The sequence below is a fragment of the Muntiacus reevesi genome, chromosome 16 (assembly GCF_963930625.1).
Source record: "Muntiacus reevesi chromosome 16, mMunRee1.1, whole genome shotgun sequence".
Taxonomy (NCBI): domain Eukaryota; kingdom Metazoa; phylum Chordata; class Mammalia; order Artiodactyla; family Cervidae; genus Muntiacus; species Muntiacus reevesi.
Genome location: NC_089264.1, coordinates 7,402,403 through 7,690,760, shown reverse-complemented (window position 1 = coordinate 7,690,760; position 288,358 = coordinate 7,402,403). Strand labels below are relative to the sequence as shown.

The following is a 288,358-nucleotide window of genomic DNA, read 5'->3' as shown; positions in this document are numbered from 1 at the left end:
TATTAAAAAAAAGTTTATGAAAAGATATATATGCAAAAGATTACTTGCAAAGTAATGGTAACTCTGCAAATATCTGATATCTTTTCTGTAACTCTGGAACATAGAAAATACTGAAATAACTTTAAGGCAATGAGAGAAAGCTATGTGGTTGAAGAATCCCACACTCAGCAGCCAAGATACCATTCTTCTACAAGAGAAAAAAGACAGTGTGACGTTCAGAGCTCACAGATCACACACACAACCAAGTGCTTATGTGCGGAGCGCACTTGAGGAGGCATGCCAATGAAATAAAAAAGAAATCAGTTATAGGATCCCAAGCTGGAGGAATAAGAAATACAAGAGAAAATAGTGGTGAGCGATGACTCTTGCATTTTTAATAAATTTAAATTGATGATAATATGAGCAGAAATTAATGTTTAAGTGACAAGTGAGGATTTTAAGAACCAAAGATATTGTAAGGTAAAATGTTATAATAGCTTAGAATTAAAAGTCTAGATTATCTGAGGAAAACCCAGGAGTTGGCAGAAGGAAAATATGTAACGTGAGGAAATAGAGAAGCAAAAACATTTAAAAGTCTTACTGGGTAGGTGGGAGGAAGTGGTAAGTACAATGACCTGGAGAATACAGATATGTATCTGAGAGTTAAAAACAGGAAGGTAACCAATAAGAAAGAAAAAAAAATCACTTCTTAGTGAAAGGAGGGCACAAAAGATTATTTTTAAAGGATAAAGTAGGGTAAAGGTTATTGAAATTTAACCTAGTCAAACAAAAAAAAATGTAAAGAAAGAAAAAACTAACAAAGTAAAATTAAAAATAAATATAAACTGATGCACAAAAAAGCATAATTAAGGGTATCTTCAAACCAGGAATCCTGGACCAAATAGCCATGAACAGGCTGAACACTGCTATCAAAATCCATGACCCTCAGTTTGACTTAGAAGCAAAGTTCAAATTAAAATACTGGAAGATAAACAGAAGGGTCTCACCAACATACAGCACATGCTTAATCAAAATCATGACTGGAAAAACATAAGAGTTACTTAAAGAAAGGCTGTTTATAGAAAATATATATAAAACAAAGTGCTTTTATTTTTCAATAGCTAAAAATAAAGAGATGGATAAGATATATCAAATAAATGCCAGAAAAAAGAGGACTGTGGCATTATCAATACAACACAAAACAGAATTCAAATTTAAAGAACTAATGGCCTAAAGACTTTTTAATAACAATAAACATAAATCTCCAAATTGCTACAGATACAAAGATTCATGTACTAAATAATAGAGTAACAAAATCCAGAAGCCAAACATTTGATAAAACTGATAAATTTGTGCAATATTTTTAGAGAAATGAGTACAGAGGCAATGATTGTCTTTTTCTAATAGCTGAAACTAGAAACAGGAATTTGTTTTCCTTTGCTTATGAGACCAGTTGTTTCATCCAATTCAACTGTTAATTAGCACACAGGATACAGACAAGACATTGGTCTAGAAATAAATGAAGTTCAGGGAGTAAAAGATTAACAGAAGTTTTAAAAACATTTCTTCTGTTTAACTTCTACCTCAAAGACCCTGCAAATTGAATTTGATTTCCCATAATTATAATAGTAAGGAATTCAATGAACATATAAAGGTATTAATAAAAAGTGGTGAAGTATCTGAAAGCGGAAAAGATATCCAATTATTGTTCAATAGTTCTTATTAACTATACAAATGATCTCAAGCGTGCTGCATCATATTGGAGTGTCTACCAATAGCATTTAATATATTATCTTAAGTATCTATCCCTGAAAAGCCTAGAACCACACACTGACACACAATACACTGAACTAATGCAACAAGAGGCATGCTCATGAATCAACAGGATGAGAAATTACTTAAGCATGGGGTTCACAGCTATATAGGAAAGCTTATATGGGTAACTAGCTGTTAATGAACTTGTTCGGTACAGTACAAAGAGCTACTTTATTCTTTCTCCCTTTGCCCCTTCAATCAGTTCAGTTCAGTCACTCAGTCATGTCCGACTCATTGCAATCCCATGGACTGCAGCACGCCAGGCCTCCCTGTCCATCACCAACTGCTGGAGTCCACCCAAACCCATGTCCATTGAGTAGGTGATGCCATCCAACCATCTCATCCTTTGTCATCCCCTTCTCATCCTGCCTTCAATCCCTCCCAGCATCAGGGTCTGTTCAAATGAGTCAGCTCTTGGCATCAGTTGGCCAAAGTATTGGAGTCTCAGCTTCAACATCAGTCCTTCCAATGAACACCCAGGACTGACCTCCTTCAGGATGGACTGGTTGGATCTCCTTGCAGTCCAAGGGACTCTCAAGAGTATTCTCTAACACCACAGTTCAAAAGCATCAATTCTTCAGCCCCTTCAATAACTCTCTGGAATCTAGTTCTTTCTAGCCTTTATAGTTAATCTTAGTCACAGAGTAGTCTCATCTCACTTCAATAATTAAAATCCCCAGTCCAATTTTATGTAGTATTTATGTAGTGGCCTTTACATTTAATTCAATATAGACACATCTCTTCACTCAGCTCAGGTCTGCCTAAATAATGGGAAGGAAGTGTGGTGAAAAACATAATAATAGTAAACAAGTTTTCTGACAATATAGTTGTGAAGCTAAAGAACCCCACATATACACTCTTCTCCTATAGTTAGGAGTGGGAGCTAAGTGCAGGTACATGATACACACCAAAAATCCTCCCCAATGGAATCCTCTCCTATACTCCTCAAAGTCTACTCTTTCCTAGGGCCAAGGTAGAGGATTTGTAATATTGGTATAACCTAATTCATAGGCTCTTAACTCATCCTAGTTAACTTACTTTAGATTGTGTCATTGCATGACAACTTCCCGTCAACTGTATGTTTCTTGGTCTTTAATATTTCAGTTGAAACTGAGGAGGGAATAAAAGAGTCCTGCTTTAACACCATAAAGAAGAAGTGAAAGAGAAATGAAATAGCTCATTTGGGAAGGCAATGAGATATGTTATAAAAGTGAGACAGCGAGACTTTTAAAAGTCAGTGAGAAAGTGAGTAGAGCATGTTTAGGAAAGCTGCTTCCAATCTATAAACTCCAAAACTTCTATTCAAGGCTAGAAAATCAGATGAAAGGAATGTAAGTTGTTTACTGAATCAGAAACCAGGTAGGAGACAACTGTCTACATCAGTCTCAGTTAGTCATGTGATTATTCACTCAAAAGACATTTATTGAATATCTACTGTATTTGGCAGAGGAAATACAGAAATAAAAATGGCATAACCTTACTTCTCATAGCTGGCCATTTTATGACAGAGAAAGACATGCAATAAGGGATACCTACAAGTAAAGTGGAGTGAAAGAAGATAAAGTCTTGGTGATTGGACAAGGAGATGAGATTATCAGCACCAAATTAAACAAACCAAGAAGAAATTGCATCTTAAATAAATAATTGAAAAGCTCAAGTGATTTTTTAGTGAGTTCCTAGAATGGAATAGTCAAATTGAAGACTCCATTTAACTTTCAGTTTTCTGTTAGCCTGATAAATTTGATTGGTGTTTTTTCCATAAATAAGAAGCTGCAAAAATGCTAGATATATAAGTAGAGAAAGTGATAAACCTAAGAACTTTATTAGCCCACTTGTTTTTGGATAATCCAACCTGGAGAAAATACTAACAGTTTCCTTTTGAAAAGCAAAAGACTCCACTTAAAACATTTAAGACAAACATGAGACTAACAAAGTAATGTCTGGATCAGAAAGGATTATATGTATCAACTCAATTCAGTGGAACAGGGTTTCCAAAGGTCAATGGAGGTCATAGTTTTTCCACAGCAGAAGCCATTTGGCAACATCTAACTAGCGGCAAAGTTGACAAAGTTACCACGAGAAGCACCAGAGACAGAATGGCATCAGTGAGCCCTGACCCTCAGGGATCCATAGATGAGTTACAGTTCACAGTGTTCCTATGGGTAAACTGGATGGGCTGACACTATGTAACCAGAATAGATGAAGAAAGGGTTAAGAGAATGCTTAAGCAGACACAGTGGCAGATATGGAGGTTATGGATGGGCTACCTCACCAAGGCTGCCATAGCTACTGCAAGTGCCTAACAATCAAAAATAGAGATCAAGGCTGAGCCACCACTATGAAACTACCCCTCAAGGAGGCCAACCAACCACTTGGTAAAAAACAACAAGCAATTCATTTTGACAAGAATCAATGTTTACACCAGATTTGGGATTTAGCTTACCCCCACATGCATTAACTTGATTTAGCTCAAGAATTTTAAATCATCTAGGGTCTGATTTGTCATCCTAGGATCCCGCATATATCATTCTTTTATCAGCTAAAAAGCTGCCACTATGAATCCATGATCACAGATTCTCCAGGTCTACAATTTATCACATGATCCATAAACAACTGCCTCCCAGAACTTCATAAAGAATGACCTCTGAAAGGCTCAACTCAGGCATTAGTTTGGAGATGACATCATGCGTTTTGGGGATGTTGTCAGTCAATATGCTACAAATGCTTTAAACCAGTAGACTTTATATGATGCTGAAAAATAGAGTATTCTAATTCAAAGCATTAGAAGTAGCACCTTTCACCATTACTCATAGTTACTCACTTGAGAAATGGTACCAACAGAGGGCATGCTAAGAGGGTATTAAAACTAAACTTGAGGCTAAGCTACTGTCTGGACATTTGGGGGTTTATATGCCACTATAAGGTCCATCTAGTCAAGACTGTGGTTTTTCCAGTAGTCATGTATGGATGTGAGAGTTGTACTGTGAAGAAAGTTGAGCGCCGAAAAACTGATGCTTTTGAACTATGGTGTTAGAGAAGACTCTTGAGAGTCCCTTGGACCACAAGGAGATCCAACCAGTCCATCCTAAAGGAGATTGGGAGGACTGATGCTGAAGCTGAAACTCCAATAATTTGGCCACCTGATGCGAAGAGCTGACTCATTGGAAAAGACCCTGATGCTGGGAGGGATTGGGGGCAGGAGAAGGGGACGACAGAGGATGAGATGGTTGGATGGCATCACTGACTCGATGGACATGAGTTTGAGTAAACTCCAGGAGTTGGTGATGGACAGAGAGGTCTGGCGTGCTGCGATTCGTGGGGTCACAAAGAGTCGGACACAACTGAGCGACTGAACTGAACTGAACTGACCTGAATGCCAGTATATCAGCAGGTAAAAGCTAATAAACAACAAAATAACAGATTTACTATAGTAGTAAGACAAATGGATCCTGGTTACAATGAGGAGGTAGTTCTATTGTACAGAGCAGAGAAGGGATGAATATTTCTGGAACTCAGAAATTTTATTAATTTTATTAGTGCTTCTAAACCCTAAGTGATAAAGGCAGGGTAACCAGGGGTTCCAACCACTCACATCAAGCTCTGTGTCTAAGGCTGGGTTTCACTAGAAGCAGAGTATGAAAGAAGGATTCATCTGAAAAGTTGTTTTTTGGGGAAATGTTCCTAGGAAAACAAACAGGAGAGTAGATAAAATGAGACTGAGAAGGAAGAAGGCCAAACAACAGTATGATATCAAGCGGAGGGCAACATAGAGAAATAATGTTTCCATCCCACAGGACAGCTCTGGGGACCATATGGGTGACATCTCACAGAGGTACTGAAAAGGAGTCAGAGCATCAGAGTAGCTACATCCTATTAGTCTCTGGTTAAGAGTTGCCCCCTCGAGGATGGAAATTCCCATGTAATTCTGAGTCTCCTTGTCTGTTGGCAAAGTGGGTTCCAGCAGCCTGATGACAGCCCAGTGCCAAAGTGAATTGGGTACTGAGTGTTGGACATGAAACAACACTGAAATTCAGCATGCACACACACACACACACACACACACACACACACACACATACAGTGAAAGGCTCCAAGGAGACGTGGACAAGGCATCTGCTATAGTCTGTCTGGGTTACCACGCTGGGCAAGCAGCAGAGAACATCAAAAATGATAAGTGTGAGCGTGGAACAATCCAGAATTGGTGATGGGAAGGAGAAATGATGAAAGAGAGGAAGAAAAACAGAGAAATAATAAATCAAACGTGGGACCAAAGTCCTAGCAGAGACTAAGCTTGTAATTTGGCCTTTCAATCTTTGTATTGTAAGGTTTTTTTAAGAAACTGTGACCAGTCACTGCCTTGATACATGGAATCTGAGATGTAGACTGTGGCCAACAGATCCATACTACTTTTCAAATCTTCTCTCTCAGTGTCACCTGGAAAGCTTCCAACCGCCGGCATCTGCCACTGCGAATCTGAGGGCTTAGTCTGAGTCTCTCCAGAGTAGTTCTCACAGGGGCAGCAGGCTGGAAGTACCAGGAAAACAACATCTTTTCTCTTTTTCTTTCTGGCTAGAGACATCCTTCAACCATCTCTGGTGCACAAACATCACTCTCTCTTGCCCCTCTGGTTGGGATCACTCTGAAGCATGAATTTTACACTATTACCCAGAGCTGTGAAGTTAAGCTTCAAGTCTCCATCATGAGAGCTGTTTCAATTGTGTATCTTCTTTCTAGAAGAGAAGCTTTTCCTCCTTTTCTCACTCCCCTACTCCACTGCTGATGTTTTCTGCTCTTCCCAAATACTCCTTGCACTCGGATCCTTGTCTCCAGGGCTGCTTCTGAGGGAATCCGAACTCTAATACCCAGTTCCATGATTACTGGGCCATTTAAGCACAAGTTTCTCACCTAGGGGCTTCCCTGATAGCTCAGTTGGTAAAGAATCCGCCTGTAATGCAGAAGACCCCGGTTTGATTCTTGGGTGGGGAAGATACACTGGAGAAGGGATAGGCTACCCACTCCAGTCTTCTTGGGCTTCCCTTGTGGCTCAGTTGGTAAAGAATCTGGCTGCAATACGGGAGACCTGGGTTCAATCCCTGGGTTGGGAAGATCCCCTGGAGAAGGGAAAGGCTACCCACTCCAGTATTCTGGCCTGGAGAATTCCAGGGACCATACAGTCCATGGGGTCGCAAAGAGTCGTACATGACTGAGCGACTTTCACTTTCACTTCTCATCTAGAGCACGTATATAAAAGCACTGAGACTCTTTGAAGAGCCTTTGAAGAAATATAGCAGAGTGCTATGAGTCTTACCTCCTGGAAAGAAGGAGAGGAAAAGGTTGCTCCCCTTAGCAAAGATAAGCAAAGCTGGATGCTAGGGGAAGCGGTAAAGCTAGATTTGAATCTGTAGCATCTACTGCAATAGAGAAAAGTCCAGTGTGAACTGAACCCAACTTTGATTTCTACAGAAGTTACTGGGTGCTTTAAAGGATGACTGAAAGAGCGGGGAGGGAACTGAGCCAGGGCTCCATAGAGTCAGAAAGTGAAAAATTACAAAAAGAAGGGCAGGAGGAAGGAGTTGATCCATGTGAAACCATCTGGATTTGCTAACTGGTGCTTGTGGAAGTTAGACTTCTCCCCTCCCACAAGGGCCCACAAGACTGGGAGTCAGGGGCCCTATCTTCAGATATTGACTGGAATAAACAGTACATTCTGTTGGCATCCTTGAGTTTTCTCAGGCACACACTTGAAGGAGGACTAGAGTCATCATAATGATGCAGCCTTGAGCTGTCACAAGCTATACTGATGTTTGTTCAAGCCTTTATAGGCCACTACCAACGAAAATGGCTAAGAGGAGCCTGGCCAGAGTTTAGTTATGAGAGAGTCCATGTCACCTCTTGACTATAGAGGGCTGCATTGCCGGGAGGTTGGGATGTGTTTCCTGTAGTTTAGAAGCACCAGACCAGCTGAGAAATCTTAACTGAGAAGTGACGGCTAGTTAGTTCCTCCCTGCAGAGAGAGGAAGCTGACCTCTTCAGAAAAAAGTACTTGGTATGTCCCAAGAACCAGCTGTCGACCAGGCAGTACAGAAAGGTGATACGAGGCAGGTTTTCCCATTTTCCCAACAAAACTGCCAGTGTAGAAGAGTAATTGTCTCCAACAGGGAGCATCTGCTGGGAGTTACCACTGGAAAACTAGGAGCTGAAGAGGGAGCAAACAGCCAGACAAGTAGGAAGCAGAGAACAGACTCCAAAAGACTGACAGTTGAGAGGCTCTCAGAGAACTCTCTAAAGAATCCATGAAAGGTCAATTTGAAGTATTATCTGGGCCTACAGAGAACGATGGCAGCTTACAACCCAGGCCAGCGAAGTCCAGAATCTCTGCTCTCGTTTTCCATTTCTCCCTCCATTCTGGACATAGAAGGTCAGAAACAGCCCCTTACAATCAGGAAAGTACCCAGTGAGAAAGAGAATAGTAATCTACCTTATACTTATTTCTAGAGGGCAGGAAACCCACATCATGTATGTCTTCTACACACCATAACTTTGACATTGGCTGTGTTCTATTTTAAAATTAAAATGTGGTTTTGTAATCTAAAGAAACCAGTGGACTTTCCATGGCCTAAGAGAACCTAGAAACCTCCTGGAATGTTATGGGTTGAATTGTGTCCCCAAAAGATACACTGAAGCCCTAAGTCCTGAATCCTGTGAATGTGACTTTATTTGGAAATAGGAACTTTGCAGATGCAATTAAGATATTAAGAGGTCATTAGGATGGGCCCTAATCCAATAAGACTAATGTCCTTTCCTTGTAAGGAGAGGAAACTGCCACGTGAAGACAGAGACACAGGATCGATGGCCACGTGGCGACAGAAGCAGAGGTTGGAGCAATGTGTCTACAAGTCATGAAATTAAAAGACACTTGTTCCTTGGAAGAAAAGCTATGACAAACCTAGACAGCATATTAAAAAGCAGAGACATTACTTTACTGACAAAAGTCTACAGATTCAAAGCTATGGTTTCTCCAGTAGTTATGTATAGGTGTAAGAGTTGGACCACAAAGAAAGCTGAGCACCAAAGAATTGATGCTTTTGAACTGTGGTGTTGGAGAAGAATCTTGAGAGTCCCTTGGACTACCAGGAGATCCAACCAGCCAATCCTAAAGGAAATCAGTCCTAAATATTCATTGGAAGGACTGATGCTGAAGTTCCAATATTTTGGCCACCTGATGCGAAGAACTGACTCATTGGAAAAGCCCCTGATGCTGGGAAAGATTGAAGACAGGAGGAGAAGGGGACAACAGAGGATGAGATGGCTGGATGGCATCACTGACTTGATGGACATGAGTTGGAGCAAGCTCTGGGAGTTGGTGATGAACAGGAAGCCTGGTGTGCTTCAGTCCATGGGGTTGTGACGAGATGGACACAACTGCAACTGAACTGAACTGCTCTACAAGCCAACAATGCTAAGAATTACCAGCAAACCACCAGAAGCTAGGAAGAAGGATGCCCTTGCCATTTTCAGAGGGAGCATGGCACTGCCAAAACCTTGATTTTGACCTCCAGAACCATGAGACAGTAAATTTTTGTTATGTTAAGCACTTAGTCTGTGATACTTTGTTAGGGCAGCTCTAGGAAATTAGGGCCTGTAATAATTTTCATACATTTTGTTCTTGTTTAGTTGCTAAGTCATGTTCAACTCATCTGCAACCCTGTGAACTCTAGCCTGCCAGGCTCCTCTGTCCATGGGATTTTCCAGGCAAGAATACTGGAGTGGGTTGCCATTCCCTTCTTCAGGGGTCCTCCCCACCCAGAGGTGGAACCCATATCTCCTGCATTGGTAGATGGATTCTTTACCAATGAGCCACCAGGAAGCTTTCATACCACAGTAGGAGAAAAACACCCCACACTAAATACATGTTAAAAGGACCATTGGGACAATTTGAAAATAAAATTAACAAAATTTAATGTATAACAGCATCAAAAAAATTTAGGAATAATTTTACAAAAGAGGTAGAAGACTTATACACTGAAAACTTACAAAGCATTGTTGAAAGAATTTAAAACATTTCTAAATAAATGGAAACAATCCTCAAATTCAGTAACTGGAAAGACTTAACATGGTTAAGATTATACTATTCCCCAAATTCTCTACACATTTCTATATATCTACAAATTTCTATACGTTTCATGCAATCCCTATCAAACCCCTGGCTGAATTTCCTTTTTGCATAAGTTGAAAATTTTATCCTAAAATTCTTATGAAAATGCAAGAGACACAGAAGAGTGAAAAAAATCTTGAAAAATAAGAACAAAGTTAGAGCATTTACACTTTCTGATTTCAAAACTGACTACAAAGCTACAGAAGTGAAGGCAGTGTAGTACTGGCATAAGGACAGACACATAAATCAACAGAATAAAATTAAGCACAGAAATAAACCTTTACATCTATGGGCAGTACGTGAACTGAGAACTTCCAGAGGTACAAGCTGGGTTTCTAAGAGGCAGAGGAACGAGAAATCAAATTGCCAACATTTGTTGGATCATAGAGAAAGCAAAGGAATTCCAAAAAATATCTTCTTATGCTTCATTGACTACACTAAAACCACTGACTGTATGGATTGCAACAACTTTTGTGACAGTCTTAAACAGATGTGAATCCCAGACCACCTTACCTGTCTTCTGGATGTAACCTGGATTCAGGTCATGAAGCAATAGTTAGAACTAGACATGGAACAACTGACTGGCTCAAAGTTGGGAAAGGAGTATGACAAAGCTGTGTGTTGTCCCCCTTCTTGTGTAACTTCTATGCAGAGCGCATGTGTGTGTGCTGTCTCTTCAGTCTTGTCTGACTCTTTGCAACCCTTTGTAGGCCATCAGGCACCTCTGTCCATGGGATTCTCCAGGCAAAAATATGGAGTAGGTTGCCATGTTCTCCTGCAAGGTCACAGCATGTGAAATGCCAGGCTGCATGAATCACAAGCTGGAATCAAGATTTCTAGGAGAAATAACAACCTCATACATGCAGATGATATCACTCTAATAGCAGAAAGTGAGGAGGAACTAGAGAGCCTCTTGATGAAGGTGAAAGAGGAGAGTGAAAAAGCTGGCTTAAAACTCAACGTTCAAAAAGCTAAGCTCATGGCACCCAGTCACATCATTTCATGGCAAATAGAAGGGAAAAGTGGAAGCAGTAACAGATTTTATTTTTCTGGGCTCCAAAATCACTGCGGATGATGACTGCAGCCATAAAATTAAACGATGCTTACTCCTTGGAAGGAAAGCTATGACAAACCTAGACAGCATATGAAAAAGCAGAGACCTCACTTTGCTGACAAAGGTCTGTATAGTCAAAACTATGGTTTTCCAGTAGTCTTGTATGTGAGATGTGGACGTGAAAGTCTATGGATGTGAGAAGTTGGACCATAAAGAAGGCTGAGCACCAAAGAATAGATGCTTTAGAATTGCTGGAGAACACTCCTGAGAGTCCCTTGGCTGGAAGGAGATCAAACCAGTCCATCCTAAAGAAAATGAACCCTGAATATTCACTGGAAGAACTGATGCTGAAGTTCCAATACTTTGGCCACCTGATGGGAAGAGTAGACTCACTGGAAAAGACTCTGATGCCAGGAAAGATCGAAGGCAAAAGAAGCGGGTGGAAGAGGATGAGATAGTTAGAGAGCATCACTGACTTAATGGACTGAATATGAGCAAACTTCAGGAGACAGTAGAGGACAGTGGGGTCTGATGGGCTGCAGTCCTTGAGGTTGCAAAGAGTTGGACATGAGTTAGTGACTGAACAACAACAATTGTTGACAAAAGCACCAAGACAATTCAATCAAGAAAGAATTATTATTGTATTAGGTAGAAGATTCCAGTCATGAAATTTGCTCATGGTTAGGCAGAAAGGGGTTTTTCCATTACAGCAAGAAATTAACAAGGCTAAATCAGGTGTGAGGGTGGAATGACCATAGATCAGACAACAGGTCAGAGAATGTTTTACCTTAAGGACAGACTATTCACTGGAGATATCCATAAGAGGATGGCTCAGGCTGGATGTGGGTCAATGTTCAAGGGCCTAGGGTAAGAACAGAAACTTTTGAAAGTTTAGTCAATAAGCGTCTCATCCTGATTAATCGATAGGGATAAATATTTCACCTAATCATATATGAAGGTGCTACAAATAAATTAATAGAAACCTCAATTAAATAGGGCTTACCCAGTGGCTCAGACAGTAAAGAATCTGCCTGCCAATGCAGGAAATGCAAACTCGACCCCTGGGTCCAGAAGATCCCCTGGAGAAGGAAATGGAAACCTGCTTCATATTCTTGCCTGGAGAATCCCATGGACATAGGCGCCTGGCAGGCAACAGTCCATTGAGTCACAAAGGGTCGGACAAGACTGAGCAACTAACACTTTCTCTTTCAATTAAAACGAGTTGGGAAACCGGGAGGGGGGAACTCGCCCACCCTGCAACAAGAGTAGAGCCCAAAGGAAGAAGACAGACTCCTCTTTTCCTCTCTTTACTATTCACCACCCAACTTTCCTGACACAGCCTCTTTACTATTGTCCACCCAAGTTTCCTCTTCCTCCTTTTTTTTTTTTTAGTGTATTTTTTTTTCATTTATTTTTATTAGTTGGAGGCTAATTACTTCACAACATTGCAGTGGGTTTTGTCATACATTGACATGAATCAGCCATGGAGTTACATGTAACACCCTCCTTCCCTTTCATTGGGAGACTTGCGCATGACTCACCATGGTTGTGGACTCTGTACTGCAGTTCTCTGCTAATCCCAAATAAACCCACCCTTGCGGGAGAAATATATGTAAGTCTATTTCTTTCAGGTCAGCAAAATAAAGGATGAAAATTTGGAGGGCCTGTATCTGACCTTGTCCTAGGTAATTAAGTGGACATCCCCAAAGCTTACCTAAGTTGGGGGGGAAGGGTCATTCTTTATTTCCAAGAACATTTCCCAGAACACAAAAGGATACAGGAACTTCTTATGTTGTTACTGTTTTCTAGTAGCACAGGTAATTCTAGGAGTTCGTAGTAATTCAAGTCATTTCATCAGTGTTACCACTTATAATACAAAAATTATTTGCTTTCAGCTGTCCAGCAAAGGGGAGAAGGACAAAATTTTATAGAATTCTGAGACTTAGAGACCCCAAATGAAGATGTAGACCAGGGAACAAGATGAACAGGCCAGGAGCACAGAGCCGGCTGGAGAATGCAGACACGAGTCCCTAACACGTTAAAGTCAGAGAACCCCCTCTGAGACAGCGGGCAATCCAGCTTCAATATACTAAATAGAGAAATGCCTACTAACTATGGCATACTGAAGAACAGGTGGTCAACCTGATTTTCAGAGTTAGATCAGGAAGGTGAGGCTGCCGTTAACCAAGTTATTACTTACAGGGCTAAAGACACATCATCTGCCTTGCCAGGGTTGATCATCAAAGCTAAGTCTGGGTACCTCTCACTCCAAGGATGAGAAATAAGGGAGAAAAAAAGGAATGTGAAAAATGCTAAACATAACAGCAAGGAACACTGCCCTAAAGACACAGATGAAAATGAAAATCATGTCTGTGAAAATGACTTTCTTCAAGAAAAATATGAAAAATATTTCTAAAGAAAGATTTGCCTGGTATTCTTGATCTTTTTTAAAAGCAGGTTTTAATAAAATTCAAGAAGCTTGGCCTTAAGGACTATATAAGAAAATAATCATAGAGAAAACTAGAATTGCATGCTAAAGAAAAAAAGAGAATTTAGCATTCAATGACAGTTTAAATGTCCACTGAAGGCTAAAGAAACAAAAACACAGCCTAAAATTGAATTGCTAATGAGAAGACAAAAACACACAACTTAGGATATAAAGAGAAAATAATAAACATAAGAAATGATTTTAAGCTAGAAATTATGTGCTCAAATGAAAGAATGATATTCAGAGATATAATAAAATAAAACTTATCTCACCTAAAATAAGTCTTCAAACGAAAAAAGCTCACTGAATTCCAGGAAATTTTGTGATTATAAAAAGCATCACACTTGGACCTAATCTGGTAGTTTTTTACTTAAACATTAATTTTGTTTTAATCCTGAAATCACTGAGGCAGAAGGAAATAAATAAAAAATCATGAGAGAGAGAGAGAATTAAAAAAATTGAGAATAAGAAAGGGAATGGATGATACAAATGAGAATTTTGGTTTGATTAAAGATTTACCTCTTCTGTTTTTTAACAAGAACATAATGCGCAGTGGCATGATAACAAACTTAAACATTCTAATAATAACAGATATTTTGGTAGGAAAGAATAAAACTGTTAAAAATGACCTAAGTAAGAACCTAAGTAGAGGAAAAATAAATTATGAAAAAAAGTGAAATATAGTAACATACCTTAAAAGTTCCAAACAAAGCTCTGAATATAAACAGTCATTTAAACAAGTTCTTTTAAATTTTTGAGTAGAAGAAAGTTCTAAAAAATGTAGTCACTTCTGGAGCCTAGAAAATTATGGAGAACTGCTCAATTCATTTTACCTCTGAACCTAATACCACATACATATTCACACATACCAACAATAGATGAATTTCACTATAAATAAATACAGTTAATATTAAGGCATTCACAGCAATCAGAGCAGAAAAAGAAGTAAAAGGAATCTAGATAGGAAAAGAAGTGAAACTCTCGCTGTTTGCAGGTGACATGATCCTCTACATAGAAAACCCTAAAGACTCTTCCAGAAAATTTCTAGAGCTAATCAATGAATATAGTAAAGTTGCAGGATATAAAATTAACACACAGAAATCCCTTGCATTCCTATATAATAACAATGAAAAAACAGAAAGAGAAATTAAGGAAACAATACCATTCACCACTGCAACAAAAAGAATAAAATACTTAGGAGTATATCTACCTAAAGAAACAAAAGACCTATACATAGAAAACTATAAAAAACTGATGAAAGAAATCAAAGAGGACACAGATGGAGAAATATATCGTGTTCATGGATTGGAAAAATCAATATTGTCAAAATGGCTATTCTACCCAAAGCAATCTATAGATTCAATGCAATCCCTATCAAGCTACCAATGGTATTTTTCACAGAACTAGAACAAATAATTTCACAATTTGTATGGAAATACAAAAAACCTCGAATAGCCAAAGTAATCTTAAGAAAGAAGAATGAAACTGGAGGAATCAACCTGCCTGACTTCAGACTCTACTACAAAGCCACAGTCATCAAGACAATATGGTACTGGCACAAAGACAGAAATATAGATCAATGGAACAGAATAGAAAGCCCAGAGATAAATCCATGAACCCATGGATACCTTATCTTTGAAAAAGGAGGCAAGGATATACAATGGAAAAAAGACAACCTCTTTAAGAAGTGGTGCTGGGAAAACTGGTCAACCACTTGTAAAAGAATGAAACTAGAACACTTTCTAATACCATACACAAAAATAAACTCAAAATGGATTAAAGATCTAAATGTAAGACCAGAAACTCTAAAACTCCTAGAGGAGAACATAGCCAAAACACTCTCCAACATAAATCACAGCAAGATCCTCTATGACCCACCTCCCAGAATATTGGAAGTAAAAGCAAAAATAAACAAATGGGACCTAATGAAACTTAAATGCTTTTGCACTACAAAGGAAACCATAAGCAAGGTGAAAAGACAGCCCTCAGATTGGTAGAAAATAATAGCAAATGAAGAAACAGACAAAGGATTAATCTCAAAAATATACAAGCAACTCCTGAAGCTCAATTCCAGAAAAATAAATGACCCAATCAAAAAATGGGCCAAAGAACTAAACAGACATTTCTCCAAAGAAGACATACAGATGGCTAACAAACATATGAAAAGATGCTCAACATCACTCATTATCAGAGAAATGCAAATCAAAACCACAATGAGGTACAATTACATGCCAGTCAGGATGGCTGCTATCCAAAAGTCTACAAGCAATAAATGCTGGAGAGGGTGTGGAGAAAAGGGAACGCTCTTACACTGTTGGTGGGAATGCAAACTAGTACAGCCACTATGGAAAACAGTGTGGAGATTCCTTAAAAAACTGGAAATAGAACTGCCATATGACCCAGCAATCCCACTTCTGGGCATACACACTGAGGAAACCAGATCTGAAAGAGGCACGTGCACCCCAATGTTCATTGCAGCACTGTTTATAATAGCCAGGACATGGAAGCAACCTAGATGTCCATCAGCAGATGAATGGATAAGGAAGCTGTGGTACATATACACCATGGAATATTACTCAGCCGTTAAAAAGAATTCATTTGAATCAGTTCTAATGAGATGGATGAAACTGGAGCCTATTATACAGAGTGAAGTAAGCCAGAAAGATAAAGAACACTACAGCATACTAACACATATATATGGAATTTAGAAAGATGGTAACAATAACCCTATATGCAAAACAGAAAAAGAGACACAGAAGTACAGAACAGACGTTTGAACTCTGTGGGAGAAGGTGAGGGTGGGATGTTTTGAAAGAACAGCATGTATATTATCTATGGTGAAACAGATCACCAGCCCAGGTGGGATGCATGAGACAAGTGCTTGGGCCTGGTGCACTAGGAAGACCCAGAGGAATCGGGTGGAGAGGGAGGTGGGAGGGGGGATCGGGATGGGGAATACGTGTAACTCTATGGCTGATTCATATCAATGTATGACAAAACCCACTGAAATGTTGTGAAGTAATTAGCCTCCAACTAATAAAAAAATAAACAATAAAAAAAATATTAAGGCATGGTCTTTTCATTGCAATTTTTCCTAGAAGCTCTGAAACAATAAACAGAAAACAAAAATAACCGCTATACCCTTTGGCAAAGAGGATACAATTATCAGAAATAAGGGGGGAAAGTTGGTGTATAAGCACATTTATAAATTATTGACAATAAAAATAAAAATTGGAACCAACTTAAATATATCACCTTTTCAAAAAGACTTTTTATTTTGTATTGGGGTGTAGCTGGTTAACAAGGCTGTGACAGTTTCAGGTGAGAAATCTTAACTCTAAGGGACTGAAAGGGACTCAGCCACACATGCACATGTATCCATTCTCCCCCCAGACTCACCCCCATCCAGGCTGCCACATGACACTGAGCAGAGCTTCATGTGCTCTACAGCAGGTCCTTGTTGGTTATCCATTTTAAATATGGCAGTGTGTAAATGTCCATCTCAAACTCTATAACTATCCCTCTCCCCACCCTTCCACTCAGCAACCATAAGCTTGTGCTAGAAGTCTGTGAATCTGTCTCTGTTTTGTAAATTCATTTGTATCATTTCTTTAGATTCCACATATAACAGATGTCATATGATGTTTCTCCTTCTCTGTCTGACTTATGTCACTCAGGATGACACTCACTAGGCCCATATATGTTGCTGCAAATAGCCTTATTTCACTCTTTTTAATGGTTAAGTACTATTCCATTGTATATATGTACCACATCTTCTTTATCCATTCCTCTGTTAATGGACATTTAGCTTGCTTCCACATCTTGGCTATTGTAAACAGTGTTGCAAGGAACATTGGGGTGCATATATCCTTTCAGATCATGTTTTCCTCTCGATACATGCCCAGGAGTGAGATTGCAGTGCCATATGGTAGCTCTACTTTTAGTTTTTTAAGGAACCGCCATAATTTCTCCATAGTGGCTATACCAATTTACATTCCCATCGACGATGTAGGAGGGTTCTCTCCTCTCCACACCCTCTCCAGCATTTACTGCTTGTGGGTTTCTTGATGATAGACATTCTGGCTAGTGTGAGGTGTGAGGTGTCTCATTGCAGTTTTGCTTGCATTTCTCTAATATTTAATGATTAAAGAGGTTCAAGAGAGGGGGAATATATGTATGCTTATGGCTGATTCATGTTGTTGTACCGCAGAAGCCAACACAATACTGTAAAGCAAATACCCTCCAATTAAAGTTTTAAAAAGTACAGTCATCTAGCCTGAATTAATTGCATGTAATACCAGCTCCGTGGAACTGGAAAAAAAGAAATAATAAGCTACAAGTTGACCTATGACTTTATGATGACAGTGCAGATATTTTCACAAAGCCATACACACAAGACAACCTGATTGGAAGCAACATTACCTTGCCAATTTCCACTCCTCTGACTGCACAGAACTCCCACTGGGTTATCTTTTATGCCAATATCTTAAGTTCAAATTGAACTTATTTCTCATTTGTTATTCAAATCCATTTCCTCCAACTATGTTTATCCAGCTCTTAAAAGAACAGTAATCTATTAATTAATACAAAAGTGAAATAAAGTGTTTGCAATATTATCTATCCCAAGAAGTCAGCATTTTAAACAATAAGTTCATTTGCTCATAGAAAGATTGTAAAAGGTGAAGTTTTAACCAATATATATGAAGACATGGGATACTTTCCAGCCAAATTACCATACACAAACACACACGATTTTAAAGTAATAAACTTAGTAGGTTAGATGTAAATGATAGTGAAGTGCCAGTTCAAATCCCCTCTTCTGAGCCAGCGGCCTCATCTCTAGGCACCCTGGTAAATGCCGGCTCCTAAAGGCTCACAGCTGCACCTTCCTGCAGTGAATTGCCCTCAGCTATTAGAACTGGACATGGAACAACAGACTGGTTCCAAATAGGAAAAGGAGTACATCAAGGCTGTATATTGTTACCCTGCTTATTTAACTTATATGCAGAGTACATCATGAGAAACGCTGGGCTGGAAGAAGCACAAGCTGGAATTAAGATTGCCGGGAGAAATATCAACAACTTCAGATATGCAGATGACACCACCCTTATGGCATAAAGTGAAGAGGAACTAAAAAGCCTCTTGATGAAAGTGAAAGAGGAGAGTGAAAAAGTTGGCTTAAAGCTCAACATTCAGAAAACTAAGATCATAGCATCTGGTTCCATCACCTCATGAGATATAGATGGGGAGACAGTGGAAACCGTGTCAGACTTTATTTTGGGGGGCTCCAAAATCACTGCAGATGGTGACTGCAGCCATGAAATTGAAAGACGCTTACTCCTTGGAAGGAAAGTTATGACCAACCTAGATAGCATAGTAAAAAGCAGAGACATTACTTTGCCAACAAAAGTTCATCTGGTCAAGGCTATGGTTTATCCAGTGGTCATGTATGGATGTGATAGTTGGGCTGTGAAGAAAGCTGAGTGCTGAAAAGTTGATGCTTTTGAACTGTGGTGTTGGAGAAGACTCTTGAGAGTCCCTTGGACTACAGGGAGATCCAACCAGTTCATCCTAAAGGAGATCAGTCCTGGGTGTTCATTGGAAGGACTGATGCTGAAGCTGAAACTCCAATACTTTGGCCACCTCATGTGAAGAGCTGACTCACTGGAAAAGACCCTGATGCTGGGAGGGATTGGGGGCAGGAGGAGAGGGGGACGACAGAGGATGAGATGGCTGGATGGCATCACCGACTCGATAGGCATGAGTCTGAGTAAACTCCAGGAGTTGGTGATGGACAGGGAGGCCTGGTGTGCTGTGATTCATGGGGTCGCAAAGAGTCAGACACAACTGAGCAACTGAACTGAACTGAAAGGGAACTAAGGAAAGGTATGTCCCCACTGATCATTCAGCCTCACATCCAAAAGCCACAGCGACGAGTAATGACACACCAGCTCCACAGCCTCAAGAGAAGGGCTGGGGGATGAGGTTCGCTCTTGAACTCACCCCCTGCAGGCCAGACCCACACTGGGCTTTACCACTCCCCTCTGTTCTGCTTCATTCACTCCCTTCAAAGGTTTTCCTCAAAACTACCACTCCCTCAACAAAACACTTGTGCCTGAATATCAGGCTCTGCTTTGAGGAACAAAACTTAAAGTGGTATACATGGTTTTTCAAAAATAACTTGACATATAGTTCCATTAATTCCTGAACTGACTCATTTAATAAAAATATCACCTCCATTTGTCAATTAAAATAAAGAAATGAAGGCCAAAAGTAGAAGAAAGGATGGGAGAGGCATGCTTCAATTTCTGTAACTGTTTTGATCTTTTTTCTTTAAATAATTAAACCCATTCCTGAGTCACAAAGATGATGCTTCAGTTCAACGTTATTCATAACCTTCTTGGTTATTTACTTCTTTGTTTTTTTGGCAAGTCACCTTCATCCAAAAGCCTGCTCTTATTATCAAACTGACTGTAGACTTATTTTTTACAATATTTATCTGTGAATATAAATCTACTCTTTTGCTGGACCACATCTAAATTTGCTGGTAAAATTCATCTGTTATTTATATATATGTAGCATAAACCCACTACATAACAAGCACTAAGATACTCACTGAAGTACTATAATATTTGCTTAGAAAATATCAGTGAAAACCGAGCAGGAATGTGTATGTATGGTCTCCTTGGGAGAAAAAAAAGAAACGAGCATTTAGGTTAGAAATGCATGTGCAAGCTTCAATATTTTCAGAAATACTTTCCTCCGTTTTCAGCTTCTTTATTAATGAGCAAATAAAGCATCCTGTCACCGAAAACATAAAGGTAACAGATCTGAAAACAAGACGTGCCGCGTGAGCACTTTTTCTTTGCGATGCCAGAGCCGAATCTGCAGAGAAGAAAGGAGGCTTGTAATGAGACATAAGTAGTTGTGAGAAAAGACATCATGGGCAGTTTCCTGACAGAAGCCTGAGATTTAATCACCCGAAGCAGCTTCTGCAGCCGCTGCCGAGGCGCGCTGGCTTCGCCGTCAGGGAGCAGGATGCCTGTCAAGCCCGCAGAGAAGCAAATGAATCGGTGCCAATGCGCTGCCTGCGGACAACGGATGATGCTCACGCGCTGTTTATATCCCTTCCGCACATTCTGATCGTGTGTTGTGTTATCTGCAGAAAATGCCGAGCCTGTATATCACTACAAAGGGACACTAAGGGAGAAAAGATGGTTATTAAACCTGTGAAAAGGGAGAGAGGGGGAAAGCTTCTTTGGAATTTATTTAAGCTACTGAGCAGAATCCTATTGCTAAGCAAAGCTGAGATTCATTTGAGTCATAACTTCAAAAGCTATTGAGTTTTAGAGGCAGGTAATTAAATTTTTTGATTTGGAAAGGGGGGGGTGGGGAAATGGGCTAATATATTCTGTATATTATTATAGTAACAGCTCCATGTGTTGGGATGCCCCTTAAGCCAGTCAACTCACTCATACAATTTATATGACCTTGAGTAAGTCAGTCTGTGCATAAAATGGTATAAAAATGGTACCCCCTAGTCCCATAGAGGAGCAAATAAAATAATGTATATAGAATGGAAAAGAAAACAAAATATATACAGAGACCCTAAACAGATTAGCTCCCTTCCCTTCCATGAATATAAACTCCCAGATTATCCATTCTGACCCTGTGTATTGTCTTCCAATTCACTGTTCCATCATAACTGTTCAATAAATATTTGTTATTAAACTAATATATAAAATAAAAATAATGACTGTATATCCTAATGCTCACCCCTGCTGGGAGATTGTAAGGCTACACAGAAGGTTGAAAGAAAACAAAAACATTGTCACAGTGTTGAAACAAAGGCTACTTATAGAATATTCATTAATTTCAGAAATGATTTGTCTTGATATATTATTGTGCCTAAGGGAGTAGAATTACATGAAATTTGAGGCATTCAAACAGTTATTACAAAGTTATTGCTTTAGCTCTGGTGAAATTACAAAAGTAAAATCATGAACATAATAATAGCTACCAAGTACTGAGCTGACACCTGTGCTTCCCAGGAGGACTTGCAGTGAGGTGAACTGAGGCCCACCCACCCCACCCAAGAGATGTGTTCTACTCAGGAACTGTGAATCTGATCTTCATTGGAAAAGGGGTCTTTGTAGATATAACTAAGGACTTTGAGATGCCATCATTTTGGATGAAGAAAGGCCCTTAAGACAGATCTCCTTATTTTATAAAAGGCAGAGGGAGGTTAGAGACACATGGGAGATGACCATGTGAAGAGATACAGAAATTGGAAACCTGCAGCCACAGGAATCCTGACAGCCACCAAAACCTGGAGAAGCAAGGAAGTTTTCTCCTCCAGGGTCTCTAGAGGGGGTGTGTCCTTGCCAACACACTGATTTTGGAATTCTCGTCTCCAGAACTCTGAGAAAATACATTGTTGTTTTAAGCCACCAAGTTTATGGTAATTTGTTACAATAACCATAGGAAACAAACACAACACTTTTAGTATTCTCATAATAACTGTAAATAAATATCCTGTCCCAGTTTCTATACTAAGAAACTGACTCAAAAAGCAAAGTAATTGACTGATCTAGAGAGAGTGAGCCAGGACTTACATACAGATCTGTCCAGTTTTAAGGGCTTTTTCTTAAGAAGTCAATTTTAAGTCAACCTTTTCTTGAAATCATCTTCCCTTCTTCTAACCTCATAGCAGGAGCTGTCTCTTTTGGCTTTTTTCTTACAATTTGCTAACCATTTCTTAGAAAAAAAGTGAGCAGGTTTATGCATGCTATGCTTAACCATGGTTAGCAATGCTAACCATGCATTAAGTTCTCATATGGTTAGTTCACATTATTTTATGTAGGAAAATTGAGTAGGAAGGAAACATTAAAGATCTGCTTAGTTAGTGAATGAGAACCGAAAGGTCATTCCTAAAGTTGACTTTTGGTGTTTCAGAGTCTAAGGAGACACTGCTGGCTGACTCTGTGTTGTAGATATAACCTCCTACCTCATTTATTTATAGTTTCTCAAAGGAGCCTCTGGGTTCCTAGATGATAGGTCCCAAGGATCTGGGGGCCGCCAGATAATCTTTGAGACAACTCTGACTGGCCTCGCTAGGAACAAGCTGCTGCGGCAAAAATAGAGGCTGCCAGGGGGTTTTCCTGAAGCAAAGTCAGACCTGCCAATCAGCTCCAGCCCTGGGAATTCACATCCACTTCTATGAGGTCAGTTGTCACAGATTGTTTACAAAAATGAGTCTGGAAATGGCGTCCCCATCCTGTCCTCTACAGTATATTCTTTTCACTGTCTTTACATCTATATTTCAAACAGCTTTCTTGAGGTATAATTTACATACAATAAAATTAACCTATTTTAATCCTACATTTCATGTATATTGACAATGTACACTGTCATGTAACCACCACTATAGTAAAAACACAGATCATCTTCACCACCACGAATTTTCTCATACCCATCTGAGGTCATCTGCTCTCACGAGACCCAGCTTCAGGAATTCATGATCTGATTCCTCCCACTAGAGTTCTAGCTTTCCCAGAACTTCATACAAATGGAATCATAGAGTATATAGTTTTTTGTATCTTATTTCTTTCATGAAGCATGGTGTTTCTGAGATTCATTCAAAATCCAAAATCATTTTGTATAGCACAAAACACTATACAGTAGTTCGTTTTCCTATTTATTGCTAACTTCCCGTTGCACGGATGTGCCACAATCTGTTTAACTATTAACCAACTGATGAACATTTGTAATTTTTTCAGTTTGAGTACGTTAGGAATAATCCTGCTGTCTTGCACCTAATTTTATTTATTTATAACACTTCTCATTTTTAGTCTCCCTTCTATATCTTCAGAACTGTTTTTTTCTTTCCTACCCCAAACTGACCAAAAATAAAGTTTAAGGGGTCTCTGGCAGTGGTTCTCAATGTAGCTGCCCTGTGGGGCATTTGGTTGTGCCAATACCTAGAAATGTTTTCGACTGTCACAGCTTGGAGATGCTACAGGCATCTCATTGTGAACCCGAGGGTCTGCTTCACAGCCTACAGTGAGCAGGAGAGCCCCCACAACAGAGAAGTATTCAGGGCTTCGTTGGTGGCTCAGTGGTTGAGAATCTGACTTGCAATGCAAGGGATGCTGGTTCGGCCCCTGGTCCCAGAAGATTCCACATGCTGCAGAGCAGCTAGAGCCATAGAGCACAGCTACTGCGCCAGCACCCTGGAGGGCCCCGAGCCACAGCTGCTGAGGCTGGCACAGCCTGGAGCCTGTGCTCCGCAACAAGAGTGACTGCCACAAGCAGAAGTCCACACACTAGGGAAAGCCCAGGCACTGCAGCAAAGACCCAGCGCAACCAGTCAATAAATAAACCTTGGGGAGAAAGGAAATATTCAACCCAAAATGCCACCCCTGCCAAGACTGAGTAATAAGCCTGGGGAGGATCTTACAAAGGACTTTCCATGAAACTTATTATTAGGTGGGAATTTTAAATTAAAATATCTTCATTTCTTTGAGAGAAAAAAAAAGCCTAGAATTCAGAGTTATTTCTCATTTTTATATAGCTACTTCTAGTAAAAGATACATAGGCAATAGTACCTGAATCATTGAATTGATTAATAATTCTTTTCTGGAAGTTATGCACCAAAATCATTTCGCTCACAGCTGGAAACCTGAGTTAAAATGTTAAGGTGTGTCTGATCAGATAGCAGTTAACAAGTCAAACTGCACGTATTTCAGGACTTGGAAGAGGAGGAAATAGCTACTTTGCCACTGGCCGGCCCTACCCATCATAAAAGTTACCAGTGTTGCAATGTTCTCTTTCCTTCTCCAGGGTCTACTCAGATATCCTGAAATCCTTCTATTCCAGGAACTTCTAGACTTCTCACCAGTTTTCAGCTGAGCAAATGAAACAGTCCTCAGCTTGAAGAAATGACCACTTAAGACAGTGAATGAATCGTACTTTAGGATAAGCCTACTATGGAAACGAGTTCTGGGAGTATGAAAAGTAATCTGAATTTGGCACAAAACATTTAATTTATTCAACAGATTCATTAGTTTTCAAATCTTTATACAATATTCTACAAAGAGCATGGAATAGGAGCCAGAAAAGTTTGAATCTTACTTCAAGCGCCAGATTTGGGTTTTATACAAACAGAGTCAAATCCCTGAACCTCTCTCTGCCTGGGCATCCTCCTCTGTGAAGGTGGGGGGGACAACAGCTAATTTAGAATTCGTGTAAGGATTAGGTAATGTATTGTAGACATAGGGCCTAGTGTGTTGTGGGCCTTTGACAAATATTGATTTCCTTGTTGCTTTTAACTGTCAGCTTCAAACTAAATGGGTTTTTAGAAAAAAACATTCCTTCAAAATACAACAAATATTAATATTTATATGTTATATAAGAATATATTGTATATATACTGTAATATACTGTATGTATAAGCATGTATAATTTATATAGTTTATATAAATGTTTAAATATTATGTATGCAACATATATTTCTTACCTGATATTCATGAAATTTAAGAGTTAGATTGATGTGTAGAACAAAGGAAAATTTTACAAGGTCTGCTGATAGAATTAAATAATTTACAGAAGAAAAAAAAATGTAAGAGCAAATCTCTTCTAGCTAGTTGAAGTTATGCATATTTTTGAATTTAACTCATTTGTGATAGTAAACTAATTTATCAATCCTTATTATGGAATATGTTCGTAATTCATAAAGATATTTCACCCAAAATGAATCACTAAAAAACCTGACTTAACCATGGTGCTTACAACACAAATATACTACCTCTTTTTTTCTCATGCATTATTCTGTCTCTCCCTACATAATTTTTTAAAGTTTTAGATTTATAACTCTCTTCTGAGTTGTAAAACCATTTGAGACACATTTTACTTGCAAGATGTTATAGAAAACAAAATCATAATTTTCTCATTTAGAATGTACTGTTGTCCCTCAGCATCCATGGGGGATTGGCTTCAGAACGCCCCTCAGTTTCCAATACCAAGGATGCTCAAGTGCCTTACATAAAATGGAATAACATTTGCATATAACCTCCACATATCCTCCCATATAACTTAAATTAGCTCTAGATTACTTTTAATACCTAACACAGTGTAAACGTTACATAGTCCCCTGCAAGGAGCAAATTCAAATTTTGTTTGGGGGAGTGTTCTACAATTTTTTTAAAGTATTTTTGACCACTGGTTGTTGCAAGCATGGATGCCCAACCAGCAGATGCAAAGAACCAGCTGTAAATGCAAATTTGCATTTTGCAGGGAAATGGAATACTTCTATGTCTCTTTACTATCTCTGCAAATTAAAATAAAAGGGAAGGAAGAAAGAAAGAAAAGGAGACCAGGAGAGAGGGAGAGAGAGGGGAAAAGATAAAAGATGCATCCACAATCGACTACAATAGGGTTTTCATTTTAAATTTCATTGCCTAATGAAAAACTTAGAATAAAGATGTTAATAGAAAATGCAGAAGCAAAACATCCCTCTTGTTTATAAGCAGGACTACCTATTGCCCCCAGGGGCTTTGGAGATAAGCCCCTTGGAGATAACCAAAACAAAATAAAACCCCTAGAGTTAGGAACCAAGTCAATGCTCTTGAAAGATAAGGTGCAAAATCATGGCTGATTAGCAAAAATCAGTTCTGTTTTTAGAGATGTTGATGAACCTAGAGTTTGTCATAACAGAGTGAAGTAAAGTCAGAAAAAGAAAAACAAATATCATAAATTAATGCATGTATATGGAATCTAGAAAAATGGTACTGATGGACCTATTATGTGCAGGACAGAAATAGACACACACTTGTGACACAGCAGGGGAAGGGGAGGGTGGGACAAACTGAAAAAAAAAAAAAAAAAAGCATCAGTAGCAATAAAACATCTATGGTGTGGGGCAAAAACATTGCACTTGTCTTCCAGGTCCTCACATCCCCTTGATCTCTGAGCTTATGCTTCACAGAAAGTGGCTAACACGCATGGTACTAACCTATGTTATGACATGGAGAGATCTTGTTTCTCTCTCTCAGAAGAAGAAAATGGAAACAGATGTCTTTCTTTATACAAGGATGCCCAAAGAAAATTACATCACTAATGAGGACAGGAGAGCCTGGAAGAAAAAAATGGTATACCCAGAGGCAAAGTAGAGTTGGACCTTTATTTGATGATCCCTGAGAAACTAAATGCTCTGTTGGAACAAAAAGAAGGCCACTGTTCTGTAGAGAATACCTTTTCCAAATTTGTTTCTCAAGCTACTGATTCCAGATGTGTTGTTAGCCTGTTTAAATAGGACTGCTCCTTCTTGATTGGAAAGATGACACTGGCTGTCATATGAGGGCATCTTACCATGCCCTTCTAGGAATCTGTTTCAAGGATTTTCTTATCTTACTTTTAAAGAGCTATGAGACACTTTCATGTTAAATTGAACTGGGTATTGAATTTAAAAAAATAAGATAGGGAGAGTACTTGAATGAAACAGAAAAATGGACAACTAGAATAAAGAATGTAGATGTAAACTCATATACAATTACTTACATTTATCATATTGAAAAACATCATTGATGTGATTTCAGTTCAGTTCAGTTCAGTCGTTCAGTTGTGTCTGACTCTTTGCGACCCCATGAACTGCAGCACACCAGGCCTCCCTGTCCATCACCAACTCCCAGAGTTCACCCAAACCCATGTCCATTGAGTCAGAGATGCCATCCAATCATCTCATCCTCTGTCGTCCCCTTCTTCTCCTGCCCTCAATCTTGCCCAGCATCAGGGTCTTTTCCAATGAGTCAGTTATTCTCATCAGGTGGCCAAAGTATTGGAGTTTCAGCTTCAGCATCAGTCCTTCCAATGAATATTCAGAACTGATCTACTTTAGGATGGACTGGTTGGATCTCCTTGCAGTCCAAGAGATTCTCAAGAGTGTTCCAACACCACAGTTCAAAAGCATCAATCCTTCGGCACTCAGCTTTCTTCATAGTCCAACTCTCACATCCATACATGACTACTGGAAAAACCATAACCTTGATGAGACAGACCTTTGTGGACAAAGTAATGTCTCTGCTTTCTAATATGCTGTCTAGGTTGGTCATAACTTTCCTTCCAAGGAGTAAGCGTCTTTTAATTTCATGACTGCAGTCCCATCTGCAGTGATTTTGGAGCCCAGAAAAATAGTCTGCCACTGTTTCCCCATCTATTTGCCATGAAGTGATGGGACCGGATGCCATGATCTTAGTTTTCTGAATGTTGAGCTTTAAGCCAACTTTTTCACTCCTCTTTCACTTTCATCAAGAGGCTCTTTAGTTCTTCCTCACTTTCTGCCATAACGGTGGTGTCATCTGCATATCTGAGGTTATTGATATTTCTCCCGGCAATCTTGATTCCAGCTTGCGCTTCTTCCAGCCCAGCGTTTCTCATGATGTACTCTGCATATAAGTTAAATAAGCAGGGTAACAATATACAGCCTTGACGTACTCCTTTTCCTGTTTTGAACCAGTCTGTTGTTCCATGTCCAATACATTAATACAACTCTAACCCTGCTCCATTTTTTTCAATTGCTTTTCATAATAAACTCTGTACTATTATACAAAGGATCACTTTATTACCTGTGTCGTTAACATCTCTCTGACATCATTTTTCACCACTCCACATCTACCCTAAATACTCAAGCAATTTTAAATGACTTAGCAACTGAAAAACAACAATAACAACAGTAATTTTAAATCACCTGTTGTTTCCGGACAAGTCTCACAGGCATTTGCCGGTGCCTCTGCCTGGTGTATACCCTCTCCCCATCACCATCTAAAAAACAAATGATCTGCTTTTACAACTCAGTTTTCACCTTTTGCAGGAGACCTTCCTGGACTCTGCCCAGCTGACTGGAACTCCTATTTCTCTGCACAACATTTTTACTCTGCCTATAACTCTATTATATACAACAGTATATCATAATTGTCAGTGTGATCACTGATTCCCAGAACGACCACAAACACCACATTATGAGGGTGTAAACTGTCCTTTCATCATTGTGAGCACCTATTAAATGTTCTGAACCTGAGTGAATAAACAACTAGGTAAATGAATGAATGAATCAATTGGCTATGAATAGAAAAGAGAAACATTCTTATGAGTCTTAACACAACTAAAAGTCAAAGTCAGAATAGGATTAACATTGTTCATTAATCAAAATTAAATAAATGTAAACTCAATGTCCCTAGGACTCAACCCTATCAATGCAGACAAGGTTGAGGTGTGTTTTCTAAGTCTGAATCTGTTTCTGTTTTGTAAATAAGTTCACTTGTATCATTTTTTTAGATTCCACATGTAAATGATATATATTTGTCTTTCTCTGACTTAACTTTATTTAGTATGATAATCTCTAGGTCCATCCGTCTTGCTGCAAGTGGCATTATTTCTTTTTTGTAACAGAGTCCATTGTACATATGTACCACATCATCTTTGACCATTTATCTGTCGATGAACATTTAGGCTGTTTCCATGCCTTGACTACTCTGAATAGTGCTTCAGAGGACATTGGGGTCCATATATCGTCCCGAAGTATGGTGTTCTCTGGATATATGCCCAGGAGTAGGATTGCTGGATCATATGGTAGTTTTGTTTTTAGCTATTTATGAAAACTTCATGCTATTCTCCACAGTGGCTGCAGCAATTTACATTCCCACCGACAATGTAGGAGAGTTCCCTCCACAAGCTTTTTGACCTTTGGCAACTTATTTTTCTTCTGATTTCTAAATCACATAATAATGGTGTCATAAATAATAACCTATTCACAGTTTGATAAATTCTAACTCACACAAGCCCATACATTCTGGGAGCATGAAAAAAAAAAAAAAGATAAAAGAAATCCTCTGTCTCTTGTCTTCTTTTCCTCCTTTCCATGCTCCCAAGTGCAATAAATGTTATCAGTTTTGCTGTACTAACATGTATATGATGCATCCTGTTCTGGGTCTAACTTTTCATTTTACCATAGACTTTAAGGCTCATTCCATACAGCATAGATAGAACTATTTTGTTACCATTTAATGGAGGCTTAGCACTCCATATTATGCATTTAACTTATGATCTACATGGGCAGTGGTTTCCCTGGTAGCTCAGACGGTAAAGCGTCTGCTTGCAATGCGGCAGACCCAGGTTCAATCCCTGGGTTGGAAAGATCCCCTAGAGAAGGAAATGGCAACCCACTCCTGTACACTTGCCTGGAAAATTCCATGGATGGAGGAGCCTGGTAGACTATGGTCCATGGAATTGCAAAGAGTCAGACATGACTGAGTGGCTTCACTTTTTTTCTAATTTTCACTGTATCAAAAATTCTTCAGGTAATGAAGTGAATATTTGCACACACATTGGATATATAAATAGTAAGAATAAATCTCAAAGCAGAATTGCTGGGTAAAAGAATATATTCATTTTAAATTTTAATAGATATTTTCAAGTATTACTCCACAGAGTTTTAACCAGCTCACATTCCCATCAGTAAAACAGTAAATCTCCTGCCAACACTTTCACCCATTTCATTACTAAAAACTTTGTCAATCTAACTGGCAAAACAAAAAAGTGGTTTTTGATTTAATATTAATTTACGTATTTATTAAGTGTAAAGTTGGATGTCTTGTTTTTTGCTTAAAAATCAGTTTTTTTCCTATAAAACCTGGCCATGTTATTTATTCATGTTTCAGTTGCTTTTTAATAGATTTGTAGTCCCTTTCTATATATTTTGCAGTTAGGTCTTCTTCATACATTTCCAAATATCTTCTCCTAGGTTGCCACTTGTCATTTGACTTTGTTTATAGTATTATTTTTAATACATTTTCATGTATTTTATCAACACTTTATGACTTTAAAATTTTTGTATTCTTCTCCTCATCTGAAATAACCTTTAATTGTTCAGATGAAGCTCTTGGTTTTTCTGGAAATGCAGTCATATCTTTCCCAACTGTTGATAATTGTTCATCACCTTTACATTTAGAGACCCTGTGCTAAGGAAATGTATCTTACTTAGGAATCTGTGACAATTTAGCATTATTACTGGCTTGTCCTGAGGTAGCAGAGTGAGTCTCCTATGTTGGCAAGTGCCACCTTTCTTAATACATCCTAATCTTGTGTTAAGAGGTCACTTACCCGCAGAGAATAAGAGAAAGCACTTATCACATAAGATTCATTCAATTATTCTCTGGGTAAAATTCCTTATGCTATGTCGACAAAACACTTATTTGGGCCCACTCCTCTAGATATGGAAAAAGTTTATCCCTCTGAGACAAGCGAACTTTCACAAATATATCATTCCTTCTGTAAGGAAACATGAGAAATAAAACCAGCAAAAATTTTCAGTTATGAAAAACAACATCAGAAAAGCTTCAGAATTGCTGGGGAGCTTTATTATGTGGAGCCTGGGAAGACCAGCAGAAGGATGAGGGGTAAAGTTTTGTCTGACTCCAGTTTTCTCTGAATATGACAAATTTGTCTGCGGAGGACTGGGCGGTACTGACGAAAACTGTCAGAATACTAAAAGTCACCAGTCAAAGCAATTAATATCTTTTCCCTTTGAATTTTTACCAGAAAATAGAACTGTATACGCCATTTCTTTATTCCATTCATTTACTATTTCTAAACACACAACAGATGCTCAAGGAATAATTATAGATTAACCAGGGATGATGATGTTAATTGTTTAACACTCTCAGTATCTCATATATATATATGTGTGTGTGTGTGTGTGTGTGTGTGTGTGTATACATTTATATACATATATATGTGTGAATACATATCAGTATCAGTTCAGTCACTCAGTCATGTCCGACTCTTTGCAACCCCATGGACTGCAGCATGCCAGGACTCCCTGTCCAACACCAACTCCCAGAGTTTACTCAAACTGATGTCCATTAAGTCAGTGATGCCATCCAACCATCTCATCCTCTATCCTCCCCTTCTCCTCCTGCCTTCAATCTTTCCCAGCATCAGGGTCTTTTCAAATGAGTCAGTTCTTTGCAACAGGTAGCCAAAGTATTGGAGTTTCAGCTTCAGCATCAGTTCTTCCAACAAATATTCAGGACTGATTTCCTTTAGGATGGACTGGTTGGATCTTCTCGCAATCCAAAAGAGTCTCAAGTGTCTTCTCCAACACCACTGTTCAAAAGCATCAATTCTTTGGCACTTAGCTTTCTTTATAGTCCAACTCTCACATCCATGCATGACTACCAGAAAAACCATAGCCTTGACTAGACGGACCTTTGTTGGCAAAGTAATGTCTCTGCTTTTTAATATGCTGTCTACGTTAGTCATAACTTATCTTCCAAAGATTAAGTGTCTTTTCATTTCATGGCTGTAGTCACCATCTGCAGTGATTTTGGTACATATACATACATATATTCGTGTATACATGTTGTTATATTATATACATATATGTTGCAACTGAACATCATACAAATTATCATCTTGCTCCACACATACCTTTTGGATCCTATAGATAAGGCCTAATTTGTTTGGCTAACAAGGTTAGTGGCAGCATGAAAGTTAGAATTTCAGAACTAATCATTCAAGTTCTACTGTCAAATCATTATAATCAAATAATTAAAAAGGAATTTTAAAAAATTCTCATTTTAAAGAAAATTATATAATATCCCTAGGGTCTAACTCAACTCTTAATTAAGTTTATACATAAGTATAACTCTCTTGATGAGAAGGAAAGAGTAGAGTAAAAAAACTGGCTTGAAACTCAACATCCAAAAACCTAAGATCATAGCATCCAGTCCCATCACTTCATTGAAAATTAAAGGGGAAAAAGTGGAAGCATCAACAGATTTTTTCCTTAGGCTCCAAAATCACTGTGGATGTTGACTGCAGCCTTGAAATTAAAAGACACTTGCTCCTCATAAGGAAAGTTATGACAAACCTAGTGAAAGTCACTCAGTCATGTCCGACTCTTTGTGACCCCATGGACTATACAGTCCATGGAATTCTCCAGGTCAAAATACTGAAGTGGGTAGCCTTTTCCTTACTTCTCCAGGGGATCTTCCCAACCCAGGGATTGAACCCAGGTCTCCTGCATTGCAGGCGGATTCTTTACCAGCTGAGCCACCAGGGAAGCCCATAACAAAGCTAGACATCATACTAAAAAGCAAAGACATCACTTTGCCAATAATGGTCCATATAGTCAAAGCTATGGTTTTTCAGTAGTCATGTACAAAAGTGACAGTTGGACCATAAAGAAGGCTGAGTGATGAAGAACTGATATTTTCAAATTGTGGTGCTGGGGAAGACTCTTGATAGTCCCTTGGATAGCAAGGAGATCAAACCTGTCAGTCCTAAGGGAAATCAGTCCTTAATATTCATTGGAAGGACTGATGCTGAAGCTCTAATACTTTGGCCACCTGATGTAAAGAGTCAACTCATTGGAAAAGACTTTGGTTTTCCTGGGTCTTCTGGGAAAGACAGATGGAAACAGAAGGGGGCAGCAGAGGATGAGATGGTTAGACAGCATCACTGACTCAATGGACATGCATATGAGCAAACTCTGGGAGACAGTGAAGGACTGCAGAGTCTGGTGTGCTGCAGTCCACGTCATAGAGTCAGACATGACTCGAGCATGACTCAGTGATTGAACAACAAAAATAAGTGGGGATGAACAAAAGCTGTATTGTGGATGTTGATGTCTTAATCTGTTCTTTGGCATCTTCTATACCTCCTCAGAAATTTATAAGATTTACAAGTATTTGCAGAACTTGGCTTGATAATTTTTAAAAACAAAATGTACTTGTGAATTATGCTATTTTTGAACTGAATACCTGAAGCCAGATGCAAAGCTGGCATACAGTGGTGTGCAATTGAAATTGTGCAGAAAATTAAAACAGCATAAATATTATAAATAAATGTCTACTCAGGATGCATTTGCAGTAAGTAGAGAAAGGAATTGGTCCCCTCTCCAAATGTGGTTTGCAAAACAGTTACTGTTACACCTGTCTCTTCCTCTCTCTCCATAACCACAAGGCAAAGTCAACAGGATATGGTTTCTCTGATTGTTCTCTGCCCTGGAAAGGCTCACTGCTTCCGTTCAAACACAGGCAGCAAAGCCCTGACAAATGGCAGCATTTAGATTGATATTCCATGAAAATATTTATAAATTTTTCAAGAAAGTGCACAAATAACTGTGATGCAGGGATAAAACTTTTTGCATCCATTGCTGACTGATTTAGTTGGGCATTTAGGTGGCCTTGGGTTGAAAGAAAATAGACTGACGAAAAAGAGTATGCTGTTGATTTTAATTATTCCTTTGCCAACCATGTCATGAACAGGAACTATAAAAGTTTATCATCTGATAAATTTTCCCCTGTCACTGACTTGTAAAGCCAACTTTAACAGCCATTGTGTTCTAAGCTGTTGGCTCCAAACTGTTAGAAAGCAAAGAAACTGCAGGCAGAGGCATGATGCTCTGCATATGGTGCAACCTTTGTGTTCCAGCAACTTCATGTTTGCCCAGAGCCATCCTCAAGTGGCGGTCCATGCTTAATAAACATAGACTGAAAACATCTGTAACTCTCCTCTTAACACCTCCTATAGCAGTGCCCAAGTCCCCTCTGAGTGAGGGATCTAAAAAAAAAAAAAAAAAGGAAAGCTGGCAGTAAATAAAATGGTACAAAAGCAAATCTAAAATTTAATTTAAATGACACTTTTTACAGTAAGCTGTGCTGTTTTCTTTTTCCATTCATGGTGATAGATGTACATAGCTTCATAGGCATGCCAGAATATGGGTAACAATATGCCAAGGTTAGGAACTCACTCAGTCATTCCACAAAACTGTTTTGAAAGTCTGTTATGATATTAGGCATGATGATATATACTAGGGAAATGATACTGGTAATGTACCTGTAGAATAAAAGACAAAATTAACTAGTTCTCACAATGATGTAATATATTGTCAATCTAACACAGGTTGATGCTAAACTAATTTTAATTAAAAAAATAATAATGATGATAATAACCACAATTACCAGTATTTACTGAGTGATCAGTGACCTAAATATTGTGTTCAGCGAGATATTTATATGCTCTATTTCAGTCCTTAGATAACTTCATCCTGCTTCCAGAGCAAAGTATGGCAGTCCACAATATTATCCCAAGATAATATAATCTTATTCCCTGACATGCCCCCTAATACCTCTTGGACCTTTACACAGTCACAAAAGTAATTTCTGTCTATTCTCCCAAGTTTTCCAGGAAGGGAGAGCTCACAGACTGCCACTCGCAATCAGAGGATTTGCCACAGGTAAGTTGTGCTGCTATGCTATCACCTCCCACAAAGACAGAGCAAGAGGTAATCAAGACATGGAAGCTGCAATGGGAATTCACAGTTGTATCCTGGTACGGAGCTCTACATGCCACTCAGGCTGGGAAAGAGATGTGTATCTTCTGCTTAAATGATGAAAAGGAAGAGGAGAGGATGTGCGAGCAGGAAAGAAAAGGAGGACAGCATACCCAGATAAGTCAACCTCAAAGGACTGCAGCCCTGTGCTGAAGACGCTCTCGCCCAGCTAAAAGCTACGCCATCCCTCAAAGACAGGGCTCCGCCAGGCCTCTCCCACCGCACTCATCCTGCTGCCCATCAGAGATTCGGTGACAGCTCGCTGAGACCGAGGCCGTCTGCAGATATGAGCCAGCTCCTCTCGGGGTCCCCTCTTCAGTGACTCTCAGTCATCATGGTGCCCTGCTATCACATCTGACATCACAGAAACCTACAAGGCTCAAAAGAGGTACCCATCCCAGCTCCGACAGGATGTGGGTGTGGAGGAGATTGGCTCAGTAGTGTCCAGCGTGCTCTAGGGGAAAACCACAAATACACTTTGGAACAAGTTACTATACTCCCTTGAGAAGCAAAGGAAATGTCCTTGGGAATAATCCATAATGCCATGAGTATAGTGTAACCAGGCGGAGATTGATGGGGCAAGTAAGAGGTGAAAGCGTTAGTCACTCAGTCATATCTGATTCTCTGCGACCTCAAGGACTGTAGTCCTCCAGGCATCTTTGTCCATGGGATTCTTCAGGCAAGAACACTGGAGTGGGTAGCCATTTCCTACTCCTGGAGATCTTCCTGACCCAGGGATTGAAACTTCATCTCCTGTGTCTCCTGAGTTGTAGATGGATTCTTTACCATCGGAGTCACCAAGGAAACCCAAGGAGGGAGTGGACAAGGGGAAATACCTTTCTTAGGGAGGCTGAGAGTCTGACTCAGGTTTTCCCAGGGCTGGAAAGAAGTTTGACCCTGGAGAACAGTCAAATATTCTGTTCATCCCAGCAGGTAACACTATTTTGTTTACAGGTCTCAAAGCTCAGAGAAATAGCTTTCAAACTGCACTCCAAAAAGCTTCACTCCAAAAAGCTTCACTCCAAAAAGCTGTACAGCTCAAAGAAGGGGCCTCCAGGAGCAGCCGGCAGGGATTTGACAGGATCAGCGGTTGAGAAAGGGGGTCTTGGGGGCTTTCACGCCTGTTTGCAACAGAGCAGCTCCACTCTGTATGCTTTACATATTAGGGTTTCACTTTTGGAAGAAATGGCTCAACTCTTAAGAATTTTTGAAAGCCACTGGCTTATGGACAATGTTACAAAAGTTTTTAGAAATGGAAATATAAATCCCTTGACACACACATTTGTTAATGGGTTCTGCATATCTTTTTGCTCAGTGAGTCATTCCAGCGTTCCAAGATCTCATTTATAAACCATTTGACAGCTGTCGGTTGGTAGAAGTTATATGAACTTACCTCTTTATGCTAATAGACAGAGAGAGAGAACTGGTCCTATTCCTCCGGAAGAGGGGAGAAAACTGTGAAGTCTGGGGGAACTGTCTCCATTCTGAGTAGTGTGTCTTACACCAGAAATGAGAGCCAGCGGAGGGGTGAGGGAAGGTGGGGGTTGATTTAATGTTTAATGGTAGCCAGTGAGGGTTCGCTTGAAAACATAAATATCAATTGTGAGTCCCTGTAGAGATATACTAAAGGGTGTATAACTGTGCTAAGAGTACAAGTCTCAAGAAGAGAGTTGTGAAGAATGGTAGTGTAAGAGTTCAGTTGTGTTGAACGAAAACAGGAAGGGATTTGAGTTCAGAACCAGGAATAGCCATTTGATGATAAAGGCAAGAGCATCATCTAAAATGATAGAACTGATGTGAGTTGGGTTCACAGAGGACTAAGTCAAGTAATGATAAGTTTATTGTAAAGATAAATGTTCACATGAGGACCAAGGGAACCATGTGGCAATCTTGGAGTCCTTGGTCACAGGGAGAGAAATCAGAAGTAGAGACTGGGACAGAGGTCTAGGGAAAAAACAGATTTTCTTTTTACCTGGGTGGCAGAAGCTTAGTGCTTCTCTGCTTGCAAGATACTCAGCTCCTGTTTCCTCTCTTTTCACAAACTATCAGCAAGAGCATCCATACCTTTTAGCTTATTTCCTCGTGGTCGTTCAGCCCCACCTCTTTGTCTGATTCTTTTTTCAACTTCTGCTTCAACTACCTAATCCCCTGGTCCATATTTCCAGTTTAAATTCACAAGAGTCTAATTTGCTCAGCTGATCCTTGTTCAGGCAGAGTTTTTAGTCTGTCAAATGGTCTCACAGGTAAGGCTATGGGTTAGTCAGGTGTCCACTGCAGCTCAGATGCTCTCAGTGAACACTGGGGGTGGGGGTGATGTGGTACACATCATGTTCACCCCACTTCTGGAACGACTGAGACCTCGTCCCTTCACAGAGGCTGTGGGTGAGACCGTTCCCCCCACGGGGATTAAGAGCAGGGCCAACTTGTCTAATACAGCTGTGATGGGAAACAGAGGGAAATAGGGAAAGAGACTCAAAACGTGGGGGAAGGAAGAGAACAGGGAGCACCCACAGTGCCACACGGGAGAGCACAGAGATGGAGCATCACAGGGCCTGCCTCAAGGGGGAGGAAGAGACAGTCCTGAGTTGGTGAGAATGTAGCCGGAAAGTCAGTCCCATTCATTGATAGACACGATACACAGGAAATACAGATACAGAGAAAACAGGCACTTAAAATACGTACTAGACAGATACATACATAGGTAAGAGATGGATAAAGCACAAAACTAAAAGTTCACTTTGGTCCTTAAAAAAAACAGCTAAATTTCTGCAGAACACTTCATCTTCATCACGTGCAGTTCCCTCCATCAGCAGCACCTCATTAACTTAGCCCAGGGACGTGAGTAAAACTTACAGTATGTGTGTATTAAATAGAAGAAAATAAATAAGGAAGACAGATAAATCTACATTAAAACACCAAATCTTCGATGAAGATTTTTATAGCAATAAATCAATTTACTTTAAAATTAAAGCTATATAGTATTAAAAAGGAAAAACAGAAGTTAAGAAAATGAGCAAACACCCAAGCAGAAAGTTTATTTTTCTTATAAGCCAAATTTAATCCACTTACAGAAGAGACTGCTGATCCCTTCTTCATATCCAGCTTCCCCTTTTACTTTAGTGACAAGAATTCAAGTTTTGGATTAACATGCTGCTGCCAAACTATATAAGATTATAGCTAGGCCTTGTAAGTAACTCGCAGCCAATAATACATAAATGGACATACTGTGTTCCACATTCAGGGGGTTCTTTACTGTGATAGGCATGGCCTGCTTTCTATTATCTGCAGCACGGATGGACCAGTGATCCCCTACCATGTCAGGGGCCCCCATGACCACTGGATGATTCACTAGCAGGACCCAGAAATGCTGTTAAACTCATGGAAAGGTTTATTACAACAAAAGGACACAGAAAAGAAGCAATGTAAGAAAAAGACACGAGGAGCATCGGTCTGAGAGAAACCGACAGGAGTTTCCAGGGGTCCTCTCCCAGAAGAGTTTCACAGACAGCACTTCATTCTCCCAGCAAGGAGCTGTGACAAGTATCGAGGGCCCCCAAGCAGAGAAGCTCACCTGAGTGCCCATGGTCTTGCTGGGAATCAGTCACCAAGGCCAGCAGCACACACCAGCTCACCTGAGCGATGCAGCCTCCAGCCCCCATGGAGGCCAAACTGACGGTGCAGTTCAGGCGCAGGAGAATAAAAGCAGGTGTTCACTGTAAACCACATTGCTAACAGAAGCTATCTGCATGGTCCAGGGTCTCAGGAACATTCTTATCAGGTGGGATATTCCAAGGGCTCAGAGGCTGTTGCTGCCCACAGCCAGGCAAGGGCCAGTCCTTTCTTTGCTATGTGCAGGGTTGAGCCCCCCAAGCCCCCTGAGTCAACCCCTTATGGCACAGTGAGCACCCCTCACCCACTGAGTGGCCCTCTGCTGCACACTTACTTCCCATGAGGTAATGTTAGGATGAAGTTACATAAACAGAAGGGGGAAAAGAGAAGCTGGATCCACAATACGATTGGGTTGTCCCTCTACAACTAGATGACCAAGCCTCTTTCTTCATTTATATCACTAAGAAATATGCATCTCTTATTTTAAGCTGCTATTTGTCAGGCTGTTTTATTACAAACAGCTGAACCTAAATAAACCACCACTGGGCTCTTTTCACAGCTTTAGGCCATTAAAGCCCAGCCTATACTTCTGCTTATGAGAAAACTTTATATATTCACTTTTTTATCAAATTCCAAATGACCCAGATCTACTCTAAGCATCTAAGGGGACAGGATTTTTATTAGTAGTCCTCGTTTTTATAGTTAATTCCGTTTAAAACATGGTCATATATAAAATGGTTTTTTTCCTACATGATATGCACTATTGGAACTAATTAACTAAATGATGCAGTTGCATGGGGTCATGTCTGTGACAGTCAGTTTACTTTCTCCTAATCTTTGTTTAAACGGCAGTTCCCAGTTTCCAGTCCCTACTCTCATTATCTCCTTTCTTTATCTTTTCTTGTTTCCCACAGCACTTGGGACTGCTAGGATCTGAATATTTGTGTCCCTGCAAAATTCGTATGTTGAAAATTCTAGAGCCCTGTGTAAAGTACCAGGAGGTGGGCCTTCGGGGGGTCCTTAGGTCACAAGGGTGGTACCCTCATAAATGGGATTAGTGCTTATAAAAGAGGTTCCAGAGAGATCCCAGCCCCTCACATCATGCAAGGACACAGCAAGAAGGTGCTGGCTGACAACCAGGAAGGGGGTCAAAGGTCAATCATGCCCAGAGGTCAACCATGCTGGTACCTTGATCTTGGACTTCCCAACCTCCACAACCGTGACCAGCAAAATCTTATAAGCCACCCACTGTGTGGCACTTTGTTATAGCAGCCCAAATAGGCTATGGCAGTGACCACATACCACATGATCTGCTTCACTCCTTTACGTACTGTCTCAAGCTCCACTGGAAGGTGGGCCCTTGAGGGGCGGAGAATTTTGCCTGTTTGTTCACAATTGTATTTCCAGTATTCAGAAATATGCCCTGCATATAGTATTCATGCAAAAACATTTGTTGAGTGAATGACTACTATATATGACATGTATTATTTTCTAGTTAATATATAATATAGAAAGTGAAAAAGAAGAAACAACTCTGCAAATACAAAATAAATTTTAAGATTCTGCTTCAGTAAGAGATCATCTTAATACATAAAATAAATGTGTGCTAGACAGAGTTAAAATCAGTGGGTAGCAAGTTGTGGTATGATTTTCCTACCTATCTTTAGAGACAGAAAAATGCTGAGCTTTTCCAAAGCTGAAACAAATTGTTCACTTTGGGGCATAACACAACTTGGCAACAAACATCCAGCAAATTCTTTCATTAAAAACAGTGCCAGGGGAGGAGCCAAGATGGCGGAGGAGTAGGACGGAGAGACCACTTTCTCTCCTAGAAATTCATCAAAAAAATAACTGAACGCAGAGCAAACTTCACAAAACAACTTCTGATCGCTAGCTGAGGTCATCAGGCGCCCAGAAAAGCAGCCCATTGTCTTCGAAAGGAGGTAGGACAAAATATAAAAGATAAAAAGCGAAACAAAAGAGCTAAGGACGGAGATCCGTCCCGGGAAGGGACTTAATAGAGGACGTTCCCAGACACCGGGAAACCCTCGCTCTGGCGGGCCTGGGGGAAGTGTTGGAATCTCAAGAGTTTGAATCTGACTGGGAGGGATACAATAAATAAAACCCACAGATTAAGAGCCTAAAAGCAACTCCCAGCAGAAAAGTACCCCAGACGCCCGCATCCGCCACCAGCAAGTGGGGACGGAACGGAGAGGAGCGGGCGGCATTACTTGGGGCTGGATCCGGGCCTGAGCACCCTGAGGACAATCAGAGGGAGCTTTTGTGAGTTGCCAACTTGAACTGTGGGACAGCAAAAGAGACAGAAAATTAACCCGCCCGAACACACTGCCGGCCGTTCGCAGAACAAAGGGACCGAGATTCTGGGCGGCCGAAGCCCGCCGGGAGGGTCGTGGCGAGACGGAGGGCGCGGGCGCCCGACCGGCGCGGGCGGGAACTGCGGCTGGGGACACGGAGGGCAGAGGGCGCGCGCTCCCGACTGGCGCCGGCGGGGACTGAGACTGGGACCGCGCGGGGCAGAGGACGCGCCGCACCCGGGGAGAGAGCGCCCGTCAAGCGCCTGGCTGCCTGGGCCGCTCGGGCGGCGTGGGGACGGAGCGCGGGCCCGGCTTTGTGTGCCGCGCTTTTGTGAATCGCCCGAGGGCTGGAGCCGCGCGCAGCGTGGCGCGCGCTTCAGACGGAGCAGCCCGGAGCCTGAGCAGCGCAGATCGAGAAAAGAGCGCAAGCCTCTCCCGGGAGCGCCGGTCCCTCCCCGCACAGCCCCTCGCCGCAGCGCGACGGAACTAGCTACCTGAATAAGAATCCACCTCCGCCCCGTGTGTCAGGGCGGAAATTAGGCGCGGAAGAGAGACCGGCAACAGAACCCAAATAAACAAAGGGACCGGTGTAACAGATTAAAATCCCCGAAGAAACCACGGACTGACTACACCGGAAGGGCCTGTAGATATCGAGAAGTGTAAGCTGGAACGAGGAGCTATCTGAAGCTGAGCCGAACCCACACTGACCGCAACAGCTCCAGGGAAACTCCTAGATATATTTTTTCTTTTTCTTTTTTTTTTTTTTTTTTTTAAGTAAGGAAAAAAAAATTTTTTTTCTTTCTTTTTTCTTGGTTCTCTTTTATTTTCCTTTAAAAATTCCTTATTACTCCCCCATTACTCCTTAACTTTCATTTTCATAGATTTTTACGATTTTTTTTAATTACGCAAAACAATTTTTTTTCTCATTCTTTTTTCTTTTTTTTTTTTTTTCTTCTTTTTTTCTTTTCTTTTTTCTTCTCTTCTATTTTCTTTTTCTTTTTCTCTTATTTCTTTTAAAACCCTCTAGCACTCCTTTTACTACGCCTTAATTTTCATTTTCAATCCACTATAACCTTACAGAAGAAAGAGAAAGGGAAGAAAAAAAAAAAAAAAGAAGAGAAGCCCTATTTTTATACCCAACTTCATATATATTTCTAAAATTTCTTTTGTGTGTTTTGGTTTTTGTTTTTAATATAGTATTTTTAAGAGTCTAACCTCTACTCTAGATTTTTAATTTTTGTTTTTCAGTATATGATATAAATTGTGAACATTTAAGAATCCAATATTCAGCTCCCATTTTTATTCACGAGTGTGTTGATTATTCTCTCCCAATCTTGACTCTGTTTTCTACCTCAGAACACCTCTATTTCCTCCTTCCCCCTTCTCTTCCCAATCCAATTCTGTGAATCTTTGTGGGTGTCTGGGCTACGGAGAACACTCTGGGATCAGACAACTTCGTAGATCTGTCTCTCTCCTCTTGAGTCCCCCTCTTTCTCCTCCTGCCCATCTCTATCTCCCTCCTCCCTCTCCTCTTCTCCATGTAACTCGGTGAACCTCTCTGGGTATCCCTAACGGGGGAGAAACTTTCCACCATTAACATAGAAGTTTTATTATCAGTGCTGTATAGTTGGAGAAGTCCTGAGACTATAGGAAGAATAAAACTGAAATCCAGAAGCAGGAGACTTAAGCCCAAAACCTGAGAACACCAGAAAACTCCTGACTACATGAATCTTTAAGTAATAAGTGACCCTACAAAAGCCTCCATACCTACAACGAAACCAACCACCACCCAAGAGCCAATAAGTTCTAGAGCACGACATACCACGCAAATTCTCCAGCAACGCAGGAACATTGCCCTGAACGTCAACATACAGACTGCCCAAGGTCACACCTAACACATAGACCCATCTCAAAACTCATTACTGGGCACTCCATTGCTATCCAAAGAGAAGAAATCAAGATCCGCACACCAGAACACTGACGCAAGCTTCGCTAATCAGGAAACCTTGACAAGCCAATCGTCTAACCCCACCCACTGGGTAAAACCTCCACAATAAAAAGGAACCACAGACCTCCAGAATACAGAAAGCCCACTCCAGACACAGCAATCTAAACAAGATGAAAAGGCAGAGAAATACCCAACAGGTAAAGGAACATGAAAAGGGCCCACCAAGTCAAACAAAAGAGGAGGAGATAGGGAATCTACCTGAAAAAGAATTTAGAATAATGATAATAAAAATGATCCAAAATCTTGAAAGCAAAATGGAGGTACAGATAAATAGCCTGGAGACAAAGATTGAAAAGATGCAAGAAATGTTTAATAAAGATCTAGAAGAAATAAAAAAGAGTCAATTGAAAATGAATAATGCAATGAATGAGATCAAAAACACTCTGGAGGGAACCAAGAGTAGAATAACGGAGACAGAAGATAGAATAAGTGAGGTAGAAGATAAAATGGTGGAAATAAATGAAGCAGAGAGGAAAAAAGAAAAAAGGATCAAAAGAAATGAGGACAACCTCAGGGACCTCTGGGACAATGTGAAACGCCCCAACATTCGAATCATAGGAGTTCCAGAAGAAGAAGACAAAAAGAAAGGCCATGAGAAAATACTCGAGGAGATAATAGCTGAAAACTTCCCTAAAATGGGGAAGGAAATAGCCACCCAAGTCCAAGAAACCCAGAGAGTCCCAAACAGGATAAACCCAAGGCGAAACTCCCCAAGACACATATTAATCAAATTAACAAAGATCAAACACAAAGAACAAATACTAAAAGCAGCAAGGGAGAAACAACAAATAACACACAAAGGGATTCCTATAAGGATAACAGCTGATCTATCAATAGAAACCCTCCAGGCCAGAAGGGAATGGCAGGACATACTGAAAGTAATGAAAGAGAATAACCTACAACCTAGATTACTGTACCCAGCAAGGATCTCATTCAGATATGAAGGAGAATTCAAAAGCTTTACAGACAAGCAAAAGCTGAGAGAATTCAGCACCACCAAACCAGCTCTTCAACAAATGCTAAAGGATCTTCTCTAGACAGGAAATGCAGAAAGGTTGTATAAACGTGAACCCAAAACAACAAAGTAAATGACAACGGGACCACACCTATCAATAATTACCTTAAATGTAAATGGGTTGAATGCCCCAACCAAAAGACAAAGATTGGCTGAATGGATACAAAAACAAGACCCCTATATATGCTGTCTACAAGAGACCCACCTCAAAACAAGGGACACATACAGACTCAAAGTGAAGGGCTGGAAAAAAATATTTCACGCAAACGGAGACCAAAAGAAAGCAGGAGTTGCAATACTCATATCAGATAAAATAGACTTTCAAATAAAGGATGTGAAAAGAGACAAAGAAGGTCACTACATAATGATCAAAGGATCAATCCAAGAAGAAGATATAACAATTATAAATATATATGCACCCAACATAGGAGCACCGCAATATGTACGGCAAACACTAACGAGTATGAAAGAGGAAATTAATAGTAACACAATAATAGTGGGAGACTTTAATACCCCACTCACAACCATGGATAGATCAACTAAACAGAAAATCAACAAGGAAACACAAACCTTAAATGATACAATGGACCAGCTAGACCTAATTGATATCTATAGGACATTTCACCCCAAAACAATCAACTTCACCTTTTTCTCAAGTGCACACGGAACCTTCTCCAGAATAGATCACATCCTGGGCCATAAATCTGGTCTTGGAAAATTCAAAAAAATTGAAATCATTCCAGTCATCTTTTCTGACCACAGTGCAGTAAGATTAGATCTCAATTACAGGAAAAAAATTGTTAAAAATTCCAACATATGGAGGCTAAATAACACGCTTCTGAATAACCAACAAATCATAGAAGAAATCAAAAAAGAAATCAAAGTATGTATAGAAATAAATGAAAATGAAAACACAACAACCCAAAACCTATGGGACACTGTAAAAGCAGTGCTAAGGGGAAGGTTCATAGCATTACAGGCACACATCAAGAAACAAGAAAAAAGCCAAATAAATAACCTAACTCTACACCTAAAACAATTAGAGAAGGAAGAAATGAAGAACCCCAGGGTTAGCAGAAGGAAAGAAATCTTAAAAATTAGGGCAGAAATAAATGCAAAAGAAACTAAAGAGACCATAGCAAAAATCAACAAAGCTAAAAGCTGGTTTTTTGAAAAAATAAACAAAATTGACAAACCATTAGCAAGACTCATTAAGAAACAAAGAGAGAAGAACCAAATTAACAAAATAAGAAATGAAAAGGGTGAGATCACAACAGACAACACTGAAATACAAAGGATCATAAGAGACTACTACCAGCAGCTCTATGCCAATAAAATGGACAACTTGGATGAAATGGACAAATTCTTAGAAAAGTATAACTTTCCAAAACTGAACCAGGAAGAAATAGAAGATCTTAACAGAGCCATCACAAGCAAGGAAATCGAAACTGTAATCAGAAATCTTCCAGCAAACAAAAGCCCAGGACCAGATGGCTTCACAGCTGAATTCTACCAAAAATTTAGAGAAGAGCTAACACCTATCTTACTCAAACTCTTCCAGAAAATTGCAGAAGAAGGTAAACTTCCAAACTCATTCTATGAGGCCACCATCACCCTAATTCCAAAACCAGACAAAGATGCCACAAAAAAAGAAAACTACAGGCCAATATCACTGATGAACATAGATGCAAAAATCCTTAACAAAATTCTAGCAAACAGAATCCAACAACATATTAAAAAAATCATACACCATGACCAAGTGGGCTTTATCCCAGGAATGCAAGGATTCTTTAATATCCGCAAATCGATCAACGTAATACACCACATTAACAAATTGAAAGATAAAAAACATATGATTATCTCAATAGATGCAGAGAAAGCCTTTGACAAAATTCAACACTAATTTATGATTAAAACTCTCCAGAAAGCAGGAATAGAAGGAACATACCTCAACATAATAAAAGCTATATATGACAAACCCACAGCAAGCATCACCCTCAATGGTGAAAAATTGAAAGCATTTCCTCTGAAATCAGGAACAAGACAAGGATGCCCACTCTCACCACTACTATTCAACATAGTGTTGGAAGTTTTGGCCACAGCAATCAGAGCAGAAAAAGACATAAAAGGAATCCAGATAGGAAAAGAAGAAGTGAAACTCTCGCTGTTTGCAGATGACATGATCCTCTACATAGAAAACCCTAAAGACTCTACCAGAAAATTACTAGAGCTAATTAATGAATATAGTAAAGTTGCAGGATATAAAATTAACACACAGAAATCCCTTGCATTCCTATACACTAACAATGAAAAAACAGAAAGAGAAATTAAGGAAACAATACCATTCACCATTGCAACAAAAAGAATAAAATACTTAGGAGTATATCTACCTAAAGAAACAAAAGACCTATACATAGAAAACTATAAAACACTGATGAAAGAAATCAAAGAGGACACAAACAGTTGGAGAAACATACCGTGTTCATGGATTGGAAGAATCAATATTGTCAAAATGGCTATTCTACCCAAAGCAATCTATAGATTCAATGCAATCCCTATCAAGCTACCAACGGTATTTTTCACAGAATTAGAACAAATAATTTCACAATTTGTATGGAAATACAAAAAACCTCGAATAGCCAAAGTAATCTTGAGAAAGAAGAATGGAACTGGAGGAATCAACCTGCCTGACTTCAGACTCTACTACAAAGCCACAGTCATCAAGACAGTATGGTACTGGCACAAAGACAGAAATATAGATCAATGGAACAGAATAGAAAGCCCAGAGATAAATCCACGAACCTATGGACAGCTTATCTTTGACAAAGGAGGCAAGGATATACAATGGAAAAAAGACAATCTCTTTAACAAGTGGTGCTGGGAAAACTGGTTAACCACTTGTAAAAGAATGAAACTAGAACACTTCCTAACACCATACACAAAAATAAACTCAAAATGGATTAAAGATCTAAATGTAAGACCAGAAACTATAAAACTCCTAGAGGAGAACATAGGCAAAACACTCTCCGACATAAATCACAGCAAGATCTTCTATGACCCACCTCCCAGAATATTGGAAATAAAAGCAAAAATAAACAAATGGGACTTAATGAAAATTAAAAGCTTTTGCACAACAAAGGAAACTATAAGTAAGGTGAAAAGACAGCCCTCAGATTGGGAGAAAATAATAACAAATGAGGAAACAGACAAAGGATTAATCTCAAAAATATACAAGCAACTCCTGAAGCTCAATTCCAGAAAAATAAACGACCCAATCAAAAAATGGGCCAAAGAACTAAACAGACATTTCTCCAAAGAAGACATACAGATGGCTAACAAACACATGAAAAGATGCTCAACATCACTCATCATCAGAGAAATGCAAATCAAAACCACAATGAGGTACCATTACACGCCAGTCAGGATGGCTGCTATCCAAAAGTCTACAAGCAATAAATGCTGGAGAGGGTGTGGAGAAAAGGGAACCCTCTTACACTGTTGGTGGGAATGCAAACTAGTACAGCCACTATGGAAAACAGTGTGGAGATTTCTTAAAAAACTGGAAATAGAACTGCCATATGACCCAGCAATACCACTTCTGGGCATACACACTGAGGAATCCAGATCTGAAAGAGACACGTGCACCCCAATGTTCATCGCAGCACTGTTTATAATAGCCAGGACATGGAAGCAACCTAGATGCCCATCAGCAGATGAATGGATAAGGAAGCTGTGGTACATATACACCATGGAATATTACTCAGCCGTTAAAAAGAATTCATTTGAATCAGTTCTAATGAGATGGATGAAACTGGAGCCCATTATACAGAGTGAAGTAAGTCAGAAAGATAAAGAACATTACAGTATACTAACACATATATACGGAATTTAGATAGATGGTGGCGATAACCCTATATGCAAAACAGAAAAAGAGACACAGAAATACAGAACAGACTTTTGAACTCTGGGGGAGAACGTGAGGGTGGGATGTTTTGAAAGAACAGCATGTATATTATCTATGGTGAAACGGACCACCAGCCCAGGTGGGATACATGAGTCAGGTGCTCGGGCCTGGTGCACTGGGAGGACCCTGAGGAGTCGGGTGGGGAGGGAGGTGGGAGGGGGGATCGGGATGGGGAATACATGTAACTATATGGCTGATTCATGTCAATGTATGACAAAACCCACTGAAATGTTGTAAAGTGATTGGCCTCCAACTAATAAAATAATATTAAAAAAAAAAAAAAAAAAAAAAAACAGTGCCAAGTAATTGAGCTAAAAAAATTTTTTTTAATTACAAGAAAAATGAGTTGCAAAGGGTTGAGAATGGTTTAAAAAATGTATTTAGAAAGCTGATATTTTCATATAAATTACACAGTAAGTAAAATGACTGTGCAAACTCTAACACAAGACACTTTCCATATTATTATTTAAGAAAAAAAAACCAATAGCATTCAAGTGACAGAATATTATGCAAACTAAATACCATTAATAAAAAGGCAAAAATACACTTTTCTGCAAAAATGCTTCTCTGGCTAATCTAAAACACTTCATGAGATAATAGGACAAAATGACACAATCAACTCCTTCTAAAGTTAATATTTATGCCCAAAAAGTGTAATATGGTTTCTTTTATTTAGAAAAATAAAAGTAGTGGTATTTTTTAAATTTCTATTCTAGTATCATTAAAACAAATAGAATATGTTCCACTAATCTATATTTCTGTCTTTGTGCCAGTACCATACTGTCTTAATTACTGTAGCTGTGTAGTATAGTCTGAAGTCAGGCAGGTTGATTCCTCCAGTTCCATTCTTCTTTCTCAAGATTGCTTTGGCTATTTTGTATTTGCATACAAGTTGTGAAATTATTTGTTCTAGTTCTCTGAAAAATACCGTTGATAACTTGATAGGGATTGCATTGAATCTATAGATTGCTTTGGGTAGTGTACTCATTTTCACTATATTGATTCTTCCAATCTATGAACACGGTATATTTCTCCATCTTTTTATGTCTTCTTTGATTTCTTTCATCAGTGTTTTATAGTTTTCTATATATAGGTCTTTTATTTCTTTAGGTAGATTTATTCCTAAGTATTTTATTCTTTTTGATGCACTGGTGAATGGAATTGTTTCCTTAATGTCTCTGTTTTCTCATTGTTAGCGTATAGGAATGCAAGGTATTTCTGTGCGTTAATTTTATATCCTGCAACTTTACTATATTCATTGTTAGTTCTAGCAATTTTCTGGTGGTGTCTTTAGGGTTTTCTACATAGAGGATAATGTCATCTGTAAACAGTGAGAGTTTTATTTCTTCTTTTCCATTCTGGATCCCTTTTATTTCTTTTTCTTCTCTGACTGCTGTAGCTAAAACTTCCAAAACTATATTGAACAGCAGTGGTGAGAGTGGGAACCCTTGTCTTGTTCCTGACTTTAGGGGAAATGCTTTCAATTTTTCATCATTGAGGATAACGTTTGCTGTGGGTTTATCATATATGGCTTTTATTATGCTGAGGTATGTTCCTTCTATGCCTGCTTTCTGGAGGGTCTTATCATAAATGGATGTTGAAAATAGAAAGCCCAGAGATAAATCTACACACCTATGGACTCTTTATGTTTGACAAAGGAGGCAAGGATATACAATGGAGAAAAAATAATCTCTTTAACAAGTGGTGCTGGGAAAACTGGTCAACCACTTGTAAAAGAATGAAACTAGAACACTTTCTAACACCATACACAAAAATAAACTCAAAATGGGTTAAAGATCTAAATGTAAGACCAGAAACTATAAAACTCCTAGAGGAAAACATAGGCAGAACACTCTAACATAAATCACAGCAGGATCCTCTATGACCCACCTCCCAAAGTAATGGCAATAAAAGAAAAATAAATAAATGGGACCTAAATAAACTTAAAAGCTTTTGCACAATGAAGGAAACTATAAGAAAGGTGAAAAGACAGCCTTCAGAATGGGAGAAAATAATAGCAAATGAAGCAACTGACAAAGAATTAATCTCAAAATTATACAAGCAACTCCTGCAGCTAAATCCCAGAAAAACAAATGACCCAATCAAAAAATGGGCCAAAGAACTAAACAGTCATTTCTCCAAAGAAAACATACAGATGGCTAACAAACAGATGAAAAGATGCTCAACATCACTCATTATCAGAGAAATGCAAATCAAAACCACAATAAGGTACCATCTAACACCGATCAGAATGACTGCTATCCAAAAGTCTACAAACAATAAATGCTGGAGAGGATGTGGAGAAAAGGGAACCCTCTTATACTGTTGTTGGGAATTCAAACTAGTACAGTCACTATGGAGAACAGTGTGGAGATTCCTTTAAAAAACTGGAAATAGAACTGCCATATGACCCAGCAATTCCACTGCTGGGCATACACACCGAGGAAACCAGAATTGAAAGAGACACGTGTACCCCAATGTTCATCACAGCACTGTTTACAATAGCCAGCAACCTAAATGTCCATCAGCAGATGAATGGATAAGAAAACTGTGGTACATATTCACAAAGGAATATTATTCGGGTGTTAAAAAGAATGCAATTGAATTAGTTCTAGTGAGGTGGATGAAACTGTAGACTATTGTATAGAGTGAAGTAAGTCAGAAAGAAAAACACCAATACAGTATATTAACGTATATATATGGAATTTAGAAAGATGGTAAGGATGACCCTATTTGCAAGGCAGCAAAAGAGACACAAATGTAAAGAACAGATTTTTGGACTCTGGGAGAAAGCGAGGGTGGGATGATTTGAGAGAATAGCATTGAAACATATGTATTATCAAGTGTGAAACAGATCGCCAGTCCAGGTTCAATGCATGAGACAGGGTGCTCAGGGCTGGTGCACTGGGATGACCCTGAGGGATGGGGTGGGAAGGGAGGTGGGAGGGGGATTCAGGATGGGAACACATGTACACCTATGGCTGATGCATGTGAATGTATGGCAAAAACCACTACAATATTGTAAAGTAATTAGCCTCCAATTAAAATAATAAATTAATTTTAAAAAATAGAATATGAAAATAAACCTCAGTAAAGCACACAGGTAGGATAAATAGTAAAACTGATATACCTGCAGCAAGGTTAAATAAGTTATGTAAATAGAGCAATAAACTCTCCAATAAACTACTTCATATCATGAATATACTACAAAAAGTATATTTAATAAATGGAAAGGTGTTACAGGTACAGATAAAATAGGTATAATGTTAGAATTTTCATTTTTTAAAAATAAAGACCACTATTTCCTGTTACTTGCTGCTTAAAAAATATTGCAACATTAATAAATCAACATGTTTATAACAATGGTAAATTTATTCTGGCAATCTTTATATTATATACTAAATTCATTCACCTCTTGCTTAACGATTATAAAGTTTCCACACAAAAAATAATTATTGTTTCTCCCCTTTTTAAATCTGACTTGATTATGTGTAACCTTCTAATTCAGAGAGAGCAAAGTTTATTTCTAGACTCCTTTAGCCAGGAGGAATTAAAAGCTTAATCCAATAAAATTTCAATCTGTGCAGAAAACCTACTACCACCCACTCCCATGAGATTATAGATTTTACTTTAATACTTTTTTGCCATATCTTGTGGCTTTTTGTCCCCTCCCCTAAAAGCATAAAAAATTTACAAGTCCTCTAACATGAATTAACACTGTTTTTTCATTATAGCATAATGTGCTCAGTAGTTCTTTGGGACCCCATTAGACTGTAGCCCACCAGGTTCCTCTGTTCATGGGATTCTCCAGGCAAGAAGACTGGAGTAGGTTGCCATTTCCTCCTGCAGGGGATCTTTCTGACCCAGGGGTTAAACTCGAGTCTTCTGCATCTCCTGCATTGGCAGGTGGGTTCTTAACTGCTGCGCCACCAGGGAGCCCTCACAGCAGGAATATATCACTAAACAACTCATTGTATATAAAATTATACTAATCTTTATGAATGTATAATTTTATTATAAGAATTACAGGCTAAATGCATACTATTTGAAATCTCAAAACAAATTTTAAAGAAAAGTATATTCTAAGTTTATATAACTTTCTCACTTTGGTATGTTGATTTTAAACATTTTAATTAAAATGAATTTTTAATTAAAAAACTAAAAGTGCTTTTTCTTACTTAAAAATGTACATGAAAATGTTTCTTTTGTAGTCAAATATTCTTTTAAAATACAAGACAACAATAATCATCCCTTTATAGGATTTCTGAGAACACATTTTGTCTGGGGATTGTTTTAATCCTTTAGCAGTCTGTTACTTTTAAAAATCATAACCCACACTATATTGTACTGAAATATAATTCATTATTACTTTATTTCTTGTTGTTGTCCAGTTCCTCAGTCATGCCCAACTCTTTGTGACCCCATGGACTGCAGCACACCTGCAGGCTTCCCTGTCTTTTACTATCTCCTGAAGTTTGCTCAAACCCATGTCCATTGAATCAGTGATGCCACCCAACCATCTCATCTTCTGTCACCCCCTTCTCCTCCTGCCCTCACTCATTCCAGCATCAGGGTCTTTTCCAATGAGCCAGCTCTTCACATCAGGTGGCCAAAGTATTGGAGCTTCAGCTTCAACATCAGTTCTTCCAATTCAGGATTGATTTCGTTTAGGACTAAATGGTTTGATCTTGCTGTCCAAGGGACTCTCAAGAGACTTCTCCAAAGTCACAATTTAAAAGCATCAGTTCTTTGGTGCTCAACCTTCTTTATGGTCCAACTCTCACATTCATACATGACTACTGGAAAAACCACAGCTTTGGCTACATGGACCTTTGTTGGCAAAATTATTTCTCTGCTTTTTAATATGCTGTCTAGGTTTGTCATAGTTTTTCTTTCAAGGACAAATGTCTTTTAATTTCATGGCTGCAGTCACCATTCACAGTGATTTTGAAGCACAGGAAAATAAAATCTGTCACTGCTTCCACTTTTTCCCCTTCTATTTTCCATGAAGTGATGGGACTAGATACCATGATTTAGCTTTTTGAGTTATAAGCCAGCTCTTTTCATTCTCCTCTTACACACTCATCAAGAGGCTCTTTAGTTCCTCTTCCCTTTCTGCCATTACAGTAGTATTATCTGCATATCTGAGGTTGTTGATATTTCTCCTGGCAATCTTGATTCTTGCTTGTGAATCATACAGTCTGACATTTCGCATGATGTACTCTATATATAAGTTAAATAAACAGACTGACAATACACAACCTTGTCATATTCCTTTCCCAGTTTTGAACTAGTCCATAGTTCCTCTCTGGAACCATGGTTCCAGTCTGGTTCTAACTTACCTGTGTACAGGTGTCTCAGGTATTCCCCTCTCTTTAAGAATTTTCCACATTTTCTTGTGATTGACACAGCAGCATGGTCTCTGCTTCTGTTAGGTCCATACCGTTTCTGTCCCTTATTGTGCCCATCTTGGCATGATATGTTCCCTTGGTATCTCTGATTTTGTTGAAGAGATCTCTAGTCTTTCCCATTCTATTGTTTTCCTCTATTTCTTTGCACTGTTCAATTAAGAAGGCTCTCTTATCTCTCCTTACTATTCTGTGGAACTCTACATTCAGTGGGGTATATTTTTCCCTTTGTCCTTTGCCTTTTGCTTCTCTTCCTTTCTCGGCTATTTGTAAGTCCTCTACAGGCAACTACTTTGCCTTCTTGCATTTCTTTTTCTTTGGAGTGATTTTGGTCACTGCCTTCTGTATAATGTTATGAACCTCCATCCATAGTTCTTCAGGCACTCTGTCTTCCAGATTAACCCCTTTAATCCATTAGCCACCTCCACTGTATAAACATAAGGGATTTTATTTAGGTCACACAGCTTAGTGGTTTTCCCTACATTTCTTGAATTTAAGATGGAATTTTGCAAGGAGGAGTTTTGCTCAAGATCTGAGCCACACTCAGCTCCAAGTTTTGTTTTTGCTGACTGTATAGAGCTTATCCATCTTTGGCTGCAAAGAATATAATCAATTTGATTTCCCTCTCAGTAGTGTATAATTTGCATGGCAAGAAATGTATCTCTTAACCAACCTTGTATTGCCATTGTCTGGAACATACTAGGTAGACAAGCCTATCATAGTTGCTTGAACTAAATTGCGATATTGTTATATTATAGTGATGTCCATTGATGTGACTATTTCTTCTTTGTTTGTTATCATGGAAAATTTCAAATAAGATAATGACCTCCATGCTCCCCTCACTGTGCTTAAAAATCATCAGTTCATGGCAATCATTTTAATCTATAGTCTTATCCACTAACTCTACCAATTTTATTTTGAACCAAATCCCTGAATGATATTACTTCTTTTTTAAATGTATGAATGAAAAAATAAATAAATAAATAAAATAAAATGTATGAATGCTTAAAGCCAATAATTCTTTAAAACATAACCACAGCACCATTATCATGCCAAAAATAATTTAATATTTATTCCTTAATGTCATCCAATATCCAGTCAGTGAGAATGATTATTTCTTCTATTTGCCCCAAACTATATTTATCAATGCTGCTGCTGCTAAGTCACTTCAGTCGTGTCTGACTCTGTGCGACCCCATAGACGGCAGCCCACCAGGCTCCCCCATCCCTGGAATTCTCCAGGCAAGAACACTGGAGTGGGTTGCCATTTCCTTCTCCAATGCACGCATGCATGCTAAGTCGCTTCAGTCATGTCTGACTCTGTGTGACCCCATGGACAGCAGTCCACCAGGCTCCTCTGTCCACGGGATTCTCCAGGCAAGAGTACTGGAGTGGGTTGCCATTTTCTTCTCCAATATTTAGCAATATACAGATTGCTAAGATTACTACTAGTACACCTAGAAGAAACTCTCAGTTCTAAGAAAGTTTTTAAGTAAACTGTAAAAGAAAAAATATTACTAAGGTAGAATATCAGAATATAGGGAAAATAAATTTCATTTGATTTTTTTATGAGATAGCACAAAGAAAATAGTGCTGTTTAAATTTGAACTCCCATGGTGTCTCTGCTTTCATTTGTTTAGAAAAACTAAAACCCTCACAGAGCACATGTGCTCTAGAGTATGAGCTCACACCTCTCCATTCTCTGATCAAAGGATAAAGTTTTCCTTTGCTTATGAATCTAAATAAATAAATAAACAAAATCATCACAAAATTATTAACCCATAAAAGGCTTCACTGTTATGCTTAAGTACTCCAGGATCAGACTGCTCAGTGGTTACAGAATGTCAGTTGGGTCACAGCTATTTCTTCACCTATAAAGAGATTAAATATCATCTCCCACTCAAAAGTATTGAGTTAATGAAAACAAAGCATCCAGTGGAGTTCCTGACACTTAACAAATCCTCAATAAATGATCACAGTTGTTTATTGGTGTTTTAAAGAGAAAATATAGACAGTACAGATGGTTGAACTTTCTTTATTTTACGATCTAAATTCTAAAGGATTTTTAAAGCACATTAAGGAACAGAGCTGGGAAATTTTATTTGCAGAGGCTTCTTAACAGTACATAGAAATTTTAAAACTGCAAATGAAGGCTACTCCTTAGTTAAATCTGGAAGACCAAAACTATCCAATAGTTTCTCATAACTTTCAAGATTATAAAAAACTACTGCTGTGTTTTGAATAAAAAAGAGTCCTAAACTATCATCTTACTCATTTTCCCATTAAACATATTTTTTTAATATACTATTTCAGAAAGACTTTGGGTTAACAGTGTTTCCTTAAAATCTGTGTCCAATTTACAACCTACCTTAACACAAAATGGATTTTTGAAGTCAAGGAGGGGAAAATCTATTCCCCTCACACTTCTGAGGAGACAGAAGCGACATAGACCATTGGCACAGTACACTTGGAGGGGTAAGGAACATCAGAGTGGGTATGAAGAAAGACCTCCATATTTAAGGTCTTTAAATGTGTTAAATTTTAATGCAAGGAGGGTTCAGTCTTACACATGAGTTCTTTGTCCAGGTTCCACCAGGTGCTGTGAAAAAGGCATGGAGGAGACTGCTAGAGACCCCTCAGTGACAGAGAGGTACAAAACCCAACCCCATCTCTAGACCCTTCCCTCACATAAAGCAAAAGCCTTAAGCAACTGGGAGACAAATTATAAACCATCCATCCCCAGGGTCCTGGCAAAGACAAAATGCCTCAGGGCAGAGGGCAGAAAGAACAGTTCTTTGTCCCAGGAGGCGGGTAGGACACTCGGGTCATGCTTAGCGTCATAGAATGATAGAAAGCTGAAATCCGCTAACATTGGGGCAGCAAGAGGGAAACCCTCTCCCACCCAAGACCATCCAACCGCAGGTATGCGCACGGCACACACACATGCACAAATACACACATGGAGAGAAGGAAGAATTTGGTTCTCATGTGAGGCAGGGAACGAAATGCTGAGAACTGCCCTTCCATAATCCAAAGTACGTAGGACCTGCCTAAGACTGAAGCTGGACCACAAAAGGTGAGCAACAAGCAACAGGAGTCCCTCATCGGAGGCTGGCAAGAGGACGGAGAGAAAACTCACTGTGGCACATGCGTGCGGGGCTGCTCACCATGAGGAGGGGGCCAGAAACCTGGGAAACCCAGGCAGAACCCAAGTCCAACACTAAACTCAAGGCAGTAGTGGTTCACTCCTGCGAGAATCTGAAGTCTGCAGAGCACTAAACTTGATTATAGCAACAATAAAACCGAAACCCAGTTCAACTACTGACTGATGGGTTCAGTCTTCAAAACAAATGACCAGAAAGGAGAGGAAGGATGACCATTTCAAGAAGAAATATTATTTATTATAACACATACCCAAAAAGGAAGGGAAAGAAAACAATCAAGAGAGAAAATGTTTAACAGAAAGGATTCAGACATGACCAAGATGTTAGAACTAATAAAGTCTTTAAAATAACTATGCTTATTATATAAAAATGTACAGTAATGGTAAAAATGACAAAATTCCCATAAAATAAAAAGGAAAATTTAGCAGAAAATGGAAACAATGTCAAAATGGAAATGCTAGAAATAAAAACATGATATTACAAATGAATTGTCTGGATGACTTTCTAATCAGATTGGACAAGGCTAAGGAAAGAATCAATAAAATTAAATCAATAATTTAATTTAATTATTAAAATAAATCAATTATTTTTAATTAAAATAAAATTTAATCAATTAAAGAATAAATAAAATAAAATTATTAATAAATCAATAAAAGTAAAGGCAGGTCAATGGAATTTATCCAAACATAAAGAGAAAAAGAATACCAAAACAGAACAAAACACCCAAGAGTTGTGGGACAATAAGAGCTGGTTCAATAAATGTACCATTAGGTTCTAGGAGGACAAAATACATAGAATGGGGCAGGAGGAATGCTTGAAGAGATAATAGCGAAGAATTTTTTTTTAATTAATGAAACACAGCAAACAAATCACATATCCAAGAAACTCAGAGAAACCCAAGCTGAATATATCTATCTATCTATCTATCTATCTATATATACGTGTGTGTGTGTGTATATATATATATACATTTAAATTAGAAACATCCTAATGAAACCATTTTTTCTTTAAAATATATAAAGAGAAAATCATGAAAGTAACCAAATAATAAAGAAATGTTACCTACAAAATAAACAAAGTATTCAGCAGACTTCTTGTCAGAAATAGTGCAAAACCAGTCAACAATGAAATACTGAAAGAAAAAACTGTCAAAGCAGAAATCTTAACTCAAAAAAATCTTACAGAAATAAAAGCAAAATAAAGACTTTTCAGTGAAACAAAAGTGAATAAAATGTATTTTCAGGAGAACTGCACTATAAGAAATGCCAAAGGTAATTCCTTAGGCAACAGGTTTGATACAACATTAAAATTTTCATTTACATAGAGAAATAAAGAGCTATAGAAGTGGTAAAAAAAGAACTGAGGGTACATTTTAAAACCACTTTTATCTGATGTTTAAGTCTCCTTTCAAAATAACTTATAATTGCCAAGGTATGGGAACAATCTAAGTGTTTGTCAACATATGAATGGATAAAGCAGATATGGTACATATATGCAATGGAATATTACTTAGCTGGAAAAAGACTGAAATTTTATCATTTGCAGCAGCGTGGATGAACTTGGCATTGTGCTAAATGGAATAAGTCAGACAGAGAAAGACAAAAACTGTATGATATCACTTATATATGGAGTCTAAAAAACTACAACAAACTAGTGAATAAAACATAAAATAAGCAGACCCACAAACATAGAGAACAAGTTAGTGGTTACCAGTGGGATGGGGAGAGAGAAGGAGGGAGAGGAAATATAAAGGTAGATGAAAGAAAAGAGTTATTAAGGAATTATATCAAATCACCTGTGTGAAACTTTTAAAAATTGTAAAGCATATATGATTTAAAGGATCTTTGATTCAATAAAAAATTTTTAAGTAATTCTCTAAAATTAAAATAGTAACAATGTACTGTGAAATTTACACAAATATAGAAGTGAAATCAAAGACAAAATGATCGCAAATGAACACAGACCAAGGGGAAAGGTCATGTAAATGAAGATACAATCATAAACAATAATAAGCACATGAAGGAAAGAAACATTTGGAGGTTTTCCCATATGCTGTCGTTTGTGCTTTTACAGAACATGATAAGACTTTTGAACTGTATTTCAAGAGCATGGAAAATCAAGAAATGATAAGCTAGGAGTATCATAATATTTTTATTTTAAAGAGGTCACTTTAACTAAAGATTTGCTTATTAGGAGGAAAATGGATTCAAGAACAATCGGGAGGCTATTTCACCAGTGTTAGGAGCCAAACAATAGCATTTTGGCCTAGAATGGATACAAAGGAGAGGGGGCGATTTAGAGTGATTTGAGAGACATTTAGGAGCTAAAACCAATGCTCCTCAGTGATGGAGAGAAAAGAACAAGGTATCTTTTTCACTGTAGGTCATGCAGGACTCTTCTGGAGACACACAGGTAATTTCCTAAGAAAAGAAAGTTAAGAGAATATTTGGGAAAAATAAAATGGATCCATATAAAAATTTCTGAAGCTCTATAACTGAATCACTTTGCTGTACAACCGAAACATTATAAACCAACTATACTTCAATTTGAAAATGTTAAAAAACATATTATTTCGGTATCTGAAAAGTATATTTTTATGTCTATAGTATTGATATAATAACATTTAAAAAAACATTTTATTTTGTATTGGGGTATGACCCCCATACAATGTAGTGATATGAATAGTTTCAGATGAACAGTGAAGGGACTCAGCCAAACTCCCCTCCACTCCAGGCTGGCACAAAGCATTGAGCAGAGTTCCATGTCCATACAGGGGGACATTATGGGTTATCTATTTTAAATATAGCAGTGATACAATAACATGTAACCAGATGACTTGAATGCTAATAAATTTTAGTGAAAACTTTTCAAAAGTTTCTGAGGCCTACATATTAAAATACAGAATGCTTTATAACATAGTTTTTTTCCAATGCAAATAGCAAACTGGTATTGTAATTTGTATGATATCACTTATATGTGGAATTATAAGTATACAAAATACCTACACTATGGGTGTAGGTATTTTAAATACTTCAATTCCTTGCCTTTTAGGCTGAGCACTGGTTTTCTTGTGCTGAGTCAGATCACCATTTATGAAAGCAGGTGAAGGTTATAGGATTTTAAGAATATCTGTGTCAGTACCATTCATTAAACTGATTTTTTCAGAGTATGCTTCTGTTAGCCTATTAATGACAAATTAGCACGTCACAGCATTGGCTTGTCCAACTGCAAAATTTGTAACTTATAAAATATTTAACTTGCTGTATGGTTATTGTCACGTTTTATTCCAAAATGCCTTGGATGAAGAGGAATTTAATTATTCATACTGCTTTACTTGGGAGTTCATTTCTGTCAAATCTTTTAAAACAGAGAAACCAAAAATTCTGAGACACAGAAACTTCTTTGGCATTCACAACTTTATGGAATGTTTTCTCTTAAATTCTTTAAATTATATTCCACAAATTTTAGTTCCAAATTACACAGAAATAATGAGTACCAATAAGTAATTGTGATTGATGTTCCTTATGTCTAAACAAGCTTCATCATAAATAAGAATACTAAGACAAACATGTGTAGGAAAAGTATTTTTCTTTGAATATTTAACTCAAAGATTATACTAATTTTCAAAAATTATGAAAATAGTGAATTTCAACTATAAAGATATATTTTAAAATATCTCCTTCTTCTGGTTCAATGAGAAAGGATAAAAAAAACAGACACCGTCTCCCCTACTCCTGCTGAAATGTCAGAAAAGTGCACGAAGAATACAGCACGTCTCCAAAAGCTCTGGATTTGGAGAAGATGCCACAGAGACCACAGTTCCTCTGTCCAGTAACTCCCCAGAAAAGCCAAGCTTGTTATTCACCAGGATGGGCTGCAGAAAGCGGGCATGCAGTGATTATCAAGGTTACTTTAAAGAGCAGATTAGAGCACTTCCCGATGCTTTGATTAGAGCACTGTTCAGTTGCACCCAAATCCTCCCCTTCCCACAAGAGTCACCACTGAGCCTGGCTCTCTGGTTTCTAGCTTGCATGTTCAGGATGTCATAAACTGTGAAAAGAAGGTGGTAATCTTTATTTTCCTAGAAAACTGACCTCATCTAGATTTTCAAACTTGCTGTACTGAACTATACCTAGCATTCACTGGTAAACTTTTAAAACACTTTTGTTACATGTACATATATGTGCTTTGACAGTTTTAATGTCCTTAATTTATAACCTCCAGCCTAGATTACTGGGATGGGGAGTAATTTCCTTTTCCAGGGGATCCTCCCAGCCCAGGGATGGAACCTGGGTTGCAGGCAGAATCCTTACCATGTGAGCCGCCAGGGAAGCTCTAATTTGTTTTTCCCTCTCTCTGTTTTGTTTTGTTTTTGGTCGCACTAGGCAAGTTATTTTACTTAGAATGTTCAAAGAATCAGCCCTTGATATAAATTATCACAAAGGCCTGCTTATTTGAGCCACCAAGTATTTCTGAGGAACTTCCTCTTCTCTTCATCTTCATCATTATCACACTTGTCCAGACCACCATCATCCTTTGCCTGGCAACTGTGAAATCTGCCTAACATCTCCCTCTAACCTTCCTCCAATCCATTCTCCACCTTGCAGGTGAAGTGACCTTCACAATAACACACATTTAACTCCATCTCCACCCCTGCTTACAACATTCAGTTCAATTGCCCAGCCGTGTCCAACACTGCCACCCCATGAATCGCAGCACACCAGGCCTCCCTGTCCATCACCAACTCCCGGAGTTTACTCAAACTCATGCCCATCAAGTCGGTGATGCCATCCAGCCATCTCATCCTCTCTTGTGCCCTTCACCTCCTGCCCTCAATCCCTCCCAGCATCAGGGTCTGTTCAAATGAGTCAGTTCTTCACATCAGGTGACCAAAGTATTGGAGTTTCAGCTTCAACATCAGTGCTGCCAATGAACACCCAGGACTGATCTCCTTTAGGTTGGACTAGTTGGATCTCCTTGCAGTCCAAGGGACTCTCAAGAGTCTTCTCCAGCACCACACTTTAAAAGCATCAATTTTTTGGTGCTCAGCTTTCGTTATAGTCCAACTCTCACATCCATACATGACCACTGGAAAAACCATAGCCTTGACCAGACAGAACTTTGTTGACAAAGTAATGGCTCTGCTTTTTAATATGCTGTCTACTTTGGTCATAACTTTCCTTCCAAGGAGTAAGCGTCTTTTAATTTCATGGCTACAATCACCACCTGCAGTGATTTTGGAGCCCCCAAAAATAAAGTCAGCCACTGTTTCCCCATCTATTTGCCATGAAGTGATGGGACCAGATGCCATGATCTTACTTTTCTGAATGTTGAGCTTTAAGCCAACTTTTTCACTCTCCTCTTTCACTTTCATCAAGAGGCTCTTTAGTTCTTCACTTTCTGCCACAAGGGTGGTGTCATCTGCATGTCTGACATTATTGATATTTCTCCTGACAATCTTGATTCCAGTTTGTGCTTCCTCCAGCCCAGCATTTCTCATGATGTACTCTGCATATAAGTTAAATAAGCAGGGTGACAATATACAGCCTTGATGTACTCCTTTCCCTATTTGGAACCAGTCTGTTGTTCCATGTCCAGTCCTAACTGTTGCTTCCTGACCTGCATACAGGTTCCTCAAGAGGCAGGTCAGGTGGTCTGGTAGTCCCATCTCTTTCAGAATGTTCCACAGTTTATTGTGATCCACACAGTCAAAGGCTTTGGCATAGTCAATAAAGCAGAAATAGATGTCTTTCTGGAACTCTCTTGCTTTTTCGATGATCCATCAGATATTGGCAGTTTGATCTCTGGTTCCTCTGCCTTTTCTAAAACAAGCTTCAACACCTGGAAGTTCACGGTTCACGTATTGCTGAAGCCTGGCGTGGAGAATTTTGAGCATTACTTTACTAGTGTGTGAGATGAGTGCAATCGTGTGGTAGTTTGAGCGTTCTTTGGCATTGCCTTTCTTAGGGATTGGAATGAAAACTGACCTTTTCCAGTCCTGTGGCCACTGCTGAGTTTTCCATATTTGCTGGCATATTGCATGCAGCACTTTCACAGCATCATCTTTCAGGATTTGAAACAGCTCAACTGGAACTCCATCACCTCCACTAGCTTTGTTCGTAGTGATGCTTCCTAAGACCTGCTTGACTACACATTCCAGAATGCCTGGCTCTAGGTGAGTGATCACACCATCGTGATTATCTGTGTTGTGAAGATCTTTTTTGTACAGTTTTTCTGTGTATTCTTGCCACCTCTTCTTAATATCTTCTGCTTCTCTTAGGTCCCTACCATTTCTGTCCTTTATTGAGCCCATCTTTGCGTGAAATGTTCCCTTGGTATCTCTAATTTTCTTCAAGAAATGTCTAGTCTTTCCCAGTCTATTGTTTTCCTCTATTTCTTTGCACTGATCACAGAGGAAGGCTTTCTTATCTCTCCTTGCTATTCTTCGGAACTCTGTATTCAAATGGGAATATCTTTCCTTTTCTCCTTTGCTTTTCACGTCTCTTCTTTTCTCAGCTATTTGTAAGGCCTCCTCAGACAGCCATTTTGCTTTTTTGCATTTCATTTTCTTGGGGATGGTTTTGATTCCTGTCTCCTGTACAATGTCACGAATCTCCATCCATAGTTCATCGGGCACTCTATCAGATCTAGTCCCTTAAATGTATTTCTCACTTCCATTGTATAGTCATAGGGATTTGATTTAGGTCATACCTGAATGGTCTAGAGGTTTTCTCCACTTTCTTCAGTTTCAGTCTGAAACTGAAGTTCAGTTTCAGTTCAGAAGTTCAGTTCAGAACTGGAGTTCATGATCCGAGCCACAGTCAGCTCCCAGTCTTGTTTTTGCTGACTGTATACAACATTCAGTGAACGCCAATTGTATACCCACAGGAAAAAGGCAAACTCTAACATAGCCTACAAAGTTCTGTTCAGCCAGCACCCCCAATGGCCTCTGATCCCTGGCCTCATCTCACCCTGGGCACCTGTTCCTTCTTCATCCACACTTGATTTCTTTCCGTCGCTTATACCCATCATGCTCCCTTATCTCAGCAGACACTGCAGTGTCTGTCCTCTGTGGCTGACCACCATTCCTTGCTGGTCCTGCCTCTGTGCTTAGAGGAAGCTTCATATTATAGCTCCACCACTGTGTCTCTGAAAACTATTCCTGGGCTCTCTCACTAGGTCAAAGCCCTTAAGGATACTCTTTCTCGGTACCGTGTATGTTTTCCTATCATGAGTCACAATTACAGTTTTACATTTTTGGTGAGGTGATTTAGTCCCATCTCTGCCTCTCTGGAGGGTAAACTCTATAAGGGCAAGCTCCCACTAATGTGTCTTCCACTTTACCCCTGGACTTAGCAGAGGACCTGCACATAGTGGACACACAATACAGTTTTGTTAAATTAATGAAAAGTGTTAACAAACCTGTGAAACTGCATGGTATAGATGGTGAAAGTTTTGCATGTGAAAATAAATTTTTTTCAGCTCTTCAGTATTTCTCCAAGTAAATTCCTCTTTCTCTTTTTCCTCTGCTTTCTCTGTCACTCCTAATACGTATTTTTTTAATGTCTTAGGATTCATTCTCTAAAGTTCTTATCTTTTCCCTACAATTTTAGATCTCTTTATATTTTGGTTACCTTCTGGGAGGTTAATTTGACTTTATCTTCCTAATAATAGAGTTTATTTTGATTGTCATATATTTTCAGATGGTATGCTCTGAATATCCCTGTGAGTTTTTAAGATTTTTTATGAATATTATCTCCTTTGAAGTTTTCTTCTACTTTCTGCATTTTCTCTGAGTTTCACTGTCTGTTGATTTGGTTTTGATTTGAGTATTTTATATTGGAGGCATCTCTCAAATGTTTAGCTATTATCTTTGATTTATTCATATTTAAGGGATAATGGCCGGCAGATTCAAAGTTTTACACACGTGGGTGCATTTTGTTTAGTGGAACCCAGACAGTTTGCCTAGATATCCACAGAGGTAAGTAATCATGTACCTTTTCTGAGGAGCTATACCATTTCACCGGGGAGAAATCTGTTGAGTAACTTTAGTCTACCAGCACTACTGTGCCAAGAGATACAAGTCTAAAAGACACGAGAGGTCAGGGTGGTCTCGACACCCAATATGCGGGCTTTTAATACGCTTTCCTTTCTGGTATGGCACCTCTAGCTGCTATTCCTGCTGTCCCTGGCCTATGGTCTCTTGGTTCCCTTTCCCCAAACGAGAAATCTCCATATTCCTGCCAAAACCAGAGGGATGGGTTTCTAACTGCACAGAATATAGGAGGGAATAAGTGTCTAACTGATCTTTTTGGACTTCTAAACAATCCGTTGGTTTCAATAACCAGCCCCTACCTTTGGAAACCACCACTAACTTTTGGAGCAAAGAAAATGTTAGGAGTAATAACATAATTTTTCTAATTATTTTATTCTGGGACTGAAAGTGACTTTTTGATCATAGTCATCGAATGGGACTTTTCTCTCCAGTCCTGCAATCACTAGCTTTTTCACAACTGGTATACATAGTACTTCACACTATATCTCAGCTATTTCTCTGACAATAGAAACAATATATGCATTTAGGTTTTGGAAACCTAAGAATTAAAACTACTCTAACTACAATTTTGTTTTTTCCTTGAGAATCAACATGAATCATTGAGAAAAATAAATTGGGAACAGAAAGACCTATGTATCAGTTCCAGCTCTCTCAAAAACTAGCTCTATATCTTCTAAAAATGGACTCAACTACCCTAACATTAGTTTTTTGATCTGCAGATGCTAAGACTGGATTAGGGATCTCTAAAATCCTTTCTAACATTACAGGATGATTAAAGCAATGTGCTTGTATGCTGAATAGAACAGAATAATAGACAAAAGCACGGCTGTACTTTACCTTTATGGAGCTTTACTGTCCAACACTTTTAGTAATTAGTTGCCAAGATTAATGACAAAGTAAGCTAAAAATAAAAATATTATAACATACTCATTATCAGAATCAAGAATATTGAACTTGCAAAAACTGATACCCTTTAATTTCTGGCCTCCTATAATTAAAAACTTGTTTAACTTTTTTTTCTTTTTAATACTGACAGGGCATTTGTGAAAAGCGGGGTTAGGTTTCTTCCTACAAATGTAGATAATTTCTTATATTTATACAGTTCTTTACAGTTTTCAAAGCATTTCTATCTGCATTTTCCATCTAATGGACACAATGATCTCAATGAAATCAGTGTTAACAGGCACTGGTGTTATCCTCATTTCCAAATAATGATATAAAGAGCCCCTAAATGTCACAAAAACAGTCGTGTCCAGCTCTTTTGTGACCCCTTGGACTGTAGCCTATGCCCAGACTCCTATGCCCATGGTGTTTTCCAGGCAAGAATATTGGAATGGGTTACCCTTTCCTTCTCCAGAGTATCTTCCCAACCCAGGGAGCAAACTCACATCTCCTACATTGGCAGGGGGATTCTTTACCACTGAGCCACCTAAGCCAAAGAGACAATGAGTAAAACCAGGACTTCTCACTTCAAGTCTAGTTTCCATATCTTGCGCTGCTTTCCCAGAGAGGCCCTGGGAGGTCAGCACACATCCTTATACACAGAGACATCTGAGTGGTTTACTAAATACCCAAATTAACCAGAGAGTATGAACAAGTAAGTACTAGATCCAATGTCTCATCATCCTCATTCTCAGTATGACTTCTAGAGTTCAAGAGTAATTTTCACTTCACAACTAAAATTAACAAATTCAGTTATACTTTTCTGTGTTGGTAGAAGTCAAATCAATGTAGGATGTGTCTAAACTTTGTCCCACCAAACTCAGGACACAAAGTAACATTTAGGTTTAGTTACATCCACAACACAAAGCAACTGCACATCCTTCTCTTTTTATAACTTCCTAATGCCCCATATGGTTTTTCCAGTGGTCATATATGGATGCGAGAGTTGCACTGTGAAGAAAGCTGAGCACCAAAAAATTGATGCTTTTGAACTCTGGTGTTGGAGAAGACTCTTGAGTCCCTTGGACTGCAAGGAGGTTCAACCAGTCCATCCTAAAGGAGCTCAGTCCTGGGTGTTCATTGGAAGGACTGATGCTAAAGCTGAAACTCCAATACTTTGGCCACCTGATGCAAAGAGTTGACCCATTGGAAAAGACCCTGATGCTGGGAGGGATTGGGGGCAGGAGGAGAAGGGGACGACAGAGGATGAGATGGCTGGATGGCATCACTGACTCGATGGGCATGAGTTTGAGTAAACTCCGGGAGTTGGTGATGGACAGGGAGGCCTGGCATGCTGCGATTCATGGGGTCGCAAAGTGTTGGACACAACTGAGTGACTGAACTGACTGAACTGAATGTCCCAAGCCTTAAAGGGTCACTGAGCACTTGTTAGGTAGGGTGCTTCCTACAGATCTGTAATCCACTCAAAAATATTTTCATGGTACTGGTGTGCATCCCTCTACACCATCAACCACTCCCCTCTCTAGAACTGAAGGACCATACCCTCCATTCTCTCACTTACTTCCACTAGTCTTTAGAAGCACACACATTAATCTTCTTTAACTGTCTACAATGAATGTCCAGTGTGACATCACTTACATTCCTAACAGACATGACCCCTGTACTCAGAGCAAAGTTCTTATTCCTTCCAAGAATGAGTCATTGGAGAATATGTTCCTCCTCAGGAGCTTAAGTTGTCAATGTCAGTGAGATTCATTTTGATCCAGAATTCACTGAGACAAGCAATGAACTGAAACAGATCATTTAATCTTGCCTCTCATGAATAATTCCCAACTGTGACTTAGATCTTTTAAAAAAAAAAAAAAAAAAAAAAGTCTGTTTATAATCATATTGAAAGTAATAGATAAAATTATAAATTACAAATTTAAATTTTCACTCCGTGAGACTGCCTAACAATATAAGGAGTTTATTGGCTTATATAACTGAACTGTCTAGAAACATGACTGATAAAGTGACAGGATATAGTGACTCCGAGATTATCACGCAGGATCAGTTCCTCTCGAAGTCTCCCCTCTGGTTCTGTAGTAAAAGCATCAGCCTCAGCTCCACACAGTGACTGGTCATAGTACATCCTACCTTGATGGTGTGTGTTAGTCTCTTAGCGGTGTTTAACTCTTTGGGACCCCATGGACTGTAGCCTTCCAGGCTCCTCTGTACATGAAATTCTCCAGGCAAGAATACTGGAGTGGGCTGCCATTTCCTTCTCCAACCTTGGTGGTAGTGAAGTCCTTTTGAATTTATAAAATTCATGTCTTTGTGTCTTAACAGAAGTTTCCTTCCATCTCACCGGCTCTGTCTGGGTTACTTACCCATCCCTCAGAGGATCTCTGGTGGCAGTCATCTGGCCACTCACAAGATCAATTCCACCACCCTCAAATCGTACTGAATTAGATGAGTATTTTTCAAATTGCAAATAATGTTTCATTTGTGGACCATACACTCATTACAATGGGCTGCAAGCAATTTTTTCAAATAGACTAATATAGAACAGAAATAAAAATATCAGAGTGCATTACCATTAGTAATATTTTTTGTTGAAACTTGATTGGTTTTATATAAATAGAAATGTGCTTGGTAGGTTGTGAGGTAATTTTTTTCTGTGAACTATGGTGGAAAAATTGAAAGTTAGAGTAAGAGAAATTTGTATCTTTCCCAGGAAAATCAAGGTGTTAACTGGAAGTGGATGCTGGATAGCAAGCAACTGAAATATAAATATATACTATATGGTATTTACTTGTTGACTTATCATCTTTATAATATGCAAGATATCTGCTTTTTTAAACTATAGTTTACTAGAGTTAGAGAACTTTACAAGTTTTCTGAGAGTTTGGGAAAGCAATATTTTTTAAAGGCCACTTAAATCTTTCATCTGTGTCACCCTGAACAAGAGGCATATTTCCCTATCTAACAAACTCATCCCACTCGTGCCGTGAAGTAAGCATGACCTTTAGGTCTGAACCTCTGTGTGCTCAAATTTCAAGTGATTTCTTGATAGTCCTGTCTTTTTTTTTCATGACAGTTATTTTAATCTAGAGACTTCCCTACCGCCAGTCTCTGGATGGCATCTGTGTGTGTAAAGAAGAAATGACATATCAGAGAGAGGACAGGACCAGCAATCAGAGTCCAGAAACCAGCCCAGTCCCAACCAGTCCTAGGAGCTAGGGTCTTCTCATTCTCCATGGCTCAGTTTCTTGAAATGTTCAACATTTTTTAAATGGTGAAGTTCATTTCTAAGAGAGCTTCCATCTTTACATGACTCATTTGAGTGATATGAAGTTGAGTAGGGTTTTTCAATTGTTAAGGAAAACTATATGTACCAACTTTTGTTTCTGCATCACCAGATCATAACCCAATAGGAGTAAAGAAGTCTCCTAATGAATGAACAAAAAGGAACATCAGCTAAAGTGTTATGTTTATTAAGTGAGTTAACAGGTGTTGGATATCTAGCACATTGGCTGGGTCTTTAACTTCTCAAGAGGAAAGAGATAATAAATACCTGGTAAGCACTGTTTAATTTCATCAGTAACAAAAGAAATGCAATATAACATGATGACATACTATCATATCATTAGATATTATAACATTAGAAACTAATTATATCTTTAGAAACAAGAAAAATCAGTATGAATGGAGTAATTGGAAAAATTTTCACATATCATATATCAGTCTTCTACAGAGAAAGCCTTGTTTCTCCTCCACTGGCCTCTAAATAAAGCAAAGTATAAACCTACCATATATTTCCAAAATCCTCAGAAGTTTTTGGAAGGAAAACAAATGAGGGCATGGTGTTTGTAAGAATACTGCACATACATATATACAAATTTTCATTATATTACTTGATGGTGAAGAACTGCCCTCCAACTCTGCAGCTGATGAACTATCCCTTGCGAGAACAATCCTTATGGACCACTGGGCCACCTGCAGCGGTGACTGGAGAAACCCCCACTGCTCTACACCCTGCTTGTGTCTGTCACATGTCAGATTTCCCCAGGAAGAAAATGCTGAGGCAGAGTTTAGTGTGAGAGGCAGTTATTAGGAATTGCTCAGGTTCAATATCTGTGAAAGGAGGAAAGAAAAATCAGAACTAGACAAAAGGAGAAGCCGAGCATCAGTGCAACCTCAGTGGAGGCTTAATCAGCTCTCTGGGAAGCTGTAAAGCTGGAGCAATCCTTCAGAGTTGGCCTGAGTTAAGGAGAGAAGGCCAGCATTTTTTTTATATCCCATGTAGATCAGTTATTACTGGAGTGTGACCTTGGCTGAGTTACTTCTCAGCAGAAGCAGATTCTGTACAGAGATGACAGCTGAGGTCTTTCTGCCAACAGCACTCCTAGCAACCAAGGAAGTAAATCCTCCAGCCCTAAAGTGGAAATTGGGTGGCTTATCACAGCGTCCACCACATGGCCCATGTCAATAATGTTGTATCAGCCCAGTACCCCCAGGAACCCCCAGCACAGAGTGGTGCTGCTCCTCTCCATTCATACTCCCCATCTTCCCATTGATCCTGCTATTCAAAGACCCCAGGATATGTCCTCCACTGAGAAGACAGGCAGGGATGTGAGAAGACTTCATGTAAAAGTCACATTCAAATCAGAAATCTGTTGTCTGGACATCTCCAGCCACAGTCTGGTCTGTGTGCCGACGGCATTGTTTTTCCTCCGTACTCTCCCAGTGCATGATGCTGCAATGGCTCCATGTTCCCCTGGGACAGCAGCATACCTGCTCCTCTTTACAACTCTCTCTCTTAATCCATTTGGGCTACGACCACCAAACACCACAGAGCAGGCAGCTCATAGACAACAGAAATCTCTCAGCTATGTGGAAGCTGAAAAGTTCAAGGTCAGGGTGCCTGCATGGTTCCTTGGTTCCCAGCTAGTGGCTCTTCAGGGTGTTCTCATGTGGCAGAAGGGTAAGGGATCTTGGTGGGGTCTCTTTTGTTAGAACACTAACTCTATCATGAGGACTCCACCCTCATCATCAGGCAAGTCTCAGGAGCACCACCTCCTAACACCATCACTGCTGGCATTAGGGTTTTAACATATTAACTGGGGGGAGAGGGGAATGCAGACATTCAGACCATAGCACCATCAGACCTGAATGCAAGAGAAACCCAGAAAACACAGAATTAAAATATGCCTTCCCACTGCTCTGAGACAGTGCTTCTGCTGCTGCGCTATATCCTTTCAAGATCTAAAAACTAGGAAGGCCCAAGATCCTCTCCAGAGGAAATGTGTTTTTCCTGTCTTCCCCACACCCATATTCCCACCTATTCCTACATAGAACACTCAGCAGTACTCAGCTTGACCTTCCTCCTACAGGGCTCACACTCCCTTCCAACCCACCCAGATTTCAACATGGGATGTGCAGGCTTCCCCTCTCCCACTCTGGACCCTATGAGGAAACACTTTCAGACTAAATGCCATTACCACAATGTGAAGGCCAAGACTGCAATTGGGTATTAGGCCTATATAAGATCAGTCTCCTATAGGTGGGGCTGAAAGCTTCAAAAGATTCAAAAAAGGATGCATCTTATTATAAACACACACACAACTAGAAAGACAAGCCTTTTACAGAAATGTGCAACATCATTCATTCAGGATTTCAAGATACCAAGTCTGGCGTCCTGGGGAACATATGTTAAAGAGGTTGCCAGTCGGGTTGCCTTTGTAGACCTGCAGCAAAGAAAGAAAAGGCTTCAGCCACTATTTTTCTCATTATGGTGAAATGAGAAAATGCCTGCTTTAGAATCAGGTCTGGGGTGAAAGCCCAGCTTTTCAATTAATAAGCTGTGCTGATGTATTGAGAGTTACTTTGCCTCTCAACCTCAGTTTCCTGTTGGCAAATGGGAGAAAATATCATTACCCTGTAGGGTTTTTGTAAAGACTTAATGAATAAATAAATAAATCTCACCCCAATATGGTACCTGGCAGATGGCTAAACACTCAGAAAATAAGAGCTGTGATTATCACTTTGTGTGGAATTTGATGAGGCCTATCCTCTCCAAGGAGCAAGCTATACCTTTGTAAACAAGAATGCTTAGATTTCTTCTCTGCTGCGTCTACTTTCTTGGTTCTTTTCCACTGTTGAATAAGGTGTTTGAAAAGATCAGAACTTCTCAGTTGCATTAAGAAAACAATTAGTCAGAATCCAAGCCCCCACAAGCTGTCAGGCAGGCAAGTGCCCACCAAGGGGAGCAGTGCAGGGGTCAGGACTTGGGCAAATTGTTCAGTGCTGGCCATTAAACGTTGCTTCATTCAACCTGTGCAAGCTCTAAATCTTATGTGGAAAGGGACGTTAAGGATCAGATCATAAAAGTCAGGATATCAAATCTCTCATAACTTCAGTTATTTTTATCACTATAACTCAGTATTTTATCTGAAGAGAATATTTCTCACCAATGAAAACTGGTTTCCAAACAGGGAGCAGGAGTGGGTCTTGGTACAGAACATGCCAACATGGAATATTTAAAGCTCCATGAGTGAATGTAAGAAATTCTATTAGGCTTTACAGTTAATCATCTGTATTTACACTAAACTATATATTTAGTTGACTTCCCAGGTGGCTCAGTGGTGAGGAATCCACCTGCCAATGCAGGAAGAAGCAGGAGACAAGAGTTCAATCTCTGGGTCAGAAAGATCCCCTGGAGGAGGAAATGGTAACCCACTCCAGTATTCTTGACTGGAAAATTCCATGGACAGAGGAGACTGGCAGACTACAGTCCACGGGGTTGCAAAAGAATCGGACACGACTGAGCACTCATGCCTGCACACATTTTCACACAGACTTTGCTATCAAAATGATCATGCGAAACGAAGTTTTATATACTGATGCTTTTCCCTTCATGCCCACAAAGGAGCTGCTGCTGCTGCTGCTAAGTCGCTTCAGTTGTGTCCGACTCTGTGCGACCCCATAGACAGCAGCCCACCAGGCTCCGCCGTCCCTGGGATTCTCCAGGCAAGAACACTGGAGTGGGTTGCCATTTCCTTCTCCAATGCATGAAACTGAAAAGTGAAAGTGAAGTCGCTCAGGTGTGTCCAACTCTTCGAGACCCCATGGACTGCAGCCTACCAGGCTCCTCCATCCATGGGATTCTCCAGGTAAGAATACCGGAGTGGGTTGCCATTGCCTACTCCACCCACAGAGGAGAGTCCTCTTTTATCTCCCCACTGCCAGATCCTTAAGATAACTACATCCATTCTTCTTATCATTGTCACTTTTCCATAGTCGATGCCATGGCTGCACGCACTCCACCTCTTCTAACTCTAAACCAGAACACAAGGTCTAGGAACATGCAGTTTGTTAAATCCTCTGACCCAGCTGAGTGCACAACCCAGCAGTTTACAGCAAATGGGGGTGGTCTGAACCTGGGGACCAACCTTCCTCACTGAGAAAACTGCAGGGCTAAGGCTCAAGAGTCAGCCTCAGGGAGTAAGATTCTAGCCAGGAGGGAATTCAATATCCAAAAGAGGAGACAGGTGGAGGTCCAGAGAAGGCATGAGACACTTGCACTTGCTGCCTCTTAGAGCTGCCACCATGTAAAGGCCAGGCTGACTCCAGTCAGGATCAGCTCAGGCACATAACCTGACATTACTGTTGACAGTGAGCCCCAGTCTTTTAGGAAGGTCTTCTCAGACAAAGTCCTAAAAATAGCAGAAAATCTTTGGTCCCTGAAAACCAGAGAGAAAGGGCTGTGTGACAGAGATTTCCATATTTACAGAATGATCACTCTGCTTTCATACCTGAGTGGTAATTTCACACACAATAATGACACTGGTGGAAAAGCCATCTTCCAGGAGAAATATGCTACTAAGACTGTCTTTTGGACACACACCAATCCTGGCACCTTGTCCAAGACAAACGCTGGACCAAATACTAGGTGTACTCGAGACATCACCTGTTCTGCTGGCTAGCTAGATGGAAACCATGGTCTCTAGGCTAGTAAAAGTGGCCTATGGAGGTGGCTGAAGCACAGACAGACAGCCATGCCAACACCAGTGAGAAGCTCAAGCTTGGTTGCTTCAGTCGTGTCTGACTCTTTGTGACCCCATGAACTATAGCCTGCCAGGCTCCTCTGTTCATGGCGATTCTCCAGGCAAGAAGACTGGAGTGGGTTGCCGTGTCCTGCTCCAGGCGATCTTCCCAACCAAGGGATCAAACCCAGGTCTCCTGTATTGCAGGCGGATTCTTTACCGCCGAGCCACCTGAGAAGCTCACCTTTGTTTTAATGCAGGGTCTTTCATTCCCACCCAATCCTCCTGAATTTGGAGAATCTGCCTTCACACACCACTGCTGTGTGCCCTTACTTGTTACCTCTCTTCTTTTTCTCCATCCCCTCTGTAAGTCAACTGAACTTCAGAATAAAGTTATGGCCACAAAATAAATCATTATGAGGAAAAAGTGCTGGGACAGGAATGGCAGGGTGGAGGGTGACCTAAAAAAGGCCATACAGAGTTAGGAATGCACGGCATTGCAGAGCCCCAAGGGGACATAGTAGAGCTCAGTAGCTCATACAGGGTATTATGGAAGTACAAGCAAGGAAACTAAAGAACCAGACAAATTATTAAGATATAATTAAGATTATTAAGACAGTAACCACTTACAATGAAGAAGGAAATGGCACCCCACCCAGTATTCTTGTCTGGAGACTCCAATGGACAGAGGAGCCTGGTGGGCTGCAGTCCATGGGGTCTCGAAGAGTCGGACACGACTGAGCGACTTCACTTTCACTTTTCCCTTTCATGCATTGGAGGAGGAAATGGCAACCCACTGCAGTGTTCTTGCCTGGAGACTCCCAGGGACGGGGGAGCCTGGTGGGCTGCCATCTATGGGTTCACACAGAGTCAGACACGACTGAAGTGACTTAGCAGCAGCAGCAGCAGCAACCACTTACAAAAGCCAGGGATCTCAAGGAACATTTGTTCTTAGGATCGAGACAGAATTTATACTACCCACTCTAGCCCAGTGCAAGCCTAGCAGAAAGGACACCAGAATCCTGGACTATACATATGGTTTATTTATTTCAGGATTTGCCAAAAAGGTTAAACTCTAAGATCAATGTGATAGAAAATGTGAACCATATAATTTTGGACTTTCCAACTTTCAAACAGAAGACAAATTTCATGTAAAATCACCAAATAGTCAGTGTTGGCCACCAATTGAAACTTAAGCCCTGCTAATTCTAGAAGTAGAGATGAAGAATTCCACTATGTAGACTGCACATGCAGGAGCAGAAATTAAGGGAGGTTGTTAGATTAAAAAAAAATCAGTAAAGCATACAGAAGTAGATTCACTTTTCTAATTTAATGGAGAAATGGCTTTTTACACAAGAATTAAGAGAAAAATAATTATTTCTTTTGTGGCAAATGATGTATAAACAAGAGAATCTAAGATATTGTTCTTTATGTTGATTAAAGATCTTTTTAAGAATAGTCATGTTGGATAAGTGCAGTTAAATAAACACAATTAGGCATTTAATACGGATACTGCTGCTGCAGCTAAGTCACTTCAGTCGTGTCCGACTCTGTGCGACCCCATAGACGGCAGCCCACCAGGCTCCGCCATCCCTGGGATTCCCCAGGAAAAGAAACTGGAGTGGGTTGCCATTTCCTCCTCCAATGCATGAAAGGGAAAAGTGAAAGTGAAGTTGCTCAGTCGTGTCCGACTCTTCGGCGACCCCATGGTCTACAGCCCACCAGGCTCCTCCGTCTATGGGATTTTCCAGGCAAGAGTACTGGAGTGGGTTGCTATTGCCTTCTTTGAATAAGGATACTACTGTCTTTTAAATCTCTCAGATTTAAATAGGAGATGTCTTTATCAAGTCAAAGATAACACCAAATCTGAAATCTGACAGTCTATCCATAGACTTACAGACTTCCTAAAAGATATGTAAATCCACTCTGGGCATAGAAAGTTCTAGAACTGAAGAGAAGTTTCATTGATATCAGGAGTTCTCATTTCGTGTTTAAGTCTGCCACTCTTTTTAGTAAAGCAGGAGATAATGAACATGCTTCTTTGTCTTTAGACATGGAAGACCAATTGAGTTTTCTTCGAAAATGACTTAAATAAATATTTTGAGATTAAATTTTTTCCTAAGTTTTGTATTATTCTCAGTTCTAATATGATAAAAGTTACACAGCAAGGAAAAGAAATTCAGTAGAGCAGAATAACCCCATGAAAACATCTATTGAGCCCCAGAGGATTTGTTTGTATATCAGATCGTAACTCATTTCCCACTTACCCAGAGCTCACTGCTATTTACTTCATATAAAGCAAACTAGACTGTGAAATTCAGAAAGTGCTAAGGTTGGCTAACAACGCTGCTCAACACAAAAGGAAGCAATTCTGATGCACCTGAGATGCTGAAGGACTTAGAAAACAAAACCCGTTTTTTTCACTGGCCATTTATCTTGGGATGGGTTGGTCAAAATCATAAAAAATGTTTACCAGTTGAAAGCTTTGACAAAAAAAAAAACAAAAGCTCAAGTAATTTGTTTGCATTGGGAAAATACTAGATGCCATCACATTTTAAAAAATATATTTAAACTACACCAAAGGAGGAATAGGAAGATATATGAATACTAAGAACAAAAGGTAAAAGCAATAAGTGAAATCAAATCTGTATCTAATGAGTGCATGATGGTAAAAATCCTGATGGCTACCAGGGTATACAAAACACAGTTCCTTCCTTAAAGGAGCTAAAACCTAATATACTAGCAAAACAATATAAAGATGTGAAATGATAAATAGTTTCATGCATGTAAAATACAAATACTTTGAGAGGAAAAACTAAGATGAAGCAACACTGTATTAATTACTAAAAGAAAGTCATGATCACTACAAAGAAGAAAGGAGTAACTTCAGTCCTTTCTTGTCCCTGAAAAAGAGAATTCAAGCTCCAGCTCTGTCTTGGAGGACGGGTGGAATAAGTGTGGTTGTGGCAACACGCTGCTTTACACACGCGAATGCCAAGAAGAGTTTTCACATAAAGCTCTAGGTGTCTGTCCGGCTTCCTTTGAACGCTCGGCCTCTGCTCTCCCAAGGCAATGAGCAAGACCTCGGTCACTGCTGCGCACCTTGGATGGTGCACACACTGTAAATGAAACCCAAACAGCTTTGCTCATTAGTGCCCGGAGTCTGGCCCTTATAGGATTTGAGCTTACAACCCCTGATCTGAGCTGAGGGGTTTACCATCCTGATGACTGCTGAGCTCCCAAAATGTCTAAGTACCTCGGTTATACACTGAAGAAAGAATAGAACGTGATTAGATGTGTCTCTATAGGTGTGTATTTAATTTCATAGTTTATTTTGCTTTTTTATATCTTTTTCTTTATCATATAATATAACCTTGCTCTACATTTATCCACTAAGATTTAACTATCTTTGTGAGTATATATACGATGTGTTTGACAAAATAATGAATTACATGTATATAAGGAAATTAAATATACAGAACATATTTTATCAGCTAATAAACTTAACTGATATGCCAGATTGCACGTATCTTCACAGCAGATTCACTGAAACCATCCAATACTGCATATATTTTAGGTAGTGTTATGAATCCAGGGGGTTCCCTGGTGGCTTAGAGGGTAAAGCGCCTGCCCGCAATGCAGGAGACCCGGGTTCAATTCCTGGGTAGGGAAGATCCCCTGGAGAAGGAATGGCAACCCACTCCAGTACCCTTGCCTGGAAAATCCCGTGAACAGAGGGGCCTGGTAGGCTACAGTCCATGGGATTGTAAAGAGTTGGACACGACTGAGCAACTTCACTATGAATCCATAGTGTTTAAATATAAAGTAATGGGGCTTGAGCTATGAACTCTGGGATGGAACTATTTTCATGAATACTTCAAAAGACTATCAATAAACCATTAGCTAATTATCCACTAAAATGCAATACATGCATTTAAAATATCAACATACATTTTAAAAGAAAAAATCTATAATTTACATATCTGAAAGGTTTTCTAGTTTTTCTTTCCAGAATATGTACATATGGACTCGGGTTTATAGTTCTGATTACACAAAATATTGCTTTTCACTTTTTGCCATTTAGTCTGACATCCCAAACACTTTTTCATGTTGCACAAACTTCATAACTTTTACTTAGTGACACCAGAATATTACATCCACTGCTTGTACCTTGCTTTACTTACTTATTCCCATGTTTTCAGTATTGAATTGATTCTCAGTTTTTCACTATAGTCATTACTGTAATGAGCTACTTAATGCCCATAGATTTTTTTCTTATGGTTTGTGATTTTTCTTAATCATTTTTTAATTGAAGGATAATTGATTTATAGAATTTTGTTTCCTGTCAAACCTCAACATGAATCAGCCTTAGGTATACATATATCCCCTCCCTTTTGAACCTCCCTCCCATCTAGCTCCCCATCCCACTCCTCTAGGTTGATACAGAGCCCCTGTTTGAGTTTCCTGAGACAAACAGCAAATTCCCCTTGGCTATCTATTTTACATATGGTGATGTAAGTTTCCATGTTACTCTCTCCATACAGCTCACCCTCTCCTCCCCTCTCTCCATGTCCATAAGTCTATTCTCTATGCCTGTTTCTCCATTGCTACCCTGCAAATAAATTCATTATTATTTTTCTAGATTCTGCATATATACATTAGTATATGATATCTGTCTTTCTCTTTCTGACTCACTTCACTCTGTATAATAGACTCTAGGTTCATCCACCTCATCAGAACTGACCCAAATGTGTTCCTTTTTATGGCTAAGTAATATTGTATTGTGTATATGTATCACAAATTCTTTATCCATTCATCTGTCGATGGACATGTAGGTTGCTTCCATGTTCTAGCTATTGTAAACAGTGCTGCAGTGAGCAATGGGATACGTGTGTATTTTTCAGTTTTGGTTTCCTCAGGGCACATGCTGAGGAGTGGGATTGCTGGGTCATATGGTGGTTTCAGTTCTAGATTTTTTTTTTTTTCAGTCCTAGATTTTTAAGGACTCTCCATACCATCTTCCATAATGGCTGTATCAACTTACACTCCCACTAACAGTGCAAGAGCATTCCCTTTTCTCCACACCCTCTCAGCATTTATTCTTTGTAGACCTTTCAATGATGGTCATTCTAACCAGTGTGACGTGATGTCTCATTGTAGTTTTGATTTGCTTTTCTCTAATAATGAGCGATGCTGAGCATCTTTTCATGTGTTTGTTAGCCATCTGTATGTCTTCCTTGGAGAAATGTCTGTTTAGGTCTTTTTCCCACTTTCGGATTGGGTTGCTTATTTTTCTGGCATTGAGCTTGTGAGCTGCTTCTATATTTTGGAAATTAATCATTTTCCGGTTGGTTCATTTGCTATTATTTTCTCCCATTCTGAGGGTTGTCTTTTTACCTTGCTTATAGTTTCCTTTGCTGTGCAGAAGCTTTTAAGTTTAATCAGGCCCCAGTTGTTTACTTTTGTCTTTATTTCCATTACTCTAGGAGGTGGGTCATAGAAGATCTTGCTTTGATTTATGTCATCAAGTGTTCTGCCTATGTTTTCCTTTAAGAGTTTTAGTTTCTGATCTTACATTTAGGTCTTTAATCCATTTTGAGTTTAGCTTTGTGTGTGGTATTAGGAAGTTTCCTAATTTCATTCTTTTACATGTACCTGTCCAGTTTTCCCAGCACCATTTATTGAAGATGCTGTCTTTTCCCCATTGTATATTCTTGCCTCCTTTGTCAAAAATAAGGCACCTGTAGATGCATGGGTTTATTTATGGGCTTCCTATCTTGTTCCATTGGTCTATATTTCTGTTTTTGTGCCAGTACCATACTGCCCTGATGACTGTAACTTTGTAGTATCATCTGAAGTCAGAAAGGTTGATTCCTGCAGCTCCATTCTTTCTCAAGACTGCTTTGGCTATTCGGGGTCTTTTGTGTTTCTGTATGAATTGTGAAATTTTTTGTTCTAGTTCTGTGAAAAATGCCATTGGTAATTTGATAGGGATTGTATTAAATCTGTACCAAATTGCATTTGGTAGTATAGTCATTTTCACAATATTGATTCTTCCTACCCAGGAACATGGCATATCTCTTCATCTGTTTATGTCATCTTTGATTTCTTTCATTAGTGTCATAATTTTCTGTGTACAGTTCTTTTGTCTCCTTAAGTAAGCTTATTCCAAGATATTTTATTCTTTTTGTTGAAATGGTGAATGGGATTGACTCCTTAATTTCTCTTTCAGATTTTTCATTGTTAGTAATAGAAATGCAAGTGATTTCTGTGTATTGATTTTGTATCCTGCAACTGTGCTACATTCACTGATTAGCTCTAGTAACTTTCTGATACTATCTTTGGGTTTTCTATGTACAGTATCATGTCATCTGCAAACAGTGAGAGTGTTACTTCTTTTCCCATCTGAATTCCTTTTATTTCTTTTTCTTCTCTGATTGCTGTAGCTAGGACTTCTAACCAATGTTGAATAATAGTGGTGAAAGTGGACCTCCTTGTCTTGTTCCTGATCTTAGGGGGAATGCTTTCAGTTTTTCACCATTGAGAATTATGTTTACTGTAGGTTTATCATATATGGCCTTTATTGTGCTGAGGTAGGTTCCTTTTATGTGCATTTATTGAAGACTTTTAATCATAAATCGGTGCTGAATTTTGTCAAAGGCTTTTTCTGTATCTATTGAGATTATCATATGATTTTTATCTTTCAATTTGTTAATATGGTGTATCACATTGATTGATTTGTGTATACTGAAGAATCCTTGCATCCCTGGAATAAACCCAACTTGATCATCATGTATGAGTTTTTTAATGTGTGGCTGAATTCTGTTTGCTAAAATTCTGTTGAGGATTTTGGCATCTATGTTCATCAGTGATATTGACCTGTAGTTTTCTTTTTTATGTGTTGTCTTTGTCTGGTTTTGGTGTTAGGCTGTGGTGGCCTTATAAAATGAGTTTGGAAGTGTTCCTTCCTCTGCAATTTTTTGAAAGAGTTTTAGAAGGATACGTATTAGATCTTCTCTAAACGCTTGATAGAATTCTCCTGTGAAGGCATCTGGTCCTGGGCTTTTGTTTTTTGGGAGATTTTTGATCATAGCTTCAATTTCAGTGCGTCTAATTGGATTGTTCATAATTTCTATTTCTTCCTGGTTCACTCTTGAAAGAATTGACTTTTCTAAGAATCTGTCCATTTCTTCCAGGTTATCCATTTTATTGCCACATTGTTATTCACAATAGTCTCATAATCCTTTGTATTTCTGCATTGTCTGTTGTAACTTCTCCTTTTTCATTTCTAATTTTGTTGATTTGATTCTTCTCTCTTTTTTTCCTAATGAGTCTGGCTAAAGGTTTGTCAATTTTGTTTATCTTCTCAAAGAACCAGCTTTTAGTTTTATTAATTGTTATTACTGCTTCTTTCATTTTTTCATTTATTTATGCTCTGATCTTTATGATTTCTTTCCTTCTGCTAATTTTGGTGGGGTTTTGTTCTTTTTTCAGTTGTTTTAGGTGTAAAGTTAGGTTGTTTATTCAATGTTTTTCTTGTTTCTTGAGGTAGGATTATATTGCTATAAGCTTCACTCTTAGAACTGCTTTTGCTGCATCCCATAGGTTATGAGTTGTCATGTTTTCATTGTCATGTGTTTCTATAAATTTTTTTATTTCCCTTTTGATTTCTTCAGTAACCTGTTGGTTCTTAAGAAATGTATTGTTTAATCTCCATGTGTTTGTGTTTCTTACAGTTTTTTTTTTTTCTTATCATTGATACCTAGTCTTATACTGTTGTGGTCAGAAAAGATGCTTGATATGATCTCAATTTTCTTAAATTTACTGAGGTTTTCTTTGTGAACCCAGATCTGGTCTATTCTGGAGAATATTCCATGTGCACTTGAGAAGTGCAGATGTATTCTTCTGCATTGGATGGGATGTGCTGAAGATATCAATGAGATCCATCTCGGTTAATTTATTATTTAAGATTTTCTTTTCCTTATTAATTTTCTGTTCTGATGATCTTTCCATTGGTGTGAGTGGGGTGTTAAAGTCTCCCACTATTATTGTGTTACTGTAAATTTCTACTTTTATATCTGTTAGTGTTTGTCTTGTGTATTGAGGTGCTCCTATGTTGGGTCCATGGATATTTACAATTGTTATGTCTTTCTCTTGATCCCTTGATCATTATGCAGTGCTCTTCCTTATCTCTTGTAATATTCTTTATTTTAAGGTCTGTTTTGTCTGATCTGAGAATTTCTACTCCAGCTTTCTTTTGCTTCCCATTTGCATGGAATATATTTTTACATCCTCTCACTTTCAGTCTATATGTGTCTTTAGGTCTGAAATGGGTTTCTTGTAGACAGCATATATATGGGTCTTGTTTTTGTATCCATTCAGCCGGTCTGTGTCTTTTGATCGAAGCATTTAATTCATTTACATTGAAAGTAGCTATTGATATATATGTTCCTATTGCAATTTTCTTAATTGTTTGGGATTTGATTTTGTAATTTTTTTCTTCTCTTATATTTCTTGATTAAATAAGTCTCTTTAACATTTGTTGTAAAGATGGTTTGATGGTAATGAATTCTCTTAACTTTTGCTTGTGTGAAAACCTTTTGATTTCTCCATCAATTTTTAAGGAGATCCTTGCCAGGTAGATTCTTCCCTTTCACTACTTTAAATATATTCTGCCACTCCCTTCTGGCCTGCAGAGTTTCTGCTGAAAGATCAGCTGTTAAACATATGGGGTTCCCTTGTATGTTACTTGTTGCTTCTCCCTCACTGCTTTTAATATTCTTTCTTTGTGTTTAATCTTTGTTAGTTTGATTAGTATGTGTCTTGGCATGTTTCTCCTTGGGTTTGTCCTGTTTGGGACTCTTTGCACCTCTTGGACTTGATTCACTACTTACTTTTCCATATTGGGGAAATTTTCAACTATTCTCTCTTCAAAATTTTTCTCATACCCTTTTTTTTTTCTCTTCTTCTTCTGAGACCCCTAAAATTCAAATGTTGGTGCATTTGATATTGTCCCAGAGGTATCTGAGACTATCTTCATTTCTTTTCATTCCTTTAATTTATTCTGCTCTTCAGAAGTTATTTCCACCAAATTATCTTCCAGCTAAGACTATTTATTGATGACCCCAAGTATTTTCTTGTAGTTTGCTTTAACCAAAATGAGATAATTATAAGTGATAAATGAAAAACACAACATGCTTAAAGACAATTGTCATGAAATTGAATTCCAGACTTGAAAAAATGTATGTAAACACTAATATTAGCTATCCAAGTTAATTTTCTATTATTTTTCTTTAAAATAGTTCTTTAAATAAACTGATACTAAATGTGTCTTGATAATACTGAAAATGAGGTAAGTTTCACCACTAAGTGTATAATTTCAAAGACTGTTCTTTATTTTTGTTTGCTGACTTTCATGTGTCTTACCAAAAAAAAAAAAGCTTAACTACATTTTGGGAGAATTGTCAGGCACAAATCTAGATCCTAGGATTTGTACTAGACAATATAGTTTCTGAAAAATAACTCAATAAGTGTTTCACATATCTTTTGAAGAATATTTCAAAGAAAATATTATATAATCAAAGACCCCTTTCATTAACTAATTTATATTTAAAGATTAAAATGTTTACATTAAAGGAATAGTCTATGACAGGCACATAATGTATTTTTTACTGAAAAAGGAAGGGGGGTAGGAATGAAGGAGTGAATATTCCAGTAAATAATTACAGCATTATATGATTAAATTAATAGGTCAAGTTTGAAAATACAATGTAATCTCAGATGTTGAAGATGCTTTTGATTAAAAGAAAAATAAAGTAAGCCTGGAATAAAATGAGCTATTCTTAATGGGATAGATATAGATATAACCTATAAAAAAGATTGTGCGTGTGTTCAGTCGCACGGTTGTGTCTGACTCTTTGTCACTCCATAGACTGTAGCCCACTAGGCTCCTCTGTCCATGGAATTTTGCAAACAAGAATACTGGAGTGGGTTGCCATTTCCTACTCCAGACCCAGGAATCAATCCCACATCTCCTGCATTGGGAAGCATATTCTCTACCACTGAGGCATCTGGAAAGTCCCAAATATTAATATAAATCAAAATAAATGCTTTAAAATATCTTAGTGCCTAAATCCTTCAGTAAAATACCTAATTCTTCAGTTAAAAATCTCATCTGAAATTGAAAATTTTTAAATTTAATGCTGTTTATTCATTTTAGTACATACTCATAATTATACTAGGAAGGAAACCCTTACTTGTTCTGAACAATTAAGAACTGATAATTTCACAAAATGTATGAAAGTAGTAGAAGGGTTTTTCTAAGCAACTAGAGACAAAGCTTGTGTTGTTATTTTGGGTTTGGGGATTATCTAATCTATAATTTCCTCTGATTTTGTGCCATTTAGCTTTTCCTTTGAAATCAAAATACCTGAATTGTTCTATCACTTATTTATGTAAAATTCAACAAGTTGGTTAAGTCCTTCAATCTTTGGTAGCCTCATTATTAAAATGGGATAAGATATGGATAACAATATCAATAGGATCCTCTCCTTTCTGCTGCACAAGGAACAAGAACTGCTATAAAAAGAAAATCTAGTTCACTGATTCACAAACACTTTAGAGATCTTCTGTTGTTTACATAGACTATGTTTTGAATTTTCAATTATAGAGCAAGATTAAAATATTTTTAAGTACTTTAAAATTAAATCTCTGGATCCTAAGTAGATTGACCGTTATACTGCTATATATCTGTAATACAGTTTCGGCTGAAGGTTTTCTTTTCATACAAATATGAATGATTATGGACTTCTTTAGAAATGGAATGTGTACTACTAAAGTTTTGGAACAATAAGCCTTTCAGTATCCAAATTACTTAATTGTCTTTCCCATTTGACCTTTCAGCACATTGGCAGAATCAAACAAGAAAAATCAAAGAACCTTCACAACCCTAAACTTAAAAGCATCAGGGAACAGATTTTATGCAAAATATTTCCCTGAGGCTTAAGGGTGAGATCACATAGTCTTTCTTTGGCTTCTTAAAAACTCTTAATTCTTTGCTTTAACACTTTGCTGATAAAGTGGCAGTCAGACTATGAAGGATAATACTCTATAGGGTGATAGATTGAAGTGAGCTTGTCCATTAAGTTACAAGATAATGTGCATTCATGAAGTTAATGACAAATGCTCCTTTGCTACATTAATGCATTACTTTATTTGCCATAATTATTGATCACTAAAAGCCACTCTTTGTACTAAAATGCTTTAACCAAAGTACTTCAGTAGAAAGTTCATTAGTGACCTCATAAAATGATACACATGCAAAAGGAAAATAGAATTAAATCATAGATATAAAAAACTTGACTATCGCACACACAGTTGGAAATCTTTCAGTATAAACCACAAAAAACAAGTAATATTAAGAGAAATCTAAATCTTGTGTATGCTGAATTTTGACCAAAATGAAATTCAACCAAGATTCCCTAGAGGAACACTGCAATGATCCATCATGTAGCAGACATCAGAAAGTAGAAAAACAGTAGTACTATATTAAAACACATTTTCAGTAGACCTAAGACCAAGCTCTTGAAATCTACTAAAAAGGAATTTGAGGGAGAGAGACAATGCACCCCTGCAAAGTACAGCAATTCATCTTCATTTGATAAAGTGTAGGACACACTCAAGTGTGCATAAATCATTTTATGTTTGTTCCATTTGTACCATATGTACCTTGATAAGAGTACTTTGGACATTGCTGATGTCAATGAGAAGAAATATTACAGCAGTTAGACAAAGAAAGGTTATATTCCTTTGCCAAGGATACAGAATTCACTTCTACTAGTCCATGATCAGGGACAAAGTGTCAAATGGCTGTTGGAATTAGAAAAGTTACACATGACATAACTAGAAATTTCAAGCTCAGAAAATACCTCATGTTGGCAAACAACGTTGGCTTAGTAAACATGAAACAAGTGTTTCAAATTCTAGCTGTTCGAAATCTGCTCTAAGTAATACTCTTTAGTGGGATTTCCTGGTGGCTCAATGGTAAAAAATCCACCTGCCAGTGCAGTAGGTGCAAGAGATGTGGGTTCCATTCCTGCGGAGGGTAGATGCCCTGAAGGAGGAAATGGCAACCCACTCCAGTATTCTTGCCTGGAAATCCCGTGGACAGAGGAGCCTGGTAGGTTAGAGTCCATAGAGTTGCAAAGAGCTGGACACAACTTGGCGACTAAACAACAAAAACAGTTAGGTAACAAAACAGTTCAGTCCAGTTCAGTTCAGTCACTCAGCCGTGTCTGACTCTTTGTGACCCCATGGACTGCAGCATGCCAGGCCTCCTTGTCCATCACCAACTCCCGGAGTTTACTCAAACTCATGTCCATTGAGTCAGTGATGCCATCCAACCATTTCATCCTCTGTCATCCCCTTCTCTTCCGGCCTTCAATCGTTCCCAGCATCAGGGTTCTCAAATGAGTCAGTTCTTCATATCAGGTGGCCAAAGTATTGAAGTTTCAGCTTAACCATCAGTCCTTTCAATGAATATTCAGGACTGATTTCCTTTAGGATGGACTGGTTGGATCTCCTTGCAGTCCAAGGGACTCTCAAGAGTCTTCTCCAACACCACAGTTCAAAAGCATCAATTTTTCAGCACTCAGCTTTCTTTATAGTCCAACTCTCACATCCATACATGACTACTGGAAAAACCATAGCTTTGACTAGATGGACCTTTGTTGACAAGGTAATGTCTCTGCTTTTTAATACGCTATCTAGGTTGGTCATGACTTTTCTTCCAAGGTGTAAGCATCTTTTAATTTCATGACTGCAATCACCATCTGCAGTGATTTTGGAGCCCCAAAAAATAGTCTGCAACTGTTTCCACTGTTTCTCCATCTATTTGCCAGGAAGTAATAGGACCAGATGCCATGATCTTAGTTTTCTGAATGTTGAGCTTAAAGCCAACGTTTTCACTCTCCCCTTTCACTTTCATCAAGAGGCTCTTTAGTTCTTCTTCCCTCTCTGCCATAAGGGTGGTGTCATCTGCATATCTGACGTTATTGATATTTCTCCTGGAAATCTTGATTCCAGCTTGTGCTTCATCCAGCCCAGCATATCTCATGATGTACTCTGCATAGAAGTTAAACAAGCACGGTGACAATATACAGCCTGACGTACTCCTTTTCCTATTTGGAACCAGTCTGTTGTTCCATGTCCAGTTCTGTTGTTTCCTGACCTGCATACAGATTTCTCAAGAGATTGTGTGATCACTCACCTAGAGCCATACATACTGGAATGTGAAGTCAAGTGGGTCTTAGGCAGCATCACTACAAACAAAGCTAGTGGAAGTGATGGAACTCCAGTTGAGCTATTTCAAATCCTAAAAGATGATGCTGTGCAAGTGCTGCACTCAAAATGCCAGCAAATTTGGAAAACTGAACAGTGGCCACAGGACTGTTTTCATTCCACTCCCAAAGAAAGGCAATCCCAAAGAATGGTCAAAGTACCGCACAGTTACAGTCATCTCACATGCTAGTAAAATAATGCTCAAAATTCTCCAAGCCAGGATTCAACAATACATGAACCATGAACTTCAAGATGTTCAAGCTGGTTTTAGAAAAGGCAGAGGAACCAAAGATCAAATTGCCAACATCTGCTGGACAAAAAAAAAAAAAAAATACAACAGTAGAGACATATTCAATCATTTCTGGTGGGTAAAAGCCTTACAATCTTATCCTGAAGATAACATACACAATCAGTAGATTATGTATTAATCATTTTCTAATAATTGATCATTTATTTTCAGTTGTAGCTTAATAGTTATCCTCATGTTTCTTCTTGTTGTTCTTTACTATACTTCTGTCTTTATACTTCTGACTAGGGCATTCCTTGGAGATCTGCTTTATATCTATTATCAGAAGAATTAGAAGGAAACACAGTGCAAAAGACATGTGTTGGATAATATCATGTGTCTAATAGAGGTCAAATATTGATGAGTTCTTTAAAAAGGACACTTGGAAAAAGTGCCTCAATGCCACTGATTTTTGGTATGTTAACATTTCTTATAAATATTTCACAATCATTTGTTTATCCACTTTCAAGGCAGAATGTTTCTGACATCTGAGACTACAAAAACTCTAGAGCTGTGATTTGTTTCTTTTAATTGGTTGTTATAAGCCAATATTTCAGAAGTGATAAACATACCCTGAAATGTTCTTAGTTATATCTAGAATTACAGTTTAAGTTCTTTATCATATTAACTATGCATTTTAGGAAATGTGAAAAACCACTTTATACTAAATTGAAAGTCAACTGCTAAAGCTAAAAATCTCAAATCTAACCCAAGGGTTCCATGCTGTGAGAGTACCATAATGGTAGAGGGAAAAGGAAGACATGTTCAGTCAGTGCTTTTTACAAATGACTAATCTACACATATCACATTTTTCCCAAGACAAAAGTAAATTATATCTTTTCTTCCATAAAGGTCTCAGGCTGAACGTTCTGTTATTATATTTTTCCAGTTAATATTATCTTTGATGAAAAATTATAATCTAATCTCCCCAGTGTAAAACTTTTAGCAGATGAGATATGAAAATATTTGGGGCATGGGGACCAGTAACAATGTCACTGGTCATGAAGTGAAGTGATAGCTGCTCAGTCATGTCTGACTCTTCAGGACCCCAATGGGCTGTAGCCTGCCATGCTCCTCTGTCCATGGAATTCTCCAGGCAAGAATAATGGAGTGGGTAGCCTATCCCTCCTCCAGGGGATCTTTCGAACCTGGGAATCAAACCAGGGTCTCCTGCATTGCAGGCAGATTTTTTTACCAGCTGAGCTACATTCAAATACTATCTCAGACAACCACATAAAGCATACTCAATTTCAGGTCTATATCCTCTTTTCTTCCCCTGCAATAAAAAATTTTTTTCTTTCATACTATAGTTTCCTTATTTTTACAAAGGAATTATGTGCTTTCCCCCTACAATTCAGTCAGAATAATATGGAAGAGGGAAAAAAATACGTTAATAAGAAGCAGTAATACATAATTTTTTAAATCATGCTAAAATGGTACGCAGCGGAATTTTCTAAGAATCCATTGCCCTTATAAAGCTTGCAGTACTAACAGAGGAGTGAAGATTCATCATCATCTTTGATTTTAGTACCTCTCTCAATAATTTCATTTTATTATTCTCTTCATCCCTCTTCAAAGCTCTTCAATCATTCCGGTTTTATTTTCAGTGCTTTTCTTCAGTACGAAAATCTTGTTGAAATAAAACCTGACTGTGGAATCCTTACAGGATTTGGTGGCAGTGTGCTCGTTAAGATTGTATATCTCCTTCATCTCTGTTATAGATCTTCTAAGGGCATAACATAACACCAATATTATATTTTTTATGGGAAGAAAATTTTTTGTATGTTCTAAAAATCAGCAGCAAAGGAAATCACGCAGCACTAAATTATTCCCAACCAGGGACTGAACCCACATCTCTTGAGTCTCTTGCGTGGCAGGCAGATTCTTTACCGCTGAGCCATCAGGGAAACCCTACAAAAATCAGGAGCAAGGTAAATCACACAGGACTAAATTCCTCTGAAATTTTAGTTTAAAAATAAGTCATAAGGAAATGACTACAATGTTGTTCATCATTAACTATACTTACAGATTTCAATTTTTTTTTATTTTATAGGAGAAATAATAATATTAAAAAATGACTACTGTCCCCCCAAATATGGTATTTAAAGACCAATGAAAACAGAGCAGTTTATATCAATAGGAAATAAAAGAAACAAGGAAAATTTAGGAAACAGATATAGGAAAAGAGGATCTTGAACTTTAGAGTGCGTTAAGACTCACTTAAGGTGACTGGTAAAAATACAGCTACCCATATGTTTCCATCAAAGACTAGAATTTAATGTGTTTGGTCAGATTTTGGGAATCTGCATTTTAGCAATATTCCCAACGCTTCTGATTCAGAGAGTCTATTTGAGAAATACTTAATAAGCAGAACTCAGCACCCTTAATTCCGAGTTCAATATTGTTTCTGCCACTATGTTTAAATTCCAGTTTTAAGCAAGGTGTTATTATTTGGAAATAGAATTACAACGGAATTCTATCCTGGTGGGCTATAGTCCATGGGGTCACAAATAGTCAAACAGGACTGAGTGACTAGCACTTTCTTTTATATATTATTTATTTTTATTTATTTTATATATATGTATATGTAATTGTTACCAGAGCACCTTTAATGATGGTAATTCAAATGCTGTCACTCATCTATTATCTGAGTAGTTTTTGTTCAAGGTGGTGGCATCCTTGTAAATCTCATCACTAAACAGTGGTTGTATTCCAAACCAAGAGTTATGTTTTGGATCCCCACAATAAAGGAGATTCTTTATAGACTAAGCCACCAAATAAATTATATATATATATGGTAAAAAAAAATCTAGCCTCTTTAATAAATAGTGCTTGGGAAAACTGGACAGCTCCATGTAAAAGAATGAAATTAGGACCCTTCCTAACAAAATATACAAAGATAAACTCAAAATGGATTAAAGACCTAAATGTAAGGCCAGAAACCCTAGAACTCTTAGAGGAAAACATAGGCAGAACACCTGATGACATAAATCAAAGCAAGATCCTCTATGACCCGCCTCCTAGAGTAATGGAAATAAAAACAAAAGTAAACAACTGGGACCTGATTAAACTTAAAAGCTTTTGCACAGCAAAGGAAACTAAAAGCAAGGTGAAAAGAAAACTCTCAGAATGGGAGAAAATAATAGCAAATGAAATAACTGACAAAGGATTAATTTCCAAAATATACAAGCAGCTCATAAGCTTAATGCCAGAAAAATAACCAACCTAATCCGAAAGTGGGAAAAAGACCTAAACAGACATTTCTCCAAAGAAGATATACAGATGGCTAACAAACACATGAAAATGCTCAGCATCGCTCATTATTAGAGAAAAGCAAATCAAAACTACAATGAGACATCACGTCACACTGGTCAGAATGACCATCATCGAAAGGTCTACAAAGAATAAATGCTGGAGGGGGTATGGAGAGAAGGGAATGCTCTTGCACTGTTGGTGGAAGTGTACGTTGATACAGCCATTATGGAAGATGGTATGGAGAGTCCTTAAAAATCTAGGACTGAAACCACCATATGACCCAGCAATCCCACTCCTAGGCATGTGCCCTGAGGAAACCAAAACTGAAAAATACACACGTATCCCATTGCTCTCTGCAGCACTGTTTACAATGGAAGCAACCTACATGTCCATCGACAGATGAATGCATAAAGAAGCTGTGGTACATATACACAATAGAATATTACTCAGTCATAAAAAGGAACACATTTGGGTCAGTTCTGATGAGGTGGATGAACCTAGAGTCTATTATACAGAGTGAAGTGAGTCAGAAAGACAAATATATATACTAACGCATATATGCAGAATCTAGAAAAATAATAATGAATTTATTTGCAGGGCACCAATGGAGAAACAGATATAGAGAATAGACTTATGGACATGGGGAGAGGGGAGGAGAGGGTGAGCTGTATGGAGAGAGTAACATGGAAGCTTACATCACCATGTGTAAAATAGAGAGCCAACGGGAATTTGCTGTATCTCGGGAAACTCAAACGGGGCTCTGTATCAACCTGGAGGGGTGGAATGGGAGGGAGACGGGAGGGAGGCTCAAAAGGGAGGGATATATGTATACCTAATGCTGATTCATTTTCAGGTTTGACAGAAAACAACAGAATTCTGTAAAGCAATTATCATTCAATTAAAAAAAAATAAATTAAAAATAAAATGGGCAAAAGTCTTAAACAGAAATTTCTCCAAAGAAGATATATAGACGGTCAATAAGCACACAAAAATATGCTCAATATCATTGATCATTAGGGAAATGTAAATCAAAACTACAGTGAGATATCATTTCATATCATTTAGATGACTATTACGAAAATAAATAATAGGTGTTGGTGAGTATGTAGCAAAGTTGGGACCCATATGCACTGTTCTTGGGAATGCAAAATGGTTCAGCCACATTGGAAAATAGTATGGTAGCGCCTCAAAAAATTAAAAATAGAATTACCAAATGATTCATCAACTCCACTTTTGGGTACATACTCAAAAGAATTTAAATTGAGGGGGGCTATGGACAATGGGGAAGGGAGACAAAGGCATAATCCTACTTCATACAACTTTTGAATTTTGTTCTAGGTGCCTTTCATAATTGAAAAGCAGATATCATTCCAGAAATAAATAATATGTTTTTCAAATTAAAAAAAAAAAAAAGAATCTGCCTAAGCCTTCTCTTGTGGTTCAAACAGTAAAGAATCTGCCTGCAATGCAGGAGACCCAGATTCAATTCCTGAGTGAGGAAGATCCCCAGAGAAGCGAATGGCAACTCACTCCAATATTCTTGCCTGGAGAATTCCGAGGACAGAGGAGCCTGGTGGGTAAAGTCCACGGACTCACAAAGAGTTGGCCACAACTGAGCAACTCACACACACACATAATTTTAAACAATGCTGCATCTCTACATCTCTCTAAAATTGAAAATTATTCTTAAAATGGCAAATCATTGGAATATTTTACCTTACCTAGAAACTTAGAAAATAAGACTGCAACAAAATGGAGTCTGGAGTTGTACATCAAAATGTATAAAGCAATTTGTCAATGAAGAGGTAAAAGCAAATTATCCCCCCTTTCACCAGCTTGCTGGTTTACCTCCTAGAGGAATAGCCCCCTGCCCACTCTGCCCTTAAGCAGAAAGTGACTAACTAAAATTGGGCCAATCTAAGAAACACTGTAGAAAGAAATATCCCAGAAAGTGAGAAAGAAAACAGAACTGTTCAATTTAGGATAATAACCAGCCTTTTTGAAATTTAAATAACAAAGAATTTTTATTCTTTAGTAATCTGGCACGGATTAAAATGCCACACCACCATAAATAAATGTTCCTTTTCACAAGAATGAGAGTTTGTTCAAAGGAGTTAAAGGATCAGAACTGAAGACTTCATTCTACCACTGAGTAGAATGTTTGAAAGCCTGTACCTTGACTCTCTAAAGTTTCAAGAGATTGAATGGAATCATCTAAGAGTTTAATAAAACTGAATTATTTTGAAGTAATGAAGTAATTGCAAAAACTGAAGTATTTTGCAAACAATTAAGTCATGTTTTTCAATCCCACCTATATTTTGGTTTCATAATTAGGAAATTCATTTGCTTTTTACTTAATTACGAGGAAGAAGAGGAGTAGGAGGTAGTGCTCAGTCATGTCCTACTCTTTGTGACCCCATGGGCTGTAACCCATCAGTTTCCTCTCTCCATGGAACTCTCCAGGCAAAAAAACTAGAGCAGGTTCCATTTCCTTCTCCAGGGAATCTTCCTGACCTAGGGATCAAACTCATATCTCCTGTATCACCTGAAAAGGCTCACATAATTATGAGGATTTTCTTAAACTTTTAAAAATTACAACTTACTCCATTAAACAGTCATACCTTGGAGATATTGCAGGTTCAGTTCCAGATCACCACAGTAAACTGAATATCACAATAAAGTAAGTCGTACAAATTTCTTGGTTTCCCAGTACATGTAAAAGTTTTGTTTACACTGTACTATAGTCTATGAAGTGTGCAACAGCATTATGTCTGAAAAACCTTTATGCACATATTGATTTAAAAATACCTTCACACTAAAAAGCACTAACCATTATCTGATACTTCAGCAAGTCATAATCTTTTGGCTAGTGGAGGGCTTCAAAGATTGCAAGAAATACCAAAATGTAACACAGAGAAAAAGTGAGCAAATGTTGGGGAAATGGCATGAATAGACGTACTCCATGCAGGGTTGACACAAACCTTCAGTTTGAAAAAAAAAGAAAAAGCACAATATCCTTCAAGCACAATAAAAAGAAACATAATCAAACAGTATTCCCGGAACACTATTGGGATTCTGCCATCAGGGCTCTTGTGGCCTTACAGTACAAAGATGCAGCTAAATACCCTGGGAGGATTTCAAAAGAGGAGCGCCTCAATTTGGTTATCTATTTTCTGTGAAGTACTCTTGAACATGAAAGCTTCTAAGTGCTAACTGACACCTTCACCTTGAATTGGAGAGTTTCTACAAATTATCATTTTTTGGAAAATGTCATGTTGCACTCCTCATATCATTTTATTTCATTTTCTTCATTTCCAGAGGAAATACAGTAAGATCACATGGACAGGTTTGTTCCTTTCAAGGACAATACACTGAAACACAATGACCTGAAAAGTGTGTCCTTAATATGACTTTAGTTCAGAAGTTAAGGTTACCGATTTCCAAAATTCAGGCTTGTATTTCCTTACTCTCTATTTTTTCTCAAATCTTTCCCCATGGACGAAGTAAATTCATAGACTTTTCATTGAAAATGATTCTACTCACTTTAATAAGTGGAAAATACAGCTATTAATAGAGATTTGAGCTGTATTTATCAATTCACTTTCCAACAAAAATGCTAATCAATCTCTATGCCATACAGACAAGCAGAAGAGAGGTGGGAATAAGAAAGTCTAATTATAAGAAAGTATCAGGTTCTAATGCCATCTGGGTAGGTGCAGAGGAAATAATCTCTGGATAAATCATAAAGGTCTGATTTGATCTAAGAGAGATTCTATGAAAAAGTTGAGAGTTCAACTGAATTTTAAAAGATGGGTCCATTTAAGGTGCAGAGAAGACTTTCCTGGTGGTCCAGTAGCTAAGATTCCTCACCTTCAATGCTGGTGGCCTGGGTTCAATCCCTAGTCAGAGAAATAGATCCCACATGCCACAACTAAGACAGCACAGCCAAATAAATAAAAAATAAATAAATATTTTTTTAACTAGATCAAAAAATAAAGTGCAGAGGGGATGTGATCATAATAAGCTGGAGAGCTGAGTTAAGGTGTGGAGGAGAGAGCTTTAGAAGTCTTATTTGGGGGTAAACCAGCAGGACAAGAGCTGAGGGTTGTCTTGGGATGTACTTTAGTAAAGATAGACTGGTCCCAATATGTAGAAGATCATAATTACCAAGAATCTTGGACTTGAGAATTTTTAGTATAAAACTCTCAAACTAAGATTAGCAAATCTTCAACTTTTAAAAAGCTGTAATGAAAAATATAAGTTCGAGTTCAAACAAATTTTAATTAGCATGTGAAAATATTAGTAAAAATCACAACTCATATATATATATATATATATATATATATATATATATATATATGTTTACAAAGTTAAGCAATAATCTGAGATTCATCATAGAAGGCAAAAAAAAAAAAAAAACCTACATATTTTGGGTGCCCAAAATTAACTTCCATGTCAATAGCCAGCAGTTTGGAACCTGAATTATCTGCTTAGATATAGAGGTCATATTTCTGAAGACAAAAACAAACAGTCTAAATTGACTTTTTAAAAAAAGCTTAAATTTAGTGAAAAAAAAAAATAGATGAGATATTTTGTCCCTCTCTTGCCAAACACTTGTTTGATTGCATTTCCACATTCCAAGCAGATGTTTTAAAGTAATTTCAATAAACTTTATCTTAATGACAGAGAAGTCATGACATTTAAATGTCACAAATATTTGCTATAGATGTCTTTTTTCCCAACAGTTAGATCAAAATACTTTAGTATTTATAGAAATAGACTACATGTTAGTGGTGGGTGTTTCTGAGTATAAAGTTATAAGTGATATTGCTGTGTTCCTTCCAAATCTCCTATAATAAACATAAATTCATAATGTAATAAACAATAAAATGAAACAAAGTCCAGTTAATAACCTTTACAATATTACTTGGAATAATGATAGAAAACTAGAAAAAGCAAAATAATGACTCAAATAAGATAAAGGATTATGCTCACATGAATTTCCCTGTCCCTTAGGAACTTAGATGCCTTCCAGCTCAAAGCTCCAGCATTCCAAAAGTGTGGTCCTCAAACTATCGGTCTAGTAAAGATGTAGCTGAGTTTAAGGCAAAGGATAGAAGACAGGAAGTAAGGAAATGAGGGCAAAGGGCTTGTGCCAGCTGTCTTTGAGGAAGTATATTAGTTATCTTCCCCAAAACAAGCTACCATGCACTTAGCACCTTTCAGTTCAGTTCAGTTCAGTTGATCAGTCATGTCCGACTCTTTGCGACCCCATGAATCGCAGCACGCCAGGCCTCTCTGTCCATCACCAAATCCCGGAATTTACTCAAACTCAGGTCCATCGAGTCAGTGATGCCATCCAGCCATCTCATCCTCTGTCGTCCCCTTCTCCTCCTGCCCCCAATCCCTCCCAGCATCAGGATCTTTTCCAATGAAGTCAACTCGTCGCATGAGGTGGCCAAAGTATTGGAGTTTCAGCTTCAGCGTCAGTCCTTCCAATGAACACCAAGGACTGATCTCCTTTAGGATGGACTGGTTGGATCTCCCTGCAGTCCAAGGGACTCTCAAGAGTCTTCTCCAACACCATAGTTCTAAAGCATCAATTTTTCGGTGCTCAGCTTTCTTCACAGTGCAACTCTCACATCCACACATGACCACTGGAAAAACCATAGCCTTGACCAGACGGACCTTTGTTGGCAAAGTAAAGTCTCTGCTTTTTGATGTGCTATCTAGGTTGGTCATAACTTTCCTTCCAAGGCGTAAGCAAGCATCTTTTAATTTCATGGCTGCAATCACCATCTGCAGTGATTTTGGAGCCCAACAAGATACTTATCTTGGGCTTTCCTGGTGGCTCAGTGGTAAGGAACTTGCCTGCCAATGCAGGAGACAGAAATGTGGGCTCAATCCCTGGGTTAGGAAAATACCCTGGAGGAGGGCACGGCAACCCACCCACTCCAGTATTCTTGCCTGGGAAATCCCATAGACAGAAGGAGACTCATGGGCTACAATCCATGGGGTCGCAAAAGAGTCGGACATGACTTAGCAACTAAATGACAATTTATTATCTTACAGTTTCCACAGTCAGGAATACAGACAGCTTACCCAGTTGCTTGGCTTAGGGTTTCACAATATTGCTGAGAAGATACTGGTGGGGCGGCATGCTCATCGTGGGGCTCAGCTACGCAAGAATCTCCTTCTAAGATGACCCAGGGTGCCAGCAGAATTTGTTTCCTATGCTTATATGGGTGAGGGTTCAGCTTATCACTGGCTGTTGCCTGGACACTACCCTTGACTCCAAGAGGCCAGAGTTCCTGGAGGATTCCCATGGTTTTCTGAGGACTCCTGAAGTTCTTCGACACATGGGCTTCCCCAGTGTGGCCACTTACTTCATCAAGTTGGGAAAGAGAGCTTGTAGAGTTAACACATACATTACACAACACAGCATACAGAGTTTCGACACGTGACAAGCACTCGTTTTCTGTCTCATTGCAGTATCTGTTGTTATTAAGGTGTAGGGGTTCATTGTAGTACCTGTTATTAATGTGTAAGGGTTCTACCATTACTATTTGTCAAAATGCTTAAGTTCTTAGGTAAAGGAGTTGTATAAAACTCACAGAGATAGAGTATATAAAATAACCAAGACTGACTTCAAAGAATGCTAATACATAGTTTATTATTTATAAAGTAACACAAATTAAATTGATATGGTTCTCCTAGCATATGGTTTAAACTCTATCCTATGCTGAAAAGTAATATTTTTCTATATTGAGTTAAACTTAAGATTTTTCACAAGAGCCAGAAACCTGTTGCCCCCAGAATAGTCAGGCTTGGATAAAAAACACTTCTGTTATCACCTTAAGCTCTTTAATCAGCTTTAACTTTTTTCTTTTGCTGTAAGCACAAGGCTATGGCAAGTGTTGGAACTCTAGAGGGTCTCTACTAACCTTATTCCCTGCTATGATTAACAAAAGAATTAAGTTCTAAATGTATAATTTATATACAAAACCACAGGCACAAACTACAAGTGGAATCTTTCAAAGATGAATTCTTAAATATAGTTTACATAAAGGGCTTAAGGAAAAGAACATTTTAAGTTCTGGATTCATTTGTCCAACCAACACATATTTATCTTTTCCAGAGGGCTGAGCTCTGTCTGGCAGAGAGGAAAAAAAAGTGAACATGGATTCTCAACTTTAAAATTAAAATGAGACTTTGGAGAAATCTACTCTGGGTTTAACCATTAGGTTCCAGTAATTTTATTTTTTTTAAGTGTATGTGTTTGATTTCAAGTGTGAGTTTTAAGAAAAATTAATAAGGGCATCTACATTTTTTTTCCTCAGAAGGAAAAAAGATGCTGAACAACACTTAAACTTAACGCTAAGTAAACTGAGTTTCCATTCTCTATTTCTTCTGTACTACTGTGAGCACTTGCCTAGGTCTGGGGGAGAAAAACTATATGCATAAGTTTTCCCTTTCCCAATTAAATTTTCATTTTTATACTCAAAATTCTCTTAATTCAAACGTTTGGTGGACAGTTCAGTCCAAAAGCCTCAAGCCTAAGAATATTGAATGTGTTGATCCATAATGTACAGGGCATCTCAATTTTCTCTGCTATTTCTCTTTTTTCGAACAACTTCCCATGTCACTATTTCAAAGATACTTGCAGAGGAGCAAAACAAAATTAATTCATACAACTCCAACTTCTTGAATATTTATTATTTTCTTCAATTTCTTGAAATTGAAGAATCAGATATAATGGAGAAACATCATACTAAAGTGGTAGGGAAAGTATTCTGCGGTCTTTTTATGAAGCTTGTTTTTCACACAAATTGAAAGAGAAATCATCCATTTTACTTTCACAATGAATCTCTCTTGTACTACATGGCATGAGGCCAAGCTATAAAATGATGTTTTAATGTTGCAAGCTAGATCAAAGGAACACCTTAATGATATTTGGTCCTGCCTGAATATTTATTAAGAGATAGTTTTGAAGACTCACACAGTATGTTCTACAATCTGACAATTGCTTGTATTTCCCCATTAAAATGGAACAAAACAACAGTTATTTCAATAGTTTGTGCTAAATCTACAGATATGAATATGCTTATATTGCCAAGCAGTCATCACCCAAGGCTGATAATTAATTACATACATTATGATCAGAAGAACTTAAAACTAGTTGCACATTAGGGAAAAAGCTATTTTTGAAGACAAAGCATTTGAAAATTAAACAGAAATGATAGAAAATAATGTGTGGAGGTATTTTTGGCTAAAAAATAAAAACAAATTTTAATGACATAATAGAATAAGGTGATTTCCTTGATCAGGGGCAATGTAAAACATTACCTATTATCTAAGAAAATAATGTCTTTCTCTTCTTTACTTCATTTTAAATGACCACTGTTGTGCCACACCCTGGTTCTGCGGAAATGAAAGACACAAAATAAACCAGGAAATGAAAGATACAAAATACACCAGCCCTCAAAGAGGTAAGCACAGCATCTGTTCACCTGTTTGAAAGTCCTGCTACTTTTCATTATGCCAAAGGCCCCATATTTTTTAACAAACAATTTCCTTTTCATTGATGATTTACTTAATCGATTGTATGGGAAGCCAATTAAAATCTTGACTTCATTGTATATTATGGTCAACATAAAAAAAAAAAAAAGAGAATCAGTTTTGAAAACCAAATAATTTATATAATAATAAATGTTCATTCTTACAGACCACAGTTCTCCAGGCCTGGGTCTTGCATCAAAGGAGTGCTAGAGGCAGGGTCTTTTGCCCTTCAGGAACTTTATAAGGTGTAATAACACCCCCACCACCTTCCATTTTAAATCTTTTCCTGGAAAAAAGGCTGAAAATAAATATAGAAATAAACATTAAAAAAAAAAAAAAAAAAAAAACAATCTGTGTTCTCAATAGCGCTCTAATCTAGAGGATCGAAAAGTGTGGTCTCAGATAAGTAATATCACCTTCACCAGGCAACTTGTGAAAAATGCAAATTCTTCAGCCCTACCCCACTCCTAGTGAATCAGAAACTCTGGGGGTGAGGCCCTGCAACCTTTGATTTAATAACGTTTTCAGATTACACTGAAGTACACTAAATTTGAGAACCACTACTCCAAACTAGTCTATTAAGTTTTAAATTGGTCCTTATAAAATAAGGCAAGATTTTCATTCTACTAAATCAACCCAGTACACTTTTCAGAGGCCTGTTTGTAAGGAGACTTAGAGTCAGGTAAAATTCACCTTTTCTGTGGCTTTTGAGAAGCCAGATACCATTTCCATTTCTCTTCCTCCTAACCAATCATTTTTTTGAGTTTTTTGGTTTTGGTCTATTTTCTTAAACATCTCTTTAGACAATAAAGAAATTTGGGGTGTATTTCCTTGAGCTGAGTTAGCAGTTTTTAGCTAGAATATGCTTTTAAATCTTTATTCCATTACATTTAAGCAGCTTTATAATGTCATTAATTACCATAACTATAAACCCAAACTGAATATTTCCAAGAAAAGTAATACTTATACTTACTAGCTTGGAGAAGGAAATGGCAACCTACTCCAGAATTCTTGCCTGGAGAATCCCATGGACAGAGGAGCCTGGTGGGCTTCAGTCCATGGGGTCACAAAGAGTAGGACACAACTGCGCGACTAATACACACACACATACTTACTAGCTATTTCAGGTCAGAAATACTGATGTATTCTTTATTAATACTTATATTTAAAAAAAAAACATATTAGAATACTACATTGCTTTAATTTAGACACTGAAAAAATAGAAGATTCTGCAAACTGAAATGAGTTTCCTATTCCTTCATAATCATCACCTCTACATAGGAGTATTTAGATAAAGGGGGGAAAGACCATCAAAGACAGAAATAATTTGTAAACTATAAAAAGCATAAATTTTAAAATCTCCATTATTCAATGTCTCATTTCAGAGTAAATTCAAGGGTTGAATATTTCAATATACAAACATGTATAGTTTTGTTCTTTGTCTCTCCTTTTTAATGGTTTCCACAGGTATTTAATTTATAGACTCTTCCTTTTGGATTGGAAGCTGGGCCTCTAATAAATATATTTCATGTTATCTCAGGGTTTCTCAGAGACTGATAGAAGTCTGAACTTCTTCCATTTTTGAGGTAGGTAGTATTTATACAAATAGTAATAGTAGATATGCCAAAGCTATAAACTCTGTGGTTTATCCTGTAAGTCTAAAATAAACCTAACACATTTACCACATTAAAAAAATATTGTATAAACTCATTTAGAGATTATACTAAATTATACAAATGCTTTGCAAACATGAGGCATTGGAACAGACAACCTTCTCAACCTCTGCCTCAGCCACTGCCACAGGTTCTTTGCTGTCTATAATGAGTGTTCTATAATGAGTGTTGGAATCTTTTCAGAGGAAAAATTATTCCCTGGCTTTAATATTTCTCAGTTAAGGAAAGATGACAGGAAGGAAGGGCTAGAGGGAACAATGGTTGACAGTGATATCTGTTGCCACTTTACCTTCTGCTGGGCAAGTAAAGAGTAAGGAAATAGAGGCAACTTACCAATCTGCTATTACACTGACTGAAGTGTCACATGTGCACAGATAGGAACTTGTGGAATAGAGTTGTAAAATTTGTCTACCTCATAGGAAAAAAATCCCAGAAGATCCCCTGGAGAAGGAAAGGACAACCCACTCCAGTGTTCTTGCCTAGAGAATTCCAATGGACAGAGGAGCCTGGAGGCTACAGAGCATGGGGTAGCAAAGAGCTGGACACGATTGAGTGACTAACACTTTCACATTTTCTAATGTGTCTGTACTTCCAGACAGATGGCTATGGTAGCAGTCACTGGTGAAGGGAGCAATTCTTCCCAAGCATCAGAAAATTTGTGCCTCCAGCACACCTACCCGAAGAAAGTCTTAAAACACAGTCATAAAAATACTAAATACATTATTTTGTAGAAAAACTTTTCTATTTTTTGTTTGTAGAAACGTCTGACTTCCTATCCCTGTATCAACACATAACAAGTAACAGAAGTGCAGGAAATGTTTCTGTACTTATTAAAACATTATTGTATTTCCAGGACCATTTAGTAGATGTCCAATAATTTCTTCTTCTTTTTTTTTTTAATCACTGGAATGAAGACTGTAAAGGTGCCTGGATGTCAGATGAAGTTGTTTGGAAAAGAAGTATGAAAAAAAATAAATGTAGAATCTTAAAACTCCTGAAAGGCACAAGGCTCTGTGGGCCAGGAGACAATAATAAAATAAATAAATAAGTAAAATCAATTTAACACATGTCATCTGGTGAAATAATTCTACCATCTCGACATCTTTTTGGGCTTCCAGAAGGAGTAATTGGTTCAGTTACTTCTGCAACCTCTTTATCAAAAGAGCAAAATCCTTCAGGCTTTTTAAGATTTCCACATTAGGATCTAATCAAAAGTCCTGCCATACAATATCCAAATGCCCCCATTAGTAATCTACCAAAATGTTTAATTTCTGTATCATTTTGGGTCTCTTTCATATTCACCCAGCGGAAATTTCAACTCAAGCTGCCTTAAGACTAAACTGAATTTGGTGATTCATATTTGAAAATATCCAGTTAGGACATTTTTTCAGCTGGGTTCAGAGCTCAAATATCCCATCTAGATTTAACTTTCCTCCAGCTCCCATACGTCTCCCTGAGTATTATCTGCATCCCCAGACTTCACATGATGACGCAAAAAGCTTTAAGCTCACAACTCACTCTGCAAAGTCCAACAGAAGGGAGACCCTTCTTTAAGGGGGGCAAAATGGTCCCCAAACGGTGCTTTCTTGTCATTGATTGGCCAACTTGGTCACATACTTTTCTGTAAACCAACCCTAGCTACTACTCGTAGGACATAAAGCTTCCAGTGGCCACACGAGAGTCGTGGGTCACCCACTGAGTGGTTGGCATCACCTGAATCAAATGGGCTGAGGGGCGCTGGTTCGATCTTCCAAAGTAAACGAGGGTACTGTTTCCAGGAGGAGGAATGCGTAGCTAGAGGCAAAACCATAGAAATCCAGAACAACGTATATCTTTAGTAGATCCACTTGCACCACTTACTAAAACTTTCACATATGCTGTTGTTAGTGGATCAAGCCCGTGGAGAAGGGATTGGCAACCCACTCAGTGGATCAAAACAGAAATTAAAAAGGGAAAAAGTCGTTCAATTGAGGCTCCTGATCAACCTATATTTTAGGACAAGTGCAACCTCACACCTTGTATCCAAAATGTCGCTCCAGTTGTTGGCCTTCATCTGTCTTCAGGAGCTGGAACACAACACGTGGCCTTTAGAAAGCCGGCAAGTCGAAGCAATTACCAGCTTACAACCTCGAAGCCGCCGCCGCGACCGAAGGGGACGACGAGGGTGCGCCGCACCTTCCCCGCACCGCCTCTGGAACTCACACCCACTTCCCACACACGGTCCAACCCTTCTCCCTGGCGACCGCTACCAACCTGCCCGCAGTGGCCGTCGGAGCCGGCCGACCGGGGCGGGACACCCAGGGTCCCCAAGCCGAAGGCTGGGGAGGCAGCCGGGGGGAGCAGACACGGGCACAGGGCGGCCGGATGCAGGCGCCTCCAGCCCCTCGGCTCCCGCCTCCCCTTCACCGGGCGGGCGGGCGCGCGCGGGCCGGGAGCGGGGAGGCGGCGTGAGGGCGGCGGCGGCGCGGCCGGGCGGGTCCCGCGGCCGCGGAGCGCGTCGGAGCGAGCGCACGAGTCCCCGGCGCGCCCGCCGCGCTCGCCCCGCGGCCGCTCCCGCCCGGCGCCGCCCGCGCTCCCGGACCCGCGAGGCGCCCACCGGCCGCGGCCGCGGGGACCCGCCCTCGCGTCGTCCCCGCCCGGATCTCGGCACCGCGTCGTCCCCGAGCGCCGCCCGGACGGCGGGGCGATCGCGAGGAGCCGCGGAGGCCCAGGACCGGGGAAGCAGGATCCCGCGGACGCCCGCAGCCCGAGGGAATCGCCAGGGACCGGGCGGTCCTCGCCCAGACACCCGCCGCCGGAGACTTGGAACGCGGGCTCCAGAGGCGGCGCGCACGGTCAGGACAAGTTTCTCGCGGTTTAAAGGGGTCCTGAGACTGACACTCGTTTTATTTAATCGACCTTTCCTCGCCTTTTAAAAATAAGTTTATTTAGACAAAGAAAAGAAAGATAGCTTCCTGGATGGCTTGGAGGTTTTTAAATACAATCCCGAAAGTTTTGCATGGTGTGGTTATTTGTTTATACATATTTATTAACCTGTTAACTCTTCAGCTGGACAGAAAATTGACATTTAAAATACTGAGAAACATTTCTAGTTCGCTGCTGCTTTCAGGCATCATGTTATTTATCAGCTTCTTTAGCATCTGTCTTCCCCAAGTGGTACCAAAACCTGTCCCTTGGCGACGGGTCTTGCATGTGACACTCTTGCCCTCTAGTGCCTCGGCAGCTTGGTAGCAGTTTGATGGCTCATATTAATGAGATGTTACATAACACAAGGGTACTGGGCCTGAACTGGTAGTGCGGCCACTTGTAAAGCCAAAAAGCCTGAGCCACGGTAGTGGATACTGCTGTTTCAGTTTCTTTTCTATCTATTGAAACTTTCTGAAACGTTTGCAGCTCTTTCCGTTTTAATTCCAGGTAAGTGTATCTATTTATACTATACTTTAATGGCTAACTCATAAATGTAGGAGTAGCAACTTTGTTTACAATTGATGTAAGAATTTCAGGATTGAACAAGTGCCTGATTTTATCCTTATAGAAGAGATAGAGCCTTTAATTAAATTGAGTGAAACAAAGAAATGTCTTACCCTGGCTTAATTTTAAAGCTTCTCTTTTATAAAATTAAAGTATTAAAACAATGATCACTTACAATTGTTTCAGGTCTCCACCAACAACTTGTAATTATTCTTCAGAAGATTTGTTAAACAGAGCATATGTCTGTTGCTTGTTGGACTAGAAATCTGTAAGCAACACTGGAGATTTAAACCACAACTACCTATCTATATAGTAATGATCCTCAACAAATCTTTCTATTTGATGCAATTCATTTTATAAATATCATTTTAAATTATACAGTTAATAACATTAAATACAACTGGTAAGAAATACCCTAAGTATTGAATACAGAAGTTTAAAATTTAAAAAAATACATATGTAGTCCATTTAATATATCTACTTTTTTTTTTTTTTTTTTTAAAGAACTAAGATTTTTTTAAAGGGGTTTACCTAGATGATCTTCCAACTAGTTCTAATATCTGGAAACTACTTAAGCTTCAAACTCATTTAAAGATGAAATTTATCCATATTCTCTATAAACATATTGGTTATAGCAACATATGTAATCTGGAACAGTTTTAAGAAAATCACTCCTAAGTGATGTAAACAGTTACATCTTGATATTAAAATACAAATCAAATCATAAGACACATGTGAAACTGATCTCAAATCCACTTTTTATTTTTCTTAGAAAATATGTTATCAACTATTGAACAATGCTCTTCACCACATGAGAGCAGAATGATGTGGAAGAGAAACTTCCAAACATCTGATACTCAGCTAAGGGACAAATTTTTCCTTCTCCAGCCATAGCTCCCTATTAATATTGAATTTGAGAGGGAGATTTCAAAAATAAATTTGAAAGACATTCTTTTGGAGAATAGTACCTAACATATCAAGAGTCTTGCCTTAACAGAAGCTTTTCCCCTTTTCTTTCTTAAGTTAACACAGACAATATCTGCCCTTTCTCTGATAGTTTTATTGTTTTTCTTTGTGGTCTTAATGGTAAAACAGAGGTTTCTTTCTTTGTATAAGTAAATATTGATATTAAGCTGGTCACATGAGTTAATTTTCTTCATAGTCTTATAAAGATTCTCATTTTAATAAACTATTTTAGATAAAACAAACTTTTATCTCTTTCTAGAGAGATTTTTTTTTTATACTTCAGTTCAGTTGAGTTATAGCATACCCAGTATTCTTGCCTGGAGAACCCCATGGACAGAGGAGCCTGATGGGCTACAGTAGTTCATGGGGTCTCACGGAGTCAGACGTGACTGAGCAACTAACCCTTTCCCTCTCCTTTCCTTCTCTTTTAATACATTTCCTTGAGAAAAGTATTGTCTCTGAAGATTATAGGAAATGTTAGACTAATTTGTGCTGTGACTGAAAGATTTGTTTAAAAAAACTACAGTGGAAGAGATAACCAGGCATTTGAGGTTCTTTTTTCCTAAACAGTTGAAGAAGTCATTATGAGCTAGAATCTTGATATTCAAAGGCTGACTTGTCAGTTAAGAATTTTAGAACAATAAAGAAATTACAAATTTTTCATTTAATTCAGAGAATCTTCTATGACTTCATTAAATCCTGGTTGAGTCTCAACTACTTTTTGGTGATTAATGGAAACTTTTTAATTTAAATAAAATTTGAGCTATAAAATACTTTGTTGTTTGTGCTACAAAAACAGGGAAATAGAATTGGTATTAAAAACACTATTCTCAGCTAAATAAATGCCTTGAATTTCTAATTGCTTAACAGTTTAGACAATAGAGAAAAGACAGTGGAAGTTTACCCATCCTGTACTGTGACTATTGGAAATGAGCATCTACACTGAAATGCATGAACTCTGAACAGCTGTCCAGATTAGAGGACATTACCAGGACCCCAAAGTAACAGCTTGCAATATGATGATAACTAGTCTGAACAAAGATTAAAATTGTTTTATAATTGAAGATTCTCTTAGAATACCCAAAGAATTAGTTTTAGAAAACCAATTGGTTTATTTGGCTGCTTGTTTGCTTTTAATAAAAACCATATTCTCAGCTCTGGGATGTCACAGTGGGTGATTTATCCCTTCATGTTGCATTAAACATTGCTCATCAATTTCATGTAAGTTGTATAACTAGGAAAATGTCAAGCCTTTCTGTAATTACTTTTCTGCAATTATTATACATAATAAATTATTTCACAAAAACTCCTGCAAATTACTGAGAGATGTAAATCTTCCCTTGTGTGTGTGAAAGTTGCTCAGTCATGTCCGACTCTCTATGATCCCATGGACTATAGTCCATGGAATTCTCCAGGCCAGAATACTGGAGTGGATAGCCTTTCCCTTCTCCAGGGGATCTTCCCAACCCAGGAATTGAACCCAGGTCTCCTACAGTGCAGGCGGATTCTTTACCAGCTGAGTCACCAGGAAGCCCAACTCTTCACCACTTGTTGCCAAAAAGTCAGGTAGTAGAGTTCTGTACTAAAACCTTGTAGCATCTCACTGATGGGTATCCATTTTACATACATTTCACTTTTAAATCTTCTTCTCTGATTGTAGGGTTTGAGACTAACCTGAGACTAGATCTGGCTTGTAGGTTAGGTTCTGCGATGAAAGCGCTAGTCTTGGACAACTCCCTTGCTGGCTCTGGGCCTCGGTCCCTCACCTGGAAAATAAGGGTCTCAGAGGTCCTTTCCTGTCCTCTGTATTGCCCAACACTGTGGAAATTATTCTGAAGGACTGGACAATGAGACATGAAAAAAAAAAAAAAGAATAATGCAAAACTAAACTTAAGTACTATTGTCTAGAATTCTAGTAGTAGATGTGTTATTGAAATAGCGGCTAGGACTGCCCAGGTGGTCCAGTGGTTAGGACTGCTCCATCAAGTCCGGATGTACAGGTTCAGTCCCTGATCATAGACCTGAGGTCCCACAGGCTCAGGGGCCAAAGAACCAAAACATAAAAACAGAAGCAATACTGTGACAAACTCAATAAAGACTTTGAGAAAAATGGTCCACGTCAAAAAATCTTAAATAAATAACAACCAACATTCATAGGATGTATACCTGTACCAGGCACTGTTTAAGCAGTTTACATATTAATTTTTAGCTCATGTAATCTTCACAAAGATTATGTGAGGTAGATACTGTAATTATGTCCCCTTCACAGATGAGGAAATTGAAGCACTGAGAGGTTATCTACCTGTCAAAGATCGCATCCCTGGCAAGTGATAAAGCTGGGATTCAGTTTGACTCTGACTCCAATGCACATGCCCTTAACAACTAAATTACATGTTCTCTCCATAGGCTTCAAATATTTGTGCTTAATACACTTCTTGATATAACACAGGAAACTCATGTACCACTCCAGTCATTGCTACCACCTCTCCCCTTATGTATGAAATGATCATTCATTTATTCAAGAAAAAATTTACTCTGCACCTACTTTTGTGCCAGGCTTAAAGGAGTTCCCAGGACCATTACATGTGATGCCTTACTTAATGAGCTATATATAGTCTAGTTTAAGTGATTTCTTTCTCCTCTCTTGCTACTCCAAATGGGTTGAGTTTCACTTGTTCTAAAAGCTGCCCATGACAACAGAGGAGTAATTTATCTGACCTCTTCACTGATGCATCCATAGGGTAGTGAATAAGAGAACCAGGACCTCAGCCCTCCTCAGGACTGCCTGTCATATTTTTCATTGCTCCTCTCTGCTCTTTTTTATCCTCTCTATGCAGATTGACTGCCTCTGCCTCTCAGCTTCATGTAGCCTGCCCTAAAACACAGCCAAAAACTGACCTGAGACTTTACATCTTACGGCCCAGGCAAACAGTGAGAGACTGGGTTAATATCTTCTGTTCCCATGTCTCTGAAGAAGGATAAAGATGACACAGGTTGGAGTCTGAGCTGCAGGCTGCAGTGGCGGCAGGCACAGTGGCCTGCTGTTAGGCGTGCACTGATACGTACATCCTAGCTGAATTTAAGAAGACAGAGGCAGACGTATCCGCCTGTAAGTCTCAGAGGCAGAAACAGCAAGCAGCAGGGGGAGAGTTTTCTTCTCTTGCCTCACTGGATGGCAGGCACACCACTGGGGGAAGTGAACAAAATGGATTCCTTCCTTCATAATTTCTAAGTACAAAGGAGGGAAAGTTGCAATAGAAAGTCATATTCCGTCTAATGTATTAAACAAAGCTAATACCCCCATAAGTGCAGCTTTTCTCCCATCCAGCTTTAAAACAAAAAAAAAAAAAGAAAGAAAAGCCCAGTTCTAGAGGCAAGAGTATATTCTTGGTTGTAGTCCATGCAAATCACAAGTAAGCAGGGTTCAATAAATATGACACAATTTCACACATTCTTTCGCAGACAAAAGCATGTTCTTTGTCAATTTTTAATATTGCTAAAATTACTTTCAGCAAATCCATGCAATGTCTTTGAGGCCTCTCAATGCATTTTTCAATACTATAAAATATGGTTAATTTTGTGAAAGAGGAATACTGTCAAGATCTTTTAAATATCTTTCATTTATGTTAGAACCTGAAGTTCTTTAGTTATTAATACTCATTTTCCAGATGGCAATCTTTTTTTTCACATTCCTTATGCTGCCAACATGATTCTATTTCATTTAGAAATTGATTTTTACTTTGGAATGGTGGTGGGAGAGAGTGGAAGAAAAAAGATAGGTTACAGGGACAAGTAGGTGCTTCCCCGGCAGATTTTGCGATGTTTTGCAAACTGTAGGTTTGTATATAGTCAGTTCTTCACTATGTATATAGAATGGCCTTTGAGTCCCCCAAAATAATTGCTCCCTATGTCTTTCATTAATGGTAGATAATTAAATAATGGCTGGCTAATGTTCCCATGGTGAAAAACAGATATTTTCCTTTTTAAAAACAGATGAATTGCAAAAGAACTCTAACCACTCTGAATTCTGAGAACTATCAGAAGAGGAAAAATGGGTGTTCAAATAAGTCAGTAAAAGGCACTTTCTGGATGTGTCTGATTTATGGCTGTGGTCAAGGTGGTCACTGCCATTCACAGCATTTGTGTTATCACTCTGACTGTTTGAGGCCAGTGTGACTGATCGAGGTATCCTTTCATAGAAGATGGTTTTACTTCATGACTGCCCTAGTTTGTGACTGCAGCTACCATTTGTAAAATTTAGTAGAGGCTCTTTTTTGCCCATTTTTCAAGTATTCAGTGGGATGTGCTCACTTCAGGCACTGTGTTGATAGCAAGAGTATAGAAGTGAACAGGACAGGTGCTTCCAGCTGTTTCCAAACTATGAAGAAATATTACCCAGAAAATCCCACGACTGATTATAACTATGGAACATGCTGCAGAATACAAGCAGGTAGTGATGTGAGAGTGTGTTTTGGGGTACCTGGCAGATTGGGGGAAACAGGGAAGTTTCTGTGAGGCTGGGACATATACACATAGAGCCACAGGATTTGGAGAATGAAGTAAAATGAGAAGAGCGGAACAAACTTCCAGACAAAGAAAAGAGTATGTGAGAGCATCCTAGGTCAGAAAAGAGTTTCAGGCCCAGCTCCTGCCCGAGCATAAGAGAACACACCATAGAATCAGGCCTGAGACGTCAGAGGCAGAGGGGAGCATGCCTCTGGTCTTGTGGGATATATACAGGAATTTGAGTTCTCAGCAAGTGAGATGGGCGGCCATCGCTGGATTTTCAGCTGGGAAGAAAATCAGAGTTGTACTTTGGTGCTGGATTAAGAAAAGTAGAGAGGGAGCTGAGAGGGTTTCTGGTTGGGCTAGTTGTTGAGGTGGTTCAAGTGAGAGGCACCCTGCCGGGAAAGAGAGAAGGGCGTTGTTGCGTCCAACAAGTTTTGGAAAATGGAAATGAGAGCACTTGGGTCTATTTCAATAGGCAGGAGTAAGGGAAAAGAAGGTGTTGAGAGGAGCCACCAGATGGTTGTAGGAAGGTGGAGACAGGTTTAGAGGGTGATGGATCACAAGTTTGGTTATGGACAGGTTGAGCTTGCTTGTGACACAGTTCAATGGAGCCAAGGAGTGGCTGGTCTGTCGTTAGAAAGGGCATGGTTACTGGAAGTTGTTATACCAAGTCAGTAGTTCAATTTGAAATCCTGGAGCTCAAAGGAAAGAGCTGTGAATTACGAATAAACATTTGGAATTTGGGGGGACATCATTGGTAATGAAAGCCAGGGACCATGTGAGCTCATCTAGGAGAAGGGGGAGGGATTAGAAGCCCAAGGGTGGACACAGTTCCGATTATGTCTCTTTGGGGTTTCTTCCTCTGCTCTGAGACCCATCTGACTTTAGATTCCTGCATCAAAAGTGGACTTTCTGTACCTCCCACCACGCTGCTTATACTAAAATGTTTGTAGCTATCCTTTTATGAACTCTTAGTACATTTTTATTGGTCATCTTCAGGATCTTTCTCTCATTTATTATGTTATTTATAACATCATCATCCTCATCATCATCACAGATCACATTTAGTATATTCGTTCTCTGTACCAGATAATTTTCTAAGAGATTTTTACACTTTTATTTCATAATCTGTATCAAAACTATCACAATATTGTAATCACCCTCCAATTAAAGTAAATCAATTAATTAAAAAAGAATAAACTGACTAATAAAAACTTACTGCATAGAAAAAAAAAAAAACAAGAAAAAAAACCTGTTAAGTAGGTACCACAAGTATCTCACTTTTAATGAGGAAACTGCAGCATCTAGAGGGAAGAGCTGTCTGATATCCACTTCCTACATGTTCCTAGCATGAAAGGGACGTGTTTGCAGTTGCCTTCCCAGGCGGATGAAATCTTGACTGTGGGCTGTCAGGTTCAAAATCAGTTCAGCTACTACAAGCTGTTGCACCTTGGGCAGGCTGCTTGCCTTTAAAGGGCCTCAGACTGTGCTGGCCTATAGTCAGTGTTCATTAATGTTAGCTGAGCTGCTCTTGCTGGCATCCTTCCTGCCCACAGATGTGACTTGCTTCAGTGTGCCTTATAGGAAATCCTAATGAGGTGGTGATGCTTATAATCAGCCCCGCCTTGTAACTGCCTGTATCTGCTGTGACTGTTCCAAAGCTTTGCCTGCCTCAATGGCTTGTTGACATTCTCAGTTTCATATACCGTTTCTTGGTCATTCAGCATATTCTTTACCATGGTCAGATAGGTAGCCAAGTTCTGTGCTCTGTGCTCTGTGCTCTGTCAGCTCTGTGCTTTAAGACAGTGGTGTCCATGGAAACTCTTGACCCACAACTCATGTGCCTGTTCTTCGGTCATGCAGAGAGCCCTTCAGACCTTGCAGAGTCTGTACTTTTTAACATATTTTTGTGAGAGCACTTCAGGAACACAGTCGTCACTATACTGAGGTGTTTGCCTTGTTGATTTTCTTGACCCTTCAAGATGTTGTTATCCCGTGTCTTGTTTAAAAGATCACTGGGAATAACATGAAGCCGATCCTTGGAAATTTCAGTCTTAAAAAGCAATGAGACCTTAAACAAATCATGTTGCTAATAATAGTAAGCCTTTGGTAGAGGCCTTAAAGGAAAAGTGATTATAATTAGAGTATATCATCTGGGGACCTGGCCTAAAGGGGAGAGGAGTGGAGTTGGTTGGAAAGACTTTCCTGAAGAGCTGAATTTGTGTAGCATATCGAGATTTGCCCGCAACCCATTAGTTTTAACCCCAGTCAATTTCCTCGACTTTCTTATTTGTCAACATCCAACTATTTTGTAGAGCATTGTGATTTTGCTATCGCCTCACGCATCATTTGGTCACCTGCTTGAACCCTAAGTGTCCAGCAGTAGCTCAAGCCAATTTCCGCTCTGTGCCATGGTGCTTTTATTACCGGCACTGTTATTCTCCTAGTCCCCCAGCCTGCCTACCCCCGCCCCCACGTTCTTTTTTCTTTTCCTCCCGAGTCCCTCTATGTTGTCATCCTCTCTGATAACCACCTTTGTCTGGACTCAGACCGCCCCTACCTGGCTTGTGCAGCAGCGTCTTTGCTGGGACTGTCGTGATTCCACCTACTGCACTCCATGCAATGCAGCGCGTACTCTCTCTGTGCATATTATTGTTCTTTGTCCGTTCTGGGCGTCACCACTATACTAATCATCTGTAAACCCTATTTTTACTGTCTCTCTTCTGTTCAGACACATCCAGTGCTGTTTCCCAGTCGACGCTCTTCCGTTCACAGTCACTTTAATCTGCAGCACATTTTCAGCGAAACATTATTTCCATTTTCAGTCCAATACATAGTGCCTTATGATTAGTTTAGAGGGATTCTCAGATAAATGCACTGTAATCATTACGTTTCACCCTTGCCAGGTTTCTATGCCAGGCCTGTGCACCGCATCCTTATACCCAGATCCCGCCCATCATGCTGTGTCCCCCTCAAGCACCATGCCTCTAAGAAAGCAGCGCTGACTCTCCTAAGTTTCTTTATTCTCTCTTGCTCTTTCATCTGAAACTTGTAGAAGACGTAGTCTGTACAGCATAAATCCCTACTCATCATGTGAACATAGCGTTGGCTGTTGTTTCCCACGTTTTTCAGTATTTTATGCCTGCTAATGGAGGAGGCAGCTTTGATAGGTTTCTAGTAACTATCCTACACAGTAAGAGCAAATAATACCTCACCACCCTGTCTCATCACAGGTAAGAATTTTATGAATTACATGCCTTCTGACAATAGGAACAAACTATGAGACACTGCTATCTGAACTGCAAAAAGTGAGAACAGGTTTTGTATCCACTCAGAAACACTTCACAGCTAGAACTAAAACAGGGGCCTAAAGAGATGTGAGATTTTATATCCTGCTATTGTACCACAAACTATTATATTATTCATAAACATGTACCTAACTTTAAAAGTGCAATACTTTTCAAAATGAAATAGCTACAGTTACAGTGAAAACTCTCAGTTGTCCTTGTAATTTTGATTTGCTTGAATTATACCTAAACCTGTGGGAAAATGTTTAAAAGAGCAGGATTTCTTTTGGAGCATGTCAGATCCCTAATGGCATTTCCCTTGGCCAAGGGTGGTGTCCCACAGACCTTTGGTGACATGTGAGGTTCAGCACCTCTTTCTCTGCAGTTGTCCGTCCGACTCATCCAGGCCGTGTTCTGTCTGCTCTGTGGGCACTAAACAGGTTGTGCTTGGACTGTGAGAAATGAGCCTGTACTGGCTCGCCAGAGATGCTCTCACACTGCCCCGTGATGTCATCTACATTCTTGATTAATTCATTTTATTTCCCAAATCAGGAAAATTTAATGGTTCCCTACAAGGCTTTCTTGACAATAAACTTCTATGTTATCTAATCTCTCAGATCATCCCACCCTCGGCAAAAACCACTACAATATTGTAAAGTAATTAGCCTCCAATTAATAAAAATAAATGGAAAAAAATAAAATAAAACTAATAATAATTTTTAAAAAAAACTTCTAAAAAACAAACAAACAAACAACAAAAAAAAAAACTTCTATGTTATCTAGTCTCTATGATCTGAGTTACCCATATTTATACAATTACTTTTTAGGCATTCCTTACTCTTTCCTTCAGCTCTTCAGGGTCCCTTGCCCAGGACTGTGCTCATTCCTCCTCTGTAAAATCCCCTCTATCTCAAATGCCTCTTCATCTTATCCTCATCCTTCAAGGCTCTGCCCAAATCCAACCCCTCCCCACATTGCAGACACCCTCACTTGCCATGATGTCTTTCTTTCTCTCATCCTGTGACAGACATTTGTCTCTAATCAACAACCCATACATTACTCTTTGCATTCAACTTAGTGTCTACCTTATAATTTGGTACACTTTAAAGAAGTTCATTCTGTTGATGATTTATATTTGAAACAAAAAGATACTTTTTTTACTTGAATGAATGATATAGTTTCCCTAAATATTTGAATGAATAAAGTATGATATATAATTTATAGGATAAGTATGATATTTATCCTATAAGTATTCTGTAATTACAGAATACTATATTATTCATAAAGATAAACATATTACTCAAAATATTCCTCATTGATTATTTCACAGGTGAATATCACAGAATTTTAGAGCCAGAATGTTCTTTCTTTTCCCAAACTTATTTATTTTTAATTGAAGTAAAATTACTTTACGATATTGTGTTGGCCTATGCCACACACCCACATGAATCAGCCGTAGGCATCCCGCTTTAACGTCCCTCTCACCCGCCAGCCCTTCCCAGCCCTCTCGGTTGTCACAGAGCTCCAGTCTGCATCCCCTGAGCCACACAGCAGATTCCCATTATCTGTTTTACACATGGTGGTGTATATGCTTCCTTGCTACCCTCTCCTTCTTCCCCTCTGCCTGAGTCCATAAGTCTGTTTCCTATGTCTGCATACCCACTGTTGCTCTGTAAATATGTTCATCAGTACCATCTTTCTAGATTCCATATATACACATTGCAATACACAATATTTGGGTTTTTTCTTTCTGACTTACTTCATCTGTGTAATAGAGAGCCAGAATGGTCTTGGTGATCATTTATTCTAACTTTATCATTTTACTGAGAAGGTACCAGGGCCAAAGTGACAATTAATGCTAGACAGAAGTGTAATAAACCCTAATTTTATGAAGAACATCAACTGCGGCATTCTCCATTAGTGCTGTCAGCTATGGTACAGCTAGCTTTCAACCTGTCTTATGGGCAATAATAAGATCTTTCTTAATATTTTTTATATTCCATGATATTTCCTTGAAACTTGCCAGGACCATAAGACCTAATAAACTTCTGCTCTAAAAAGCACCCATGTTTCTTTCTTGTTATTTTTCAGAAGTTACTGAATTTTTCAAAGGTTACTAAGACTTGAAAAAGAATTGAAATTATAATATAACAAAGTATTTCATGAAGTTGCAGTTGTTTTCATTATGTTTTTAAAAAACATTTTATAGTACTTTTTATATAATTACTGAGATTTTCTAAAAAGTAGAAACTAGTGTCTTAATTGTAGCATTTAATGAAATACATCCAAACTTTTATGAATTTTCAGTATATGTAATTAACCACAAATAGTTCGAACCTGTATTGCATGTTGTGACAGTGTATGGCTCAGGTGACGTTTCTGTGGCATTAGGTTTATATAATCTATACAATTTTATCCAAAGTTCAAGGAATAAAAGGAAACTCCTTGTTAATCCAGTGCCTTTTGTATACTAGGGTTAGAGACTTCTGCCCCTAGTTCAGTGGAGCTCTTCCCTCCCTCCATTCCTCCCTTGTCCTCATTCAGATTTGGGAGAAGAAAAGATAGGTTTTCTTAATTAGCAGACACCAATTCATCTGCCTAACAGGTTGCCACTTGTGCCAGTCACCAGGATAAAAAAGTGTTCATTTTAATGCTGCAGATTGAGTGTTTAATATTCTATTGTATCTTATTCTACTTTTCAGACTATATTTTCTGTGAGTCCTGATCAAGTGACACAAATGTGCTGCAATGGTGACATAAACTATTGACTGAAACTGGAAAAGTATCTGAAATATCATCTTTTCTTTTCTTCTTTCATTTTTTTATGGTGCTTCTGTTGGAACAGTCTGAGGGGAGTATATGCAACATGAGTTTTATCATGAAGCTGCACAGACACTTTCAAAGGACAGTGATTCTGCTTGCCACATTTTGTATGGTGAGCATTATTATTTCTGCTTACTACCTGTACAATGGCTACAAACAGGAGAGTGAACTGTCGGAGATGACTTTAGAAGTAGATTGTGGGGACTTGCAGCACCTACCATACCGGCTGATGGAAGTGAAGCCAGCGAAGCTGTCTGATACCTCGAGGTCAGACACAACGGTCCTGGTGTTTGTGGAGAGCCAGTACTCATCGCTTGGTCAAGACATCATTATGATTCTAGAATCCAGTAGATTCCAGTATCACATTGAAATTGCTCCTGGCAAAGGGGATCTTCCAGCCCTTACGGAAAAATCTAGAGGCAAATATATTCTCATTATTTATGAGAACATTTTAAAGTATATAAATATGGACGCTTGGAATCGAAGTCTTTTAGATAAATACTGTGTTGAATATGGTGTGGGTGTCATTGGATTCCACAAAACTAGTGACAAGAGCCTACAGAGCTTTCAGTTGAAAGGCTTCCCTTTTTCTGTATATGGAAACTTCGCAGTAAAAGATTGCTGTATTAATCCTCATTCTCCATTGCTTCACGTGACCAAATCTTCTAAGCTTGAAAAAGGTTCTTTACCTGGAACTGACTGGGCTGTTTTCCAGATTAATCACTCAGCCTACCAACCAGTAATATTCGCCAAAGTAAAGACCCCAGAAAACCTGTCTCCTCCCATCTCTAAAGGTGCTTTTTACGCCACTGTCATACATGACCTAGGGCTCCATGATGGAATTCAAAGAGTTCTCTTTGGCAACAATTTGAACTTTTGGTTGCACAAGCTTATCTTCATAGATGCTGTTTCCTTCTTGTCAGGGAAGAGGCTCACTTTGTCCTTGGACAGGTACATTCTTGTGGACATTGATGATATTTTTGTGGGAAAGGAAGGAACAAGAATGAACACCAATGATGTTAAGGTAAGGCTCTTTATCTCAAAGTGTGGTTCATCTCAGTAGGTTTGTCTAGGCCTAAGGGATTTCCTGGGACAGAGGATTTTTATTTTATTGGGAAATTCTTAGGCAAACTGGGATGAGTTGTCTACCCTCAGCTATTTTTGAGATATGGGGATATATCTCATCCCTAGAACAGCTAAGTAGATAATCTATTTTTCTCTGAATCAAGAAAAAAATGAAGAGTGTACTAAAGGAGTGAGTGTGGCAGAGTCCTGAATTGCATTTCTATGTGTATTCAAAGCTACAGGATAGAAATCACTTTTTTTAATTACTTTCCAAAAACTGCCTACCTCTGCAAATGATTATGAATCTGAGACGTTAGTCCATTTAAATATGAAATCATGATGAATTTGTTTTAATGAAAATAAATACTCCCACAAATTTCAAGAATTAAAGATCTCTAAGTAGCAAGTTTAGATGTTTTGGGAAGTTAAATGTACAACTCATTTTCTCTTATTACTTTTTTTGAAACTCTGAAAATTAGCACTACTAAATGTGGAGAGTTATGAATACACAAGCATACTTATTCACATATACACATAAGGATTTACATTAATTGTCAAAATTCATTGAACTTATGGTTCATACATGAAACCTATCATTCTACATTTATATTGGATTAGGTTTCTCATTATGTAAACTGCTGCCCTTAGATAGAAAACGATTATTTGAAGATAGTTGATTATCATTGTGAAGGTATTTTATTACATAATGTGACTGGCTGTTTAATATTAATGGAATTTAAAATTAAAATGATCTACATTCATCTTAGTTTCACATTCAAAATGCCATTGGATTCTACCTCTGTTATACTACATATTGATTTCACATAAAAGTGAAAGGAAAAATTTGATACATAATTTTTTATTCTATACAGTTTTGACCTTTTGGTAAAATACAGAGTACTGAATCAGATGGAAAAAAAGTCTTGAAACTGCGTTCTTTTCTCCAGACACTGAGCATCTGGCAAATAATAGTAATGTTCATCACACTACTTAAATGAGCTAAGGATACCAGAAGGACTATTAAATGTTACCATGAGAGTGTGAAGACTGAAAAGAAAAAAAAAGCTTTCATATTCTTGGTAATATTTTAGACTCTTCCTTTTAATTCAATATAAATTAATTAATAAAAAAATTGTGCTTAAGTTTTCATTAGTCTTTTGAAATAGTCTTTGAAAGTGTAGCTAAATTAAAACTGAGCTGGTAGTTTAAACATTTATTATGTCCTTGAAAATTATAAACAATATATAATTATTTCTAATTTTTCCATTCTAAAATATTATGATAAAAATGTTTTAAGGCCTTATATCTGAAATATGTCTTTAAATCTCCCAAAATATGTTCTTATATAATTCAAAAATAAGCTAGATAAAACTCCAAATTTTTATGAAACTCCACTATATTCTCTAAAGTTATACAAAATACAAAATGCCTTTGGTGCTTTTAAGGTTAAGCCATTTTTAAGTGGTATAAAAAACTAAAACTTCACTGAATAAATTCAGTAAGAATTTAACATTGTAAAATATTTTATGAATTGCTCACATTTAGATAGGAATATACTTTATAACCAACCTAAAGGCTTAAGAGAAACTATGTTTTTAATTCTTTGATTTTGAACTACTTCTAAGTTGTATCTGTGATTGTGTCTCAAAGTATTGGTCTAAACATAGTCATACACCCATTCATTCATTTGTTAACTGATTCATTCTGTAACTAGTTATTAAGCATGTCCTACATGTGAAATATTTTTGGTGATATGTAAACAGAGTGAAAGTCGCTCAGTCTGACTCCTTGTGACCCCATGGACTAAACAGTCCATGGAATTCTCCAGACCAGAATATGGAGTGGGTAGCCTTTCCCTTCTCCAGAGAATCCTCCCTACCCAGGGATTGAACCCAGGTCTCCTGCATTGCATGCAGATTGTTTACCAGCTAAGCCACCAGGAAAGCCCAAGAACACTGGAGTGGGTAGTCTATCCCTTCTCCAGCGAATCCTCCCGACCCAGGAATCAAACCAGGGTCTGCTGCATTGCAGGTGGATTCTTTACCAACTGAGCTATCAGGGAAGCCCAATATAAAAGTGAAAGTGAAATAGAATAATAGAATCATGCACCTTGGTCTTATCCCATTAGAAGAGAGGGTAGAAAGAGTACAGTTAGAGAAGTTCAGAAAGCACACAGTTGAAAAAATCTGCTGAGCACCTTCCTGCTTAGCACTTGGCATAGCCGTATGATACGCCAGCCATGCAGCCAGGCACTGGAGATATGAAGATTAATAAAGCATGGCTCCCCCTTGATCAGGACACCGCTATCTCGTTAGGGATGGGGCGGGAGTGATAAATACATAGAGAGCTGGCAGTTTGGTGAGCACCATACTGAAGGTGCCTGTGTGGTTTTATGCATGTGACGTTGTGTGAAACACCTATGCTGTGTGCTGTGTACCAGAACTATTAAGTCCTACTAAGCGGGACAGGCTGAGAAGGCAAACCAGGGTGATAGGATGATTTCAGAGGCTGCAGCGACGGCATTCAGACAAAAGGAGATTTCTTGAAGCTAGGAAATGAGAATAAGAGTGGAGAGAGAACAACCAATTTAAGAACTACATAGAAGGTAAAACTGAACAACTTAGTAACTGGGTCAATGGAGATGAAAGGGAATGTGACCAAGAATTACAGTAAGACTTTCAGCATAGTTGAATAGAGTTTCCATGTGATTCAGTCCTCCCTCTCCTGGGCACATACCCAGACAAATCTATAATTCAAAAAGATACATGTACATACGCCACTGTGTCATTGCAGCACTGTTTGCAATAGCCAAGATATGAAAATAACTTAAATGTCTGTCAACAGATGAGTGAATAAAGATGTGGTATATAAGGACAATGGAATATTATTCATTCATTAAAAGTAATGAAATAATGCCATTTGCAGCAACATGGATGGGCCTAGAGATTATCATAATAAGAGAAGTCAGAAAGACAAATACTGTGTATCACTTATATGTGGAATCTAAAATACAACACAAATGAATGTATCTATGAAAGAGAAACAGATTCACAGACATAGAGAACAGACCTGTGGTTGGGAGTTTGAGATTAGTGGATGCAAACTATTATATGTACGATGGATGGACATCAAGGTGCTACTGTATAACACAGGGAACTCTAATTCAATATTCTGGGATAAATCATATTGGGAAAAATATGAAAAAGAATACTTATATGTACAACTGAGTCATTTGCTATACAATGGAAAACACAATATTGTAAATCAACTATACCTAAATAAAAAATTTTTTTAAGTTAAAAGATTTCTAGCATAGTTGAATAACAGTTGATTATTTCAACAACAAAGAGAGAGGAGAGAGCAAGAAGGTCATTGGAGGTCATGGTAAAAATTTCAGTTTTATTGAAGTGCATCTGGTGCATACAGGTATACAGATGTTTAACAAGTAGTTGGCTCACTAGAGAAGTCTGGGTAGCAAGTGTAGTTTTTGAAGTTACCATGCTGTGTAAGGGATGGTTCAAAGCGAGAAAGTGTGGGAGATCAGCCAAGGAAAATGTTTATAGAGTGATAAGAAAAAAAGATAAAAAGATCGAGTACAGAATCTTGAGGAAAATCATCTTTCAGAAAACAAGTGGAGAAAGATAATCCCATGAATAAGAGTAAAAAAAAAAAAACAGTCAGAGATTTGAAAGTTATTATGCTATACAAGCCTTGGGAGCAAAGGGCTTCAGTGAGGATGTGAACAGCCATATAGAGTCTATCATCAGTGTCCACTGAGGCAAGAACTGGCAAGTTTCCTTTGGCAAAAGACACCGGTCCCTGCTACTGCTGGGGACTCATAAAATACCAGGGTAACAGAAGCACAGCGGAAGTCAATTCAGGAGTAAATTTAAGGTTTAAGATATGAAGAAGGAGAGCATGGAGTGCTCAGTAGAGAAGTTTTGATATAAAAGAGAGAAGAGAAATTAGCTGGAGTGTGGACTGGAGTTCGAGTAGCCAACCATCCTGGTTTGCTTAGACTAAGCGCATTCAAGGCTGCAACTCAGTCCCAGGCAGACTGGAATGATGGATCTCCCTAACTAACTAGGGTAAGGGAAGGATATTTTCCTAGGAAGAAAGATCCAAGAGCAGGTGGCCTAAGAAAAGGTCATGGATGCAGTGGTTAATAGTCCATAATTAACAGAAATATTTTCATCAAGCTCTTTTATTTAATTATTACCACTAAAAAACAAGTATTATATGGTCCCCATTTTATGTATTAGGAAAACTGAAAGGAATATGAGGAAATTGAAGGTGACATACTATGAAGTTTCTTGCAAAATTAGAAAGATGGTGCATATCACATAAATTTTAATAAGAATGCTAATCACTGCAAAAGTGCTTTTTTAGCTCACATGGAACAAAATAACTGTTTCCTCATTTAACTGGGAGATAAGAATTAGCAATGCAGTATCAGTGTTACCTGCCTTGCTATTGAATAATATGAGCACATTTCAAAGAGCCTCAAAGCTAAGAAGAAACTGACATAGCACAAAACACATGACTCTTCAAGAGGAAGAAAATAAATAACAAATCTAAGGAGTTGTCTTCATTAGCTACAGAGCTATGCCACAAACCATAGCCCTTAAAGAACCAAAGAACATATTTAATGTTTAGACATTAAAATACTCTTCATAGAGGCAGTATTACATTCAGTAAAATTGAAGTCAGGATGTGTATGTGTGTGTGCGTGTGTGTGTGTGTGTGTGTGTGTGTAATTGATCTATATGGACAAGACATGTCTCAAATTTACCTTGGGCTAGTTTTGTGATGTTAGAAAATTCAAGTTCCTAGTGTTCTAAGATCTTCCTCAAACTTCCTGAGACTAGTGGTTCTGGGGGGAAAAAGGCTTTTTGGAGAAGGAAAGTGATACATAAATAGATGCTTCTCCCATTAAAGCATTTTGAAGTTCTACATGAAAGCCCAGCATGATGTAGTGAATACTAACAATTTAAATTCTCTCCTAGAAGAATGAATTCACTCTTGGCCTAAGGTTCATTGTACTTTTATTTTTTTTTTAATTTTTTTTTTATTAGTTGGAGGCTAATTACTTCACAACATTGCAGTGGGTTTTGTCATACATTGACACGAATCAGCCATAGAGCTACACGTATTCCCCATCCCGATCCCCCCTCCCACCTCCCTCTCCACCCGATTCCTCTGGGTCCTCCCAGTGCACCAGGTCCGAGCACTTGTCTCATGCATCCCACCTGGGCTGGTGATCTGTTTCACCATAGATAATATACATGCTGTTCTTTCAAAACATCCCACCCTCACCTTCTCCCACAGAGTTCAAAAGTCTGTTCTGTACTTCTGTGTCTCTTTTTCTGTTTTGCATATAGGGTTATCGTTACCATCTTTCTAAATTCCATATATGTGTGTTAGTATGCTGTAATGTTCTTTGTACCTTTAGACTTAGACCACGCCGTGTAGCATTTTAGCCCTAAGATAGATGGGAAGTGGAATGGGGGGAGGCTCTGATGACAGTGGTCTCAAGGGTTTTACTGAACTCTGTGCATCTGTGCTCTCAGCAGACAAAAGAGCTGTGTATCACTCTCGTGGCTACGTTTCTCCCTCCTCTTTCTGTAATAGGCACACACAGTGTTTCCAATTTGACAAACTTTTCTAACATCCGAGAGAGAGTGAAGACCCAGCCCAGGCATATCCCCAGGCGCCTGAGCACAGTTAGAGCGGCTCAGCAACCTCCCCGTCCTCACTACCTAACCCTTCCTTCTCTTTCCTCACACTGGACTCTTCCTTAGTTTGGCTGTTTGTTGATTGCCCCTTACATTTTGTAAGTGGCCTCTTGAGAGGACAGTTCTTCAGTCTTTAATAAAATGCTGTGAGTGATTTTATTATCATTTTTCTTGCTAACTGAAGGTCCCAAACGCTGAGGGAAAAGAAAGTGCTGGAAACAGAAGTAGGAAGCCATAAAGCTCTGAGAAAAAAACAAAACAAAAGCTCTGAGAAGTCAGTGGCATCAGGCTCAGAGGACAGACCTGGCTGGCTTCTCAGTCGTGCAGGGGGGCCGACACCCCGCAGGCTGAAACTGGAAGCTTCATGCTGCCTGACTTCACCCTCTGATAAGAACCTTCCCTGCCCCAGCTGAGGTCAAGCCAGAGGCTTCATAAAGTCACTGAAAAAGAATCTAACACACCAGATGTTGGCAGGGAAAAGGCAACTGCAATCAATTGTTCTGTCATAAGCAGAAATAGAAGGGCAACAAATTTCACCAGATAGTTCACTACTGACAGTGCTCTGGATGGATGTCAAGACCTGTACAGAGCACCAACCTTTTTTCCCCCTATAAACCCATATTTCTTTAATTCCTTTCCATTCTCTCTGATGTTTCTTATCTTGTATTTGCTAATATCCACTTTAATTGCATTATGCTCTGGAAGCATGTGTTTCATACCAACATTTTCCATCTGCTAGAGTCACTTTATGACTGGATACAGTATTGCTTCTAAGAACATATACTGTACAGTCAGGGTAGATCTATTAGCTCATCTTTGTTACCTGTGTTGTTCAGAACTTCTGTAGTCTTCCTGTTTTGATCTCCTTTTTTTTTTTTTTTTGGATGAAGGGAAGGAATAGAGTGGGCTAACTGATGTTACCAAAGGTGATGTGTTTAATTCTCCAACTCTGATAGTGGATTGCAAATATATCCTTGTTTTTCTGTCAGTCGTTACCTTACGTATTTTGAAGCTGTTATTTAAGTGTGTGGTTTATATGTATTTATATATTATTTTAATATTTTATTATTCTATGGCTACCTTAATAATAGTAGAGCTACAATCAACTTTTTATGGGGAGATGACTATTTTAAAATTTTACTTTATTTCATTTTTATATTTGCTGTATCTTCTTTCTTTACATTATGAATCAGGTTTGAAAACAACTCTCTGTGGAATTTTCCTATTTATCTACTATGTCAACATTTGTCTTTTAATTGATATGATCAGTCTACATACACTTAAATATGATTACCAATGTATATAAAAGTAATTTCAGCTGTCTTATTTTGTGCTTATATTTGTCACACTTGTTCTGTGTCTTCTTTTTCTGTCCTTTTTTGCTTTTACTGTCAGTTTCCTTCTATTTTCTACCTATTCTTGGTTTGATATATACATGTAGTTTCCACTAGTGGCTTCTCCAGAAATTTAAACATATGTGCTAAACAAGTGCTAATATTAATATTCTCACACCTCGGTCAACAAGTGCTGGCTACTTTGTCTCCAATCATGTCTGTTTTCCTTTGGCTGATGAGTCATTCTTTTTTCTAAATATATTTTATTGACGTATGTGTGCATGTGTGTTAAGTTGCTCCAATCATATCTGACTCTTTGTGACCCTATGGACTGTAGCCTGCCAGGCTCCTCTGTCCATGGCATTCTGCAGGCAAGAATACTAGAGTGGGTTACTATACCCTCCCCCAGAGGATTTCCTGACCCAGAGATCCAGCCCATGTCTCTTACATCTCCTGCATTGGCAGGAAGGTTCTTTACTACTACCACCACTTGAGAATCTGATTTACAATGTTGTGTTAATTTTTGATGTATAGGAAAGTGATTCAGATATATACAGATAGATAGATATATCTATATGTGTATGTTCTTTTCCATTATGATTTATTATAAGATATTAAATATAGTTCCCTGTGCTATACAGTAGGACCTTGTTGTTCATCCACCTAATATAAAAGAGTTTGCATCTGCAAATCTCAGACTCCCAGTCCTTCCGTCCCTGACCACTTTGATGAGCCATTCTTGTTATGGATGTTAACTGCATTCAGTTCAGTCACTCAATCATGTCTGACCAATTCTTTGTGACCCCATGGACTGCATGCCAGGCCTCCCTGTCCATCACCAACTCCCGAAGTCCACCCAAACCCATGTCCATTGAGTCAGTGATGCCATTCAACCATCTCATCCTGTGTCGTCCCCTTCTCCTCCTACCTTCAATCTTTCCCAACATCAGGGTCTTTTCAAATGAGTCAGCTCTTCCCATTAGGTGACCAAAGTACTGGAATTTCAGCTTCAACATCAGTCCTTCCAATGAATATTCAGGACTAATTTCCTTTAGGATGGACTGACTGAATCTCCTTGCAGTCCAAGGGACTCACAAGATTCTTCTCCAACACCACAGTTCAAAAGCATCAATTCTTTGGCACTGAGCTTTCTTTTTAGTCCAACTCTCACATCCATACATGACTACTGGAAAAACCATAGCTTTGACTAGATGGACGTTTGTTGGCAAAGTAATGTCTCTGCTTTTTAATATGCTGTCTAGGTTGGTCTTAGCTTTTCTTCCAAGGAGCAAGCATCTTTTAATTTCATGGCTACAGTCACCATCTGCAGTGATTTTGGAGCCCTAAAAAATAAAGTTAACTGCATCGTGTCTGTTTAATCCCAGATATTAGACATTTTGCTTTTACTATCATCATGATTTAATTGGATTAGCCTCCTCCTTTTCCAAAGGTAAGCCAGAGTGATGTCATTAACATACAGTTCAGATCACGTCCCTCTGCCCAGCACCCTCCAGTGACTTCCAGTGTCAAACATGATAATTGCCGAAGTTCTTAGTCTCCTCTACCCTCTCTGTAGCTCCCTGATCACGTGTCCTTCTCCGCTCCTCTTCACTCTTATCCCCCCCACGGTCCCTCCCGCTTCAGGGTTTTACACTTGCTGTTCTTTCTGACTTGAATGCTTTTCCCCCAGATTGGTTCATGGCTCACTTGGGTGTGAGCTAAATTGCTTCTTCCTCACTTCTTCCAGGTCTCTATTCACATGTCACCTTCTCAGTGACATCTTCTCTGACCATTCTCTTTAAAATTCCAACCCCCAAGCCTTCTCATCTTTTCCTGCTAATTTTTTCCCCTGAAACTTATGGTCATCTATAAAGTGCTGAAACTGGCACACGCATGCCCACCAGGTCAACTGTATACATCTCTTCCCACATGAGGGTGGTATTACCACAAGAAATGGTAAATGATACAAATTCAGGCTTGTTTCTTTTCAAAGAGCTGGTCTTAAAGGTTTACAGCACACAACTAAACAGACTCTATGTGATTACTTATTTTTGTTGGTTTATGACTTTGGCTACTAAAGTGTAAATGCCGTGGAGACAAGATTTTCTCTTCTGTCTGTTCACTGAGGAATCTCCAGCATCTGAAATTGTGCCTGGCTCCTTATATACCTGTTGAATGACTGAATTTCATTCTTCCTGGAGCTTACCCTTTAGATGTACCTTTAGTGAGTGTATTCATGGTAAACTCTCTCTGATTTTATGGTATGTAAATGTCTTTATTCACTCTTGTCTTTGAAAGATAGTTTTCTTGAATTTACGGAGCCTCATTGATGGTTTCTTCATGTATAACAATCGCTGCTCATATTTGGAAACAGGGCTTCCTAGAAGTCACCTGAATGATTGTGGTGGCAAGATGTATCAGACTCCCCCTGGGCCCTAATGGTTTTATAATTGTCAAAAAAGTTAGGCAATTTGGAACTGTTGTGAATGTTTATGAAATGTTTCTCTCCCTTTATTTTAGTTTGGTAGAACACTTATTTCTAAATTTGATATAATGTGATTTATAATATACAGGAAAAGAATCATTCTCAATATTATTGTCAAGATCAAATAGCCACAGTGTGCTAGCAACTATAAAGACAATTATATGAAACAAATAATTTTCTGAAAATAAGTTTTGGCAGTAACATGGGAAAATAAGAAAATAATTTAGCAAAGGGAAAAACTTTTGTATCCATAATCTACTTCAACTTACATTTATTAAATTTGTTACACTGTGAGATGTATCTCTATTATTATTAATATCAAGGAGACATCTGTTATACAATGACATTCTAAAATGAGTTCTAAATTATTTAAAGGAGACAAAATGCTATTTCTGAACACCACAGGAATACATAAACAGAATATCTGGTGACTGCTTACATTTTTAAAGGTCTGATATGGTGACTCCTCCCCAAGCAGGATAAAGAGCAAGACAGTCGTAGGTGATACGAAAGCTCAACCAGGCAATGACAAGCTTGGGGCTGAGCAGGAGATGACAAGAGGAAAACTCTGAGTACAGATTTAGGTGCCAGAGATATTCAGTCCACTTCAGGAAATCAACATCTACTCCGTCAAAGTGCTGTGATAAGGATTTCAAGGGGTATATTGATGAATAGTGAAATATAATTATTTACAAAAGAAGTGAAGAAGAAAGGAAAAAATTTTACTGGGTTCTTCCTTCTTTGGATTGATTTTGCAAATACTGCATACTTCTTAGGAATAAATCAAAACATAAATGGATCTTTTTTTGTATTTCTGTGCTGATGGCTTATAGGTCCATAAAAGATGCAACTATTTTATAATGATATGTTTTCGGGTACTTAGTTAAGTTCAGTCGCTCAGTCACGTCCAACTCTTTGCGACCCCAACTCCCAAAGCTTACTCAAACTCATGTCCATTGAGTCAGTGATGCCATCCAACCATCTCATCCTCTGTAGTCCCCTTCTCCTCCCAACCTTCAATCTTTCCCAACATCAGGGTCTTTTCAAATGACTCAGCTTTTTGCATCAGGTGGCCAAAGTATTGGAGTTTCAGCTTCAACATGAATCCTTCCAGTGAATATTCAGGACTGATTTCCCCCCATGATGGACTGGTTGGATCTCCTTGCAGTCCAAGGGACTCTCAAGAGTCTTCGCCAGCACCATAGTTCAAAAGCATCAATTCTTCAATGCTCAGCTTTCTTTATAGTACAACTCTCACATCCATACATGACTACTGGAAAACCATAGCCTTGACTAGACAGACCTTTGTTGGCAAAGTAACGTCAATGCTGTCAAGATTGGTCATAACTTTTCTCCCAAAGAGTAAGTGTCTTTTAATTTCATGGCTGCAGTCACCATCTGCAGTGATTTTGGAGCCCCCAAAAATAAAGTCTGCCACTGTTTCCCCTGTTTCTCCATCTGTTTGCCATGAGGTGATGGGACTGGACGCCATGATCTTAGTTTTCTGAATGTTGAAATTTAAGCCAACTTTTTCACTCTCCTCTTTCACTTTCATCAAGAGGCTCTTTAGTTCTTCTTCACTTTCTGCAATAAGGGTGGTGTCATCTGCATATCTGACATTGATATTTCTCCCGGAAATCTTTTTTTTTTTTAGCAGTTATAGTGCATCTTTTTTTTTTTTTTTTTTTTCAGTGGGTTTTGTCATACATTGATATGAATCAGCCATAGAGTTACACGAATTCCCCATCCCGGTCTCCCATCCCACCTCCCTCTCCACCCGATTCCTCTGGGTCTTCCCAGCCCAACAGGCCCGAGCACTTGACTCATGCCTCCCACCTGGGCTGGTGGTCTGTTTCACCACAGATAATATACATGCTGTTCTTTCGAAACATCTCACCCTCCCCTTCTCCCACAGAGTTCAAAAGTCTGTTCTGTACTTCTGCGTCTCTTCTTCTGCCCTGCATATAGGGCCATCGTTACCATCTTTCTAAATTCCGTATATATGTGTTAGTATACTGTAATGTTCTTTATCTTTCTGGCTTACTTCACTCTGTATAATGGGCTCCAGTTTCATCCATCTCATTAGAACTGATTCAAATGAATTCTTTTTAACGGCTGAGTAATATTCCATGGTGTATATGTACCACAGCTTCCTTATCCATTCATCTGCTGATGGGCATCTAGGTTGCTTCCATGTCCTGGCTATTATAAACAGTGCTGCAATGAACATTGGGGTGCACGTGTCTCTTTCAGATCTGGATTCCTCAGTGTGTATGCCCAGAAGTGGTATTGCTGGGTCATATGGTAGTTCTATTTCCAGTTTTTTAAGAAATCTCCACACTGTTTTCCATAGTGGCTGTACTAATTTGCATTCCCACCAACAGTGTAAGAGGGTTCCCTTTTCTCCACACCCTCTCCAGCATTTATTGCTTATAGACTTTTGGATAGCAGCCATCCTGACTGGCGTGTAATGGTACCTCATTTTGGTTTTGATTTGCATTTCTCTGATGATGAGTGATGTTGAGCATCTTTTCATGTGTTTGTTAGCCATCTGTATGTCTTCTTTGGAGAAATGTCTGTTTAGATCTTTGGCCCATTTTTTGATTGGGTCATTTATTTTTCTGGAATTGAGCTTCAGGAGTTGCTTGTATATTTTTGAGATTAATCCTTTGTCTGTTTCCTCATTTGCTATTATTTTCTCCCAATCTGAGGGCTGTCTTTTCACCTTACTTATAGTTTCCTTTGTTGTGCAAAAGCTTTTAATCCTGGAAATCTTTATTCCAGCTTGTGCTTCATCCAGTCCAACATTTCTCATGATATACTCTGCATATAAGTTAAAATAAGCACAGTGACAATATACAGCCTGACGTACTCCTTTTCCTATTTGGAACCAATCTGTTGTTCCATGTCCAGTTCTGACTGTTGCTTCCTGACCTGCATACAGATTTCTCAAAGGGCAGGTGGTCTGGTATTCACATCTCTTTAAGAATTTTCCATAGTTTATTGTGATCCACACAGTCAAAGGCTTTGGCATAGTCAATAAAGCAGAAATAGATGTTTTTCTGGAACTCCCTTGCTTTTTCAGTGTTCCAGCAGATGTTGGCAAATTGATCTCTTGTTCCTCTGCCTTTTCTAAATCCAGCTTGAACATCTAGACATTCACAGTTCATGTACTGTTGAAGCCTGGCTTGGAGAATTTTGAGCATTACTTTGCCAGCATGTGAGATGAGTGCAATTGTGCGATAGTTTGAGCATTCTTTGGCATTGCCTGGGACTGGAATGAAAACTGACCTTTTCCAGTCCTGTAGCCACTGCTGAGTTTTCCAAATTTGCTGGCATATTGAAGGAAAGTAGGAAGTCAAGAAACACCTGGAGTAACAGGCAAATTTGGCCTTGGAGTGCAGAATGAAGCAGGACAAAGGCTAATAGAGTTCTGCCAAGAGAACACACTGCTCATAGCAGACACCCTCTTCCAACAACACAAGAGAAGACTCTACACATGGACATCACCAGATAGTCAATACCGAAATCAGACTGATTATGTTCTTTGCAGCCAAAGATGGAGAAGCTCTATACAGTCAGCAAAAACAAGACTGGGAGCTGACTGTGGCTCAAATCATGAACTCCTTATTGCCAAATTCAGACTTAAACTGAAGAAAGTAGGGAAAACAACTAGACCATTCAAGTATGACCTAAATCAAATCCCTAACGACTATACAGTGGAAGTGAGAAATATATTTAAGGGGCTAGATCTGATAGACAGAGTGCCTGATGAACCATGGATGGAGGTTCGTGACATTGTACAGGAAACAGGGATCAAGACCATCTCCAAGAAAAAGAAATGCAAAAAGGTAAAATGGTTGTCTAAGGAGGCCTTACAAATAGCTGTGAGAAGAAGAGAAGGGAAAGGAGAGAAGAGAAGAAAGAAAGAAAAAAAGAGAAGAAATATATACCCATTTGAATACAAAGTTCCAAAGGATAGCAAGGAGAGATAAGAAAGCCTTCCTCTGTGATCAGTGCAAAGAAATAGAGGAAAACCTTAGACTGGGAAAGACCAAAGATCTCTTCAAGAGAATTAGAGACACCAAGAGCATATGTCATGCAAAGATGGGCTCAAAAAAGGACAGCAATGGTATGGGGGTATTTAACTACTCCCCAAATAGGTTGCACAGAGTACATACATTATTTTGTGTTTTATATTTATTAGCATTTAATTCTCATTAAAACCCTATAAAACAATGACTATAAGTACATCAATTCATATTAATAAACTGAGGTTCACAGACAAACTAAGATTAACTTGCCTAAGATCTTTCAACCAGCAAGAGGCAGTCCCGGGATACAAAATGCGGCTTCACCTGCTCCACAAGCTCAGCTTTCCCACCACACAGTGGTTCCCAGTTTCCTCCTAAGACAGCAATGGGGTGTCCATATCAAATCCTTCCTACCAAACTCTGTAGCAAATTAGATCCAAGACAGAGTCTATTACAGCTTGATGGGTCATATCTGAAGCTCTGCCCTGGATTTAATTTTAAGTTTGGAACAATCAGTTACTTCTTGAAATGCTTTGGACTCAAGTAACTGCAATGATTTGGCCAGGGCAGATTTTACTTGAAGATCTGAGTTAAGTTCACCTGCCTATGCACCAAAGTTCTTCTTTCTAGGGACTTTGCCTGCAGTTCTGGTTACTGTTACCATTTTATCAGTTTTGATAAAATTAGGGTTGACATAATGACAGATACTTTTGGTGCTAGCTCAATTAAAAAACGGAAATTGCCTAGTAATTTAACTTTTTCTCTCTGTATACACTCAGATTTTATAGTCCCTATGATGTTTTAATGTGCTTTATACAGGCATTCCTAATATTTTTTTAAGCACACAAATTTTTTTAAATGAAGTAAAAGCTGGTATGTTATCTGTTGGTCTTTGCGAAGAGTGAATTAATAGCTAAAGCACTTTTTGTATTCTTAACTTTTATGGGCTGTTTATGCATAATGGTGGGGAAGGAAATGGCAACCCACTCCAATATTCTTGCCTAGAGAATCCTGTGGACAGAGGTGCCTGGTGGGCTGCCATCTATGGGGTCACACAAGAGTCAGACACAACTGAAGCGACTTAGCAGCAGCAGCAGTATGCATAATAGAACTATTATTATTATTAAGACTCATATTAAATAAGTCTTAAAGTCACAATATGAAAATAAAATAAATTATGAGATCTACTTGACATTTATGGACTGTTTATAAACAGACCAAGGAAATATGCCAAGTAGTTTCATTAAGCTTCTAAGTGGACTAAAATTTTTAAAGTATTAAAGTTTACATATTGGAATTTTACCTTAAAAGATTAGGTGCTTTTTCATTTTCATATTAATAATCTGAATGATTATAAATAATAATTGCTATTAATTATACCAATTGTTTAAAAAGCTGCGTGTTTGTTTCCTTTTGTGGCTGTAATGAATGACAATTTAGTGGCTTAAAATGACCCAGATTACCGTTTAACGATTCCAGGGGCCTGGGGCTCCACACAGGCCGCACTGTGTTAGGGTCCAGGTATTGTCAGCGCTCTTTCTACCTCACCTCATCTATCTTCCAGAGTCTCTCCACATTCCTTTGCTTGTGTTCCCTTCCTTCATCTCCAAAGCTAGCAACAGTAGATCTCTGTGACTTTCTGTCATAGCCACATCTCCCTCTGATTAAAACTGGGAAGGTTTTCCACTTTGTAATGACTCGTTTGATCAGACTGATATACCTATACAACCCCTATCTCAAGGTCCTTCACTTAACCACATCTGCTAAATCCTTCTTGCCATGTAAGTTAGGACTTCCCTGGTGGCTCAGACGGTAAAGCATCTGCCTATAATGCGGGAGACCCAGGTTCAATCCCTGGGTCGGGAAGATCTCCTGGAGAAGGAAATGGCAACCCACTCCAGTACTCTTCTTGCCTGGAAAATCCTATGGATGAAGGAGCCTGGTAGGCTACTGTCCATGGGGTCGCAAAGAGTCGGACATGACTAAGCGACTTCACTTTACACTTTACTTTTATGTAAGTTACCATATTCACAGGGTTCAGGGTTTGTGCGTGTGCCTGTTAAGTTGCCTCAGTCGTGTCTGACTCTTTGTGACCCCATATCCACCAGGCTCCTCTGTCCATGGGATTCTCCAGGCAAGAATACTGGAGTGGGTTGCCATGCCCTCCCCCAGGTGACCTTCCCAACCCAGGGATTGAACATGCACCTCTTATGTCTCCTGCAGTGGCAGGTGGGTTCTTCACCACTTGTGCCCCCTGGGAAGCTCTCATGTCTCAGAGCTTAGGACGTGTTTATCTTGGGGAGAGAAGAGGAAGAAGGAGGCATTATTCTGCCACAAATTATGCTCTTCCTGTAATCATGTCTGCAATTCAGCTGCTCAATCCCCAGAAAGACTTTATTACTCTTCTCATTGGGAAATGAAACTTTGATGCCATCAGTTCAGTTCAGTCGCTCAGTTGTGTCTAATTCTCTGAGACCCCATGAATCGCAGCACGCCAGGCCTCCCTGTCCATCACCAACTCCTGGAGTTTACTCAAACTCATGTCCATTGAGTCGGTGATGCCATCCAGCCATCTCATCCTCTGTCGTCCCCTTCTCTTCCTGCCCCCAATCCCTCCCAGCATCAGGGTCTTTTCCAATGAGTCAACGCTTCCCATGAGGTGGCCAAAGTATTGGAGTTTCAGCTTCAGCTTCAGTCCTTCCAATGAACACCCAGGACTGACCTCCTTTAGGATGGACTGGCTGGATCCTTGCAGTCCAAGGGACTCTCAAGAGTCTTCTCCAACACCACAGTTCAAAAGCATCAATTTTTCGGCGCTCAGCTTTCTTCACAGTGCAACTCTCACATCCATACATGACCACTGGAAAAACCATAGCCTTGACTAGATGGACCTTTGTTGGCAAAGTAATGTCTCTGTTTCTTAATATGCTATTTAGGTTGGTGATAACTTTCCTTCCAAGGAGTAAGTGTCTTTTAATTTCATGGCTACAATCACCATCTGCAGTGATTTTGGAGCCCCCAAAAATAAAGTCTGACACTGTTTCCACTGTTCCCCCATCTATTTTCCATGAAGTGATGCCATACCTATGGTCAAATAATTAATTTAACCTTCTGAGTCAATAGTAATTAATTAGGGAAAATTAAATTATTCTGCTCATAAACTTTTCCTATCCCTTACACTCTAGAAGTTAACACCAGCAAACAAGTAACCCTTTATTCACTTGGGCAGTTTAAGAAACTTAGCCTCCAAAGATTTCTCAGTAGAAGTAGATGTATGACTATCACCAGTTTACTACTTCAGTAGTTTCTAAAGCCATTTTTTCTAAAAGTGCAGGTATTATGAGATCAACTAAAAGACTGTAATAAAAAACCAGTTTATTAGGACTAATTGCCATAAAGTTACTTAAGCACTGATCATTTGTTTTATTACATGCTTATTCTCTTTCCATTTTATCTTCTTTGACATATCTTGTGTTCTTGCACCCACCTCAGTCCTTATTTTATCACTTTACCGCCTTTAGAACCCATCATCTGATCACCCCAATCCAAAAATGACCGTGGAGTTCTGGCCCATCTGCTTATCCCTTCCCTCCTCTCCCCGGCCTTGATTCCCTGGTGTTTGGATTGCACAGCACTGCCTCATTCTCTCCCCCTTTAGATTTACATATTTATTTTTACGTAACTCACTGTCTCTATTTTTCTCTCTGAACTATATATACTGAGTAGAATCAGCTCTCCAGAAAAAGAAAAAAACTGCATGTAGAAATTGAGCCAGCTGGTTAGGGCATTGAACAATAATCTATGTGGGGGGAAAAAGCTCTTCACTATTCTGTTCTTTGTCTTGGATTAAATAATCTATATACATCAGAACAACATATAACAGCCTTTCCTTGTTCAAAAATCCTAAAAAACAAGGTATTTGAGTCCACATAGAAAGACAACTTACTTGATACTTTTGAGTAATTGAATTGAGTGGTTTTGAAAAGAAACCATTTAAAGATTAGAGTTGCTGTCATCAGAACATCTTGTATCCTGCCACACTTGGATTTCTGATCTACTACTGAATAATACCTTTAAGAGGTTTTGTGTTTAACAAAATTTTTAACAAAAAATTACCTGACAATATTTTCAAGAGAAAGAAGGCATTGTAATGAAGGCTCATTTTAACTATAGTGTATTTGCTATTCAAAATATTTTTGCATAATTTGCTAATCTGCTTTAGAAATGTAAGAAGCATTTGAAGAGAATAAAGAGAGAAGAAAAAACACTTTCCCAGTCTTTGACACTTCTTAACTGATACAGGAGCATTCCCATTGGTCTGACTGAGGGGCAAATGAATAATTGAAGAGGAAAGCTGTATTTTTCATTCTTGTTAAAACTTCATTGCTAGAATTAGACCTCCAAAATTGCTGTCGCTTGCGACCTCACAAGAACTAATGAGTACTCAATCACCATTCTCAATGAAGACCCAGTATGTTACATTCAAAAATTCTGTTTCCCTGAATGGGATCAGCCTCTAATGGATGCCAGTGACAGAAGGCTGTTCATCAACCCTTCAGGATAATTCAGAGCTTTAGCAGACACTCTGTACTTGGCAATTAATACAATGTCAGTGTAACATCTTCAAGAGAAGGGCAGCCTAGGATGGAGATTCACTGGACACCTTCCTTTTAAGCCATCACGTTCTCACGCTGGCTCTCTATTATAATCGAATGCCTTTAAGGAGCATAATCGTTACAGAACTTAACTTCCCCCTTTAAGCCCCTGTGTATGACGTATCAGCAGTTTACAGCTGTATTTTATTGTTGATGAGCCTAAAGCAGAGATACTTTTAAAGTCATCAGTGATGAATCAACTTGTAACTTGTAAATTAACAAAAAGCAGGGTGCTATATAGTTTTTTTAAGGAACAATACAATAATTTTCCCCTAATTTCATCTTGACAATCTTTCACTCAGAGATGTCTAGATGTATTTCGTCACTTATCAAAATGAAACTATTTTCATGAGTTTCCAAATCAGAAGTGGCAAAATAATCATTTAAAATGCTTGTTTAAACTGCAGATTTCACAGTCCAACACTCACATATTTTTCCTTGGTAGATCTAGGGAGAGCAAAGGAATCTATGTTTCATATGTTCACTTAGATGATTCTAATGTAGATGGCAAATGTGCAAGTTTGGAGAAATACTGGTTTAAAATAAAGTGCATTCAGTATTACTGCAGGATACAAAGACATGGGTCCTATTACTTTTCCCCATAGAAAAATGTTAAATTTTGTATAAAAATAGTTAATTGAACATATTTAAGCACTTATATAATGGAAGCAGGTCATAACAGAATTAATAGCTTGGCAACTGATTTCAACCCAACGCTTAAAGAGTTCTTATTTTGAGTCATACAGCAACACTGTTCAACAACACTTTAGCCAATGTGTATACACGTGAAGCTTCTTATGGATATAGATAGGGTAGATTTTACATGAAGGCACAGGAAGCAGAAGATTTGAGGAGGTGATTCCAGCAAATTGATAGCTTAGTATGGCCTAGTAAGATGACAATGGATAATTTTAACATAGTAAATTAATGAGAGGTACATTGTTTCTGTGATCTTTCAGGAAGAAGGATTATGGGGCAAAGAGGGCCATGAGCAAGAGGTTTATAAGAACTAGGATGAGAAGTGGTCTTGGTTGGGGAGGGAAGAAAGGGGAGGGACAAAGGACAAAGAAAGGAAGCAGGTGGGGAGACAGAAGAGTGGGATGTATTCTTTGTGTTTCAAGTCTAAGTGAATGTGCTTATAATACAAAATCAAAGGAATCACAAAGGTTTGGGCTGAAAATTATGGGTGGGCTAGAGGCACCCCACCAGATGATTTTAAAAATCATTCAAAATGGGAATATTTTTAAATGAGGAAAAGAATTTTATCTTAGAAAGCTTTAAACACTTGTCTCTAAAAAGCTACAGTTAGAGTGGGCTACCCTTGTTTGTTCATTTTCTCTAAAACAAAAATAAATTTTGTTTTCAAATACATAGATAACACATGTACTTTGTAATAAAAGCAATTAAACAGTGTAGAAAACTATAAAGAGAAAAGACAGAAAAAAATGTTTCCCCTAATTCCCACTAGAGACTGAATTTAGTCATTCTTTAATGTTTGAAAATCCAAAAGGTAAAAAAAATTTTCATTAATTTTTAAAATTTTACCTTTATTTAATTGTGAGAGCAAATTACCATGGTCACATATGTTTACATCTCCCTGCAATGCAGGAGACCTGAGTTTGATCCTTGGATTGGGAAGATCCCCTAGAGAAGCAAAAGGCTACCCAGCCCAGTATTCTGGCCTAGAGAATTGCATGGACTGTGCAGTCCATGGGTCGCAAAGAGTCAGACACGACTAAGTGACTTTCACTTCACTTTTCATATTTATTGTCCATTTGTATTTCTCTTTGGGGAATTGCCTTTTGTCTATTTTTCCATTACGGTGCTTTTGTTATTGATCTATAGGATGCTATCTCTTTGCAAAGAAAAAGATATCAGTGATGATCTCCCCCTTTCCTCCCCAGTCTAACATATCATAAATTACTTTCATTCACTCATGTAATTAAAGGGAAGACTTACTTTCCTTATATTTATAGATCTCTCTAACTAGTTATCATTTTGGCTTATATTTCATGTTCCATAAATAGAATACTATGTTTTCCACTTGGTAAGGGCTTCCCTGGTAGCTCAGTCAATAAAGAATCTGCCTGTAGTGCAGGAGACCTGGGTTCAATCCCTGGGTTGGGAAAATCCCCTGGAGAAGGGAATGGCAACCCACTCCAGTATTCTTGCCTGGAAAATCCTATGGACAGAGGACCCTGGCGAGTTACAGTTTATAGGATTGCAAGAGTCAGACATGACCTAGCACCTACTTGGTATATAACACATATGCATAATCCAAGAAAACCTCATGAAAATTCTCACAAATTAGACTGAGACTCTCATTAGTATCAGAGGGACAAAGCTCATGCAGCCTCTTTCAAAATACACTAAGTCTCAGCACCTCACACTTCTCCTGCAACAACAAGCTCACTGACGTATATGTAACCACTCAGAGCCTCATTCTTCCCACCCGTGTGAGGATGATAATGAAAATAACTGCACCAGCTTTGCCAGAGAGCCTTTGTGAGGATGTGGTAAACCTATAATGTGAAAGAACTTTATAAATTATAAATCATTATCTCTGGGTTTGTTTTGTTCTCTGAGATGAGAGGGTTAGATTTAAGCATTGCGAAGGCTTCTGCTAGGTAACTATCTGAGATTTTTTTAAAACATTACTATGGGAAGCCCATCATAAACTGATTGGAATAGAATAATTATATGGTGAAGTAGGATGAGCAGAGGGCTATCCAAGGTGGTGCTAGTGGTAAAGAATCCACCTGCCAATGCAGGAGATATTAAAAACACGGGTTCAATGCCTAGGTCAGGAAGATCGCCTGGAGAAGGAAATGGCAACCCACTCCAGTGTTCTTGCCTGGAAAATTCCATGGACAGAGGAGCCTGGCAGGCTACAGTCCATGCAGTCTAAAAGAATTCAGTTCAGTTCACTTCAGTTGCTCAGTCGTGTCCCACTCTTTGCAACCCCATGAATTGCAGCATGCCAGGCCTCCCTGTCCATCACCAACTCCCGGAGTTTACTCATACTCAAGTCCATTGAGTCGGTGGTGCCATACCACCATCTCATCCTCTGTTATCCCCTTCTCCTCCCACTCTCAATCTTTCCCAGCATCAGGATCTTTTCAAATAAGTCAGTTCTTCACAACAGGTGGCCAAAGTATTGGAGTTTCAGCTTCAGCATCAGTCCTTCCCATGAATATTCAGGACTGATTTCCTTTAGGATGGACTGGTTGGATCCCCTTGCAGTCCAAGGCACTCTCAAGAGTCTTCTCCAACACCACACTTCAAAAGCATCAGTTCCTTGGCTCTCAGCTTTCTTTATAGTCCAGCTCTTACATCCATACAACACTACTGGAAAAACCATAGCCTTGACTAGATGGACCTTTGTTGGCAAAGTAATGTCTCTGCTTTTTACTATGCTATCTAGGTTGGTCATAACTTCCCTCCAAGGTATAAGCGTCTTTTAATTTCATGGCTGCAGTCACCATCTGCAGTGATTTTGGAGCTCCCCAAAAAATAAAGTCAGTCACTGTTTCCACTGTCTCCCCATCTATTTGCCATGAAGTGATGGGACCAGATGCCATGTTCTTAGTTTTCTGTATGTTGAGCTTTAAGCCAGCTTTTTCATTCTCCTCTTTCACTTGCATCAAGAGGCTCTTTAGTTCTTCTTCACTTTCACCATAAGGGTGGTGTCATCTGCATAAGTGAGGTTATTGATATTTCTCCGAAGGATTAGATATGACTAAGCACCTGAGCGCTCACACACACACACACACACACACACACACACACACACACACACACAGGGTGAGCAGAACACCCTCTTCTGGGAGCTAGACTCCCATCATCTGTCCACATAAGCTTGACCCGACAGCGCTACATGGAGGGCACGTGTGAGAAGATGTAGTTGGCCTCCCTGACTTGTACCTCTTCAGGTGAGAGAGAGAATTTCAAGACACTGGTTCCCCTGAATAAGTTATTATCCATTTATAGCATAACATTTAAAATATTTATGTACTTACTCTTACCATCTGTTATTGTAGTACAATCTGTAAGCTTACTTTTAATGTGAAATAAATTTCCCAGCCCCTAACTCTTAAGAAATTTGTGATCATTCTGTTCAATATCAACCACTTATAGACCTCAACCATTGCCCTCTTGGCTTTCCCATTTTCATAGACTGAAAAACTTATCATTTCATCTTTCTGATTCTTTACTTTTTCTAGCCAGTCACATAGCTGGACATAATATTCCTGTTGAAAATAGCTTAGGATCTACAGTCAAACAGATCAACCTGGGTCCAAATCTCAGCTCTCTCCCTTTCTAGCTGAGAAAACTTAGGCAAATTTCTTCATCTCTCTCATCATCAGTTTCCACATCTTTAAAGTGAGAATACCTACTTCACAGCATGTATGCCATTTGTGAGAATGACAGTGTATGTCAAATGCCTAATTCCAGTAGACCCTCAATACATTTAAGCTAGTTTTTATTATGAACATGTCATGTACCAGGAAAGAATATTTGAGCAGTATTTTGGAGAGTAAAATTAGTTCTTTTGAATACCTGAGAGATACAAAATCAACTGGAAAAAAATGAGACTCTTTTTGGTTATCCATTCAAAAAAATTGATATCTACCACATGCCAGGAATTCTTTTAGCAGCTGGTGATATTAGTGGTGGCCAAGACAGACCAGTTCGCTACTCATATACATCTTACCTCTCTAGTGACAATAAACACAAAAACCTCAGATAGAGATGAGCACAATGAAAAACAATGAAACAGGTTCTGTGCGATCAAGAATGGTGGGAGGTGTGGAGACAGGGCAGGAAGGAGGGCACAAGAAGAGTTCTGATTTGGGAGAAACTAGATTAAAAAATCTTCTCTGGTGTGATATTTGACCTGAGACTGGAGAGAGGGATGAATACAAAGACCTAGGGTAAGAGAGTCCCATGCAGAAAGATGTGATGGAACCAGCTGCATGTGGTCAGAAATGGAAGAGAAGGAGAAAAGGAGGGCTAGTGAGAGTGGGGCCCAGTGGCCATGAAGGAGCCTGCCGTGAGATTAGTTCAGGAAGGCAAGCCCCTTGCCTTTCTCCTCGAGAGGCGCTTGGATTTTATTCTAATTTCAGGGAGCAACCATTGTAGATCTTTGGTATGGCAGTAATAGGGTCAAATTTCGTTTTTAAAAAAATTCATACTGGCTGTCATATGGAGAAGGGATTGTAGAAAAATAAAGGTGAGAACCCAGGTAGGTGGCCTTTGCTGGCCAGGAGGGTCACCGTGATAGGACAGCAGGTTTGGGATCTAGTGAGGAGACAGTACTGAGTCTGCCAATGGACATTATGTAGGGAACGTCAAGAAAGGGTGAAATCAAGGATCCATCCTAAGAGTTTGTCCTGAGAGTGGTATGTACCCTGAGTTGGAGACCATGGAGGGAAGAGCAGTGTCCTGCAGTGGCAGGAAGAGCATGCACTGTGGACACAGGCTAAGCTGGACTCTCATCTTCATCAGCTACTAGCTCTGGCCAATTTGCTTATTAGCCTCTAAGTCTCAGTTTCCTTTTGGGTAAAATTAGCCCCATCATTCACCCATCTCATAGGTATACCCTAAGGATTAAATAATTAAGTACATGTAAAGTTCTTAGGGCAGTGCCTATCTTATGCTGTTAAAAGACCCTGATGCTGGGAAAGATTGAGGGCAAGAGGAGAAGGGGACAACAGAGGATGAGATGGTTGGATGGCATCACTGACTCAATGGACAAGGGTTTGGACAAGCTCCAGGAGACAGTGAAGGACAGGGAAGCCTAGCATGCTGCAGTTAGTGGGGTCAGAAAGAGTTGGATACGATTTAGCGGCTGAACAACAACACAAAAAGGGAGAAAAATCAAGAGTTCTTTTGGACTTGTTTTCAACATTTTTTAGATGTCCAAGTGGAGACGTGCAGGCAGTTAAGCATGCAAGCTTAGAGTTCAGGGAGAAGTCATGTAGAAAGATAGAAATCGAGAACTCGTTAGCATATTGATGGCATTTCCAGTCCTGGCACTGGATGACATCACCTGGGAGAAGACAGTAGAGAAGAGAATAAAACACGACCAGCCCTGAGGTGCTTTACCATTAAGGTCACGGCCCAGATACATTTAGATGTCAGAGAAATGGTGGAGAGTCTGAAAGAATTCTTTATCTCATTTATTATTTTTAGATACATCTTTTTCCTAAATTAATTCATAAAAATTTCACTTGAAGTTTGGGATCATAAACTGTCCTCCATTTCATATTTCACATATATGCTTTTCCATCAGATTGTAGGCTCCTCACGGTCAAATTATGCAGCATCCTTTTCCTCATGTTCTTCTCTGTCCCTAATATACAAAGTAATACACATGGGCTCTCTCAATAAATGTTCATTGGATACCAGGATATTTAAAGAATTATAATGAATAATTTATCTTTTCCATGTTACCATATGAATGACTAGTAACTAAAGACATGAATTATTTTTCTCTGAGAAAGAACATGAGTTGAAAGTGTTCTCTTGAAAAATAAACAAATAAATATGACTCTTTTGGAAAAAAACAGGTTCTAGGAAGGTAAATTTATGTGTCGGCCTAGATTCTTATCTCTCTCTATTGCACAAGGAAGAGATTTAAAGTGTAAAGAAAATGAGGTTCTGGACCAAAGCAAATTTGGGCTCAAATCTCAGATCCATGCAAGTCGTGAGACCTGAACAAGTGACTCAACCAGTCTGAACCCCAGTCTCCTTACCTTTAAAGTAGGGGTGATGATAATATCTACATCATAAAGTTTGAAGAAGTCTAAATGATACTGTACTTTGCACACTCACATGTTGATTTCCTTTTCTCTCCTACAAATTATAGTGACATATATATATATTTTTTAAAAAAACCTTATGGAAAGTTTTTTGTACTTATGCATTCATTATACATATAAAATTCAGTTTATTTTTTAAATTATGTATGCAAATTATAGATTGTATATTATCTGTAGATATAAAAGAACATTGAGTTATAAAAGTGTACTATTTAGTTTTACATAAATAAATTTACTCATTTTTAAATTAAAGCCTATATGACAAGATCTTTCCTATGTAACAGGTGGACTTGTTGCACACACAGTAATCTGTGATGCTCTTGTCTTTCGTCCTTTTCCATTGTAGGCTACAGAACCCTGAGCATAGCTCCCCGTGCTAAATACAGGCCCCCGGTGCTTACCCACCCATACAGCACTATGCTATGCCAATCCCAAACTCCCAAACCAGCTCCCGATCCTTCCACTGTACTCTTTCATAACTGCAAGCCTAGCCTCCATATCTGTGAGTCCACTTCTGTTTTGTAAATAAATTCATTTGTACCATCTCTTTAGATTCCACATAAAAATGATATCATATGATATTTGTCTTTCACTGTCTGATTTTCTTAGTATGATAATCTCTAGGTCCAACCATGTTGCTGCAAATGGCATTATTTCATTCTTTTTCATGGCAAATATTAATACCACGTCTTCTTCATCCACTCATCTGTTAGTGGATATTTAGGTTGCTTCCATGTATTGGCTGTTGTAAACAGTGCTGCTATGAACATTTGAGTGCATGTATCCTTTAGAATTATGCTTTGTCTGGATATATGCTCAGGAGTGGGACTGCAGGGTCCTGTGGTAGCCCTATTTTTAATTTTTAAAGGAACCTCCATAGCGTTTTCTATAGTGGCTAAACCAATTTACATTCCCACCAGTAGTGTAGAAAGGTTTTTTTTTTTCCTCCACACCCTCTCCAGCATTTATTATTTGTAGACTTTTTGATGATGTCCACTCTAACCAGTGTAAAGTGATACCTCATTGTAGATTTGTTTGCATTTCTCCAATAATTAGCAATATTGAGCATCTTTTCATGTGCCTATTGGTATGTCTTCTTTGGAGAAATGTCTATTTAGATCCTCTGCACATTTTTTGATTGGATTGTTTGGTTTTTTATATTAAGCTGTACAAGCTCTTTGTATATTTTGGGAGATCAACTCCTTGTCACTCACATCATTTACAAATATTTTCTTTCTCCCAGACCATAGGGTGTCTTTTCATTTTCTTGATGATTTTCTTTAATGTGCAAAAGTTTTTGAGTTTAATTAGGTCTCATTTGTTTGTTCTTTGAGTTAATTCATATATTTATTTATTTATTTTTGGCCACACTGGGTCTTCATTGATGTGCATGGGCTTTCTCTGGTTGCAGTGAGTGGCTACTCTTGGTTTCCGTGCACAGGCTGCTATTGTGATGGCTTCCCTTGTTCCAGAGCACAAGCTCGAGGCACACCGGCTTCAGGAGTTGCAGCATGTGGGCTCAGTAGATGTGGCACATGAACTTTAGCTACCTGCAGCATGTGGAATCTTCTTGGACTAGGGATCACACCCATATCCCTTGCAACTGGAGAGCAGATTCTTATCCACTGTACCACCAAGGAAGTCCCTCATGTATTTATTTTTGTTTCCATTACTCTAGGAGACAGATCCAAAAAAAAGTTCAGTTGTTCAGTCATGTCCAACTCTTTGCCACCCCATGAACCGCAGCACGCCAGGCCTCCCTGTCCATCACCAACTCCCGGAGTCCACCCAAACCCACGTCCATTGAGTCAGTGATGCCATCCAACCATCTCATCCTCTGTTGTCCCCTTCTCCTCCTGCCCTCAATCTTTCCCAGCATCAGGGTCTTTTCCAATGAGTCCGCTCTTCGCATCAGGTGGCCAAAGTATTGGAGTTTCAGCTTCAACATCAATCCTTCCAATAACACCCTGGACTGATCTCTTTTAGGATGGACTGGTTGGATCTCCTTATAGTCCAGGGGACTCTCAAAAGTCTTCTCCCACACCACAGTTCAAAAGCATCAATTCTTCAGCCCTCAGCTTTCTTTATAGTCCAACTCTCACATCCATACATGACCACTGGAAAAACCATAGCCTTGACTAGACGGACTTTTGTTGGCAAAGTAATGTCTCTGCTTTTTAATATGCTGTCTAGGTTGGTCACAACTTTCCTGCCAAGGAGTAACCATCTTTTAATTTCATGGCTGCAGTCACCATATGCAGTGATTTTGGAGCCCAGAAAAATAAAGTCAATCACTGTTTCCCCATCTCTTTGCCAAAAAAAAACCAAAAAAAACCCCTGCAATTTACAATATGTCAAAGAGCATTCTTTTTGTTAAGATTTATTTATTTATTTATTTTGGCTGTGGTGTGACTTTGTTGCTGCACGCAGGCTTTCTCTAGTTGTGGCAAGTGAGGACTGGTCTCTCCTTGAGGTGCTCGGGGTTCTCTCTGCAGTGCCTTCTCGTTGCAGAGCAGGGATGCTGGATGTGTAGGCTTCAGTTGTTGCAGTATATGGGTTCAGGAGTTGTGGCTCATGGGCTCTAGAGCACAAGCTTAGTAATTGTGACACATGAGCTTAGTTGCTCCATGGCATGTGGGTCTTCCTGGACCAGGGATCTTGCATTGGTGGATTCTTAACCACTGGGCCACCAAGGAAGCCCAAGGATGTTCTGTCTTTGTTTACCTCTAGGAATTTTATTTTACATTTAGGTCTTTAATCCATTTTGAGTTCACTTTTGTATATTGTGTTAGATTATGTTCTAATTTTATTCTTTCACATGTAGCTGTCCAGTCTTCCCAGCAGCACTTATCGAAGAGAAGGTCTTTTCTTCATTGTATTTTCTTACCTCCTTTGTTATAGATTAACTGACCATGGTGCATGGGTTTATTTCTGGGCTTTCTATCCTGTTGCATTGATCCATGTGTCTGTCTTTGTGCCAGTACCATACTGTTCTAAATGCTGTAGCTTTGTAGTATAGTCTGAAGTCAGGGAACATGGTTCCTCTGACTCTGTTCTTTCTCAAGACTGTTTTGGCTATTCAGGGTCTTTTGTGTTTCTATATAAATTTAAAAGTTTTGTTCTAATTCTGTGAAAAATTCCATCAGTAATTTAATAGAGATTGTGTTAAATCTGCAGACTGCCTTGGGTGGGATGGTCATTTTAATTACTGCAAATGTAATTTTTTTAAATTGCAGTATAATTGATATATAACACTATATTTTAGGTGTACAACATAACGTACACCTAAATATTTGTATACACTGCAAAATGATCACCAGAACTAGTCTAGTTGTCATCTGTATTCATAAAAAGCTACAAAACTTTTGTCTTGTGATGAGAACTTTTAAGATCTAGTCTCTTACTGCTACTGCTGCTGCTGCTAAGTCACTTCAGTCATGTCTGACCCTGTGCGACCCCATAGACGGCAACCCACCAGGCTCCCCCGTCCCTTGGATTCTCCAGGCAAGAACACTGGAGTGGGTTGCCATTTCCTTCTCCAATATGTGAAAGTGAAAAGTGAAAGTGAAGTCACTCAGTCATGTCCGACTAATAGCGACCCCATGAACTGCAGCCTACCAGGCTCCTCCGTCCATGGGATTTTCCAGGCAAAACCACTGGAGTGGGGTGCCATTGCCTTCTCCATTAGTCTCTTAGCAACATTCAAATATTCAAAATATAATATTTTGGCTGTAGTCACCATACTGTACACTACACTCCCATGATTTATTTATTTAATAGTTAGAAATTTGTAACTTTTGATCCCCTTCATCTTCCCCTTGGCAACAACCAGTCTTCTCTGTATCTATGAGTTTTGTTTTGTTTGTTCATCTGTTTTGTTTTTCAGATCCCACATGTAAGTGAAATCATCCATCATTTGTCTTTTCCTGTTTTACTTATTTCACTTAGCACAAAACCTTCAAGGTCCATCCATGTTGTCCCAAATAACAAGATTTTCTTTTTATGGCTGAGTAGTATTCCATTGGAGAAGGAAATGGCAACCCACCCCAGTGTTCTTGCCTGGAGAATCCCGTGGACGGCAGAGCCTGGTGCGCTGCCATCTATGGGGTCCCACAGAGTTGGACATGACTGAAGCGACTTAGCAGCAGCAGCAGCAGTATTCCATTGTGTGTGTGTGTGTGTGTGTGTGTGTGTGTGTGTGTGTGTGTGTGTGAAAACATCTTCTTTACCCATTTGTACATCAGTGGACACTTAGGTCATTTACATAGCTTGGCTATTGTAAATAATGCTACAATGAGCAGAGCTGAGTACATATTTCTCTTCAAATTTATTATTTTTGTTTTCTTCAGTTAAATACTCAGAAGTGCACTGAATCTCCTTCACATGTGATCTAGGTGCTTTTCAAACTGCTGCTTTTGCCCTGGTCCTGGAGTTAGTGAGTCTGTGCATAAGCACTTTAACAGAATTTCAGATCCTTATAGCTCTTTGGGCCTCTAGGACATAAACCTTGTTGGTTTTAAAAGCCAGGTGTTTGGCGGGGGGGGGAGGGGGGGGCTTGTCCCAAGGGTTGAGGTGACTGACGTGGGACACAAACCTCACTCCTCGAGAGAAGTGCCATTTCTGTGAGCTAACCTCCCAACCATGGTTGGCTGCCCTTGGTGGACAGGAGACACACTTGGAGAGATTGTCTCTCTCCCTCTCCTACCCGCCCCAGCATGGCTCTCATCCTTTTTGTGGAGGAACAGTTCAGCTAGTTTTCGGGTCTTTTTCAGCGGGAATTGTTCTATACGTAGCTGTAGACTTGGTGTGTCTGTGGGAGGCGGTGAGTTCAGAGTCCTGCTCTGTGGCCGTCTTGAACTGCCTCCTTAGTGGCTCAACATCTTACACTTGTCGGGCTTGCAGAAAACTGCACCTGGGGGTAAGGGCGCCTTCTGTGCTGGCCAGTAATTTGGTCCTTTTTCTCTTTTGTTTCAGTTTGGGGTTTTTTTAATTGATGTGTGAAAGTGTTAGCCACTCAGTCCTGTCTGACTTTTGTGACCTCATGGCCTATAGCCACCAGGCTTTTCTGTCCATGGAATTCTCCAAGGAAGAATACTGGAATAGGTTGCCATTCCCTTCTCCAGGGGATTTTCCCAACCCAGGGATCTAACCTGGCTCTCCTGCATGGCAGGCAGATTCTTTAGCATCTGAGCCAACAGAGAAGCTTTGGTTTGGGTTTTTTACTGAGGTATAATTGCTGAATAATATTGTGTAAGTTATAGGTATACAATAGAGTGATTCACAATTTTTTTAAAATTATCCTCCATTTATAGTTAATCATAAAATGTTGACTATATTCCCCATATTGTACAATATGTTCTTGTAGCTTATTTTGTACATAATAGTTTGTACCTCTTGATCCCTACTGCTATATTGCCCCTCCCCCTCCCCCAGTGGCAACCACTAATTTGTTCTCTGTATCTGTGAGTCTGCTGCATTTTTTAGTCACTAGTTTGTTTTACTTTTAGATTCCATGTATGTGATGATGTAAGTTACTTGTTGTTCTGTGTCTGACTTATTTCACTTAGCATAATATCCTCCAAGTCCATCCATGTTGATGCAAATGGCAAATTTTCATTCTTTTCGTGGCTGAGTAGTATTCTATTGTACATATGTACCACATCTTTATCCATTCATCTGTTGATGAACACAGGTTTCTTCCATATCTTGGCAATTGTAAATAATGCTGCTGTGAACACTGGGGCACATATCTTTTAGAATTAGTATTTTCTTTTTTTCAGATATATATACCTAGAAGAGGAACTTCTGGGTCATAGGGCAGTTCTTAGTATTTTGAGAAACCTCCATACTGTTTTCCAAAGTAGCTGCACCAGTTTACATTCCCACCAACAGTGCACAAGGGTTCTCTTTTATCCACATCCTCACCAACATTCATTATTTATATTCATTTAGATGATGGCCATTCTGATAAGTGTGAGGTGATATCTCATTGTGGACTTGATTTGCATCACCCTGATAATTAGCAATTTTGAGCACATTTCATGTGCCTGTTGGCCATCTGCATTTCTTCTTTGGAAAAATGTCTATTTGATCTTACTACCCTTGTTCAAATCAGGTTGTTTGCTGCTTTTAAACAGACTTAGCAGAATCCAGATGCCAGGGCTGCTATGGTCTCATTATTCCCTGCCCCTCAGAGGATGAACTGTATTAATGAAGTAAAATTAAAGTGAAAAAAAAAATGCCTCTTTGCCATATCACCATTAAGCTATTGTTTTCTTTTTACTTACTGTCACCAGTTATATTTTATTAACTATGAATTGTAATTCATGGTAATTTCACCCTTCTTTCTCCACTCAATTTGCCAGATAAAATAGTTGCATAAAGCTACAAACCAGCCTGCTGGCTTCTTGAGACTATAGATATGAAACTGTTTTCCTGCAGCTTTGAACATCCCAAGAATTTAACAGCTTTTGTGAATTTAGGACTGGTGCTCATTTTTAAGCTGGGAGCAAACATATAAATCATGTGCAGCACACTGTACCTGTCTTTAGAAAGCTGTTTACTGTCATGTATATTTATTAGTAGCCCATGGTTTCAGGCAATATGTTTTCTTTGCCCTATCCTGTTTTTCTCTATGCACACACACAAATTCCTATACCAAAGAAGCTCTGGTTTGTCCCAAAACACAGCCTTTAGGGATGGTTATTTTCCCACATACATCCTTGTGCAGTTGCTGTTAATGGTATCTTAAATAGACTGGATCTTTTTCTGTCCTTGCATGTTTACAATTCTCCTTTTTCCACTTGTTAAGAACTGGGAAGGGTCTGAGATTTCATCCTGTTTGCAAGCTAACAAGTCCACCTGCCACAGTTTCATGGATGCTATCAGAAGGTGCAAGACTCCTAAGGCAGAGAGAAAGTATTACATTACTCACAGCAATAGCAACAGCCAGAGTATTCACATTTGTACTGGTTCCCCAAGTCCCCATTCCTGCAGGGTGATGTGTAGAAGTCTAGACTGATACCCGCACGTGCAGTGGATTGCATTACAGGAGAGGAATCCTATCATCAAGGAATCCAGATCTTTTATAATGGGTGGTAATCCTGTGTGACCTTTGCCCCAAGGATAGACATGGTCTTGTTTGTACTGGAGAGTAGGCATCTTGCCCTTTGCTCTGAAGGGAGATACTGTCTCTACCTTGCAAGGCTGTCTATTCTATAAACATCCTTGAAAAGACAATTCCAAGTGAAGATAGTCAGTGCCTCTGCTCACAGACATGCAGGCATGCAAGAATAGTACACAGAATTATCTTCCAACACCACCAAAGCTTTTTCTTCATGGACCTATGTTACATTTTATTAGTGTTTTCAATACATGCTTTCAAAGTTAACATGGATTTAGTTCTATGAACATTTAATCCCCAAATCAAGTGGGCCTTAGGAAGAAGTCAAGTGGGCCTTAGGAAGCATCACTATGAACAAAGCTAGTGGAGGTGATGAAATTCCAGGTGAGCTACTTCAAATCCTAAAAGATGATTCTGTGAAAGTGCTAAACTCAATATATCAGCAAATTTGGAAAACTCCGCAGTGGCCACAGGACTGGAAAAGGTCAGTTTTCTTTCCAATCCCAAAGAAAGGCAATGCCAAAGAATGCTCAAACTACCACACAATTGCACTCATCTCGCATGCTAGTAAAGTAATGCTCAAAATTCTCCAAGCCAGGCTTCAACAGTGCGTAAACCATGAACTTCCAGATGCTTAATTAAGCTGGACTTAGAAAAGGCAGAGGAACCAGAGATCAAATTGCCAACATCCATGGGATCACCAAAAAAGCAAGAGAGTTCCAGAAAAATATCTATTTCTGCTTTATTGACTATGCCAAAGCCTTTGACTGTGTGGATCACAATAAACCGGAAAATTCTGAAAGAGATGGGACTACCAGACCACCTGACCTGCCTCTTGAGAACTCTGTATGCACGTCAGGAAGCAACAGTTAGAACTGGACATGGAACAACAGACTGGTTCCAAATAGGGAAAGGAGTACGTCAAGGCTGTATATTGTCACCGGGCTTATTTAACTTAAATGCAGTGTACATCATGAGAAATGATGGGCTGGATGAAGCACAGGCTGGAATCAAGATTGCTGGGAGAAATATCAATAACCTCAGATATGCAGATGACACCACCCTTATGGCAGAAAAGGAAGAAGAACTAAAGAGCCTCTTGATGAAAGTGAAAGAGGAGAGTGAAAAAGTTGGCTTAAAGCTCAACATTCAGAAAACTAAGATCATGGCATCTGGTCCCATCACTTCATGGCAAATAGATGGGAAAACAGTGAAAACAGTGTCAAACTTTATTTTGGGGGGCTCCAAAATCACTGCAGATGGTGATTGCAGCCATGAAATTAAAAGACAATTACTCCTTGGAAGGAAAGTTATAACCAACCTAGACAGCATATTAAAAAGCAGAGACATTACTTTTCCAACAAAGGTCTGTCTAGTCAAGGCTATGGTTTTTCCAGTAGTGTTGTATGGATGTGAGAGTTGGACTATAAAGAAAGCTGAGCGCTGAAGAATTGATGCTTTTGAACTGTAAGAAGGAAATGGCAACCCACTCCAGTATTCTTGCCTGGAGAATCCCATGGATAAAGGAGCCTGGTAGGCTACAGTCCATAGGGTACGCAGAGAGTCAGACACGACTGAGCGACTTCACTTTCACTTTCACTTTCTATTGGAGAAGACTCTTTTTTTTTTTTTTTTAATTTTATTTTTTCTTATTTTTTTTTTTCAGTGGGTTTTGTCATACATTGACATGAATCAGCCATATAGTTACACGTATTCCCCATCCCGATCCCCCCTCCCACCTCCCTCTCCACCCGACTCCTCAGGGTCCTCCCACTGCACCAGGCCCGAGCACTTGACTCATGCATCCCACCTGGGCTGGTGGTCTGTTTCACCATAGATAATATACACGCTGTTCTTTCAAAACATCCCACCCTCACGTTCTCCCCCAGAGTTCAAAAGTCTATTCTGTACTTCTGTGTCTCTTTTTCTGTTTTGCATATAGGGTTATCGCTACCATCTATCTAAATTCCGTATATATGTGTTAGTATACTGTAATGTTCTTTATCTTTCTGGCTTACTTCACTCTGTATAATGGGCTCCAGTTTCATCCATCTCATTAGAACTGATTCAAATGAATTCTTTTTAACAGCTGAATAATATTCCATGGTGTATATGTACCACAGCTTCCTTATCCATTCATCTGCTGATGGGCATCTGGGTTGCTTCCATGTCCTGGCTATTATAAACAGTGCTGCGATGAACATTGGGGTGCACGTGTCTCTTTCAGATCTGGATTCCTCAGTGTGTATGCCCAGAAGTGGTATTGCTAGGTCATATGGCAGTTCTATTTCCAGTTTTTTAAGAAATCTCCACACTGTTTTCCATAGTGGCTGTACTAGTTTGCATTCCCACCAACAGTGTAAGAGGGTTCCCTTTTCTCCACACCCTCTCCAGCATTTATCGCTTGTAGACTTTTGGATAGCAGCCATCCTGACTGGCGTGTAATGGTACCTCATTGTGGTTTTGATTTGCATTTCTCTGATGATGAGTGATGTGGAGCATCTTTTCATGTGTTTGTTAGCCATCTGTATGTCTTCTTTGGAGAAATGTCTGTTTAGTTCTTTGGCCCATTTTTTGATTGGGTCGTCTATTTTTCTGGAATTGAGCTTCAGGAGTTGCTTGTATATTTTTGAGATTAATCCTTTGTCTGTTTCCTCATTTGTTATTATTTTCTCCCAATCTGAGGGCTGTCTTTTCACCTTACTTATAGTTTCCTTTGTTGTGCAAAAGCTTTTAATTTTCATTAGGTCCCATTTGTTTATTTTTGCTTTTATTTCCAATATTCTGGGAGGTGGGTCATAGAGGATCTTGCTGTGATTTATGTCAGAGAGTGTTTTGCCTATGTTCTCCTCTAGGAGTTTTATAGTTTCTGGTCTTACATTTAGATCTTTAATCCATTTTGAGTTTATTTTTGTGTATGGTGTTAGGAAGTGTTCTAGTTTCATTCTTTTACAAGTGGTTGACCAGTTTTCCCAGCACCACTTGTTAAAGAGATTGTCTTTTTTCCATTGTATATCCTTGCCTCCTTTGTCAAAGATAAGGTGTCCATAGGTTCGTGGATTTATCTCTGGGCTTTCTATTCTGTTCCATTGATCTATATTTCTGTCTTTGTGCCAGTACCATACTGTCTTGATGACTGTGGCTTTGTAGTAGAGTCTGAAGTCAGGCAGGTTGATTCCTCCAGTTCCATTCTTCTTTCTCAAGATTACTTTGGCTATTCGAGGTTTTTTGTATTTCCATACAAATTGTGAAATTATTTGTTCTAGTTCTGTGAAAAATACCGTTGGTAGCTTGATAGGGATTGCATTGAATCTATAGATTGCTTTGGGTAGAATAGCCATTTTGACAATATTGATTCTTCCAATCCATGAACACGGTATGTTTCTCCATCTGTTTGTGTCCTCTTTGATTTCTTTCATCAGTGTTTTATAGTTTTCTATGTATAGGTCTTTTGTTTCTTTAGGTAGATAGAGTCCCTTGGACTGTGAGGAGATCCAACCAGTTCATCCTGAAGGATATCAGTCCTGGGTGTTCATTGGAAGGACTGATGTTGAAGCTGAAACTCCAATACTTTGGCCACCTGATGCGAAGAGCTGACTCATTGGAAAAGACCCTGATGCTGGGAAAGATTGAGGGCAGGAGGAGAAGGGGACGACAAAGGATGAGATGGTTGGATGGTATCACCGACTCAATGGACATGAGTTTGAGTAAACTCCAGGAGTTGATGATGGACAGGGAGGCCTGGTGTGCTGCGATTCATGGGGTCACAAAGAGTTGGACCCAACTGAGTGACTGAACTGAACTGAATCCCCAAATCACATAAGTCAACTCCTGCAAAGGAATACCTCATGCATCTTTTTTTTAAACTGAATTAAAAGTGCAGTTTTTAATTTCTACTTAATTTGCTTAACCTCTGTGTGCTTCGATGTCCTTATATATAATGAATTAAATAATAGCATCTACTTGTTGAATAGATAAAGTAAGATAATCCAACAACAAGTTGCTGAATAAGTGAAATGAGATTGTCCATCTTTAGCACAGAGCCTAGTAAACATTAAGTACCCATTGCTCAATAAATATTAGAACTGGCTACAAGTGCAGCTTAATGAGAAGTACTTAAAACACCTCATTCACTAAACCAATACCACTGGGTCCATTGCCAAATGGACCTTGGGGTGCGGTTTTGCTTTTTGTTGCTATTGAAGCATTTATCAGGAATCCACATGTGTGTGCTAAATCACTTTAGTCATTTCCGACTCTTCGCAACCCTATGGACTGTAGCCTGCCAGGCTCCTCTGTCCATGGGATTCTCCAGGCAAGAATACTGGAGTGGCTTGCCATTCCCTCTTCCTGAGGATCTTCCTCACCCAAGGATCAAACCCATTCTCTTGTGTCTCCTGCATTGGCGGGCAGGTTCTTTTCCAATAGTGCAACCTGGGAAGCCCCAACAGGCAGAGATAAAAGGAAGTAACATTTTTGGAGACCTATTATGTGTTTTAGGTCGATTATTTGATCTAGTGCTTCCATGAATTATTTAAATCATTCTTCACAGAAGGTGTCATTTAAATCACCTTTTAAAGAAGGTGTCATTTTACAAAAGTGTAGACCGAGACTCACATATTATCGAGGTCATACAGCTTAGAAATGGAAGAGCAGAGGTCATACCCTGTCTGACTAGTATGACTCTGCCTTTTTAATTTTTAACCATCCAATCTTACTTTGTTCAACAATCTCCCGATCTTCGGTGGTTTAGTCACTAAGTCGTGTCTGACTCTTGCGACCCCATAGACTGCAGCCTGTCAGGCTCCTTTGCCCTTGGCATTCTCCAGGCAAGAATAATGGAGTGGATTGCCATTTCCTTCTCCAGGGTATCTTCCCAACCCAGGAATCAAACGTGGGTCTCCTGCCTTGCAGGTAGATTCTTTACCAACTGAGCTACAAGGGAAGCCCATCTTTAGGAACAATAATATGTACAACCTGCTAGGTTTGAGCTATACTTGTGGCCTAAATGCCACTTTTTGTACCACAGCCAATGCCAGATGCATAGGTCCAATCAACATGTTTTTCTCAGTCATTCTGAGTATATGATTCCTGGTTTTGGTGGCTTTCAAATCTCTCTCAGGAACCTGAGTGACAGGGTGACATTTTTGAGAAATGCAAGCATGACCACTTCTGTAGTATGTTGGCTTTTTTGAGAGCCATTAAGCAGAAATTATAAAAGTAAATTATAATAAGTCTGCAATAATAGCAAAATCCTCATTCAGGTAAATCCTATAAACTCCTTTTAACTTTGGAAGATAGATTCCTAATGCTACACTAAAACAAACAAAGGTAAAAACATGCCTTTTTAACAGTTCCAAAGGAATTTTCTTTCTTAGCAACTCTGCTCAGAAAATCGATTATACATTCTTTAAAGAACCTCACAAAAAATCAGGCTGTGGAAAATAATGATTGCTTCCTAATGCTGGAGTAAGGTTTGCTATAGATTTGCTGCAGAATTAAGATCCTGTGTTTCCTGAAATCTTTATTGACAGTAGTGGACCAAATCAGAAGTTTTCTGAAATAATGCTTCCAGCTGTCTCAGAAATTCACATCAAGAAAACTCCAAAATAAAAAATTTTTAATGTCTGATAGAAGGGTTCAGATAAATGTCCCAGAACTGCCTGAGGATATTTAGAATTCATATATAATCTTAAACATATCTGAACTGGGAAAAGTACTAATAGAAACTATTCTGGTATAATAATTGAAAGTAATCATATAGTCCCTGAAAATAATAATTTGATATTTTAGGGAAAGCCAGTCAACCAACATAACACACAGAACAAGTGAGTGAAAAAAACTTTGCAGCCTTTTGTTGCTAACGTTGTTGAATCCAGACCCCACCCTCGCTTACAGTGGTCACTCTTGGTTACTATTAAAACAACTTCATATGTGATCTACCCTTGTTTTTGTTGTTGTTGTTGTTCTGCCTCCTTTAAATTTTTTAGAGGAAAAAAACAGTAGCTATATAAGATGGTCTTGTGAGAAAACCAGAACGCAAAGCCATGAAATGAAGAATTTCACTCTGTCAGCCTGTTTAGCTTTCCCTAGGAGTTCAATTACTGTATTGGCTTTTATCTGTTCCACTGAGCATTTACTGAGAACGTCAGCTATTATGGACTACCACCTAGATCCTTGACCGTTTTGTTACTTCGTGTTTATCTGAAATCCTCTCAAGGATTTCAATAAAGATTTTTTTCTGTTCCATACCACTGCCATTTGTAAGAAAGTTTTATTTTACTTGAATGAGATAGTGAGTGAAAAGACAGTGAAGTCGCTCAGTCATGTCCGACTCTTTGCGACCCATGGACTGTAGCCCACCAGGCTCCTCCGTTCATGGGATTTTCCAGGCGAGAATACTGGAGTGGGTTGCCATTGCCTTCTCCAGGGGATCTTCCCACCCCAGGTCTCCCGCATTGCAGGCAGACGCTTTACCGTGAGTGGTCACTTATTTTCTCAGGAATGTACTCCTCCTCTACTGTAGTCTGTGGCTACTGCTAATCATTTCTGGCTCTCTCACACCTTTTTCATGCCCATAACTTCTCTGTCCCTTTCACACAATATACTTAGTATTTTAAGTGTCTTGGAATCAAGGCTCATTCCTAGAGCTTGTTTAAAATCTGGGCTGCTTTTAATTTATGAGTAGTTTAAGATTATATGTGAGTTTCTCTTTGCACTGAGTTATGAAGTAAAGACTGAGATTCAAACAATGTAGTAAAAAGTCTTTTAACATTTTCCTTTGATTCATCGATGCGATCCAGAGCCTCACGTGTACATCTCCGTAAAAACTTTCATTTTAGGAGAATTTTTTCAGTACCCCTGACATCTTAAAACTTAGTCACTGAGACACCACCCACCTGCCCTCTGACACCTTCTTCCTGATTGAAAGAGGCATTTATGTATATGAGTCACCTCCTGCCAGCTTCACAGGAATTTCATAAAAGCAATCTGCCTACCAGCTTGGCCTGAGGACAGAAAATCACGTTTTGTATCAATGTGAAAGCCACTCTTGCTTGTGGAAAGTCACAGCAGAGCACTTTTAAGACTGTAATTCTCAGGATATCCAGCCTTAATCTGTTCTCTGTAATATAAAGAGTGAACTTATAAATGCTATGCGTTCAACAGTTTGGTTGAGACCAAACCATTCTTCCATTTTAAATACTTTTTTTTGTGATACATTAATGAAAGACTAATTCATACTCAAGAAAGATTACATTTATATTATGTATGTAATATATATATGGGGCTTTCCAGGTGGTTCAGTGGTGAAGAGCCCACCTGCCAATGCAGGAGATGCGGGTTCAATCCCTGGGTCAGGAAGATCCCCTGGAGGAGGAAATATCAACTCACTCCAGTGTTCTTGTCTGAAGATCCCCATAGACAGAGGATCCTGGCAGGCTACAGTCCACGGGGTCACAAAAAGAGTGGGACACAACTCAGCAACTGAACACAAATATATATGTGTACACAGATATATGTATATAGAGAGAATATGAATGCAGGGAGAGTGTAGATGAATAAGTAAACATACTAACCAAACACATTATCTTTTCATACCAATACAAAAATATCCGTCTGGGAAGATTTAGGTTAGATTTTAACACAATGGAGACTGACCTTAACCATTCTCAACTAGGATGGGCATCCCCAAGTACAACCTGTGGGATGTTGTCAGACATAAGGAAACTCACCATACTAGGGATAGTAGAGGAGAGTTTGAATGTTGCATTATTTTCTTTGTTTGGTTTCAATTTCCACCCTTGTTTAAAGTGAAGTTGAAAGTAAGTGGAACTGTCTATAATAAAACCTTAGTCACCACTTGGGTTTTCTGTGAAAGTACCAGTCAGACTGCAGAAATGAGAGTCATCTAAGTGAGGTCCAGTGCTAAGTATTTTTTTTAATATTGAGAATAAAAATAATAGCAATGGGAGAACTGGAAATAGTGTTTTAAACCATTCCTTATCAAAATCATACTATTCAGAATTTGATGAAAGCAGATTTTTAGGGTTATCTTGCAGTGACTAAAACCATATTCAAAATAAAATGTTTCATTCCCTAGGTTGTTCCTAGGGCATCTAATTGTGAGTGGCAAGCAAACTAACATTCACAGATTACAAATACATATGAAACTCAAAGTTATCTGAACGGCTGCATGGCCGTCGCTGTGCTCAGCTGACTCAGGGTGGGCACGGCCAGGGCGTGCCCAGCGCTACCTCGTGCTGCTCACAGGACCTGGAGGAGCAGTCTGCTCCTCTCAGTCCCGTCAGCATTTTTACAGCTTTCTTAGAATGTTAGTTTTACACGGTCTGTAGTAACAAACTTCCAAAACAAAGGAATTGTAATTTAGTTTTTGTTAACTTTCTGTAACTTCATTAATCTCTGAAATGTTTAGATGGAAACTAACACAAAGATTCTCCTTGTGTTTCAAAAGAGGGCCTTTCTAAAACCCACTCTGAAAGCTGTGCATATTTTCATCTGCATTTTCAAACAGAGAAATGAAGAACAAAGTAGTTAGGAACTTCCTTGCCACATCAGCTGTTCCTCAGTTGAGTTCAGGTATGAACGCACAGCCTCCATGTTTAGACTGTTGCTGACCCTCTGATAGTTAAGGATGTTATTATGAGATTTTTACATAAGACAAACAAAAGCAGGTATAGGTCACAACTGGTCTCTTCATCTAAGGAAATTGATTTTCATAGGTTCAGGGAATGACAAGTGTAACTCCTATTTGGAATTTATGATATTGGAAGGCTCTGTGGAAAGAGAACATGTTTCAAAGCTTTTTGAAAATTTTTAATCAATCTTGCAGAAACAAGTTAAATAATTTGATTTGTAAACTCTCTCTTCCTTAGTAATGGGATATATATGTGATTTTTTAAAGTCACTGCAGACCGTAATACAGAGCCTTTGGATTCTAGACAATTCTATCATTGACTAGACTTTCATTTTAGTTTTATGTGAAATTATATTTATAAAGAAAAAATTTTCCTCTAGGGAACTAAAGAGATGTCGTCTTGTACTCCTTCTGAGGTAGTAAGAGGATTCCCATCCAGCTCATTTATTTACATCTGAAATTGGTCACCAAGAGCAAATAACTACTTGATGATATAAATAGAATAAATAACCTCAGTAAAGCTGAAAAAAAAGAAGAAAATAATAGCATATTTCCCAAGATTAGAGTCAACCTACCAATTATAACTCAAAATTTAAATCAAGCCTTGGATTTATTATTAGAAGAATGGTCTGAAGTCATAATGTCAAACAAATGTGACTTTAGATATTCTGTTTAATAATTTCAAAGACTAAAGCACTGAAGTCTGTGTTCTGTGCTTTGCCTTTGTGTATGTGAATCCCCCACGTCAGTCACACACCAGCAGCTGGTGTGTGTTCCCAATTTCTTTCCAAAGGAGAGGCCCATGACAGAGCATTTTATTAAAAATTATATACTTGAGAATACGAAGGGCTTCCTGTAACTAGGACCCCCATTGTTGACCCTGAGCTGTGAAGTGTAAGACATAAACTTTACAAACAAGGGTAGAAGCAGAATGATAACTAGGCAAGAAAGTCTAGGCATAGAAGGCACATGTCAAGCCAACTCCATCCTGAAGATAAATGGCACCCTTCTTACAGCTTAAAGACCGTGCCTGGAAGAAAAGGCACACAGGCTTAAAGGTTCAGAGCACCAGTGGAAGAGACCACCTGCCACTCATACACATAAGTGGAACGACTGTATACTTCCAGCCTATGGAGCACGCACGGCAAAGGAATGCCTGATCCTCGTGGCATCGTCTCACGGACCCTTTATTTTTCCATTAGGGATGAGAAGCCACCTAAACTACCTCCACCTCCACCCGCATCCCCAGCACAGCCCTGCTATGACAGGACTTGGTGGGGCATTGAGCACTTCTGTATTTGATACCACATTTCACAAAAAGTGAATGGGGAATATTTTAAACAGTATGTTAAACTTTGAGAGCAAATCTGATTTGAAGTTTACTTCTGCTTTAAGACATTTTTTTGAGACATTTACAAACAACTGAAAGGCTCATTCTAAAATGGAATGGATTGCCCCATCTTATTAGAGCCCGTGGGTTGAATATAAAGTCAGTAGTTGTGGGCCATTTAACTTTTCATTAACTGACGGTGGGTTCTTTGGCTTTTAATTAATTCAAACAGATGAATAAATGAAATTCCTGTTTACTAGACAAGCTTGAAATCATGCAAGGCTGGGAGAGCAATAGTAACAAACCACTATTTTTTTCATTAACAAATAAACAATCTAAAATCAGATGTGTGAAATCTGCCAGTACTGTTTCTGATTTTCATCTTACCATTTATTTGAAACTTGTAATCTTTCATGGCTTTATTCACTCAAAAAGAAGAAAAAAAATCAAGAAAGGAAGGAAATACTTCTCTTAGGGAAATAAGTAATTTTCAGATGTCTTTAAACTAGTTCCAGTATTTAAAGAGGCTTTTTTAGTATAAAATAATTCCAGGCCAAAATTCCAGAGTTTTATGAAGTAGAAGAGTTTTATGAAATGGTCTAATTGGATCAGCTGTGAAAGGTAAAATTAAAATAATGTATATGAATAGAATTATGTTTTTCAAACTTAATTTAAAAATTAATTTTTCTTGGTTTGGTTTGATTTGGTTTGGTTTTATAAATTAACATGAATAATTTAAACTATTCTCTTTTTTTTGGTAGGAATCAAGTCAATCTATAGAGCAAAGTCCTGGGGGATATGAGAGATCAGCAGTAATATGCTTATCCTCGTGATCAAAGATAGTGACCTCAGTGCAACAGTTTGAGAAATACCAGGCGTGGCCATCTCTTAAAAATTTTCCAGCTTCAGATTCTGTGATTCTCCTGTGTGATTCTCATTATTCATGATGCATTCTTAGTTCAGCCCCAGGCAGAGGACTCTCTAGTCAAGTTTTGATTGCCAGATATTTCCTGCTGTTCCCTGCTCTCTGAAGGAATGGAGAACCCCCTCCATGAAGGAATTTCTGGATCTTTCCCCTTCCCAGTAGTAATATGCTTCCTCCAGTCTGTCCACTGATGCACAGTCCATACAGAGCTAATGTTAGTGCCCAAAGTGACGTGCACTTTTTAACTTTTATTATAATTTATTCCATTTTATATCTATCATTTTTTCCCTTTTAAACCACTTTATATAATATTTGTCACTTTAGTATTACACATATGTGCATGCTACATCGACTTTGTATGACCCTATGGACTGTAGCCCGCCAGGCTCCTCTGTCCATGGGATTCTCCAGGCAAGAATACTGGAGTGCGTTGCCATTTCCTCCTCCAGGGGATCTTCCCAACCTGGTGATCAAACCTGTGTCTCTTAGGCAGGCAGGTTCTTTACCACTAGCACCACCTGGGAAGCCCCAATGTTAAACATTCTTGAGATCATTTTAAGTCATTTTTTTTTTTTTTTAGATTTAGGTTAAAGTATATTAAAATCCTATCATGATTTTTATGTTCCAGACAGTGTTCTTTACACAGATTACATCATCCAAAACTTACAACCCTATGAAATAGGTATTGAAACACAGTATTTTTGAAATAAGAAAATTGAGGAAAGGCACTTGGCAGTGTAAAAAATTACTAGTGTACTTGGAGTTGGGATTCAAGCCCAGGAACCTTTCCTCCAGAAACCACACAATTATTTTTCTGAATAGCCTCACAATTAAAATGTTGTCAGAAAGTTAGAGGAAGTCATCCTGGTAGCTTGACTTGGCTTGAAGTCATTGTCAGATGTTAGATCATTTCTGTTTCTGGTCTCGTCAAGACAACTGGCCTTTTCTCTCTTTCCATCTTTAGAGCTTCTATTCTTTTTGCTTTTACTGCTGTTTCAAAGAAGCTGGACTGGTCCAAATAATTTTTTCTCAATTTCAGTTCCAACTTTGGCTAAAGAACTATACTTCCGCTTCAGCTCAAACTACCCTAACTTTCAATTCAGGAGCATCCATTCATTCATTTATTTATTCAACAACTATTTATGAGTACCTACTACATATCAGGCAATGGGCAGTCTTCATACAAGTCCTTGCTCTCATGTTCCTTATGTTCAGTGGGAGTAGACAACAATAAACAAACATATGATACAACATATTAGGCATGACAGTGCTGTAGAAAATAGTGTAGGGGAAAGGATATAGGAAAGTGTGGGCCTCAGTGTGGAGGTGTGTTGTTGCAAAGTTTAAAAGGATGGCCAGGGAAAGCTTCTTCAATAAGGTAATATTTGAGCAGAGACATAAAAGAAATATGAATCAAAAATGTGCCAATTTGGGGAAGATAGAAAGAACAGCAAGAACAAAGGCCCAGATGCTGGAAGAAGCTTAGAGTTTTTCCCTGACAATAAGAAAGCCTGTGGGCTAGAGCTGAGAAAAATGAGTTGATGCCTGGAATTGCTTGACTCATCTGTAAGTCGTTCAGGAATGTCTTTTGACTTTAAAAATATAAATCATTTCCCAGAAAACTTATTTTAGACAATATTAATATATTTATACATTGTTTAGGACTTTAAAGTATAAAGAGACTTTTCTCAGATATTACCTCATTTTCTTCTTAAAACTTCCTAAGACTGAATGGTAAGTCTAATTTGATTATCCCAGCAACTAACATAGGACATAAAATATAGTAGGCACTCAGTGAATGTATATTGAACTAATAAGTTGACTTATGGAATCAATGGGACAACTTTTTAAACCTTGCATTCATTTTTATTGACCACTGATTGGGTTATAATGCAGGGAAGCCTTAGAAGCTATGGTGATGTGTCAGGTCATCTGCCTCCACCGTAATATACATGTGTATCTATTTTTTGTACTAATTTATGCTTTTTCTATCTAACTCTTCCATTAGGTTCTTCAGCACTTTTTCTTGTAGTTAGTTTCCATAACTTCAAATTTATCTAATCTGCCATATTCTCTTGGAACTCATTTCATAAAGCTTATCAGAAACTATACTGTAAAAGTGATTCTAAGTGAGAGCATGAATCTTTTTTTAATAAGTTGAATATTATTAATTCATGCTTCCTGTTGTTTTGACTTCATCTTTTTTATTTATACGTTGACAGTGAGGGTCTAGCGGACTAAGTTACTAAGCAAAGGATACACTTGTGTCTTTACCTTAGCTTTCATAAAAAAAAAAGAAGAAAATTTATAGAGCATTTCAGTCCAAAGGAACCAAACAGGCTCCGTGAGCTGATCTAAAGCCACACTCAGAGCTTCCTTGTTGGGTCACACTGGACCTGGTTACCTGAAGCACCCACAGGTTACCTGAGCCTGCTTAGCCCTCACCCAAGCAACAGCTCCTGTCCAGTGTTAATGATCTGCCCACTTTGTGCAGCATAATTCCTGCGTCCTCTTCATGGAAGCCATCACATCTGTTTACTCTAGTTGTCCTACAAAAAATGTCAAATGTTGTTCTTTCCTCTCCTGCTTGGGGATTATCATGGCATTACCACCATTCATTTAGTCTTTCATTCATTCAACAAGGAGCTATTTGGAGCCCACTATGTGCCTGGCACTGCTTTGGGCACTGCAGATCCAGCGTCATAAAGACAGATATCGTATCTACTCTCTTAAGAAGCTAAATGAATGATTCCGGAAGGGGGTAGCTAAATGAATGATTATAAATAAATAAATACTAAATAGTGGTATAATAAATTCTGTGAAGAAAAAAAATAAACTAGGGAAACCAGATAACAATGATCTGTTTAAGAGTGTAGTTAACAGCCACTATGGAACCATAAGGAGATTCCTCAAAAGACTAAAATTAGAACTACCATATGATCCAGCAATTCCACTCCAAGGTATATATCTGAAGAAAAATGAAAATACAAATTTGAAAAGATATATGCACTCCAAGGTTCATAGCAGCATTATACACAATCACCTTACTACAGAAGCAACCTCAAGTATCCTTTAACAGATGAATGGATAAAGAAGATGTAGTGTGTGTGTACACACACACACACACACACACACACACACAATGGACTACTACTCAGCCATAAAAAAGAGTGAAATCTTGCCATTTGCAGCAGCTTCGATGGACTTGGATAGTATTGGGTTTAGTGAAGTAGCTCAGACAAAGGAAGACAAATACTGTATGTTTTCACTTATACATGGCCTCTAAAAAATAAAACAATTAAGTATAACAAAACAGAAATAAACTTATAGATACAGGAAACATACTAGTGGTTACCAGAGGGGAGGGGGTGGAGGAAAGGTCAAGAAAAGGGAAGGGAATTAAGAGGTATAAAATAAAATATAAGTATGTAATGTACAGCACAGGGAATATAGCTAATATTTCATAATAACTTTAAATGGAGTATAAGCTATAAAAATATCAAATTACTGTGTTGTACATCTGAAACTAATATAACATTGTAAATCAACTCTTCAATAAAAAAGGGGGTAGGGAAGGTATCACCGAGGGGATGATATTTAAGCAGAGACCTAGCAGAGGTGAGGAAGTAAACCACATGAATATCTGAGCAAAGTGTATCTTTGAAGAGGAAATAGCAACACTAACGCCCTTAAAGTGAAAATAAACTTGGTATGATCCAGGAACAGCATACAGATGAGTGAATCCACAGCTGGGTGAATAGAAAGGAGGATGATAGAAGATAAGGTCTAAGGCAAGTTCCAAATACCATAGGAATTTTTGAATATCTACTGTCACTACATCCCAACAGTACCTGATGTGTTTACTTAATCCGTTTCTGGACAGTTTTCTTAGAGTCAGTGTAAAGGATATGGGGCATCTGTTGGAAATAATTTGGGTAGAGTAATACATGTAATGCTCTTTCAATAAAATTTAGGAAAAAAAACATGAAGACAACAGTACTCACAATTGAACAGTTTTTTTGGTTTTTGAGGTGAAATTCACATCAAACTACCATATTAAAATAATTCAATGGCATTAGTACATTCACAGAGATGTTCAACCACCACCTCTATCTGGCACAAAACACATTCATCATCCCAAAAGGAAAACCCACACCCATTAAGGAGTTCTATCAATTTCTCCCTACCTACCCCTGCAGCACCATCTACTTTCCATCACCACAGATTTACCTATTCTGGATACTTCATGTAAATGGAATCATATAGTATGTGACCTTTTGTGTCTGGCTTCTTTCACTTAGTTTTAATGTTTTCAATATTCATCCATATTGTAGCATGTATCAGCACTTCATTCCTTGTTATGGCTGAATAATGTTCCATTGTATATATGAACTGCAATTTGTTTACCTGTTCATCTACTGATGAACACCTGGGTTGTTTCTACCTTTTGGCTATTGTGAATACTGCCGCTATCAACAAGTATGTGCAAATATTTCTCTGAAAACCTGTTTTCAGCTCTTTTGAATATAAAATGAGGATCATAATTACTGAGTCATATGATAATTCTATATTTTACTTTTTGAGATACCACCAAACTGTTCTCCACAATTGCTGAATTGTACAGTCCCATGGCAGTCTGATTCTTAAAACATATCTATCTTCTATAATCACTTGCCTCTTCAACACCATAACTTCCCTAGGTTGAAGCTGATTACCTTAGATTGCAATCTGATTAACTGGTTCTCCCAACTCAAGCTGAAGGGGGACTTTTATTAGAAAAAATAAGGAAAATAAAATTGATAAAGACAAAACATGAAAACTTTTAAAGGCTACCATCTGTGTTGTATAATTTCTAACCCAGATTACTCCAAGCATGATGAAGTACTTTGGGGTCAACACAGTGGGTTGGATTCTGTGATCCTATATATTTCCTCAATTGGATTTTCAACTGGATTCTGATGATCCTATATATTTCTTTTTTTTTTTCTAGAACATTTTTTATTTTAGAATTCACAGTACCTATTACTTATGTGGCTTATAAAATCGATAGCTGAATGCCTACTGTATACCAAGAATGTTGTTATATAGTGGATATCAAAGATTTCATATTCTCAGAGAAAAGCATGCCCCGAAGTAAATGAAAACTTGCATTGAGCTATTTGAAACCAAGGAATAAGACAGTGATTCTTAGAGTGTGGTATAATGTCACCTACAGCAGGATCATCTAGGATGCTTTGGCCTGCTTCAGGACTATAGTTCAGAATCTCTGGTTAAATTCCTGGGTTAGAACCCAGAAAGCTGCATTTTATTAAGCTTTTAAGATTATGTTCATGTGTTTAGAAGTTTGAGAAGTACTGAAATAGAGAATGCTTTTATTTTAGCACTTTCTTTTTTTACAAATAATTTGAAAACAGAATGTTTTATAATTACTTTTTGGATATGAAATATGTTGAAATTAATTCAAGATTAAAAACAGTTTATGAAAATAAAATAGCAAAAGAATGTTCCACAATATTATTGTCAAATCTTTATGAGTTTACTGCAGTATGAGATCAATCAGAAATTCATTAATATCCCCATTCAATAAATAGTTACTTGTCCCTCTTCTCCCCCTGACAACATGCTAGACTTCAGTAGTGAAAAGTAAACTGGACAGAGACACTACCTCATGGAATTTATAGTCCAGCTTTAGTAAAACTCAAAATGTATTTGGTGGGGATAGGGGTGGTGACTAATTATCAGAGTTTTTTTTAAGTATTTACCACTTTCACCTCTTAAGCAGAACAGATAATGCTACTTAAGGGGTTTCCAACATATCTCTGCAACTGTTAAAGGAACAGTAGTACATGGGTTGAGATGCTTTAGTCCCTTCATATGGAATCCCATACCTCTCCATCCTTTTCTGCTTTGCTGCTGGAAGCAAGTAGTTTAAATTACTAAGGTTTAAAAATTATGTTTATTACAACACATAAAAACCTTTTCTGTATAATTGAATGAGTGAGATACAACTTACAGTTGCCTAAAAGTGCTGAGAACTAGCTTTTATTTTTATTTCTTTTTTGAAAAAGTACATTAGCATTTTGACTATTTGGGTATACAGCCATAAGGTAAATAGAATATGTATAACAATTTCAAATGAATGTTCAGTGAGAATGGTACTTGTTTTCTGTTTTCCTACTCATATGTCATTATTTACCAATTTCAGTCCAAAAAATTTTCTAGCAAACCATCTCTCATGTGTATGATTTAGAGGTTATATAATTATGCTCTGGACAGTTTAGGTATGATTAGCAAATAATTCAAGATGACTGTGTTACTGTCTCCTCCTTGGTTTCCATAAAAACCATTGTCATTATTCTTTGACTACAACACAAACAATAAAATACATGAACATTTTGTTGGAGAATAAAGGATTCACTAAGGGTTTCCCAGGTGGCTCAGTTGATAAAGAATCTGCCTGCAATGCGGGAGATCTGGGTCTGATCCCTGGGTGAGGAAGATCCCCTGCAGGAGGGCATGGCAGCCCACTCCAGTCCTCTTGCCTGGAGAATCCCATGGACAGAGGAGCCTGGCAGGCTACAGTCCATGGGGTCACAGAGTGTCAGGCACGGCTGAGTGACTAACACACAAGGTCACTTGAAAGAAATGCACAGCACTGTAAAGCTGCTCTAATACAGCTACGTGGACCACATTCCTCTTTTGTTTAAAATCCTCAGTGTCGATAACGTGTGCATGCTCAGTCATGTCTGACTGTGTGCAACTCCATGGACTGTGGCCCACCAGGTTCCTCTGTCCGTGAAATTTTCCAGGCAAGAATACTGGAGCAAGCTGCCATTTCCTTCTCCAGGGAATCTTCCCGACCGAGGGATCCAACCCACATCTCCGGTGTCTCCTGTGTTGGCAGGCGGATTCTTTACCACTGAGCCATCTGAAGCCCCAGTGCTGATTAGACAACTTCAAAAGTGCCAAGGCTCAATTTAAAAATATCATTTAAAATTTTAGGCATATGCCTGACTTTATGCCAAGTGAACAACAGTAAGAAATAGAAGATGGAATTTTGTGACAGGATGATAAGGAACTTTTAAGGTTGACAGAGGAAAGGATGAAAAATTCCACTCATAGGGCTAAAACTCCACTTCTGCATGCTAGGAAAGGTAGTAAGGTCTTGTATCCATGTTCTCATTTGATCTTCATGCCAAACCCATGAATATCTCTGATGTTTGTGTGTATGTGTACATAGGTCGAGAGATATAGGAGCTTATGTTGGTAATTAGCTGCCCAATTGTTTTTATTTACTTTAGCAGATCTAGCTACATTATACATATTTATATTATAATTCATATTTGGTTGACTAAGAAAATAGTAACTCTAAAAATTCTGTGCTGAAACATACTTTTGCCTATTGCTGAAAAACCATATTAAACACTAAAATTTCTTTCCCAGCCTTAATTTGGTCACCAAATACTTTTGTTAACTATCAAAAGATAAAATAGGTCAAAATATAATTTGGGAAGCCTAGATAAGAAACAAAAAGCTAACAGACAATTCCCCCAAAGAATGTCACACATGTAATGAGTCCTAACATAAATCACCATATAAAACTCTTTTGCAGTTATTTAAAAAAAATTTTGTCTTTTCTATTTGCTTTGATATGTTCATTCTGTTAAAGAAATTTGGAGAAAATACAATGATATATAAAGTCTCCCACTTCACTCATTCTCAGACCCCTGTTTCTTTAAATTAGATTTTTTTTTTTTTTTTTTTTTTGCCTTCAACTCAATCTTTTAATGCCTGTAACTGCTTTTGGCTTTATAGAATGAAGCCTCAAAAAACTAAGTTAGTGGGGTAGCATAGAGATTCACATTTGGAAAAATAATTTTGGAAATAGTCAAATTTTTGTGTTAAATTATATTCAAATACAATTCTCTTATAATGTTTATTGGATATTATGTCCCTTATTAATACTTTTATTTGCTATTGTTTAGTTGCTAAGTCTGGTCCAACACTTTTGTTATCCCATTGGCTGTAGCCCACCAGGTTCCTCTGTCAATAGGATTTCCCAGGCAAGAATACTGGAGTGGGTTACTATTTCCTTCTCCAGGGAATCTGCCCAACCCAGGACTAAACCCAAGTCTCCTGCATTGACAGGCAGATTTTTTACCACTGAGCCACCAGGGAAGCCCAATACTTTTATAAGCATTTTCAGATTTCCTCAGAAATTGTTTGGCTTGGTAAGAGTAAGCAGAATTATTTTCTCCTGAGGAAATGGTTACTTCATTGCTATATAAATATGTATTGATACATAGAGCAGAATTTATATCAGACAAAAAAAAGCAAACAATCTGAATGTACAACAGCAGTGTAAAATGGCTAAATAAATTATAATGTATGTGTTTGATGTAATATTCAGCATCCATTAAAATCAATAGATTAAAAATTTTGGATTTGAATGGCTAAGGTGATGAGAGAAAGCTTGTGATATACTGTTAAATGGAAAAGGCAAAATTCAAAACTGTATTTTTAATTATAATTGATACAGTTTTAATTTTTACTTTATGGCTCTAATTTCACTTAGCTATATATCTGTATATCTAAGTATATGTTTTTTTGTTGCTTTACTCTCTAACTCATAGACAACTCTTCGCAACCTTGTGGACAGTGGCCTTCCAGGCCACTCTGTCCATGAGATTTCCCAGGGAAGAATACTAGAATGGGTTGCAATTTCCTCCTCCAGGGGATCTTCCTGACCCAGAGATTGAACCTGGTCTTCTGCACTTGCAGGTCAATTCTTTACCACTGAGCCACCAGGGAAGCTTATGAAATGTGTGTATGGGTGTGTGTGTGTATTTGTGTGTGTGTGTGTATGTATACACACCTATTTTATTGTGGTAAAAAAACAGAGAACACAAAGAAGACATACAGATAGCCAGCACACACAGGAAAAGATGTTAAGCATCACTAATCATCAGGGAAATGCAAACAAAACCACAGTGAGATATCACTTCAGAACAGCTCAGACAAGGACAAGAAATAACAAGTGCTGGAAAGGATGTGAATAAAAAAGAACTCCTGTATACTGTTGGTGGGGTTTAAACTGGTGCAGCCACTATGTAAAACAGTATAAACCTTCCTCAAAAAATTAAAAATAGAACTACCGTATCATCCGGTAATTTCACTTTTGAGTATTTACCCAAAGAAAGCAAAATCACTAATTAAAAAACCCTATTTTCATTCTAGTATTATTTATAACAGCCAAGATATAGAAGCAAGCTAAGGTCCATCAATAGGTGAATGGATAAAGATGTAGTGTATATATACAGTAGAATATTTGCTTTTTAAAAAAAGAGTGAAATCTTGCCATGGGACATCATGGATGGGTCTAGAGGGTATTATGCTCAGAGAAAGATAAATACTATATGATCTCACTTATATTTAGAATCTAAAAAACAAACAAAACAAAACAAAAATAGACTCGTAGATACGGAGAACAAATGGGTGGTTGCCAAAAAGACAAAGTTTGGGGGAATGAGTGAAATTAAGGTAATAGGTAAGTGAAATTAAGAGTACAAACTGCTGATTACAAAATAATTAAGTCATGGGGATGTAATTTACATACATATGCACAAGAAATATGGCCAGTAATACTGTAATGACTTTGTATGGACACAGATGGTTCCTAGACTTCAGGTTTGATCATTTCATAATGTATTTAAATGTCAAATTAATATTTTATATTCCTGAAGCTAACATAATATTGTTTGTCAGCTGTATTTCAAATAAAAAATAAGTAGATGAGAGGTATACAATATATAGATAGATACAGTTATCAAAATAATATAATGCACATAATTACATTAACATGTAATATATTGCTGGTAATTATACAAACACCTAATATTTTATGCCACTTTTTTAAAAGTTTATCAGACATTCCTGCATATATTGTATCTTCTACATTTCTCATCGCAGTTCTATGAACTAGGTAATTGTCTCCACTTTAACAAATGATGGGTAAAGTTCAGATAGATTTGTATTATCTATCACTAACAATAACAACAACAAATTAGTAGTAGTAACTGTAGCAGCAGCAATAAGAGAGGAGTGGCAACTAGTCATTGTTGAACACATGCAGTTGTGAGAGGGTCTCTGAATAAAATGAATATCTGTTTATCCCCCCAAAAGATTCAGGTCATGAGCACAAGGGGGCGGGGCTTGCAGGTATCTGATACTAAGAAGAGAAAAGATTCTGTTGTGGGTCCAGCTGTACTATGGAAGTGTAGGAAAAGATTTAGTGTCGTAGAGTAAAAAGAGTACCTAACTTGGAATCAGGTGATCTATATCCTTAATCTAGGACATACCACTAATTTTATCTGTGAAAAAGGTAAATCATTTCTCCTGACTTTCTTCATGTATAATAGCAGTACTAACTAAGATCCTTTACAAGTCTACCATTTAGAGTTACTTTTTGCTTCCTTTAGGTGGGCACTGAACTACCATAGTCTGGGGAAGGGGAAGAGAAGAAATATAAGAATATGAATTTGAATAAGAATGAGAATGAAAAGAAGAAAGAGAAGTCCACTAAATACTCATAGCATAATACTTTATATGATATAATAATTAAACCTCAAAATAGCTTTACCTGCCATTAGTACAAAGTTTGTTCATCTCTTTTCCAGTGAAAGGGCAAATTAGAAATTTACTTTACCATGATACCCATTTTTGAATAATAATCACTATCTTTGGGGAATCTAAGACTTACAGATTGAAAAGAATTGGATTTTGAAGACCAAAGATGTATCTGAAAAACAACTATCTGTTTCTTTCAATATATGTTTTTACATAATTTCACATTAAAAGAATGTCTTTTTTTTTTTTGACAGTTGGTGAATTACATCCCCTAAAGGGTAAAATGAGATGTATTTTATGTATTAGATACTAGTTCCTTTGAACAAGAATAATAAACTTTTCATTTAACTTCCTTTTTCTAACTGACACTTTTTGCTGATTTACTGCATCTAAAGAATAAATATATAAGTATGTAATTATGTAATCTCAGAACCATCTTGCTAGTTGTAAGGTGATAAAAAAAAAAAACTACTTTCCATCATTTAATTCTCTCATGCCTAAAGGAGTATTTTTACCTTTTGACTGCTAAAGGAAGATATCTTCTCAAAGCCATTCTCTACCTTATACATTTTTTTAATTATGTATTTCAGGCCCTGCTTGATACTCAGAATCTTTTGCGTGCACAAATCACAAATTTTACTTTCAACCTGGGATTTTCAGGGAAATTTTACCATACAGGTAAGATAGAGATTAACTATCCCCGTAGTTAGCCTCTCTGACCACTCTAAAACTGTGACCCCTCCTCTTCACACCTTCTTGCGTCTCTCCACTACTTTATTTTCTTCATATCAATTTCATTTAACTTATTTTTCCACCTTTACAAAATGTTAATAGCTTAAAAGTTTATTCACCATGTTATTATTTAATGGCCTTTTCTCTACTGAATTATAATTTACATATATAAAACTGTGTAAGTAATAAGTATAGTGCTCAATGAATTTCAGCAAGCGTACAGAGCTACGTACCCAGATCAAGAAAGAGGTAACTAGCAGAATCTACACACCCTCTCCCTTGTGCTGCTTTAGAGTCACTAGCTTCCCACCAAGAAAACCACTATCCTGACGTCTAATATCATAAATTAGTTTGCCTGGCTTTAAGATCTGTATAAAAAGAATCATATAAATGGGCTCTTCTATATATAGCTTGTTTTGTCTAACATTTTGGTTTTGCAGACATTACTGTGTAGGGTTGTATTTCTTTCAGCTTTATTGTTCTGTAGTATTTCACTGTTTGAATTTACAGAATTTCTTTATTCCATTCTGTTCCAGTGTGAATGGCTGGGTTGTTTTCAGTGTTTGCCTTTCTTTTTTTGAATAGTAATGTTAAGAACCTTTTAAACACAACTATTGTTAAAAATAGTTGTCCTTCAGAGGACATATGTTTTTCTGTTGTTTATCAACCAGTAGAATCGCTGGTTATATGGTATAATTATGATCAGCTTTAGTAGAAAATGCCAAACAGTTTTTCAAAGTGGTGATATCAATTTATATTTCCAATACTATGTGAGTTTTCCTGTTCTTTTATATTCCTCCAAGTATTTAATGTTATTAATATTTATCTTATTATTTTAACCCTTCTGGTGGGCATGTAGTGAAACCATATTATGGTTTGAATGTACATTTCACTGACAAGTAGTGAAACTGAGTTCCTTTCACATATTTATTGACCATTTGTATCTCTCCTGTTTTTGAAATATCTTACTGCTTTTATTGGGTTATCTGCCTTTACTTATTTACTTTACTTATTGATTTGTAGAAATTCTTTATGTATTCTTAATGACCTCTTTGTCAGTTATAGGCATTGCAAATATTTTCTCCTGATGTGTGGTTTATCATTTTTACATGCCTATCAATACTTTTTGATGAGCAAAGTGTAGTCCAATTTATCTTTTTTTTCCTTTTTGTCTTTTTAAAGACATTTTTGCATGCCACAAGATCATGAACATATGTCCCTACATTCTTAAAATGCATGCATCTGAGATCCCTCTAGAATTGATTTTTGTGTATGTGTGAGATAAGGGTCAAGATACCTGCTTTTTGAGCTAGTGTGGTTTTCTAATTAATTTGAAAACACTTGTTCTGATTTCAGGGTGAGGGTTCTACTTCACAACAAAAAAATAGAAAGAAACCTTCTTTTTCTCATAAAGATGTCTAATTGGTACCAAGTATTGAAAAGACCATCCTTTTTTCACTGCACCATGGTGTCATCATTGTAATAAATTAGATGACCATAGATGTGTGGACTCTGTTTCTGGACTTTCCTGCTCATTGGTTATATTTGTGTCATCATGCTATCTTATTTACTATAACTAATTGGTTCAATTCAGTCACTCAGTCATGTCTGACTCTTTGCAACCCCATAGACTGCAGCACTCCAGGCTTCTCTGTCCATCACCAACTCCGGGAGCTTGCTCAAATTCATGTCCATCAAATCAGTGATGCCATCCAACCATTTCATCCTCTGTCATCCCCTTCTCCTCGTGCCTGCAATCTTTCCCAGCATCAGGGTTTTTTCCAATGAGTTAGTTCTTTGTATCAGGTGGTCAAAGCATCAGAGTTGATAATAATATTTAAGTCTTCTAAGTTTGTTCATCGTCTTCATCATTGCCTTGGCAATTCTTGGCCTTTTGCACTTTTATATAAATTTTAAAATTAGCTTACCATATCCACAAAGATCCTCACTAGGATTTGCTGTTGTTGTTGTTGTTGTTGTCCAGTCACTAAGTCCTGTCCTACTCTTTGCAACCCCAGGGACTGTAGCAAGCCAGGCTCTTCGGTCTTCAACTGTCTCCCAGAGATTGCTCAAATTCATGTCAAGTGAGTCAATGATACTGTCTGAACTATCTTATCCTCTGTTGCGCTCTTGTCCTTTTGCCTTCAATCTTCCCCAGCATCAGGGTCTTTTTCAGTGAGTCAGCTTTTCACATCAGGTGGCCAAAGTATTGTAGCTTCCACTTTAGCAACAGTTCTTCCAATGAATATTCAAGGTTGATTTCCTTAGTATTGACCAGTTTGATCTCCTTGCAGTCCAAGGGACTCTCAAGAGTCTTCTGTAGCACTGCAATTCAAAAGTATCAGTTCTTTAGCACTCAGCCTGCTTCTGGTCCAACTCTCACACCCATACATGACTACTGGGAAAACTATAGCTTTGACTACACAGACCTTTGTTGACAAAGTGATGTCTCTCTTTTTAATACGCTGTTTATCAGCTTTCCTTCCAAGAAGCAAGCATCTTTTGATTTCATGGCTGCAATCACTGTCCACAGCGATTTTGGAACCCAAGAAAAGAAACTCTCACTGCTTCTGCTATTTCCCCATCTCTTTGCCATGAGATGATGGAATCGGATGCCATGATATTGGTTTTTTAATGTTGAGTTTCAGCCCAGCTTTTTCACTCTCCTCTTTTACTTTCATCAACAGGCTTTTTAGTTCCTCTTCACTTTCTGCTGTTAGAATGGTATCATTTGCATATCTGAGGTGGTTGATATTTCTCCTGGTAGTCTTGATTCCAACTTGTGATTCCTCCAGCCCAGCATTTCACATGAAGTACTCTGCATAAAACTTAAATAAGCAAAGTGACAATACACAGCTTTGTCACCCTGTAGAATTTTTATTTAAATTACATTAAATCTGTTAATTAATTTGGGGAGAATTGTTGTACTAAACATTGAGTCTTCCTATGCTTGGACGTATTTGTGCTCAGTGTGTGCTCAGTCATGTCCGACTCTCTGCCACCCAGGGACTGTAGCCCGCCAGGCTCCTCTGTCCATGGAATTTTCCAGGCAAGAATACTGGAGCGGGTTGCCAGTGCCTACTTCAAGGGATCTTTCTGACTCAGGGGTCAAACCCGAGTCTCTTGCGTCTCCTGCATTGGCAGGCGAATGAATTCTTTACCAGTAGGGAAGCACTCATATTTAGTAGGTTCTCTTTAATTATACTTGACAAAACTTTATTAATTTTCTATTTATTCCTTGGTGGAGTTTTTTGATGCCATAGTTAATGGTGTCTTTTTTAAAGTTTATTTCCCCATTTCTCTGTTAATAATATGTAAAAATAAAATTGATTTTGTGTACTGATATTAATATTCAGCAGCCTTGCTACACTCACTTATTAATTCTATACTTTCAAGATTCTTTTGGATTTTCTACCTATTCAATCACACAATTTTTGTATGGTAAAAATTTTATTTCTTCCTTTCTGAGCTTTATGAAATTTCTTTTCTTTTCCTTGCCTACTGCATTAGCTTGAATGTCCACTAAATATTAAATAAACATAGTGATAACAACACATGTCCTGTTCCTGACCTCAGGGGAAACCCTTAAGTAGTTCTGTTCCTGTTCTTGAGGGGAATTTTTTCAATAGGCAATTTCATAGAAAGTCTTTATTAGCTTAAGTAAGATCCCTTCTGTTCCTAGATTGCTAAATGTATGGATGTTGAATGTACTTTATTTGTAAATTATCTGTTGTCACTCCTCACTAAAATGATCACTCTACAAACACTTCATTGTTGTAATACCAGCAAGCAGAACAGTGCCTATTGAAAAAAAAAAAAAAATGAGGTAATGAATAAAGGATTGGGTGAAAATAAAATTACCTTTATTTTCACCATTAGTATTTATAAGGGACAAGGTCAGAGAATAAACTTTGACCATGTTGTGTTGTGAAAGAAAATCACTTAAACATTAAGAATAACTAAAAACTTCTTTCCCAAACATAATAGAAATACATAAAAACTAAATTTTCATTGAAATACATACATTTCATACATACATACATACATTGAAATACAATAGAAATACATGAAAACTAAATACACGGCAACTAAATTTTTTTGTCCAGTGCTGATACTAAAGAACGACTCTAGCCAGTTGCTCCCCGTGATTTCTGTTTCTGAGCGACTCACCTCTTTCCTTACTGGGGTTCTCCCAGACAGCTCACAGTCCTCTCTCTAAGCCAAGGAGAGAACACAAGAGGAAGCTAAGGAGAAAGCGTGAAAGAGTTTTGTATAAGATCTGAAAGTGCCCACAAAACTTAGCTCAGGTTGTCTAAAACCAGTAAAATCAGTTTTCAGTGGGAACAGATATGAAACTTAATAATGTGAATCCTTTGAAAATTGGATATTGTAAAGTTTAATTGAATTACATTGTCTTCCTTTCTAAATGAGTAACTCCTTTTTCTGTTAAAAATTCTGTTTTATTCAGTCTTGAAGGGAAGAAGAAAAATAGCACCATCATATTAGTAAGATTTTATCTTAGGAAAGAGTTTCATTTTATTTGGTTTACTTTTAGTTTTTGAAAGATTTGTGCATTTGTGAAAAATAAGGAGATGAAAGGATAAAAATTATAGTTCCCTTTTAGTGAGCAACACCATATTTTAGGTACTTAACTAAACATTTATCTTGTAACTTTTCATTGAATTCTAGGAATTAAAGAATGTGTTATCTTGCTTTCTAGATAACACAGAAACTTCGAGGGGCCCAAGGTTATATAGCTAGTTACATGTAAAAAAAAAAAAAAATACTCAACTTCTAGTCAGAGCCCAAGTCTTATGTATTAGGAAAAAAATGGATTTTTATCATTTAATTGGCAATCCTTGATTAAGGAAGCTGAATGGCAAAAGGTGCCTTCCCCTTATCTATAGGTTCTTTAGGTTGTATATTTTTTCAAATCACCAAGAACCAATCAGTTCAGTTCAATTGCTCAGTCGTATCCGGCACTCTGCAACCCCATGGACTGCAGCACGCCAGGTCTCCCTGTCCATCACCAACTCCCAGAGTTTACTCAAACTCATGTCCATTGAGTCAGTGATGCCATCCAACCATCTTATCCTCTGTCAACCCCTTCTCCTCCCGCCTTCAGTCTTTCCCACCATCAGGGTCTTTTCAAACGAGTCAGTTTTTCGCATCGGGTGACCAAAGTATTGGAGTTTCAGCTTCAGCATCAGTCCTCTAGTGAATATTCAAGACTGATTTCCTTTAGGATGGACTGGTTGGATGTCCCTGCAGTCCAAGGGACTCCCAAGAGTCTTCTCCAACACCACAGTTCAAAAGCATCAATTCTTCAGCACTCAGCTTTCTTTTTAGTTCAACTCTCACATCCATACATGACTACTGGAAAAACCATAGCTTTGACTAGATGGACCTTTGTTGGCAAAGTAATGTCTCTGCTTTTTAATAAGCTATTTAGAAACAGATCACTAGCCCAGGTGAGATGCATGAGACGAGTGCTCAGGCCTGGTGCACTGGGAGGAACCAGAGGAGTCGGGGTGGAGAGGGAGGTGGGAGGGGGGATCGGAATGGGGAATACGTGTAACTCTATGGCTGATTCGTGTCAACGTATGACAAGGCCCACTGAAATGTTGTGAAGTGATTGGCCTCCAACTAATAAAATAAAATTAAAAAAATAATAATAATAAGCTATTTAGGTTGGTCATAACTTTTCTTCCAAGAAGCAAGCATCTTTTAATTTCATGGCTGCAGTCACCACCTGAAATAACGCTGCAGATGAGAACCAATAGTGTTTGTACATTTTAATTATATCAGAAAATTAATTAACAATGTGAAGAGCAAAGTTATATAAATTAGTAAATGCTCATCTTATCTCTAAACTCCACATTTGGTCTATGAATGATGGTTAAGGGTCCTGAATTTGGAGTTGTGTAATCTGGGTTAGAATTAAGATTCTGAATTCAGGTTCTACCCCGTATTTCCATTGACTTGTGACAAATTGCATCACCTCTACAAATATCAATTTCCTTATCTGTAAAATGCAGTTAGTGGCTTTGAGCACATAGTTCTAGTGAGAATTAAATGAGACAATACTTGAAAAACAGTTAAGATAGTCTCAATCAATGATAGTTTTTAATGTAGTATCAGAGTAAGAAATATTACAGAAAAAATATTGAAGAGACACAAGTTACTTAAATAGATACATAATAAAATAATAATTTACATTAACTATAAGATTTCAGTGTAGTTTTGTAACAATTTAAGGAATGACACTTAAAGTTGAGTAATTTGACTTCAGTTCTTCTCTCTCCAGTTCTGACAAAAGTTGGAAAAGTGGAGAAACAAAAGAGTGACAAGAAGCCAGGCTAATCAAACCATGAATAACTATGTTTCAGCTGTTTTTTATCATGATGTTTGAAGTATTAGGCAACAGATACTTATTCTCAATGTAATTAATTCTGATGTAAAATATCTGCAAAGTAGAAAGAAAGGAAATCAGATAAGGGAGAGCTGTAAAGAAAAAAGGAAGGGCCTACGCCTGCTATGAACTTACATAAGCCTAGGGTGCTCAGGAAAGGACAACAAATGCCTGAGCAATCTTTCCAGAGAATTCTGAAATCTGTTGCACTGTCCTCATATATAAACTTTGAGTAAAGGCCAACTAGAAAAATGAATAAAGAGGAGAGCATAAGAAAGATAGGGAAAGGTAGGAACTATAGGAGACAGAGAATGGAGCTTAAAAGTAGTTGGAGGGGTGACTTTATTCATAAAGTAGGAAATCTCAGCTCACTTTTCCCAGAGGAGGTGGAAATCAGCAATGAACTGATTACTAGGAAACCCTAAGAGAAATCTACTTGTTTTCAGTATGCGAAAGTAAAACTGCAACAAGTAATTGACCTGTAATCTTAACTAATAGGGTGTCCTGAGTACATACAAAATGTTAAGCAAGAGAAGAGTATATAAGTAGAGACATTTAACTGCAGGGAAACCAGAAGCATCATCCTTATGTCAGAAAGAAAAAAAGAAAAACGTATTTAAGCATCACCAGTCACACTTAGCAAATGTCTCTTTACCAGGGCCACCTTATTTATTACCTAAAAGGCAGCAGGGCACAAGACTTTGCCATGACTGGGGTCATCAGATTTCTATGCCCCTGACTGTATCTTCCTATTCTTTCTCATTCCTTTCTGGAAGGCTTCCCAGAGCTTAGAAGCCCCAAGAATGCCTGGTGTGGGTGACTCATTAATCAAGCAATTACTTAATATAATGGCTTGATCAGTTCTTAAATACAGTGTCCCCTCTGTCACATAACACTCTGGTGAGCCGCCGCCCCCTATATAGTACTGTAGTGAAAAAAAGAAAAAACTCTAGGAGACACGTAGAAGATGCAAGAACAGGAGCAAGAAATACAGGAGGGAAGGACACGGGCATTTTAAATTACCCAGTATGTGCCTGGACTATGTAGACACTTTCTCACAAAAGGAATAAAATAGGTATTGCTGTCCATATTTTTACCTACTTGCCCACATCTCAAATGTGCTGGAACCTAGAAATAAACTAAAAAGCTTCTAACTCCAAAGGCTGTACTTGTTCAACTCTACTGACATGAGTAACGAAAGTAACATGAGTAGTATGCTAAAGAGAATAAAATAAGGGAACCAAAACAGATTCAATTTAAATTGCCCTTTACACAGAGAGCAAAAATTCCCTCACATCAGCAAAGTACTTAAGCGTATGAAGGTGAAATTGAAGACTGTCCTTATTGAAAGATTATGTTATTACACCCATTCTATATCACTAATCCTGTTCCTCCTGCATACATCAGAACAACCATGCAGCCTCATATTACATCTTTATCTTTGGTCTCTTTCATTGCCCAATAAATCATAAGATCTAACTGATCCTTTTCCTGCCAGTACGCTCTACCTTCATTCTTTCAGAAAATTATATCATAGAGGGGTGGTAACAAGCAGTAGGCTTGGTTGGCTGTGCAGGTGGAACAGTCTGTCCACCCTTGTTAGCCTCTAGAGACCCATCAGAACCAGTCACATAAGAACTGCTATTTAAAATAGGCGGACATTTTTCTCCATGCAGAAGGGACAACATTTAAAGAATCTACTGTTCTAGGACCTTATGGAATTGAGTGTCATCGCTGAAATTAAAGTGTGACTGCATAATTTTGTGATGATTAACATCATCTTATGCGATGCCAGGACAGACACCTTACACTGCTCTCATTGATGCTTTCATAAAGAAACTCTGCCTGGAGAAGTATAAAAAGAGACTCCTACTCCTGCATATATATTAGAGAACTGTTTCATTTCCCACACTCAACTAAACTGCAGACTAGAGAAAATGAAGGAAATAAAATAAGTCCAAATATGAAATTCAGAAGAACAACAAAGCTGACTCTCAAGGAACAGAGGTTTCTTAATGAAAAGTTTGCTTCCAAGAACTTGAAAGACAGGACAAGCATGACGAACATGAGTTCCACCAAGGATCACAGTGATTCTTGGGTTGTTTTATGATGACTTCATTCCTCAGCTTAGTTCCATCACCATCTTTTTTTCTTTCCTTCAATTTTCTCTAGTTTTTTTAATAACAGTTCCCACATTTCCCCTTCTCTCCCTTTTATGCATTAGTATAAAAGGCAGAGAGACAGAAGGCAAATTGCCAACATCCGCTGGATCATCAAAAAAGCAAGAGAGTTCCAGAAAACCATCTATTTCTGCTTTTTTACTATGCCAAAGCCTTTGACTGTGTGGATCACAATAAACTGTGGAAAATTCTGAAAGAGTTGGGAATACCAGAGTACCTGACCTGCCTCCTAAGAAATGTGTATGCAGGTCAAGAAGCAACAGTTAGAACTGGACATGGAACAACAGACTGGTTCCAAATAGGGAAAGGAGTACGTCAAGGCTATATATTGTCACCCTGCCTATTTAACGTATATGCAGAGTACATATGAGAAACGCTGGGCTGGATGATGCACAAGCTGGAATCTAGATTTCCAGGAGAAATATCAATAACCTCAGATATGCAGATGACACCACCCTTATGGCAGAAAGCGAAGAGGAACTAAAAAGCCTGTTGATGAAAGTGAAAGAGGAGAATGAAAAAGTTGGCTTAACGCTCAACATTCAGAAAACTAAGATCATGGCATCTGGTCCCATCACTTCATGGCAAATAGATGGGAAAACAGTGAAAACAGTGTCAAACTTTATTTTGGGGGGCTCCAAAATCACTGCAGATGGTGATTGCAGCCATGAAATTAAAAGACGATTACTCCTTGGAGGGAAAGTTATGACCAACCTAGATAGCATATTAAAAAGCAGAGACATTACTTTTCCAACAAAGGTCCGTCTAGTCAAGGCTATGGTCTTTCCAGTGGTCATGTATGGATGTGAGAGTTGGACTATGAAGAAAGCTGAGTGCAGAAGAATTGATGCTTTTGAACTGTGGTGTTGGAGAAGACTCTTGAGAGTCACTTGGACTGCAAGGAGATCCAACAGTCCATCCTAAAGGAGATCAGTCCTGGGTGTTCATTGGAAGGACTGATTATGAAGCTGAAACTCCAATATTTTGGCCACCTGATGTGAAGACCTGACTCATTGGAAAAGACCCAGATGCTGGGAAAGATTGAGGGCAGGATGAGAAGGGGATGACAGAGGATGAGATGGTTGGATGGCATCACCGACTCAATGGACATGGGTTTGAGTAAACTCAGGGAGTTGGTGATGGACAGGGAGGCCTGGCATGCTGCAATTCATGGGGTCACAAAGTGTCAGACAGAGCTGAGTGACTGAGCTGAACTTATTCGCAAACGTAAAGAGTAACCCAGATAAATTATGGAATTATTTTGTTGGCAGTGTTGTGTTACAACCCCTGTCAGAGTGATCTAAATACTACTAGAGTTCCACAACACATTTCCCACTCATATTCCCTGGGTTGCATTCCCTGCTTATCCCCTATTTCTCTCCAAACCTAAACAATACAAAGATCCTAAAAGTTAAAAATTCTAAAGTCCTTTGGAATGATTGTGTATTTCCTTCTTGCACCGATTTTATATGCATGTCTCATGTTTTAAAACTTTAAAAAAGAGTTGTATCACAGTCTCTGGTTGTTCCCCAAGCAACAGATTTTCCTGTGTTACAATTCATGTTCAAAGTTTTACATGTATGTAAGATAGTATAAATGGTATCTTCTAAATGCATATATTGGATTACATAATTGGATGGACAGGTGGACAGATAAATGTACAGATGAAGAGGCAATCAGTGTAGCTGAAATTAATTGAATAATCTTTTCCCTCTTCCCTACCCCCCAGGAACTGAAGAGGAAGATGAAGGGGATGACCGTCTTTTGGGGTCTGTTGATGAGTTCTGGTGGTTTCCACATATGTGGAGCCATATGCAGCCCCACCTCTTCCATAATGAGTCATCTCTGGTGGAACAGATGATTCTCAACAAAAAGTTTGCCTTAGTAAGTAACTCACTTTGAACTAAAGTGCAACAGACTACTGAAGTGACTGGCTTTTTATATTAAGAACATCTTAGAGTTTTGGGGCATACCAACACTCCTTAAGCAGGCATGTCTATGTGATAGTTGGAAACCCTTGGTATTGCAGCCTTTCAGTATGTGACTTTTGAATTTGTATTGGATGGTCATCACTATGCTTAATGCTTTGAGGGGTCTAATTTAAAAGGAAATTTTCCGGACACTCACAGGACTCAGCTACATGACATGGTCAGAGCTCATAAAATATGATTCACATCCAGAAAGAGCTTTCTGCTACACTGAGAAGACAAAATACACACATAAAACAAATCTCCACTTAGAAAACAAACGTACAGTTACCAAAGGAGATGGGGGAGAGATAAAAAAGGAATTGGGGATTAGCAGATACAAACTAGTATAGATAAAATCGATAAACAATGAGGTCTTACTGTATACCACAGGAAACTATATTTGATATCCTATAATAAACCATAATAGAAAAGAATATGAAATATATATATACACGCACATACATACATATAGATATTTAATTGAATCATTTTCCTGCAAACAAAAGCTAGTACAACATTGTAAATCAACTATAGTTCAATTTAGAAAAACAGTCTCCAGTAAAATGAGATATTCCTGGACCTGGTGCCAAACTGTATAGACATAAAATCCACCATTCAGAGAAGTAAGTGTCATTCAGAGTACCCAGGGAAATGTTGTGTAAATAGGATTTTAGGTACATTCTGAAATAAGAATAAGATTTAAGTGTCAGGGAGAATTTGGAGTTAAATGAGGCTGAGGGAAACACCAGGTTGGAGGTGTTTGCTGGCAGGAGGCAATGAAATCTCAATCTGGAAAGGCAAGAGGAATGGGAAGAAAACCATTTCAAAGACATCATACATATAACACAGGGAAGGAGCATTCATTTGACTGAGCAAGATACACTGTTTTATAATCAAGAGGATTCTGATTCTGGACAGGAAAATTTACAGTTAAAGTTCTAATAAGTTAGTATGCTGTAATGTTCTTTATCTTTCTGGCTTACTTCACTCTGTATAATGGGCTCCAGTTTCGTCCATCTCATTAGAACTGATTCAAATGAATTCTTTTTAACGACTGAGTAATACTTCATGGTGTATATGTACCACAGCTTCCTTATCCATTCATCTGCTGATGGGCATCTAGGCTGCTTCCATGTCCTGGCTATTATAAACAGTGCTGCAATGAACATTGGGGTGCACGTGTCTCTTTCAGATCTGGTTTCCTCAGTGTGTATGCCCAAAAGTGGGATTGCTAGGTCATATGGCAGTTCTATTTCCAGTTTTTTAAGAAATCTCCACACTGTTTTCCATAGTGGCTGTACTAGTTTGCATTCCCACCAACAGTGTAAGAGGGTTCCCTTTTCTCCACACCCTCTCCAGCATTTATTGCTTGTAGACTTTTGGATAGCAGCCATCCTGACTGGCGTGTAATGGTACCTCATTGTGGTTTTGATTTGCATTTCTCTGATAATGAGTGATGTTGAGCATCTTTTCATGTGTTTGTTAGCCATCTGTATGTCTTCTTTGGAGAAATGTCTGTTTAGTTCTTTGGCCCATTTTTTGATTGAGTCATTTATTTTTCTGGAATTGAGCTTAAGGAGCTGCTTGTATATTTTTGAGATTAATCCTTTGTCTGTTTCTTCATTTGCTATTATTTTCTCCCAATCTGAGGGCTGTCTTTTCACCTTACTTATAGTTTCCTTTGTAGTGCAGAAGCTTTTAAGTTTCATTAGGTCCCATTTGTTTATTTTTGCTTTTATTTCCAATATTCTGGGAGGTGGGTCATAGAGGACCCTGCTGAGATTTATGTCAGAGAGTGTTTTGCCTATGTTCTCCTCTAGGAGTTTTATAGTTTCTGGTCTTATATTTAGATCTTTAATCCATTTTGAGTTTATTTTTGACACATATATATGGAATTTAGAAAGATGGTAATGATAACCCTATATGCAAAACAGAAAAAGAGACACAGAAGTACAGAACAGACTTTTGAACTCTGTGGGAGAAGGTGAGGGTGGGATGTTTCAAAAGAACAGCATGTATATTATCTATGGTGAAACAGATCACTAGCCCAGGTGAGGTGCATGAGACGAGTGCTCGGGCCTGGTGCACTGGGAGGACCCAGAGGAGTCGGGTGGAGAGGGAGGTGGGAGGGGGGATCGGGATGGAGAATACGTGTAACTCTATGGCTGATTCGTGTCAATATATGACAAAACCCACTGAAATGTTGTGGAGTAATTGGCCTCCAACTAATAAAATAAAATAAAAAAAAAAAAAGTTCTAATAAGTGCAGTACATGGGAAAATGTGCTTGTGATGAGTGGAGATGGTATAGAGTGGTTAACAAGTCAATATGGCATGTTTGTGGTGGGAGGGTGTTTCTTATGGGCACACAAACACGTGGAGGGAGTCCAGACAGGTAACTCTTTACTGAATCAGCACTCTCCTTCCTGGGCAGAGAGTACACTGGGGCAAGAACTATGCTCTATCACAGTTCCTAGTTCATAAACATACTCAGTGAATATTTGAAGTATGAAAAATTAAAGTAGCAGAAATTACCTCTCAAAAAGCAAGTGAACTGTAATATATCTTTATTTATTAAAGCATTTTTCTTATTTGCAAACACCAAAATTTATATTACAGTGTTCACAGATTATGTTAATAAATCTAAAACCATCAGATCATGTTTCTAGGTTCAGTTCAGTCACTCAGTCATGTCCAACTCTTTGTGACCCCATGGACTGCAACACAGCAGGCTTCCCTGTCCATCACCAATTCCTGGAGCTTGCTCAAACCCATGTCCTTTGAGTCGGTGATGCCATCCAACCATCTCATCCTCTGTTGTCCTCTTCTCCTCCGGCCTTCAATCTTTCCCAGCATCAGGGTATTTTCCATTGAGTCAGTTTTTCGCATCAGGTGCTCAAAGTATTGGAGTTTCAGCTTCAGCATCAGTCCTCTAGTGAATATTCAGGACTGATTTTCCCCCAGGATGGACTGGTTGGATCTCCTTGCAGTCCAAGGGACTCCCAAGAGTCTTCTCCAACACCACAGTTCAAAAGCATCAGTTTTTCAGCACTCAGCTTTCTTTATGGTCCAACTCTCACATACATACATGACTACTGGAAAAACCATAGCTTTGACTAGGCAGACCTTTGTTAGCAAAGTAACAAAGGTCTGCTTTTTAATATGCTATCTAGGTTGGTCATAGCTTTTCTTCCAAGGAGCAAATGTCTTTTAATTTCATAGCTGCAGTCACCATCTGCAGTGATTTTGGAGCCCAAAAAAATAAAGTCTGTCCCTGTTTCTACTGTTTCCCTATCTATTTGCTATGAAGTGATGGGACCAGATGCCATGATCTTAGTTTTCTGAATGTTGAGTTTTAAGCCAACGTTTTCACTCCCCTCTTTCACTTTCATCAAGAGGCTCTTTAGCTCTTCTTCCCTTTCTGCCATAAGGATGGTATGATCTGCATATCTGAGGTTACTGATATTTCTCCTGGAAATCTTGATTCCAGCTTGTGTTTCATGCAGTCCAGCATTTCGCATGATGTACTCTGCATGTAAGTTAAATAAGCAGGGTGACAATATACAACCTTGACACACTCCTTTCCCGATTTGGAACCAGTCTGTTATGTTGTTCCATGTCCCGTTCTAAGTGTTGTTTCTTGAGCTCGATATAGATTTCTCAGGAGGCAGATCAGGTCGTCTGTTATTTCCATCTCTTTAAGAATTTTACACAGTTTGTTGTGATCCACACAGCCAAAGGCCTTGGTGTAGTGTTGTTCACATACTGTATTTCTAGGTAAATCTTACTAATTGTAGGCTAAGGCTAGTGTGCAAAAGAATTAAAATACATTACACTAGTTAATTTGCATATGATTTGGGAAATACTAAAATATAACCACTCCCTTAACAGACCAAATTTTTTTTTCTATAGATTTGAAGTCTTGACCCCAAAACTAGGGGCTTCCCAGGTGGCTCAGTGGTAAAAGAATCTACCTGCTATTGCAGGAGATGCTGGTTCGATCCCAGTGTTGGAAAGAGTTCCTGGAGGAACAAATGGTAACCCACTTCAGTATATTTGCTGGAGAATCCCATGGATAAAGGAGCCTGGTGGGTGACAGTCTATAGCGTTGCAAAGAGTTGGATGCAACTGAACATGCACCAAAACGAGAAATGACTAATGTGGAGTATAATCTCAATTTTGCGGTTTCCTGCATCCTTGCCTTTTCCAGTGTTAGTCTCTAAACCCTGAAGCTACATGGAACTCTGTGGAAACAAGACCACATGCTATATCTCCCTTGGCTGGCCCCCCAGTTATGCAACTATTAGTTTTCCTGGTTAATTAGAATTTAAGAAAGTGCTGATGGCCACTTGCCCAATTAACATGAAATGTATTTTACATAAACTTCTAAACTCCCAAGAGGTTTGAATAGTTGACTAACATAGTATGTTACTCAAATTTGTACAACAAAAGTTTAGAATTAATGAAACAGACTGCTTTTTCCACAAGAATATAGAAGACCAAATACTTATGGGTAGCATCAGGAGCCCATATTTATCTTTTAACTTCAATCTACTCCCCAGTTAGACAAATGGCTTCAAGGGCACCTTTTTCAGATACTGATATTTTGTCAAGAAAACACAAATGGTTCCCTACATGCTAGTACTTTGAATATGTTGACAGTATTTGCAAACTCCTGTGAGATGGAGAGCCACCATTTTTCCAAAAAAAAAAAAAAAAAATATATATATATATATATAATTAGGACTAGTAAACAGCACGTAGAAGTGGATAAATATTGCCACAGTTTGTAATAGCACTAAAATACCCTCAATGTAGCAAACAGTAATTCTGTCATCTTCAGAAATCTAAGACTGCTGATATTAGCAACGTTAATCAGCAAGAGAGGATACGGAGAAGAAAATTATTTTGTAGTTTCTTTTTAAATCTGTGCAGAAAGGAATGAATTTGTAAACAAGGAAAATACATACATAAAATAAAAGAAAGTACTAATAAAAGATAAACTAAGAAGTGATAGAGAAGATTTCTAGGTATGTTATTGTTGTTTTGGTAGCATTCAAAAAACATTTTAGCAAGGCATATTTGATGACATTCACTGTTATATTCCCCTGAAAATACAACATTATCTGGAATAATAGTATTCTGTTATGACTTGGATGAATGAATCAACATAGGCCAATATTATTCCATTCAGTTCAGTTCAATCGCTCAATCGTGTCAGACTCTTTGTGTCCCTATGGACTGCAGCACGCCAGGACTCCCTGTCCATCACCAACTCCCAGAGTTTACTCAAACCCATGCCCATCAAGTCAGTGATGCCATCCAGCCATCTCATCCTCCATAATCCCCTTCTCCTCCTGCCCCCAATCCCTCCCAGCATCAGGGTCTTTTCCAATGAGTCAACTCTTTGCATGAAGTGGTCAAAGTACTGGAGTCAGCTTCAACATCAGTCCTTCCAATGCACACCCAGGACTGATCTCTTTTAGGATGGACTGGTTGGATCTCCTTGCAGTCCAAGGGACTCACAAGAGTCTTCTCCAACACCACAGTTCAAAAGCATCAATTTTTCAGTGCTCAGCTTTCTTTATAGTCCAACTCTCACATACATACCTTACTACTGGAAAAACCATAGCCTTGACTAGATGGACCTTTGTTAGCAAAATAATATCTCTACTTTTTAATATGCTATCTAGGTTGGTCATAACTTTTCTTCCAAGGAGCAAATGTCTTTTAATTTCATAGCTGCAGTCACCATCTGCAGTGACTTTGGAGCCCCAAAAATAAAGTCTGTCCCTGTTTTTACTGTTTCCCTATCTATTTGCCATGAAGTGATGGGACCAGATGCCATGATCTTCGTTTTCTGAATGTTGAGCTTTAAGCCAACTTTTTCACTCTCCTCTTTCACTTTCATCAAGAGGCTCTTTAGTTCTTCTTCCCTTTCTGCCATCAGATATCATCTGCATATCTGAGGTTATTTCTATTTCTCCTGGCAATCTAGATTCCAGCTTGTGCATCATCCAGCCCAGCATTTCTCATATGTACTCTGCATATAAGTTAAATAAGCAGGGTGGCAATATATAGCCTTGATGTACTCCTTTCCCTATTTGGAACCAGTCTGTTGTTCCATGTCCAGTTCTAACTGTTGCTTCTTGACCTGCATACAGACTTCTCAGGAGGCAGGTCAGGTGGTGTGGTATTCCCATCTCTTTAAGAATTTTCCAGTTTGCTGTGATCCACACAGTCAAAGGCTTTCGCATAGTCAATAAAGCAGAAGTAGATGTTTTCCTGGAACTCTCTTGCTTTTTTCCACGATCCAACGGATGTTGGCAATTTGATCTCTGGTTGCTCTGCTTTTTCTAAATCCAGCTTGAACATCTGGACATTCACTGTTTACACACTGTTGAAGCCTGTCTTGGAAAATTTTAAGCATTACATTGCTAACTTGTGAGATGAATACAATTGTGTGGTAGTTGAGCATTCTTTGGCATTTCCTTTCTTTGGGATTGAAATGAATACTGATCTTTTCCAGTCCTGTGGCCACTGCTGAGTTATCCAAATTTGCTGGCATATTGAGTGCAGCACTTTCACAACATCATCTTTTAGGATTTGAAATAACTCAACTGGAATTCTATCACCTCCACATGCTTTGTTCATAGTGATGCTTCCTAAGGCCTACTTGACTTCACATTCCAGGATGTCTGACTCTAGGTGAGTGATCACACCATCGTGATTATCTGGGTCATAAAGATCTTTTTTGTATAGTTCTTCTGTGTATTCTTGCCACCTTTTCTTAATATATTCTGCTTCTGTTAGGTCCCTACCATTTCTGTCCTTTATTGAACCCATCTTTGCATGAAATATCCCCTTGGTATCTCTAATTTTCTTGAAGAGATTTCTAGTCTTTCTCATTCTATTGTTTTCCTCTATTTCTTTGCATTGATCACTGAGGAAGGCTTTCTTATCTCTCCCTGCTATTCTTTGGAACTCTGCATTCAAATGGGTATATCTTTCCTTTCTCCTTTGCTTTTCTCTTCTCTTCTTTTCACAGCTATTTGTAAGGCCTCTTCAGACAACCATTTTGACTTTTTGCATTTCTTTTTCTTGGGGATGGTCTTGATCCCTGTCTTGTGTACAATGTCACGAACTTCCATCCATAGTTTTTCAGGCATTCTCTCTATCAGATCTAATCCCTTGAATCAATTTGTCACTTTCACTGTATAACCATAAGGAATTTGATTTAGGTCATACCTGAATGGTCTAGTAGTTTTCCCCACTTTCTTCAATTTAAGTCTGAATTTGGCAATAAGGAGTCCATGATCTGAGCCACAGTCAGCTCCCAGTCTTGTTTTTGCTGACTGTATAGAGCTTCTCTACCTTTGGCTCCAAGAATATATATGCCAATATTATGGTTATAGTTAAATGTAAATACTTGAAAGTACACATAGTAAGAACAGACATGGACAGGAGTCATACATGTTTTTGGGAATTCTCAACTTGAAATGATCATGAATTGAAAGAATAATTCAAATTTGAAATTTGGTCATTCTTAACCTCAAATGTTAAACAGAGGACATTTCTTTAAAATGCCATTCTTTAAAAAAAAAAAAAAATGCCATTCTTAGTTTCAGGTTGACAACTCAAATTATGATCTTGAGGCAGCAGAGAACATTCATAAAAGTTTAATCAAATACAGAACCAATTGGCTTTTTTGTCAGAAGATACACATAACAAGAGACTGGATCCAGGCTCAGTCCCTCCCAGGTCATAACAACGTGAAAGAGAAGAGCAGCTTTGGGGAGCAGTGATTAGTATATCACCCAGTAGAGGACAGCTGTTGTTTTCATTATCATTATATTCCGTATCGTCAAACTGCCATCTTCAGTTGTTGCCTAGGTTTCTGTGCTTAGAGAGGGACAAGATCCTCAAGTTTAAAAGCTTATTTTATATTGGGAAGACACTGGTTCATGTGAATTCTACATTTTCTAGTATGTGTTCTCTAGTGCCCACTAAAGTATTAGTCACAAAGCTGCTTTGCTGTTAAATTTAAAGATGCAATAAGAAAAGTTCAAGGGTTTTGTTTATTTTTCATATATTCCATATCATTTCCTTAAATTCTTCCAGCAACTCTGAACTGTAGGTGCACTTATTCTCACACCATGAAGAAGAAAACTGAGAAGTCAGAGAAATGCCAGTGACCCACTCGTGGTGACAAAGCTCACTAGTGGTAGAATTTAAAACCAGAAATCCTCTTTTATTTTTAAACTGCATAAATTGTGATTCCAAGCTTCCTCACTAGCCTCCTAAACCAACTCACAGTTATAAGTCTAGATTTCTCTTTTGCCTGGTAACCCAAGGGGGTATCTGGGAATTCTGCTAACATCAGGGAAATTGAAGACTAGAGGTGAAATTCATAGGACAACATTTCCCTTAGGTTCCCAAATGCTCCTTGAGATAGGCAGAGTTTATAACATGTTGGGAAGGAAGACAAACTGAATCAGGGGAACTTTCCACATGTCTAAACGGCATTTATCATGTATAGATACAGGTTGGTTGTATGTGCTCAGTCATGTCCAGCTCTTTGCGACACCATGGACTGTAGCCCGGCAGGCTCCTATGTCCATGGAATTTTCCAGGCAAGAATACTGGAGTGGGTCGCCATTCCCTACTCCAGGGGATCTGCCCAACCTAGGTATCAAACCCACATCCCTTTCCTCTCCTGTACTGGCAGGCTGATTCTTTATCAGCTGCACCACCTTGGAAGCCCCATCATGTATAGATACAGAGTCTACTTTATTTATTTATTTATTTAGTTCAAGGGCACTTATTTTGTTTTTCCCAGTGGTACTTTCTAAAAATTTATTTATTTTTAATTGAAGGGTCATTGCTTTACAGTATTGTGTTGGTTTCTACCAAACATCAACACGAATCAGCCATAAGTTTACCCATGTCCCTTCCCACTTCAACATCCCTTCCACCTTCCTCCCATCCTACCCCTCTAGGTTGATACCAAGCCCCAGTTTGAGTTCCCTGAGTCCTATAGCAAATTCCCATTAGTTGTCTATTTTACACATGGTAATATATTTCCATGTTACTCTCTGCATACACCCCAGCCTCTCCTTCCTCCCCCTCCAGCCATGTCCATAAGTCTGCACTCTATGTCTGTGTCCCCACCGCTGCCAGATACAGAGTCTACTTTAATTCAGAGAAACTGTTCAGGAGGAAATTCTGCCTTGATTCTCCACTCACTAGATGGAATAAGCAGCATTGTGCTAATATTGCATTTGTAAATTGGGTCACATTCTGCTTTTTTCCACCAGCTTGGAAGCTCTAAATTTAAATAGGAGCATGAGTGTTTCACAATGAAGAAACTGAAAGCACATACAAAGAAGCAACTGGGTGTTCAAACAAGACTAGACATTATGGATAAAATTTAATATTCACAGGAGTTAGTTACAAGACTTTTAAATTCTTTTCCAACTAAGAGAATCTGAGACTACAATGTAAGACTCTTTGATTGGATCCTCTCTGTCACCATCTATAGCCAAAGACTTGCTATTTTCACTGAGTTTTAGCAAACACATCTTATCTATTCATCCTTCTGCACAATATAGACACTTCTGTCTCACAAGGGAATTTGATGTCCATTTTAATTTAGCTTTGAAAGCTCTGTCTAATTGCTTACTATGGAAGGTCAACCAAATCCTCTAAGCAAACTTGTATTTGATGATTACAGCCATCAGGAAATACAGTTTTAGAGGTTGATTAGAAAATATTTTTAGTTATCAAATATGGGATAATTCAGGTACTAAGATGAAATTTCAACAGGGGATTTTTTGAAAGGTACCATTTCTGAGGCAAAAATTGTAACATTAATTATTGACCTACAACACAGTGGAAATATCTTACACAGCTTTTTAAATTGGATAAAATTCCATTAGAATAATAAAATAACTTACTGCATTTAAACATCAAGAGAATCATCAGTATATATACTCTCAACTGGAAACTTGGATTTAAATTTTAGTGAATTATGGTAGTTTAATTTTTCGAGATAAAATAGTAGAAATTTTTATCGTAGAACTCATTACCAATATCAGTGATACCTAGCACTATTATAGACAATACTTTTTAAATTGGTAGTTGTAAAACAATGTTCTGGATCCTGAAAACAAAATCTTGGCCAGGATTGTACATTTTGATTGCATTATTATTATTCTTTCTCATAGTGTCCTTTCCCCCCCTATTTTCCAAGTTCAGCAGAACCTGCTAATTTATGTTATCTGAAATGTCTAGTGTAAATTATGCAACTTCTTAGGCTAGTGAGCACATTAACTTTTCTAAAGTGGAAATAAAGATTACAGTATCAAAATGTAATTTAAAATATATTGAAAGACTTGCTGGCTTAAGGAATATATAATAATCTTTTAATTAGTTTGCTTGCCAGCTAGAAAATGAATGAATTTTATCATTTTCACTTCAGTGAAGCACTTTATAAAAAAAAGGACATTAGGTTGTCATTTTATTGATATTGAAAACAAAGTGTAATTCTAATTATCCTAATAGAAACAGAGTTTAAATCAGAATTCACCAAGTCAACTCTGAGCTGGTAGATTGCTTCTGGACCAAAGGAAGCAGCACAGTTTAAGAAAGCCAATAGCCATTATTCAATGCAGGATGACCAAGATGGTGAAATAAATAATTTATTTCATGAAAAGAATGGCTGAAAGAACTTGGAGAGGGCAAGACAAAGAAAAGGAGAGCAAGGGATATATTATCAGGGTTAATATTCACATTGAAAGTATTGGTATGGCCATGTCAGTTACAATATTGAAAATGTCAATACCCCCAGGACCACCTTAGACCCTCCCCAGGCATGTTCCAAGCCTCCCAGCTAGCTACTCAGCAACCAAGAGGTCCTGGTTCACAGTCTCCAACATCCAGCTTCAGTTCTGCAGCTGGCAGCAGGTCTGACCAATCAGTGAATGGCATGTTGACTGGTAAATATTTTGAGTGTTAACCCTGAATATGATCAATCCATCAATGAAAGTAAAATCTATATAACTGCTAACTTTGTGTCTATCTTCACCTTTTTGTACTTACCACTTCAAGTTCCCAGTTATTCAGTAGTTTCTATGAGTTTTCTTTTGTACTATTCCTGCTCCATCTCAAAACTTCCCATCTCCACTCCACTTCCAAATGTTTTATCCCACGCCTGGATCCCTGCAGCAGCATCCAAACTGTCTCCCCAATTCCCTGTTCTTTTTCTTTAATTTATGCTCAGATAGGGAAAGCTGTGCAACTTGAAATTCTATTGTTCTGTTTTCCCTGCGTGAAACAGAACCTTGCATTTCAGTGAGAAAGGTTCTTGACTCTCCAGAGAAAATGTAAGAAGAGAACATTTTGAGCTCCAGATAGCTACCAAACACTGAACTTAGTGCTTTCCACGTATCCTCAATTCATCCAGACAGACACCTGTGAACCTAGTTATTCCCATATTTAAAATACAAAAAGTGAGGCTCAGAGAGCTTATATAATTTTCTTAAAATCACACAGCCAGTGAAAACTGGGGAAAGGATTTGATCTCAGCCGGGTCAAGATCCAAAGCCCACATAAGCAGCATGGTTTGTGTAACTGAAAGTTGCCCATGCCATTGATACTGTTATTGATTGCTATTACAAAAACCTCATGACTGGAATGTTACTATTTCTCTGAAGAGTTATATTTAATTTAAACAAACTCAGTATATTAAAATCAGGATTTTTACAATGTTTTTCTTTTAAGTGCTGTTTATATGATTTATGCAATTTCTCGTGTTTGTGTAGCCATCACACAGGTATTAACTGTCCTGATATTTATTATAAATACCAGACAGTATGCAGTAGGTATAAAAAAGATCAGTATCAACTGTTCTACTCTGTCAGTATTATTACTTCAGTTAAAGTTAATACCATGAAGTCTTAAAGATTCCTAGTCTATTCAACTTTATGTATTTTCAAAAAGATTAAATGTGTTTGCAAATACTTGGGGAATTTAAGCCTTTCTCTGAATTGTTTATAGCATTATTACTTCTCAAGGACCCCGAAGGTCCATAGTAAACTCATAACTTCAAACTCTGAGAAAGCTGGATTAAACTAAACCCTCCAATTCCTCCACTGTGTCTCTAGATAATTTTATTTTCAGTTATTTTGCTACAACATAAAAAAGAAAAGCCTCATATATTCTTTTTTTCTTATATTTCTATAAACCCCTTCATGTGTTTACTGGAAGAAATCTTAGCAATTCAAAAAAAAAAAAATTAACCTGGCCTGTGTAAAGTACAAGTGTTTACATCATTCTGTTGAGTATTCTTACAAAACTGTACCCTTTAGTGGTATATTTACTTGTGAGTCACTCCACAAAGATATGATGACACTTCAGAAATTCTGAAGGGAACTCTAAGAGAGGAAAACAGTATGCTCTGTTAAATGGAAACTTACTTGAAATAAATTACATAATTATTAGGGGAGACTAGAAGAAAATCAATCACTCCCCAAAATAATTCTTTCTTAGAGGTTACAAATGAAAATGAAGCTAAGTATGTATACCTTCTTTCTTTATTGGTACTAAATTATTAGCTTAACTTTTGCTTCTGCGATTTCTTTTTTTTTCTTCCAGTTTTATTGAGATACAGCTGATACACATTCAATATTGCTTAAGTTTAAGGAGTGCAGCATGATTTGATTTATATACATCATGAAATGATTCCCAGAGTAAACAGGGAACATCCCTCATCTCATATAGATATAAAATCAAAGAAATATTGATAGAAAAAAATATTCCTTATGATTAGAACTCCTAGGATTTATTGTGTTAACAACTTTTATGTTTATCATGTTGTATATTATGTCCCTGGTACTTATTTATAACTGAAAGTTTGTACCTTTTGACTGACTTCATCCAATTCCCACTCCCCCACCCCCCACATCTGATAAGTACAAATCTGATCTCTTTTTCTATGAGTTTGTTTGTTTTTTGAAGTATCGTTCAATTCAGTTCAGTTTAGTCACTCAGTCGTGTCTGACTCTTTGTGACCCCATGAATCGCAGCACGCAAGGCCTCCCTGTCCATCACCAACTCCCAGAGCTTACTCAAACTCATGTCCATCAAGTCAGTGATGCCATCCAACCATCTCATCCTCTGTCATCCCCTTCTCCTCCTGCCCTCAATCTTTCCCAGCATCAGGATCTTTTCAAACGAGTCAGTTCTTTGCATCAGGTGGCCAAAGTATTGGAGTTTCAGCTTCAGCATCAGTCCTTCCAGTGAATATTCAGGACTGATTTCCTTTAGGATTGACTGGTGTAATCTCCTTGCTGTCCAAGAGACTCTCAAGAGTCTTCTCCAACACCACAGTTCAAAAGCATCAATTTTTCAGCACTCAGCTTTCTTTATAGTCAAACTCTCACATCCATACATGACTACTGGAAAAACCATAGCTTTGACTAGATGGACCTTTGTTGGTAAAGTAATGTCTTTGCTTTTTAATATGCTATCTAGGTTGGTCATAGCTTTTCTTCCAAAGAGCAAGCGTATTTTCATTTTATGCCTGCAGTATATAACTGACCTACAATACCATGTTAGTTCCTGTTACACAACATAATGATTTAATATTTTTATATGTGTTTCTGGAATTTCTTAAAGCATTAGGCTTACTATATTTCATTAAAGTTCTTCAAATAATTCAGCTATTCTTTTAGGATACTTGAAGAGGAATATCTGATGTCAAGAAAGGGCTTTTGCTGATGTCATTATTATGGCCTTGTCAAATTTATTGTTCACCAAGGATATTTTAATCCCCTACTTTACATACAATATCAATTACTTTTTCCAGAAGAAATGTATACTGTTTGATAAAACTTTTTTTGAGATAAGATTGATAATAATAGTATATTTTCAGCCCCCATATCTTCTTTTAAGGATGTTTTCTCTCAAATAAGAATCCTCAGTCTTGGGGGGTAACTGGAAGTACTGGTGGAAGGATTCTTAGTTTACCTTTGTTTCTTTGTTTTATTTGTTGTTGTTTCAATAAGAAAGAGAATAATGTTAATAAGATGAAAGGAAATCAAATGGCACTTGACCTCTAACGTTGCTTGTATGTTTTATTTTCTACACTAGAGTAAGATAATTTATTACCCCTACTTGGCAATAAAGAAATTGAGGTTTGGTGAAGTTGTATAACCTGCTCTGCTGCTGCTAAGTTGCTTCAGTCATGTCCAACTCTGTGTGACCCCAGAAATGGCAGCCCACCAGGTTCCCCCATCCCTGGGATTCCCCAGGCAAGAGTACTGGAGTGGGTTGCCATTTCCTTCTCCATAACCTGCTCAGGGTGCTATAACTAATGAAGGGCAGCACTAAGATTGAGCCTAGAACTTCTAAATTTGTGCTTCCTCCATGACACTAAGTCATTCCCCATCCATGATATCCCCTGGTAAACTGATCATTTTATGTTGTGGGTTTAACATATCTTTTATTTAACTTTAAAAAAAATTTATTGAAGTATAGTTGATTTACAATGTTGTGTTAATTTCTGCTATATACCAAAGTGATTCAGTTATACATGTATATATTCTTTTTCATATTCTCTTCCACTGTGGTTTATCACAGTATACTGAATATAGTTCCCTGTGCACATTAATAAGACCCTGTTACTATCCATGCTATATATAATAGTCTGCATCTGCTAATGCCCAACTTCCAATCCATCCCTCCCTCGATTGCTCTCTTTGAATATGGGAAAAATAAGATTCTTTTCTCACTGTATAGTTAATGAAACACTACAGACTCTCCAGCTCTGAGTGACTTCAGAGTGATAAGGTCATACCTCTGTTTTATGAACTACTATAAAAACAAGATCTCATTATTAACACCTTTATCCAAAGATTTTTGTACCTTTCATTACTGTTGTTGCTGTTTGTTTCATCACTCAGTCCTGTCTGATACTTTTGTGACCCAACAGACTGTAGCCCACCAGTCTCCTCTATCCATGGGATTTACCAGGCAAAAATACTGGAATGGGTTACCATTTCCTTCTCCAAGGTGATCTTCCCAACTCAAGGATCAAACCCATGTCTCCTATATCACAGGCGGATTCTGTACCACTGAACCCCCGGGAAGCCCTTGTTACTGTGGTCATGTTTTTCCAAACTCCAAACTGTGAGACAAAGACCATCACCTTGCTGGGGTTTCTGGACCCACAGGAATATCACTAACTGGAGCAGTTTGCCTCAGCCTTGGTGTTCCATGTCTTTGGTGGAGTTTCATTTCATAGGGGCTTCCTTGGTGGCTCAGATGGTAAAGAATCCACTTGCAATGTGGGAGACCCAGGTTTGATCCCTGGGTTGGGAAGATCCCGTGGAGAAGGGAATGACCACCCACTCCAGTATTCTTGCCTGGAGAAGCCCATGGACAGAGGAGCCTGGTGGGCTGCAGTCCATGGGGTCGCAAAAAGTCGGACATGACTGAGCGACTAACATACACACAATCATATCTATTCATTTCATAGATATGATTGATTGAGTCACTGGCCACATGGTTGAACTCAGTATCAAAATCTCCTGCCCTGCCTAGAGATCAGGTTGATATAGGCTGGCTCAGTGCCCCAAATCTCTAATCAGATGTTTGGTCTTTCAGTCCTGGCTAAATTCTGAACTGAGTCATTTTGTTAACATAAATTCAGATCTTCGGTCTCCGGGATCCACCATGAATAAAGGACATTCCTGTCACTTAGAAAATTCCAAGGATTTAGGGCTTACCTCCCAGCAACCAGGGATGATGAAGACCAGCCAGATTTTTAATTATATAACAGCTGCCAACAGAGGATGATTTTAAACTCATAAACTAAATCTAAAAAACCCCATGATCATCACTGAAGATTTTTCACATACCAGCCAGCAAACAGAATTTATATTATGCATTAAAGAGCACAATGAAAAACTAGAAAGAAATCTAGTAGCCAAATCTATAAATACTGACCGGATTTATGTAAATATGCCTATCACATTTGAGGGTGCTATCACTTCCTTAAATATGTAAGAAGAAAATTATACATGTTAGTTTAAGATTAGATCATGGATTTAAAATAGTGAATTTATATTTAGCATACAAATATGAGACTATTTCTAAACACCACAAGGATTATGTCAAAGAAACAGAGTTTTAAATCTGAATCTTAGTGATTACTTGCACAACCCTTTTAATTCACAACTGAAAAAAATGAAAACTCAGCTTCCTTTACTAAAGGAGTTATTTCTTTCAAGATCTTTCATTACATAACATGCCAGAAATACCATCATTTAATCACAGGAATGTGTTCTAATATTTACACTCTTAGCATTCAGTACCAAATCTAATTCCCTAACCTAAAGATAAATCCTGACTTGCCTAGTTTGGTTCTAGATGAAGAAGGAAATAAGATTCCTTTAAATAATAACTTTACATATATTGGGCCACCATCAATTCCATTTCTTACTTCCCTCCCCGAGTTACAGCAACTGCTATAGGACCACTCCCAGTGCCAAGGCCCCACAGGTTCTCATAAGCTAAAAAGTCATGTGTTGATCATTAGTATTACCTTAGAAAAACACTCTTTAGAAGCTTTAAAATGCTTCTCAGACTCAAGGGAATAGTTTATGAATTTGTTTTCTTCATATACTGTGTGTGTATGTGTATATACATGCATATGTGTATGTATATGCATATGTCTTTTAGTGAAAAGGTTTTAATTCCACTTCTCCAAACAAGCTCCTATTATCTGAAAAAATGCATTATTTCCTGTGTGAAATAATAGCTCATAAGCCACGGCTTTTAAAGAAGCCAGTTTAAAAACCGAAGCAAACCATTTTCTTCTAGAAACAACTCCAAAATATACTACCAAATATAAACATGGATACACTTTATTGGAAGCCCATTTTATCTGTAAATGTAAATTTTCAATACTATAAGATAGTTAAACAAAGCATGAACTTCTATATACTGAAGAAATGGGACATTCTAACCCAAATTAACTTCAGAAAAGCATTTAGAAGTATTTTGAAATTACTTTGTAAAGAAGTTTGTAAAGAAGTTTTAGATTTTCTTCCAACTTTAGAATGTAGAATGTTTGTTTTTGTTTTGTTTCAGAGCGTCTGTTTGATTTCCTATCGTTGTACATTTTTTATTACATTAGTTTGTGTACTTGCTAATCTGAAAAATATGGAAATGGGCAACACATTTTCAGGTCATTAGTGGAAATTTAAAATTTTCTCTTTAGAAAGACTGAAATAGAGGAAAATATTAAAAGTAAAGTACCATTCTTGGGTATACACCTGGACAAAACTGTAATTCAAAAAGATACTTGTACCCCTATGTTCATAACAGCACTATTCACAGTGGCCAAGTCATAGACACAACCTGAATGTGCACTGACAGATGAATGGATAGAGAAGATGTGGTACATACATACCATGGAATATTACTCAGCCATTAAAAAAATAATAATAATGCCATTTGCAGTAACACAGACCCAACTCAACATCATTATACCAAGTGAAGTAAGTCGGAAAGAGAAAGACAAATACTAGATGATATCACTTACATGTAGTTTAAACTATGGCACAGATGAACCTATCTACAAAACAGAAAGCAGCCTCACAGGCACAGAGATCGGATTTGTGGTTGCCAAGGGACAGGGAGGGAGAAAGAAGAATGAACTGGGAATTTGGGGGCTTGCAGGTGCCAACTATCATTCAGAGTGGATAAACAGCAAAGTCCTACTCTACAGCTGCTGCTGCTGCCAAGTCGCTGCAGTCATGTCTGACTCTGTGACCCCATAGACGGCAGCCCAGCAGGCTCCCCCGACCCTGGGATTCTCCAGGCAAGAATACCAGATGGCACAGGAAACTAAATCCAATCTCCTGGGATAAACCATAATAGAAAGGAACATTTTAAAAAAGAATGTATATATGTATAAAACTGAGTCTCTCTGCTGGTACAGCAGAGACTAGCACAACACATTGTAAATCAACTACAATTTTTAAAAAGTAAAGTACCATTCTTGATTACTAGCAAGAATTTAAATAAGAAATATTACCAAGGATTTGTTGTTGTTGTTCTTCAGTTGCTCAGTTGTATCTGACTCTTTGTGACCCCATGGACTGCAGCACACCAGGCTTCCCTGTCCTTCACCATCTCCTGGAGCTTGCTCAAACTCATGTCCATTGAGTCCAAGATGCCATCCAACCATCTTGTGCTCTGTCATCCCCTTCTCCTCCCACCTTCAATCTTTCCCATCATCAGGGTCTTTTCTAATGAGTCGGCTCTTTGCATCAGGTGGCCAAAGTACTGGAGCTTCAGCTTCAGCATCAGTCCTTCCAGTGAATATTCAGGGTTGATTTCCTTTAGGATTGACTGGTTGGATCTCCTTGCAGTCCAAGGGACTCTCAAAAGTCCAACACCACTGTTCAAAAGCATCAATTATCAAGAATAGTAATAAACAATTATTTCTTTAGGAATGAAGTTACTGTGTTTCTCAAATACATGAATGCCAATTTATTCCTTTTATTCTTTTGGTTTTGAGAAAGTTTTTCTGAGAAATACCACATCACTTTTTGCTTAATAAAATTGTATTATCTTCATATTTGCATGTGGAAACATCTGAACATACAATTTAGGAAAATCTTGCAATTTTCAATTCTATACAGTGTAGTTTAAATATAAATTCAAGGGGGGTTCAGGATGGGGAACACATGTAAATCCATGGCTGATTCATATCAATGTATTGCAAAAACCACTACAATATTGTAAAGTAATTAGCCTCCAACTAATATAAATAAATGAAAAAATAAAATAAAATAAAAATTATAAATTCATAATAATAAATGTATATTTATTACTTGAATAATAATCTTTAACTGTAGTCTCAAAAGTGTTTTGAAGTATTACTTTTATGGGTGTTAATTTTATAGGTGTTAAATTTCTCTGTGAGTTACCATATGTCCATTCTGCAGAGAACTGACAGTTTGAGATAATTGAGAGAGTAAAAATTAGAATGGGAGGGAGGTAGTCAGAATCAGTTCACACACTTGTTCATTAACGTTATTGGAGTGCTTGCTGTTGGCAAGACGTTGGGCTTATAGCAGTGGATAAAACAGAACCCAGAATTCATGGAGCTTATTGTTTAATGAGGAAGAGAGACATTAAGAAACAATTATATGGGACTTGCCTTGTGTTCCAGTGGTTAAGAATCCGCCTGCCAATGCAGGGGCCCTGGGTTTGATCCCTGGTCCGGGGAGATCCCACATGCTGCAGAACAGCTAAGCCCACAGGCCACAACTGCAGAGCCACGTGCTGTAGCTGCTGAGGCCCTGGCGCCTAGAGTCCGTGCTCCGCAAGGAGAGGGAGCCTGAGCGCAGCAGCAAACACCACGCGTGACCGAAACAAATACATGCAGGGAAAACTGTAACGGACTTATTAAGGGCAGAGAAATAATTACATGAGTGAATGTTCACTTACAAACTGTGCTGTGTACCATGGAAAAAAGATGATCACTAATAAGAGATATCTTAATGTGGACTTAATTTAGATTGGGACTTGTCGGTGGAGGCTTCTCTGAAGATATCACAGATAAAGTAACTAACAGAGATATCAAATTTATCCAAGTGAAGAGTTGGACTAGGGAAATTCTAGTCTGGGAAGACCACAGGTGGGAGGATGCTGAGGGTGGAAACTGCTTGGTGACTTTCAAGAAAAAATTAACGTGATTAAAATACAGTAAAATGTGGAGGGTGGAACAAAACGAGGCAAGAGAGAGAAGCAAAAGTCACACCGTGCAAGATTCATGACCATTCGAAGAATTTTGTATTTTATCTTAAGTGCCAGGGGGAACCATGGAAAGATTTTGAGTACGTCACTGGATCATATTTGGGTGTTAAAGTGTGACTCTGGCTTCTATGTAGAGGATGGATTGGAAGCACACAGAGCGGAAATGGGTCCAATGGTTAGGAGGCCATGGAATAACATGCAGACTGGATTAGGGGAGTGACGATGCTGCTGATTTTAGAACTGGAGAAAAGTGGATAGGCTTCAGATTTACAGTAGAGACATACTGATAGAACATGATAATGACCTAGATTAAGAAGAGAATGAAGAAACGTGTCAAGAATAGCCCCTGTCTTTTTGACACAGAAACTCGTTGGTTGATAACTGATCATGTTATTTAGTCGCATGGAGGAACCCTGGGGAAAGAGCCTGTTTGGTAGAGCTTGAGAGGCGGAGTTTCAGAGTTCAGTTGTGAGACTAATTAATCCCACTTGTGTTCTAAGTATTTTACATACATTTTATAGTATAGTATAGTATAGTATAGTATAGTATTTTATAGTATAGTATAGAAAGACATAATCCCCAATCTTTTTGGTCCATGTCCTCTACTAAGGAAATTTTGATTACAGATGCTAGATCTAAGATGCTACTTTCAATCAAGGATTAATGAAAAGAATAAGGGGAATTAACTTTTTAATCTAAAATGTCTACTCTCTTAGACTTTTTGACCTAGATTCCAAAATAATAGTGTACTCAATTTCAAATTAAAAGATCTGGAAGAGGAAAAAAAAAGATCTGGAAGAGAAGATCAGGAGTTTAGCATAAGGAATAAATCTTCTGAAACATAATAGACTGCCTTCCAGAACATACAACTTGCAATCTTAGCCCAAACTTTTCTGTGCAATAATATTTCAGGTGTTCTTCCTGGTATTGAATGCAAATTTGGGGGCCAATTTACACTGCCTTCATCTCTTTTAAGAGAGACCACCTACTGACTCATGCTCAGTGAGTCCCAGGCTGGAGCCACGTGGCCTTGGTTGAAGGTAGACAGATCAGGAGGAAAGCAGGCCCAGGAAGGGACAGTGAGTGGGACAGAAGGCACAAAGCCTCATGAGGGACAATCCCCAAGTCCACAGTGAAAGTAGAAAAAAGGGCCTATCTTTTATTGACAGAGAAAGGGTGGCCCAGTATTTTCATAATTCCACATTATACCTGAGACATAGATTTGATCCCTGGGTCAGGAAGAGCCCCTGGAGGAGGAAATGGCAACCTATTTGGGAAATCCCATGGAGAGTGCAGCCTGGGGGGTTACAGTCCATGGGGTCACAAAGAGTCCTATATGACCGAGCACACACACACCACTAGCTTTTTATCACAGCCATGGCCCCAAACTCAGCTTCAAAAAGATACATCGTCAAGAGGAATGTGGTACTATCTAGTGTAATCTAATATCATTGAGTTAAGTAGGATGATAGCTTATTTAAAAATGAAGGCAGGCCAACAATGACAACAGTACTAAACGACATTCATTGAATGTATATCATGTTTCAGGAACTGCACTCAGTGCTTTCCATGTATTATATTATCAAATTTCCTCCAAACCCCTTATGAGGTTCAGAGGTCATAAATCATTCTCCAAAGACCACATAGGTGGTAAATGCAAGAGTGAAATGGCCAGGTCTGTTTGACTCCAGAAGTGGAGTTAGCTACCAGTGTGCCTCAGTGCATCAGCATACAAATCAAAGAAGAGATTAAAGAACCTCAGTAGTTCTTTAGAGTTAAGAGCTAAAACTAAAAACAGGAATTGTGTACATGTTGGTTTGCAAATATTTGGGGATATTCCTGGCTTTCCAGGTGGTGCAGTGGTAAAGAATCCGCCTGCCAATGCAGGAGATGCAGTTCGATTCCTAGGTGGAAGATCCCCTGGAGAAGGAAATGGCAGCCCACTCCAATGTTCTTGTCTGGGAAATATTCCAAAATAAGGGGAATGTCTCTGCTGTATTGGACGGTCCTTTTCTTATACGGTGTTCTGAAGAAATAGGTGACCACTTACAGGTATTTAAAAACTACCTTGAGCTTTCTGTCAGCATAATTTCTCACACACTTGGAGATACTTGAGTTTTATAATGTTGCTCCTGTCATTGTGAATTTCATTCTTGCTTCCTTGTATACCCTTTTAAAAGCTGTTAACCTGTACTTGTTCACCATTTTCCTTTAAATTTCTATGGTTGAAATTCACTTGCTTTCCACTGGTTCATTATCACTACACCCCTGTTCTAAAACCACTTTAGATAAATATTTCACTGACTTTTTCTAACACAAAGTATATGTTGGTAATTTTTAGTTGAAAAAAATTGCCTTAGTTTGAGTTTTTAAAAACCAAAGGGGAAAAAAGAAATGATATTTCCATTCACTTTGTAGTGAAATTCAATTTTTTTTACTAAAAAATATTTTATTCCATGTTCTTCACATTTATAGGGTTTCTATCAAGTGGTCAGTTGTCAATCACATTTTCCCCCTTTAAAAGTATTTGTTTGGTTTTGCTATTTTTAAGACGTTGCTTTTAGTTTTTACAGCTTTGCTCTGTAAATGTTGATTTTTTTAAAACTTATCTTGCTTTGAAGTTTAACAGATTTCTTAATGTATCCCATCAGTTTTGGGAAATAACTACTATTTCTTCAATTGCTGCTTCTAATTCTAAACGACATAATAATAAGACTCAGTTGTGTCTGACCCTTTGTGACCCCATGGCAGGCATGTGACCCCTGCCAGGCTCCTCTGTCCATGGGATTCTCTAGGCAAGAATACTGGAGGGGGTTGCCATTTCCTTCTTCAGGGGATCTTCCCAACCCAGGGATCGAACCCGTGTCTTTTATGTCTTCTGCATCGGCAGGCAGGTTCTTTACCACTAGCATCACCTGGGAAGCCCAGATAATAATTGCCTAGTTATGGTAATTTCTAGCAAAGATGCAAATAAAGTGAATAAAGTGAAGAACATGGAGATTCCCTCCCACCCTTCGGAAACACAAGTATAATCCACTCCACCTCTCAACCCCGTTCTCTTCCTCGCAACAACAGTGTGGCAGCTCCCTTTCCAGCATCCTCAGCTACAGTTGACTGAGCTGAGTTCTGTATGATGAAGACTTACAAGTTAAGAGGACAGGGGCATTCCAGTTAGGTAGATAATATGTACAATGCAGAGCAAAGATGTAAAGGGCATCATCAGAAATTGGGGTGGGGAGATGAATGCAAATAGGACATAATCTACGTTAGGTAGGTTGGGACCAAATTTTGAGAGCCTTTCCTGCCGTACTGAAGGAGTCTGATAGATACTTAAGGGATAACACACAACCGGCAGCTCATGAGCCTTCTGTGCTTAGGTGCTCAGACACTTCCTTCACCTCCTATTATTATTTAGGTTGAAAGCAAAGCTTGCCATGCCTTTTCCATTTTATCCATATCCGTTTGTAGCATATTTCTGTAATTCCTGATACCATGGCTCTCTGTGCATGAAATTGTGCTTTGGTATGAAGAAAAACCACAACTAATTCAAGGGAAGTCTATTTGGGTGGAACTTTTGAAAAATACAAGTAGAAAAATAAAATATCATTTAGGGGAAAAAAAAATACATGTCTGTCACTGAAGCTACAAGTGTTCTTTTAATAAAAGGCATTTCATCTTATATGCAAAGGGCACTTATTAGGATTAGTGGACCATCTGAAATGAAGAATAATTACAATTATACAGAGTTGTCCCAAGCCCCCTCCAAAATAGCCCAGTTGTCGCATAGATTTATGTTTGGAATTTCGAGATGTGGTCAGGACCAAATGAATAGAAGGAGGAGGAGCTGGGAGAGAAGCGGTACAGAGAGGGAGTGTGTGTGTTTAATTTAGAAAATTTTTAAGCTGGATTCATTTTATATACTAAAGCTGGATTTGAAATCAACTGAATTTCCAGATTGTTACGTTCTTTCAGAACTACCTACTTTCACTATAACCAAGCTTTGGCTTCAAAGAAAATTGGTCTATAAAATTTTTACCGCATTTCCTAGTCAAAAGTGTGTGCTTCTACCAAGGCAGGGAACACTGTTACTCGCCCTCTCCTTGAGAGACCAGCAGAAATGTGGCAAACCTGGTAGAAACTGGGTTACAGGCAAAGTAAAATCCTGTTAGCAAGTCTAATGAGTGCAGAATGTGTTCTGTCCCTCTAGCAAGTGTCGGTTTTATTTTGTGGGAAGTACTGAGTGTTCTTTACAGTAAGTGTTTGTCATTTAACTTACTGAGATGGTGAGGAGAGAAAAGGATGTGACTGTGACAGGATACACTGAACACAGGCTCTTTCACATTATTCGTTAAAATCGCCAGCCCTGTCTCACCAGCTCTTAATATAAATGCATCATCATCGAGACTGGTGGAATGGCTATCGGGCTTCATGAAGTCTAGAGGTCTTCATATTCATCACTTTAATTTTACCGTATAATTAAGTAATGATGGACTGAAGCAAATGTATTTATAGCATATGTGAAAATCCTGGGGTAAAAATAGGATGCCGATAAATCTTCCCACATTCTAACTAACATTTGCTTGATCTTAGGAGCATGGCATTCCTACTGACATGGGCTATGCAGTGGCCCCTCACCATTCAGGCGTCTACCCTGTACATGTTCAGCTATATGAAGCCTGGAAGAAGGTTTGGAATATTAGAATCACCAGCACTGAAGAATATCCACACCTGAAACCAGCTAGATACCGGAGGGGCTTCATCCACAAAAACATCATGGTGAGCATCCCCCAGTATGGGTACGGCACACCACATTCTGCCAGAAAAAACACAAGAGAAGAACAAAATAGTAAAAGCTTAACAGAGGGAAAGCTCCATGCAGCAGGAAGCATAGTTTTCATATCCAAGCAAAGGATGTTTTAGTTATAGTCACTTTTTTTTTTTCAGTTCTTCAAACAGAACTTTAAAGTGTTTCTTTACTGACACTACTGCTATTAATCAGGCATTGATGTTAAACCACTAAGGAGACATTACATCTAACTTGCAGATAATTTATAGAAGCCTTCATTTCTTCAGTTGCTTAGCATGTAAAACTAACACCATCTCTCTGTATATTAACCATGCCACTCTTTTACAAGCCAAACTGTCCTCTTTATCAATGTCAGACTAAAAGGAAAAAAAACTCAGGTATTTACAAGAAGCCACATGTCCTGCATAATCATTAACAAGTCATAATAGAGAGTACAAATGAGAGATGATGTTAAGTCATTTATATCTGTTGTCAAATTCTCTCCAAAGTGTCTCTATTTGGTTTTGTGTTTTTACACTGGTGACAAATATATATTGTCAAGATATATTGTTACTTAATACTTTGTGAGGCCTCTCAAAGTAAGTAATTAGGAAAAAATCCTAATTTTTTCCCAAATCAGAAGATCTAAAGAGCACTGTGGTGTTAGGCATAGGTCTCCTGATTTAGACAAACGTTTAGACACACATTTAGATCACACCCATATTTTGATCATCTGGGTTTTGATGATCTGTCTACAAATCAAACTTATAAGACCTCAAATGAAACCTATTATCTTCCCTTCATTCCAGCTATTGGTCCTGCTATTTCTAACTCAGTTCAGTGATTTGAACATTGCACTACTCACCCCATGTCCAATCAGTCTCTACATTCCATCAGTAATTCCTTCATAATACTTTAATATTCACTACCTTTCTCACAGCCTAATTCACTGCCTTGACTTTTATTTGTAAACCACAGGGCTGATTCCTGTTTCATCTATTTACAGCTTCTATCCACCCCCTACCACAGTCTATCCCATGGACACTACCAACCTTTTAATCCTAAAATGCTGCCTTCACCTTGACCTTCCTAACCTGATTCTTTCCAGTTGTTTCCACAGCCCTTAACTTGCTCTGCAGGACCTAAAAACAATTTAAACTAAGTCTACCTTTCTGGCTCCTATCTTCCCATAGTTAGCACAGACTCACTCCAGTCAAAAAGATCTGCAGCAATATCACTGTCTCCGTGCCTCTGTTGTCCTTTCAACCTTAAAAGACTTTCTGACCACTCTCTACCTGTTTCTATTCCATTTATTCCTCAGTATAAGTCCCATATAATGTAAAGCACTTTGGTGTATGTCTAGCAGTTCAGCACCTAGGTCCAGCCTGAAGTGAAGTGAAGTCGCTCAGTCATGTCTGACTCTTCGCAACCCCGTGGACTTTAGCCTACCACACTCCTCTGTCCATGGGATTTTCCAGGCAAGGGTACTAGAGTGGATTGCCATTTCCTTCTCCAGAGGATCTTCCCAACCCAGGGATTGAATCTGGGTCCCCCACATTGTAGGCAGACGCCTTACCGTCTGTGCCACCAGGGAAGTCCAACCTAGCCACCAGGTCCGACCTACACTGGTCTTATTCTCCTCTGAATTCCCATAACATATCATCTTGTAACTCCACTGGGAACATAAAGACTTACCACATTTCAAGATGTTTGTGCCCTAACCAGAGGCTCTGAGGCTCCAGTCCCATTGCATTATAGGGCAGTTTTTCTCTTTATTCAGTAAGGAACTGATGGAAAACCAAGACATCCCATCCCAATCCCCAGTTGTTAAATGTGCCTCTCTGAAGAGAGTCAGAGACCTCAAAGCAATTAGATTACAAACTTGATTATTTATTTACTCTTTCTAATGCAGATACCCACTGGCAGAGACTCCCACCAGTCCTCCCAGCAGCCTCACGGGTGGCATTTATTTACCAGGAACACTTATTGGCAGTTGCTCTAGATTCAGGCCTTGCTTGTGCATCTGTGCTCAATCACTCAGTCACATCTGACTCTTTGTGACCCTTTGGACTATTGCCCGCCAGGCTCCTCTGTCCATGAGATTTTTCAGGCAAGAATACTGGAGAGGGTTGCCATTTCCTCCTCGAGGAGATCTTCCTGACCCAGGGATTGAACCCACATCTCCTTCATTGCAGGCGAATTCTTGACCCACTGAGCCATCAGGGAAGCCCAAATGCAGACCTTACGTATAGATATTGGTTTTAGGTCCATTAGTGGAGATTCTTGTGATTATGGTTTTTATAACCATCTCCTAGTTAGTTAGGGTCAGCAGCTATATATAAGGTTTGCAGGGGCTTATCAATATATGAGAGTTTGGATTTGATAGTGTTGCACTCCCAGAAACAGTTCTAGAGAGCAGAATGCCTAAAACCACTCTTACTCCTTCTCCGACACAAGAAAGCTATTTCAAGAAACATGGTCAGTGTCCTGTAGCACTGGAATTAGGGAGAAGCAATGGGATATGATCCTCCTACACCATCCTGGTCTTCTCAGCCTCCTTTGGTGGTCCACTGACCATCCTAGGGCTCACAGTGACTCTCATCCTCTCAGCAAGTGTGATCCTCCCCACAGTTACAGGGTAAAGCCTAACACTTCCCCTTCCCTCTGTTCAAATACAAATAATTTGAGAAATAAATGAGGCTCAAATATCTTTTCACTTCTCTCTCTATTGCATAGAATCAGCTAGATAATCAAGTCCCAAAGTTGGCTCTTTATGCTACCACAGTTTTTCAAGCAAGATATTAAAGCTAAATCCTAAAAGTGATTCAGAATCATGCATATTTAAAATGTAAAACTAACCTGACATTTAATTACATGTAGGCATTTCATTATTTAGCTTTGGGATAATTCTCTCTACCTCCCATATACTTTAAATCCTTCTTGAATATAAAGGATATACCATTATGTTCTCCCACCTGGACTTGCATAGAATTTTGAATCAGTATTTGTGAAATAAATAACTGCTATTTCCAAGAAATTGTATTTCTGTAAGTTATTAAGGAATATATTTGATTCAGTTAGAATATTTTTGCACTTAGTTCTTTTTTGTTGTTGATTTTGTGTATAACATTATGAGACTATATAATGCTTTTAAACATAAACATCATCAGAGCTAATACTCTGCAATTAAACTAAAGTTCTATGAATGATCTCATCAAGATAAAATAGCTTCTAAGGATATAACTTTAACCAGTTTACCAAAATAAATAGGATATGTTCAGTTTTGATTTACACAGCAATATATAATATAGTGATTGAGCTGAGAATCATGTTTTCTAAGAAAACTTTCAAGGACTAGATTGAAATTTATTATAATACACATTCAAATGAAAGAACCACCCCCCCCCCAGTATATTTCTAGGGAACTGCAAAGCATGGGGAGCCCTGTACAGTAATATTCTGACAACAACTGAACCAACTGTGCTTTAAGAATCAAGACAGAAAAAACTGAAGACTGATTGCTTAGGACAATAAGCTGAAGACCTGCCTATTTAAAATTCCATAAAACTTGTATCTCTCCTAAATATATTCATTTATTTTCTACCACTTCAAGTGAATAATGACAAATGCAGATCATAAAGAAGTCATTACATAAAATTTAGCTAAAGATTATACACACAGTTTTTGCTCACCCTTTTAAAATTGTACTGCCATTTTACCAGGAAAGCTGTAAGAATTTGAAAAAAAAAAAAACCCTTATCACAAATATGTGTAATCGAAGTAAATAATGGCTTCTATATACAAAAGATAAAAAGAACACTTTTTACTAAGTGACCTTTTTTATCATTTTGTTTGTGATACATTACAAAAATTGCTAACCAAATGCATAATCTCTTTCTTTCTTTTGGAACTGGCAGTCTTCAGACTTAGAATTTGTGGCAGTTACTACAACCTACAGTGGTCCTTTCAGAGTCGAGCAGAAACTATGACTTGTGTCTCAAATATTTGTTCTAATTTAAAATGTTATTTCCTAAGAATCATATTAAGTTACTAATTGACTTCATTTTCTAATGCATGTGTAGAATTTGATAGAAGTATTATCGTTAAATTTTTTGCCTACTAGAATTACAATGTACAGCACAGGCAAATCCAATACTTTTTAAATTTCATTTTTACTTTTTTTGTTTTATTTCGCAAGATGCTGGAACATACTAGGTTTCATAACAGAAGTAATGACTTGGAGATTTAAAATAGATAAGTGGCTAAAATAATTCAAAGTCTGTTTTAGTTTTCACATATTTATTCCACTGTCTTCAGTATTCCTCCTATAGTGATGTCATCCCCACTTTTCAGATTATGAAGGATTTGGGGGATGAAGGATCTCAGAGATAAAGAATCCGCCTGCAATGCAGGAGACTCGGGTTTGATCCCTGGGTTGGGAAGATCCCCTGGAGAAGGAGTGGCAACCCATTTCGGTATTCTTGCCTGGGAAATCCCACAGACAAAGGAGCCTGGCAGGCTATATAGTCCATGGGGCCGCAAGAGTTGAACATGACTTGGCAACTAAACCACCACAGTAAAGAGTTGAATAATGACACCAACTTTATCTTCCATGAGGGAAGAAGCTAAGTCAGCATATTAATTGGTTGAAGGGAATTTTTTCCTTACTTGTTCGTTCTTCCTTCAGGTTCTCCCAAGACAAACCTGTGGGCTTTTCACTCACACGATTTTCTATAAAGAATATCCAGGAGGTCCTAAAGAGCTGGACAAGAGTATCCAGGGAGGTGAACTTTTCTTCACTGTGGTCCTCAACCCAGTAAGTACTTTGATCTTTTCTCCAAATAAATTAAAAAAAAAAAAAAAGAAAAATGACAAAACAGATGACAAACAGCCCAGGGTTTTGGTGGTTATCAGCCAAATCAGTATGAAGTTTCAGTTATAAAACAGTAATTAATAACTAAATGGAACTATACTTAGTAATGGGGGCAAACTAATTCTCCAAGTAGTAATGAGATGAGGAACTTACAGAGGAACCAAGGAAGTGCTCTAGCAAACCCTTCTCTGCATTGGAAAGTCATCACAATTCAGATATTCTTGCTTTCATGCAGAATAAAATTTTCACCTGTAAAATTCTTCTGTTCCTAATGGGACCAGTTTTTCATTTAGGTGACTATACCTCTATTTTTTTCTTACTTAAAGTAAATGTAGAAGTGAAATGGGAAAGAAATTAGATAAGCAAATATGGTCACTGCTGGAACAGTCATGTTAGATCTTGTTTTGCTCTGTCTCAGGACAGGGCAGAGCAGCCTGTTTTGTTGGGCTACTACTGTTCTTTCTCCTTTACTTCTTAATACCAAGGTGCCAGCTCCCAAAGGAACCATTTGTATTTATTTCTGTTTGAGGCAAGTGTTATAGAGTTTATGAGAAATAACTAATTGAAGTAAGGTATATAAGGAAAAAAAGGGATTTTTATTTCCCTTCTGAAAATCACTGATACAAAATGTAAAGCTGTATTTATTTATAGTAAATTTGTCCCTAATGTCAGCAATATTCAAGATTTTTTTAAAAAATGTAATTCTCCAAATGGGAAAAAATTCTAAGACCCCTCTCTTGACCTTAATTTTACAAGGTTTTGCAATCAAAATTGCAGATATTTTTCATTGTCTACTAGTATTCAATAGCTATCTATTTCTCAGCTCCTAGAAAATGAGATAGAAGTAAGCAAGAGTAACTCATCTTTGGGCAAAATTAGCACATATATAAAAAAATCACTATAGTCTGAATTAATATGGCATTTGGCCTTTTGGAAGTTTATTAACCATCCTACTGGCCAAAATATAAATAATTCTGATTTATATATCAGAAATAACCTGGTTCTTCTATCTTCTTTACAAACGGAAGTCTCTTTGGAATCATCTCATATGGTTTTCTTCATTTTTTTTCCTCAATTCAATGAAAAGAGTTAAACCAATGCCTGATTGTGAACTGAAAACTCAGTTAAAATATTCTTAATATGGTATCACCATAATTTTAAGACTCCTTAATCTATAATCTATAAAATTCTAATGTTTTCTACTTCCTTTCATCAAAAAGCAATAGGACTGTGAACAGGTAATCATTTATCTGATTTGATTTTTTTAAACAACAGTTGCTTTGGCGCTTAAGAAATTCATAGTAGTATTGTAATTTCAGAACTTTCTAAACCAAATTAGTTGTATTTAACATAGAAGAAATTCAAAACTACATCATTCATGACCAGTTGTTGTTGTTGTTCAGTTGCTAAGTCGTGTCTAACTCTTTGTGACCCCATGAACTGCAGCATGCCAGGTTTTCCTATCTTTCACTATCTCCCAGAGTTTGCTCAAACTTATGTCCGTTGAGTTGGTGATGTCATCCAACTATCTCATCCTCTGTCATTCCCTTCTCCTCCTGTCTTCAATCTGTCCCAACATCAGGGTCTTTTCCAGTGAGTCAGCTATTCACATCAGGTGGTCAAAGTATTAGAGCTTCAGTATCAGTCCTTCCAATGAATATTCAGGGTTGATTTCCTTGAGGATTGACTGGTTTGATCTCCATGCCATCCAAGGGATTCTCAAGAATCTTCTCCAGTACCACAGTTCGAAAGCATCAGTTCTCCAGTACTCAGCCTTCCTTATAGCCCAACTCTTACATCCACACGTGACTACTGGAAAAACCATAGTTTTGACTATATGGACCTTTGTCAGCAAAGTGATGTCTCCACTTTTTAATACATTGTCTAGATTTCTCATAGTTTTTCTTCCAAGGAGAAGTGTCTTTTAATTTCATGGCTTCAATCACTGTCCACAGTGATTTTGGAGTCCAGGAAAATAAAATTTGTCAGTTTCCACTTTTTTCCCATCAGTTTGTCATGAAGTGATGGGATCAGATGCCATGATCTTCATTTTTTGAATGTTGAGCTTTAAGCCAGGTTTTTCACTCTCCTCTTTCACCCTCACCAAGGGGCTCTTTCGTTCTTCTTTGCTTTCTGCCATCAGGGTGGTATCATCTGCAAATGTGAGGTTGCTGATATTTCTCCTAGCAATCTTCATTCCAGCTTGGGATTCATCCAGCCCAACATTTTACCTGATGTACTCTGTAAATAAGCAGGGTGATAAGATACAGCTTTGATGTACTCCTTTCCCAATTTGGAACCAGTCCATTATTCCATGTCCAGTTCTAGCTGTTGCTTCTGGACCTGAATACAGGTTTCTGAGGAGGCAGGTAAGGTGGTCTGGTATTCCCATCTCTTTAAGAATTTTCCAGTTTGTTGTGATCCACACAGTCAAAGGCTTTAGTCAATGAGGCAGAAATAGATTTTTTTTTAATTCCCTTGCTTTTTCTATGATCCAGCCAATGTTGGCCATTTGATTTCTGGCTCCTCTGCGTTTTCTAAATCCAGCTTGTACATCTGGAAGTTATTGGTTCATATACTGTTGAAGCTTAACTTGAAGGATATTGAGCATTACCTTGCTACCATCTGAAATTAGCACAAGTATACAGTAGTTTGAACATTCTCTGGCATTTCCTTTGGGATTGGAATGAAAACTGACCTTTTCTGGTCCTGTGGCCACTGTTGAGTTTTCCAAATTTGCTAGCATATTGACAGCAGTACTTTAACAGCATCAATTTTTAGGATTTTTAAATAGTTCAGCTGGAATTCAGCACCTCCACTAGTTTTGTTCATAGTAAGGTTTCCTAAGGCTACTAGGTTTCACCCTCCAGAATGTCTGGCTCTAGGTGAGTGACCACACCATGGTGGTTATCTGGGTCATTAAGACCTTTTTCATACAGTTCTGTATATTCTTGCCATTTCTTCTTAATATCTTCTACTTCTGTTAGGTGTTGGCCATTTCTGTCCTTTATTGAACCCATCTTTGTATGAAATGTTCCGCTGGTATCTCCAATTTCCTTGAAGAGATCTCGAGTTTTTCCCATTTTATTGTTTCCTCTATTTTTTTGCATTGGTCATGCCCAATATATTTACAAATATTTAATTTTTACTAATTAAAAAATGTATTATTTTCTTAACTGAAAAAAATCTCATAGTAAAGTTTATGTTAATCTTGAATACTAATTTGGACTAAACTAACTGGGGAAACAGTGGAAGCAGTGTCAGACTTTATTTTGGGGGGCTCCAAAATCACTGCAGATGGTGACTGCAGCCATGAAATTAAAAGACGCTGACTCCTTGGAAGGAAAGTTGTGACCAACCTAGAAAGCATATTAAAAAGCAGAGACATTATTTTGCCAACAAAGGTCCATCTAGTCAAGGCTATGGTTTTTCCAGTGGTCATGTATGGATGTGAGAGTTGGACTGTGAAGAAATCTGAGCGCCGAAAAATTGATGCTTTTGAACTGTATTGGAGAAGACTCTTGAGAGTCTCTTGGACTGCAAAGAGATCCAACCAGTCCATCCTAAAGGAGATCAGTCCTGGGTATTCATTGGAAGGACTGATGTTGAAGCTCAAACTCCAGTACTTTGGCCACCTGATGCAAAGAGCTGACTCATTGGAAAAGACCCTGATGCTGGGAGGGATTGGGGGCAGAAGGAGAAGGGGACGACAGAGGATGAGATGGCTGGATGGTATCACTGACTCGATGGACATGAGTTTGAGTAAACTCTGGGAGTTGGTGATGGACAGGGAGGCCTTGCATGCTGCGATTCATGGGGTCGCAAAGAGTCGGACACGACTGAGTGACTGAACTGAACTGAACAAACCCTTCAAATGTTTAGCAAAGTTTGCTACTTTTCAGGCCTTTATCAATAACCTTTGGCAAATTTGTTTGTTTTGCTGAGGAGATTCACAGGGAATAAACGGGAGAAAAAACTTTCCAAAACGTTATTTTCTGATTCAGAAAACCTTCAGTAGACAATTACTTTCAGATAAATCCTGGGATTCAAAATAAATGACAGACCTTGCTAGATACCAAAATATATTCAAGGAATCCAAATTAACTTCATCTGGCACGCAAACTCCAATTTTTGGAAGCAACTGTAGTTCCCTAGAGACTTGTGGTTAAGAAGCGCACTTCTAGACTCAGCCCACGTCTTAGCCAAGGAAAGACTACTCTCGTTAGTTAGTGAGGTCTGCCTTGCAGAACAGAGTGAGGAGTGTTTCCCATGGCCTGTTTCCCATGAATTCTCCATCCCAAAATAAAATGTCTGGATAAAGTCTCTGTTAAAATTAAGAAAGGTCCTTACTGTGTAACACAGGGCACTCTGCTCAGTGTTATGTGGCAGCCTGGAGGGGAGGGGAGTTTGGGGGAGAAGGGATACATGAACATGTATGGCTGAGTCCCTTTGCGGTTCACCTGAAACTATCACAACTTTGTTAACTGGCTATACCCCATTACAAAATAGTTTTTTAAAAAAAGAAAAGAAAATGAAAGGTCCAGGTACAAGTAGGCATGCTAGTAATTTAGCACATGACACTTTTTAAGGACTGAATGAGAATGATAAAATCTGATAGAATCAAGTAGTTACTAGCTACAGGAAAAAAAAAATTTAATTATAGCAGATTTGAAAGATAGTAATTAGGAACTTCAGTGATACTCCAGACCTTGATAAGAAGAAGTATTTCATATGTGAATGAATGAAATTTAATGTCCAACAATGGGGTATGGGTACTACAAGAGCAAATTATGTTCCCCCCATAGTGGAATACATTCAGCCATTAAAAAATACATTGTATAATAATTTTTAATGATATAGAAAATACTTATATTTAATGAAAAAAGTAAGTTATTAGAAAACTAGATGTGAGCATGCGAATAAAACTAGAGTGAATTCAGCAGAATGTTAACAATGGTTGCCCTAGATCATAAGATTAAAGATTATTTTCGCTCATTTGCCTAATTTTTATAGGTCTACATTGAACATGTATACCCTTAAAACCAGCACACACACAGAAAATGTTACATTAAAAACAACAAGAAAGAATTATGTAACGCTAACAGTGAAGGCTATAAAATGTAATTATTTATTTAGTGATATATCAGGGAAAGAATTAGTATTTACTCAGTTCCAATTGTTCCCTATCTGTCCCACGTGTCACCTAACACCTGCCTTGCTGCACAGTTATCCATGTGCATATATAGCACCTTTTCTTCTATATGAGGGGACATTCTTGCAGAATGAACTCTGTGTGTTTCATTTTTGTGCTTCCCATGGTATCTGGATTAATGTTTTAAATCTAGTAAGAGGTCAATAAATGTTTTCTAAATGATTAACTAAACGCAAGAATAGCTATGTTTTAGGGGCATCACTTGACTCAGGGACATATCCAAATGTGAGTAATAACAAGCTTGGTTTTAATAAAACTACATTCTAGCAAATTCTCTGCTTTCAAGAGAAAGAAATTCAGGATCCAGGAAATTTTTACGGGACCCTAAATGTTTGGTAGGTTTTTACAAGTGATGATGAATTAGCCTGACATGGAACAATGGATAATTAAAGCTGGAAAGAACCACAAAATTCCTCTGCTTGATCACCCAATTTTAGACTCAAGATCACTCCTGTGTTTTTCTGAAGAGAACCTCAGCCTTCCTGACTCTGGGTTTGGTGCTTCCACCACTGCAACACACTGCTTCTGCACTCCTGGGTAAACTGGCCTTAATGTGACACATGTCACCTCTTAATATGACTCAGTTACCTGGTACCAGGAAAATGTGTGAATAGCTTAAAATTTCTGGCCATTATCTAGAAAAAGCAACCCATTTTTTGAGTGAAAAACAAAAAAAAGTGCTTTTGAAAAAAAGCTATAATAAGCAGTTATAGCTAAGGAAAAATGTCAAATGTACTTTTAAAGAACTATGAATAATAAACTATGTATTTTTTGTCTTAAAACAGTAAATCTTGTTGATGTTACATATAACATCAACATTTAAAACAATTTTTGTTCTGTTAAATTTAGGCTTTTAAATTTGCAAAGCCAAAAGACACTTTATTTCACTTGTTTCCTACTTTCCATATTAGCCCGATTTTTCTATCAGTGTTCTTCATGACTAACTGGTATTATATAATTACTTGCCACTGTGAAATTAAGAATAGTCCAAGAAAGCATGATCAAATCTTTTTGATTCTATAGTTAAGAAAAACAGAAATATTGTAAATTCTCAACTCATTGAAATGGATATTTTTAAGAAATTAGATATTAAAGAAATGAATATTATGTTATTCTTTGTTTAATCCTTCCATAGTTTCATATAACTTATAGGATAAACAAACAAAAAATCTTTAACTTGGAAAAAATTAAGCCTGGCTCCCACACACCTTTATGGATTGTTTTTTCAATAATCTCATATATCCACCTTTCACTCCACGCATACAAAAGAATTTGTAGTTCCCTAAACAGGACCTGTTATCTCATTCTCTGCCTTCAAGTGCCTCTACCTCAGGCTGGAATACCTTCCAGAAAATCTGAGCTTATTTATCGTCGTTTTACAGAAGACTTCCCCCAACTCTCCAGTTTCTCTTCTGTGTTCTCATAGAACATGGCATAACCGTAACATAACTTGCCCCCAATTCTGTAATCAGTTATCTTTCTCATCCAATAGTTTGTGCATTCCTTAATAGAAAGCATCAAGTTTTATTCTATTTTTTAATCTATACATTGCAAAATTTTGTTGCATAGTAGACTCAATAAATGACAGTGGATTAACATACATGCATATATATATACTGACTTTGAATCTGAAGAAAAATCTAGGTGCCTTGGAAATACCTACTCACAGAATTCATTTGACTCAAGAGTTTGCATTACTGTGCTTTCATTTCTCCCAACATGCCATTCAGGGATATCCTTTTGAAAGTCATTAACTTTATGAAAGGACTTCCCTTGTGGATCAGCTGGTAAAGAATCTGCCTGCAACTTGGGAGACCTGAGTTCGATCCCTGGGTTGGGAAGATCCCCTGGAGAAGGGAAAGGCTACCCACTCCAGTATTCTGGTCTGGAGAATTATATACAGTCCATGGGGTCGTATATAATGCTCAAACTACCACACAATTGCACGCATCTCACATGCTAGCAAAGTAATGCTCAAAATTCTCCAAGCCAGGCTTCAACAGTACATAAACCGTGAACTTCCAGATGTTCAAGCTGGTTTTAGCAAAGGCAGAGGAACCACAGATTAAATTGCCAGCATCCGCTGGATCACCGAAAAAGCAAGAGAATTCCAGAAAAACATCTATTTCTGCTTTATTGACTAAGCCAAAGCCTTTGACTGTGTGGATCACAATAAACTGTGGAAAATTCTGAAAGAGATGGGACTACCAGACCACCTGACCTGCCTCTTGAGAAAGCTGTATGCAGGTCAGGAAGCAACAGTTAGAACTGGACATGCAACAACAGACTGATTCCAAATCAAGAAAGATGTATATCGAGGTTGTATATTGTCACCGTGCTTATTTAACTTTTATGCAGAGTACATCATGAGAAACCCTGGGCTGGATGAAGCACAAGCTGGGATCAAGATTGCTGGGAGAAATATCAATAACCTCAGATATGCAGATGATACCACCCCTATGGCAGAGAGGGAAGAAGAACTAAATAGTCTCTTGATGAAAATGAAACAGGAGAGTGAAAAAGTTGACTTAAAGCTCAGCATTCAGAAAACTAAGATCATGGCATCCAGTCCCATCACTTCATGGCAAATAGATGGAAAAACAGTGGAAACAGTGTCAGACTTTATTTTGGGGGGCTCCAAAATCACTGCAGATGGTGACTGCAGCCATGAAATAAAAAGATGCTTACTCCTTGGAAGAAAAGTTATGACCAACCTAGACAGCATATTAAAAAGCAGAGACATTACTTTGTCAACAAAGGTCAATCTAGTCAAAGCCATGGTTTTTCCAGTAGTAAGGTATGTATGTGAGAGTTGGACTATAAAGAAAGCTGAGCGCTGAAGAATTGATGCTTTTGAACTGTGGTGTTGGAGAATACTCTTGAGAGTCCCTTGGACTGCAAGGAGATCAAACCAGTCCATCCTAAAGGACATCAGTCCTGGGTGTTCATTGGAAGGACTGATGTTGAAGCTCAAACTCCAGTACTTTGGCCACCTGATGCAAAGAGCTGACTCATTGGAAAAGACCCAGATGCTGGGAAAGATTGAGGGCAGGAGGAGAAGGGGATGATGGAGGATGAGATGGTTGAATGGCATCACCAACTCAATGGACATGGGTTTGGGTGGACTCCGGGAGTTGGTGATGGACAGGGTGATGAACAGTTGGTGTTGCATTCTGGCATGCTGCAGTCCCTGGTGTTGCAAAGAGTCAGACAGGACTGAGCGACTGAACTGAACTTTATGAAAAGATGGTCAGTTTCATGCACAGGAAGAAAAATCCAAGGTTAAAGATACTGAGATACCATTTGTTATTCGCCATATTGTCAAAAATTCAAAAGACTGATAAAATATTCTGTTAACAAGGCTGTGGGAAAACAGATACTCTCACACATCATAGTGTTGCAAAGTGGTTCAACCTCTAAGGAGAGAATGTGAAATGTTACAGCCACTATGGAAAACAGAATGGAGTTTCCTTAAAAAATTAAAAATAGGACTGCCATATGTAGGACCACCATATGGTCCAGTCTGGAGAAGGGCATGGCAACCCACTCCAGTATTCTTGCCTGGAGAATCCCACGGACAGAGGAGCCTGGTGGGCTATAGTCCATAGGGTCACAAAGAGTCAGACATGACTGGAACGACTTAGCACACATATGATCCAGCAATCTTACTTTGGATATTTGTCCAAAAGAATTGAAAATGAGATCTTAAAGAGATACTGGCCGTCCTATGTTCACTGCAGCATTATTTGCAATAGACAAGAAATGTCCTTTGACAGATGAATGAATAAAGAAAATATGGTATGTATGCACAGTGGAATATTACTCAGCCTTAAAAAGGAAGAAAATCCTGTCATAGGCTACCACATGAATGAAACTTGAGGACATTATATGCCAAGTGAAATAAGCCAGTCACAAAAGGACAAACACTGCATAAATCCATTTCTTGAGGTGTCTAAAGTAGTCAGACTCATAGAAACAAAGTAGAATGGGCTAGAGGGAGAAGATGGAGAGCTGCTCTTCAGTGGGTATAGAGGTCTAGCTCTGCAAGATGAAAAGTTCTAGACATCTACTGTTCAACCATGTGTACATGCTATACTGTACATTAAAAAATTTGCTAAGAGGGTAGATTTCATGCTTTTTACCACATTTTTCTAAAAGTGAAAGAACTTTAAAGGATACCTTTTTATCTTTTTGACAGTACATTTTTTTAAGGAGGCAGTTGGATTTTTTAGTCTCTTTGTATCCCCCAGAATTTGTCCCAGCTGTTATTTTTTTTAATATTTATTTTTATTTATTTATTTGGCTGTGACACATCTTAATTGTGGCATGTGGGATCCTCGATCTTCATTGTGGCGTGTGGGAGCCCTAGTTTTAGCATGCAAACTCTTAGTTGCAGCATGTAGGATCCAGATCCCCAGCGACAGATTGAACCCACACCCCCTGCATTGGAAGCATGGAGTTGCAGCCACTGGACCACCAGAGAAATCCCTTGACAGTACATTTTAACCATGAATTTAATCATGGAAAAGCAATCTCACAAGTCCAAAATCTGGTATATTCTATAAAACAAATGTCCTGGAGTTTTCCAAAAAAATATCATGTTTAAAAAAACTAAAGAAGAGGGATCATTCTAGTTTAAAAGAAACCAGAAGATATAATCTGTGCTGTTCTTAGTCTCTCTGTCATGTCTGACTCTTTGCAGCCCCATGGACTGTAGCCTGCCAGGCTCCTCTGTCCATGGGGATTTTCTAGGCAAGCATACTGGAGTGGGCTGCCATGCCCTCCTCCAGGGAGTCTTCCCAACCCAGGCATCAAACCCAGGTCTCCTACACTGCAGGCAGATTCTTTACCATCTGAACCATCAAAGAAGCCCAAAAGACATAATAACCTAATACAATTTTTAAATCTTAAGCCTTCATTCAATCCCGAATTTTTAAAAAATATATATCTATAAAAGTCATTTTTCTAGTTATTACTTCTGGGTAACAAAGTGTCCCCAAAACACAATGCGTAAAAAGAAAACAGTAATTATTTTATCATGACTCATGGTTTCTATAGATCAGAATTCAGGAAGGGCTGCACAGGTTGAGGATCCTGGTCTCCAGTGTCTCTTGAGGCTGCAGTCAGATGGTGACTAGAATGGAAAACTTAGCAGCTGAAACAGCTGCTAGCTGGCAGGGCATCTCCTCACTGTCTGGAGGCTCTTTTTTTTTTTTTTTTTTTTTTTGGTGTTTGTTTGTTTTTAATTAATTTTTTAATTTTAATTGGATGATAATTATTTCACAATATCATGATGGCTTCTGCCATACATCAACATGAGCTGGCCATAGGTATACATGTGCCCCCCCGGTCCAGAACCCAGCCTCCCACCTCCCTCTCTCCACTTCCCTCTAGGTTGTCCCAGAGCACCGGCTTTGGGTGCCCTCCTTCATGCATCAAACTTACTCTCACTGGTTACCTGTTTCACATATGATAATGTATATGTTTGATGCTGTTCTCTCAAATCATCCCACCCTCTCCTTTGTGACCTCTCCCCCAGGCTTCTAGGGGCTTCCTCACAGCAAGAGGGCCTCCGGCACTCACAACTCATCAAGTGTCAGGATGACCAAGGCAGAAGCGGAACTGCCTGGGATTCCGAAGTCTCAGCAGCATGTCTGCTCACACACTGTTTGCTCACATACAGAGGGAGGAGAATTTGATTCCACCTCTCCACAAGGGCGTGACAGAGTTCTAGAAGAGAGAGAAACTGGTGGAGTCGGGGGCATCCTTGGAAAATATGATTTATCACAGACAACTATGGAACAAATAGAGAAATTTAAGTAGGAACTGGGCAATAGATGATATTGAATTAATTATGCCTTCTTAGACATGATTATATTTGATTTTATCGTGTTCTTAGATGATGCATGCTACGGATTTAGTGGCAGTGTTTTGCTATCTGCAACTTATTTTCAAGTGATTTAGCAAAATAACAGGTACATTTAAGAGAGAAACAAAGAAAATACAAAGCAAATGGAGTGAAATGTAAGCAGATGGAGAATAGGTAAAGGATATACAGATGTTCTTTGTCCTAGTTTTTTGCTTTTCTATAGGTTTATAACATGCTCCTCAAGTAACTGAGTGGGAAATAATCTAAGTCAGATCCTATTATGTCTCTGCTCACATCTTCCAGACCTCCTTCTTCAGTTTAGAAGCCTGACTCCTCACCGTGACCTACAGGACCCTGTGGGAACTGAACCCTCACCTCCCTGATATTATCTCCAGGCAGAGGGAGCAGCAAGTACCAAAGCCCCATGAGTGTGCTTGCTGTGTTTTAGGAACAGCAGGTAGTTTACAATATTCTATTTTAATTGATGCCTCTTAAGCATCTTCTCCATAAATCTCTGTGTACACATCTCAGAGAGCTTCTCGTGTGATGTGAAGCCTCAGTGCCCTGTCTGCTCACTCTTTTCTTGGCTGTAGGAACTTCAGCTCTAGAAGAACTCAGTCAAAGCCAGATCAATTCTCACTGTACTCCAAAATGCCTGAGAATTCTGTTTAGGAAAGGAAAATCAGAGGTAGCCAGGATAATGTAAGAAAGTTCTGTTACGTTCAAATTAGAATTTCACCTATTTGATATTCCCTGCTGGATGCGTGGTACTCTTTCAATCTTACCTCCAAGGCATATTGCATTGTATTATAACTGAGGTTTAGATTGTCTAAGCATTCCCTGTAGTAACTAGTAGGATCTTCACAAGGTTTCACTTTGCGGGGTTTAATCCACTGCCTTTCTTCGTGGCTGCCTTCCATTAACGCTCAGTGCTCTATTGGACCTCGCTTGCCTGAGGTCCCGGAGGATTGTGCTGCCTACTACAGGCCTCAGTGATGTCCTGTCTTGGATGGAGGCCCTCACAGAAGTCACATTGCCATTGCATATATTTGTTCCTGAGGTTTTGGTCTTGGGTCTCAGCACAATTGTGGTTCTTTCTGAAGGTCATATGATACTGTCTTCAGGGGAGGTATCAGTCCCACAGATAATTGGGCCTTTTGATTTCCAAGATGAGGAGGTTGACCACATCTTTCCTTCCAAACCAGGGAACCCTGTGTTCAGTAGGGCTTGTGGGTAAACTCAGTGTGTCAGGAACTCAGCAAGATAAGGGACCAATGAGATAATAACAATATAGGTCTCTCTTATTAGAACTTAGATATTTAAAAGATATGAGAAGTCAGGCTTCAAAAGTGTTACCAAGCCATCTGAGTGCTCACTGCACTGGCATCAGTAAAGTGAGCAAACCCAGGTGAGATTGCTATCCTGAGTGAAAAATGCTAAGACTCATCTGGAGAAAACAGGACAGTGAAATGCCAGGGAGGCTTGGCTAGGTGTCCTCCATACTAAAACTGTAATTCTGAGATTGCCATTTTCCAGTTTGGCAAAAGCCTTTAAAAGAAATCTTCCTATCCTTTAACACTATAATTTCACTCCTAGGAATCTATTCTAGATTGTTTTTAAAGTGCTAATTGTAATAAGAAAAGACAATGGAAATAAATGATGTCCAACTGAAAGGAAATGTGTACATAATGTCCACTTAGGCTATTACGCAGATTTAAACTTTTGTGTGTACAAATAATTCAGCAATAATATGAGAAGTAAAAGATATGTAATATTTATGTTAGTTGCTCAGTTACGTCTGATTCTGCGACCCCATGCACCCATCAGGCTTCTCTGTCCATGGAATTCTCCAGAGAAGAACACAGGAGCAGATTGCCTTTCCCTTCTCCAGGGTATCTTCCCAACCAAGGGATCAAACCTGCATTGCAGGCAGATTCTTTACCATCTGAGCCACCAGGGAAGTCCTATATTATATATAACTAGGATTCAAAATTATATATAAGGTATCAGAATCTTGCTTAAAAAAAAACTATAGATAAAAGTACTGAAAAGAAAGGATCTTTGGATGTTGAAATTTGAGACTTTTTCTTTCTGCTTTTCTGTATTTTATAATTTTTCTTTTAATGAGTTTTCATCATCTTTTTTTAACAGATAAAGCACTGACTTTTAAAGTACTAACACAAGAGTCTCTATTAACAAAAAATGATCAAATCAGTTCAACTATGAATTACCATTTATAGAAATTATTTAAGACAAGGTATTATATTAGGGGATTTGGTTCAGCAATACTTTTGGGGCATCTAAAGTCTCTTTTTCTTCGAATTTCAAAATATTAACACCTTGTAAAATTCCATAGGATAAGTGGTGAAACACTAATATTTCTGTAATTCTGCTTTTTCCCTTTCACAACTGTATGGACTGCAGCAAGAACAAGGCGATAAGCCAGAAGGGCCCCTGAGCAGGAGAGAAAGAGACAAAGGGAACCTGTTGACACTCTGTGCCAGGCCATGGGCACCTTGTTTGTTGTGAAAGTGAAAGTGTTAGTCACTCAGTCGTGTCTGACTGCGAGCTCATGGACTGTAGCCCGCCAGGCTTCTCTATCCATGGAATTCTCCAGGCAAGAATACTGGAGTGGGTTGCCAGGCTCTTCTGGAGGGGATCTTCCTGACCCAGGGATCAAACCTGTGTCTCCCGCATGGCATATAGATTCTTTACCATCTGAGCCACCAGGGAAGCCCATGCTTGTCATAAGGGACTCTATTTCATTCTAGCAACAATTCCATGACGCTTTGTGTATATTAACTTATTCAATCTCCACAGCAATTCTATGAGCCACATCATAGATGAGGAAACTGGGGCTCAAAGAAATTCCCTAATTTGACCAAAGAGAAATAGTAAGAAAAAAGTCCTCATTCTTTCTCTGTCATTGTGCTTTGTTGATAGACTATCCCTGGCCCACATTCAGAGCCTTGAAGGGCCACACTGCTCAGTCTGGTTTCTCATCCGAAGGGACATATTATGCACAAACATGAGAGAAAGAGTGCTAGAGCAATGGGAGTGGGAAATCAAAGCTGAGAGAGAAAGTAGGAACTCACCCCCCCAAAAAAAACAAGAACACCTAATAAAAAGCACCCAAGAACTCAAAAAGCATAGCTATGCGGTGGAATAGAACAGTTTTATGACAAAACATACAACTTTATGCAAAGCTGAGATAATTGATATATTCAATACTTTATTTTTCATGTACTCTGTAATACAGGAGGAATGTAGTACCTGAAAGCTATTCTGCACAAAGATCATCCTCACTCTTCCCCAAGGGCTCTGAGTGGATGAGGTGTTTGTTTTGTTTTTGTTATACTTAAGAACCTAGTAGAAGACTTACAAACATAAGGCGATTACTAAACTGAGGCCCCTCAGAATATGCAGTATCCAAATTCAGAGCTTGTTTTTTGTTTGTCTAAGTAAAAGCCAAGAACAGACTTAACAGCTACTTAGTTATCGATATGCCTTGAAACATTTTGCTAGAACAATGCCGAAGTGGAATTGAAACATCACCAAAGCTTTCTGAGCTACTGTGGTTTCAGTGGAAGCTGCACTTTGTATGCACACAGTTTCTGTGGTTTAACTTTAGGCTGTTCTCTGTGGTCTTCCCATAGAACAGGAATGCGTCAGAAGCACAGCTCCGCTTCCTGTGTAGGCTGGAAACTGTTAACTGCAACGTTTGGAGATCGTCTCATAGAGTTCTCTGCCATATGTTAAACTAAACTTGATACGAAAAATCATATCAGTTTCCAGTTTCCCAGAGCATTAAAGAGAGGGAAAAAAAGAGCTCAAGCTTTATAAATATAAAAAGCATCTGTCTGCACAGGAAATTCTAATCTGTTATTTTGCAAATGATCCCTACTTATATTTACAAGAGAAATCAGATCTGATGAAGCATATAGGAAGTAACGCACCATTTTGTTCAGAATTTTTAAATATATATTCCTAACTCGGAATGGCTGGCTAGACTGTGAACTAACCATCATTGAACAGAGCTCTCAGCAGCACTGCCCAGCATGCTCTCAAGCATTTATGCTTCCGAGTGAAAGGAGATGGAATATTTTGATAGTGTGGTACTAACTTAAACATTTATATCAGATGTCATTTTTGTTTAAATGCTTCCACCACTCTTTCCAATTCAGGAATGGCATTCACAAAATGTTTGGAACAATTTTTGTTCTAATTTGTTACTTCTTGACTCTCTGAGCCTTGAAAGAACTCTCTTCATTGTCACTCAACCCAACCAGTTGCAGATATCCTTGAGTTCATCTTCAGAGATGAACTCTTCTTGAGAATCCCTTTCTGTGACTTCCTTTCCACTTGCCTCCACATTGTCACCTCTGATTTTGTCATTTCGTATGCTCTGACCCCACCATTCCCTCTTAAGATTGACAGATAACTAGAACCCTGACCATTCATCATAGTCCACAGAGAACTTCACGTTGCTCTTATAATACTCCATATCTGACCAGCAGTCCTTTCTCGGGTATATATGGCTCTACACCCACTGACTCATTTCATCAACTCAGGGCTCCAACATTTAGGCTTGATTTCAGATTGTTTTCTTGCCTCACAGAGAGCACTCAAAGACTTCCAGCAAAATATGCCTGCGTCTTTTTTTAATGTAAAAGCCTATCTATGTCAGTTTTACCAACTGAACTCCCTTTAACCATGAAACCGTAAATATTTTCTTCCATTTTTTTCTTTTCCCTATCTTTATCTTGCCTCTTTTGACTCATTGTTCATTTTTTTTTTACTAACTTAAGGTTCCTCTTGCTCTAGGAACCATTTATTTCCCTTCTTTTTTCCAATATCATTTATTGCTAATTATTACTCATCCATCCATAAGTATTGCCCATAAGTATTACGATCCATAAGTATTGCCCATTTTTACTACTTTCTCTTGTTTATAAGTTGCTGTCTCTTCTACTAAGCTTTCACTAGCAGTTCCATAAATCAGCAGTCCCCAACCTTTCAACTAGTCCCCAACCATCAGGGACCAGTTTTGTGGCAGTTTTTCCACAGACCAGGATGGGGGGGGCGGTGTTTGGTTTTGGTTTCGCTCACCTCCTGCTATGCAGACCATTTCCTAACTGACCACAGACCAGCGCTGGTCCATGGCCTGACGGTTAGGGCCCCTGCCCTAAATAATGCTGAAAAAATATATTAATCTCTCAGTGTAATCCTGATGCTCTAGTCTGAAGATGAAAAAATAGCACCACTTCCTCCACAAGAGTCGGAAGGAGGGCACTCATGGTACATAAATAATTTTTATTAAAGAAAATTTCTAATTTTCTAATTCCCTCAACCACTCCACTATGTCTCCTTCATATCCTGTTCTATGTCCTCCTGAAAAGAGTGTACTGTAATTCAATTCAATTCTGATGTTAACTGTTTGTATTAGCATCAGACTCCATAGGTTTAAGGGCCTGGTTCCCAAGAAAAATGCCTTGACCTCAGATGCCAGCCCCAAGTGGCTTGAGGGATCCCCCAGGTCTCCTGGTTACAAACTCAGGCATTGCCCCTATCCCCTCAGGTTGCACAAGTTGCTAGAATGGCCCACAGACCTCAGGAAAGCACTGCCATTGTGATTCCAGCCTTACTATACAGGATGCACAGAGCGCAGGGCCTGAAGGAACACAGTGCTTCTCTGCCGCCCGTGGTGACGTCAGCGCACATCAGCGTGCTCACCAGCCGAGAGGGACCCCTGACCTTCAGCGTCCAGGGTTTTCACTGGGATTCCATCACACTGGCATGTTTATTAAGTCACTGGCCACACGCGAGCTTAATTGCCAGCCCTCTCTTTCCTCCTTTCCTTCAGAGAAGCTCAGTTTGATATCACGTAGGTTAAAGTTCCAACCCTCTAATCACAGGATTGCTCTTTCTGGGCTAGCCTATCCCTATTCTGAGCCATTAGCATAAGCTATATAGGGACCACTGTGAGTCACCTCAAAGCATAAACTGTTAGCACTCACCATGAATAACAAAGAACTTCTAGCACTAGGAAAATTCTAAGGGTTTAGAGTTTTCCTCCCAGGAACAAGGGACAAAGACCAGTCAAATTCCTTAGTAACAACTGGGAGGACCCAGAGGAATCGGGTGGAGAGGGAGGTGGGAGGGGGGATCGGGATGGGGAATACGTGTAACTCTATGGCTGATTCATATCAATGTATGACAAAACCCACTGAAATGTTGTGAAGTAATTAGCCTCCAACTAATAAAAATAAATAAATAAATAAATAAAAACAATCCTCCAGACGGTGAATAGTCAAAGATTTGTTACCACTTCCCTTATACGACAAGGGGTCCAAGGCCCTCACCCTGAAATTTAGGATTCAGCGGCTTTTATCTTGGGCCCTCAGATGAAACTGAAACTAAAATAACTGCATTTTCACATCCTCTTAATTGTTCATTGGCTAAGCTGCCTGATGATACAAAAGTCAACAGATCTTGACCTCTATGTCTGTCAGACTGGGATAAAGGAATCTGGACTGAGTTTGGAGACCCAGAAGCCTTGGCCCCAGTCTACGTGGATAGACCACAGAGGCTTTCACGCAAATGGGAGGTCCTGCAGTCACCCAGGGTTGTCAGAGGGTGGTTAAGGCACCTCCTCACTCACAGAAACCTCTGTCCTGGTTAGAGTTTTGCAGTTTTGCACCTCTCTCTCTCTCCTTTCCTAACAAAGCCCTCTCATAAAACTAGGTCTAAAGAGAATGCGTGTGACACAAAAAAGTTTAATGAATTGTTTTGTTACGCTTGTTATTGAAAAAGAAAATGAAACCTTTAAAAAAAAATTATTGATCTTCTCTAAGATGGCTAATTTTACAAATTCCATGGTAGGCCAAGGCATACAGATATTTGGTAAAACATTATTCTAAATGCTTCTGGGAAGATATTTTTTAGATGGGATAACATTTAAGTTAGTAGGTTGACTAAAACATATTACCCTTCATAATGTGGATTGGTCTCATCTGATCACTAAAGGCCTGAACAGAAAAGACTGACCTCCCCAGAAGAAGAGGAAATTCTGGCATACCCAACTACTATATATATATATATATATACACATACATACATACATATATATGTGTGTGTGTGTGTGTGTTAGGTCACTTTAGTCATGTACAATTCTGTGCAACCCTACTGGACTGTAGCCCTCCAGGTTTTTCTGTCCATGGGATTCTTCAGGCAAGAATACTGGAGTAGGTTGCCATGCCCTCCTCATACACACACACACACACATACATATATATACAATACACAAAAAGAAACATATACATACATCCTGTTGGTTATATTTCTCTGGATAATCCTAACTAACACACTCTTATTAATAATATTGTGTAATATACACAATAGCAAGTGTCCATAACTGATCGGTATAAATGTGCTTTTATTCTGCATATACCAAAGAAATAAACTGTGGTCTGCCTTCTCCCCTGTGCCCTCTGATCATGGAAGTTAAATGGTTACAGACCATCCCTAGGCCTTTACATTTTCCATGAAGTACCTTGTTCTCTATCAATTTTTTTCCTGCATTCTTACTCCACTGGCTAATGAAATGAGGCACAATTAAGTCAGACTTGTATACTTTACTTCAAGGACAGTAAATGTGAATCACCAAATTTCTGTACAAAATATCCTATTGGTTCCTTATGTTTCTTAAGAAGTAACAATGCTAAAGAAACACATAGTGTGAAACAGCCATTCAATTACATTTCTAAAGAACATTAAAATATAATTGAAATAGATGCATATGCTAAAGTATATTTGTAAATGCCTGTTGAATTTCAAGGAATATTTGAGGAGTTTTATCATTTTTATTGAATATTCTATAAAGCATTTTACTTCATGTATGTATGCAGAATAAAACATTTGTAATAGTTTCTATTCATTGTAATTACTTATAAACAAGAAAAGCTTACTTTAATAGGAAATCAACTACCAACATTAGCATAATATGTAAGATTTGAAATGATAAATCCCTGTCAATTAAAGTCAATAAGTATAAGATTAAATCAAAATGATGAATAATTGTATTATATTTATTATAAATTATATATTTTTATACCATATATAATATGTGTATGTGTATGTAGATATATAGATCTATATATACGAAAACCTTCTAAGATACTGTTGCTTCTTATTAACTGGTTTTTGAATACCATTTCGAATTTAAAAGCAGTGGATATGATAAGTTTGGAAGGCAAGGAAAGTTAGCTGAACTAATTTTTACATGAGTGTACTTGTTTATAACAAGTTTATTCTGAAATTAGAGCTAACAAACCTAACAATTTTGAGCATTCACGTACTCTATACCTGTATGATTGCTTGGCCTCATATTAAAGTGGCTTTTAACTTCATTTTCTGTGAATTCCAAAAAAGCTGTTAACTCTAGAAATACTTATTTTTGTTTAGTTTCTTTGTAATTTAATAATAATAATGTTAATATTATTGTTGCATCTGTTTTTTATGTGTCCAACATTTATCTAAAGTTGAGCAGATTTACCTCCCAGTTTATAGTGATACCAGTTTGTGTATAAATAGGGAAGATTTTCACTGATGCAGATGAGCCTCAAGACATAAAGACACTCAAAGAGAGAGCCAAAATCTCAAGAGTGTACACACACACACGCACACACGCACACCAACATACACACCCCTACCCATTTATCCTCCATTTACAGAATGGTAGACCAACGATAGACAAGTGAGTTCATTTTTCAGACAGAGTTAACTTATTCAGACAGGTGAGTTCATTTTTCAGACAGAGTTAACCTATTCACATATCATTTTAAAAAACAGAATTGAAGCCTTGCTAGATGCAGTAAACCTCTCCCTGCCTTCTAATCAGACTGCTCTAGACATGATTTGTTTATCTCCTTGTTCTCTAATAAAACTGACATCCACAAAGCGCAGGTTGCTGTACATTGAATGGTTCCAGTCATTATACTGATACTCGTGTATCAGCGTTTTGTAGGTTTTTCTTTCTTCATCTTCAGAAATGTAACTTGAGATATGAGCCATTTCTGGCTGCTCTTCTCGGCCAGACATGTCAGTGCAGTGCAGTGTGAGGGAGTCCAGGCTTCGCATCCAGACAGGCCTGAATTTAGATACTGACTCAGCTGTCTCCTAGCTGTATGGTTTGTCTGACTGTAAAATGGGAATCGTAATATCCAGTTCCTCATGAGTGATGAGATTACAAATATATAATAGCTGCCACATATTGAGCATTCAGTGTATATGTGTTCCCTGCCACCACCCTCAACAACACTCACCCTGGAAACTTTGCACCAGTTCTGCTTCTGGCCTCTTCCTTCCTGTCATCCATGAACTAAGCATCTACACAATCAAAAAGGTTTGAATTACATCTGAACCAAAAGTCAATGATAACAGTTGAAATATTTATTTATTCTGCTGCTGCTCAGAAGCTTCTGTCATGTCCTACTCTTTGCAACCCCATGGACCAGAGTCCGCCTAGCTCCTCTGTCCATGGGATTCCCCAGGCAAGAATACTGGAGTGGGTTGCCATGCCCTCTTCCAGGGGATCTTCCCAACCCAGGGATCGAACCCATATCTCCTGCATCTCCTGCATTGTAGGCAGATTCTTTCCCATTGGTCCACCAGGAAAGGCCTTATTTACTCTAAGTGTACGCTATTAGCAGAATAAAGAATGTAAGTCAAAGAACCAATCAGTTTTGACCTTTAAGTAGGTAATATTTGAGACTGTCCTTGAAAGGTGGGTAGAATTTAGCCTGAAAGACACATAGGTAGAGAAGCATTCTTTACAGAGGACAGGGATATTAGCCCTAGAGCTTGAACATTTGCAGAATAAGGAGTAGTTCCATTTTCTTCTTAGAAAGTGTATGTGGGGGAAGATAAAACTCAAGAAGGAATATGGGCCTGCTTCATCAAGGATTCTGAGTGCCAGGTAAAGGAGTTTAACTTAGTAGAAAATATGGACTTATTATTATTTTCTAAACAAAAGAGTTTTGCTTTAGCAAGATTTTTCTGGTGTGAACATATGGGATATGGGCTTCCCTGGTGGTTCAGGCAGTAAAGAATCCGCCTTCATTGCAGGAAACCTAGGTACTGTCCCTGGGTCGGGAAGATTCCCTGGAGGAGAGCATGGCAGTCCACTCCAGTATTCTTGCCCGGAGAATTCCATGGACAGAGGAGCTGGTGGGCTACGGCCCATGGGGTAGCAAAGAGCGGGACATGACTGAGCTACTAAGCACAGCGCATTTGGGATATAACAGAGCTGGGAGAAATAAAAGTGAGGAGATCATTCAGGAAGTTATTAGAGTGGTTCAAGCAAAAAGTAACAAGGCCTCACTCTTACACATTGCTAGCAGGAGTGTAAATTAGTACAGTCTCTATGAAATGCAACTTGGCAATATCTATCAGTAGTAGAAATGCACATATTATTTTCAGCAATTCCCCTCCAAGAATTCATGCTTCGATATACTTGCAAAAAAAGTGAACTGATGCATACACAAGGTTATTCATAGTATTCATAAAATCACAAGGACTTTTTGGATAAATTGAAGCAATCCATACAACAGAATTACAGTACATCTATACAATGAGAAAGAGGAAGTCCCTTTGTGCACACATACTGAACAGTTTCCAAGATGTAAGCTTAAAAAACTCAAGACATAAAATAAAACCATGTGTTCAGTTTGCTTCCATTTGCGTTTTAAAAATAAAAAAGAAGAGGAGGAATATATATAAATACATGGTTTTGTATACATATAGTATTTCTGGAAGAACACACAAACCAATGATATTGGTGGCTTCTTTAAAAGAACTGAGTGGCTGAGGACAGGAGGAAGAAGAGTTTTACTGTACACTTTCTCATGCCTTTAGAATTTCATATGAAGCAGTATTACCTAACCAAAGTAAGGTTTAAAAGAAGTGAGGCCTAAAGTCAGAGTGGTAGCTATAAGGTTAGAGAGAGAATCAGAAGTTGGTAGTGATGGATAAACTTGTATAAAGGAAGAATGTAGACATCCAAGAACAGAAATTCACCTAGTATTAGTTTGTGTGTTTAAGCAAAGGAAGAACTCAACCTTTGCAGCCTGAACCTTGGGGAAATATAATTACCATCCCATCTTTACAAACGAAGCACCTGAATACCTGGAGGTTTACTGCTTCAACCAAACACAAATGAGTGTCATAGCAGAGTTCTTTATAAAGCTTTAAGTGGGACCATATTTATAAAAGTATAGAAAATTCCCTTCATGGTTGGAAGGAAACCTGCCCTCCTCCCCTCTACCCAGTTATCTACCAAATAAGATAAATTTTCTTATTCAGCATGCACTATTCCCTAGACTTTGGTGTTTAATGAAACTGTTTACTAAAACCCTTGAAGTTCTTTCAAAATTCTGATCTGTATCAGGCTTGTCTGGTTGTGGTGATGATGATAATGATGATATCCAATCAAATCGTTGACCTCAGTAGAAATTAGAATCTACATTTCAAACTTCATAACCTCATTAAATCTCCTGGTACCTCTTATGTGTAGTTCTGAGTAGCTGCTACTGTGTGAAAGGGTTGACGGTTTCCGAAAAGAGACATTTTTAAAGCTCACTTCTTCTTAAACTTATTTACCTAATTCTTCAGATAATTTACTTTTAGAAAATATAACTCCTTATTACATAACAGTATTACTTACAGATTTTTACCTGTAAATAAGTTATTTTAGAGCACTTATAACTTAGAGCAATAATAAGAAATAAATCAAAAGTAGGGTTCCTACTACAGACTTTTTAAAATAGATACTTGGTTTATTTACAATCTTTTATGCCCTAATCACCTTTTAGAAACCTCTATCATAGTATTAACTCACTACAGTTTAAAGAGACCCTCTGAACTGCCAACATCCTTGGCAGTAGGAGCTGTGCTAACTCATAAGAGTTTGGATTCCTTTCTCTTTCTTCTCCTTACCCATTTCCTTTAGTTAGCCCTTCTAGTTAGCTTAGTTTTAAAGTTTCATACAGCATCTTAGCTGACTCTTGTATCTGGTTCGTCTCCTCAAAGCCCTGAAAAGAACTAATTCACTTACGCTACATTGTGCTAAACTTTCTTAAAATATCTTTTTCTTTTTGTCAGAACTAAGTTATGGCCTGTGCAGGCCCACTCCAGCCCTGGCATTTCTCCTCCCACTGAAGGTGGCTCAGTGGTAAAGGATCTGCCTGCCAGTGCAGGAGACCTGGGTTTAATCCCTGGGCTGGAAAGATCCCCTGCAGTAGGAACTGGCAACCCACTCCAGTCTTCCCTCCTGGACAGAGAAGCCTGGCGGGCCACAGTCCAAGGGGTGGTGAAGAGCTGGACACATCTCTTATCCTCTGAGTCCTCGCCCTCTACTTAAATTTCTGTGCAAAATGGAGACCCAAAATCTGTCAACATTTTACAACTCACTTTATTAGAGGGACTGCCTTAAATAAGTAAAAAGAAAAATTTTTAATGATTTTGAATATTTAGAAACTTGACAGTTCCTAGTTTTTAAAAACTGGCTTTTCTGTACAAAATAAATATACTTATTTGATATGGTTATTTTTGCCCCCAGGGTGAACTCAGCTTTATGAGCAAATATAATTAATTGAAATCTCCTGATGATGAAGCTGATCTTTGTGATTCAGTTCAGTTCAGTTCAGTTGCTCAGTCGTGTCCGACTCTTTGCGACCCCATGAACCACAGCACACCAGGCCTTCCTGTCCATCACCAACTCCCGGAGTCCACCCAAACTCATGCCCATTGAGTCAGTGATGCCATCCAACCATCTCATCCTCTGTCGTCCCCTTCTCCTCCTGCCCTCAATCTTTGCCAGCATCAGGGTCTTTTCAAATGAGTCAGCTCTTCGCATCAGGCGGCCAAAGTATTGGAGTTTCAGCTTGTTCATATATGAGCCAAAATCAAATTTTCATGTAGGTACATTTACTTTGAAAGCTTTTTAAAAATTCTGTCAGGTTTTTTCAGTTGAAACACCTTAAGGGATGTTTAATTTCATCTCCTCTCTACGTCTTCATTATGCCATAGAAAACTAAGAAGCAAAATGTTTTCTGCTAGGAAAAAAAAAATATTTTCATTGCAAAACTGAGTATAACTTTTATACTACATTGCTGCTTAAATAAAGATTTCTCTTAATCATTTTTAAATTTATGATAAGCTGTAACTATTCATTATCCTGTCACTTTGTAATACAGTCTAATAGAATGACAACAGCTGTTCTTCTAGTCTCTGAATAAGTAAGAGTCTTCCAGAGTAATGCAGAGACAATGTCAGAACAGCATGCCCAAGGTACACAACGCAGAATTCACTGAAAATTGGTGATCTGAGAGCTGGAAACACTCGTGTGTGTGTAAACATTTGTTCAGCAGCTGAAGTAATGGCAGTACATTAAGCCAATAGAATTACTTCTGGTACCTAACAGAAATGTTAATTGATCATCAATCATTAGCTTGTAATGAAAGGGCTGAACTTGCAGTTCTGAATGTATAGCCAGAAAAATTAAGTGAGAGACATAAATGTTATAAAAAAGAAAAATGTTCCAGGCTAAATTGCTTTAAATTACATTGACCTCATCACTGTACCTTTGAAACCTGTCCCTAATTGAGAGCAATTGATTTACCATTCCACCTTTCCTGTAAAACCTATCAGATCCCAAATTCACAATGTTAAGGGCCCTTTGCCAAATTATTTTGCAGCTGAGCTTCCCTTTGAGATTCTTAAATGATGCAAGGCACAAGCCAGGTAGAAAAATGATACTCAATGAATTTAAGCCTCAAAAATGAGTGACATCTTTTTTCTCCCACTGGACAGGGTGATAAGTTTAATGAAAATAATTTTTAGCATAAAATGGCACAAAATTATGGAAGATACTAGCACCAAAGTGAGCTGTGCCTGGGACCACCAAGATAAAATGATCAAGTTTCTGGAAATTAAGGAGAATTTGTGAGGAAGATTTTTGCAGAAACTCGTGCTGTACAGTGAGCATGGCCCCTGCCACTTTCTGTCTGCGGGAGAGCAGAGGGTGAATGACCTGCTGCTCATCTCAGCTCCGGGGTGAGGGTCACTGAAACGAAAAGAAAGCTTGCTGTGGCTTCCCTGCAGAAAAGGGACATTTTGGGATAGAGTCTGCCTCATGACTCATAAAACCAAACCATGAAAAAGATGGTAGCTACAATGGTCTGTGACATGTGGTTCTGGGGAGTTGCTGAAAGGGTTGACAGTTTCAGAAATGTAACATTTTAAAACTCCAGTTCTTAAGCTGATTTACCTAATTCCTCAAATAATTCACTTTTAGAAAATATAACTCATTGCATAACAGTATTACTTATAGATTTTTAGATATAAATAAGTTATTTTACAGAACTTAAAGAGGAGGAGGACACTTCTAAGAAATATGTGCATTCTTTTCCAAAGTCAGCTCAAAGGCCTCTAACTCTCAGGGCCCAGATGTGGAATTCTTAGTAGGAATGTTATCTGGGAATCCTTTTAAAGGGACTCCACTGAAGACTGAGCCTCATAAAGGCAACTGCACTGGTGGGGCCTGGGAGAGATATCACCAAAGATCTCGGATGACTTAAGCACGCTCCATCTTGTAACGTTACCAACCACGTAATCATCCCTGTCTCCCTTCTCCTCCTTCATCTACATGTCCCAAACACTAAGGGATAAGAAATGTCACCTAGCAAGATGAAGAATAAAATCACCCACTGGAGAAGAATCAACCAGGCTCTCTTCCCAGCCTCTCTGGCAGATTCTCTCCTGTACCAGGCTGCAGCTGAGAGAAAGGAGATTTAATATTGCATCAAGCTTGGAATTTTGATTCTTTTCTCTGAACAAGGAGATTTAAACTAGTAAATCAACACTGTTCTAGCAACTTAAAGCTACATGAGCGCTATCTACTCACTAAGGAAACTAGGGAGGGCATGGGGCCTGCCCCAGCCTCATCCAGGGGTAAGGGGACGCCACCCACACTGAGTAAATGTTAAAGGGACGGTGCAAAAAAGCGACCAGGTTACTTTAATGAATGTGTCCCATGAATCTGAAATGTTTCCTGTGTGAGTTACACAATGATTTTTTAAGACCACAGATATTATGTTTGGAGTTGCTCACCTTTGACAAGGCATTTTCAATGGAATGATGGGAACAAAATCCAGATTACAAAAGACTAAAAAGTGAACAAAAATGAGATGTGAAAGCACCTATTACGCTGCTCCTTAAGAGACCCTAGCTAGGAAGGACAAGGTCTAGAAAATAAAAAAGCTCAAGAGAGAGCCTAAGGTAAGAGAGACTCAAGCATGTTTTCAGGTAGTAGGGAAGGGACAGTAGAGCAGATTAAAAATAGAGGGAAATAGAGGGATAAATGATAGGATGAGATCTTAGGAGTTGAAAGTAAAGGGGGTTAAAGGCACTTGGAGATATACTGGGTCTTGAAAACAAAATGGAGCACTTCTGTCTGACACTGAAGGCGTCAGGAGGAATTTTATAAGATGAATATCTACAGAGAGGGTAGAAGTCGAAAGAGTTCCTGCCTTATGACCATTACTTCTCCATCAATCACAAGATGATGAACTAGGGAGATTAGGGAGAGTGGAGACTGAGAAAAAGGCCTTAAGAGAAGAATGAGAGTTTGAAATAGCAGCTGAAGGTAAATGAAGAGTGAAGAGATAAAGAATGAATAAAGAGAACATCAATAGTATAGAGGATTCCATTGAAATTGGGGGCCCTGTGCCTCTGTGACCCAGATAGCTCCCAGTGTATATTTTTTCTCTAACTGTGCTGTACATCCACACATGGGAGTGAAGAAATTGAATGGAAAACTGATGGAAAGTCTCAGACCTGCAGACAATAGAAAGCAAAAAAGATGGTTGGGAATCTGAGGTGATAGTGGGAGAGAAGTTCAAATTACTGACCACAGAATTTTGCCTCATGAAGGAAGTAGTCAGATGAACATTGACAGATGCAGAAAAAATGAAGGGATTAAGAAACTAGAGATATAGATAAGGTTGATGAGCTGCTGGAAGGAAGCTATAAATGAGAATTGATGTTCCTCCAAACCCACAGTAATACAACAACAAAAACAATAACAAATGGCTATTAGATATTAAGCAATTGGGGCTTCCAGGTGGTGCTAGTGGTAAAGAACCCACCTGCCGATGCAGGAGACATAAGAGACGCGAGTTCGGTCCCTGGGTTGGAAAGATCCCCTGGAGGAGGACATGGCAACCCACTCCAGTATTCTTGCCTGGAGAATCCCATGGACACAGGAGCCTGATGGGCTACAGTCCATAAGGTTGCAAAGAGTCAGACACAAGCGAAGCAACCCGGCATGCAGGCACACATTAAGCAATCACTGTGTGCCAAGGAGTGCTTTACATGTTTTATTACATTTAATCATCAGAGCAATCCTGTGAGGTAGTCACTATTTTTCTCTCCCCTTTTTTCCCTTCAGATAAGTAAATTAAAGTACTGAGAATTTAAATAACTTGCTAAGATCGAAGAGCCAATATGTGATACAGCCCACTTTCTTAACCACCATGCAGGCTAAAGTCAAAGACCTAAAGAAACCATTAATTTACAAAGGAAGGAAGTTTCACAGGAAACAGAAGGGAATGGGCAGTAAAAAATAAGTGAAGAATGGGTGGGCAGAGTTCGGGGGAAGAGTACAGAGCAAACAGGGATAAAGCTGGAAGAGACAAGAATAAATCATTGAGGAGGCTCACAATTTGAATGGTGCTAAAGGATTACCAGAATGAATGGCACTGAAAAAAATAACTGACCCTAGATTGCCCAACTTTTTAAGTAAGATTATTAGTGCCAACACAAGGAGCATACTGTACGTAGTAAACTCAAGGAACTTCAGAGAATAAAGCTGAAAAGACCTCATGCCAGCCCCCAAGGAACTGACAATCTAGACACAAATAAAACAAGTATTTTTTAAAAGCATAATACAAGTCAGAGTTAAGAAAATGTCAGGAAGACTAAACTGTAATAGTCTGAGGCTCAGATTTTTGAAAGACTGCATTTGCCTGGAGAGATCTGAAAAGTTAGATGTAACCCTCTGGATACGCAGGATTGACAAGGAGAAAAGTAAGGCAGGGTTTCTAAAGAAGAAACTGCATGAACTAAGCATAGAGGTAGGTGAGTCTAGAGGACTCTGGGGAGCAGCAAGCAAGGCAGGCTGATTGGTGCCCTGAACACAGATAAGATTGGAAAAGTAGCCTGGGATCATGATGTAATTTAGGATGAAATTCTGAATTTTATTTAATTCAGAAGGCAGTGAGAAACTATTAGAAGGTGTGATCTGTGAAATTATAGAACTGGAGGTTTAGGCCCAGGGCCTCATTAGAAGAACCTTCTCCTCAGAAGTTTTAATTTATTTTCCAGAAAGAGACATCCTCATTGAATGAAGTACCATCTTGACAGTGGTGAAACTCATATTTTCTTGGTAATAAGACTTCCACAGTTTGATCACTATCCCGTAAAAATGAACTGTTTTCCTTATTTTTTTCCCTAAAGAAGTGAATTACCTTATACTTGTCCTCTTCCAGAAAATCTTTTAAATGCCATGAAATAAAGAAAAAAAACGAATATGAAAAGCAGCCTATTAAATAGAGAAGTTACAAGGCAATATGCATCTGAGGGGTACATGACAAAACAGAGAATTTTTCTTTGGTTTAAAAACAAAAAAACAGGATTGAAAGAGATTTAGGAACCAATAGCATGTGTCTATGTGGACCAGTTCTTTCTATCACAGTCTTATGTGGATCTCCACACACAGGTCAGCAATGCAGAACCCCTCGAAAGGCATGGCCAAGGGCACTCACCAAGTTGTTCTTTGCGCCATGGTTAGCTCTGAGTCTATAACATCAAAACATATTCATAAATGTGTCATGTTTGTTTTTAAAACGTATTAAAAAGAATCACTACAGAAAAGCTGATGCTTTTGATGAACACAATCTTTTCTGTGGGAATAAATGATGGATCTGGCTGGCTTTCCTCAAATCATATTCCAATGGCACCTGCATCTGAACAGGGGCTGCTCCTCTCAATGGAGGTACCAGGCCACCCTCCAGACCAGAAAATCAGAATCTCTGAGTGTAAGGCCTGGTGATCTGAACTTTTATAAACTTCTAGGTGATTTGTATATATGCTAGGCTTTTGAATCTCTGGTCACCTGGAAGGATACCAAAACAAAACAGAACTGCCTAAAGGAGAGAGGTGGGAGGTAAGACTTTTTTCATTATAAACTCTTTTGTGCCTCTTGAATTCTAAACTTTTTCACAAACAAGACTCGCGAAAAATGAGCATCATATTTATATTCGCACCTCTACAGAACCAATCAGAGCATCTGGCAAACAGGATAAGAAAGTTGATGGATTTGAACTAAGCAGCACGATCATATATGGCATGCGTGTGTGCTAAGTCATTTCATGGGCTATAGCCTACCAGGGTCCTCTGTCTGTGGGCTCACAAGGCAAGAATACTGCAGTGGGCTGCCATGCCCTCCTTCACGGGATCTTCCTGACCCAAGGATCAAACCCCGTCTCTTTCGTCTCCTGCATTGGCACCCGGTTTCTCTACCACTGGTGCCAGCTGGGAAGCCCCATAAGTGAAATATAAGTATTAATAACATACCTTTTTTTCACCAAAATTTCGTCTCCCCTCCTCCTGACCTTCTGAAAACAGAGTAATTATTGCATTGTCAACTGCGTTTGCAGCAGGACCTGTGTTTTGTTCCTAATTCTACTTGGTAGTAGTTCATTCATCTCTTCTGCCTGGAACTTATCTGAGTCACATGGTTGAGGCTGAAAAGGCAGATAAAACTTCCCATATCTTTCTCTTAGCCACTCTTTTACAACTGGTAACTGTTTCCTTTCTCATAAATGCCAGGATATATGATGTTTGGCATTCACCTTTTGCCTTTACAGAAAAAAAAATTATATATAAGTACTTTGCCATACAAATATATGTTAATTGGGCTAAAATTGTTTTCAGCTGTTAATCATATAGACTTTATGCCTTTGGTAATTTCCAGTGATTTGAATTTTAAACAGCTAGTCTCTTGAGTAACAACAAGAATTGCTTGCAGTGTGCTTACAGCAAAAACTGTTATAGAAATGCAGTTGCAACTTCCTTTGACATTTTCCTTTTCATTGGGTTCTGTATCTATAATAAAGATAACTTATTTTGATACATTCAATCCTTGTTTAAAGCAAAACAAAACCCCTCAGTTCTGAAACGCTCTTAAAATTATAAAACCATCTTCTTTAGGAAAAGATTAACATCTACTTTCCCTGAAATGGCAACCTTCTCAAACTCCTTCTTCATTTCTTTCTATTCTGTGCAGACATTGCTGTCAGGTAAGGGATTGCCAAGAAGTAAAGAGATAGTCGAGTTTTCACAGATCAGGACAAAAGAAGAAATACTGTTTGGAAAGCAAGCTAATTTTTGACCAAAACCTTCTCCTTATATATCTGTTCCCACCTGTCCTGTTGCTTGTTGTGCATACCTTCCTAACTAAAAAATAATAAAGAAACCTGGAGAGGCTACATGTTCATCAAAAAAGATATATACAACAGTATATGTGGCGAGAATACTATGATTCACCCCCTACAAAAGAATTTAAAAAGAAATTGAGATGCTTTATGTCCTGACCAATTATATTCTTTTTATGAAGCACAAAACAAATCCCAGGCTTGAGTCCAAAGCCTAGAATAGTGTCATGAGATGACAATCATTACAAAACCACCACTTTGACACAGTCCTTTTGCTAATGGTACACTTTGCATTATGTTAAAGTAGACATGCAAAAATAGAATTGAAACTTAGGAAACTTTCAGTTAGGAAAGGTTCACTGGTTGGAGGTTAAGTAGCTTTTGTTTTACAGGATTAAGTTCAACACCTTATAAGTATAACCTTAATTCTTGCCCATCAGGTTGTTTCAGCAAAAGCAATGCCAACAACCAGCTCATACTCACTTTGGGTCACTACTGCTTTTACCAGAAAAAAATAGTATTTTTTTTACTTTCTGCACTCATACAAGTAAAAATGTGGCACTATGCTTTAAATGTCACAGCATAAAATGCTTTCCAGTGTTGAAAAATAAACTCAAAGGGATGTCAAATGCACTTGTATCAGAAGGTCACACAGAATCTCTAAGTTTTTCATTTTCTGTTCAATGCAGATATTGTTCAAGTAAAATGCAGACACAGTTTTTTTGATAAATTTTTCATAAAAATAAAGCAATAACTTTGAATTAGTGGCTAGCTTGGTTAACATATATATTTTTTACATTGTATGAAAAAATTAGTAGAAAGGCAACATGAAGTATTTCACCATTGTTATTGGGCTACAATGAAAAATGTGGCATATAAAACAAATAACGAAAGACTGACTATAATAGGTATTAGAAAAGAACTTCCAAACTTAAGAATGATTTTATTAAGTCTCTCAATAGCCTACTGTTCTGATGAATTTTGAAGGAAGAAAGGAGGAGGTGAGAAAAGTCAAACAATTGAAACTACTAAAAAAAAAAATCATAATAACCAGAAGGTTAAGTTTTAAAAGTCTCATTTTTCCCAAATACCCTAAATGGTAAAAATCTCACCAACCAACTCCACAAGTTCATCGGTGTGCTGGTAGCTATTTAAAATCACCCTGGAAGTATTTTTGTCTGTAAAAGTTCTAAGATTTAAAATACAATCAGGCAGCATGAATAGAAACACAAACATCCTTGATCATACTTGAAATTTTTCATGTTAAAGTCTGTGTGATTTGTTCAATAGAATATAGGATATCACTGTTTCCTTTTATTCATAGTTATAAGTAACTGTATTTCTCTGATTCTCTATATCAAAATTTTCATCACTACCACTTTACCTCAATAAATTTTCTTAAATATTTCTGTCTCTTAATGAATGAAGCTATTATGTTCATTATTATGATGATTAAAATAACTATTATTACTATTCATTCATATGACATTATATATTTTAGGAGCATACTATTAGCACATGAATTAGTTTTATGATCTTTTTATAGCAGCATAAATGTCACAGTGGTTCTCATTGCCATTGAAAATTTCATGCAGGATTATTTCCATTTGTCAACACTAACCAAAAAACTATTTGCTTAAACTTATTACTTAAAGTAATAGCTATAAAAATGCCCTTTCTACATTTCTTACCAATTTAATTAAACCTACAGAATTCAAATTTATTTCATTATAAAAAGTTCCCCATGTTTCTATAATTTTTTTTCAATTTATGGATTTGATCTAGGACACCTGCTTGCATAGGAAGAATTTACTATTGAAGAATTAAAAATTTTTCTTCAGGGTATTTGATACTGGAAATAGTAGACTCAATAAATATGGAAAGACTTTCAGAGTATTATGGATGGAAAATAGTTGATAGTTATCTTAGTAAAACTTTAGTTGCTGGTCTTTTGTCATTATGGCCTCTGATAAATACATATCAGAGGCTTTTCAGCTAATGCTAATAAAGACAACTCATTGATGATTTATGTCCATTAACTTTATGTACTATGTTACAAACCAAATTAAGTTGACTGATATTACAAAATCCCACCCTCCTACTACCTCAAATTATAAATAGTTCACATATCAGAAAGCCGTTATGTGTGAACATCTAGGACATGTTATTCAGCATTGGTCTAATTGCACCAACAGGGGCTGTGGCAGCTGGACTCATTTTTTGTTATGAAATACATTAAAACCTCAGGAAAAATGCTCACCAAGTCTTACTAATAACACATCCTCCGTAGTGCATTAATATAGTGAGAATATCTGAGATATGTCCAAAATTCCAAAACATTTCACGAACTGAAACCCTATGCAAAGAGTTCTTTAGAAAAACTAGCATTGCTATGGCTGCACTGCCCCCTAGGGTGAAAATAACTTGTGTTTACGCTGAAGTTCATTTGCCTTTTTCAGATCAGCATTTTCATGACCCATTTGTCTAACTACGGGAATGACCGGCTGGGATTATACACATTCGTCAACCTGGCCAACTTCGTGCAGAGCTGGACCAACCTGAGACTTCAGACTCTGCCTCCAGTGCAGTTGGCTCACAAGTATTTTGAGCTCTTTCCTGATCAAAAAGACCCTCTCTGGCAGGTAAGACTGGGTCAATAATTGGTATCATTAATTAATCCCACAAACATATGTTCTATGAGTTAATACAACTCTAAAAAGTGAAAGCATCAGGGGGAAAAATAATGTACATTTTGGAAATGTTAGTAGATTTGAGAAACTTCATTGTGGGCCACATTCTCTGTTCCCAGGCCCTTTAGAAACTATGAATGCTGAAAGCTCAGTGAGAGGGTCAGTGGATGTCATATTTTCAATCAGGAGTGAGGGATCAGTTTGCAGATTGCAGCAAGTTGACAGAACAGAAGATGGTTTTAGGCATGTGTTAGGCAGGGAGTCGACCTTGAACATATCCGTATACCTCTCATGACTAAACAACATTAAAGGGGTAGGTGAGGAGAGTTCAGAACTGCTATCTGCCTCTGAACCACAGGGTCACCAACAATTGCAGAATATAGGCAAAAGCATTAGTCAGGTATTACTCCGGACATGGGGAAAATGTTTAGTGGCAAAATCACTGAGCTTCTTAGAAAATGTCATGTAAATATGGCATGTTCAAACGGTTCCAGGCATAACCCAGATTTCAAAGCTTACACTCTACCTGTCCTAGAATTACAGAAACACACTTTGAGCTTAAATTGCCAGCCCCATGACCTGAAAGTAATAATCTTAGCAAGTAACTACATAGTGCCTGTTATATGTCTGAGTTCTTTACATATGTTCATCCATTCAGTCTTCACAGCTACCCTATGAGGTGTAGTTATTACCCCCATCTTACAGATAAAGAAACGGGGGCAACACAGAAAGGCTGAGACACTTATGCAAAGGCATACAGCTCTTGTGTGACAGAATGGTAGTGAATTCTGGGCCACCTGGCTCCAGACACTGCACTCTGAATCACTGTTCTAAATGAGAATTACCGACAGAGCTGATGGTATAATAATAACGATCTTCAGAAGTTGTTGTTGTTTAGAAGTAGAACTCAGTAAATTTCACAGATTGAAGTTTCAGTAAACTCTGCACTTATATTCTATTCATGTATCTGTGAACTTGAGCTAATTGCCTCATAGGCACAAACAGATAACCACAAGAAGATATATAACTACATATTTTAGAAGGTTAAAGTCAGTGGTTGTAGAATTATCACTCCATACTATTTGGCAGTTAAGATTTTTAAAACATCCATCTTTTTATCTTAACCACTACAGAACATCATCAAGTGTCAGCCACTGGAAAGATATGAAACTTTCCTGCTAATTTAACACCTTATTTTAAAATTGAAATCATTATTATTTCAGGTGAAACCACTTTTTTTCTAGAACAAGAGCCAAAAAAAAAAAATACCCTCACCTTAGTCTTTAAATCTGTTGTTTATGCTAAATAAGCAGGTGTGTTTAACTACACATGTAGTATTAATTGAGTTGAAATAGAGCGCTGTCCCATTTGCCTATTCCTGAAAAGTATTAAAAGTACCGTAGCTGTTTATGTAATATGCAGCTAGCGGTTAAAATTAAGGATGTTCTAGATGGAGTTTTCACAGTGAGTTTGGTTTAAGTACTATTGTCCAAAAGCATATTCCCTAAGGTAGTAATTTACCCTCATTTTACCCTTTTGCTGAAGTTTAGTGCTTTTTAGCATCACAGTTTGTAAAGTTATAGCTTTAGACATACATTTACTGACCTCTGAAAGCAGCTGAAAGGAATCTGCTATCTCTTTAAACAGTATTATTATGACCAGATCCATCTCCTTTTGAAGCACAGCAGGAAAGCTCGAAGTTACTTAGAATAAAAATCTGATACCTTATATATTTCAGTGCTGAGAGTGTATCCTCTTCTAGGTTAGCAGTGCAAGCAACCACAGCCTCTGCCAACAAGCTCACTATTTTAAAACTTAAACCACACACACGCACACAATTAAGACACAGAACTACCAATAGCAGAAAAAAATAATTAAACCCTCAGTGCTATGACGCTGTTTACCCGTAATGGAAATGCCTCCCCTCCCTCACCTCCTCAGTCAACACTCACCTTCAGGATGGAAAAGGACTTGTTTGAAATCCTCCATGGATGCCACTTTACGACTTTCATTTAAAAGAGGGAGCCACCATAGCCTTGCTTCTGGGGATATCTTTTCAATGACAGAAGCTGAAAAACTCTAGCACACAATGGGCAGCCACAAAAAATACACATCTCTGTTTTTTTCTCCTGTTTAGAATCCTTGTGATGACAAACGCCACAGAGACATTTGGTCTAAAGAAAAAACCTGTGATCGCTTACCAAAATTCTTGGTAATAGGACCCCAGAAAACTGGTGAGAACTTTTTATGTTATAATCAACATGTATAAAAATCCTGATGACTAGACAGTGAATTCTTGCCACAATGACTTCTCAAACTCCCTATAAACACTGATGAATGAATGACATTTTATTCTCTTTGTTGAGCTGAATGTTTCTTCAAGTAAACAGGATGCAGATAGATATTACATAGTTGGAATATCCAGGAGTCAATTTGGTGGCGAAGTTACTTTTTTCCCAAAGATCCTAATTGAAAATTGCTGTTATTAACATTTCTAAAATCAAAACTAATCATGTGTTTGAAGAGTGACTTACAAGATTTCATCAAATTTCAAGATGGACACATATAAATCTTCCAGAAATTTAGTCTTTTTCTGACATCTTCCTGATACAGTTTATTTCTAAACTCTTGCAGAAATGACTACTTTCCAAAAGTTTATAAAGGATGCTTGACAAGCAAAATTCATAAGCATAAACAAAACTTTGTGTTACTTTGTGTTAAGAAAGATATTTATTCATACCCAGAAGAAATCTCTGGCACCTTTTTTTAAGTTGGTGTGCAATTTTTCCCATAAACTTCTTGTTTCTGTAAGAAACAGTATTAAAATGAAGCCCAATGGAAGCTTTAAAAATGCCAGACATTCAAGCTGTATCCTGCATGATAAATTATTTGGGGCTCTTCATTTCTAGCTTTACAGAAAACAGCCATTTCACATCCCTTCTTAGGGGAATAAATTTCCTCTTCTTATTTCTCTAGAAATAACTTGGGAGAATTCTATGTAATATACACAGTTAAGTTAACCTACTCATTTTCTCTTAGTCCCATTTACAAATAACAATCTGAAAACAATAATAAATACAACACATACTTCTCTTATCCTTATTTATCTCACTTGTCCTTATTTACAGTCAAGAAGCAACTAGAAAGACATTTAAACTAAAGTTTCTTTAGCGAACTCCCACTGTCATCACATAGCTTTATCATTAACGGTCACATCTTCTCTTGGAAGCTTGGCAGATCAAGTATGCTTCAGAAAGCCCTGCAGGGTATACTTCCTCTTGTGTTGCACTAGATATGCAGACATTTTAATATCATGGTTAGATAGCAGAATTATTACTTGTCATCTTCAGCTCAATTGGGTTTCCAAATGTTTATGTTACAATTTGTATATGACATTTACCTTTGGAAGGGAATTTCTAAATCCTTTTTATAGAAATTGAAATTTTCCCAGTCTTATAGGGATATAATTTACATACAATAAAATTCACCAACTTTAAATGCATAGTTTTATGAATCTTGGAAATTGTACACAGTGGTGTAACCACTACAACATTTAAGATTTGGAACACTTCTGTCTCCCTAAAAAGTTTCTCCACATCTTTTTTCTAGTCAGTTTTCCTTCCCCAATCCTCAGTCACAGAAAACCACCTTCTAGCACTGTAGTTTTGGCTTTTCTAGAATTTCACATAAATGGAAATATAAAGTATGTTTTGTGTTGGACTTCTTTCACTTAGCATATTGCTTTTGAGATTCATCCATATTGTACCTATTGATATTTTATGAAAATATTTTTTAAGTGGACAGACATAGCTTCTTGTATCAGTTCCATAAAAATTAGCTTTATTTTTAATCTTTACTTTTGCCAAAAGTATTTTTCTGAATAATTTTGCATAAACATATAGTCATCTGGATATTCAAATATTTTTAGTGTTGAAACTAACAAAAACAGAAAACCTGAAGCTTTTTTTTTTAATTTTTGAATTCTTTTGTGTCTATGATTATGTTGTTGAAATACAACATACACACACACACACACACACACACACACACACACACACGACAGCTTATTCAGACCCAAGAATATGAGTAGGTAAAGACAGAATTCAGAAACCACAACTTAATTTTTTGACCACTGATAAATTACAGTGTGCCTTTTACTGACTAGGTAGATAATTAGATTGTATTCATTTTTTTTGCTTGTCCTATTAATGCTCATTATGCTATTAAAAGCAAGTAATATGATGCAATACAATTCTTAAAAATAAAATTCAGAAAAGAATTTTATCAGATGAACTCAGAAAGGATTAACCTGTTTTCTTCTTTCATATTGTAATGGCTATTCTTTTTGTCTTTACAAACACTATATTCTTTTCAATTTTTTAAAATGCATTAGTGAATTTTAGCTTACAAAATATTATTTTTTTAAATACCTTACAATATTCAGATATCGAGCTTTTTAACTATTTTTAAATAGATTACCTCACTTGACCCTCATAAAGCCATGACAGCTATTTCTTCCCCACTACACGGATAAGAAAACTAAGACTCAGGTCATATAATTTTTGTTCAAGTTCAAACAGCTGGTAAGTGCTAGAAATAAAACTCTTGATCTTAGAAGTTATCAGACTCTGAGGTATTATGCTCTAGAAAGCTTTACTATGTATTTCAAGTAATGGAACATTTTTTTTCCCAACAAGTTTTAGATTTTGTCCCATATTTCTTGTAAGTCAATGATTGTTAAAGTGTGCTGAATCAGAAACTCTGGGATCAGGCCCAGCTCTCTGTTTTAACAGCCCTCTAGGTGAAGCTGGGGCTTCCCTAATAGCTCAGTTGGTAAAGAATCCGCGTGCAATGCAGGAGACCCTGGTTCGATTCCTGGGTCAGGATCCAGGGATCCCCTGGAGAAGGGATAGGCTACCCACTCCAGTATTCTTGGGCTTCCCTTGTGGCTCAACTTGTAAAGAATCCGCCTGCAATGCAGGAGACCTGGGATCGATCCCTGGATTGGGAAGATCCCCGGGAGAAGGGAAAAGCTACCCACTCCAGTATTCTGGCCTGGAGAGTTCCAGGTCGCAGAGGCGGACACGACTGAATGACTTTGATTTTCACTTCAGGTGAACCTGATGCTTGCTAAAGTTCAAGAACCACTGTTTTAAGTCGAGTTTGTGAAGGTCATTTTTACCTTGTATAGCATAGATTACTGTGTTTCATTCCCTATAGTTATCTATGATTATAGATAAAATGTTCATTGTTTGGTTCAAATAAAATCTAGGAACACTGTCTCTTCCAACTCGTTGTTTTAGACAATATTGCTGTTGACAAGAGTTATTTTAACAAATCTATATGGGTACCTATGATATGCCACCCTCTTTCCAAAAATGCAAATTGTGTTATTTCACCAAGAAAAGGCACCTTTTTTTTTTTCAAATTTAGCAATTTAAACAATTTTGACACTACTTTGTATAGGTATGTAAATACATTCAAACTTAAACAAACTGGTTAAACGTTTTCATTCTGTCTCAAACTAATAAGCTTCATAGGCCTTGGGAGGAACTTTATAGGGGAACCCAAGTATTAATAATATAATATGTTAAATAATGATGTCTTTCATTTACATGGTACTTTATTAATATCAAAATATCTTCAGGCACAATATGTCTTTTTGTCCTCAGAGAAAGCCTAACAAAAGATTAAGGCAGGCAATTTTCCACTAATAAGACAAAGCAAAAAGCCAAAGTCAATGACTGAACTGAGTCCAAAAGCCTATTCTTGCTGTTCTTACAGCAGGTCTTTTCTCACCTGACACTGTCCTCATTTTTTAGAATTCGTTTCTTAAGATGCTGGTTATCTATTCAATTTAATTCAAGGGTTACTTATATGCATCTGTTTGGATCATTGTAATACAGTTTATTAACAACTCAAATGCTAATAGTAGGAAACTGTTTTCATTCAATTAATCTCTGAACCTCTATTGTCTTTTCAGGAACCACTGCTTTGTATTTGTTCCTGGTTATGCATCCTTCCATCCTTAGTAACTCCCCCAGCCCAAAAACCTTTGAGGAGGTACAGTTCTTTAATAGAAATAACTACCACAGGGGGATTGATTGGTAAGATGGGTTATTAGTATAAATCTAAAAGTATATGTACTGTGCACAGTATTAAATTAGTGCTTATAATCAACATTTAAGTCTGTTAGCTACAAATAGTAATTATCTCTGTGCCTTAATTAAATAACATGAAGGAGCACAGAAATTACTCATAACAAACTTTTCTCAGTTTATGAAGGGATTTGTCACTTCAAAAGACTCATGTGTAATTTTAATTTGCATTAATTATCTTTGATGGTAATTACAAATAAAAAGAGAAATACCTAATATACAAGAATTTCATTTTTTTCTACTCTTAAGAAAAGACTTTCATAATTTTTTGTTCTTATGTACTTTGCATTAAAGTGATGCTACGGTTCACATATAATATACTATTTTACTTTGGTACAAAAGGTAAATAAATAAAGTTAGACATGTGTATGCATTTCATGAGTAATGAAAGCTATTTTTAAAAAGCTATCAACAATATACAAGATTTAATTTTGGGCCTTTGAAACTAGAACCATATCAGCCATCTGAGGAAAAGAGTTAATTAAAATTAAAACTTAAAATGTCTACTATACAAAAAATACGTAATGCAGGAGGAATTGGTGTTACAAACAAACGTGTTTAATCCTATAATGTATCTAGAAGTCTTTAATGTACAAATTTGTGCAGAAAGTAGTGTAAAAGTAAATTCTTATAACAACCGTAGAGCATGAACATAAACATTTTGCGTGTCATTTAGCATACAGCTGTTATATATTAACTTCTGTTGTCAGGTTGCATGATCTCTATTTTATATGTATCCACGCCCTCAAGGTTTGCTTGTGAGCAGTCCAAACGGAAAGCTAAATGGATTGAGTATAAGCTGAGCTCCTACTAGGATTTATATATATTCTAATTATTATATATTTTCTTACCAATTCCTTAGCACACTGGTTGATACTGATTAATTATGTAGTATTAAATAATAGCTGTGAGAGTCAAGGATCCATCAACTACTTCAGCTGCTGCTTTCCCACTGACTCAGATAAATATGCTTGTATGTAGTAGAATAAAAAATTTAGTCCTTGTTTACATCAAGATTAAAGGGGTTGATTAAAAACTGCTTTGGAAATAGAGAAATGCAATAATACTTAGATTCCCTGGGACTTAAGAATATCTGTGACAATACTCAATTTTTTTAAGAAAAAGCTGTTCCTAACACAGTAATGTGTATAGGGACCATAACAGAAATGGACGGTCCCTTAAGTGGTCTCCAAAGAGATGGCATAAATAAGTAGAAAATGAAAGAACAATTAAAGATTTTAATGATAACTTGCTAAAAATACCCCAATTGTAAACACTTTTGATTGACAAATTATGTGTTTATAAAAGGCAATTAATACAAATAACAACAACTGTAAATATCAATCTATTAGCAATAACTAGAGCTTTGCTCTCAAGGACAGCAAACGTATTCAGTGCTTAGACTGGCCTTGCCTCTCCCTGAGGTACCTCAGCAGTCCCTTTAAGACAACAGAGCCACAAGGTTGAAGTCTGTGTCTCAGCGTGCCAAGGTCACTTACAGAATTAGCCCAGGCACAGTTAATTAATCTGGAGACATGGATCTGTTCTTTCTGGAGAACTGGGCAAAACCAGGGCTTCCCTAATAGGCAACCTGAACACAAGCTTAGGGCACAACCAAAGTAGGGCAAATGAAAATGAGAAAACTCCGTCTTTGATAAAAATAGCCAAGATTTGCAATCAGAATTTCTAAGAAAAATGTTTGATGTAGGCATACAGTTAGGTTTTATATTCTACAGTTTGGTATTATTTTTTATTATCACTTAAGGAGGCAGTGGATGGTCGAAGCAGCACCTGGAGGGTCGTACACCCCTGCTAACATTTAGAAACCCTAAACATCTTAATCTGGCTCTGAGTAAAATCACTTGCAAATACCCAGAAACAAATAAATGTGGAGTGTTGCAAAATTTACATCTTTCAATTTAAAAAAAAAGTGCTGAGCTGTCATGGGAGTAACAAAGCTTAAATGAGGCAGGCATTCATGTTTAACCCCCAAATTATTAAAACTACTCTACTTTGCTCACCAATTCTTTAAATAACCTGCATTCACATTCTCCAAATGTGGACCTGTTTCCATCCTGGAAATATGAAGCTGAATTCTTCACCACCTTGTGTATTCAGCAAATACTTTTCAAGTGCCCATAAGTACCAGCCAGTATATTAGAAAAATGTTGGCACATAAGCAAACAAGAACTGGCCCCTGCTTTTTCCATGAGCCTCTGGAGTCAGACAAAATCAATACATTTTCGGTCCAAGATCCACAACTGCCTGAGGACGATTTCAGGGCCTAAAGTGTCGTAGGTATAGAGGACTACCAGGAAAGTGGGACAGTTTTCAGAAGTCAAAAGTTATCTAAATTCAGTACCTCCTGCCCTTCTTTTGTGATTTTTGGACCCTTTCTCAGAATAAGCAAGCTCGGACCAAATAAGATACCACTAAGACACCTGATGTGACCTTAGCACCCCTGGAACAAGTGTGGGCATCTAAATTAAAAAGTGTCCTAAAATGTGGCACCTTCTATTAATAGAGTGTATACCAGAACAGACAGCAGATCAAACTTTCCAGAAATGTTTACATGTCTTTACCCCTAAAAGGAAGGAATCCCAGCATGACACATGACCAATAAAGCAATTTCCAGAAAAACATAAGATGATTGCCGTGCTGCGCTGAGTCTGAAGACATCACTCTGTTGCGCCAGTCAGATTATGTAACATGGTAACAACTGGAATCCTGCTAGGAGCTTTATTGTGTGAATGGAAGAAAACAACACACTGCAAAAAGAACTCACCACATAAACGTTAATGGCTCTCTTTTTCAGTCATTATTGAACTACCTTGTCTTGGTAGCTCAAAATCATTGTGGCTTATGAATTAGAGACAGTGTGGGTCTGGAGGGTGAGGCCTTTATTAGAAAATGTAAGAAACCCTAAACGTTAAATTTGCACGTTCTTTCTAAAAAGGCCCTTTGCCTTTAAAAGATGTTCTTTGATGCTTCAGAAATACCCATCATCATATGCTTGAATTCACATCTATTTGACATTTTGTGCAAATGGCACATTATACAAATTCCATTACGTCCTACGTTTCTGTGCTTCAGGCTACAGGTAGGTATTCCTTTCTTCACTGCAGGTGACAAATCTCACCCCACTTAAGGACACAGAACCTGATCTTAGAAAATTTGATAGTATTTCATATCTGGAAATATGTACTATTTCAACTTCTATAATTATTCTAAACAATATAAATGGCTCTTTATGTGAAAAAATAAGCAAACAGGCAGTGTTTTCACACCACATCTGTTCTGCCCTTTGACACTTTATAGTTGAATGTAAGGGCAACACACTGGTGGGAATGAAATTATTTTTACTTGTGACGAAGTATTTTTTGTTTTATCTAAGTATGTTTTGTCTAAGTCTGTTTAAAATGCCTTTGAACTGAACACACTATTTGTTTTGATCCAGTTTTTTTTTTGGTTGAGCACTCATATTTGTCTGGCTCCAGAGGCTCATGCAGTAAAATATGTCTGCTTTTAGATACATTTTATACAGTTAGGTTGATTATTGCCACTCGATCCATTTGTATCTACATTTTTGTTATTTCCCATACCTTTTTATTGATATTAAGTAGACCACAAAGAAAATGTATTTAGAAAAACATTTTGAAAATACACTATTAGTGTTCTGTATGTTTTTTCCTTGCTAACAGGCTTGTGGGACAAATGCCTTTAAAAAAAAAAAAGGCTTTTTTTTTTTTAGGAAACAAATTAATTTTGTTTGTGGGACACCTTTAACATCTTTCACTAACCAGGGTATGAGTATAAACCAGAGTTTCATTTTGAGAAATATTCCCTTTTAGGTATATGGATTTCTTCCCAGTCCCATCTAATGTTACCACTGATTTTCTGTTTGAGAAGAGTGCCAACTACTTCCACTCAGAGGAAGCTCCTAAAAGGGCGGCTTCTTTGGTCCCCAAAGCCAAGATTATCACCATTCTCATTGATCCATCAGACCGAGCATATTCCTGGTACCAGGTAAGGAAAATACTGACAAAACCCAGCAAGTAGAGGAGGAGTTTAGAGAAGGGAAGGTGGTTTTCAGTAATAGTCACCACTTCGGGTTTTAACAAAAAAGATTTGTTAGCTTTATATCTTCAAGAAAGTAGATAAATTTCTCTTTGCTTCCATAGAGAAATGTTCCCTTTAGTTTTTATTAATTTTGCATTCATTTGATTAATTTAATAAAATGTATTAATACAATAAGAAATTAAAGCAAACAAAATATTATTAATGTGTGCTTCTATATATCTGTATTTTAAAAGTAAAATGGAAACACAAATGTACAGAACAGACTTTTGGAGTCTGTGGGAGAAGGCGAGGGTGGGATGTTTTGAGAGAACAGCATTGAAACAAGTATGCTATCAAAGGTGAAACAGATCCCCAGCCCAGGTTGGATGCATGAGACAAGTGCTCAGGCCTGGTGCACTGGGAAGACCCAGAGGGATGGGATGGGGAGGGAGGTGGGAGGGGGGATCGGGATGGGAAATACATGTAAATCCATGGCTGATTCATGTCAATGTATGGCAAAAACCACTACAATATTGTAAAGTAATTACCCTATAACTAATAAAAATAAATGGAAAGAAAAAAAAATAAAAGTAAAATGTTATAATTTAAAATCATTCTTTTTCATCTAATATGTATATAATGCTGCTATTATTATCTCAGTTTTACAGATAAGAAATATGCCTGATTCCACCGAAGCAGAAGTCAGAGGTTTTGTTCTGTAAAGGTCCAGAGAGTAAATATTTCAGGCTTTGCAGGCCATATAATTGCAACTCTGCCATTGTATTACAGAAGCAGCCATAGACAATATGTAAACTAATGAACCTAACTGTGTTCCAGTAAAACTTTATTTACAGAAAAAAACAACAAGCAAAATTTAGTCCATGGACCATAGATTGATGACCCTGACTCTGAAAGACCTTAAATAACTGCTTGTATTGAAGAAACAACCAAGCAGCAAAACAGAATATATGAATTCTCCATCCTTAAAAGCCCAGCCACAGTGCCCCCTGTTTTAAGCCTCTTTCTCACATAAACATTGCCATTATGATGTTGGTTAGAACCTAGCACAGAAATGATCAGTTTGAAAGAATTTTTAAAAAATTCTAATAGTAAAACTTATATGCCATACATTTTTACCTGAATAAATATTAAAAATAGGGAAAAAACTGCCTCGGTGATATTTTATTAATCACCAAATGGAAAAAGTTTAATAAAAAACAACAATATTAAATATAAGAACATAACAAAATTAATAGAGTCAGTGTCTTTAATCTCTATTATTCTTAGTTAGGAGCTTCCCAGGTGGTACTAGTGGTGACAAACCCACCTCCAAATGCAGGAGACATAATGAAACATGGGTTTGATCCCTGGGTCAGGAAGGTCCCCTGACTTTCCCCCCACTGCAGTGTTCTTGCCTGGAGAAGCCCAGGGACAGGGGAGCCTGGTGGGCTGCCATCTATGGGGTCACACAGAGTCGGACACGACTGAAGTGACGTAGCAGCAGCAGCAGTAGCAGTGACGTAGCATAGCACAGCATCCTTAGTTATCATTCTTCAGTTTTGTAATTTAAAAACCACTCTCCTGATGTTCATGTGTTCATCCCTTCATTAAATAATTTTAACGACTACCACGTGCAAAGTATTGTTCTAAGTATGATTTGAAAGTAAATTAACAAATGTGGATGATACACTTGAGACTGCTTTCAGTCTACTTGGAGAAATATGTTTAAATAACCAGTGTATAAATCAGGAAGTATTAAGTGACAGATAGACTCCTACAGAGTAATAAAGTCTACCTGATAAAGACAACCAGGGACAAGTTAGGTGTATGTATTGGCTGCTGCGGAGGAGCCTGAACACTTGAAGAACTATCAGGCATTTCCCTAAAGAGGGGGAGGATTTGTATGATAGGGAGAAATGTAAGTAAAATTAACATGAACTGTTTGATAAGTGCAAGCAGGGCCAGGGCTGAAAAACAGACTAAGAGACTTACTTCTTTAGAAACTCTAAAGTTAAGATAAACATGGAATGTTATATCCAAAAATCCTTTATCTGAAACTCTGCACCTGGGCTGGAAATAAGGCTGCTTCTCTGAATTAAAGTGACCCAAAAAGCTCTTATCCTCCAGGCGAGACTGGATGCTGCATTCTCAATGATTTCATACATCTAAATTTCTGACAATCTATGATATTAGAGAACAGTTTCTCAGCATGGAGTCCTTTTTTTAAACAAAAGCCATTTTTCCAGGTTCACTAAAGAAAGAACAGATTGTCAGGAAAGGCTTCATGGCTGGGACAGACTAGGAAAAGGTCATGGGATCTTAACAGGCATATTGATAATAATCTGTGTAACAGGGAGTGAGACATCCTGGAAAAACAAAATCCACAACTCCACACAAATCAGTCATGCCCAACTCCTAGAACCATCCTTTAAACCAAATATACAGCAAATTGACTGATTTGATCTTGCGCCTTTTACCTTAACCACTAGGTATCTGGAGAAAAAAGGAACATGCCTTAATTGACTCAAAGAGAAAGCAGAAAATTGGAGCTTGGCAACCACTTAGCCCCTGAAAAATTGAGAATTTGCTGAAAAAGGAAGCTTCAAGGCTGAAAGCTAACAAAACATCCTAAATATTACAAATAAATCACTCCACAGTGGCAAAATGCAGGCCTTAACAAAGTCTAGTAGAGTTTGTAGTATAGTAATTTGAATCTCAATTGCAGCAAATTTGCTATTCAACTAGACGTGGTAAACATTCACAAACCCACCACTAAGCCTGAATATTTATTGGTCAATTTAGGGAAAAAGTGATTTCCTCAGACCCCTGGGCCTGAGCCTGAGCCATTATGAAGTGCTTTCCTTTTAGGATTGCTGCTGTCTGCATTTTCTATACAGTAAGTGGTTCTGATTCATCGCAGAGGTTACCATTAGGTAAAATAATCTTGGCTTTTAGATGCTGGAGTGTATATGATAAAAGCTGTGGATTTCAGATAATGCACATGTCAGAGTTTTCACCAGTTTCTCCATTTGAATAGCCCATAGGGTTTTTCTCATCTAAAACTGCATTACCAAATGGAACAAAACTATGTGGCAGAACTGGCAGAGTGTTTTGTACATTATGGATATTAACTGCACATGATAAATGGTTTCTTACGGGCTGAAAAGGGGGGTGTTAAGGAGACTTTCAAAAGTTTACTTTCAGAATAATATATATATACACTATGGAAATGACTCAGAAAAATAGGTTAAGAAATTATATCAAGAAGAATTCCACCTATACCAAATAATTCTGAAAAATATACTCTCATCAATGTCGTAATTTTAAAGCCTGATGCTCCAAGCATTTTCATCCTTTATTAATTGCAAAACAAATAACTCTCCCTCAGTGAGGCACTCCTTCCTTTAGCTTTGAGACTTGTCGCAGAGATTGGTTTTTAATTATTTATGCCTATGGTTCAAGTCAGTTTAATTATCTACCTTTTCATCATAGCATCAGCGATCACATGAAGACCCCGCAGCTCTGAGATTCAGTTTCTACGAAGTGATCTCAGCTGGGCCCCGTGCACCCTCCGAGCTGAGAGCCTTGCAGAAGAGATGTTTGGTCCCAGGGTGGTATGCCAGCCACATCGAGAGATGGCTTGTTTATTTCCCCCCCTTTCAGGTATTGAGCGATAAGAATCTTCATCATAGTACAGTCTCATTAAGTCAATGACTTTGCCTCTAGGATAGAGGACATTTTTACTCATTAAAACCTGACTAGCATTCACTCTTTAGCTGTAATTGAGACTCTGGCAGACAATAACAGGCAGAGGTAGATAAACAAATTCTCTTTCGAGAAGTATTTCAGGATAATTCTCCCTGCACTATTTGCTAGTGCATGCCTTTCCTGATTAACAGCTTTAGAAGCTTGATACTCCTGATTTTTATTCTGAGAATAAAGCTTGAGAACCTCTTAACCAAACAAGGCGAACACTGTTTGGCTTTCACTGCCATTATTTCCCTGTGAACCACCTTGCTGGATTTTTCACAAGTCCTGTGTTTTCCTTGGTGTCCTTGTTTCTCCCTTTTGCTCAGTGTTAGCCTAGATTACAAAATCAGCCCCTACACTGGATTGCATAAAGCAATCTGACCACATCAGACACAGAGGATACCTGTGTATCTAGAACCATGCTGGCCACAATGATACCACACATGCAAGCATATATGGCTATTTAAATTTCTATTGAAATTATGTAAAATTAAAAACTGTTTCTCAGTCACATTAGCCACACTTCAAATGTTCAATAGCCATCAGTTAGATACCACAGCCTCACAGTATGTCCATCAACACAGAAATTTCTAATGAACAGTGCTGGTGTAAACTAAATAGAAACATTGGAGATGTGTGAGCAGGAATTGCTTTCAAGGCTTTATGGCCCTTCATCACCATCCCCTGTCATTTATCTTACGGGGACCACCCCCTTCCCTCACCAGAGTAACAAGCAAATTCTTCTCGGTAGTCTGTTGAGGAACTTCTGTTTACTTTAAGGTTTTCTAGGAATCTTACCTTTTTCTCCAAATGGATTATCAAAGAATTTCTAAAAACTTTACAGTGCTGCTCCTTTGACTGGAATCATGGATAATGATATGTCCTCTGTCTCATGGTCCCTGATCCCGTCACTTTTCCTCTTTCCTACAAATCTCCTTCCCACCTTGAATCATGGAATCATTGCTTTATCTGTTTTTAAACTTGATTTTCATTTGTGATTTTATAGTCACCTTTCTTAAGCTCTCTTGGTACCCTCAAATTTTTCTGTTTGTTTTCATAGTGTTTGCAGGATGCCTCAAACTATAACACACGAATGCATTTAATTAGTGTGATTTATTTTTTGTTCCATGTCATTAATTAGGATGGCCTGGTTAAGTCTTAACAACAATGAATGCAAATCTCCTCAGTACGGTGTCTTTCATGGAATAAATTCAAAGTGCAGAATTTTTGTATCATGCTGTTACATGTCTTTTTCCAATTTGCATTGTCTTTTTTTTTTATTTCCTTGGTCACTTAGCTGCTAATTATTGATGGGCAACAGTTAAGAACTGATCCTGCTACAGTGATGGATGAAGTACAGAAGTTTCTAGGAGTCTCTCCTCATTATAATTACTCAGAAGCATTAACGTAAGTTTATATTCTAATTAATTTATTGAAGTTTCAGCAGAGAACTGATTTTAGAGAAGTTGTAGTTTGGTGATGCAGCTATTGAGTTAGCTGCCCCTGACATACCGATTATTTTCCAGTTGAGTTAACCATTTGAGAAAGAACATGTCACCAGTTTGGCTATGAAATGTCCAAAATCCTCTACTGATTTCTAACTAGGGAAGTTTTCTCTGGAAGGAAAAGAGAGGAACAAAGAGTTTTAAGTCTTAAAAGCAACAACTAACCTTAAAAGAGGTTACTGAAACGATGCTGGAAGCACTAAGCCTATTTAACCAGACAGTATTGAGACTCTTGGAAGCATAAAAAGACCTCTTGAACCAGGTGATTTATGAACTCCTCTCCCTTTTGTGTAATTTTAAAAAACGAACGTCACAGAGCAAGAAATAGCCCCATAGGTGGCTGAATAAGAGAGAGAGAGAGGTGCTGTTATTACTCTTACACATACTTCCATTTTTTGGTCTTTACCCACTGTATGACTAACCTTGTCACCTCTTCTTCAGAGGCCTCAGCTGTTACAGCTCTGGTTTGGTTTTCTTTTGCTGGTTCCCACTGATTTTCTTAGGTAGTCAGTTCCATCAGGGTGGGAGCCAGGGTGACACAGGAAAAGCAACAAGGATTTAAGGACCCCACAGATACCTGAGAGTGAGTGGCCAAGGTACATGCCTCTCTTGCCTCACTTTAATCCTGACTCTGGACTTGATCTAGCATTTTAAATAAAACCTCCATCTGACTTGGTCCATTTATGCTATTGTTGTTGCTGTTTAGTCGCTTAGTCCAACTCCTTGTGAGTGTCCAACTCTTTACGACCTTACGGACTGTAGCCCGCCAGGCTACTCTGTCTGTCTTCTCCAGGCAAGAATACTAGAGTGGGTTGCCGTGCTTCCCTCCATGGGATCTTCCCGACCCAGGGATTGAACCCACATCTCCTGCTGGGCAAGGCAGGTTCTTTACCACTGAGCCTCCTGGGAAGCCCAGCAATCAGGTGTGTGAGGGATGTGTTTCTTCCTATTTCATATGCAACTGGAACAAGCAAGTGAGACAGCCTGAGTTGGATGAGTCGTGGACCTGGCTCTCACTGTAATATATATATCACATATATGTAATATAAAATGTTATATTATATAGATATATAATTTTATATCATACATATAATTTTGTACTTTATATATATGTAATATATATATAATTTTAGGGTTACAGACTGAGCCTTAAAGAAACCAATTAAGACTGTAGTATGGGACTCTTCCATTCTATTTCTCAGTATAAAACTCAGTTGTATAGATCAACTGATTTTCGCTTTTCATGGTATTCTTCATGCTGTAGCAGTTTAGAAAGTGACATACAGGATTCCTCTACTTTTCACCATCCCTTACAGTAAAAGGTTTGCAGACAACCATCAAATACTGCAAACATCTTGCACAAATCATATGTAGAGACACACATGTAAGAGAGATATTTTGATTCAGAGGACAAAGGAGTAGGTGGAACTCGAGAGTTTTGAGCTTCCTCTCTAAGAGTCGTTTACTCTGTTGGTACTGTTAATCTTCTGACCTTCATCTTTTCTATAGTGTGAGTCCTATCAGAGCTTTGGTGAGCTTAGTTGAAGTACCAACACAGACACTAGCCTCAGGTATTTAACTTTCAGCTTGACCTTAAAGAAAATGGAGTGATTTTAGCTTCAGTTAGAAATTCGAGCCCACTTTCTGCTTTATGTCTTTTTAAGTATCTCTTAGAAAAGAAAGCTTTTATTTTCTAAACAGGTTTCTAACTCAAGTTGACTTATCTTTGGATCTTTTTTATAGAGTATATAGCAAAGCACTGCATTTCAGAAAGAAGAATGGGAGTATTTTATAAAGACATAATCTCTTTTTCTTACGGAATGGTCCTTGACCTGCATGCTGTGTTTTTGTCCCCTTTGTGCAGCTCAGCAGCAAGCTTTTTATTCACCTCCACTGCCAAGTAAAGGGAGTGTAAACTTAAGGGAAATAATACCAAAGCAAAATACTATATACAAAGAACTGTGGGTCACTTTGCACCTGGGATGTATCTGACTAAAATTACCCCTTATATGGTCTGTAGCCTGGTTGGGGGCTCAGTGGGTGAAGTAGCAAGATAAGATGTGTGTAGTCTCTGAAACCACAGTTTCTGGTCCAGTAGGGCTGCCCAAGCACTCACCCTGCTGATAAAGATAATGTACTGCCATTCAGCTTCTTTTCATATTCTCTTGTCAATCGGTTGGCCTGACACACCTTGGAAAAAACATCAGTGTACCTGCTGTAGAATATTTGGAATTTCATGTCATTGACTTAGGTCTGAATTCTCCTTCACCCATGCCCTTTGCAGCTATTCTGAATCCTGCCCTCAAAATTTACTTATTCTTGTTAAAATAACTGTACTAGTAAGTTGTTTCTCTGGTGCTTTGGACATGTTGGGGATGACTGGGTGTTAAAAATGCATGTTCTTAGGAATGTCTTTAATTGCTTTATACTTTTCCTGTTCTTTGGTATTTACAAAATTATTTAAAGCCTTCTGATATTGTACTAAACTGCAAACAGATATGAATTCTCAACTAACCACAAAAATTCAGTTCTTTCCACACAATACAATAAATCAATGAAACCAGGCCTCTGCAAAAGTTTTACCATACAATTTTGGCATGAAAGAGTACTCCAGTGTAAGAGATCTACAATCTCCTGGTTATCTTCAATATAAAAATGTTCCAGTTTCAAAACTATTTTCAAGAAAAATGGCAATAAATCTCCATCATTAAGAGTATTATTTATTCCATTCCACAGTCACTACAGAAGTGTTCAAGACTTCCAAATTTCATATAGTAATGGATGGTCGATATCTTAAAATGACTTAGTACTATCATCATGGATTTTAGATGATATACTGAATACATAAAAATCTTATCTTCTTGGGACTTTCCTGGTTGTCCAGCAGTTAAGGCTTCATGCTTCCAATGAAGGGGGCACGGATTCAATCTCTGGTCAGGGAACTAATATCCCACAAGCTGTGCAGTGCAACCAAAAAAAACAGTTTTTAGAAATCAAATTTTCTTAGTGAGTGTGGTTGTTACCGGAAATAAGCAGTATAAGCTTTAAAAAATATGAATGGGAGTTTTCTCATCAAATAAGTAATTCATATTTTACAATTCTTGTTCATCATAACTGTAATCACTAAACCATAAATAGGATTGATATACCAACATTATTTTAGCTTGTATATTATGTGTTATATAGAATTTAAGCTGTCTAATCATTTAAGAAAAAGCAGGAAAAATAATGCTCAGTGTGGCGTTGTGCTAAACTGAACTAGCACATACAGTTTATATATGTATTAAATTATACTAAAATAAACTTTATAAGCTAAAATGAAAAAATGTAAACTTTTAATTTTCTCATGAATATATCCACTAACAATTATATCCAGGCATCAATGACTGTGACAAGTCTTCACACTTACTGAACCTGACATCTCTATTGCTCAGTTAACCTGTTCATTAACATGAATGAAACCAGACTGGGTTATACGAATTTTTAATAATAATTTACTATGAAAACGTCAATAAATGGACAGTAAGGATTTGAAGGCAAAGAATTAAATGAAGATTGTTTGTGTGTATATTTTGTTCTATGGATGGGGTTACCTAAGTCATAAAGAACTGAAGCTGCTTCTGTTGTTTCTAATATCACTTCCTCTGACAACCAAATCTATTGGTCGAAGAATCCTTTCCCATTTTAGATGAGTTTGAGTAAAATTGTGCCAAAATAAAACTATTTTGGTAGCAAAAAACAGTCATAGTAGCTAAAACCTGCTGGTTCTTAGATGACCTGTGAAACAGTTGGAAATGCTAAGTGAAAAGGAAGAAAATAATCTACTCCAATTTCATATAAATTTGTTTTTAAAGTGGTTATAACATTTCAAAATCAGTATACATTTATATGTTCTAAATATTTTACATATAACAATACTATGTGCTAGGTACTATTAGCTCCTTTTTTCAGCTACAAAAACTGGGGCACAGAAAAGCCAAGCCAAAAGTCACTCAAAAGTAAGCTGAGGAGGCAGGACTGAAACACACTTACTCCTCTGGAGCCTGCACTGCCAGTCTACTAAGCTCTTCAAACTGGCACAAAAACCAGAGAAAAATAACATTGTGAAGTTTTACTGATGAATAGTATAACAAGAGGAAATACTTCCTTTAAAAAACTGAAACCTTAAAATGAGTTTTTTAAGTTGTCTCAGACATTATTATAAAAAGACTCCATTCCTAGAGAAATGCAAATCAAGACTATAGTAAGGTACCACCTCAGACCAGTTAGAATGGGCATCATTAAAAAGTCTACAAATAAATGCTGGAGAGGATGTGGAGGAAAGAGAACCCCCTACATTGTTGGTGGGAATGTAAGTTGGTGCAGCCACTATGGAAAACAGTATGGAGGTTCCTCAGCAAACTAAAAACAGAATTACCATGTGATCCAGGGTTCCAATCCTGGGAATATATCTGAACAAAACTATAATTCAGAAAGACTATACGCAGCCATTCACAGCAGCACTGTTCACAATAGCCAAGACATGGAAACAGCCTGAGTGTCCATCCACAGATGAGGTGATAAGGAAGATGCAGTGTGTATATAATGGAATAATACTCAGCCATGAAAAAGAATGACATAATGCCATTTACAGCAACATGGATGCCACTAGAGGTTATCATACTAAGTGAAGTAAGTCTGAGAGAGAAAAACACCATATGATATCACTTATATGTAGAATCTAAAATATGACACAAATGAACCTCTCTATGAAGCAGACACAGACTCAGAGATAGAGAACTGACTTGTAATTGCCAAGAAGGCAATTGTCCTAGAGCCAGACATCCTGGAGTGTGAAGTCAAGTGGGCCTTAGGAAGCATCACTACAAACAAAGCAGATGGAGGTGACGAAATTCCAGCTGAGCTATTTCAAATCCTAAAAGATGATGCTGTGAAAGTGCTGCACTCAATATGCCAGCAAATTTGGAAAACTTAGCAGTGGCCACAGGACTGGAAAAGGTCAGTTTTTCATTCTAATCCCAAAAAAAGGCAATGCTGAAGAATGTTCAAATTATCGCACAATGGCACTCATTTCACATGCCAGCAGGATTATGTTCAAAATCCTTCAAGCTAAGCTTCAGCAATAGGTGAACCAAGAACTTACAGGTGTACATGCTAGATTTAGACGAGGTAGAGGAACAAGAGATCAAACTGCCAATATACACTGGATCACAGAAAAAGCAAGGGAATTCCAAAAAAAATCTACTTCTGCTTCATTGACTATGCTAAAGCCTTTGACTATGTAGATCACAACAAACTGTGGAGTATTCTTAATGAGATGGGAATACCAGACCTCATTACCTGCCTCCTGAGAAACCTGTATGTAGGACAAGAAGCAACAGTTAGAACTGGACGTGGAAAAACAGACTGGTTCCAAGTTGGGAAAAGAGTACATCAAGACTATATATTGAACCCTCCTTATTTAACTTAAATGCAGAGTACATCATTGGAAATGCCAGGCTGGATAAATCACAAGCTGGAATCAAGATTGCCAGGAGAAATATCAACAACCTCAGATATGCAGGTGATACCACTCTAATGGCAGAAAGTGAAGAGGAATTAAAGAGCCTCTTGATGAAGGTGAAAAAGGAGAGTGAAAAAGCTGGCTTAAAACTCAACATTCATAAAATGAAATTATGGCATCCAGTCCTATCACTTCATGGCAAATACATGAGGAAAATGTGGAAATCATGTCAGATTTCATTTTCTTGGGCTCCAAAATCTATGCAGATGGTGACTGCAGCCACAAAATAAAAGACACTTGCTTCTTGAAAGAATAGCTATGACAAACCTAGACAGTGTTTTTAAAAGCAGAGACAGCACTTTGCTGGCATAGGTCCCTATAATCAAAGCTATGGTTTTTCCAGTAGTCATGTATGGATATGAGAGTTGGACCATAAAGAAGGCTGAGCACTGAGGAACTGATGTTTTCAAACTGTGGTGCTGGAAAGACTCTTAAGAGTAGAAAATCTACACTGAATATTCATTCAAGGACTGTGGATGAAGTACCAATACTTTGGCCACCTGATGTGAAGAGCCAGCTCATTGGAAAAGACCCTAATGCCAGGAAAGATTGAGGGCAAGGGAAAAGGGGGTGACAGAGGATGAGATGATTGCATATCATCACTGACTCAATGGACATGAACCTGAACAACTCCAGGAGATAGTGAAGGAGAGGGAAGCCAGGTATGCTACAGTTCATGAGGTTGCAAATAGTCAGACATGACTCAGTGACTGAATAACAACAACAATGCAGTGAGTGAGTGGGTGGAGGATGCACTGGGAGTTTGGGGTTAATAGATGCAAACTATTATATATAGAATGGGTGGACAACAAGGTCCTATGATATAGCATGGGGAACTATAGTCAATGTCCCAGGATAAACCATAATGGAAAAGAATATAAAAAAGAATGTATATATATGTAGAACTGAGTCACTTTGCCATATAGCAGAAATTAACACAACGCTGTAAATCAACTATCAGTTCAGTTCAGTTGTTCAGTTGCTTCCGACTCCTTGAGACTCCATGGACTGCAGCACTCCAGGCTTCCCTGTCCATCACCAACTCCCGGAGCTTGCTCAAACTCATGCCCCATCTAGTCGGTGATGCCATCCAACCATCTCATCCTCTGTCGTCCCCTTCTCCTCCTGCCTTCAATCTTTCCCAGCATCAGGGTCTTTTCCAATAGTTAGTTCTTCACATCAGGTGGCCAAAGTATTGGAGCTTCAGCTTCAGCATCAGTCCTTTCAATGAATATTCAAGACTGATTTCCCCCCAGGATGGACTGGTTGGATCTCCTTGCACTCCAAGGGACTCTCAAGAGTCTTCTCCAACACCACAGTTCAAAACAATAAATTCTTCAATGCTCAGCTTTCTTTATAGTCCAACTCTCACATCCATACATGACTACTGGAAAAACCACAACTTTAACTGGATGGACCTTTGTTAGCAGTGTAATATCTCTGCTTTTTTAATATGCTGTCTATGTTGGTCATAGCTTTTCTTCCAAGGAGCAAGCATCTTTTAATTTCATGACTGCAGTCACCATCTGTAGTGATTTGGGAAGCCCCCAAAATAAAGTCTCTCACTGTTTCCACCGTTTCCCCATCTATTTGCCATGAAGTGATGGGACCAGATGCCATAATCTTAGTTTTCAGAATGTTGAGTTTTAAGCCAACTTTTTCATGCTCCTTTTTCACTTTCATCAAGAGGCCCTTAAGTTCTCCGCTTTCTGCCATAAGGGTAGTGTCACCTGCATATCTGAGGTTATTGTTATTTCTACCAGCAATCTTGATTCCAGCTTGTGCTTCATCCAGCCCAGCGTTTCTCATGCATATAAGTTAAATCAGTAGGGTGACAATATACAGCCTTGACATACTCCTTTTCCTATTTGGAACCAGTCTGTTATTCCATGTCCAGTTCTAACTTGCTTCTTGACCTGCATATAGATTTCTCAGGAGGCAGGTAAGGTGGTCTGGTATTCCCATCTCTTTCAGAATTTTCTACTTTGTTGTGATCCACACAGTCAAAGGCTTTGGCATAGTCAATGAAGCAGAAGTAAATGTTTTTCTGGAACTCTCTTGCTTTTTCTATGATCCAATGGATGTTGGCAATTTGATCTCTGATTCCTCTGCTTTTTCTAAATACAGCTTGAACATGTGGACCTTCACAGTTCATATACTGTTGAAGCCTGGCTTGGAGAATTTTGAGCATTACTTTGCTAGTGTGTGAGATGAGTGCAATTGTGTAGTAGTTTGAACATTCTTTGGCATTGCCTTTCTTTGGGATTGAAGTGAAAACTGACCTTTTCCAGTCCTGTGGCCACTGCTGAGTCTTCCAAATTTGCTGGCATATTGAGTGCAGCACTTTACCAGCATCATCTATTAGGATTTAACATAACTCAACTTGAATTCCATCACCTCCACTAGCTTTGTTTGTAGTGATGCTTCCTAAGGCCCACTTGACTTCACATTCCAGGATGTCTGGCTCTAGGTGACTGATCATGCCATCATGGTTATCTGGGTCATGAAGATCTTTTTTGTATAGTTCTTCTGTTTATTCTTACCACCTCTTCTTAATATCTTCTGCTTCTGTTAGGTCCATACCATTTCTGTCCTTTATTGTGCCCATCTTTGCATGAAATATTCCCTTGGTATCTCTAATTTTCTTGAAGAGATCTCTAGTCTTTCTCATTCTGTTGTTTTCCTCTATTTCTTTGCATTGATCACTGAGAAAGGCTTTCTTGTCTCTCCTTGCTATTCTTTGGAACTCTGCATTCAGATGGGAATATCTTTCCTTTTCTCCTTTACTTTTCACCTTGCTTCTTTTCACAGCTATTTGTAAGGCCTCCTCAGATAACTATTTGCCCTTTTGCATTTCTTCTTCTTAGGGATGGTCTTGATCGCTGACTCCTGTACAATGTCACGAACCTGTATAATGTCATGAACAGTGGAAGTAACAAATAGATTCAAGGGATCTAATAGATCCAGTGCCTAAAGAACTATTTTCGGTGATTCATGAAATCAACTAAACTTCAATTAAAAATAAATATAAATGTGATATGTACATCCAATGGAATACTATCCACTGATTAAAACAGGATAAATTTTGAAATACACTAAAAATAAATAAAAAAAAATAATTCATCTCCAGACACACTGTCACTATGCATAATAAATGTATAATCCTAGTGATATTCAAATTAAAACCACATCAAAATACCACTAGAATAGCTATAATCCAAAAGACAATACCAAATATTGGCACAAATGTGGAGAAATTGGTAACCTCATATACTGCTGATAGTAATGTATAGCCACTTCAGAAAAGCAGTTTTACAGTTTCTTAAAAATTAAACAGAAGTTTAGAAATAATCCAATGCCATGCCTATGAATCTACCCCCAAAAAAATGAAAACCTATGTTCACAAACAATTGTTCACAGCAGCATTGTTCATAATAGCCTAAAGCTGGAACCGGTTTGGTTAACAGATTTAAGAAAATTTGGCATATCCACACAATTCAGTATTCATTCATGAAAATAACAATTCAGTGTAAAGACATTTCAAACAGCCTTGCACCTAAGTATAATCTGAATGTTCCCTGGAATTCACCTGCCCAAGGGTAAGATAAGGGTCACATCTTCATTAACAAAGAGAATGTTACCATTTGGAAGCTGAGTCACTGGAGAATCTTGATTGTCCCTGCCCACAAGTCTCTTCCAGTTATTTCTAGACAGCCCCAGGTGATATCAATATTTCTCACAAACTTAAGTACCAGTTCATTCTTGTTTTATTCTAAATTTAATTCAACAAAGATTTGTTGAATGACAATATTATGTCATGACTCTGGAGACACAATGATAAAGTAACCTTACCTCCAGGGAGGGATAAACACGGAGAGACGCTAAACAACACTTAATTTTTCTCCAAAATGTTCCTAGCCAGCACTATTTCCCACATGAAATGACGAGCTGCCAGGGCCTACATGGAAAGGTTGTTTCCTTGCTGTTCTACCAGATATTAGTAGTCCTGAGGGATGCTGATGATATAAAAAGACTGGAATAAGATCTTTCTCCATCTCCTGTCAAGTTTCTTCACTTGGGATCTGAATTGCTTACAAGGTCCTTCATCAACATCAGTCCCTCACCTTCTCAGTCAACCTGAAAAGTAATATGATCTTCCTTTACCTTCCTCTCCTTTTTGTTTCCACTATGATACACTTATACCACTGCCTGTGAATTTATGCATATAGATGTCTGGGCTAGGTGTCAGCTACACAGACACATATTTTTCTCAGTAAAGTCCAGCATGACAGCTCATTGCATGAGATGTAATCAACTACCAGAGGTGAAAGAAAAATCTATTTTTATTTTTATTTTTAATTTTAATATGTGTGAAGTTTAATGTTCCTTAAAGAAACATTATGTCCAAAGACTGCTCATTTTAATATAAGGTATGTGTTTGACCCAGACATGTATCTACAGTTAGGTATATTAACAACAACAACAAAAAAAAAAAAAACATAATAATACCTGGCCTGAATGAGTCAGAGTTCAATTATGGAAATTACTAATGACAAAATGTTACTGAAAAAAATTATGTCAATAGCAGACTTTCAGAAATGTTGCATTAAAGCATCCCAGTTTTCCTGTATAGATTATTTCAATCAGTCTTTATTTCTTAATGATTTATTTTATTGAAGTTAGTTGATTTACTAATGCTTTCCTTTCTTATACCTTTGAGTATGAAACTAATTTTTTCAGTTGCCTTACAGATTCAAACAAGAAAATAAACAACAGAGACATATCATGTTGTGTTCTGATCCCACAAAATCACTTTTTTAACTTTTTAAATAATTTTTTAAAATTTAATTAGTTGCCAAAGCATGTGGAATCTTCCTGGACCAGGGATCAAACCCATGTACCGTGCATTGGCCAGTGGATTCTTAACCACTGGATCGTCAGGGAAGTCCACATAATCACTTTAATAATGACTGAAATGGGCTTTGCACAAATGGGATGTGAGCAATCCTGTAGTGTCTCTAATACCCAAAGCAGTGCAGATACAGAGATATAGGTTTGCCTTCTTCTCATAGGGCTATAGTTACAAAGTCTACAAGATTAGCTACAAAGACTACTCTCTAAATCACACTTCAATCGCAATCTAATTTTAAATCAGGTCTATTGATGTGTAATTTACATATAATAAAGTTCACCAATTTTAATTGTACAGTTTAATGAATTTTGATAAACATGTATACACTGTCACAAAGAAAAAGAAAGAAAGAAGTTATTTTTAAAGTTTTCTAAAGAAAAAGTTTCCTCATGCTCTCTTGCAGTCAATCTTTTCCCCTCTTCCACTTCCTCACTTAGCATAATACTTCTGACATTCCTCCATGATGTTACATCATCAGTAACTAGGGTTTTTTATTGTTACATAGTACTCTGTTTTATGGATATAACACAATCAATTTATTCTTTTGCCAATTGATAGACATAAGGTTGTTTCCACTGGGGACTACTGTGAACAAAGCTACCGTGAACATTTGTGTACAGATCTTTGTATGGACATATATTTTCATTTCTTTTGGGTAAATACCTAGAAATGGGATTAGTGGGTTGTAAAGTAATTACATATTTAACTTTATAAGAAATTTTCCCAGGTGGCTATAGTATCTTCAAATTTCTCCTAACAAAGTTTAGCAGTTCTAGCTGTTCCACATCTTTGTCAATGCTTGGTATTGGCCTTTTTTAATTAAGTCATTCTAGTATCTAGTGATATTTCATTTGTGATTTTTAATTTGCATTTTCTTAATGACTAACAATATTGAGCAAACTTGCATTTGTTTACTGATCATTCATCTGTGTTTTTTGGTGAAGTGTCTATTCCAATCTTTTACTCAGTTTTTACTGATAATGTCATCTTTTTTATTGAGTTCAGTTGTGTATTCTGAATATAAGTCCTTTATTAGATATACATTTTACAAATATTTTTGCCCAACCTGTGGTTTCTCCTTTCATTTTCTTGAATATTTTAGAAAAGCAAAAGTTTTAAATTTTGATGTATTCAAAATTATCATTATTCTTTTACCATTCTTCCTAAGAAATCTTTGCCTAAACAAAGGTACAAAAATTTTATATGTGTTTTTCTCTATGTTTACTTCTAGAATTCTTACAGTTTAGCTCTTAGATTTAGGTTTTATAACCCATTTCAAGTTAATTTTCATATACAGTATGAGGTTGGGATTGATACTCATATTTTTCATATAGATATCCAATTTTTCCAGTTCCATTTGCTTAAAAGACTGTCCTTTGCCACTGAACTACTTTTAAAAATCAGTTGACTATAGATGTGTTGGTCTGTTTGTAGATTCTATTTTGTTCATTGATCCATTGGTTCCAGTACTATATAGGCTTCATTATTGTGGCATTATAGTAAATCTTGAAATAAAATAGTATAAGATCTCCAGCTTTGATCTCCTCTTTCAAATTGTTTTGGCTTCTTTAAAACAAATTGTTAGCTTTTATTTCCATATACATTTTATAATCATATTTTTAATTTCTACCCAAAAAAGTCCACTGGAGTTTTGATTGAACTCACATTGAATCTCTAGATAAATCTGGTTGTTGTCGTTCAGTCACTAAGTCGTGTCCAACTCTTTGTGACCCCATGGACTGTACTCAACCAGGTTCCTCTGCCCATGGGATTCTCCAGGCAGGAATACTGGAGTGGGGATAAATCTGGAGAGAACTGATATTTCAAAAATATTTAGTATTCTGATCTGTGAACACAGTATAGCTCTTCTGTTGTTTGTGTCTTCTGTAATTTCTCTTAACAACTGTTTTCAGTACACAGATCTTGCACATATTTTGTGTTAAATTTATCCCTAGGTATTTCATGTTTTATGCTAAATTAAATGTGTTTTTATTTTGATTTCCAGTTGTTCATTGTTTACACTATAATTTTAAGAAAGAGTTAGATGCAGCATTCTGAGTGGTATGGCTTGAAGACAAAAGAAAAACGTGCTCCTAAATGATAATAATTTCTAATGAAGAAGAAATTATAGCAATAGAATCACTGAATAACAAAAGCAAGTGAAAGAATCATGAATACTGTTAGCAGTCACTTTTACAGTCAAGCATGGAAATTACTATATATTCATAATGAATGATAATACAAAACACGACCAGAGACCAGTAAACAAGAAATGGCCCTGGATCTAGAGTCAGGAGGCCCAGACTTGAGTGGTCACCTGCATACTTAAAAAGTATATAGTCCAAGATAGATAAACCTCAACAAACATTTCCTTCTTTCTCATTTTTTATTCAGCTAACAGTTGGTGAGTGTTCACAAAGAGCCAAACACTAAGCTAAGTGCCACTAAATGGGACAAATGCTATACTCCATATCATTAAGGAGTTATAAGGAAAGCTCAAATGAAAAAGAGTTATATGAAATATTTTGGTAAACTAAAATATAAATTTAATGTGCTACTATTATTTTATTATAATTATACCATAAAATCTTCATTTATAAGTGTTATTACTTTAATACAGAGCTCATACCAAAATAAGAAAGTGTCTTTGGAAAAAAAAAATTAAATGGATTATAGCTAGAGATTAAAATTAATTACTCCATGACACACCAAAACCCTATCTCTTCTATTAACCTGTAATCAAATGGTAAAAGTACTATGTAAATCCACAGATACAGATGAAGCCTGATGTGTCATTTTTAAACCCTGCAAAAGGAAAGAATGGGCTTGAAACATAAAACTTTCCCTTCCAGATGAAGGAGGTAGGCTTATTAATTTCTATTAATAGGAGGCCTTCTGCTGACAATTTTTCTATTAGAAATCTGGCAAACTCTCGAGATGACAGATGGACTGAGAATTCAGAAGTATGCCAAAAGACTTTATGTAAAGTGATGTAGTCAAAAAATATGCCAGTTTCCTCAGTTATAGATTAATATCCAAATTAAAATATTCCATGTTTTTGGTCAGTATATTATATTAGTTGCTCAAAAACTACTATTTTGCTCTTTGTATTTTTTTAAGGTTTGATTCTCATAAAGGTTTCTGGTGTCAGTTACTGGAAGAAGGTAAAACAAAATGCCTTGGAAAGAGCAAAGGAAGAAAATACCCTCCAATGGATCCTGATGTAAGTATAGAGCTTAAAAATACAAACTAAATAAGCAAAATGATACATAAAAATATACCTATTTTCTTAAAAAATGATTAAAATAAAAAATTCACTTTCTAAAAATAAAAAGTAACATTTGGATTGGATGCATCCTGCTTGCTTGTTTTGATTTTTCCAGTGATATATTACCTGTCATGCAAGAATAAAGGCCAACAATAGAATTTGCCATTTTGAATCAGAACAAAGAAGGCAACATCTCATTCCAAAAAGAGATACATTCACAGAAATTTTAGCACTAAAAATATTAACTGAAACCAGGGCAGGAAATATATCAACTGGAAATTAAAAATAGGACCAAAATATTTTATTTTCACTAAGTCACTCTGTAGTGGTAAATGTGGCCTGCATAATAATAATAATTACTGGTATACTGAGTTTTGAACTGCTAATATGATAATAAGATTAAACAATTAATATATTTCCCAGATGTATAACATACTAGCAGGTAATTTAGGCTCTGGAGAATGGAGACACCCAAACTTTGCAATAGACATGTAACATGTCATGTTTGTTCTAATGGTGCCATGGTGGTCACTTAAACCTACAGTTTTCCCACTTTGTTGGCCCTATATTTTCACTTTAAAGCTTACTACACATGTATTACAATTTATTAATACTTTGATTTCATAATCAGTCCAGTTAATGTGCAATTTGGACATAAGAACACAAGTAGATTGATTTTATTAAAAAAAAAAAAAAAACTCAAAAATTAAAACATTATTTGAGACTGTTTTCCCACGAGGTTTAGTATATTGTGGTAACTAAGAATCCTACAGTGGTCTGAGAATCCTAACATGGTCTGAACTTATCTGAATCCTTTGTAATACTTGCAGACTTTCAGGACCATGTTTTTTTTCCCAATCTGATAGAGACAGAGCTTTGTCCTCACTAAGCTCATAATTAAATTCTATCTAAAAGACATGGTGGGGGTTCTTACTGTTGTTTTGATAAACAGAGGGTACTCTCAGGACTACAGTTTTCTTTGGTGGATTATTAAAATATACCTTCAGAGCGCTATGAAAACAATACACATTAATAAATATTCAAGTGCAATTCCATAGCATTTCAAGACAGCAATATAAAATGTTTCATTTTCATGTGTGTCAAAGCTATTTCTCTGTATATTTACTGAAACTAAAACATTTAAGACACTGTAGAACATCTTTCTTAGCATTTTATTTTACTCCCATCAAACACATACTGAGACATGATATTAAATTCTATGGTAGAGAAAGATTAAAAAACCAACACTTTTCAGGATATCACTACTTCCATGTCTCTCAATAAGGTTTCTATGTAATATATTCCGAAGATGTTTTTTCTCAAACACCTCTGACATCAGATATGTGGGCATTCTATACCAAGCAATTCTGTAATTTTCTGCAGACACCAGGTAGGTATCCTATAATTTAATCCAATTCTGACACCAACTACCCAGGGTTAAGTACAGTCCCAACAGATTAAGGGCTCAGTCCCACAAAACTGCCCCCTTCAAACTCTAGTAGCAAGTAGTGGGGTCCCAGGTTATTCACACCTCTGTCCAACTTGGCTACAAATCAGGGGTTCCCAAGAATTCCCCCTCAAGTTTTATAATTTGATATAATGATTCACATGCCCCAGAAATACTTTGCTTTCTATTATTATAAATGAAGAGGTACACAGGACAAGGTCCAGAAGGGTCCTGAGCACCAGAGCTTCTCCTCTAGCAACCAGCCTGTCTGAAGTTATCTAGGGACCCGTAAGAGTCACTCTATTAGCATAAACTTAGGCAAAGTTTAAAGGAACTTACTGTATGTAACAAAAGACACTCTTCACCCCTGTAACTCAGGAAATTACAAGGTTCTTAGGAGCTCTCTGCTGGAGCCAGATTCAAAACCAAATTTATTTTTCTTATTATATCACAATATCTATCCATATGGATTTATTTGAGGGAGTAGGGTGGCTGACTTCATACAGATAATGCCCAGACAGGAGGCGAGAGTAAGGCATCTTTCCTGGGGGTAATGAAAACAAAAATGCGTAGAACAGATTCGAGTAGGCAGTACTGTCACCACACAGCTTGCTTCTCCTTCTACTACAGAAAAAACACCAGTACGCTTCCCCACAAGTATCACCAAAACATCATAGGATACATTTGATCCTGGAAATTAAGATTTGGTGGATTATTTGGCTTCCACTTTGGCTTTGTTTATCAAAATACATTATAGGAAAGGAATAAAATCTGACATTTTGAATGAACCACTTAGTCAATTACCTCTCCAAATCAAAAACACTTAAGAGTTTCTTTGATAATAGTCCAATAAGCAACCTGATACTGAATTATACGATTCCTTCTTTTATCCTGTTTTAAATTATAGAAGTATACATTATTATTCCTTTTATTACATTAATTTCATGTGAATTTCCATGAAATGGACTACATTGGCATATATTAGCATATGTTCTCTCTGATTTGCCATCTAAAATAGTACCCTCTCTGAATAATCATCAGATAACAATGTATGTACAATAAATTCTGCATATCACTGAATTCTGTACTAGTAATTTTTGGCCTAAACATATTAGACTCTCAAATAGGATGTGTTGTGCTTTACAAATCTCGTATCAGTTTCCTTGCCATAGGAGGGAGCAGAAGAAGAAGGGGTACTTGATTATGGGGACAGGTACTCACTTAATAGGGCACAGGACAAGGGTTTGGCTGCTGACACAGGCTGTCAGGTTTGAAAATAATGCCAAAAAAGCCAATACATTGAGATGCAGTTTAGATAATCCTCACTATCAGGAGGTACGATACTGATACAGAACTCCAAAGGAATGTAGGAAGAATGTGGATCTCAGGAGGTTCAATTCTAAAGTTAGTTGAGATGCTGGAGAATCCATGGGAAATATTAGGGAGCAAGCTGGCAGAATGTAGGCAGTCCCAGGCTGCTGTTGCCCCAGGGCTTCATTCATAAAGAGGAGCAATGCAAAGGGAGACGCTAGCAGAGAACACGGTGGGGAAGGCTCTACACAAAGGCCTAAGGCTCAGCCCTGGATTCCAGGTCTGGTTGGCAGCAAAGGAGGCACAGAATGATCAGGCCCCCAGACAGAGGGTCTGGGAATATGTTTTGTCTCCACCTTTCTCTGGGTAGGGTGTGCTATCTGGGCCTGTCGGTGGTTTTAGAGCTGATGACTAAGGAGACCCACACAGAGAAAAGCAGGGAGACTGACACAGGAGCCACACAAAGGTTTTCGTTCTCCCTTGATCGCAGTGATGGTTACAGTACAGCACAAAGGTTCAATCTTGTTCCAGTGATCGCAATTATTGCAAAAACCACTATGTTACATAGACGTTATCAACATAAAGTGACATGTTTTCCTATGCCATTGAAGATGGGGTACCAGATGTGATATTTTAAGAGGGCAGCAGAAGAAAATAAGATTAATTTAAAATTAATCTTTTAAAGATTTACCTGAACTGAAACACTCAGAGTAGTAAAGCAGAGAGGTACAGATAAAGATCCAGAAACCCACCCTCTAAGACATTCCCAACAACAGTCATTTGAACTACATATAAATCCCACTAAACACCACCTTACATCACGGCACTTCCTATTTCTTACAATTTCAATTATTAAAATATTTTCTTTTATTGAAGGGAAGTCTACCTCCTTATAAATCAGGATCATTTACAAGGCATTCCTTTCCTTCCTTGGGTCAAACAGTGCAAATATATCAGGTTATAGGTTTATCTGATTTACCTAACACAGTACTGTTTTAACAGTGAATATTTTGTGTATGCCTTTAAAGTGCTCTTAAGAAAATATTATCTTCAAATTCTACATGTAAATTAATGATGACAAAGGAGTGTTTTATTTTATAGATTTATCAAGCCAACTCTTGCTCCAAAGCCAGAATGGTTTTAATAGAGCATAATACTGGAACCAATCAGTTGTTACAGCTATATTTCTAAACTCAATCTAGCTATTTGAACATTTAATTCTGCACAAATAAACCACATGTTTAATACAAAAGTCTTTTCCCTAGTGAAAACATTTATGTGTTTGGAGTGTGTATTTTCAAGAACAGAGTCACTATGTTTTGTTGTTCAGCCACTAAGTCATGTCTGACTCTCTAACTCCACGGACTGCAGCACGCCCCAGTCCTCTGTCCTCCCCTATCTCCTGGAGTTCACTCAAATTCATGTCCATTGAGTCAGTGAAACTATCCAACCATCTCATCCTCTGCCACTCCCTTCTCCTTCTGCCTTCAATTTTTCTCAGCATCAGAGTCTTTTCCAATGAGTCAGCTCTTTTGCATCAGGTGGCCAAAGTACTGGAGCTTCAGCTTCAGCATCAGTTCTTCCAATGAATATTCAGGGGTTGATTTCCTTTAGGATTGACTGGTTTAATCTCCTTGCAGTCCAAGGGACTTTCAAGAGTATTTTCCAGCACAGCAGTTCAAAAGCATCAATTCTTCAGCACTCAGCCTTCTTTATGGTCCAACTCTCACATCCATACATGACTACTGGAAAAAACATAGCTTTGACTAGGACTTTCCAGTTTTTTCTAGAACTCTCTTGCTTTCTCTATGATCCAGCAAATGTTGGCAATTTGATCTCTGGCTCCTCTGCCTTTTCTAAATCCAGTTTGTGCATCTGGAAGTTCTCAATTCATGTACTGCTAAAGCCTAGCCTAAAGGACTTTGAGCATAACCTTACTAACGTGAAATGAGCACAACTCTACAGTAGATTGAGCATTCTCTGGCATTGCCTTTCTTTGGGATTGGAATGAAAACTGACCTTTTCCCATCCTGTGGCCACTGCTGAGTTTTCCAAATTTGCTGGCATATTGAGTGCAGCACTTTCACAGCATCATCTTTTAGGATCTGAAATATCTCAGCTGCAATTCCATCACCTCCACTAGCTTTGTTCATAGTACTGCTTCCTAAGGTCCACCTGACTTCACATTCCAGGACGTCTAGCTCTAGGTGAGTGACCACATCATCATGGTTATCTGGGTCATTAAGAATTTTCTTGTACAGTTCTTCTGTGTATTCTCGCTATCTCTTCTTAATCTCTCTGCTTCTGTTAAGTCCTTACCGTTTCTGTCCTTTATCATGCCCGTCCTGGCATGAAATGTTCCCTTGAGATCTCCAATTTTCTTGAAGGTATCTCTAGTCTTCCCCATTCTATTGTTCTCCTCTATTTCCTCTATTTAACAAGGCCTTCTTCTCTCTCCTTGCTCTTCTCTGGAACTCTGCATTCAACTGGGTATATCATTCCCTTTCTCCCTTGCCTTCACTTCTCTTTCTTCCTCAGCTATTTGTAAAGCCTCCTCAACCAACCACTTCAGCTTCTTGAATTTCTTTTTCATTAGGATGGTTTTGGTCACTGCCTTGGGTACAATGTTACAAACTTCCATCCATAGTTCTTCAGGCGCTGTGTCTACCAGATCTAATCCCCTGAATATATTTGTTACTTCCACTATATAATCATAAGGGATTTGATTTAGGTCATACCTGAATGGGCTAGTGATTTTCCCTACTTTCTTTCAGTTTAAGCATGAACTTTGCAATTAGGAACTCATGATCTGAGCCACAGTCAGCTCCAGGTCTTGTTTTCGCTAACTGTATAGAGCTTCTCCATCTTTGGCTGCAAAGAACACAGTATGATTTCATCACCATCTGGTGATGTCCATATGTAGAGTCACCTTTTGAGTTATTGGAAATGCTATAACTAACATGTTCTCTTGACAAAACTGTTAGGTTTTGCCCTGTTTCATTATGTACTTCAAGACCAAACTTGCCTGCTATTCTGGGTATCTCTTGACTTCCTACTTTTGCATTTCAGTCCCCTGTGATGAAAAGGATGTCTTTTTGGGGTGCTAATTCTAGAAGGTGTAATAGGTTTTCATAGAACCAGTCAACTTCAGCTTCTTTGGCATCAGTGGTTGAGGCATAGACTTAGATTACTGTGATACTGAATGGTTTGCCTTGGAAACAAACCAAGATCATTCTGTCATTTTTGAGGTTGCACCCAAGTATTTTGTATATTGTATTTTGGGCTCTTTTGTTGACTAGATTGTGCTAAATAAATAGTGTGCATGCTTAAAATCAATTTTAAGCCACTATGTAAATATCTACAGCTATAAATAAACATCGTCACAGTGTGTGAAGTGCACTCTAACAGACACAACTGATGTCCTGTGTCTCCTCCCCCCACCTCAGAGCAGAGCATTTCTGTCCAGCTACTACCGCGAGCACAACGTGGAACTCTCCAAGCTGCTGCACAGACTGGGGCAGCCTCTGCCGTCCTGGCTGAGGCAGGAGCTGCAGAAGCTGAGATAGCACTGGCAGAAAGCTGAAGCGTCTCCATGGAACGCTCACCTCTCCCGGAGCTTCCCCGAGCTACCAAAAGGTGGTTTAAAATATACCTCTTCAAATGAGACAAGAAAAACAAAGTTCTTTCCATGTGCTGGCACATGGATGATTAGAAACAAAAGAAAACTAAAAGTATTTGTTATAAGCCTTGAGGCCTATGGCCTTTCTCTTAACCCATATCTGAGCCTGTGGGGTTATTGGAGACTACTGTGCACTCATGTGTTAATCAATAGCAACCAATATAAATATCAAATACCAATGCAGAACTGTTCCATTTCGTAGTAATATTTACACTTTTATATATCAACTAAGATTATGTCTCTGTAGACTTTTAGGCTGCTGTTTGCCTGTAGAATGTTTTCTTATTCTTTGATTCTATAAAGTGTCCTACAAAACAAAAAGTAAACATCACAATGTAGCATAAAGCGCCAGAGGCCAAATACCCATGAAAACTGCTTGCAAAAATATAAAATCCACTGAAGTATTTAGAAAGAATTATAATTTACAATTTGTCCTAGATCAGAGAGTGGTAAAGTTATATCTGAGCTTTATCTGCATCGAAAAAAAATTTTAAAAAGATAAGTGTTATAGAAGGAAAAAAGTGATTTTTCATCCACATAGTCTAGTGCATTTCTGTAAAAGTTACTAATGTCTCTATCATTACATAATTATTATTCTGAAAGGTATGTTGTACCAGCTATTGGATGGGAAATAGAAACACACTGAGTATACCAAAACAGTAAGAAGCAATATTAAGTGTACTGACTAAATCCTCTAAAATCAAGAAATTGTAGAGGTCTGAAGATATCTGATTGACAACTTATGTCCCTTTGCTGTGAGCTGCAGATCAACTCCAGTAGTTCTCACTGGTTCTACAGAAATGTTTGCTCAGAATCTGAGGTCTATGTCATCTCTAGAAACAAACTGAATTTTTAATGTAAACAACTTTTTCTTAATGGTCCCAAGAAAAAAACCTATTAACTGTAATCTAAGGACAGTTTCTCCAGATGATATGTTGGGTTATTTATGTTTAAATTACAGAAAAATTACATATTTTCAGATAATTCAAAATGAAATTGTATAATACAGAGATCTGTGACAAAAAACAAATTAAAGTATGATTTTTAATCTCAGATTTGCAATGAATGGTACAAGGCAGAAAAAGATAATCAAAGCCCAGTGCCATTTTTTTAGAACATTTTGTACGTCACTCGCATGGAAGACAATAGAACACAGTTAAATTTATGGGTTATCTACTAAATTAAATGGAGGAAGTACCAAGATGAGCCAGGTGTGGTTCTTAAAATATATTTTACACTTAAATTTTTAATGATTATATGATTAATAAAGTATTCAAAAAAAGAAAAGAATGTCATGCTGATTTTCCTGTGCTTATATTTACTTAGTTTTTAAATATACTATACACATAAGAAATTTAAGTAGTAAATAAATTCCTTGCTATGACTATATAAGCTTTTATTAATGTTATCAAAAGTATGATTAGAAAAAAAAGTATGCCCAAATAGTTTCATGGCCATTATAATATGTGAAATTGAACTCTATCAACTATTCACCAATTAGAAAACAAATTTTGAGATACTTTCACTAACTATTCATTTCTAAAATTATATTATAATAATTAATTAAATGTCTTAAAGTTTTGTATACCCAAATGATAAGCCAAGTTTTAAACAAACAAGCTATTAGCAGAAAGAGTTAGACAAAGAACCAAATTTTAAGATCCCTGACAGTAAAAGCAAAATCAAAGTCATTTGGAACAAGATGGTAAAGTCAGTCTTCATGCTTACCACTACCTTTTATGAACAGCACATGCCTAACATACTAGAAAATGAATATAGCCTTTGATCTTCATTATTTTAAGAAAATTCACTTAAAAGGGTCAAACATAGTGAGAATAGGCCCCAACAGTTACATATGGTATTGGGTTTTCATTCTGACAACATTTCTACTGATTCAAAAAAAAAAAGGAAAGGAGAAGAAAAACAATGCATTTACACTTCAAGGATGAGATGTGCATTTAAACTTCTAAACAAAGCTGCTAATGGTGTAATTCTGTCTGGATAAACTGAGTCAACTAAACAGCTTACCCTTTAAGAAATGTTAAAAACACACTGGATGCTTGTGGGATGAAAGGAGAAAAAAGAAGAGATCATGCCAAAATTTACTCATTCATAATATAGATATTATGCTACCTAGAGCAGCAAACCTTTGAAAGGAATTTTGATCACTCAGTGTATCTGGAAGACAACTCAAATACTAGGGGACACGCATACTTACTATACTGGATACTCTAGGTGGTTGTTATGCTCTTCTGAAAGTAACCTAAATACACATGGGGAAAGAAAGAGATAATGTGATTTCAAACTAGCTTTGTATGGCATTCTTTTTTCATTGCTTAAAATATGAAACTTCCTCAGGAAGAAATGAAATGGTTATTTCAGTGTTTATAGCTATAATATTCTTGTCATTCACATTGAATGAAAATTAATGGAAACATTTTTTTTTTCTGAGTTTTTTAAAATAAAAAACCTGGATATAATTCTGATAGTAGCATGGTACCTCATATGTACAACAATAAACTGTGATAAGAAAAGAGTTTGAGCCTGGTGATTTTAGATAACAAGTAGACATTTGTTTGATAGTCGGTGTTTGCCCGTGACCAAGTGGGAGGTGGTCATAGAACAAAGATACCACTAATACAATTCAAAATGGTGAGATACATGGAAAACTTCCCAAGAAGACATGAGCTTATTTTTAATGATATAACCTTAAACAGATCTTCTAATCAATATTAGTTAGTTTTTGTTTAGTTCTAGTACATGTAAAGCAGTTCCTAGGGTCACTCATGAGACCAGAAAGTGAGAAGAGCACACAGCTGTTACTTAACGGACTTGAGAGCCTGAAGTCTGAGCATCTCTTACTCCTAGTGCTCTGCTCTGCTCCCCACAAATCAGCTGCTTTCTTTAGAGCTTTATAAGGAGTTAGCTAGTCTCTCTTTTCTTAAAAATCTAGCAAAACAGACCATCTCTGCAAAAAAAAAAAAAAAAGGAGGGGATCAGGAGAGTTAGACATTTATCTACATTTTCCACAAAACTTTCTTTTCTCTATTCCAGTCCCTTTCTTTTCTAAACATCAGGCTTTCTCATGTTGCAACCCGCCCTGTCATCATACACCAGTTGATTCTTCATAGGATTATCTCCCAGACACACAGTTCTCCAGTCTAGGATACATCTGACCCCCAATTTTCTATGTGTGCCATCCTATGTTCTATTTACTCTGAGACCAACTGGTGAGTGGTTAATAAACCAACCCCATCGATGTTAGTGGCTTATAATGACTTACAATATTTTACTTTCAAGAGATATCAGCACTACATTTTCCAGGAGATATGTTTAAGGCTCACTGTTGAGGAGGCACTGAACAGTTCAAATATTTCAGAAGGAAGGGATTTCTCTATTTTCAAATTATTCTCTAAGGCTGAGTTCTATTCTGCCAAAACTGACACGGCATGCTTACCACCTACAGCATGTCTACCGCCTTCATCCTGCCCACCCCACCCCATGCACACACACACCCATCCCCAAATAGTTAGGAGTCATGGAAAGAGCAATGAATCCCTGTGGTGGATAATCCTTAAGAAATTATTTGTGTTGGCTTGACATGTTTAACTCCTTTTCACTTTACCTAAAAGCAAACTAAATTTTATAAGGTCAAGCCATTAATTTATTCTTTGAGGATAAGAGCTAAAGACAGTGTCTCATTGATTGTGTTCCCAGAAAAATCTAGAATTTACTTTGAGTAAGCCTTTCACCTGTGGCCAACGGAAGCTAAGAGAATTTGAGGGCCATTTCTCCCCATCCAGTGCTACTACAAGTTCCTGCTATTTTGTCCTCAATTTATTGTCTACACAGTTCTCTATATATTCAGTTTCTTAATAAAAGTCACAAAAATATATTCATTTATTTATTAGCAGGTGAAATGTATTCTTGCCCTCCACTTCCACCTTCTTCCTTTAATCCTGTACTTATCTTATTCATTGAGTTTCTATCATTTCTCAGTCTATTCCCAAAAGTTATAGACACAAAGATTAATAGATCATTAAAATTGGAACCTGCTATATTTTCACCATCTCCTTTTTAGAAAAAGAAGAATCATGAATAATGTCAGTAAGTGTTTAAGAAAGACATTCACTAGCCAGATTCAGGTCAAATATTTTATTTGCCTATCAATCCCTTCCACGGAAGTCAAAGCAAATTCCACAAATTAAATACTCACAGTATAAAGTCTCCAAGATACTGCTAGGAAGAATGTATTTACCCACATTTTTTTCATACAGAAAACAGAATTAAACTGAATGAAATGTGAAACATTTCCAAAGCACCCAGATCTGTGACAAATCTTATATAAAACCGTCTATATCAAGCTGTTTCTTGGTTATGAGGGAATAAATTAGGTGTAGGAAATGCCTGCTGTCTGCATTTCTGATGCCAAAACGCTCTTCTTCAAATCAATAAGTGAAATTGAAGGCAGATCTTGCTCTTAAATATTATGCATAATTTATACAGTTGGACCAGAAAGATTGGTCTTCTTTTCTCTATTTGGTAAATACTTTATTCTCAATCTGAATTTTTCAGTTTCAACCACTTTAAACAGAAATGCAAGTTCAAGAAGCGATATACTCTTAGGGCTACAGTGTATTTTTTCAGAACTTAATTTATGTCTTTCAAAGTAAACAAAACTTTTAAAAGCCCACAAGACATCTACTATCAAAAACAAAGAGTCTGCTTTACAGACAGATAAATAAACTGAAAAATTTAAAAGAAAATAAGGATTCTAATTTTAAAAACAATAAAAAGCTATGAAAATGTAATACTGACCAATTTTCATTCACACCTGGGATCAACTTGATGAAACCATGTTGCTTCTTTTTTTTTTTTTTTTTTTTACACTTGACAGCAATTTATTTTTTTTATTTTTTTTTTTTTTGGAGGGGATTTTTTTTTTTTTCCCAGTGGGTTTTGTCATACATTGATATGAATCAGCCATAGAGTTACACGTATTCCCCATCCTGATCCCCCCTCCCACCTCCCTCTCCACCCGATTCCTCTGGGTCTTCCCAGCCCACCAGGCCTGAGCACTTGATTCATGCATCCCACCTGGGCTGGTGATCTGTTTCACCATAGATAATATACATGCTGTTCTTTCAAAACATCCCACCCTCACCTTCTCCCACAGAGTTCAAAAGTCTGTTCTGTACTTCTGTGTCTCTTTTTCTGTTTTGCATATAGGGTTATCGTTACCATCTTTCTAAATTCCATATATATGTGTTAGTATACTGTAATGTTCTTTATCTTTCTGGCTTACTTCACTCTGTATAATGGGCTCCAGTTTCACCCATCTCATTAGAACTGATTCAAATGAATTCTTTTTAACGGCTGAATAATATTCCATGGTGTATATGTAACACAGCTTCCTTATCCATTCATCTGCTGATGGGCACCTAGGTTGATTCCATGTCCTGGCTATTATAAACAGTGCTGCGATGAACATTGGGGTGCACGTGTCTCTTTCAGATCTGGATTCCTCAGTGTGTATGCCCAGAAGTGGGATTGTTGGGTCATATGGCAGTTCTATTTCCAGGTTTTTAAGAAATCTCCACACTGTTTTCCATAGCGGCTGTACTAGTTTGCATTCCCACCAACAGTGTAAGAGGGTTCCCTTTTCTCCACACCCTCTCCAGCATTTATTGCTTGTAGACTTTTGGATAGCAGCCATCCTGACTGGTGTGTAATGGTACCTCATTGTGGTTTTGATTTGCATTTCTCTGATAATGAGTGATGTTGAGCATCTTTTCATGTGTTTGTTAGCCATCTGTATGTCTTCTTTGGAGAAATGTCTGTTTAGTTCTTTGGCCCATTTTTTGATTGGGTCATTTATTTTTCTGGAATTGAGCTTCAGAAGTCGCTTGTATATTTTTGAGATTAATCCTTTGTCTGTTTCTTCATTTGCTATTATTTTCTCCCAATCTGAGGGCTGTCCTTTCACCTTACTTATAGTTTCCTTTGTAGTGCAGAAGCTTTTAAGTTTCATTAGGTCCCATTTGTTTATTTTTGCTTTTATTTCCAATATTCTGGGAGGTGGGTCATAGAAGATCTTGCTGTGATTTATGTCGGAGAGTGTTTTGCCTATGTTCTCCTCTAGGAGTTTTATAGTTTCTCATCTTACATTTAGATCTTTAATCCATTTTGAGTTTATTTTTGTGTATGGTGTTAGAAAGTGTTCTAGTTTCATTCTTTTACAAGTGCTTGACCAGTTTTCCCAGCACCACTTGTTAAAGAGGTTGTCTTTTTTCCATTGTATATCCTTGCCTCCTTTGTCAAAGATAAGGTGTCCATAGGTTCGTGGATTTATCTCTGGGCTTTCTAATCTGTTCCATTGATCTATATTTCCGTCTTTGTGCCAGTACCATACTGTCTTGATGACTGTGGTTTTGTAGTAGAGTCTGAAGTCAGACAGGTTGATTCCTCCAGTTCCATTCTTCTTTCTCAAGATTACTTTGGCTATTCGAGGTTTTTTTGTATTTCCATACAAATTGTGAAATTATTTGTTCTAGTTCTGTGAAATATACCGTTGGTAGCTTGATAGGGATTGCATTGAATCTATAGATTGCTTTGGGTAGAATAGCCATTTTGACAATCTTGATTCTTCCAATCCATGAACACGGGATGTTTCTCCATCTGTTTGTGTCCTCTTAACCATATTGCTTCTATCCCCAATTAAGGATACCCAAAGTACAACTGGAATAGCAGACAGAATCAATTGGACTAATATAGATGTTGGCCCTGATATCAGTTCTTAACCAAAACAACACTGAGTAAGTCAGTTTTCCTTTAGGGCCTCAATTTCCTCATCCTTAAATGGAGGGAGTCAAATGAGATCATCAGTACCAGCTCCTTCCCTTGTTCCATTTTATCATCATTTACTGTGACATGTGGTTCTCCCTGTCTCTCACACATTCTGCCACAGGCAGGAGCCACAAATTATCTAGGTGGGAAAGCTGGAGGCAGAAGTGGGGTCTGAGTATTTCAATCCCTTCTCCCTCACTTCTGTTTGGAGAATACTCTGGTCTGCTTTTGGCCTGTAGTAAGTTCAGCAGCAATCTATTTTTAAATACATTATTTAAAACTACAAACATAACCAAAAGAACAAAAAACAAAAATATAAATATATGCTAAAAAAAATAGGAGGATGACCAAAAGGGTAAATGAATTAAACATTTACACACATCAAGGAATAAGGGTCTAAATGAGCCAAACCTCTCGTCCTTTATGTGTGAACCAACAGATGATGCTTCAAGCTGACAAATCAAGATGATAAGGTGAATGATAGTTGGTATTATGAAGGCAATCAACACAACTCGGGTATGAATGGTTACTTACCTTTGATAAATGGGGCTGGAGTGCATGACCAGGGAGAAGTATTTGAATTTTCATTTCCAAGTGCATGTACTACTTTAGTATCAATAGTAACAGCAATAATCTATCATTTTTTTAAAAAAGTAAGGATAAATATTCAGGCCCAACAGTAATTGGCAACTGATTTTAGCATCAGCTGGTGGATGTTATCCAGGAGACTGACTGGTAGGCAAGACATCTGTGGCAATACGGAGCCTTACAAGTGCTTACATGGTTCTCAAAGCAGAGTCTGTGGTCCCCCGGCAGGCCCAAGTCCTTTTCGGGGAATCTGCACGGTCAGAACTACTTTCATATAATACCAGTTTATCATATCCCTTGTCATTGTGCTGATATTCTCACTGTTTCTGCAAGAGTAATAATGGGTAAAAGCACTGGTGCTTCAACAGAAGTCTCCTGGTCACTGCAACACTCGTTTACAAAGTCAGCTACACTTAAGGATACACGCAACAAGGCAGTAAGAACTATTAATACCATTCAATTTCATACCCTCAACACGTAACTTTTTAATATTCTCTGCTTCAAAATGTGAAGAATACCTGGAGTACCTCCACTATACACTGAAGCAGATAGCTGTCTCAAGGAAAAGCACCTGAGCAATTATTTGAGCAAATTGAACTTCTTTTTTAATTTATTTAATCTGACAAAAACTAGTTGCTTCACTCACAGAACATCATTTTGACTTAAAAGAATGGCAGGAACTATGATTTTTCAAATGAGAATTTTAAGGCTTTTTTTAATGAAAAAAGTGAGCCTGTCACTTTAAGAAAAACAATTAACAATAAATAACAGTATTTATTGCCAATGATAAAATTTGAACTTTCAAGTGAGAATTAGAATGTTGTAGATCTTGTATGCATTACTTGGAGCTTAAG

General features: G+C 38.1%; 1 protein-coding gene and 1 non-coding gene across 2 annotated transcripts; both read left to right on the top strand.

Annotated features, from left to right (window-relative positions):
* The first annotated feature begins 76,950 nt into the window (after positions 1 to 76,950).
* TRNAC-GCA (transfer RNA cysteine (anticodon GCA)) lies at positions 76,951 to 77,022 on the top strand. The gene has a single exon. It is a non-coding gene; the product is annotated as a tRNA-Cys (tRNA).
* Positions 77,023 to 115,560: 38,538 nt separating this feature from the next.
* Positions 115,561 to 279,957, top strand: LOC136147998 (bifunctional heparan sulfate N-deacetylase/N-sulfotransferase 3). The gene is made up of 13 exons (XM_065907434.1): positions 115,561 to 116,541; positions 170,900 to 170,987; positions 181,363 to 181,517; positions 206,026 to 206,211; positions 210,909 to 211,037; positions 244,188 to 244,370; positions 246,556 to 246,652; positions 250,402 to 250,525; positions 254,428 to 254,602; positions 258,128 to 258,298; positions 259,683 to 259,792; positions 273,486 to 273,588; positions 279,838 to 279,957. The coding sequence occupies exons 1-13, from the start codon at positions 115,561 to 115,563 to the stop codon at positions 279,955 to 279,957; spliced, it is 2,622 nt and encodes an 873-aa protein (XP_065763506.1).
* Positions 279,958 to 288,358: the final 8,401 nt, after the last annotated feature.

Bases quoted from the DNA above. Each gene is read 5' to 3' on its own strand.
- LOC136147998 (XM_065907434.1), top strand. From the start codon at position 115,561: ATGAGTTTTATCATGAAGCTGCACAGACACTTTCAAAGGACAGTGATT. The intron at 170,988-181,362 runs GTAAGATAGAGA...CCTACCCCCCAG, and splicing joins AGGGAAATTTTACCATACAG to GAACTGAAGAGGAAGATGAA. The intron at 206,212-210,908 runs GTGAGCATCCCC...TTCTTCCTTCAG, and splicing joins TCATCCACAAAAACATCATG to GTTCTCCCAAGACAAACCTG.